Genomic DNA, 288358 nt, shown 5'->3' with positions numbered 1-288358 from the left:
GATCATAATTCCCCAGGGAAGCATATGGCAAATTCTCAAATTTCATGTTTTGGAAAACCATCTATTTTATATAAACAAGTAAAACATTGGTTTCCATTTCTGTTTTACGGCTTTGGTTTAATAAGGTTCTCTTACTGGCAAACCTTAAATGATGCAGGTAGCTGTTAAAAAAAAAAAAAAAACGTGTCACAGCAGTCATTTCCACTTGTGATACACCAAAACAGTGCATAAGCTGGATGTAACAGACCTAGACCAGGTGCCTGGCCAGTGGGTTTGCCCTGTTACTCCCAAGGTCAGCGCTTTTTGGAGATGTCCTCTGTATCCCACACAGTGGAAGGAGATCTGTAGCTGTGCCTTACCATCCTTTTAGACAACAAGAGTCAATCAAATTAAATCTTATTTAGGCTAACTGAATCTTGAACAAAAATATGGATTGGTTTCCTTTGGGAATGTAATTGGTCCTTTTGTTTTCAAAGTTTTCAATGGCAAAAGGCATGGTGTAAACTGAAGTGTGATTCTGATTTGATTCTACAGGCAAAAGAGGATTAACAGTACAATATAGTACAGCTGTGCAAGGTTCTGCATCTGGTTGGTTAGGGGCACAGTATGTGTAGCATAGTGGTGAGGAGCACTTTCGTGACTGAAAGGTTGCCAGTTTGATTCCCTGCTGGAGCACTGCTGCTGTACCCTTGGACAAGGTACTGAACCCAAAAAATGCCTCAGTAACTATCCAGCTGTATTAATGGATAACATGTCAAATTTATAACCTATGAAAGTTGCTCTGGATACAAGTGTCTGCTAAATGACAATAGTGAAATGTAATTGTTTGATATATGGTTAAATTTTCAAATAATGACATAACTGGGTATACTATTTGCAACTTATCAAAATTACTCACATACAATATCTGTGTACATACAATATCTTGTCGTATCCTTTGGTATTAATTAGCTTTTTAAGATAAATGTTCGCTTAAGCTGGGAACTTTAGGGGATACCAAGCAAGTTGGACCTAGCAGAGCAGGAGCGTAGATGTTGAAAAAATAAGTGATTGCCTACAAGCGGTCGCCTCATGTACACTGTGCCCAGTTTAATAAAAGCAGGTCAAATGTGAACTCTTCATTAGATCCAGACTAAACAGACAGGGCCTCAGTCCTCAGCCACATTGCTAGCTCTCATTACGCCATTGTTACATGCTCCTCATTGATTTTGCCATCTGCCCGTATGGGGGGCTGCTGGCAAACACTGAAGGAAGTGGTGCGAGAATGATTACAAATCGCAAAAATCACAGTGTAAACAAAGCCCCCGTCACCGAGTATCTCTGGAATGAGGAAGAGAGGGAGAGAACACACGGCTGTCTGGGGGCATTATCAGTGATGGATGAACAGTGGCAATAACATCAGCCCCATTTCCATTGGTTACTCATTACATTTCTGAGAAATGCCAGTGGGTGAAGGCAGGGCCACACTCTTCTGAATGGGGCATCCCGCTTGCTATTTTGTCTTGTAACATGGCTTATTAACTGACATGTGGTTATCTTAATGAGAAACAACAACTAGGCCCACTGACTTGAGGCACTGATGACGTTGCAAGTGTTAAAGGGAAAGTTACACTTTTAAAATTCATAAATCGTGTTAACTTGCATTACATTTTGTCTTAACTCTCTTGGGATGAAAGCAATTTCCTTCTGCATTCGTCTGAGGAAAAAAAGTGTTGCGTTAGATGAAAGAGTAATGTTGCTTTACATGTTGTGTTGAATTGGCCTCTTAATTTGAATAATTTGTTTCTGGGTCACTGGATAGCTACAGCATTTACATATTTTTGCTGACTCATACTTTTACTTTTATGTGCTCAAAAAATTTAACATTTTTTTTTGTTTTAAATATATGAATACATAGTTCCATTTCAACACTACCTCTTTATTTCACAAAGTCAAGTTTTAAATATTTACTTTGGAACCTGGCTGTAAGATTTAATTTAAATATTTTTTTCTTAAATGTTCAATGCATAACAAGGTTTAAGATGGAATCTAAATATTCTTTTAAATCAAGACTTAAATTAGGTGTTTATAAAGTATTTACATATATACAATATATATAGAAAGTACTATTTGTATAAAATATTTTTCTCAGTTCAGATACCATTATAATCCCAGTCAATATAAATCCAATAATAGTATTCACATCCTCCATGGCGTGTAATATCATGCATAATAATGCCACTCAACGGTGGTATTATGTCAACAAGTACCATAACCAGTATGTGCATTGCACTTACCGGCCTTGTACACTGTCTGCTTTAGACCTGAATGGACTCAATGAGGCGTATATGTCTAAGTGATAGAAGATGATGAGAAAAAAAAAAGAAAAAAAATCTGTACTGTTGTGCTTTGTGCATCCTGTTATATCTTCTTTTAGACTTGAAAGCCATCTGACAAAAACAATGCCAGAGCACTTAAGGACACCACAGAGTGCAAAGCTATGAAAGACTAATTGGGAGATGAGGAGATTGGGAGGTTTTTCTGTTTTTGAAACCAAGAGGTAAAGAAAAAGGCTACCATTGCCAGAAAGAAACAGTTCACCAGAACATCACTGAAATGTGGTTTCATGCAAGATGTGACGTTTGGACTCTGAAATGCCACTGAAATGTATCAGTGCCTTCCGTTCTTCCCTTCAGGGCTCCAAGGTGTTGACAATGAGCCCAGATCCAGCCATTGTTGCCATCAGCTGGGCAGTGGTCACCTCCCTCTGCCCCCCCCCCCCCCCCATCCCCCCCATCCCCCCCGCCTCAGGGTTTTAGAGTTCTGCAGGCAAACAATCAAGCTTTTCCCCCAGATTTTGAGATTATTGAAAATGGCACAAAGCAACAGCAACTGTGACAATTCAAAAAAAAAGAGTCCTTGACATGCATTTGCCATAACTCTGTATTTAGATATACAATGTCTTTTCTATTAGGTATTTTAAAGAAACGTGTTTCAGGTTACATTGACAAAAATACTTACACATCAAACAAACTGTTGCTGAAGCAAAGGGAACTGACTATGACTCACCCCATTTCAATATCTCCATGCATATTCTTGTTTTGTTTTGTTTGTAAATCACCATATTCTTGTGAAAAATTGCAGAATATTCAGTGTGCTTGGGCAAAAATGCAAGTGGGAACTGTTTTGTAGAGTTTTATAATGGCACATATATGACAAAATGTATTTCAAGCCAATATGCAATTTTGTGGCAATTCCTTTCTCCTTGCAATCCCATTGCAGCTTTGAAATACCTCTGCTAATGATGGTGCTATTTCTGCTCTTATTGTGCCTTATTGTTGTGCATATGGCCCTCATAAACCCACAAGTTTAACTGTTTCCTGTAAAAGAGTCTATGTGGGAGAAATTTCCTGTTCTAATAAAGCTAACTTTGAACTGCTTCAGTCTTTAGTATGTATATTTTCTGTAATATCTTCATTTCTGGCATATTTCTGCCCGTACAAACTGATCCCTACATTCAAGTCCTTAACATGTCCTTAATGTGGCCTTAACTTTGCATACATTTAAATGCGGGTGCTACCTTTTTTGTACAAACTCATATTTTTCATCAATTTATATTGATTCAATTTAATTTTGAGTCAGAGTTAAGAACAGATGCACTCAGAGAAAAGAGTTTTTGGCGAGTGTGAATGACAGTATTACACACCTAAAGCAACCTTTTTCCAGCCTGTTTGTGAGGCAAATAGTGATGAATATGTAGTTTTTGCTTTCAGACATTTGCAAGTGGATAATATTAAGAGAACCTTAACATTACAGAAATAATAGGCAAGATATTTTTGGACCACATCTCTTAACAGAGGTAAAGAGAGTGAGAGGACTTGATACAGCTTCACAGATGGGTTTACCATGCAGTAGCTGATGTAATCAGTGACAGTGATCAATTCATTGGCCAATTGCATTTGCATGTGAAGAGTCACATAGAATCAGATTTGTTACCCAGATGGAAACTACCAATTAAAAAACAAGAAAAAGGTTTATTAATGTGGTAGCACCAGGAGTCCAATTCATTAAAATTATGTAGAACTGTATGCATGTCATTATTCTCAGGGAAGCAATGTAATTGGATTATCTGTGTAAATGTAATTCAAATGCAATTAATCTTGTGTTAAATCTAAAGCTTGCTGACTCTTTTCTACTACAATTGTAATATCCCACAAAGGTTGCTGTTATTGGATTAAGGTCAAATGACATACTTTTTGATAAGATTTTTATTGGACACAAAGAGTGAATAAAATGAAATAAGAAAACAATCATTTATTTAGCTGTCATCTTATTGTTTAGTATTGAAAGGGAAGGATCAAACTGAAAGGGAAAGGCCAAACTGAAAAAGTCTAATTTGCTCAACTTAATGTTTAATTGTCTTTCTTCTAACATGTTTTGAGTGCTCGTGTTCTTAATGTTACTCATTAGCTTTTAAAGTGCTCTCTCAGCAACAATGGTGCTGAGGGCTCAGTCATTAAAGAGCACAAACAAAGTATTTGGTGCAATGCCTCAATTTGCATGTATGTAGCGGAGTCAGGAATCAGGCAGGCAGATTAGACTCTGTGCCAGAGATTCACTTCAAACCACTGATCCATCACAGCTAGCTGACAGCCAGGCAGACAGGCATTTAATGGCCTGGTCTCGGGTGACCGCTCAGGAGAAGCTTTCCACAATAACGGAGGAGATCAAGATTTCGTTTCCGATGCTGAGTCGAATGAGTTGCCATGATTCGATCTGAGATCTTGTAGCATTTCTTGTGCCATTCTTTCTGCGCAGTTTATAGATGTGGAAAACATGAGTCAGTGACCACGAGCAGATACACCAATTTCTCATAATGATTTATTTTTAATTAAGACTCATTGTTCTCCTAATGGTAGATTTACAGTCAACAAACACAGCCAGTTTCTATAAAAAGGTACCAGGAATATTATGCTACTTTCTTTGATAATTCAGTTCTGATAAGGTGTTCTTCCTACTTTATGATCATATTCAGGTGCAGTTCATTTCAGCAAGTATAAAACAAGCAAGCACTTTAACAATCATAACCTCTTGAGCAAACTCTCATTACTGCTGTGAAACCAAAGTAAAAAACATGTCAGAAGCTTTGCTTTCAAGACAACAAATATCTGCTTCAGATAACTTGCAGCATAAACCTTCACCAATGAGGATATTGCTTTCACAAATGCATGATCAGGTACTTTATTTGCTATGCTGCTTGTCTGCCTATGAATTTGTCAGTAAAAGTGGATTGCAATGTGATGAAACAGTTATGTTTTTTTCTTGTCTTCCATTGCATAATATACATTCTACTTTGATTTCATATCTTTATGAAATTGTTCTGTATGAAAACATCCATATAGGTTAAATAAAATCACTGATGTGGAAATGAAAACACAGTCCTCAGGGTTTTCCATAGACTTTGGTGTTTGTAAAAAACAGTAAGGATGTGGATAGAAATGAATCTTCCAATATATTACCACTGGTTTGAATAAGTTCTTTATTATAGCAGACTTACATTACAATTTCAGAGCCTTAGTAAGACAGCATTGCCTCCAACATGAACTTGAGTTTATCCTAGGGGCAACTGCAGCCAGACTATAAGTACTATAAGTAAGGTCAGGGGGCCCTAAAACATTCTAACAGAACTTTTTTTTTTCTCTCCAGTTTCTCAGCATCATGGTAGTAAAAATAAACCACAGGCGATTTTCACATGTGTAAACTATGGGGGGATTGTTTGAGAGAGAACATAAAGTGTTTTCTAATCAAGGAGTCATATTCTGCTTAACAGCAGTCAGGCAGTATAGTGCTATAAATGGGACACAGTGGGAGTACCCGTCTGCATTTGGTGGCACTGATTTAATGCTTAATCAATGAGTGGAGAAAAACAAAAATCTGGCCCACTTTTGTTGGCATAAACATAGCAGTCTAATTCAAATGCAGTGGTCATACACAAGTGGAAAAAGAGCAGGAGCCAACACAACTACATAGCACTAAAATGGAACTAGAAGGGGGCTCTGTCTAAAATATGCTGTTACAGATGTGGGTGCAGTTAAAGGCACCAAAAATGTTTGGGAGAGGCTCCTGGGTGTCAAGTGACAGTGACTGTGCTCATTTTGTATTCTGGAAACAGGGTGATGTGACCTTATATAAAAACATTAGTAATCGGCACCATAGCATACTGGAATGGCCTGGTGGACAAGAAGGACAAGACACATTCAGGTCAGGAGTAGGGACGATGGAAATGGGTTTGACGACCCTCTGTGGGCATATGGCAGCTCCTTGTGCTTTCACTGCTGTGGTGTTATTTTTTCCATGAAAAGCAAAACATTCATGTCTGGTATGTTGAAATAAAAGGCCATACCAGACCCTTAGTATAGTTGCTGGCATAATGATTACATAAAAAACCTTATGGAACCAGGTGTTCAAACGTCTGAGCTTCCATGATGCCATCTTGCCCATATCTCTTGTGTGACTATCCTGCAAATGCTTCAGCATTATAACCTGGGATTCCCTCTTACTGCTTTCTCCAGACTCCCTCCTCATGCAAGATGGCCAGGCCCAGCAGCCTGTCCTTGATTCAGCTTAAATGGATACACTTCTGTTTTGTGTTGGAAGTTGCTATGGATAAGTGTGTCTGCTGTAATGTAATGTGGTTCTATCATATCAATTCAGTACTTTTTATGTTTTATGGTCAGAGTTTTCCTTTCCCCAATTAGAATTAGCATAACTTTTTTGGAAATATTAAGGGAGAATCACAATATACTTTATTTGTACTATAATCATATTCACTCTATTATATTTACTCTAGTATAACAGCGTCTCAACATTTATCTTGCATTGAGGTGAGCTGACAACTGATTAATAATAATTTAGTCATATTCTTTCTTTCCTCATGGTGACACAAGCCTTCACCTGCCATTAGATGTAAAACAGCATTAATTTTTAGATGTAAAACAGCATTAATACAAACTAAACATTGGAATTAATACAGAAATGCAACTGCGGAATTCTTTTTTGGATGATTGCACATTATGTGTATATTTCTTATCCATTCGATGTTACACATGGCATACAGCCATTCATCAGTTATTGTCTCACAGTCTTATGTAGGGGTTGCACCGCTTCTTTCTCTAATTTTAACATCCCCCACCCTCCATCCATGTGCCTTTTAACAAATCCTAAATTTTGGGCGAGTCACATTAGAGCAGTTGAAGTGGGATGGACTAATAATGAAAATTAATTTGAAAGATGAACACGAGATAGCCTGCCGCTTTCCTCCTTCGGCTTCATTAACCTCATTTCTCCTCCGAAGTGTCCTACATTCGTCAGGTTGGCTGGTCCAAGGATTCTGATGTGAGTCCGTGATCAAAGAGACAGATAACTGTTGAGCATGAGATCACAGATTGCTGACGGCTCCCACTAGGATGTGTTCGTTAGGGGCAAGGAAATGGGTCCTGCTGAATTGGCACAATACAAACCAATTTTGCAGTGAAACAATGGCCTTCGCCCCCCAACTATAGGCCGGCGGGATTTTCAGCCTACACTGAAGCACAGGGCGTTTTTGTTTTTGGAAGTTAATGTGGGATGAACGAAACAAGTGAAATGGGTGATCTGAGCTGGTAGGATGTGAAGAAGGAGCCTCTCAGAGGTCAGAGGTCATCATCCACTGGGGTTAAAGAGATCAAACAATGGGCCGATTACCGCTGCTGGACATCGTAATGACCGTTAAATCAGCATTACATCACGCGGCGCAGTGTATTGCTCCAGATTTGTGGCACAGAAGCACTCTTTTTCCCAAACTTACAGAGGGATTATTCTTTGGGCAGTTGTGGGTGCTTGATGGAAGTTCAGCATCTGAACCATGATGGTGATTTCAGCTCATGTAAAAGTATACTTTGAAAGTTGACTATTTAATATAGTCAAAGTTTACAATATGCAATATTAATGAATGTTTGTGAGCCCCAAATAAGAGGCAGAGAAATTGTTTGATGGTTATGTACTATTAACAACTAGGCTAACTCAAATTAAGACTCACTCATTATCATTAATTCCTTAGTTACTTATTAGTTAGAATATTTCATAATGGTACATTGACACACTTCACGCAAATAATTAGTTATTTGATTAATTTTAGTTAATTAATCTTAGATCTGTCATAATCAAAATTAATGTCATTATTAAAATTTTACTTTATTATTAATATCTCATTTAGTAAAAGGAATCTGCTTTAAAAAAATCAAAAACACGTTCAATACAATTATCTGTTTAAAGGTAAGTTCTCTGCCTCACAGTATTTTTAGCTTACAGGTCACCACCGTGCAATACTTCCTGTATGTTTGTAAGGAAAAAAAAAATTGAAAAAGCAATGTTTATTCAATGACCTTTTACCTATTTATTAAAAGAATGGTATTTTTCTTTAAATCCTCCATTTGTCTGGTGTGGTGCATTATTTCTGTGAAAAGGTTGAAAAGTTTAATTAACAGTACGTGTTTATTAAAGTTGAAAAACCACCGTTTTCTTGAGACACAGTCATGAATCAGTCCCTGCATATATGTACACAGTAGCTCTAATATAATTATTTGCAAAAAAAAAAAAGACAGTGATGCATGTGTTTTGTAAAGAGGCCCGGTAGCTCATTACCCTCTTATTGAAACGTAGTAGTTCAAGGTACAGGTCCTATTTCTGTCTGGGGACCACAATAATATTTAATGCTGGACATTTTGAATTATAGCCTTAACACGTGGAACATCTGGAGCCCATTTTCAAAGAGTTACTAAAGATGTAAACCTCTTTATTGGTACTTCTACACACTAAGTTTATGTTCAGATCTTTGGTAGAATGTATTCATTATTCTTTAATGTATATCCCCGCAGGTCGTTCAACCTCTACTCAGTTCTTTTTTTTTTAACTTGACAAAACCAGCTAATGATTGGGGCTGGTGCCGATAAAAGGTCAAGTACTTTGTTTCCACCATTGCTGCAAGTAATATAAGAAACTTGTGTCTGAATGTTGACCCACTCTGTGTAACATTTCTCAATCTGATTTTGAACAAATGTCTTGGTCATGATTAATATGATAAGACAGCATTCTTCTCTGCCAGTGATCTCTTATGCTCAAAATTCATTTTACGTATAACTGTATGTCTGTTATGTGACTGTCCATATAAGTTGCAAAGTGACAAAATAAGACCTCGTTTCTATTACATTATTGTTGGAGTTGTTGTTATTAATGCGACCTCTCAGCAGAGGTTCAACCAGAATTCTAGGTCATTTCAAGCTTTGCATTTTCCCAGCAGCCAATAAGAACCCTATAACAGGTCATGTACCCACGTTCTCCCTGCTGTGTCAGCGATTCCTCCATTTCTCCTTCCGCCTCCCCACCTCCTCCAGCCCCCAGCCCCGCCTCCAGGGGGGAAGTGCCATCCTATGCCCTGCCCTGCTGACACCTGGCAGAGCATGCCATGCTCCCTGTCAAAGCCTTGCAGGCCAAGAGCTCTCTGAAGGCAGGGTTCATGCCAAAAAACGTATTTGATGGTCTTTATGTCTCATTACATCAATCCCACTTAAAGCACTGATTTTCATTATTCTGCTTGGATGTATTGTTGCAATATTATTATTATTATTATTATTATTATTATTATTATTATTGTTGTTGTTTGTTTTATTTTATTTTTCAGTGATAATGCATTAAATACCGTCTTCCATTTTTAAGTTGTCCTTCTTATATTGTCTTTGGTTCCTTGGAGGTTATTATGAGTTACCACAGCAGTATGAAAATGAGACTGAATAATGTGATCCGATGTAGATTTTCAGACCCTGAGGCAATTTACCATACCTTTTTATTTAGGCTGTAAATGTCTTAAAGAGACAGCAGACAAAATGTTAGCCTGCCATGTTTAAGGAGTGAAGCATTGCTAATAAATTAAAAACAATGAGATTTTGTTCACACAGGAGACTAAACAACAATGTATCTCAATGACTGTGGATGTGAAAAGACAGAAGATGAGCTGAATGAATGTGTGCAATGTTTTGTTTTAATGGGGTACATATCATTAGAAACACCAGTCACATTAACTCACAAAAGGGTTTTGGCAACCTTTGAGGGACAACCTATTAAAAGCAATTACAACCCTAAATTGAATTTTGAATCTATTCTTATTAGATGAATACTTTTGGGGATTACTGCAATTTTCCATGGCTGTGAAATAGATTATGGATGCTGCCAGCTACCGTCATGTGTACCTTCATACAAACTCCTTCAGTTCCTTCCGTCAACCCCACACTCTGTCCTGGACATCATCCCAATTCCTTGACCCTCCTCACCGTTGCTTTCATAATAAAAAATGGATATTTCCCCCCTTTCTCACTGTCCTTTTGCCTCTGCCTCTCCTGCTCTGCCCTCTCAATCTTTCTTTCTCTCTCTCTCTCTCTCTCTCTCTCTCTCACTCTCCAAGGCCATCTTTTTCGAAGCCATCTACTTGAAAGACCATTCAGGGAGTTTAGAATGAGGCCTCTCCTAACTGTCTCAATGAAAGTGTGTGTGTGTGTCCGCACGTGTGTGTGTGTGTGTGTGTGTGTGTGTGTGTGTGTGAGTGTGAGTGTGTGTGAGTGAGTGTGTGAGTGTGTGCACTGGGGGGGTGGGTGGGTCAAAGAGAGTGTGCATGTATTGTAAGGGTGTGTGTAAGTGGGGGAGGTGGGGTGGTTGGTTCACTGAGAATGAGTATATATATTCTGTGTGTGTGTGTTTGTGTAAGTGTGTGTGTGTGTGTGTGTGTGCGCGCGTGTGTGTTATGCGCTTGCCTAAGTCTTTATTTTAAAAAGAAGAAGCTGTCTGAAGGCCCCTGTCCACAGCCAGCGATGCAGCACCCTGGCCGTACAGTGCCATCTGTATGCAAATCTCCACAGACTTGGTAAACTTTGATCAAATGTTCTGGCCTTTCCTCTTTATGTGTTCAGCAATTATTGTAGCACATTGGGCCTTTGTACTACATTATTACACTTTGTGTGGAGTGGATAGTCCCTCGCACCTGCGACAAACCACGGCAGATGGTGGGACCTGGCATCAATAGCAAGGTCCTGGCAAACAGAGAAGGCCTATAGTTGGCATTCCCTGTTTATTTTACTTTTTTATCATGCATATCCAGGGATTAAAATTACATAAAAGTAGCCACTGAAGGTACATACAAAGAATCTATTGTATTGTGTTTTATCTGTTTTACTCCCCTTACTGTTTTCTCCCTACTGGAAATTCACACAAAGTAAAAACAAATTGCAAATAAAATGTAATACATGCAATCAGAGCTTATGAATCAAACCTATTTGAAAATGCATCATGGATCAATGGTCTAGTCTATATGCTTCAGTTCAATTCAGTGTACTCTGAATTTGAACTGGCAACCTCAGATTCAATGTAGTGTACATATACTTGCTGAAGATAAGTGACAATTATCTACTTTTGTTTACCCTGAATGTTTATATATGTCATAAACAGGGTGAGAAGAGAATTTTTAAAAATCATCAAGTGAGAACCTATATGACAACATTGTTTCCATATTTCCATTCTATATTCCGTAATTTCAGTTAATCATGGAAACAACTTACCTATTCTTGAATCCTCTCCAAACACTTTTTCTTCAAATAATTTTGCTATCCTTTCACTATCCTCTCATTTAAAATGGGAAATACATTCTGAACGGATGGGAAAATCTTTAGTCTGAAGACATTTTGCCATATTAACCTCACCACTGCTTTGTTCTAAACACTTCCAGCTCTTTCAGAGGTGATTTGAGTCAAATCAACATTGTAATAATATCGTCAGACGAATATTATGAAACAATAGTGTTTCCTATTAAGATAGCATTAAGCCTCATCAGTGACATTTCAGCTTCCACTGACATCCCGTAGGAGCCTGTATATGAGTAGCATAAAGTAATGATAAAATGTTCCTGAAGGAATAAAGTCCATTAGGACAGTACCAAAACACACCAGCATTAGGCAATAGACTTAATGCTTTTCCAGTCCAATTCACGATATCAGCTCCACAAAATAACATGTTGCAGAGGCTTTATGACATATCAGACATCTCCATGACAATATTTTTTTTCCAAAAATACTATCCCAGTACATTTTCAGATTGGTGCAGCCCTTTCCACATGCACTTAGCCTCTTGTAGGTATATGCTTTTGTGACTTTTCTCTGTACAGTATAATATCTTATAACTTCATATCATATGTCATATGTTTTCATTTTTTGTTTGATTTTTCATGCTAAAAGTAGTCAAAATTGCCACCTTTGAGAAATTGCTTTAGAGTTCTCTGGAACAGAAGCTGGTACCGTACCTCATGGGTTAATTCTCAATGAATTATCCCTTGGACCGGTGCGGTTGCTAGTGGATTTGATTTGAGGCAGTCCTTTCTAAGCCTATTACCACACACATAATAGAAGGCCAGGCAGGGGGATAATATGTATTAATTAAGGGAAAGCCTTGCCATATGTTTGTTTAATCCAAGATGGCTGAACTTGAATGTCAAGTGCAGGGTAAAAAAAAAAAAACACAACCATCAGCCCCACTTAGGAGTGTTAGGGGGACTTACAGTGGGCTAGGTGGTCACATCAGTTGGTGAAATGTGTCATCTTTTGATGACACAGCAGCTGAAGTAGAACAGACAGGCTGCTTAGCCCTGGTGGGTTTCTTCCAGCCTTGCTTGTCTTAATTTAATCCAGGCTAAATATATGATGGAGAGATGCTTACAAACACAGTACAATGCGCCTACAATCCCACAACCAAATCTTTTCCTACTGTGCATTGAGCCATCATTCAGTATTATTATGTTTCACTTTCTTTTGGTATGGTAAATTAAATAAATTGCATAAAATTATATGTATTTTGTAGTAAACTGCAGGAGACAAACTACAGTAAAAGAGCATGGTAAAAAAATTTGCATCAAAAAACCTTATAAACTGGAAATACTATAACACTAACGGTCAGAATAGATGTAGGAGATCATGTGATCCAAACAGAGGAGTTCCAATCATGCTTTCTCAGCCACATAGGGAAGCTGCCCTCCCTGTCTCTGAGTGGAAACATACGCGTGGAGAGTGTAGCCAGCGTTCTCAGGGGTGAGTGGGAGTCTTCGTCAGGAGAGTATCTGCAGGGATAAATGAATAATCTCATTATTCTCAACACTCAGGATCGGGGTAGAAGCAGAAGTTTTGAGGGTCTTTGAAAGATGAACTTCCTTCCTTTTGAGACAAAAGGTCGGCGTTACATAATTGGTGGCCGCCCTCGTCCCAGACATCAGGAATAACATGTGGATTCGCATGGCTTGTTTCAGGGGAGCCCTGCTCTTCACTATCAAGTTGCAGCTAATGCTTTCCATCCATTAACGTGGTAGGGCCAGCAACGTGGCAGATGGCATTGTGCCACTCCCATGGCTGTTTCGCCTCCGAGAGCCACCCACGGTGACAATCCCAAACTGTGCCTTTGCTTGTTATGTAACCACCAGGGGACCAGACTGAAGTCTGCTTCAAGGAGTTTGGCGGCAGAATGGATTTTAATATATATTGTTGCAAAGTAAAATCTCAAATCTCACCACCTTCTTGTGTGTGTGTGTGTGTGTGTGTCTCTCTCTCTTTTTCTCTCTCTCCTTCTCTCCCTCTTTCTCTCCCGGCGGTCCCTGAGCCAGGCTGTCTCCTCATGGTCGCTAGTGACAGATTTTTCATCCCTTTCCAGAGGGGCTGGCCTAAAGCCTGACGAATCACCAGGGGTTGACATATTTTGGGCTGCGCTGTGGAAAAAGGGGCCATGTGGCCGATGTTAGTAAACATTATCTCGTACGGCCTGGCATGACACCGCCGTCCACTGGAGTGTGATTAGCTGCTGGGTCACGTGGGCGTGACACAAAAGCCGACCGACTGCCCACACAACGCAGCCAATGTCTGCCACTCCGCAGCTGCGCCAGTTTCCATGGCAACCCCCTGACTGAACAATGCAAGGAGAGCGAGGAGTGTGTGAGCCTTTATACGTGCTTAGGGGGAAAATCTAAACAGCGAATTTGACTAATGGACACAATAATGCCTTTTAGTGCTCTTTGTGCGATACATTTGCGTCCAGATAAATAAATCAATAACCTCACAATGAGAGCAGGAAGGAGGACACTGTGATTAGTCCAAAGTCAGCTTGGCAACGCCAGTGATTTATGGATCATGGATTATCTCCCGTTGCATTAAGAAGGAACGCGACAACGCTATATTGGCATATCACCGTAACTCTTTAATCATGTCGCAGTAATGTGGTGTCAAGATGGATGTCTGTTGTCACATTACCACGTTTCAAATAAAAAAAAAAAAGCCACATGTTAAAACCGTTTGCACTGTGTGAACTGTAGGGTCTCACTGTGTGTGAGGTTTACAAGAGGTGCTGTGTTTTCGAATGAAAACATGAAGGGATGAACTGAACTGCAAGTGCAACCAGAAACGAGTGCAAATGAGGTGATTCAAGTCATACAGAATAAGCAGTGTATTCTGATGGATCTATATGCTAGAATGTCTGAGTAAATAAGAAATGATTGTGCCCAGTGGGGCGGAGAGCATTTCACTTTATGGGTTATGACAGGGTGGTGGCAACCCTGCCTCGATTATGTAATGTGTAGGATGCTCTCAGGTTAACTGATTGACTGACGTACAGGAAAATGTAATACTTTGTCTCACTGCGCAATCAATTCACAGGAAACCCACATGGAAGCAAATAATATTTGAACTTTTATACCTTACATAACCTTATATGATTAGATTGGCCTTTTTGTCTTTTGCTATATGTCTCAGATGACCTCCATCAGCAGTTTACTATATTTATTCTTCTTTTGTATTTTTTGCTTCTGTGTGCCATTTTTTATTTTATTTATTTATTTATTCATTTTTTGATAAAAGCTGTGGGCAAATTAATCCAGTTTTGACTGTGAAACATAGATTTACCAAGAGTAAAGAAAGCATTGATACTACATCAGTAACTTAGTCAATGGACATTTTCTGATTTGAACAATGGTATTGACCAGATAAATATTTAGAATAATATATAGAGACAGAGGGCATATTATCTGATTTTCATAAATGCTTTGTGTTATTACAACTGCACAGAGAATAAGCAAGTATTAAATGGAAGGGGCAGATGGGAGAAGGAGCTCATATAGACAGGATGTAACAGAACTGTACATGTTCAAAACAACAGTTAGAGAAGATAAAGACCAAAGAGGTTTATGTCTTTGTTGTATGTCCCAGTGTTCTTTCCACAATCTCATGACCCCAAATATCTCACAGAATTCTCTGCTTGTCCTCATTTCAACTCTTCATTCATAGCTATATAAAAAAAACAAACCTTCTCCTATGTGCCTCATTTAATGACCCACTCTTTATGACATGTGGCATTTAAACATGGCATGAATCTAATGCTTCTAAACTACACTACAAGAAAAGACAAAACAATAAATACTCCGTGAGCCTGGTTATCTGGTTCACCAAACTCCTCAGGGATATTTGGCTTAATGAAGGCATGAGACGAACTCAAGGCTCAGTGAATTCCACTGTGCGGTTGTCCTCACTGCTATCAGTGTTTTGCATTCCTATGGACGAGCGAGAGGAGACACTCAAGCTGCAGCAGCACTGTCAAACCTGATCCTGTCAACCGGGGCAAACCAATGCATTATGTAAGCCTGTGCTTGTTGAACATGAATGCATCAAATAATGGCCTTATTCAAGTTTCAGGTGATGTTGAAATCCCCTAAAATATTAAATTCATAACATAATAGGCAATCAGGGTCAGTGAACAGTTCTTCCTCCACATCCTTGAAAGTATATAAATGAACTGGGAGACAGTAAACTATTGGTGTACTTCCAGCGGATATGAAGAGGACTCATGGGTTAAGGCAGCCTTTTTAAAACATACACAAAACATGACTTCTTTTCATCTATTTATTTTTAAAATGAGGTATTTCAAAGTGCTATAAGTTGCAGCACTAAATGTACATTTTAAAAAAGAAAAAAAAACGTTTCCGTTTACCCAGTTCTATGCACCCAACAGTAACAAATATATAAACAGGAAGAAGAAAAGGCAAGGATAAATGTTTATAGAGTGAATTTCTGTACAAAAGAATTTTAGAGAAAAAAAAACAGGGATAAAGTAATATCTACTCAGAACGCATTTTCATACGAAAATATAAGTATCAAATTTAGTATGTATCAGCATCACACTAAAGTATAGAGGTGTGTAAGAATTAGTAAAGTACATAGCAGAGAAAAAAACAGTATAATGTTATATTACAAAGTCTTATGCTCCTCAAACATTGAGGTATTACAGTACTTTTAAGGTATATAAACTTCCAGTCTAGTATTGGCAGCATTGACATAAAAACCAAGACAAATGTATACAAAAAAGGCAGGTTGTGTACATGGTATTTACAAAAGTGAAGGGTGTACGATAGCAAGGTGCAACTAAGCACATCCACATTTTTGAGCACCAGTGAGATAAATGTAGTGACAAGAAATATGGCCTAAGTATGGCATCCTTTTGTTTACGTTTGTGTCTGTTGTACTGTGAAGTTGTGAAAGGCAAACTAAGGTCTGTGGACACTCCCACAATGTCCAGTGTAGCACAGACTCTTGCCAGGATTCAGTCTAACAACAACGTGATCTGTTCTTAGTTTAGACAAAGGAACTTAAGCAAATGTTATGTTTTTGCTCCACTCGCGAAACATCATCAGTCTCAAGTTGGTGAAACTTTACGAAAACTGCCATGCAAGGATGGATAAAAAGGTAACATTTGCTGAAACATATGACTCAAACTTAAAGCCAAAACACAGTGCAGTCAGATTGAGTCTAGTCTTCCTCTGTCTCCGGTATTGAGCAGTATCATATGGCCTTTGTCACGGTGAACCTGAATTCATACGGAAAAAGAGACGTGTTCTCTCCATCTTTCTGATGTGACTGGATTGAAAGCAAAACCCAACATTCTTAACGTCAAAAAATGTGCAAAAGTGGCAGTGAAAGTCCTGATAAAGGGTGGCTTAGCGAGTCCTTGCCTGCTCTAACCTCTTGATCAACTGCTGCCGCCGCGCCTGGAGCTTGTCTACCTCCTGCTGTAGCCGGCGCTCGTCCGCCTCCAGAGAGTGCACGTACTCCGTGGCCTTTTTCAGGATGACCACCTTGGCCGCCTTCTCGTTCCTGACCAGCTCGGGGACGTGGTCCCGCAGGGTGAGGAAGCTGGAGCGCAGGTCGTTACGCCGCTGCCTCTCCAGGATGTTGTGGTTCCGCCGCCGCTCGCTGTCCTCCGAGTCGGAGCCCCTGGGTGGGCTGTCGCTCTTTTTCAACCTCTGGGGGGCGCTGGCCTTGGCGGGCGCTCGCTGCGCCTCGCTCCTGACCTTCTTCGGGGGCGCGGGGGCGTCCTCGTCCTCGATGTAGGGCGATGGGGCAGCGTAGTTGTGCTGCTGGTGGATGGGGGCGCAGCGCTTGAGGAGTGCCTCCTGGGGCTTGCTGATGGACATGGCGCTGACCCCGGCGCCGCCGCTGCCGCTGCTCACCTTCGGCCGCACGGCGATGGTGATGGTGGCCACCGGCTTGCCGCCTGTGGACCGCCTCTTCTCCACCGTGACCACGTCGATCTCCTCCTCGTCCTCGTCCTCATCCTCTTCCTCATCCTCGTCTTCGTCATCGTCCTCGTCATCTGGAGAAAAAATAAATAAAGTTGCTTAATCAGTCTGACACACCCACGAGAGCATCTACAAAATGTTTGCTATGTATGTGAAGTGTCAGTTATGCACTGATAGAACAAACGTGTGCGAGTGAAGATTGCTCAATGGTATTACCCTGGGGAACACTTAGTGTCAAACAGTCAGCTGATCTGTCCCAAAAGTGGATTATGTGACAAACTACCAGACTGTCTGGATTTCTTTTCAATGTTATCCTCCTATGGCTTTCAATGCTACAGCATATACAGAATTAGTGAAGAAAAAAAAATAAACATTTCATGTGTGAACTTCTGTTAGTTGACAAATTCAGCTACTAAACATGCAGTGTAATTTCATTCACACCAAAAAGTGATAAGACTTAGAATCTCTTCAAATTTAGTGCTTCCCTTCATCTTGGGGTGAATAAAAGGCTTTTTATATGGTCTACTTTTCCCTTATCTGTGCAGAGATATTATAATAAGAACCCCTGTTTTCAAATTTGATTTAGAGCATTGAGTTCCCTTTGTTGTGTGCCTTCATGGCAAGTCAAACAGAGAAGCTGTAAAAATCTTCTTTCCTGATTGAGGATATCTTTATCGGCTAAGCCTCTCACAAGCAGTTTGGCATTTTACAGATTAGAGCGGGACACTTCAAATGCAACCTACAGGAAGCTGTCTGTACGCCTGGCTGAGAGAAGCTCAGATGAATATGTTTGTAAATACCACATGGAGACAGCGCACCAAACTCCGAGGGGGGAATTATAACAAAGGGCACTCCCACTTTCCGCCACTAACCGCAGTCTGTTGTGTGTTTCCTTTAAACGGATCCACGAGGAAGGAACAAGCCTGGTGCTGAAAGCACCGGAAAGCTCCATAATTGCCAGAATTATTCTATCTCGAACGTAGAGTAGCTGCAGTTGGTGGCTCTGCTTAAGCTAACGCTTTGGAGCCGTGCCAAGAAGACAGCTGTTGGGAGGCAGCTCTTGTTCAAAGCTGTCAGACTTTAAAGAGACAGAGCCCATTTTCAGCACTGGCCAGGGTGTCTGTCAGGCTCCTGAGCCCCTTTGCCAAGTTGTGGCTCCTTTTACTATTTCACGGATTGCATTTGGAGCAAATCTGCCACACAAAGAGAGTATGCTGGAGCCATTTGCCCGCTGATGTAATGCACTTGAATGAATGTAAATTTTCATTCTTGAATCCCATAGTAAATAATACACATATATTTGGGGGTGAAAATAAAAACTTATCACACACACACACACACACACATATTGTGTGGCTGAAACACAAGATGCACATATTCAGTGAATAACCAATGAAACAATGTTAAAACTTCAGCATATTCAAGATCTCATCACAGTATTAGTAATTCTGAGCACAAAGCTCACTTGTGCCCATCTTCACTTACTTAATGCATAACACAAGTTTGTAAATCTATACCTACGAAAACTATGGAAATGCATACTTACCAATGGACCACAAAATAAAACCATTATTATTTGGTCATACACAATGAAAACAGTAAAACCAGTCTGTATCATAAAAAACCTCACTTTCAAATAATCACATGTACCCCCCATGTTTTCTGGAGCATCTCATTCTAAAAGGGCCAATGTAGGCCATTGTATCCTGTTAAATAATCTAAGACCCTCACCCAAAGCCACCTTGACTGTTTGATGTTGCGTTAAATATAACCTTAGCTCATTTTGCGCTGACGCCAACTAGGTATAAGTTCATTTGTAATTCCACAAGAAAGGTAATATTTTTACCGCCATCTGCTGGATGATGCGTTTGGATATTACAGTAACCGTGTACACCATGTTCCTGCCTATTGCAGATTAACCCAGTAGGTTTATCTGATTGACTGGAACGCAAGTGCACAAGGTAATCCCATTTACGATCTGTCAAAGGACAGAAAACTGTACCACTACCACCTCCTCTACCGATGCGTCACCAGCTACTGCAGTTAATAAAAAACTTTATTGTTGTTGTTGTTGTTCTTGTTGTTGTTGTTGTTATTATTATTATTATTATTATTATTATTATTATTATTATTAATGTATTCTTTATATTTGGAATTTTAAGTGGCTAATTTTAAGACGGCTTCTGAACCTAAGAATAATTGAACAATAATGCATAAATTCGGAGCATTTGCTTTTACAGGATATCGACCTTGGGAACCAAATACTTGTCCTTGAAAAGAAACATAACTTCTGAATAGTATCATCCCCTCACAAAGCACCCGCTCCACTTACCCGAGTCGCTCGGGGTGTCGTCGGCATTACTGTTGGCAGCGGATGAAGGGACTATCCCAGGTGGACTTCTGTTGTTGTTGCTGCTACTGGTGGTGGTGCCGCAGCTGCTGCTGGTGGTTTTGTTGACAGGGAACGGGAAAACTACGGCAGGGTCCACACACTCCGAGACAGAACTGTTCAACTCCGCCGCCTTGGTTTCTGTGCTGTTACTCGCTCCACAACTGGCAACCGTGGCAATCGCTTTACCGAGCTTCTCGTTCACCACCCGTTCGAGCTTTTCTCTGGCCGAAAAACCACTCCACATGCAGTCTTGAATGATGATAGAGTTGAGGTTACTTTCCAAGGCTGACCCGAAAAGGTCCCCGTCCGATGCTCCCCAAATGTCGTCTTCGGGAAGTAAAAGGAGTTCCGAAGCCCAGTCCAGTGGGTTTGATAATCCAAACCCCATCGAACCGGAGTCTCCGGATGCCGAAGCCAGCTCCCCCGGGAGGCCGGCTCTGCTAGGGGAGAGGGGGGGCGTGGGCAGCAACTCGAATTTCTTCCAGATGTCCTCCCCAGGTGGAGCCGAGTCAGGACCGCAGAAATAGAAATCATCTTCATCCGGATAAAAGCAAGGTTGTAAGGAGTCAAACTCCAAATCGGAATTTTTACTTATGACCGCTGGCATTCTCTACCGTGGAAAGACACCCTAAACGCAGAGACACCATCATTTTACGACATTGTCACCTATGGTTAACATATCGTTAAAAACGCTATAATTATAGAACACCGAACAATATTGTCACCAACACGTTTATTATGATATCAACAATAATCATTACACTGCAAAAAGAAATATAATATTTTACTCACAGCGTGATCTCTGGTCAAAATAAAAATGAATAAACAGGAATAAAATAATTCAGTTGTGTACCGTAAATACGTTTCATGGAAGTAAAACAATCTACAATAAGTGAAACCTGTATCGGTGAACGTGTTGCTGTGCTTGTATTTGTCAGGAACAAGCACTTTAGTGCAACACTGCCAACTAAACCAGACAACTCACATTGCTGTGTGGCTATATTATTTCACACCATTTTTATATATAAGTAAATAGAAAAAAAAGAAAAATAAGATTTAACAACGACTCTGAATAATAAAAAAAATACAATTATTCTCCAACAAATACGTTCTACTTATCAGTTCACATGGATGTCAAATAACCTTACCTCGCAATGGCTGTAGATCTGCACTGTGTCGTCTGATGTTTACAGCAGTCAAGAGACTCTTTACTTGAGCTAGTCATCTACCGCTCTGATAGCAGGCAGAGTACTGTCGGGAGAACTCTGGTGCGTCTGAATATTACTCTAACTCTAAAATCTGAGTACGCCCGAAGGAAAAAAATCCAAATATTCTCCACCCACAGAGGGGCGGGACTTGGTGCTGGTGCTGGTGAGGGGGGGTCTTACATTGGTACCGCGAGCTATCAGCGTAATGAGTTTAAGACTGAAAAGGGAGGGAAAGAACAGACGCTGTCAACTTCATATTCCTTTCATTATTATTTTTAAATTGATATTTTGAAACATCCAAGGAATAGTGGTTATATGGTATGTTTGTAGGCGCTGTAGTTGGAATTATATCTGAATTTTGCATGTGATGTCCTCTGTATTTCAGAATCCAAATTGATTATGGAACCATCCGCTTGTATTTATTTTTAACTGTACTGGGAAGTACCTAAAATGTTTTATACCCCCTCCGATCATTTAACAGGTGAATATACGGACATTTCAATCGATTTCTCACTATTACTGCCTATGAAAGCCACTGCTCTATGATTAAAAAGTGTTTGAATTCTGCGCCCTCTTGTGGACGAAGTCAACGCTCTACATCGACTGTTATGTTTCATTTTCACTGGTCTATGTTTTTTTCCATGCATTCTGTGTTATGTAAAGCTTGACGTGTTGTTTATTAATTATTTATAATATATTAGCTATGTGTTTGATCTTTTATCTTTCATGCAGTCGTACACTGACTGATTAGGACTAATTGTCCCTCTCACAAACTGTTTACACAGTTGATTGCACTGAAGCTTGCAGGAGAGTCTTGCTCTGAGAGCACAAATGAAATGTGTGGAGCATCATTTATTACCTCTGATGACTGTTCAGAATGCATATGTGTGATTTTCCAAATTTAAATGATCCTGTTTGAAACCAAGGCTGTTTTCTTGAGTGTTTTGACATTTCGATTTGTAATGAAATGCATTCAGCTGCTATTGCAAGATGTTACTTTTGAGAAACCCTGTTTAATATTATGTGCTGAATGTCAGTATGAAACAAAGAAGCTCCTAAATTAATCAATTAATAGGGTGTAAAACAGTTATCCTCTATATATGTAATTGACTCACAGAGGTAGATCCAAAAGTTGGAAAGGGAAACCACCAATAAACCTCAACATTCTTTTGCTGAGATACTGCTCTTGGATTCTATGTGTATTTTTCACACTAAACTTCTCATTCTCTTGGAATGTGAATCAAAGAGAAACCAAGAGCAAAATTTTGATGGGGTATATTAGGTGTGACCTTGAATAAAAATACAGGGAGTTGGGATTATTTTTTCCTCCCTATATTCCCTTGCAAGAAGAAGGAGCTTCATCGCTGGCACTGACATCACTGGAAATGAGAGGGGGAGTGGGAGAAATAAGCTGTGAGGTCTGGAGAACAGGGATCGTCGATCTGAGACTTGGATGGGAAGAGAAAGGAGGTTTTGGTCTGGATCAGTCCTGCGGATAGACAAAGGGGAGGTGCTAAAAGTCTGCTGGGAACAGTGATTATGCTCTTTGGTGGTAAGAGCTGTGGAAACAGCTTTCTGATGTGGGGAACTAAAGAGCATATTAACTTTTAACCTCCACAACAATTACAAAACACTTCATGGAGAGAAATGTATAAATTGCAGGCTACCATTACATGTGCCAAAACGAGGAGCTGGCATTCTCTCTGAAGAGCATGGGTGACTGAGGACAGCATCAAGAGGGGGTCAATCAACACATTCCCCTAGCTCCTGTTCCATTTACCCAAGGGAAGATGACCAGTTTCAAACAGAAAGTGTTGAACATGTCACTTCCTACACATGCAGTGCCTAACGCATCATTTTCCAATTTGTTGTTTCTGAAAACAACAAAAGAAATAAATTGGTAGGATTTGATGTGGTGTTTTAAATCTCTTTCCCATCATTTTTAATATATACTTGACTTCAGTCTTTTTTTCAAAGGTATATCATTAAAACAACTGCAGGATTCATGGATTTGTGCTGATTGCAACTATAATTCTCTGCACTTGCCTAATCTTACCACAGAGCATATCTTTAGCAGTTACAATTGATGTTCCTCTTGTCTGTTGTTATATAAAACATTTCACACAAGGAGGATATCTCTTATTTTTATCGTGTGAACAGAGGAGAAGGTAATATATTTAAAAATGAATTGTGTCTCCTTTTAATGTAGTCGAAGGCATACTTATAATCATGCATCACTGAAATTTAAGCAAAAAGAAATAATTGCAAAAATAAGTAAACTAATGCATGCAGCACTTGGAGTATTTTCTCATGTTTGCATATTTACTGTTATGCAACTCATACAATCAGTAAAATGTATTAATATATTTCCTTTGGGATAGATAAGTATATAAATTATCATGAGTTTAAGGGCTACTTTGAGTGAAATTTGGTATGGTTAGTACTTTGACAAAGCGACTGAAGTGGTGAAAAATCCAGCTCTTGTCTGGGCACCTATAAAATGTGATTTTTTTATGACAGAAAAACGCCTGAGGGGTAGGCTCATGGATGGTTAAGCAATTGGGACAGCTTAGCTAAAAGATTCAGAAGTCCTTGGCAGAAAACTAGAATAAGACCTACCCAATAAAAAGGGAAACAATGTGAATTTTAGGCACAATGTATCAATACAATCCATGAACAGGATTCAATTGTCAGCCCTTTGATTTCCTGTGCAGTGTTTTTTTTTTTATTATTTTTTTATTTCTCGCGGCAAACGAAAGCACTGAAAGGCAATCAATAATTTCAGATTGTATGTTACTGCTACATCTTTTGGTGACTTTTGGTGCTTTATATTCACAGTTGCTTGTATTCCTTGATGGATTTTATATGATTATACACAGTGGTTGTGTAGGTCCTTCCCAACGTGTATTCAAATGGATTTAACTCTCTGCACCAGATGTGCTATGGGAGTTGTTAGGCATTGTCCCAGAGGGTGTTGCTGTATAATGTGGATTGTAGATTTAAATGTTGATGTGGAGGAAAATATATCCACTCAAGGCTGACCTATGGTAAGTTAAACACAAGACAGAGCACTATTATGATGAATATTTTGGTCTACACATTTTTTCTGTTGTGTTATCTATCCCACTTTGCATACCATAGTGAATGTAAGGTGTATTTGTCATCTCATTTCAGTGTCCTCTAAAATGGCATACAGTCTTATTGTAATTCACTAGTACTGGTCCTTTACTCCAAATCACAGCAGTTAGTTGAAATGAAATGTTACAATGATTGAGACTTCCTTGTGTTTTTTTCAGTTTACATCATGGTAAAAGGTTTTATTTCATATTATCTATCTTTCTTTTTCTGCACACATTGTAGCCAATACATACTCCCAACTACATTAGCAATCCATCTGTCTGCCTTTTTCTTGAATCTATAACTGACAAGAAACTAGAGGTTACACTGTCTGTCACACCTGTAGGTTCACCTTCCTACATCTGAAAAATAACTGTAATGTTTTCTGCATGAATAGGAATGAAAATTGTCACATCAATGTCATGGTGAACCAGGTTAAGAATCATATTGATCAAAGAAATCGATCACAAATGAATGCTCTTTTTTAAACAACTCCAGGTGTAGGCTCAGTCCTCTCCAGCTAAATAGAAAAAAAATTACTTGATGTCAATGTGACCTATCTGAAACAGTCTACACACAATGTAGTCAGCCTGTACCAACAACATAATCTGAAATAATGTATTTTGTCCCGAGGACTCTGTTTCAGTTTTTTCATTGGCATAGCTTACTGTGTCAAAGACAGAGAGGCTGTTGAAATGCCTTTATTTTGGGGAGTGGGCTGTAGCAAGTAATTACTAGATACAAGCCCTGAAGAGATGTATACAACTGTTAGGCAGACAGCTCAAAGCCCTCTCTGACACAGGAGTTAAACACAGCCGTCGGAGAGAAGACCTCAGTCTGGAAAACGCATTAGGGTTCTTTCTTTAATCATTCAAGCTGCCAGTTATACGAGATTCCTAAGTGACATATTTCCTTAACAAATTAGATTGAAAGGCCCTGTTTGTTTCTGTTAAAGTCAATTCAATTTCAGACTTTTCTCCCTCTCAAAGTGAATATGTATTGAAAGCAAACTTCTTAGTTCTTGTTATTCCTTATTTATGACAAGTTCACATCATCTTCATGATATAGGCCTACACCTTTAGTATATGCTTGAGTATATAGTACATGAGATGTGAATACAGATCAGGGCACCCTCTGTAGGTGTGTCCTGTCTAAATAAATAAATGATACATGGATTACCTTACATTTGTCATTCATCATTTATATTACATTGGAGTTAAATAGATATGTTAAATGAACCACAGGGAATATGGACACACCAAGAATATACCAAATCAGTGGCCTGTGAGCATAACTTTAACATATTACCATTAGATAACAACAGAAGCATTCGTATAACAAATGTTTTGGGCAGATATTTGGGATTATGTTGTTGTGGCTCAGCAAGATTTTGCAGAATAAAATGTATAACCTCCGTCTGATTTGAAGCAATAGACAGATTTAAACAACTGTTTAAGGACAGTTATAAGTTAAGGACATTATGCATTGCAAGTTAGATCTAACTCCTGCATTTTATGTCCTTGTTCTCTTTGCATTATTAAAAATGTGTCTAATGTCCTTGCAGTTACAGTGCTAACATGGTACATAGCCCATTGGGAGAAAGTTTGTAATTGCTCTGCTATGGGGGCAGAGTTTGTAATCAGAGGGTTGCTAGATCAAATCCCAGGTAGCGTGGTACTCTTGCGCAATACCTTCAACAAACTACTTTACCTGAATTGCTTTTATAATATATCTACCACTAAAGTGTTTTTTTTTCATCAATCTAATTTGAACCTCAGGTGCAAACAGGTTAGCATCTTAAGCAATCTCTTTCAGTTGCGGTGTAATTTTCCTCACCAACAGCATATGTTGTGATCATGAAAGAATTATGGTTTCATATCTGAAAGGTAATTTAGATTCTCATATTCCATTTTCATCTCCTGATGCATGTGTAAAGATTGCCTACTGTAATATGATGATTTGCATGACAGCAGCCCTTTAATACTCGTGAAATGATAGTTGTACCCAGTTTAAATTTGCACCCCATTTGAATGTGTTCATTATTGGCAGTGGGCTCCAGAAATAAAATGCTACTCACATAAACACTGAAATGACATAATTGCCCATTCAAAGTGTGTAATATGTTTATAGTCAGGCCAGCCAGTGTCCCCTGGATTTAATCAACATTTATCCACAACTTTCACTTGCAGTGAAATGATATATATATATATATATATATATATATATATATATTTTTTTTTTTTTTTTTATTTGTAAACACTTTGAGTTCATTGATCATCAAAATTTTAGTTGTAGATCATCATCAAGATTTAGTTGTAATGAAGAAAGTAAAAATTCTCTTAATGGTAGCTGTAACACATGGTTGTAGGACAAATACTGATCCAGGTATCCAGAACTTTGTCACTAAAAATATACATTTTGTGAAAATTGTGAACAAGTGAAAAGACATGTATGACTCTTCTCTTCATTGGAAGCATTTTGATTGAAAACAGCATAATGCCTTTCGCATGCAAAACACATCAATCTTGTGGATCCACAAGACATTCCCTTTAACCAGAACACACAGACACACAGGAGATGGCTGCCAAGATGCCTAAAATGAGACATTTAATACATGTCTGTTGATCAGTGTTAGATGGTGTCATTCCACATATGCATATACAATGTAGTTTATGTTTAATACATTTCTGATAGTCCAATGGACTTGACCTAAAGGTGTATCTATTTACAGGCAACTTGCTCTTCAGATCCCAGGTGACATCTACTGTAATCACTGCAAAATATGGAAAATAATATTATGCCTCTGTCAGCAAGCACTTGGCTTTTTTTCACATTCAGTATTGAATGCATGGACTAGTAGTCATTGAAGTAAATGGGCAGACATACCTGTATGTAACTGAATAATCTCACCTGTCAGCAATGTAATCATATCACACTCTTTAGGATCTTTACCTGGGACTCTCAGCTGATTGATAGTGGTACCACTGCTGCTGCTGCTCCTGCTGTGTGTGTGTGTGTGTGTGTGTGTGTGTGTGTGTGTGTGTGTGTGTGTGTGTGTGTGTGTGTATGTGTGTTTAATGAGCCATGTGCTAATCTAGCCAATAAAGAATGTGTAGACATATCTCAGTGATGAGGTGGCATAGCAGTTGCCCAAGTGGGTGATAAATGTAAGCATCAACTGTTTTAAGCTGCTGCATTCTGCTTTATCTTTTGCACAAAGTTGTTCACTTGTGTTCTAAATCTCCAAGGAACAATAGTACAGGATCTTCTGGAAATCAAGGGTCAGTCTGCAAGCAAGTTGTTGGGCTACTTACTGGTCTAAAAAGAGAGAGATTCATGTTTTCAAACATGCACGTAGCAATAGCACATTTATATTTTGCATTCAAAATGAATTCTAAAATATTGTATACACTATATATTATACCATATTTATAAAATATATGTATCATATATATGTATCATTGACCACAAAACGAAAAAATAATTTGCTATTATTTGTTTTAATTATATAAGTAACAAATTAAAACAACTTTGTTGTCAATAGCAGTCAAGGTATATGCAGTTTCCAAACGTTATCACAATTAGTAATAAATAACATGTTTAAACAATGACGCAACCTAACTTTCAACACCCTTATCTGCCTGCCAGAATTAGGGTGCAGCTCTGTATCAGCTTGCTCTGTCACTTTGAGTTAGTGCTCCTGGGAAGAATTTTGGTTAACCAGCCCTGACTGACACTGAAGAAAACCTTAAACAGACTATTTTAACTGCCGTACATAAATTTCCATTTTGGAGACAGAGTTACAAGCCTGATGGTACCGTTTAAAAGGGAGCTTTGGTACAATTGTGAGCAATGAAAATTGGAGTGAACATGGTTTAACACTTACTGCTGCAAAGTCAATTTCGGTAGTGTTAACATTCTTCTATACACATGGAGTTATATTCACATTTGTGTGTTTGCTTATGTACATTGATGCCCACTTTTCTCAACAGTATTTAGTCAAAAGTGATTAAAGCAAAGCAAACTATATGACCCATGTAGTTGGCTTAGGAAAACATTTGCCGTTGCCCTCCCAGCACTGTTCCATAGTGATTTTAAATGTCAAGAACAATATTACCACTGTTGTCTCAACGTAAATTTAACTGGAACTACAAAGACCCTGCGTCTTGTCCTGGAGATTTTATTTCTCACTGAACATAGAGCTTTTCTTTTCTTGCAAATTGTAAGTTCTGCACTTGAAATTGAATGCATTGATTAATCCCAAACACAGATCAAGATTGTATGTATGTAATTTACTGAAAATGACTGACAATGTTCTCTACAATCACTGGTGTAGAGCGTGCATTTTAAGTATATATATAAATACAACTATCAGGGATAAAACTTCTGTAAAGAACCTCTGTAAAGAAAATGGCATTTTGAAAGTGATTTACTTCAAGCACACTGGTAGAAACTCAAAATGTTGTGTTCCTCTGGGATGGTGGTGTGTTTAATGTGGTCAGCTACTGCAGTGAACCATCTGTCATTGCAAGATCACTGAGGACAAGTGGAGAAGTTCTGAATAACAAAAGCCATATGTCTCTTCTTTCTACCACCAGATCGTCAGACATTAGAGTCACAGCATTTCTGCTATCCGTTGTCAGTTTCTACAACTAAATCCTTTACTAGAACAGCATAATTGCATATTGCAGCATGATATTTTGACTAATCATACCGAAATGCAGGCAACTTTTGAAAAGAGGAAGCGTAAAAATGAGATTCATTCATTCAAAGTGGGAGAGATCAGTACTGTAGTTAAATGTGGACATGTAGATTCAGGGATGTGTCTTCGATAATAGTTTAAAGAAAATTGCACTACTCAGCTTTCCCATTTTTTGTTCTTTAAGAAAAACTTGCAGAACGTCACATTCTCTTAACACAGGTCAATGGTACCCCTTTTGGAGTCTCGGTGTTTGTTTGGATTTGGTCTGGTCATTAGCCAGACTTGAATGTTGGCCTAATCACAAAGAAATGGTTAATATTTTCAACAGCCCCATTTATCAGAGCCTCCCCTATGTCAAGCATGAAAAGGCAACACTCCTTTTTTAACTTGCATTTCAAGAATTACAAGCATTTCAGCACCTTGGATGGAGAGGGCTTTACCTACAGGTGTCATGATGGAGATCAGTGCCTGGCTTACATTCCTTCTGAGAGAGGATCATGTTTGAACCTTCTGGTCAATTCATCAAGTGAGAACATCAATACACAATTAAAAAGTGCTGCTTCCTGGAATGACCATATTTCATCTTGGTGCTCATATTTACAAAACTGTTAAAAGAAACTCTAGGTGTAAATGGGAGATTGCACAGAAAATTGTCTGTGATATTTAAATGGCAGGAAGGTCTGCCTATCGTATCTGAACTGTATCTCTTCTGGTTGTCCAAACTCACTTGTAAACAGGAAGATTCTTGTCCTGCCAAATGGCTGTCACTCCTGCGTGAGTTAGCAGTGTTTAGGGCTCCATTTGTCTTTGTGCTGAGTGATACCTTCCTCCCAGCCAATGCCCATGTGTGGAATTCTACAGCTCAGGTTCCGGTAATAATTCCTGCTTTTATGGAGTGACAGGATTCTTGCACTGTGGACGTGCCTGCAGATCATGCACATGTGAAGGAAGAGGGTCTAGTGAAATACTCTTCTAAATTCTCTGTAACATCAAATGGGATGTAAATGACTTTAAACAATTAACTTGGAAATCATGTACAGGGCTACACTGATTCACACCATGTACCGATGCATTGGTGTTTTTTTTTTTTGTGTGTGTGTGTTCAGATTCTGTTGCCATGGGGATGTCTGTGAAAGTTCCTCTTGAGAATTAAGTGTGATTGAAATATTGACAACAGTGTCTGACCTCCCCCACTGAGTTCCTTGGTCATTATGACCAGACGTTACGGCTTTGTTGACAGGTATGGATTGAAAAATCAAACAAGAAAACGACACCTGTGCTTGAGAAAATCTATGGCTTTGAGAAAGCTCCTTCCTGGTTTGAAGAAACAAAAGAAGCTTGTCTCTTCACTCAGACAATAGGATTTAGAAAATCTAAGTATAACAAGATTTAAGATCATTTCAGTAAGAAAAAGAAAGAAAGAAAGAGACTGAATGTATTTTCATAATAATTATTTTCCACAAATCATTCTTCAAAATCTAGCAATCAAACAATTTCTGCAAAGAAGAGACTTCATATTTGAGCAATGAAGATGGTGTCTGCCTCCCCATTTAATGTCTGTTGGATGCAGCAGGGACATTCATTGACAATGTTATAGAAACAGTCGCTTACTTAAGGTAGATACTCTCCTCACTCTAAAGATCATAGTTGGCTGTCCTTAAAAATGATCTTCTACTGTCTTTGCTATTAAAATGATTATTATGCTTCATACACTGCATTGTATTTTGATTCTTCCCATGCCAGGTTTGGTCTCCATATAAATCTTTGTGTATTGGTGGCTTACTGCAGTCTACTGTGATGTTTTCATGGTCAAATTCGCTATATCCATTTACTGAGTCGTTCTGCATCTACTAAATGACAACATATAAATGAAACATAAGGCAAATATAACCTGGAATCCATACTGCTAGGAGCTATGGTATTCTCAGGAGGGACCAATGAAGACCACAGACAAAGATGAACATGGCAGGAACCAAGAACTGGGTAGAACTGAGCCCCCAGATGTTTAAAAAGTACATCATACTGTGGTGTTACAGTTTGGTAAAATCTGCATAGCAGCTGAAGGTTAGAGTTGGGAAGGAGTATGCCTAACCGTTAGGTTAACTCTTAGGTTATTGATACACCACATTTCATCTGAATCAGCTACTGTAATGAAGTTTAAACCAAAGGTAAATTCCAGAGTGATGCTTTTCTCACTGAGCTCACCAACAAATACACAGCTTGACTATGGACACTGGTCCATGTGTTCTGACTGTCCCATCTGCTCATTGCCACTCTCTGCTAGTACACTTTAGGAAGTCAGCTCTCACAAAGTTGAATGCAAACTACACCTGCTTCCATTAAGTTAGCTCCCACTGAGTTTGACCCATTGCGTTTGTTTTTTTTTCCATATGGGCCCCCAAGATCTGATTCTAGTTTCCCCAATGGAACCATAATCAAAGAGTAGCCGATGACCCATACTGCCAAACTGGGCCTTGCTGTCATTCCCCAGAGAAGCTAACTCACCCTCACACAGCAGCCCTGAGTGGAGAATGATGCTGAATGCTCTGGTCTTGAAAGCACTTGTCAGCTACAGGATTCAGACATGAAGTGGTGGCTGAGATGATGGCTGAGCTATGCTCCTCCTGACTCCTCCCCATCACTACCCTACCCACTACCCGGAGCACGTCTGAATAAGCCACACGGGCGATGTGTTAAAACAAGGGCACGTGTCTGCATTAATCACTGAAGAGATTTATCTCTGAAGCCCTTCATGGGAAAGATAAAGGGAATGTGAATTACCTGCCTTACTTAGTAGTCAGTCTTCCGATGCAATTGTCCATTTGTTTCCCTTCGCAAGGCACTGAATATATCATGGTGTTATAAGTGTGGTGAAGCACTGTAAAGGCCTTATGTTGAGGTTCAAGGAGCACCTTGTAACTTGCACACTGTCCTGGCTGATTGTGTCTTGCTCGTGTTTCCTTGCCTCATATTTTTCTCATTTTCATACTTGAAATAAATCAGTCAGACATGTTAGTTTTCAGCTTAACTTGATAAAATACTGGATGGGTGGAAAACCTGACTAGATCCACTGCTGATACAAGCACATCTCTGGGGACTTGACTGGTTTCACATAGGTATTTGTTTAGTAATGAGAGTGATGAAAGCACATCCATACAAGGGCATATTATTGTATTCAGTTTGCGTGATTCTTAGTTTACACATGTTAGAATGAGAGATGTCATACAGCAATGCCATGTGATTTTAAATATAGGAAGTACAGTGAATTACACAGAAACAAACACAAACGTAATGGGAAGGGTTCCAGCAAGGGCCATAAAAGGGTCAATACAAATGTGTACTTCTCCAATTCAAAGGAGCAGCAAATTGAAATGCATGTTTCAGTGTAATTGAGGCACAGACTGTATTTGTACTCTATGTGCTGTGTTTCATGTAGGACACCAGTAGCCCAGGGCTCCACTGACCTCTGTGTCTCTACCAAGGGTCACCCCCCCAACCACCACCACCACCACCCCCCAGAAAAAAAAGACCATCATGTGATCTCCAAATCAAATAAGTCACACATTTTACATTCCTTCAGTCTGAAATAATTTCCTCATTTTTTTCTCTCTCTTTTTATTCACAATCTGCTTTATCATGTGAAGGATCCAGTGCGCCGATGTTTGGAAGCTTTCTAAAAAGTGCTTTTCTCCAACAAGCACTGGCTTTGATTCCAAGAGTCACAAGGAGGGCAAGGAATGCATGTCGACTTCAAAAGCCAAGAAGTCAGCATTAGCCTTTCTGTGCATTCCAGCCCATTTACCAGTACAGACCAGCCAGCAGTGCTCTGCTCCGAACAGCATTTGTATATTACAGTAAAGGTAAGGCCCACGTGATGAGAGCTGTCTCTTTGAGATTCTAATTAAAAATAAATGCAAATACTTTCACATATTTATGCAATTACATGCACATCAGGACACATAATATCTACAAAGTGTTCCTTACAGAAACATATGAGCACCTGTAAAGTACCCTTGACCCCTTTTGCCTCCTCGAATTGCTTTTGAATGACTTTGCATTCTGTTGGGTGCCACAGAGAAGAACGTTGGTCCACCACTAAGTGAATCACAGAATCAATATCAATATCATCATATAGGCCCCGTATATCAACCGAGTGGGTACAATCCATCAGAAAACAGACTCAGTCCACTCAGAACAGAAGCAAGAAGCACAAATCGAAGGTCTGCAATTTTGTCCTCAGGATAAAGGAACTGCTGTCTCCTGGAGACCCTATACTGCTTGTCTTATAAAAGACTGATGTCCATTGAATAGGTTTAAAACAACGATTACACATATAACTTGGATATATCTTTGTTGTTACTCTTACATTTCTACACTCAGTTGCTGTCAGAACACAGTATCAAGACAATGAAGTTGGCATTTGTCTTTTAGTGACTTCAGCATTGAAGAGTTGTTCAACACTACGTAGAACTAGCCCCCTGGTGTGAAAGCATCTAGGGACAGAGACTGACAGTGCTGGTGGTGCACTTATAAAAACAACAAGGTGCATCTGGTATGGAGTGGGGTGTACCGGTCCCATTGCCATGTCTTAAATGGGAAGTGAGATAATACCTACGTTTTAGAGGAAATAGTGCCCATTTCAACAAAGATACTGAGAGAATTCCTTGAGAGAAATAATACATTTGTGAGCTTGAAACCTATGCTTTGTTAGTCTCTGTCCTGAAGTATACCTGGGCAATAGCATCTAGATGATAGTTTAAAGCATGTTTACCAGTATATTTTTAATCTGAGCACATAACAATGCCTTGTCTTCATTCTTCCCACAACACTTTGATAAAATAGATTTTTAGACTGTACAAGATACAGTCTAAATAGATACAGAAATAGACTGTACAAGATGTCTTGTACAGTGTCCTGGTGCTGAGTTTCTGTTGCATATGTGACAATGAACTTGTGAACAGACAGAGTGAGCTAGTTGCTGTTATTCGCTGAAAAACCTACATGTAGTTGTGATGGTGCTATGGCGTTCCCTTATGATTTACGTAATAGTGGAGGACCTAGGGATAAGTAATCACTCTGTGAGCTTTAAAGAGGGGTTAGTTTAAAAAAAAAAATCAAAGGAGTAGTTCTCTGGTGAGTGATTGTATAACAACTGTTGGAGCAGCATGTTGATCTGATAAACATATGGCTGTTGAAACACATGCAAGTCTTTTGGTCTTACAGTAGCTGGGAACACTTTATCCCCTACACGGTTCTTAATGAAAAGGAAGATTTAACCAATGGTAATAAAATCCTCATGTTTTACAGAACATGTGTTACAGAACGAGTATGTATTGCCAGCTAAGGTTTGTGCGAGCGTCATGCCAACTATTTGTTTTCTCTATAAATAAATCGGAGCGAGAACTGTCAAGGAAACAGTAGGACTTATGTTAGAATGTACAGGGGAATATGAGGCAGGAAGACATATTGCCTGTGGCCAGCAGGGTTTCCTTTCAAATCCAGGTTTAAGCACAATTGCTGGTCCAGGGGAAATGGCCTGTAATCGTATAATCAGGATGATTAGCAAGCCACCCAAGCAGTGGTTCTGCAGAAAGTCTTGAGGTTCTCAAATAAATGGGGACAGCTTTATCAGCAGATCAGGCAAGTACTAAGAATAAATGGGAGGAGATGTTTACCTCAAATGCTGAGAGGATATTCGCTACTAATAATATGGAAAATGGTTAAGCCAAAGGAAATGATGTCCCCTGTGAAAGTTTGCTGGTGCTGAAATACAAGCAAGTGCAGAGGCAATTTCTGGACATTCCTCTTTAAATATGAACCTCAGCATTAAAAAAATGGGGCATTGATTACGAATTATTAACAAACTTAGAAATGAAGTTTACTCAAGTACAACTGACATGGTGGTATGCATGAACAAGACGATGTAACGTTGAACTAACATAGTGAAAGAGTGGCTGGGAAAAGTGTCTGGCAAATGGGTAGACAGACCCTGATTTATGAAGTCTATGGTCTTTCTTAATGGACCTTTGGTGTCTAAATAACCTTTTCTGTCAAGATCAACATTTCCTGTTTGTGTGTACGTTGACCCACAGGTTTTTGTTGTGGTGGTACCCATAATGCTTAGAAGTATCGTTACAAATTGATCTTCAAAGTAAAACAAAGTTTATCCAACTTGAGGTTAAACAGACAGAGCGCAGTGTGTGCACTGATAAAACAGTGACTTCCTGGTCCAAACACCTCAATCTTGTGCCCCGATAATGACATACAGAGGCGGCGCACCACTGATTTCAGACACTCTGTCATCTCACCCATGCCTCCAAGGTCCCACGGAAGTAATGCTAAGAGTACTTTAGTGTGTGGCATGCACAATGGTATGATAGTTTTAAGCACCTGATTAAGTGCACTCTCAATGCACTACATACTAAATCAAGTGCACACTAGACAAGTGCTTAGCTTATTTTAAGTGTGACTTGGATTGATTTTAGTTTTTTTTAAACAATATTCACCCAGGCCAATTCCTTTCAAGTGTAAATAGAAAAGGACTAATTCTTCAAGGGGATCAAAGGTTCCGGGTAATTCCAACACTTACCCTCTTGCTATTTTCAGTGAGGGAAGGTAAGCTTCTTTGTCTTTTGCACATTATTATGCTTCATCTCACACCTTTGTGATCTGTGATCTGTTTAATCCTGCAATCTAATCTTATGCAGACTACTTGATTTTGATCATATTCACTTTTAAGACATTATACTGACCAATTGTTCAACTTTCAGCATTGGGCATTTTTGTTCTGGGCTCTTTTGTAATGTAAACTTTCAGTCATTTTTCAGCATAATGATACTGTAAACATTAAGCATACATGTGGCCCTGGAGCATTTTAGTTATTTGCAGGGGTATTATAACAAATTGTAGAAGAAGTAAAATGTTGCTCTGTCTGCCAAAATGATGAGTGGAGGGAAGAAAGAAGCAATTTAAGCTAATGTATTTCAATTAGTGAGCAATGTTTTACGAGAGGCCAAAACATGTCAAACTGAATCCCAAGAAGAACACAGAACAATTGCCACCAACCTGTTGCTAAAAACAGAAATGCCTCTTAGCTATTAGTAATTAGAGGTAATGTGCTTCTCCGTGCTGTGGACGTTGATTGGTTCCTTTTGCTGAAATACAGGAAGTGCTTGTTTGTTCCAGGCAACGCTCCTTCCTGTTGGCCAGAGTTTATTTCCAATGCCATAATCAGCAGCAGAGTGTGACTTCTCTGGTTCCTCTCTGAGTTCAAAGCATCTGCAGTCCTGTCAAGGATCACCATCACCCTCCAGCCAAGAGTGAGGTCAGTGGGCATTCTGGGTACAGAGGAAGCTATGTTCCATTAGAAATGGAAATGCGTCCCCCACCACCACCACGACCATCACTAAAAATAATGTAATAGATGTTAAATGAACTCTCTTTCCCAGTCAGCACACGGCCCAGATCAGACGGCGCACATTTACTCCAGGAGATTAATATCGAGGCAGCAGGAAACAGAAGCCGCAGTGTTTATTTTGTGAAACCACTCTCTACTCGCAGGGCTTCCTCAGCTGCCTCACTGTGGAATTTCGGCTTCACACCTGTGAACATTCATTCATCAGGGGAGAGCAAATGTCTTCACAGGTCACACACATTTTTTTTATTATTCAGCAAAATCAGCAATGAACATATATCCCATATATCCTGATTATATCCCAGTGTCTATTCCTGTACCCACACCCCTACAAGCACATAGAATGATCTTTCCATTCATGAGTGGGTTACAGCAGGGAGACAATTGTCAGAACAGGGTCTTGAATGTGATGAAATATTAATGTGTTCTGTCTTGAAGGAAAATAGGAATTCTTGTGAGAGTCACTACTTGGCAAGAATCTGCAGATACATAAGGCTGGTGTAAATACCAACAATCACCCAAGGGATTCTTCTATTGAATATTTTACTTACTGGTTGCGTATGTGTGTGTGTGTGTGTGTTATAGTTTGTTAGGTTTTTTTTGCCATGCTGTCTGCAGCATGTTCCCACAGAGTCTTAAAAAATACACTTTTCTGCTCCAGGTTATTGTAGTCACGACAAGATTTTCTGTCTCTGATGAAATGCTATAATATAGAACAACATCTGTTTCTGAAATGAAATTATAAACATAAATTGTGTTCTTTAACCTTTTAATTCAGCAATCAGAGATATCGGTTAGTCAGTCCATGCTGCCAACGGTAAGGATGTCATTGAAGGCATGCAGTGTGAAACCAGATTTCATTTTAGATCAGAAACCTGCTTGACAGTCTGTCAGCACATTGCCCTAAATTTCTTTATTGCTCTTTCCATTACCAAGGGCTTGACCCAACCTTTATAATAAATACTGTTCTGACACAAATGGATCAGACAGGTGTTCTCATCTTATTTTCCGGTATTCTCAGTCACAGCTGCTAATAACTGGTGTAACCGTGACCTTAAGAGACAGCCATTACTATTTAATAAAGATTGGCATAACCGTGTCAAGCCATTATTATGAGGATCCACAAAGAAAAAATATATATGTTTGGGGGTTTTGTGCTTTATTGGAAGCAATGGTGGTATTTTGAAGCTGTTTCCATTTATACTGGGATATTTTGGTACCATGAAGAATGAACCTGTGATCTTTGGTCAGCTGGGGTGATTGACCCGGATGTCAAAGAAAGGCATTTTTGTTGTGACCTTCATTTGCTGGAGTTAGCCCATAACTGTAGGAAACAAACAGCTGCTATGTGTTAGTCAGGCAGGTTACTGCATTTCAAGTAATCAACACTTTCTCATGGGAGAGAGCTCCTGAATGGACAAAAAAGGTCAGCTTCCAGCACTCGCTCTATAGGTTAATTCTGGGGTCAAGGGTCACAGGATCACAGTCTCCACAATGCTAAATTGTTGATGCGAGCGCTCAAAGGGTCTTGTCACAATCACAAACTGCTTCATATGCCCGCCACAAACAGAAGAAAACCAACAGCCACAGCTCTCTACTTCCCATGTCAGTGTATATTTGGCGCTTACCATTGATAGGATATTTTTAATGAACAGTTTATTATTTGAGCAAATGTACATTGCAAGTAAATTGTGAATGACAAATATTGAAATCAGCTTTCATTATTTCATGGCACAGCATGACTAGCGGGAGCTTTTTTTAAAACACTATGTTACTTTTTATGAGCTCACGAGTTTTTCTTTCATACTCTTGATTTAATACACTGAGTGCAATAAAAAGTTATTAATTGTATACAGGAAGAATGAATCTAATTTCAACAGTATCATTTCATATTTCTAGATTAAAAAAATAAAAACAATTGTACTCATTATATCAATATCACAAAAATCCTTGAATAAAAATAATCTTGCATCTTCATAACAACAAAATGAGAAACATTTTTGGTGTCATTCAGTATGAATGTAGGATGTATAGTATTTATAAAAGAGAGGATGCATCACAGAGTCTGCATATTTCTGAGAAAGTGATTTAACCTGTGAGAGTTGGCCTCCAACCCTGAATCATTGCAACTGAGTCAGTATTTGGCTCTTGTCACTGAGTCTGCCTGTCAAGCATTTGTTTAATGAGCAAATCTGCATTCAGTCTGTCATTGCATATGGGGGAATTCAGCCCGTATGAACTCTGGTAATAATGCTGACCTATTATTTCATTAATGCATGCATTCCTGAAGTTGTTTATTAAATTAATTGCAGAAAACTGAATGAATCGCCAGTGTTTGATGTTTCTGCTACTTCCTCTTGAACAAATCTGTCTATGCTAATATACCTGTAGGATTCCTCATATTACTTACTTCAAGTACTTCGGCTTACTCAGGTTATTTATTTAAGCACTGTCATGGGAGAGATCTGATTTGAAAGGCTGACCTTTGCCCTTATTTATCTGCTGCACGTTCAATGATGCAGCAAAATCTTTTTGGTGTTTGTGTTTGGTGTCATCCAGCCAAATACTCCTGTAACACAGGCGAACAGGCTAACACAGAAGAAAAAAGCAGCCCAACTACATGGGGTAAAAATCTCACTCCTAACTTGCAGGATCCCTGCTTGGTGCTCCTCTTCCCAGGGGTATAAGCAGAAACCCCACCGAAGGCAGCGATCGCTGAGGGCGGCCTACATTATTATTTGCTCGTTCCACTTTGTGGGGGGGATGACGGAAGAGGACGGGCTGGTCCTTCTCAAGGGCGACAACGCCTTTGATAGGCTGCCACATTATCGCAAGCAGATCTGTAAACCAAGGCAGAAATGCAGCTTCCCTGGGACGTGTCAGGAGCACCATTTGAGGTGACGCTGCGTTTGGATGTGTTGAGAACTTGCTCTCTCCTCCTGCTTTGAATTCCCACAGTAGAAGCTGATAGCAATCTTTTGTCTTTTAGTTGGAGGCCACGCTCATTTCAGATGCTCTACTCCCTGCCTGTTACACCACAGAAACAGGTCTGAAGTTCCCTCTGAGTCATACCCTACAGTGCTGGTGGGAGCAGCTGTTCTTCAGTAATGTTTAATGTTTGTTCATTTTTAATGACAATCTACATCTGACCTGATGCATGTTGGTAACAATCTTATTCTTGCAATACTTTAATTCAGTTGACTTACAGACCAGCTGAGGGAATTCTTTTCAGAAAATCAGAATGATGAAGAAAGTTTCATTTCTATTTTTATCCATATTCTTTCCTTTTTTCTCATTATTATTTTTGGTTTTTTTTTTTTGGGGGGGGGGGGGGGTGAGGAATTCTAAATAATTGATTTTGTTCTGACAAAAATACAGAGGTTTCAGGAAAAAAGAATTGACATCAGTCTTAACATATGTGCACAAAGTTTCTTATCAACAGAACTTTATTTTATTCTTATAAAAGTTTTGTTTGTTGATGTGTAACAATAGCATATATGGCAGCTCTCCAAGACCAGGGATGCAGATCCCTTCCTGAGTTGTTCTGAGGAAGACACATGAGAGTTTCCCTCCCGGTTGCAAACGCTGTTGAGGTGTTCTAATAAAGTGAAGGAATTCCTTTCAAGCCTTATCAGATTTTACAAGTTATTCAACCAAGTCATTACACACAGATGTGAAACATTGTGCTATGTTGAAAATATGAGTCAGCCTTCCCTTTATTGTATATTATCATCACTGAGGTTCCTCTGAGACTGTTGTTGGCTCTTTTCTGTTATTGTTGCAACAATAAAACATGGGATTCTTTTAACAGACAATATATATCCCAAGAACACAGACTAGGCCAGTTTATCTCATGACATGGCTTGAATGTTCTTTGATTATTAACAACGAAGACGTACTAATGCATCCCGCTATTAGGAATAATAATGAATAGTTAATGTAGAATGCATTTACAATGTTTTAACACTGTTGTAGCTTTGTATGTTTTTGAGTAGCCCCTTTGCTCTGTTTGCCAGGTACACTCCTTACAGAGGCATAGTTCTTTTCTAAACAACTTTTCTAAATACCATGTGATCAGTGCTAGGCATCTCACAATGAAATAATTAAGTAACAGAAGCCTTCCTATTTGTGTAGGGTTATTGTCTAGCTTTCCGATCAATATGGAAAGCTCACATTTTCATGCAGATGGGGAAGACCATAGGGAGAGAAAGTGTTTTGTGCAGTCATGGGCTGAGTAGGGTATACCTTCTAAAGAAAAAGTGCTTCCTTTGTCAACTGTTGAACCTTTAGAAATATCTATGTAGACTGCAAGATAAGGATATATTTGTGTAGATATCTTGAAGCTGTAGGGCAGTATGGACTCCTTTTGATAATTATTATCTGTGCATTATAGATTGCCACATTTTATTTATATGTATTATGTTGCCTTTATTAATCAGTTAGTGACCAAACATAACACATAAAGGGCCACTGACATACCAAAAGGGCAAAAAGTAACATTCAGTGACTCATAAACTGAAAAGACAATGAAAGATGTTTTGATGTTTTGACATTTTCTTTGCAGGTCAAGGGAGGGCCTCCTGTCACCTGAGAGGCAGGATAATTGGGCAACATCTATGCACCTTGAACGCTTGGAGTTGTTTGTTGACTTCACATGTGAAAATACTTGTCAAAATATGTACCAATCCAAAGAAGGAACTCTTCAAGCATACAAATTCTTAACACAGTGAATAAACAGTTGGTTAGTGTCACTCGCATCTCAAAATATTTTATAATCTGCTGGGTAAATGTAGTTTGACAGACCTACAAATCATTAACGCTACCACTCCTTTTTACCTGCAAAACCATTACGATGATTACAAAACGGCTTGTCATCCTGACTCCAACTACCCCATCATTGTCTTTGTTTAGCAATCAATCAAAATTAAAATTCTACTGCTGTGAATCAGTGCCCTATAATGACCATAAATCCATGTTTCTGGTGGCAGAGGAGGCTTTTGCCTTCCGGTGGGCTGATTAGGTATGAATTAGGAGTCGTGACAGTTACGGATATTACCTGTTACCTTGTTCTTTATCCTTTACACCTATTGACAGCTGACCTCAGGATCATGGCTCTGCGCTTATCTCTGCCTTTGATCTGCACGTTTATTTGTGTAGATTTCACCCCTAATGGAGCTGTCTTTCTTCCTCCAGAAACTTCCTGTGCAGATTAGGATCGTGCAGCCCTCTGTGGTTCACGAGGCAATGTCAACAGCACTCAGAGGCCAATAGGTCAGAGGTCAGAGGTCAGACCCTGTGCACCACCGGTGTAACGATGTGCAGGCTTAGACTGTCCGTCAGAGACTTTTTAAAATATGTTTGCATTATTTAAACAGTTGAAAGGGTGTGCTAGAGGCAATCTGAAAACAATTTCATTGCATTAAGTGTTGACCTGATTTCCCAGGCCCTCTCATCAATACATGCCCCAATATCTGGTTTCTCAAAGAAAACTCAGATGTTTTCTGTTCATTTGTGTTTTATTCATAAAGAATTTTGCTCAGGGCTGATCCCTTTTTTACCAGACCATTTGGGCTGCTGTCACGTGATTCTGGAAAGCAACAGGCATTTAGAAGTCATTTGGGTGTTAACAACTAAGCCCTGTGTCCCGGTTTCAGTGCAATCCTGCACTGGATCAAGAAAACGTTATTTATTTCACCATCAGTCTGCACTATATTTAGTACATGTGTCAAACAGTAAAACAGGAGAATACATTTTCCTGTGGAACTGTCTGGTATCCTATAATACAGTCTATTCCTTTAAATAAAACATGTAATCTTGCTTAAATACAAGTTTGATAGTATTGTTTTTAAATAACATTAAAACGATTTCACTTGCTTTAGCCTGTAATTATCCTGATGAACTAAACCACATGGTTCTTCATTGCAAAGGATCTTGTTTCAACCAATGTTAGTTTTCTGCCATTCACTCACATGGAGAAATTCCAAGAAAATGCATGCATACAAGCGTATGTGTACTTATGCAGAATAAGTAAAAACACCAGAAAAGTGCTCCTGTTTAGAAAAGCATAGTAGAGAGGAGAGATCCACACACTTACTGCTAGAAGATAAAACACTTGTTCTGTTGGTTCTTTTCTGTAAAACTGTCACAAAAAGCAATTCACTGAAGACTTTTTTGTACACAGTATAGAGCACCTGAAATATTTTCCAATCGACAAGTTAGCCATAGGCTTTATAATACCAAAACAGAAAGAGGGAAAGCTGCATTGACAACATCAGTCCCAGATCACAGGGATGGATTAGTGTTATCTTGCTTATTTGTAGAGGAACTGTTAATTGCTTTCCTTCTCATACCTTTCTTGCGAAGGATACTGCTCAATAAAACCAATATATAGCAGTGCGGCGTGAAATCATCTCCTCTAGATATCACATATTGTAGCATTTTCTTAAGGCTTTTGCTAATATGGTTCAGTTTAATGTAGATGAAAAAAATGTGAAGTGCTCATTTCCTTAAAAGACTGTTTGGAGAGTACTTTGCTGATCACACTGGCACTCAGGAAAGAGTTTTCTTTATCACAGCTTCTGCTTATCTGTCACCCACAGCAACATTATAACCCACAGAGATGCACTTCAAAGTGCACAATACCGGAAGCGGATCAAAGCAGCATTCTTACGGATTTATGCATGGTTGATTTAATGTTAGTGATTTTGAATTTGACCACAGCATCAAGTTTGTAAAACTCACAGATTGCATTTAATATGAGCAGCTCAGATCAGTTATCCTATCATTTGCTGTGGTGCATTTAGGAAACTATACAAGGTGGTGTGTTCAAGTCTTCCTACAAGTTGATATTCTTGATTTTTCCTCCATGAAATGGACTTATTGGGGATTTTTTTTACTCCTTCCCTCAACAAATACATTCCTTTGTAAAATCCTTAGGCAAATTATACCAAAATTGTAAGACGCATGGACTTTCACTATAACCAAAGCCAAAGTGGTAACATGGAAGTTTCAAGGCCGGAAGTTTTACTTTTAATTAATCTAAAAAATACACACTACAGAATATGACAAAAAATGATTCATACTGTGACTGATTCAATTTCTACAGAACTGCATCCAAGCCCTGACATTTCCAAGATTAGATAACAACACAGAGCCTTGAAGCCTGCGCTCAAGAATTTAAACCAAAATGAACCAGCATCAGCACGAACTCCCACATGTACACTACAGTACAGTATGAGCCCTGCAGTCAAAGACAATGAGACAATTCAGCGGCATAGAAAAAAACACACACGAGAGCCATTCTTCCTTCCTATCTTTTGCATCTGCAATTCTAATGTTGCAGCTACGTTGCCTCCTTGGCACTGTGAGTTGCGCATTTCTCCAGTTCTCACTGCAGTCTGGCACGGGGGTGTGTTCTGAGGCTGCATCAGAGACTCCGGACATTGAGGCAAGCGATTAATTCACACGTCAGACGCTGCGGTCTCAGAGGAAATGACTTTGCTTTAAAGGTTATGCGTGACATCCCCATTTGCGTGCTGCCAAATTTTTCCCATGTTATATATGTCATTTTTTGTTGTTCATGGGCAAATACTGCGCAGTGTAATAGATTTATTTTATGATATGATACGCATCATAACCCCCCCCACCCACACACACACACACACACACACACACACACAAACACAGACCAGAATTTCCATATCCCACATGAATAAGACTAAGGCCTTGGGGTGTCCCATTCCTCTGCAGAAAAAGTCTTTTCAGACAACACAGCCTCAGCTGATAACCACTGCCAGTTGTGAGGCGATCATTATTTGAAAAGAGACACCCATCAGATCATGGGATCAGGACAGGGGCGGAGCCGATGGCTCATTGCAGAGGGGGCAAGGACCTGTAGTGGGCCGTTACACAGCCTATTATAGGCTGTATGTAGATGCAAGACAGATCCAAGGGGAAATGTATGGAGACGGAAGGGGGGAATGGAGAGAAATGTGGATTACAATGAGGTGTGCTATTTCATTGCGTGAGACCATTTTTAAATACCGCGGCTTCGTCAGCAGTGACAGCAATGGGGAAATAAAACAAAACAGCCCGCGATCGCCTAGTTACTACATTACGACTCGAACAGAGGTCATAATTTTTCTGTTTGTACACTTACACAAGGATACTGGACAGTGATTTAAGTTTTCTATAACTCTATTGTGTCTCTGCTCATTCAAGATAGCTAAATATCACGGCTCTGTCAGCAGTGACGGCGATGGGAAATAAAACAAGACAGCCGGCGATCGCCTAGTTCCTATACTTTGGGGCTTGAACAGAGGGCTTAATTTTTCTGATTGTATGCTTACCCAAGGATACTGGAAAGCGAATAAAGTTTTCTTTAACTCTATCGTGTCTCTGCTCATTCAAAATAAATATCGTGGCAAGAAACTTAGCTAGGGGTTGATCAAAACCATTACGCCCTCAGTCTGACTTTTATTTTTTTGCTGCAATCAAGACACACAAACTTTATTAAAAATATTCAACTAAACAACAAAAATGCATGTTCAGTCAGGTGGATTGGGTCAAAGGTGGGCCCCTTTGTAACTGGAAGAACCGTGGCCCCGGGGCAGCCAGACCCTCTGCCCCCCCCCCCTGCTCGCTCCGCTACAGATCAGGATACACATTTAACAAGAGTGTAAATGAAAATACAGCCATGTTGTAGACTTCCTTGTTCTGTGAATGTGTTCACATTGGTCCTCATCAGCACCCTGAGCTGTACTACAAAGCATGTGACACAAACGGACTGCTGTGGAGATTTTTGACAGAGTCTAAGAACAGCTAGGGGTTATTCACAAAACTGTGGTTTACAGCTTTTTCCATGCATATACCACCGCCTTTCTCACATTTGCATAGCATTCAGGCAATTCATAAATGAAAACCAAACTTTAAAGGTCGCTGAAGTACCATATACCAAGTGTTAGTGCCACAGATCTGGTAGTGGGAGGTTTGTTATTGTGAGGAGAGAGGTGATATTACATTCATGTCAATGCTCTACTTGTAGGTGTTTGTGTGTCTCACAAAATGTGTAGTTGAATTGTATAATTGTTTATCACTAAAAGGTGAAAATCACAATGATTGTGCCATCAGATATGAAAACAAAAAGATAAATGGATTAACATAGTAGGCCTACTTCACTGCAAAGAAGAGCTCATTGAAACACATTGCTGTGTATCACTATAAGTGCAAGTAGCTGACCTACGTATTGTTGATCTCTCTATTTTGCACAGTGATTTTTGCATTTGTTGTCATCTGCAGGGACAGAGAGTGCTGATAATGCACTCCTTACATGGTACGTGGAGGTAAGAGGCACATGGCCATATTTCATTGTCAAATGCAATTGAGAATCTATGCTTTTTTTCCCCACACAGAGACAGCCATTCACTGTAAAACTGACCAGGCTGTGATGTAGCATTCTGACCGGCTCAATCAAAACAACATTCAAACGTTTTTCTCACTTTGAGAAGTATCTGACATTAGCTGGCTAAATCATAAATCAAGCCTTCACACACTTTCCAAGAAAACTCTTGTCTGGATTCCAAAGTCCCTGCCCAAAGTTCCACTCCCTTAAACACAGATTGCTTTCTTCCAGCCCGAAACTTTGCTATGTCAGTGTTAGTTCTGACTTTCCCCTTTCCAGGAGCTGCCTTCCAGTGGGTGAGATTGTTCCCTGTCAAATTACGCCGTGCCATAGGTGACTTCCTGGAGTGCAACCGACTGAACAACCGTCCCCTTGTTTCTAAATTACGGGCGACCCACGTGAATCGCCTGTGAATCGTTCCACATGCAGGAGAGCAATTCTGCATTTTTTTTTAGGAACGAATCAGATGCCCACTTTGGCTTTTCAGTATTTACTAGTTATTTAGAGGTGCCACAGCTAGTGAAAAACATGAAATCTCAGGCGAATATTGGTGCATATATCCCCAATTGCTTAAAAGCAACGTGCAAAACAAATGCAAAAATTCTTTTTCTTATCAAACTGCAAATGTTTGCAAAATGAGAAAAAATGGATCATCAGGCAATCAGTTTTTTTAGGGGGGTTCCATAACTAACTTGTGCACATTGTTGATGACCTTGCGAATAAGTGTTATAAGAATAGAATATGCACACAGGAGGGGTGGTCCTGGTGTGTGTCTTGGTACGCGGTGTGCTAGAATGCAGTTTATGGGATGTTGGGGTGGAAGTGAGTTCATCTACATACCGCTGTCAGCAGAGTTTGGCTCAGCCCTGCGCTGATACCACACATAATTACGTACTGCAGACCTCCCAGTTGTTCAAGGCCTGAAAGTACCTTTGCCATGTCAGTTAAAAGAGACAAAACCAAGACAGCGAAACTCGTCCCCACTCTCCTCTGAAGGAGTCTCTACAAAATCCATTCAATGTGTGATTTGTATTTTCGGGAATGAGGAGTGAGGAAAGCTCAAGGATACATAGGATGTAGCCTTATCTTCAGCAAACTGCTTTCTTAAATGAAACTAAACAGATGTAACATATAAGTCACATTTCTTGCAATTGCCATAAAAATGGTACTGATTGACAGAAAATAATAATAATAATAAACTATAAATCTAATCTGTGTAATCTAAATGTGTCCTGGATCAGGGGGAGTAGCTCTCGTAATTAACATTACATTTTGCTGACCAATCACATTTGCTGCACAGACCATAATGGCTTCTGCGATTAGTTGTATTTCTGGTGGCAAAACACATATGGAATTGTTTTACTTGCACTTCTACTGTTACTGTTAGCTTGCCAGTTGTCAGTAGATACCGTTCCAGGTCTTGTCATTTGTTCTCTGCACATGTCTTCACCAGCTGCTGTCTAAACACAGTGTTGCGTCTGTTTGCTTTTTGCTTTTTTTTTTTTTTTTTTTTTCCTGAATGTATTTCATAAGCTATTCCTGAATGAATAAGACTGTACAGTGGGATGGCTGGGTGTCTTTTTGAACCGTTAAGCATTTGCAAAGCAGGAGTCATCGGGAATGAAGAATGAGTGAATGAACAAGGAATGACCACCGGAGGTCAACCGTGTTAAGTAATGCCCATAGAATTTTAATGAATGCTTATTTGGTCGTCTGCGCACTCGGCCGTCGCGATAATGAATAATCTCCCGGCCCAACCGCCATTTACAATTTTGACCAATGCCATCGAAAGGTCAGGCAGTTCTTCCAAAGGTCCAGGGGAAGGCAACTGGGGGGCTTATTTCAGGGCTCAGAGGCATGAGTAATGATGACAGATTGAAGGTACTAAATCTATTTAGACTCAGCAGGTGATCGTACTTCAGCTGCTCATCAGATCCACTCAGAGAGACACGGCCTCAGCCATGAGAAAGAGCAGTGTGTTTACAGCCTGCTCATCGTTTATCATTTCAAGCTACACGAGTCCAATACACTGAGCAATCTACTGGACCCAGGCAACTTGAAGGACCGATTATTTTTTTCTTTTAATTTTTAATTCTTTTTTTTTCTTTTTATTTTCTTTTAATTTTTCATGCAAAATCAAAAAAAGAAATCGGGCTGATTGAGTTTAAGGAAGAATTTGACCTGTGTTTGAAAAGTTAGAGATGTTGTATCTTAATGCTGGCAAATTATCCACTGTGTTTGAATGCGACCGCTGAGGAGGAGCTCCTTGATCAATGCTGCAGTCCATAGTTTATGTACTTTGTCATTCGTGTTTCTATGTAAACAAACTCAGGAATATTTTTAAGATCCTCCCATTCTCATGAAGTCTCAAAGATTAATGAAATGATGTTTTCTGCGTTTAGATGTTCTCTAGTGACCCTCTAAAAAACCTCTGAATTCTCCCATTTAAAATGGACCAGTTAATAGGTGTAACAGATGTATGAAGTATAACACAAATAGCCACCAGTGCATAATATTTCCATAGTTTCTGAGTGGTTGAAACCTAATATACCAATGTGTAAGAGTTTACAAACTTTCTTTCTTGTTGTACTTTCACAACCAGGAAAGTGGAACATTTTAGGATTTATGATGCAGTTTTTTGTGGATTATGGGGTCAGTTTCTGGAGAACAGAGTTCAGCCAGGATAAATTGAAAACCTATACTATAGTCAGCTAGCAGGACAGTTCTGTCTGCAGAGAATAAACAGCTTTTATCTCAATCCCTGCCAACAGTGCCCCTATTGGTGGATGACAGTGTGCACTTCACCAAGTGCCATGTTAACTATGTGCAGTTTTTTCCCATTAAAAAAACAGTGTTAAAACATTATTTGGATGCTGTGTCCCTCTCAGGCTGGTTTCAACATTATGATTGCTAAAGTTTATTTTTTTTCCTTAACTTCTGTCTTGTCTAGTCTTGTCTTGTTTGCAAGCAGACTACAACTCAGAGGCTCTGACGGGTGATGTTCAGTTGTCCACTTAGTTTTACAAACAACAGAAATGTAGGTTTTGTAGCCAAAGGAATGTGAACAGCCGGCATCTTGACAGACGGTGCCGCCCACATGGCAGAATGATATTATACTGCAAGTACAGGCGTCATGGGCTCCAGCTGATCCATATGAGCAGCTGAGTTCATTACATAATACTTTGCGCGTTATTGACACAGGCGCAAGTATGGGAAGAGGTGACAGAGCTGGAGCTCAGCACAGATGGCGGTCCACGCTTGCACCTGCAAATAATTTAGTCAAAATTGTTTATTTAACTTTCTTGAGTGCTACCAGTGTTTCCTTTATGTGTTTTTTCTCTGTAAATGCAGAGTCCCCCAGGGCAAGGAACTGCAAGGATACAATTTCAATGCCTTTGTGACATCGCTAAACTGCAAATACCCCCCCCCCCCCCCCCCCCCCGCCCCCACCACCACCACCACCACAAAAGAATGAAAATATTGGCACTTTAGGCTGATTAGTACTTAAATATGCAAGCCCTTAAGGAATATGTTTACCCTATCAACTTGGTTTATTTTGTTCTAGTTCCAGAAAAAAAATGCATTATTTCCTACAGATACAGGCCACAGACCTTTAAATTTCCTCCCAAGAGTTACAAAGAACCATATTGTGCTATATCTTTGCCATACCAACTATTGCACAGTTATGTTAGCATAAGCACACGCTTAACTCAATGTGAAGGTATCCTCCAGATATCCTGCTACCAGATTCAAATGATATTTCCTCTTATTGATACCAGTGTGGTGAACAGCTGTCAGTAAAGATTTATGTCTGCTGTCATGATGAAAGTCCGAAGCTTGAACGGAATCTAGGCCATCAATACAGTACCCATTTAGTAAGAGTCTGTTGGAATGACAGATTGATGAGATTGATAAGAATTATTAAAATAATACTGCTCTTAAGGTTTGTTCATGATTGATCCAACTAAGCCCAAAGAGCTTAGGTGGAGACATCTGATTTATGTCATGCAAATAATTTGGGTTTGTATAAGTATTTATAATGCTGTCAATTATGCAATTATTTAGAAATAGTTTAACATAAAACTAGTAGAAAAAGAATTAACGAGAATTCCTTCATTCAAAATATCACAATACATCATGTTTATGTCATATATTTTAAATTAATGTTGTTTTTTTGTTTGTTTTATTCTGAACTATTCACATAATCAACAGCATTGGTAGTTATGGTGATAATGTTGTGTTTTAGACCCACAAGTAAATAAATGTGTTCATGCCCATGGTACATGGCTAATAGAGCAGCAGATTGATCAACATGAATCCACCACATAATTCAATTAATTCTGCCTCTTAATAGGATTGCATCACATGTAATGGACAGAAAAAACCCTGTGCAGCTCTGTGAAACAATATGTAAGCAGCATGTCGCAGATGATTCAGCTGAAGTTTTCCTGGTTGCAAACATGTACACTCAGCACCTCCAGAGCATGAAACAAGAGCTCTGTGTGTTTCAGCAAAGCGTGGTGGCTTTTCAAAGAGCAGGATCCCCACCAGAAGAATGTTAATTATCCGCAGTCCTTTGGGAAATGTAAATGGGGTCAAGCCACAGTCAGTGTGTGTAATCTATCACCATTTCTGAGGCCATCTGAACCCATCTCCATGCCAGAAAACTAAAAAATAAGAATCACTTTTCCTGCTTATCAGTTCACATTTTACCAAATTATGCTAAATTCGTGTTGATCACATTGACACTGTAGTAGATTTTAATTTTCTCAACTGATTCTCTCTTGTGTGTAATAGTAATTATTTCTATTATAAGTACACCTACATAGTATCGGAATGTCCATTTTTTTCTGTTTTAAGATTTCCTTTATGCTAATGACATTTGTTCAGTAACTTTAGTAAGTGTCATGTGTAAATGCACAGCACTTCTGGCACTTTAATAAATTATTTACACAGCCTGCTCTGTATTGTGGTAAACCATTTGGAGAAGATCACAGACGGGAAAAGAGGAGGTCAGATAGCCATGGAGGAACTGGAGCCTTGGCTGTTTGTCTACAAAGACCTGAGTGGTTTTGCCACCAAGCAGTAAAACAGTTCTGGGGCACACTTCTGTGGTCTCCCTGACACATTTCTGCAGCCAATCACAGATGACCCCACTTTGTGAGGACGTGTCTGGAAAAAAGGACCCCCTCCCACTTTGTCCGGAGAGTTGGGAAGTGGTCGGCTTAAACCACAACACCCTGCTGGTGTTTATTTATTGACGTCCCTGTGTTCCAAACTCTCTGGTATTACAGGGCCTCGTTATTGCCATAATGAAAGGGGAAGGGGACAGGAGATAAGACATACCTTGCCTTTGCTGTGTAAATAAAGTAAACGGTCGCTCAGGTTACCCTCTGTCTTAATTATTGTGGCAGCTGTGAAAACCACAGCAAAGGAGGGGGAGTATGGGGGTTGAAGTTTCTCTCAGTCGTAATGACTCCAGAGATGATGGAGCTTGCGAGGCTGGGCCCAGGCGGCAGACCCCAGAGCGATCCTCTCCGCGGGAACAAGGAGTGATGCGGCGGGGTGCGAAGCGGCGCGCTCACACGTGTGACAGGCTCCCTCCCTAATCCCCTCGTCTTCAGCTGTCTGTGTGGCATCAGTCTCCGCTGCGGTTCTGTGCACGCCAGGGAGAGAGGAAGCGGTGCACACGCTGTTGGTTTAACTACGCGCGACACGGCGGCGTCACGCGTGGATGCTGCTCAAGGGACGTGCGTAAAAACGCCCCCGAATTAAAGCTTACGGAATAGGCCTGCACGGGTGGGGATTTCATGAGTAGCTGGTAAACACATCTGGGTTTTAAACACTTCTAGCTGTCCGTGAAGGACATACAGGATAGCAGCTGTTTAGGAACTGTTCTCAGGAAACAACCTTAAACAAAATTCACATTAACTCACATTCTTTTTTTAAATTAATCTGTTTGAAGTTAGTTATCTGTTAAAGGTTGGCATTATTTTTAGCAAAGGTTAATGTTTAAAAATCTTAATTTCCACCATTTCAAAAAGTGATTTATCATATTAATGAGTTCATAGATTGAATATAACAGAAGCCATTTTAATTTCAATAGTTTTAAAAACATGCTGACAAATACCTAGTGGACAATAATGCATAATATTGTATAAGGCTCTGTACATTAATCATTAAGATTTTGCTTTGGTGGAAGGTAAGCCTCTGTGAAACCTGTGTGAAGTGAGAAAATATTTTTGCAGAAACCTTCAAATCAGTCTGGAATGGGTTTTGAAAAGTCTTAAGATCTAAGGACGCAAAGGTGCCTGCCACAAACCAGTGACATCAGTCGAAAAAGATATAGTCTTCGAACCATGGCAGGGCGAGGCTGTTTTGTGTATGTTTGGAGTATGTATGGTCTATGTTGACACAAACTTCCTGTAGGGCCTGTATCGATAGGAGAAAGGTGATGAGCAATGGCCTGAGTGATTATTTCACCCCCTGCTTTGTAAACACCCCCTCTCTTGGGATATCCAAAGAGCTGCCTGTATTTTTGTTTGTTTTAGACCTGGGCTCCATTTCCTAATTGAATAAAGGCAGTGAGGACTTAGTTTTGAGCGGATAGCGACAGGAAGCAAAGTCCGACAGTGTCACAATGAGGCATCCTTTTCACTGCGTATATTACGTCAGGGTCATGTCTGTGCGTCTGTGTGTGTGCATGCGTATGTGTGTGTATATATTTAGTATTTCCACTTAGTACTTATGTGTGTGTGTATATTTAGTATTTCCACTTGGTACTTACCATGACACAAATGCTATCGAGAGAATATTTATTTGCCCACAATAACTTAAATATAATGCAATATCAGGCTGTTAGTCAATATTATTGCCAGAATTTACGTGCATTGATTGAGTGTTAGCCTGTTCTCTTCCTTCGCTCCACTTAACCTTTTTATCGGTTTGTCAATTATTTTTTTCAATTTTAGAATATTGTCCACAAACATAAGGGCACAAGACCAAACAAACCTAACTGAAGAGAATTCATTTCAAACAGGAATATAAAATTGAAAAAAATTAATTATATACTGCCTAACACTTTACACACACACACACACACCTTAAAAAAAGCATTTTGGTATCTTTTCAAAACAATTCATGCTCACGTCATAAAACATGCCTCAATAGTTTTTACCATGATGAAATGGCAAGGGTAAATGTCTGATACCCAGAGTGACATCACAGACAAATTTTCTGCCTGTTCTGTGACTGACACATCATTTTGTTGTTGATGATGTTTTAATCTTTGTAGCATCAAACATGGAAATGGATGTCGTTATGTAATGCTTTTTGATGGACATTGTCATGCTATAAGCTATTATCACAATGCAACCTGCTGAAATCAGCTAGCAGACTTTAATATGAAGATATTAACCATTCACATTTATTAGCAACAATGAGCTGTGAATTTTCACTTCAGAGAAGGTGACGTGCACCACAATGGCAAAACCGGCAATAATGCAGTAGCTACAGGCATTTCCTTCTGTATTTATCCTGTGAGTGCATATGGCTTTCCTGAACTCTTTAATATATCTGAATTATAATCAGTAAATAATCTCAATACAGACAATACTAATATTTCTGCTGAACAATATTGAAGGAATACACTGGTGTCTGTTTTCAGGTGACTTTAACAGCAGATGACATTTCCTTTTGAAAACTTTTTCAGCTCTTTTTCAGTCATTTCCTTGTCCTAATTTGTTGGGTTTTGCATCGACAGTCTCCTCTTTAAAACTTTAGAGTCTTTTTTTAGAACTGCTGATTTTTTAGAGCTTTCCTTTGTCAGGCACACTTACAATGGGCCCTTTCAGAGCATGTTCTGCCTTTTCTGTATTTACTATAGAATTTGCTTCAATAAGCTTTCCGTAAAGATGTTTCAAGCAAACAAGTTAGGATGCAGCTGTAAAATGCGAACACAGACAACTGATAGGATCGGAACATACACCAAATCATATGAAGATTTTTTTTAAGCACAGCAGTTTGGCAGACACAGATAACACCATGGGCAGACATGGGGGGAAGACGAGGCCGGTCGATGATGGATGAATACATGGACGCGAGGGTGAAAATACAATAAAGGGGAGCGGATGTGCTCGCCTGTCTATTTCAGGCCCGAGCACATGTGGCTCATCAGAGGCGCGGAAGTGAGCAACACTCGGAATAATTGCCCAGAAGCAGGAAGTTGGAGCGGAAGCGAGGGGCGGCGGGGCTGTAACGGAGCCGGCCTGAGACTCCCGCTCCAGCGGGCGCTCGGGGGAGCTGTGGATGTGACGGTGATGGCAGAGCCGGGCGGTGAAAGGCCAGGGCCTGTACTCTAACCCTGGAAGGATGTGGGGTCGGGAGAGGCTCCAGGAGGCAGGATGTGTGGGCGAGAGAAGGACACAAAGCAGCGAACTCTCTGAGCTCTCTCTCTCTCTCTCTCTCTCTCTCTCTCTCTCTCTCCCTCCCTCTCTCTCTCTCTCTCTCTCTCTCTCTCTCCCTCTCTCTCTCTCTCTCCCTCTCACTCTCCCTCTCTCTCTCTCTCTCCCTCTCTCCCTCTCTCTCTCTCCTCTCTCTCTCTCCCTCTTTCCCTCTTTCTCTCGCTCTCTCTCTCTCTCTCTCCCTCTCTCGCGCCGTCTTCTCCTCTCTCTGTCACTTTGTCTCTTTCTATATAGCTGTCTATTTCTCAGAGTCTGTGCGTCTCTCTCCTTCTCTGTTTTTTATTTGCTCCTGCCTCTTTCTCTCTGTCTCTGTATCAACGTCTCTTTCTTTAATCCTGCATCTCTCTGTCTCTTTCTATACAACTCTCTCTGTCTTCCTTTGAGTCTGTGTGTGTCTCTCTGTCGCATCCTCTTTCCCCCTTTCTTTTCTTTTTTCTGTCTTTTTTCTACTATAATACCAACGTCTCTACAGGGTGCTGTTTCTTCATGTATTTCATCTTCTGTCCCTCTCTATCCCTCTCTCTCTCTCTCTCTGCCTCTTTCATTTTCCATCAGTAATTTTTTTTTTCTCTGGTTCTCTCTATTTCTTCATTAGTCTTTCTCCCTTCTCCTTTCCATGTCTTTCTCTATTACTGTGTTTCTTTCCCTCCTTCTCTCCCTCTCTTTCTCATTACATTTCTGAGTGGTGGATCTCCCTTACTGCATGCAAATGCAATCCCCAGAGCAACAAAGCGTTAAACCAGAGAGGCGTCTTTTTCGTGCAGCGCTTACGACTGTACGAGGCAACACTCTTTCGACCTCTGCCAGGACTCAACAATAGTTTCCACCCTGCCAATTAAGAGGCCGTCGTGCCAAAGCCAGTCTGTTATTCCACAAACCCTGTTTATGCCCTAACCATGTTTTCCCACTATACTCACAGGCCAACAAAGTTGCTTTTTTATTACTTCTGGTAAAATGTTAAAAGTATCTCAGACTTTATGGATCATTAAAACATTGTAAAAATTGAAGCTGCGAGGCTGCCCTTTAGGGGTTTTTTTCTGCTTCATGGAATAAGCAGCATTTGTGTGGTGGGAGAAACGACAAAAGGAGGGTGTTCCCTCGGCATGCATAAAGAACAACCCCGAAATACCCAATTGGATGCTGTGATTGTTGTGTGATTGTCAGGTCAAAAGAAGATTGTCCTTTCAGCCTCAGCTTCATTTCCCAGGTTTATAAACACCAAACGCAGGCCGCCAAGGTGCTGAAAAGGCAGCATGCTGACCCTGCCTGTCAGGGCTCTGGGAGCTAGGTCAGGAGTTATCTCCCCCAAAACGGCTGAATTCCTCATGCAGGCAAAGGCTCCAGATCGCCTTTGTTCTCCTGAAACAACCCTGACTTTGCCATTTACTCCACCTGTGAGGCAAAAAAAAATGCAACAGGCAAGGATGGAGAGAGAGCTGATGCACAGTGCACAAAGTTACCATACTGTCAATAAGCCTGGATTAACAGTGCTCAAAATTAATCCAACACTCATTATACTTTTACAATTTTAAATGTAGAGGAGAGCTTCAGTAGCTCATCAGTATAAATAGACCATGGATTTTTCATCTTTGTTGAAAGCTCACTTTCTTCATACTATACCATAAACATGCACTGGCTTGCATATGTATTGTGAACCCAACCACTCTGTATAACATTATAGAATGAAAAGTGATCCCTCAAAAGCAAACTTCTCTGGGCTTACCGTGGCACAATAAAGGAGTCGAAAGTCAAAGTATAGACGGTAACCCATGTAAGTCTAGCCGCTCATGTGGAACTAATGGCCGGCTCCGACGGAATCATGAGAAATGTACATCGTCATCCCTATAGAATGTGTAACAGAGGATTGTGTAACCACGCTGAAAAGCAGACAGTGCACGCATTGTTAAAGGGGAGGCCTCGTTCATGCAGAAGGCGACATACGAGCATGTGTCCCAGTGAATTCTTTAAAACAAATGGCTTTCAAGTTCCGATGGACTTTCATTGGAGATCCTCCCCCGGGAGATGGTTTAGCATCCTCCCAAACACGTTCTATGATTAGCCAAACAAATTAGCTGCTCATTAATTTTCATGTCTCCTCCGAGCAGGGTAAGGTCATCGGGGACGGCTCATTTGTCTTCAGTGGTTTGCTCGTGGTCCTCTTTGTTTGTGTTTACCTGTGGACTGTTATCTGACGGGCCAAGTCAGCAGCCTCACAGAGAGAAGTCACGCATCCCAATGGAAGAAAGGGCTCTCTTGTTTTAGCGCCCGGTAGTCAAATGTTCAATCTTTCCCAAAACCAACAATCTTGTCACCGTTGTCATTGGTGCTGGTGGCATTGCGTGTCAGCACTGTGCATCCGTCTCCTAAAGAAACACCTCTTTAAACAGTCTCTGAATCTGAGCTGTCTAATTTTTCCTTCTGTTCACACCTCATTGAATGCTCACTGTTTATTTGACTCTTTCACATCTCTCCAGTAACCTAGCTCATTCCCCCCGTCTTAGTTTCTAGTCCTCAGCTTGTTGTAAGTTGGTTGTTTTTAAATGATGCAAACTTGCTTGATCTTCAGTTTGGTTAGTAATTTATGAAATGATGACTGCATAAATTGACTAGCAAGGAGTTTTTGTGTTGCATTTACAGCCTGGAGAGCTCGCATCACTTTATTTACAAAGTTTTTTATTTATTTAAACCTGAAACATTGTATTCTAAACTATTTTTTTAAATTTCACTGATTTTTTTAACTCACTGTCCCCCTTGACTACTATTTTTACTACTACTACAGCTAATAATAATAATTCACATATTTATAACAACAACAACAATAATAATAATAGTTTTATCATCATTTTCATTAGTCATAGACATACCATTTTACTGTCTTTTGATGAACAGATGGCATTTTATAAAGAGGATAATCAGTGTAGAGACTGCATACAGCATAAGCCTGAGAGAGACAGACAGGATGGTGACAGTGCTAAGCACAGATAATGTTCTGCACTGAAAACACGGGCTGAATATTTCACCAAAACAAGGGCCACAACTACACACGTTACGCGCAGCTGTTTATTCCACTGCAAGTGTTACATAATCCGGGTCTTAAAGGAGGAATGCTATTCACATGGATATTCATTTCAAGTTGAGTGGGATAGCCTAGTTTCCATGCTGTAATGGGATTTGTGTCACACTGTGCTTTAACGTAATGCAGGACGCAAATGTTTTTAATGTAACACACCTTGCACAGGGGCCGCTTGTCTAAAGTCAGAGGTGCATTGACAGCCTGCAATGAATGCTACGAGACACAATAACCCGAATTTCCATCTTTAAAGAATCTCTGAAAACAAACTGGAAAGAATAGAACGGAAATAAAGAATGTCTCGATGGCTTCTATGTGTTGGCAAGAGAGGGGAGGAAACAGCTGAGCACTTTTGAAATGGGTCCACCTCTTGGCTTCCATCACCTTCTTATTTGGCTACAAGCAAGGAGATACTTTTAACAGCAGGGCACTTGCTTCTTGGTCTTTGCCAAGAGTTACTCTTAAGAAAAGGTTTCCACATGTGACAGGTCTGCACTACAAGCCTGCCTTACTCGAAAAGGCTTTGGCTTGAATGCTATTATTCCATATGGATTAATGCATGAAATGAAATGCAACACAGAATAGTTCTTCGTTTTATCGGCTGAATGCAATGGTGAAATATTTACAATCTGAGTGCATGTGCATCACAATACCTGACTGGCTCTCCTCTGCCACAAGCATACAGTTGGCGCGCGCACACACACACACACACACACACACACACACACACACACACACACACACACACACACACACACACACACACACGCACACACACACACACACACACACACACACACACACGCACACACACACACACATGCACACACACACACACACACACACACTGCACAGATTTGTCTGGACACATCCCTCTAAAACATCTGGTGTAAGATAAAGTGTAAGCATGTATTTCATGGAAAGGCCTGTGCTTGAAATGCAAAATCATTTGTACCTGTATTTACAGATGTGATAGGGGCCTTCAGAACCACTTTCATTGATTTAAGGCAAGGGGAGAAACTTTGTAACATGTGACCATCTTGATAAACCTCTGATAAACAGACACTAATGAAAAACATGCCTGCATTGGAACTGATGGAATGTTGCATGATTTCACCTTTTTCTCAGACTCAGTCACAACACTGTTCTGAAACCCTTAGGAGGTGTCAGTGACTGATACTTCATTATCAAACTACGGCCTACTAATCCAACAGTAATACATTCTATGCTTTGGTGAGAGAGAAATTCAGCTTTGGCTAGTTTTAGTTTCTTATGCAACATCAAGAACTGAGTGACAGCTTGTGTGAGATGCAAACTTACTTCAAGCTGTTGCTCAATAGTTAGAACAAAGAACAATGCAGTCAGATTGACTAGTGGTAAGAAATAACTGTAAGTCAAATACTTTTAACGATACTAAATAATCAATGATTTTCTAAATGTCTACACAATATAAATATAAAAACTAAAAGCATACTGAAAACATGAAGAGGAAGATCAACATGTTCAAATGCCACGGCATTTGAAGTAATAATTAATGAATTGAATTGTCCATTTAGGAAATATGATGTCATGCTCTCGTCATTTCATAAGCCTTCTTTGAAAACAGTTGTATTGCATAAACAAAATACATTTAAAGCCTATGCAGCTTTACCTTTCAGATGTACGTTTTTTAAAGTCTTCATTCTTAGGCCTCGATATGTGTCTGTCTTGAACTATGTGACCCAGAGCCTTGTGTTTATGCCTTGATTTTGAGCACTGGTGCCCAGGCCTTCCAAGGCTAAAGTAATCAATCAGTTTGATCTTATGGCTTCAGACAGACTTTAGGTGGTCTAATTTCAACGAGCTGGAGAAGTCCCCACACAACTGGATTCTGTTAAACGTCACCAATTTAACTTAATTTGTGCTGTGCACATTTCCAATAAGTGGACCATGAGTTGAACACCAAAAATGGAGACTGATTGCAGTTTCATTCTGACAGGGGGTGGTCTCCCCTGATCAACCCTCAAACCTTGCACACAGCTACTCCCCTTTGGCCTTTAGTGAAACAAAGGGTTGCTTTTTCTCCCTGGAAGTTGAAAAAGTCGAAAGACGGAAATCCACATTTTTGAATGGAGACATTGCCCCCAACCCCCCTGAGAAAATATTTAGCTTGCAATTGGTTTATAAGTGAAAAGAAAAAAATCCTCTGTGTGTCAGATTTGAATGATTTACAACCTATTTATTTTAGAAATTTCAGGCAAAACAAATAAATCAAAAATCATTATGGCAAGAATATTTTCAAAGTGATGAATTATGCCGCAAGCTCAACAGCACTGAAATCAGCACCTGGTCAAACACCAGGTCCATGATCATTGCAATTGCATCATTTTATAGATTATAACAATTTCATGTTCTAAGTGAAGACACTTTTAATAATTTTGTTATGGGTCATTGAAAAATGAATAGCACATTGTAATTAGTTTTTTATCATTTGGATATTAGCTACGTTCTTATTCGGTTGCTTAACATTTTCAGACATTGGTGAGACAGATATGGTTTTGGGAGTCTATGGTGAATTTACTCCCTGATTCTGGCTTAAAATGCTTTGGAGGGGTGATTACACACCTCAGTTCTGTTAGGCTTGGTAGAATAGTGTGTCACTCGGATGGGTATGTGAAGACCACCCCAGTACATCATCTAGCGAGACTGGTTTCTAATAATTAGACATAGAATTGTGTGAAAACTCCTCTCCTGAATATTCTTTTAATTATCAAGCAGTGTAATCATCATCCCCATTATGATAAATGTCACTTTTTCCCTTGGAAGCACAGTCAGCATAAAGTGCTAATCTGCTTCAAGGTAATGATTATATTGCCATTCACTAAACAGGAGCTGCTAGCTGTCGCATGGATTAAAGGCATGAAAGGTGGTGAAATTCACAAGGTTTTTAACCGTTCTTGCATATATAGGCTCTTTCTTTAACTAAGAGGTACAGAAATGTAGCATTTATATTTCATTTAAACATAGGTTCCTGCTTAAGGGGACCAATGATCCCTAAAATCTAGGGTGTCAGTAAACAGTAAGACAAAATCCAAAGTCTCAGTTGTCTTGTTTTCCTCTGTTAATTATGTAAAGGAGAGTAAAGTGAGCAAAATGCCATACAGTTATTTATGACCAAATTGATATTACTCTTTTTCCATCATTTGTCATTTCATATCATAAGATAATATGCTAAGAGTCGCATGGGGCAGCAGTCTTCAGAACAAGAAATATTTGGCTCTTTGGCTCTGACAGACATGCAGAATCTGCATAATTACTGGTTTTATAATATTTTTTCTTCCAGATTTCATTCAGTGTGGAGCAATTTAGAATGATTGTAATCGAATAACATTTTGTTGATGGGTTGTTCAGGGGTTACAGGTGAATTGATTTCTGGAAAGTAAAATGCTAATACACATCTGACCCAAACAGGGATTTGATTAGTTATCTGCTAGACTACATCACAATGTAGTAGGAAAAAAACAAAAGGGAAACATTATTGTCACAGGAATAATACAATTATTTATTTCAAATACTGAGCTTTTTGAGACCAGTCAGGAGATTGAACATAAACGATTTATATTTTGTTTCTGTGATGCTTCAGAAAAACATACAGTAATCCCTTAGTAAACTCTAGGTGAACAGAAGAGAATTGTAGATACATGTTCATTTACGCTTTGTATAGGTTAATATAAAAAGGATTCATATTAAGCCTAATTTCATTTCACCACACTGCTGCCCTCACTTGGCCGCAGGCTAGGCTGTAGTGTCCCTCATGTGCTGTGTATGTTTATTTTACTGGGTGAAGGAAATGTGAACATCTAACTCGTCTCTCCTTTGGTGGGTCTAATGGCTCTGGGCACTGTGTGTGCAACAGCAGATACTGTATAAAGAGAAGAGCTATAAACCATGGAAAAAATGTGGACGACATTCCATCAGCTATATGTCTTATTTGGCCTTTATTTTTCAAATATAATTGAACTCTGCATCAGTGGGGGGTGCCATTAGATAAAAAGAAATGGGGGACAAACGTGCATGGCGATTGATGGGGACTGTCCCCATGAGACCTTAGATTCTTTGAAACAGGCAAGAGCGGTCAATAAAGAGGGCTCCCTCAGCCACAGAAGTTAATTGGGATGTATGGGCCGAACATTAATCCGCCGCACACTTTAGCCGGAGTGGCAGCGCCAGAGGGATCGGAGAGGCTGACATCAAGGGGAGCGATGACATATTGACCCGGGGTGGCAATCCCCGCGGAGAATTGCTGCCGCGGAGGAAACGGTGGACAGATTCTGATCCCCACCCCCACCCCCCCCACCCCCATCAACACCTCTCCGAGCAGACAGACAAGAGCCCCGGGCTTGACCGATGCCCCAGAGGATGCTGGGAGAGTGTGCACCTTTGACACAGAACAGGCTGCGGTGCAAAGATGTACGCAGCGCTGCATCTCTGTGCGAGGAGAGGGCCCGGGGAAGGGCCCAGCAGAGCAGCTGAAACCTGGCCTTCGAAGGCATGAAGAATGCAAACTCTAATCCCTGAAGAATGCATGAGGAATGTGAGAGCTAAGTCAGTGGTCAGCGCGGCCTCTAGCAAAGGAGAGCAAAGAGTGTTGGACAGAACATGAGGACAGCACATCACAGGAGCAGCTCACTTTGGTTATCCTTAAAACTGGCCACACTGAAAAGTTTATACGCTCATGTTATAACTGTCATATAAAGTATTAAATAAAACTGTCAAATTAACCATCTGTGATATTTCTCCTGGCAGTAATCAATAATTGTCTTGTCTAGATCTGAAGTGTGTTGGCATAAAATTTCTGAAGGGAACCTATCCCAGAGCTGTTTGCATGAGAATTATTTTACTAGAAACAACATTATTAGGGTGAGCATATGGACTATCTTTTACTTTCATTAGGGAGAAAACAAATAAAACAAAAACAAATATGGTAGTTTTTGTAATAATCCATATATGTATAATCATAATGTGGAAAATAATGTTTTCCACATTATTAAACACAAAACAGCAAAGTTTGATTATCAATAAAATCATTAATGGTGTGTTTATCTGCTCTAGCTTGCTTGTCTTAACAAATAGTCAGATATGTGGAGAGTCTGCATTTCAAAACTAGTGTGTGTGTGTGTGTGTGTGTGTGTGTGTGCATCTGTGTGTGTGTGGGTGTGCTGAGCAAAAAAAGACTTCAAATGATTGTTTCACACAGCTGCTCAATATACCAGACTGATTGTCTGCAAGCTGTGAGAGGGAATGCTAATTATTTGCTGCTCCGGCGTGGCTGTTGGCTTCAGAGACCCCGGCTCTGCGGATAGACAGTAGACACAAGAAAAACAATGCCTCAGAGAGAGGAAAGGCAGCAATAAAACATTTCCTGCCATCTAATTCTCCTCGCGTCAGCTGACTGCTTTACTGGGTTCTGCTTGACACCAATTAATCCCTCCCCCCTTCACTGATTACCCCCTCAGGAGTGACCAGACGTCCCCGACCCTCAGTGGCGGCAGCAGGGGGGTTGGTGTTCCGGTGCTGCCATCCAGGCTGCCCACCATGTCCTCTCACTGTACATTTCATCACTTTCAGTTTCCAGGGCAAACTCTACCCAGGAATTTTTGCCTCGCCCCCTCCTTTCCCCTGCGCTCTGATCTTCAGTCAGTAGTGATTTGCATGTGAGCGCTGTTGTCCTGGACCACAGGCCACTTTCTCCCTGCGACTCATCTCAGGGACTCATCTAGAGACTTCGTCTGCAGCAGGGCAGTGATACCACTTCTGCTCACCAGTGTGGGTTGGGGGGGAGCTTAATTCTAATTATGCAGTGTAGCATAGTGGTAAGGAGCAGCGCTCATAACCAAAAAGTTGCCAGTTCAATTCCCTGCTGGGACACTGCTGCTGTACCCTTGGGAAAGCTACTTAACCTAGAATTGCCTCAGTAAATATCCAGCTGTATAAATGGATAAAATTGTCATCTATGTAAGTTGCCTGGATAATAGCATCTGGAAAAGGGAAAGTAATGTAATGTATACAGTTGTTTTCTTTCAGCAGCGGTTAGTGTTAAGTGGAAGCCAGTGTTTGTACTGACAAGCAACCAGTTCATGTCAACACCTTTCTCAAACCCAGGTCCCTTAAACCGAATGATGTTGAAAATGAGAAGTTTTGTTCTGCCTTTTCTGAGCCATGCTCAGTCTCTTTCTATTTTCTACTTGCGCAAACCTCTCCAAGTCAGAATAAAGTAGTATATTATTAAGTATAAGATTAAGTAGTATAGTTATAGAGGCACATAAATCACAGGAATAGTTATATTTTGCTAATAACTTCAGGGGCTAAAAATCATAATTGTTGTTCTGGCTCATTAAAGGGACCATTTATTGTTGTAAGCAAATTTGCTGTTTTCACCAAGGTGCCACCAGCTGCCTAGGAATCAAATTCAGGTAACAGTGAAATAAGACAAGCATTGATGCCTTGTCATCACAGCAAACATTGCTTGCACGGAAGATCTTGCTTAATTCATCTGTATTCCTTTTAAGTAATGTATTTAAATAAAAGAACATTTAGATGGAAATGCATTCACATTCTAATTCCTTTCCCTTCTAAGAGGGACTGGCCATGGCAGATGTGAGGCCTGAATGAACCATGATCTTTCAGCTTGCAAAACATCTTGGGCTGGATACTTCAATCGATGGACCCTTCCTCTTCATATCCATAACACCGAGGGTCTTTATGCTCTCTATAGATCTGGGCAGAAATAATACTGTACTCCCACAGGACCCCCTGGATCATTGAAGCTGAAACCTGAAGCCTATGGCTGATACATTTGCCCACTCTGGAGAGGGACGCTAATTACTTTGATTAAACCTGGCGGGAAAGCTTTTTTCCTCCTTTTTCCTTTCTCCGTATGGCACTGCAATCTGTCTGAGGGTGCACTGCTGGTCTGTTGATAGCGCAGCCACATACAGAGCCATGTCCTGGTGGTTTCCTGGTGTGTGGCCTATGCTCCTCCGGGCCAAGGACGTAGCAGGCCAAGCGACACGGGGAGCTTTAGGACTCCTCAAGGGCTTCAAAGTGATCCGAGCTCTCTCTGGAGCTGCGCAGAGAAATTAAACTAATAAACAGCAACCTCCATAAAGAAAACAAAGAGCTCAAAACACCGGCCCAATCTTGTTGCCCAGCGACTAAATAGGGGCCGAGAGTCCTCTGGTATTTTGTTTGTTTGTTTGTTTTAGTACTGCAGAGACCTTAACAACTTGCAGATTATCTTCAGCTCTGACCGAAGGCTCTCCAATTAACTATGACTGAAGACATTCTGAAGCAGTTCATCGAAAGGGCTTTGATACACTTACTGGAAGTTGTACTGAATATCAGGACTCTGGAAAGACAGGTCATTTGTGATGTGTATTTGAGGACCATTCATTTTTGCCATAATAAAACAAAAAATCCCATTCATAGCTGTTGATATGTAGCAAACTACTACTCCCTACTCCAAAGAGAAGGGGCTGAACATTCTGAAATACTTGTGAGCTTTTGCCGTGTGTTTATGACGAAGGAGAGGGAACATCAAGCTGATGACATGTCGACACGTCTTAAAGGCCAGGGTCAATCCCCCCTTACATTACAGATTCTCCAGAGGGCACCAAGTGCATTATCTTTCAGTCTCGCAAGACAAGACCTTCCACATAAATGTTTAATTTAGGACGCCAGAGGGAGCATCACCTTGGTCCTTCTTCCATCACATTTAGCATATATTTGTGCTGAGCATGGGCAAAAAGAAACACGCTCAGTCAGCACATGCTGTTAGCTGTGATTTACAATTAAATGCTAGCATTTTTTTGATTGGCTAGTTAGATTATTGCCAAAACAACAAATTAAATTGGTATCTGAACTGAAAACATGCTCATATTTGTATGCCAAGTTTGGCAAGGGCACATTTTGGCTGAATCCTGGGGAAAGACTGTTAACATATAGCACATATCTTTATGCCCACATGACGGAATCCCTGTCCCCCCAAATCAGTCTTTTGAAATAAAGTTCTCTTCACTTTACTACAGGAAAGGACCTGCAGTATGCTAGCTGTGGGTTGTACAGCTGTTTGTCACTACCTGAGAGACAGTGGCTGTTGATGGACCAACCAAAAGAACCTTTTAAAATTTAGGACAGGATAGATGCATTTTTCATACCACATCAATTTTTTGTACAAGCTTAAACATCAAAAATTTTATTGTATTACTATAGGTTTTGTTTACTCAAATATCTATACTTCGGCATTTTGCCTTGTATGTCAGGCCAATAAAACCTTTTGTACTTGAACTTTACAGAGAGAGAAGAAAATATTTCCCATTACATTTTATACCCTGTAGGTATATTTGTATAACCTTGCATTGTAATATCATTCATCACAGATTCCTGTCTTTAAAAATTCACAAGGTAGAGCAAAGGAAGAAACATCATTAGCTCTCCCATGAGGACATTATGTGTTGTTTCCTGTTCTGTCCGGTTGTGAATCATTCTGAATGCTCATTTGGAATGAAATGGCACATACATTAAGAAATCCATGACATCTTTAATGTGCTGTAATTTTCGTTGCTGTATTATTACTTGGGTTCGTTGCAGGAGCAGTGTAATTAAAGGTAGATTTTAGTAATGAGTTCACGGCAATGTTACTTTTCTGTTGCACAGTTGTTTGTTTTTTTTTTTTACTTTTTTAGTTCACTACAATATGTGATTCACCCATAATATATGTATAGTTATTTTTCCCCATTTCATTTTCAGAGAGGCTGTGAAGGAGAGCCCTCACCACCTCTTCCTTGGCCTACATGTTAATTGTTGTCAATTACTAGTTCATTGTGCTGCTCATTGTCAATTGTGTTCACCTGTTGGCAATTTGTAAGGGAACCATCCTATTGGCCAATAAGACACACCTCAATAATTGAAAGGTGATTAAATACAGGTGTGGCTTGAGAGCAGGAGGCAGGCTCATTTTGTCCCTGCTTTTTATGTGCATAGGCTGGTTTCCTTTGTTTTGCTGTTTCCTTTGTATTTTAAAAATTATTTTTTTCACATTTTGTTCTTTTAGCTACTTTGTGAGAGAAGTGTTGGCCAGCTTCTCTACAGAGGCATTAAAAAAAAGCAATGCAAGTATACAAATATATAGTCATAAATTCCAAACTATCTTTGTCTTGTAACAAAAAATGTACCAAAATGTTAATCATAGAGTTGTTACATAAATGATTTTTTACTCACATTTTAAATAAGATAAAAAAACACATAAAACAGATGAGGAGTGCATGTTGTCAAACACTATAAAGAAATTATTGGGAATGCTTATTGTGCAATTTGATCAATATAACAGTCCAGATTATTGTCTAAGATGACTGAACACATGCAAAAGTAAAGTGGAAATGTTTTGCTCTATTTTCAGGCCAATATTGGTCCATCAGATCAGATTTACTCTGTTGAGGCTCATGAGCTTGGCCTGGATGGAGCTAAAATCTTATCTTTAACCTGATTTTTTTTTTTCCCTAAACCTGATTTTTTGTGTTTTTGTGTGATTAAGAAGTATCTGTTTCAGACAGGATGACCTATTAGCAGATGATCGCTTTTGAATTGATTGCATCTAATGTGGTAACAGTATCTTCATGAGACTCACATGAAACAGCCGAGACACATGAGACACACTGTCTGTCAGTAACCACTGAAATCCTGCAGCCTACGAAAGTCCTATTCACTCCAAGTGTGGTCATCCACAGTCGGTCGACAGCTTAGATAAATCAGATTTTTGTTATGAAAGAAATATCTCATATCTCAGACTATATGGTTGACAGGGGGAAATGGTATGCACAGATTTTGCTGTCACTGTTTATCAACAGAAGAATCGTTCTGCTAGATATCTAAACAAGTGCTGCGAGAAACTTATTTACAAATTCAAAGCGGCTTCACTCTTCAATGCATTTGTGATTAGAGTCTGAAGGTGTGGCACACAGTGATTTTTATTTGATAGGACTTTAAATGATCAAGATATGATTTTGCTGTTTTGTAGATTTAAGTGCAGCAATAATGGAACCAACCAGATCTTTTTCGACATTTTTACTTTGAAAACAGTGCATCAGGTTAGATCACGATCAACCCATGACCATGTTTGGCCCCGGGGGGGGGGGGGGGACAGCTGCAAGCACACTGACAAATTTCAAGGGGCCTCTGTGCTTTAGCAATACCAGGAATTAAGTTTTAAGCTTTCTGGGTGAATGGGCAGTTTTGCAGGGAGCAGTAGTAATAGCCATTGTCCTCCCCAAGGAAACAGAGGTTATGGCAGCAACCTTCCGCTGTCACTTATTGTCCGTTGTCTGTTTTGTAAGTGTGAACAGCTGTGTTTTATAAATGGCTGGGGCTTTATAATGTAGCCATTTCTTAAGGGAAAAGCGCTGGACATTACAAACACATGTGCATTTTTGTATCCTCGGTAGTTCAAAGCTCCAGACTTCAAGATTCCTGATACCTGCTGAGCCACTAAAAATAAGGTCTTGGTGCCTCAATTAATATTTTATATACAAGAGTGGCACTTAAGTGTGAGCTCCTCGAGGCCAGCAGAGGACAGTGTATTACATCTGTAGAGACACAGGCCTTTTGGTTACTCACAGAACATACCAGCCCGACTACAGATTGCTGTGCATAACACACAGCTGGCCCTGCTTAAACATACAGGAACACAGAGAATGTGGCCCATAAATTTATAGGCGTGGGACTAGCTACCCCCCCCCCCCCCCCCCCAGCCCCCCACTTCAACCTCCACCCCCCACCCCCCCACTCTCCAGTTTCGCGCTCTGCTTTTTTTATATACCAACAACGATTCGGAATTACGGGCTCCTTTCATGTGTCAGAGTTGACCTTGTCCTAAACCGATCATAATTGCGCCGGCTTAAATGGGTTCGAATGAATTGATTTCCTTTTAAAAATCGGTCGTATCCTGCACTCCAGTTGCACCCCCCTATGGAAGCGGCGGAGAGTGGAAGTATCAGTTAGCCTTCCCAGGTCCGTGGGGTCTTGCCTCGCGGTAAATGAAATATGGTAGCTGTCGCATTAGGAAATCCATTGAAGTTAATGAATACTCCGTCCCTCTGAGGGACCACATCTGCTCTTTGTTAGGCGCCAATTCCCCAATCCAGACAAGCGGCTTATGATATTGCGAGGCCTAAGTGAAATCGGAGCCCTCGTATCAAGTGAGGGGGATGTGTTCACAGGTGAAAGGGGAACGATGGTGCCACCACAAAGTCGTGGACTTGACATGGGATCTAAATAAATGCATTTGGAGATGGACAGAGGGAAGACCCAAAAACTCCTGGGTAAGGTATTGTGGGACACTTGAAGTATGCCTGCAGTTTTAATGTTCCATGCAGCAGTGGGCTGTCAGATTGTACTTGGAAGATGATGGCATTAACTCTCTCATCTGAAGAAGTGTTAGATGTCTTTCAGTGCTTCTCTGTTACTGTTACATGGTTACATTATTGGCATTTAGCAGATGCACTTATCCAGAACAACTTACATAGGTTACCATATTTTCATGTTACCCATTTATACAGCTGGATATTTACTGAGGTAATTCTGGGCTAAGTACCTTGCCCAAGAGTACAACAGCAGTGCCCCAGTGGGGAATCGAAGTCCTGCTTCTTACCACCATACTACACAGTTGTTGTTAGTTTTCTAATTGATTATGGGTTTCACACAAAGAACAGGAAAACACATACTAACCTTCATGTATAGTGAGTGTCTAAAAAGTCCAATGCATTTCCAAAAGCAAATGTTGCGAGAGTGAGGTGTCATTACCCCCAAAATGGGTGGAGTAATCATGTGCTGGCATTGAGTCTTTGACTCAAATCAATCGGTATGTTTTGCTGCAGGGGGAAAAGTCTTTTTGATTGGTGATTGACAGCACGTGATGGCTCCTTCCATTATGGGGTTCATGAAGCCTCACTCTCCCATCAGGACTTCATAGGCTCACAATCTGACAATGGTATGCATCTCATTCTGCTGGGATTTTCAGATTTCCTGGGGTTGGCAGCTTGCATTACTGCCCGGAATGTTTACTGACACCTTTTACCACTGCAGAATCCCTCACACATCGTGAAATTTTCATCATGGTTTTTGGATGTGACTAGTGACACTGAGGAGTAATCGCTGTGAACACTTATAAAGTTGCAACCGAGGTACTAAACATGGAGCTTGACTTGATTTAACAAAGGAAGAGTATGTTGTTTCAGAGAAGATAAAAGACAGGAAATTAGGATGCATTTAGCACTTGAAAATAATGCGATATTTTCCTTTTTATTGCTTCTAATCTTAATTACTTTTTCAATGGAGCTGAAAATAGTAGGCATTTGGCTTTTGGGAATAATTGCCTGTAATTGTGTGATTAGGCTTTGGTTCAGAGGGCTCTCTGTGACTCTGAGTTTCTTATTTAGTGGCAATGCATTTATGCAGAATAATGTTTTATTTTGCACACTTCAGTAATTATGTAAGATTCATGCATATATCGTAAATAATAACAACACTGGTAACAGAAATACAAGATTAATGACAATCACCATCACAATTTGTAGCAGTAGTGGTAGCAACGGCAGAAGCCCTTATCCTGGGTGATTTAAAGAGCATTAAAAGCACAATCTATGAATAACAAATAAGACAGGGTAATACAACCACCAGCCTAACACACAAGTACATTAAAGAGAACACAGAGCTGACTTTGTCTAGTCTGTACCCGTTTTACTAAGCTATGTCATTTTGTTAATCCTTAGTCCATTGATGTCCGTTTGTAGAGTGAACTTCAGTGAAACACCCTTGAAACATGGCAAACGTGTAGCAACTTGATTATAGAAATGTTTGGGGTTTATCCCCATTAAAAAGTGAGCCCTGGCCAGTGTCAAGGGATTTAACACCATGGAGCAGATTTACTGAACTGCTTGGTGAGTGCGCAGACACACAGACATTGCCAAAACTCCAGAAGCAGTGCACAAGTGAAAATGTGTGTGTTACGCCATTGCTGGACACCCTAATGTACTGAGTGTGATTGAGTATACCCCCATCCCCATAAATCAATAAACATGTGTAAGCACACCAGTGTCAATTTATGACTATGACTAAAACTCTGTGTCAATAATCTTTTTGTCCCAATAAGTAGATGCAACGCACCTTAAAAGGAAAAACTATATCTGACAAAAACCTGACAACTCAGCTAGTAAAGTCATGCTGGCTGAAAAAGCTAGAATCCATGTTATTCTCTCTGCTGCTCAGACACTGTTTTCTACAGATAGCTTATGTTAAAATTCACGTAGATTGCAAACTCCTATGGTTGATATGTTATGGTAAAGAAGAGGTATGGAAAAGTACAATACAATATCTGGAGTTTTTCATTAAATAAAACCAAACAAAAACTAAGAGCATATTAATTAATATGACTAAGAGTAATATATATTTTAATCAAAAGATTAAGATCTAAAATGCTGCCAAAATGAACACTGAAGCACACTGACTCTCTGAAGGTGAGAGAGGTGCAAGTTGTGTGTAATTCCAAAATCATAGAAAGAGCCGAAACCAGTAACCTGGTTCTGCACACATCTCTGTCATCCTCAGGAAAAGCCAAGAGTTGCAAGGACTATGGAGAAGCGCAACTGTTAGGTAAGTGCCTAACAGTGAGTACCTCAGAAAAAAAAACCCTAAAAAAAAGAAAAGAAAAAGAACTCCCACGCACATTTAGAAAGCCCTGGTGTGCAGATTTCCTCTTTATTATTTTGAGTTTCTCTTTCTTCAACACACCTGCCCAAAATAACCCACCAGGCGTACAGATGCCACTGTTATTATTTTGGACAAGAGCACCTGAATGTATTTCAGTTCTCCCACTCTGCACTGGATGTGGTTGCTTTTACATTTTCAGCTGTGAAAGGATATGCCTTGTCATCATTTTTGAACTGAGTCTGTTTGATAGACACAAGGTTGAAACAGTTTTTTTACCATTCCTTTTTGGAAATGAGGTGAGACCACCAGTTGCAGAGGTGCATAAGTAGGTATTCACACATATACCAATACTGTGCAAAGCAGGAAGACTGTGTGTGTGTGTGGATGTGTGTGTGTGGGTGGTTGGATGGCTGGGTGTGCACGCACGCCCCTGACATTACACAACCCCACCAGACAAAACATCCTGAAAACAGCTGTGGAGTTATCCTTGGGATAGGGATAACCTGTTAGAGTGGCGATTTGAAATGAAAAAGAACACCCAGCACTAAAAGCCAGCACACACAAGAGTGAACTGTGGATTAGCGAAATGTCTTTGAAGTTAAGCAGCATCCTTACAGAAAGCTCATACGACAGCACAATGGAAACTTTCAACGTGGGACGAAGTTGTGTAAATGCAGCTGGGGGGCTGCTTGCTTATGCCCTCCATGAAAACAGCACATCAACATTCAGTTGCACAAATGCAGCTGCCACACGCTCAAACCGCCTTTATTTCAGTTCAAACATTTCATGTTAGAGTCAGCATTTTTTTTTCAAAGTGAGGCTCCATATAGGCAGGGGGTGAACATGCAATAGCACTTAAAGAGGGCCAGAGACCATCTTGTCTCCGTTGCGACAAAGTCAGTTCACTTCCTCGGTAGTATTTTTTGCATCATTTGAAATGATAGAAGCAGGGGGTCAAAAGTTTAGCTGCAGCTGACACAACAGGGTGAGGGAACAGTAGGCTGAGGTTTAGATGAATGGGCCTGAGCCGGTCCAAGTCACCAGTCACAGCTTTTCAGGGTTCTGCAGTGAAAAGACTTAAAGAGATCATAGTTCAGATGCCATTTAAAGGTCACTATAAGACAAAGAATTATGTGAGGGGGGCATGTTAAAAGCATGCTGTCTTTTTTAAGCGACAGCACTGTGCTTCTGGATGAAGAAACTGTGCAAACATTTAATTTATCTTGAGGATACGGTTGGGTGGCTACTTAAATCAGCACCAAGATTAATAAGCCTCAGTGTGTGTGCGTGTGTTGAATAAGACTTTGATGTGTTGACAAGATTAATGTTCCATGCTAATACACAAGAGGTATACTGTATGTTGCCTTAGTTCATTACATGGTCAAAATGTAGGTAAACATTGTGTTTCTGCATATATAAACAGGTGTCTTTGGGACAATAAAGTAAATATTTGAATGGTTATCCTAAAAATAGTGAGTTTGTTTTGGAAGGAATTGTAATATAATTTATTATAGCAGTTGTTTTCCATTGAGTGTTACTGTGTCACGGGCAAATATACTGCAGTTATCATCAGAATCAGAATTTTTTTGAAGGTATAACTCAGCCTTGGGCTGTCAGATCAATGCTGGAAGCATATTTGCAATGTTTATGAAAGATTTATTGCTATGTATATACTGTCCTTTATCTCCTGTCAAACAGAATATACTGTAGCTGTTTGGATAGATGGCATCTCACAGTCTTTGAGTACACAAGGTAAAAGAAATGATTGTTTCTTATTCATCATACAATAAATATGTAATCAATCAGATTATACCTGACTTTCTGATGTGTATTTTCATATAGTCTGTTGTTTTCAGTATCTTGCATATCCTTTTACAAGAATTACTCATAGAGGTTTTTTTTTTATTTGAGCTGTTTAAAGAAGCAGAAACAATGGAATCTCATATGTATGTCATATATTTTCATTTTAAAGATGTTTACCTTCCTCTCTCGAGCTCTTTCCTTGAGACAATAGGTAAATGTATGAAACCTAAAGCTTACATCCTTCCCTCTCTGAGCCCTGTGCACATTCTTGGCAGCAGATCAAGGCGGAGTTGAAAGTAACACTTCAGGGTATGGCGTGTGCTGCGTCTGAGTCCTCATTAGCAGCCCACCAGTCCCTGACAACGCTTTTTTTAATGTGGGAAACCATTGCATTCCCCTCAAAAAATGAAACAAGGTCAATAAAAGCAAAGCGTTTATGACCTCCCTTTTATTATGACGCTTTTTCTATTTCTCTATAGAGCGTCTAACCATTGTTGCGGGGCAAGGCTCTGGGATTTCCTCCTCCCTAAGTATCACAGCAATTAGAGATGAGGAAAAGGACGCAGCTGTGGAGAGGGTGGCCTTGGGAGAACCCTGAATGGAGCCCCCTGGTGGAGTAATCATTGAGCAGCCTCATGCGGAACATGGACGTGTTACATAATTATTGGCTCTGTTACAGAGATCAGAATTGCAGTTCAGAACTGCATGGAAACAAATCAGTCATATTCTTAAGATCTCGTTCGACCACACGAGAAAGTGTGTACGTGTTTGCGTTTTCGTGCTAGGCGCGTGTGCTTGATGACCCGTGAGGTAAAAAAAAAAAATTCTCGGATGTTAAATGTTAAAAAACCGCTATCACTAAGCTTCTGACAGCATCAAAGGGGAAGAAAAAGTAGAATCTGTATCATATTTTCGATATATTTAAGTGATTAAAGACCTTCTCGCAGAGGTCTCAGTGCGCATTGGCTGTAACAATGGATGTCATCTCATCTCATCATCTCATCATATTTTCCCAACATTAATCATGGCTTTATACATGTCTGTGCATATAATTAAACATATACAATTGTTTCTCATTCAGTATTACTGCAGGAAGGGACATTGGAGTGTGCAAAAGAATAAGTGGATATCACCATGGTGTCTGCTGATAATTTACAACAACATACAGGGTTAAGGACCAGAAGTCACAGAAATATATTATATAAATACAATGAACAGCGATGTTAATGATTTAGTAGAGAGGGTTTCTGTAAGAAATATCTACAAAGTAAGGGGAGCATTTGTTAATCATCCTAAAATCAGCAGTTTGTATATATTTTGCACTATTTTGCACAAAAGCTAAACATGGCAAGAATATACGGGTAAGAAATTCATTTAAGACATCTGAGTACAACTCAGAATACACTGTGGATACAAACCCATGGTTCACTTGCAAAAGATCTGTAAGCTCTGGTAACCACAGTAAACACAGATCACACAGTCGCTATGGGAAATGAATGTTCTGTGAAGAAGTCAGCGAAAACATTTATCATTTAGCAGAAGAGCTGGACAAAGCACTGCAGATGAAAAGATGCCTTCTTACTCTACATTGATTCTCCCTGAATGGCAGTGAAAGGTCAGGCTCTTCGTAGTCCTGAAAGAACTACTGTTCAAATGACACAAAATGGTTCACTTCATTTTGAGGTGGTGGCTAGATACAGTGCACATTGTTTAATTTACTGTACTAACCTTGTTTTTAACTTTGGAAATCAAAACAACTAAGCAACAAGGGACATGCACATTGGTCAGTCATCAGAATTAGAATGAAGCAGCCACTCTTGCTGTCAGTGTTATTCACAGGAAGCTGAGCTTTGTCCACTTGTCTGGCTGGAAGGTACAGATTTATCATTTGCATAGCTGGAAAGGAGTTGTGAAATATTCAGGGTAAGCTTGGTAGCAATGTTCTGAGAATCCAGATACTAACTGTGTGTTGTGACTGAGGAGGTATGGCTCTTGTAAATATTTTTGAAATGAGATTATAGCTCTCCCTTTCCTCTTTACCACCAGCACCAGAGAGGCAATTGTGTGGAACAAGAGATTAATTGTCAAAACTTAGAGTGAAACCTTTTTTAGTTTCCTGTCTTTTAATTTGGTTTTACGCCAGTCACAGAGCTGGGAAAACGTGTAAGGTGTTCCAGTGTCATCAGATCTTATTTTAGGGCAGTAAATGTCCTCAGTGGAGCAATGATTTTTCAATCTGCAAAACAGGGTGCTTTTCCAGATTAATCACTTTAAATTCAGACAATGCCATTTTCAGTCTGTGAAAGAAGGAGCTCTGTCTATTTATGTGCATGTTTGTGTTTGTGTGAGTATGTGTGTCCATATTTTTTGCAGTTTGTCTGGTTTTAAAGGAGCAGGGTAACTCCAGACTAAACCTTGTCAAGTATACCAGTGTATATTTTTTTCAGTGTACACCAAACAGCTGAGACAGCTGCAGCAAGAATCAGATATTCTCTGTTGTGAATCACAAGCACCAACTAGCTAATAAAATGCCTGTCTATAGTAAATACAGACATATTCAGTGGCCACTTGATTTATTTTTTTTTTTGGCTCTGACACCAGTTGGTTCTGTCTTAGGATGAGTAAAACCGAAGTGTTTTAGAAACAGTAGCCAATGTCTCTTTGAATGATTGATGAATCAGGACTGAATGGTCAACATTGAAATGTTAAACTGAATTAAATTTTATTTCAAAATTTAAAAAGGCTTCCAATCCATCATAGAAAAGGTCTTGGCACATTTTGTCCAGATGAGCATCTAACTAGACTAACACACCTGTATTGTTCACTGTTTTGTAAGTAGTATATTGTCTAAATATGGAAATGGTCAGCCATGGTCATATTTTCACAACTGCTCTCAAATGTAATGACCAACCTGCATGGATCAGAATTCTTCTTTAAAAAGACAATTACACATGGAATTGGATAATTATTAAAGAAAAATTCCAATCCATACAGGTGACTCATTAAATTTGAGAACAGTTGTGAAAATATGAGCTCTGGTCTGCCCTGAACCAATGTTTTTTAGGGGTTTAGCACTAATGGGGCACCTTCAACTTTCCAATTAATAACAGATGAGGGACTGTAAAACCTCTCCCTTTGAAAATTAGCTCAACAAACTGTATGCATGTTGTGACCACACATACCAGTAATACATCACTTGTGTAATTATTGCATGCTGCCAAGGGCCAGGCATCTTCCCATGTCTTTGTATGGCATAAAGACGATAAATTGCTGTAGTTTTGTGTAACAAGATACAAAGTAGTGAACTACACCAACACGCCATCTGAACTTGTAGACATGATGCCGTGGGCCATAACTTTACAACTTGTTAAGCAGAAGTAAGAGCTATGCTTTTTTGGTATTTTATCAGCAGATGTTATGTATTTGGTGTCAGTAGTGAGATATTTTCATATTTCAGTTGTGAATTTCGATTATCTCATTTATTCAGTTATTCAAGTCAGGTCCATAACCCACACTGAAGCTGCAAATTCATCAAAAAAAAAAATCAACAGACTACTATGGGCACTAAGTGTTTTCCACAGTACTGTCTACAAATGCATTGGGAACACATGCTTGTGCTTGCAACTGGTTCTCCTGGATTCTCAGGAGAAACATATTTATACACACTCAGAAGTTTCTTTGCAGCACAGAAGTCATGCATATTTGTTTCAGATAATATAGCAGAGGGAGTCCGCTTCCGATCTAACGTCACCTCAGACCTCAGCGCCAGTCTAGAAAGAAGTGAAAATCACCAGTATCGGATGTCGCATTAACCAGAGAGAAATGCACAACAAATCTGGAATGTGTCAAACTCAATGCTACATCCAAAACTACAGTCCCGTCTGCAGCTTCCCAGTCTGTTAACCTCTGTTTACCTACATTTAATCAGTGGCTTTTGCTGAGCCTCTTAACTGCCCAATTACATTTAATTTTAAGTTCATATCCATATATGAGATATCAGCAGGGGTTGAGATTGCACATTACCAATTAGAGCAACCCACAGGACTTATGTGCTGTGAAATCAGAAAGATCATGTGCTAGTCAGTGGGCTGTCTCTACGAAACGTCTGCTACAAAGGGATTTCAGGGTTAAGGTCAGCAGTTTAATAAGAAACACACTTGGCCCCCAGCAACAGGCTAAATGCTTTCAAGATTGTGCTTGCTTTTTGATTGCTCTCTTTAAGACAGTGCCTGTATCCACCCCCCCACCTTGTAAAATAAGGACCCTGTAGTGAGTCTTTTAAATAGTCTTTAGAAGATTTATTTCTTGATAGCCCAGTCATGGTATTTTAGTGAATGGCTGGGGGCAAATTCTCCGTACTGTTGTTTTCACGGATGACATCCTGGCAGTTTTCTCCTAAGGCAGCGAGTCAATGACTAAATATGCACTTGTATTGATTTACTATTCGCCTCTTCCGACCGACCGTAAATCATAATACCAAAAAGGTTATGCATCTTCATTGATACTTCCTCCAACAGCAAACATTTCCTGAAACACATTCCTGCATAAGCCAAATGCATGCTGAGGGAGGAATAGGAGAGACACATGCTTCGTTATCATATTCTTACAGTCCCTCTGGTTTTTATTTTGATTTGATGACAGAATCTGAGTTCAGACAAAGGATGTTGGCAAAAGGATATGCTCTCAGCTCATGTCAATCAATGAGAGGATTTTCTGCCTTGCCTGGAAAAATCTGTTTTCTACTAGAAAATAATATATTGCTGTAATATATACATCACAATAACAGCCATGTACAAAATAGATTTTGTAATAAATAAAACATTTTTAAAATGCCACACAATTTTATTCATTATTGCATGTTCATACCAGAACATGTTTGTAATTTCATCTTGTTGATGTATGTTTGGGGCTTTAGTATTATATAAAACAATTAACAAGTCTGTGTGTGTACCTTATTTACCTAGGAATATAAAAAGTCCAGTTCCTCTGTCTGCATGTTTTGCCTATGTGTAATCCACAGTCATTTAAAACAGTGCTCTACTGTGATAAATACAAAGAAACGTCAGCTTAAAATGATAGACTGTAGGAATGCATGAATGAATGAATCAAATATTATCAAACATTTTTTTAAAAAACAAGGTGGTAAACCCACCCAGAATGGAAAATTTATCTTGGCATGGGCCAGCTGCAGTTCTCCTCATGAGACAGCAGCTGAGATTGGTTCTTCACTGGCATATTGTGGTTCGTATATCACTGGTGCTATGCACAGAGCTGCGTATCCCTCCAGGAAAGGCTGTTGGAGAGCTATGCTATGGGCACACTTTCTGTTTGGTTTCAGCCAAATTTGGTGCTTTTTGCTTTATCTTTTTTTCCCAGAACCAGGAAAGGGTCACTACTATGGCCTGACTGGCAGTGTGTCTGTGTAGTGTACGTTGAAAGAGGTTCACAACTCCGCAAGCGAGACCCAATCCCTATCCTTACTGCATGACCTGATTCTAATGCCCAACAACGTTACCAGCTGAGCTAAAGGCAATTTGTCCCTAGTTCCACAGGAAACAATGCCAGCTATCCAGAGTCTCAGGGAGTGACATCACCACTGAAAGTTCTCTGCTACTTGCTCAACATTACTGGCTTCACAGAAGCAATTATTTTTCAGCTCTGGTACATCTCATGCAGTGGGTGAGGAGGGAGAGTGCTGCAGAAAGCTTCCAACTACCCAGGAAAGCGTGATGACAGATCCAGAATCTGTGACATCCTGGGATGTGCGTGAACATGCCTCTTCTTCCATCTCTGCCTGATGTGGGCCTTTGAGGAGGAGCAGGGGGGACAGCTCTCTGATCCTATCCTCAACACCTCAGTGTTATCAAGCTACTTAAGCAGTGTACTTCATCTTTATTCTGTCTTTCCAATCTGTTAGCTTACTCTGGACGTCCTTCCCCAGTTGCATCACACATACAATAGCCTAGACTGTCCATATTGCCTGCTTATACAGTTCATTACTTATTGAAACAACTCAGGCTCAACACTGTGGTCATGGCTACAAAGGCAGTTTCCTACCCATGATTCAACTTTGACACTTTCTGAGTACAAGACCAGTCTCCTGAGCCCTACTCCACATAGCCACCCACATGTGAGCCATTATGGATTCCCATCATACCAGGAGAAACAGCAAAGACAAAGACACATGTCAGCTGCGTGTTATTTTTGTGATTTAATGAACTGCTCAACAGCTCGGCCGTCACAATAAGTGACATCAAAAACGAGTTCACATTACAACACAGCATTTAAGCACCTGTGGCCCACATCAACCAAAGAGAAATATTTTTGTACAGCGTACCATCGGAAGTACAAAGTAGCCCTCATCAACATGGTCCTCTAGATGGATCCAATGAATAGTGGGGTTTGCCACCACATGTTCAATATGATGGATTGAGTTTGGAGATGTTCACAATGTATTGTGACAGGTGAGTTATCCACATTCAGTACATGCATTCCTCAAAAATGTACCCACAAAAGCAGGGCCCAGCTGTTTGTCCTTGAATGGCACACTGTACCAGCACATACACATCACTGGCATGGTGCGGAAAGCTTTTGGCAGCCACTTGAGGGTACAGTACCGTCGTGCGGTCAACAGTGCAAATCGCATACTCATCTGGTACTGTACACACTTACCCCTGCTCCTAATATGCTGCATATCAACAGGGTCTCTGATTGGTCAAAAGACACCTGAAATGTCTAGGACTGTCATATACAGTTATTAGATGATGAAAAAAGACATTTGTAATTTTCCAATGCATCCACCTTTATTTATTTTCTTACACTGCCTTCAGTTTAATTGCAGCCTAAACCCTAGTACATTTGTGGACATGGAAGATACCTTATTTGTGTTTTAAATATTGTATCTATCTTTATGGCCTCAAGTCAACTCTTAAACAAGATTTTTTTGTGCTAAACTCATTTTAAGATTTAACTGATTTTTTCATGTTTTTATCCACCAATACATATATGTGTATATTTCAAGATGTACTACAAACATACATGAGGAACAAAGCACAGAAATCTCTCCTCCCAGTTCAGGAGAACTATTCCTTTCATCATTTATGCATTCAATTAAATAGGCATCAAAAGTAACAAATGTGTCAGGCTGTTCTCATAGCAGTTAAAGTACTGGTTAAATGACTAGGGCTTTTGCATTCTCAGAGATACACAGGCTAGAAAAGCTTGCAATTTTACTGAGAACGTGGTGGAAATGATGTGTAATTTCCTGGTTTTCTGTGTGGCTGAGTGTGGGCTTTGTCCTCTCTATAGAGTTGACTTACCACACAGTTTAGACAACAAATTCTATCCAGTAAGATTCCATCAAGGACAGTGCCATACTCCTACTCCTTGAAGAACCTCTATTGCTCAGACTAGACACATGACCCCCAATACCCCCCAATGCCCCCCCCCCCCCCACCCCCCAAAATACTTCTCTCACTTAAAATATCTGCAACCTTGGACAAGAAGAAGAGAGAAACCTTCATTCACTACATTCCTCACTGCCCTGTTGGCTCGCAGCTCTGGAGAGACCACCATGGTGCGCTGTTTAGAGAGACAGGATTAGGATAGCTTTACCAGCATATGCTAATGCCACAGTGACCGTGAAAGAGGCTGATAAAGTTTCAGAGAGGTAATTTGGGAAACAATGTTAGGCGGACCATCTGGAGCAGGCAGCCCTCTCTGTTGATGACTTCTATCAAGAAGTAAATTCCACCTTTTCTTTTGACCTCATGGACTTCCTGCTCCTCTGTCGTTTCACATGTGTCCCATCAAAAAAAAAAAACAGAATACACTCACCTAATGAAAAGCTGGGCACTGGTAGGCATTTCTTTGAACCTTTGTAAGTAAATGATTATTTTATTCACACACTGCTATTCCGCAAATAATACGTCTTAGTCAAATATTTAAAAAAACAAGCACATCACAACACAGCCTTGGTGATTTCAAGCCAGCCGTGAAATACCATTGTATTATTACATATTATTTTATCTTTTCATTATAATTGGGCTATTAAAAAAATAAAACCCTTTCACTCTCTTTCAAACAAACAATTACATGAATCACTTTCTTTATCACCTACAGCACAGCCCAGATGACTGTCTGTACCTTTCATCACACAGGTATGCCAGAGGGACATTACTGTAAACCAGGTGCACCCAGATTCCCCACAGGGCGTTGTCTGAGCACAGCTTCCCTGCCTGCCTCCTCTCCACTCACACTGATGGCATGCAGACACACACAGATAAATGTCTCCGGACACTCCCCCTAATTCAAGGCTAACTTTCCTGCGGACAGCACCACAGCACAGCCTGTCGTTACACAAATATGTCACGAACCGTGACACGGTAATCACGAAACGTGTCATTCTAATCTCCTCAATTGACGTTCATTTTGAAAACATGTACTTCAGAGCTCTTGAGACGTGTCGTTAGGAACCGAAGAAAGCATAAAGGGACGTACAGTTCAGCTGGTATTTCCAGGCTGATGTCACACAGTACACATGCTGCATTAAAATGCTTACTTCAGGCATGTGGAAATAATTCGTTTTCTTCAAACGGCCCATTATGAGAAGGCAACAGCAAAGCAAAGGCGTATGATTAGGAACTGGCAGAAACACATGAGATATTCCACATTTGTGGGGTTTATGGTGAGAGACTCCCTAGAGGGATTGACTGGAACAGTAAAAACAGAGTATACACACAGTGGACAAACAAAACAAGCAACCCCAAAAGTGATGGCGTTGCTCTGTATAGGTAAGCTCAGGTGAAATAGCTGGAACTGTGAACTAAGATCTCTATAATTATCCTTCTTTCACATTGTTGCAGACACTGACACAAAAGGGGAGAATTTGACAAATGGAAAGCAAAACTGCTTTCAAAACCTAGAAGAAATGGATGGAAGGGTGGAATTCTTTTAGCGTGCAACAAAAATAACAAGTCAATAAAAATAATACAGCCAACTCTGTGAAACACTATGTTATAGAAAGTGTACAAAATATCATGTAAAATAAAAAATAAATGAAAAAAAAGTTGCGCAGACTGATGTGTGGTCCTTTATGGCTCTAGTAAACGGCTGCAACAGACCTGAATTAAAGGCCTCCACTTTAATGGCTCTTTCCATGTGCATCCTTTAATGTGTGTAATTAGAGCGCTGAACACACTGGAATTACCCAAGACATTAGATGGTAGTTTGTGTCTTATGAGAACTGCACTGATGACAGCTAAAGTACTCCGAATTGGCTGCTGCCACTGCAGGCCTGTCAGGCACGAGCTTGCCATCCCTCTGCTGAAACGGGTTTTCACTTTGTGCCAGTTTAAGAAAACTGTGTGCAACGCTAAAAAAAAAGAGAGGCTGGAAACAACTAAACTTTGATACTGTGTATAAGCAATAGGAAGCCTTATTCACATGTTTAACATGGACTGAACAAACAAATGGGCAATTTAAGTGTCTTTTTGGGCATAGATCAGTTGAGGAACGGGGTTTGCACTCAGTTGCAGGTTTGATTCCCAGATGGAGAAAGGCCATTGCACCACTGTGCAACGTAGGTTACCTCACTTAAGGGTAATCATCAGCTGTATAAATCTAAAATACATGAAATATAAACTTTGCAAGTTGCACTGAATGAAGGTGCCTGCAAAGCATAAACTGTAATAATGTTACTTTATAATCACCTGTCATGTATACATGTGTGTTCCAAAAAAAGAAGCAAAGCAGAGCTTCAGTAAGAAAGTTTGCTGGAAGCGCCACCACACAGAATGACCTTTGGAAGCCGTCATACCACCTGGACTGAAAACTGCCAGGCTCATTATCACAGTTCTATTACAGCTGACCCGAGAACAGGCAAGACTGAGTCTGCGAGTCTGTCAGCACTTCGCTTCAGTGCTTCACACTGGGAAGCAAGTCGTGCACAAAAAAATCCAAAAATAATAATATAATAATAATAAAATAATTATATATATATATACACACACACACACACACACGGATACACACACATGGATATTTTCACTTGCTTGGATCTGTATTTAACCAGAAGTAATTCTGACACATATCTCTGCCTTCCAAGTGACGGACTGGTTGCTGTTCAATAACATGGTGCAAACCTGACACCTAGAGATGATAAAGGAAACTGCAATGTAAAGAAACAATTACCGTGGCAAATTTCTGACAAATCATTACTTTGATCAGTCAAAGAAAATAAAACGAGCACACAAGGACAGCTTTGCTCTTGCATTTTATTTCAAGGCTACTTTGACTTTGAACACAAGCCATATTTATTCATTTCCAAGGAAAAAAAAATGCTTTGTTTAATGTCAGCACGTTTCAAACTAAACTTTCAGCTACACTGCAAATAAATGAGTTTTTAGACATTTTTACCATTGCAAATGGTTTCCTAGGTAAGATACTGTAGTGCTTGGATGACACACGAAAGCATGGCCCTTTAAAAGGCTCTGAACAATTGGTTGGGCAGGTAGCCGAGATGCAGGAAGGAGGTCTGGGCTTCCCTCTCCAGTGCTGCTAACTCCTGGACCGTGGGGGCCAGCACGTCCACATGTCCCTTGTAGAGTCCACCTGTCACAGGAAGACAAGAGAATGTCACACAAACTGAGCCAGACACATTTGGATGTCAAAGTCCTACGTGAGTGAATCTGCTATACTTGACAGTATACGGCATCAAGACAGCTAGGTAGCAAAACAAACGGACATATTTTGCCAGCAGCAAAACAAAAACGTTTGTTCGATATTTCGGCAATTTTCTGACTTTCCAAGAACAGTGACAAATTCAATGACTTGAAAATAGTGATAGACAGTCGCAAGAACTGTGTATGCAAGCCTTGTAATTTTCACCAACTCTCACTTAATCAACTGACTTTTTCCTGTATATTCTGTGTTCAAAGGACTTCAGTGCTTAAAAGTAAATCAGCTCTTAGAAAACCAATCCAGCTGACCACTGTGACTCCACAGTTACTCAGGTCATGGTAAATCTTATAAACACATCTCAAATGTCTCATGAGCGCAAAGCAGCACGTGGCATGCTAACAGACCTCCAGTGGCTCTCCTCTGGCCGTAGGTGACTTTCCCATCGAACTCATCCACGGGTATTTTGATGTCCGGCTCGCATTGCGTGATGGTGCACTTCAGGTGATCCTCAATTTCAGCCAGGAGCTGCAGGGGAAGGAAGCTCTAATCTAATCAAACGCTACACAGCCACCTTTCATTTGGATCGAGTTATGTCGCTCAGACCAGTATATTAACAGTCTGGGTTTATGAGAGTCATGTTGGGAGATTCCATCTGACATACACTGGCAAAAGCATTGTTGTCAAAATGTGCTTGCATTTTCAGACAATATGCAAAAACACATATAATATTTTTATGTACAGACTCACACAAGCACACATAATCACACAGTCAATTAAATAAAATGACAACATAATGGATCCTAAGGAATAAAGTGAATGCTAGCTGTTAGAAACAGTCCTAACCTTTTAACCTAACTCAGACAGAGGTCCTTCAGACAGTGCTAATGGGTGTGACAGATGTAATAAGTGCTTCAGGCCTCACCTCCTTCTCATTGTACCATATGGTACAGCCCCCCTCCTCCTTCAGCCTGGTTCTGTTACAGCCCTTCCCTCTGTTGGGACACACATGGTACCACACCTACACACACAGAGGGACAAAAGCTTGCATTCTCAAATGCACAGGCTGGACACATATGTCCCACATGCCCCCACAGCAGTGTCAAACAAGGAAACCCTCAGCTTTACAGAGACAAGATAGCAAACCCTGTATATGGGATATTGATGCTTCTGTGCTTGGCTGAAAAGAAAGTTCCATCATTGTAACATAATGCTGCAACAATTTCAAAGAGAGAATGGCGTAGGGTTGTTATTCGCCAGAAATACTAGAAAACACAGCCTATACAAACCAAACTAAACCTCAACAGCAACAGAAGTGCCTCTATTTTGAGAATATGTATTATGAGAGCACAAAAGTCCTAAAGTAGACTAACCCAGGAAGGAACCTGGAGTGAGCGGTCTCCCTGATTTACAGTTTCTATTCAGTCATCTTCCAGAAAAAGAACATAAGCATTCAAAAAAGAACAAAAAACATTTATTTGGCAAGTCACACTTTTGATGCATTGTGTAAATTTTACCTTTTCTTTCTCCATAGCCACCAACGATATGGCTAAACCCATCCTAGGAGATTGAAGAGTGATACAGTATTAAAAACATGTATTAAAATACAGTGAAAATACAGTGATACAGTATTAAAAACACACAATCTACACTTTCTGTTACGTATCATCAAGAACATTAACACTGCAAAAAAAGTCAAAATAAAGAGATTTAAAATATTACTAACACACCGTCCTGACTTACCTTTCAGCCCTCCCAACTCTTCCGATACGATGAACATAGTTCTGCTTCTCATCCGGTAGAGTGACATTGATCACTAAAAACAGTTATGAGATTTTGTGGCTTTCACTTTCAGGCTATGACACAAAATGCCATTGTGAGATTATTTTTAAAATATATATATATTTATTATGCGTTATACATATTTATTATATAAAGCTGGTTTTCAGAGAAATACTGCACCTATTTTAAGGCAACTGCTAAATGGGAAAAAAAAAATACTGTTCACTGAAGGAAAGGCATAGTATTATTTTTTTCTCTAGCCAACTTCAATGGAACCTTCTAATCGATTAAATGTGATGTGAAGGTGACTTGGCAGCTAATAATTTAGGCTTTACTCCTTTGACAACAATATATAGTTGTATAATAGCTGACCTTACACATTCATACTTTATTGGTGGCACATTTAGCAGGAAGAACTATTTCAGACAAACTATCTGTCACGTGGTACAAAATGAGGAGAAAACGGTAAAGATGGAGAAATGACAAGTTCCTGCAGGCCAACGTAAACACATATGAATGGATGGGAAGTTAAGCGACAATAAAACCTTTTTTATCATTACTGAAATCTAGCTTTTGATGCAGCCCTTACCGTACGGAACGCCGTGGATATCAATTCCTCGAGCAGCAACATCAGTGCAGATCAGGAACTTCACCTCTTGTTTCTGGAATGATCATCAAGAAAATGTGCATTCCTGCTACAAATAAGCAAAGCCCAGCCTAATGCATACATGGCGCTCAACATTATCACAGACCTTGAATCGTTCCAAGTTGTACTTGCGCTCGTTTGGTTTCCTGTCCCCGTGAAGGCAAACACAAGACAACTGGTGTCCCTTCTTCTCTGGTCCTGGGGGTTTAAAGTGGATATTAGTGACTCCAATAATGCAATGCAATCATACAACAAAATAATCAAATCAAGTGCTTTTTATTTCTCATCTCATTATGCTGAAGGCTACTTTGTCAAATGCTTATTAAGCATCTGTCACTGTTGGATAGCGCTGCTACCCCCCCCCCCCCCCGCCAGGTTATTAGCACTACTATTACAGCATGAAACAGTGTTCTTAATGGTACACCATCTGAACAGTTTTGCACTTTTCAAACATTACTTGTCTTGGTGCTATTATATGATGTCACTAAGCATATTTGAAGCTTAGTTTTTAAGCTTGATGTATACTTATAGGTAGGCAGGCTTTGGTCTCAAGGATAACTCTTGCTAATGCCAATGACCTGCAGACACGAGCACCCTCCAAGCGCACATTCAGCAGCTGCAGACTAACTAAGGGATGCATCTGGCTGGAGAGAAATGACTGTATAAAGAATAATCCTTACAACTGCACAGATGACACAGCTGAAATTACCTTTGAAAAGCTAACATTAGGACACATTGTTTCAGAGATTAGACATAAATAGTATTCCTCATTCTCACCTCCGCCTTGCTGAATAAAGTATTGTTCCATGTTGTCACAGTCTATTTTAGTTCTACAGAAGATAATGGCCTGATCCATCTTGTGCTCCTTGATGGCTCTGACAGCGTATTCGCCCTTGAGGATTTTAATAGCCTCAGACCACATTTCTGGAAATAAAGGAATTATCGGTGTGATTTGTGCCCCGGTCTTGATGACATGATCTTGCATGATCTTAAATTGTTTCAACTTACAATGAGAGGAAAGAATTAAAAATAAAATGAGAAGCTTAACTACTTTTGAACTAAATTCACACAAACCTGGAGTGTTGGCACCAGGTCTAGTATTGTCTTTAGCATGTACTTCGTCGGTCTGGAAAACAGGAAGTCAATGTCACAAATCTGGCTGCTTTTCAGAACAACCTGAGCATTATTTTCTTTTGGAAGTACAGGAAACAGAAAGCATAGGTGGAGGAACACCCAGAGCTAGCCAGAATGCCAAGAATAAAGTTTTCTATGATTAAGAAAATTTTATTATTGGCATTGGCAACCAGTTTCTGATGAGCTACTTTCTTTCCAATAACTTCATAATTTTCTGTACCATATGCTGTTGATAGTGAACTCTTGGAGATAAAGGAACCAATTGGAAAGTCAGGAACCTGAATGTGGTTCTTGCCGAGCCTTTCCCACAGTCGGTCGGTCTTGGGGTTGACGGGCACCACCACGTGATGGACCGTCTCTGGCACTGAATCCTCCCCCTTGAGGTCGACCCAGGTAGGGAAGTGCATGATCTTCTCAGAGAGCTTCTTCACATCGAAGGAATGCAAGGTCGCTGAGCACACGATCACCTGGCAACCAATCAGCCGATACAAGAGTTTAGTACAAAGAACCTGGAAATTATCAGTAAGAAGTTTAAGTACGACAGTAGGGGATGAGGGTGGGGGTTGCAAAATTTAGGAGAAGGGAAAGAATGTGTGGAAATGGGGTGTAGCATGGAGGTCTTTACCTGCAATCTCTTCCCATCAGAAGTGACCTGAGGAATCTGGTTGTAGATTCTCATGATGAAATCAGTGTATCCTGCACTCAGGAGCCCATCCTAGTGAAGGGGAAAAAAGGGAAAGAAAGATTAAAAGAAACTCTTTTCCCCATCACAAAGATATCCTGTCAATAAATAAAAAAAGTATAAAACAGATTTTACGTACGCATTCATCCAGTACCAGGAACCGCACTTGAGACAGGTTCAGCTTCCCAGTTGAAATAAGGTCATCTAATCGACCTGGTGTCCCAACAACTATGTCCACCTGGTAGGGAATCAAGTATACCTTTGTAGTCAGTAGAGTTTATCTGCAGTATGCAGATATTTTGAGTTAATGGTGACCGAACCAGGTTTCTTTCTTCATAGGAAATTCTTAGGAGTCTGTGGTAATTTCACGTGAATGTTCATTAAAATATATATTGCAATACATCAAAATGTTTGACATTTATATATTTAACCTTACTGTTCACGCAATGCCAAATGTCCTGGATGAACATGAATAAACATTAAAGAAACTGAAAGATAAATTCCTGTGACGTACCCCTTGCTCCAGAACAGACAGCTGCTCTTTTGCTGCCACGCCTCCAATGATCAAAAGGTCCCTACAAGGCATTTAGGTACACCATATGTCATTTCACATGTACTGGAAGCACAATAGGTTAGTACTTAGGAAATGGTCCTGATAGATTGCTGCTGCCATTCTCACCTTAGTTTAGGATTTTCAACGTATTTTTTGAACTGATTCACATTGGCCAGTGTTTGTTCAGCCAGCTCTTTTGAGGGTTCAACAATGAGTGCTTTTGGGGCATTTGCCAGGTTCTTGACCTGGCTCACTTGTGCAGTTCCTACAAGAAGGAGGCAATATCAGCAGTATGTGAGGTCTCTGTCTCAGCTAAACAAACACTTATCTAATACAAACTAAAGTGATGGCAATTACACTTTTATATACATGTAATAGAAATGTACATTACCAGCCTGACTAGACTTCACAATATGTGTCTCTGGGGCTTTATTCAGAGCAACAAAGCCTTCTTTGGGTGGATTTTTGAAGTCTTCGTCACCAAAGTTAAACTTCAGTTCAGCATTCTGTGGGGAAAAAAAACAAAAAAAAAATGGAATTACATTACAAACACATTCAGGATACTAAAAGTGTATAACAAAGATCTAAAGAGGCTGCTGATTACCTTTAACACACAGGAAGCGAAGAATGGCTCATTTTTCAAATGCTGAGGTATGTCAAAGGCCAAACCTAAATCCTTCCCTATGAAAGCAAGCATTTTTCCAGGGTTGTGATGAAGCCGTTTTTCTGTCTCACCTTTATCTCACATACAAATCAAGATCTGTGTGACACATGTCATGTCTCAAAATGCCATAATAAAAACACATACCATTTTTGGAAAATGACACATGGCCTTTCTCCAAATCCAGGTAGCATCCAATGGTATCATGCATGGTAAATTCCTGTGAGGAACAAAATGGGTTGACTATTGTTCTAATAAAGCCGATCCAAATGAGAATAATACACATTTAATGTTTACCTCTCCATAGTTATCAAACTGTTTGTTGTGAGACTTCTTGCCAGTTCCTCCAAATCCAAATCCAAACTTATCGGTACCTAATGATGTTAAAGAGTGAAAAGAATCAGAATGAACCTTCTGAATGTGTATCTAACATGTTTTCAGACCACGGTAGAGCATAATGATCACGGCACATGGCTCTCTTGCTTTCGGGAACTTGCCTAAATCCAGGGCAGCTTTGGCAGTGGACCATCCCACACGACACAGACCTTGGTCATGGCAAGTCACTTCATAATAGTATTTCCCTATGAAAGATGAGAACACAAACCCTGCGATGTTTGCTTTTTGCAATTTATTACAATAAACATACACTTTTGAGAGCAGGAGAAGCACAGAATTTGGCAGAAGTTTCTTGTTCCATCGAAGTCCTTAGTCCTTCACCTCAGTCCAAAGGACGTGATGTAAAAAAAAATCTATAAGACAAGCTAACCTGCAGCCCTAAAGAACAGGATGTGGACAGCACTGCAGCAGAAGCTTGGAAATCAACACATTCTTACCCTTTGACACCGCTTTTGTTGAGCGACATCCATGCCACTCCTTAAACTCTCTGCTTTGGCAGCACATGCCATCTGGACCAATGGCTGGAAGAGAAGAAGAAAAAAGGGGTGTTGAATTGACATTAATATTGTAATTACTAGCTGTAACTCATCTCCCTTTATTAGTAATTAACTACAAGAGGCTGGATTCTGACGACTTTGTTACAAGAAACAGAAACTTTCATTATCAATGAGGGAAAAGCAGGATGGATATGAGTTTTCACATTTTATGAACGCCACATATCATTTTGCAGGAAATGATGTTTATATAACCCAGCATTATTTATGCACCCACCGAAGGCAGGGCTTCTGTCATATGGGTTCATCTGCCATTTGTTCATGACTGAAAAAAAAGAAAAGCAAGAAAAATCACATTCACAACGGTTATCCGGTTATCACACTGCAAAAATGTCAAATTTCAGATCAAACGGTCATGCAGCTGAAACACATTTTTTTCATGGTCTCTACCTGCCCCTCCAGCCTTCACTGAGGCCCTCCCCTTCTTGCCTTCCTGTTGGTCCTTCAGGGTTTCATAAACGATCTGAATCACTGGAATGCTGAAGGCCTTTAAAGAAATATTAAATCGAAAGCTCATTACGATTTCACATTATGACATGGCAGTCTTACAGTGTACTCATTAGGGAGCTGGACTCAAAACCAAAACGCTTCAGGTTTAAATCAGGGATTAACCAGACTTGCACTCTCCAGCTATGCAACTTAAAGTTGACAAATATCTACATTTTTTATAGTTTGTAAAGTGTAATATGTATGTTTAAATGGAAGTAATACTGTAGTGTGCCTTTTCTCTTGGTGGTAATTATCTTCCAAGTAACTTGAGAGATAAGAGGGCTAAATAAGCTACTGTCAAAGGCTTAAAAATTACTTTGATAAAACCTTATGAATACCCACTGCTCCAGACAATTGTACTTATGATGCACTCTGTACATTCCTCTGGATAGCATGTGCTAAATAACAACAATGTAATGGTATGGGGAACCGTGACATTTGACATTATATACACCCTGAAAAATCTATTTCACTTACACCAGTCTTTCCACTGCCAGTCTCTGCAGCCTGAAGAGAAAGAGACAGACAGATCAGATTATTCTGTGATGCACTATTATGAGATAATTGGGTATTTTTTTTTATCTGGTATTACTTATTGATCTACAAACTCACCATGAGCACATCACCACCTCCAAGAATTAAAGGAATGGACTCAGCCTGAATGTCCGTAGGGAGCCTGCAATGGCATCGAAAATTACGCTGGCTACTTTGATCGAGCTTTGATCTGCTGCAACAGCTGGCAAGCAACTGCTTTAGAACTACAAAATAACAAATTTATCAACTAATGATACTGATGAACTGTTTAAAATTCTAAAACAAAGTTATCAATTTACATCTGTTAATCCCATTTGTGCCTAGATAGAATGATTAGGCTATATTTTTCTTGTGCAAAAAAATTAACTGTTTTAGCTACAAACCAGCCAGGCAACTTTCACTATCAATCCAAATGGCACCTGTTTCGTGCTGAAATTGGGGTCTTTCATCTACATCTCTTGAATGGGCCTGTCATGGCAACTGTGCACTGAACTCAGCAAAACCTACAGTACGTTATTGTACTCACAGCCAGTCCATCTCCTCCACAGCCTGAGCGATCTCAGGCATCACACCCATTTCTAGAAAGAAAAAAAAACATACATTTATAGAGAGCACAACACACCCAGCAACCTAGCTATCGATGGGCAGACGTGCTAAAATATCGAGTCATTGACATGGGGAAAAAATAAAGTAAAAACAGCCTTAGAGAATGTTAATTAATGATATACCGTGCTAACTATCTGCTATGAGCACATTTAGCTGACTAGGCATGCCGATAAGAACTGGGAAGCTACAATACGCATTTTCTAAGTTTTTGTATCTCACCCGCAAACGCTGCCATGTCTGCAAGCTAGCAGGAATATGCCGGATGTAACGTGTACTGATTATTTGACAGGGTGCGACGTTTTATTTGGATCTGAGTAACTCCAATTCCCTAACATCTTCAGTTCCGAATATTACTTTCGCGTAGGACAACCATGTTTCATTATGCGATAGAGAATGTTTATTATTTACTTAAAATAATTTTTTGTTATTATGGTTTATATTTTATTTGATTATTTTTAAATCAACACGTCGACGCGACTTCAACAGTCATACTCCAGGAAAAAGCGATTCTGACAGCAGTAGTACGTTTGCGCCTTACAGGGCACCGTCGACCAATGCACGGGCTGTGCTGCTCACGGTAAACATGGCTGGAGATAACACTTTAGAGAGCGAAGAAGAGAACATTTTGTACGACTTACTAATAAATACTGAATGGCCACCGGAGACCGACACACAGGTGTGTTAGCACCCAGAGCTGGTTTTATATTTTATTTGAACTGGAATTTTTTGTGCAGATGTATTGATAGCTGCATGCAAAAAACAGGTGCCGTCACAGCTAGCTAGCCACCAAGCTTGCTACAGTACAGCCACGTAACCGGTTATCGATGAGTGCAAGTTTGCACCGCTGTTGGTAGACTATACAAAATAACCAGGCTGTAATTAATAGTAACGAGGGGCTATGAAGTTAACCATAATGAAGGCAGCTTTCTGATAGCTACCAAGAGTAACAGAGTATGAGTGCGATAGGTTGTTCGTGAGTATTTCAAGTTGGAAGCTGTTACCGGTTTTACTTTATGACTAACTAATCAAACTAAGCTACAGTAACTATCTAGTTAACAAAGAAGCAAAATGGCTAATTAACTGAATATAGCTAGGCAGCTCTGACTGTGTGCTTACTATTCTGCCAAGAAAGGTTTGTCACGCCTATATAAAAAGCATCATGTTTTCTTTCCTTCTTGCAGTTAAGAGGGAACAAGGAACATAGTTCATCTGTAATTGCAAAGGCAGTGACTGGTAAGACAATATATATGTCTAACGGAGAGCGTACTTTGAATGATGCAAGCTATGTAATATTTTGGGAGAATGGCAAATGGAGTGGATCATTTTGAGTCAAAAATGAATCCATTAACCACAAGTCGATACGTTTGAGCTTGGTGGACAGGTGAACTAGAAGATAAATTGCACACTATATATCAAAGCTTTTTTGGGGTCTGCCTGCACTTAATAGCCCCATGCTCATAAACAGAAGAATTTAACTGATTACTGTGAAACTGGCGTTTACCTTGCCAACACATCAGTCCCATTTTAATAGGATTTATTATGCATGCTGACATGTTTCTCAGCAGTATTTACCTGTTTACCACACAGGTAATATTACATTTTCATTACAGTTTATTCATAGAATTTGTTTGAAATTAAGATTACTATAAGCAATATACAATGAAACATTGACATTTCATACAGAAATAATGGGAGAGGGCTTATCTTTACAACAGCGTGTTTGTCTACCAGTGTCAATTCTGTAGGTCTATACAATGAATCTATATAATGAACTTTGATACGTGTATTATACTTGACAACGCAACCTAACCCCAGGTAGGGTATACTTAGGTAAAAGGCAATATTTTTGCAGTGAATGTACAGGCAGAAATTGAATGAAACCATGAGCCACAACAACTTATTTGTGACATTTAATTATTGAGTGATTCATGTGTAGAATCACTCAATAATTAAGTGTCACAAAAAGAACATAGATAAAGAACAAGATATGATTGGCTTTAGAACACTTCTAAAATGATGAGTTTACTCTGTTTTGCAGGACCATTTAGATTCTTCTTACACTATCTTTGGTATAGGTAAGTAATGTTTTTTGTTGCTTTACAATTTACGTATTAACAGCCCATAAACTCCCTCCCATATCTGGTGTCATGTATGTCTGGATGCACCACTTGCTTTGTTTTTATATTATTGCCCTGTCACCATTTTCAAAAATACTGAACCTGCAACTCAAACTAACTGCAGTGTGATTGGTTAGTTTATCAATTACAACAACAGTTGAATTGTCAGTGATGCTGTGAGCTGTAATCTCAAAGTGGAGGGTTTTCGTAGGCCCCAAGTTAAAAATTCTTTTGTAGTGTGTTGAAATTTTTTGTAACATGATTGAAGGCCTTTCAGTCCTTTCATTAACATGACAAAACAGAAGTCCAAGAATTATTTTTGGCACCGTTAAACTCTGCCCTTCAAGCTCGCTGCTTGGTATTCTGAGAAACCGCGGGCATGTTACGGTGGCTAAACCATGTTAAATATAGTTCAGTGCACAAGACTACTAGCAATAGTACATCTAGACATGTATAAAGCAGACAGGGTTGGCTTGTATTGACGAGTGGGTACTACCATAAGTGCATATGCAAATAGGATATAATGAAATGCAAACTAATAACTGTAAATGGTAAAATGCTTTGGCATTCATGCCTTCTGATTTGGGATTTAGTAGTTGTCATCATATTTTTATTTTGCCAACAATGATAACAAACAGAGACCCAGAGCTGCACTTTGCATATGGCTGTGTGTGATTTTAGTTAAGGCTATCTGATTGTTAGGACTATTATGATTGTTTTGATTATCTGAATTATAGCAATTATCTATTAAATGACAGCAGCATTATTTGAAAGTCATGTTGTGATGTTTAGATCATGACATGTTCTTCATTTAAAACCCACTTTATTATTATTATTATTATTATTATTATTATTATTATTGTTATTTATGTATTTTTTTTTTTGTTTTTTGTTTTGTTGTTGTTGTTATTGCTATTGTTATTACCACTGCGGTGTGCAATATTTGTAGACCAAATAAATATGCTATTGCTTTGAGTAATCAGAGTCTATGGCTGAGCTTTCCATTGTTTCCTGCCTTAAGCTTTGTGGACGTGGTAATTAGTTTACCTTGTATTGACTTCTCTGGCCCTAATGGATAAATATTTGATCTTGTAATGTAGCCCTTCCAGCTCCTCTCTGCCCCCGGGACTTGTTCGACTTGTCAGTAAACAAATCAACTGGCAGCTGGTGCTGGCAAGGTAATCTCAATTAACTTTCTTCTCCCCCCTCTCTCTTTATAGGACAATTCAGAGCTCGTTTCAGCCAAGTCACTCATCTAATTATGTGCTTTAAACTTGACAAGGCATTTGAATCTAAACCTGGTATTGATTCACTGCTGTAATAAAGTCTTCAGTATTTGAGCTTGTTGAACATGCTAAATTGATGTTGATGTCTGTTAGTTTGAGACATTTTATTTCATTTTGTTCTTTTTTACCTCTTTTGTACCCCAGTAATGGGAAGCTATTGGCAGTGGTTCAAGATCAGTGTGTGGAAATCAGGTAAGTCTTATTTAATTATTTTAATGCTTTTGCTGAGCTGTTTATAGTTTTAGTACAGCTTTATTTTACATAATGTATGGAAGCTGGGCATGGTGTAAATATTACATTTTAAATATTTATAGTGAGAGGGGAGGTACAATATTTTCACTAACATTCTCTCAAGCTAATATACACATGTAGGATTTCCTGCATGTTCACCCCCTCCTTTCTCTGAATTTCAGCAGCCTTCATTATTTTGCCCTTGGCAGCTGTCGTCTGTTGCTTACCCACAAAGTCACTCGTAAGAAAATGAGCATTTTGGAAAATATTGCTATCAGCTCCAAACAGACACATGCTATACCCTGGCTCCCAGTGTCAAAAAAATGAGGAAGTGTGTATGATCAGGTGTCTGGCTCTTGCCCACCACCACTGGCAAATGGTCATTCTATCAAGAGAGATGCAAATGAATCACACAAGTCGATAGGGAGTGATTTTGATTTTCTCTCAGTGTAGCCTAATCATTTATTCTGTTGATCATTGTCTAGGTCTGCCAGAGATGATTTTGGCTCACTCATTGGAAAATGCCAAGGTAATGTTCTCCCAACCGGACCTTAAACTACATTCATCTCAAATGTCTGATCCAATTCAGTAAAATGAACAATGTTTCAGAAAAGCACAACATGCAGTTTGTTAAATTCATAATCTATTACAGGGGTAGGCAAGCCTGCTCTTTACTGGAGATTTATCTGGGTTTTATTCAATCCAAGCCCGTGATTACACAACTGGATCAATTATTGGGCTCAGTGCGAGCAGGTGGCCAGCTGTTAAAGGCACTTTGATTCACACCGTTCATTCAGATGAGAATCTGCAGGACTGTGGCAATGCAGGAACAGAGTTGCCGGGCTTTGCTCTGCTGTGCTGTAAAGCCAGCATGGTAGTAAAGCCCAGCGGCATGCTGGTGATTTATATGCTCCACAGTTTGTGGCATTTCCTTGTAGTGTTTATTGACACGTCATTAATTAGAGACCAGCTGCAAAACAAGCCAAAGTTAATCAGAGTCCTCATGTCGCAGTAATTAACAAAGGACTCCACTTGCACCAAAACAAATCGCCTTGATAATTAGACGAGGCAACATTTTAACAATGCGGTGTTTTTTTTTCCAAACTTGCTATTTTATTTTTGAACCACAACGGCCCAAAATCTCCAGAGAATCTCATTTCCATTTTTAATAACTTTTTCACTCTGTGTGGTCTGTGTGTCATTTCAGATCATGGCCCACACAGTCTTTAAAATCATCCATGGTTATATTCCATTTAATGGAAATTCAAGTAAATGGTATTCAGTCATAGAGTGTCATCAAGAGTTGCAATGCATCCTGTCTTTGGAGCACAATTCATGGAGTCTAGCACAGATAAATGTGTTTTCTGGACTTTTGATTAAAACCTCGACTGGAAGAGGAGTTGCACATAATTCATTTTAATTTTTCCTCATGCTGCTGGCAAGAAACTACATCCAGTGTAGAAAATGTAACATGCATGAAAGTGCATCTGTAAACTAGTGGCCATTAAGAAACAGCACTGAAGCCTGTGTCTCTTTCTTTGTCCTATTTTACATGCATTTATTCTGAAAGGGTGTTGACATTATGGTAAATTGAAATCTATCTGCACAATTCTCAGATTTGTCTCCTGTATATATAGAGTATACCTGAATATGAGATATTATTTTTATACATACATACATGCATACATACATATATACATAGATATATATGTTGCAGATCAGCAGAGCAGCAGTTCCTTGCAACTGTAGGGATGCACTACAAGGTGTGACAGTTTTGTGAGGATTTTGAAGTTGACGTACCTACATATATTAGTGCAATATAAGAAACCTTTTAAACATTATGTCCTGTCTTTCCTAGTTTCACTCGACAACAAATTATAGCACAGCCTTGTTGGATGAAATTACCCACAGCATTTTTATTGCAAGTATTTTTGTTGATCATATATCATTGCCGATTAAGAAGGGGGGGGGGGTATGGGAAACAGAAAAACAGATTTATGATTTGAAAATTTGCTCTTATATTACATACTTATTCGAGCATATTATTCTTTGTAATAAATTTAGATTAATTAGCTCAAGCAGAACAGAGAAGATTAATGGTTTTACTTAATACTTTTCTAAGGGTATTTATCTTGGTGTTCTTTGTCATTCACTGTAGATAATTTGTAAGGCTTTTTTCCCTAATTTGAATTCACCTGAGAGTTTTTTGTAGAGTGTTTACTGAAAAAGAAATGCTTACTTGCATTTCACAATCTCTCTTCCCTTGCCCTGCAATCCAAGTGATAAGGCTGTTGTCATGGGGACCATTGGATTTGACTGACAGGGCTTTGCAAAAGCTTCTTTGAATCCGGGGAACAATTCCAGCAGCGTTTTCATATGAACACTTTATATCAAGTCCCCTGGAAAGGATAACCCCTTTCATCTCTATTGTCCATGCTTGCATTAAGATTGTCACCTAGGGTGGTTGGGAAGCAGGCCGAGTCTTATCTCTGGCATGTGATTAGTTTGTTTGCTCATGTGTAATCAATGGATAGGCAATATGGTGGAATATTGTTATTTGTGCAGGGACCAGATGCTTTAATATTTGATTTCATTCATTGCCTTTCCCTCTGTCCCTTGCTGGGAGAATTGAGCTGTGTCACTGAAATTTTTTAAAAACATATTGATATTTTTAGGAAGTAATTTCAGTGTCCGATTAAACATTTAACACGGTTCCATCAATACTTTTTGGGCCATTGCTTAAAAGCTTTTAAAAGCCGATAATACATCTTTAACAACAGTGGTTCTGTGCAAAGCTGGAGGGACCCTTGGAAAAAGAATGGGGCATGTGTGTGTCTTTTTTTATTTACGAATGGTGGAATAATAGCCTTTATATACGGAAAAATAACCAGAAAAAAAAACATATTATTCTTTATAATCTGCAGAGAAATAAAGGACACAAGGACAAAACAAAACGGTAAAAATAAAAATGTATACTGATAAAATGTAAAACAAAAGATGACAAAAATACAAGTGGGGTGTAAAACGAGGGGTGGGCAATGTCATGAAAAACGTGTAGAATAACAACAAAAGCTTAAAAGAAGATGTTAGCAAAACAGAGCAACAACATCCCCAGTGAATATATAACAGATCAGTTGAATTGATCGTAATGCAAAGCCATATTAATACAAATTAAATATTTTAAAAAAGTCAGATCAGTTGCTGTTGCTGACGACATCTTTCTGGCCAAGTGCCGGCTGTTAAACCGTGGTGTTTAAAGGGGAGCAGAGGTCTCTCTGATAGGCAGTGTGTGGACATGCCCGGCTCCCTGTGACGGCTCATCTGCGCACATCCTGATCGTCACCATCTGTCTTCCTGACAGTCTGATACGTTCAGCAGCCGCAAACCAAAAGGGCCGGCTCAGCGCGAGCACCGCCAGGAAACAAATGTTCATGTTTCACGTAACATCTTCAACGAACTGCAGCGCAATAATGAGAATGCATTTTAATGAGTTTTTTTTTTTATTTTATTTTATTTATTAATTCATTTGTAACAGACAAGCATTGAGTACATTGATATGAATGCAGATGCAGTAATGTGACTGATGAAGTGTACACTTTAGTGTTGTAGTGTTTGTAGTTGAAGCTAATTTCCAGCACGGTCCCTTGATGGACATTGACAGTGGCTCTAAAAAATAAGAAAGGTGATGCATTGTTACAATTTAAAAACTGCAGCAGCAACAGTGTCATGTAAAGGTTACATAACTCTTGGCCTGTAGCTATAATGTTTTAGTTTCCGATTGTTAGTGGAAGAGTTACTGTTGAGTTACTGTTGTACATTAGAGCATTAAGTACATTTGAGTGCTTTAACTAAACTGCCTCAGTAAATACCCAGCCAAAGGGATAATTAAAGGACGTTAGTGAAGGGTTTTAAAGACAAGACACTGAACAGTGAAGTGACCCTTTAAAGCGTGTTGCTTCCCACAGTTCCTAAGGATCCCAATCCTCACTGGAGGAGGGTGGCGTGGAGCCACGACTGCACCCTCCTGGCCTACGCCGACAGCACAGGGACCGTGAGGGTGTTCGACCTGATGGGAAGTGAACTGTTCCTCATTCCTCTGGTAAGGGGTGATTTTTAGCAAAGGGGGGCATGATCAGCTTGGGTCATGCTTGTAGCTGCTCTGAGTGTTCCCTTCTTGTGTGGTGATGGAGTCCGAGGTCTCCTGAGCCACCCATGCGTATAGCACATTTACAGTCTGGTTTCAGGCATGAACCCCTTTCTCCCACTGAGGGCTTTTCTGACTTAGAAAAGCCTTGGACTGAGTCCAGCGCTCTTGAGATCTCTCTCTGTCTCTCTCTCCCTCTTTCTTCTTCATTGTCTCTGTCTTACTCTCTTTCTCTCACTCTCTGTCTCATTTTGCTTTCTCACGCTCGTTGTCACACTCATTGAGATAAATTAAGCCACCATTTATAATATCAGTTGCTCAGTCATTCTTTTATTTTCTGTCCTTTCTGTCCTCCTCCCAATGTTCTTCAACTGTCCACTTTCTTACTTCCTCTGTATCTCTCTCTAACTCTTTCTCAATCTTCCATTCTTTCTCTGACTCTCATTCTTTCACTCCATCCTTCCTTCTCTCCCTCCTTCACGCACTTCCACTCTTTCTGGTCATCTGTCCAGCAGACGGCCAGCTTTCCGGGTGATTTCAGCCAGGCTGTGGCGGGCCTCATCTTCCTGGAGTACACGGCCAGCGCTCAGTGGTCTGCCGAACTCCTCGTCATCACCTACGGGGGGCAGCTCAAAAGTTACCTAGTCAGGTAAGCGCAGCCCTTCAAATGTTCCCTCCACAGAACAGCATGTGTTATTATTCATCTGACACTTCAGTAATATCAGCTCCTCTCCTCTGAGTTTTGCTTTGTACGACAAGTGAACTTCAACTGTAATTCATCTCCTAAACAGCAGCACGGTAGGTGAGGTGAGGATAGACGTGCATTTACCTTAAATCAAATCAAAACTACTTCACAAGGTCTGCGGGCATGTACTCTACCTGAGAAAATCTCTTTGATTCTGGCAGCATGGGGAATATCAACAAGGGGAAGGTCTGTATTTTGTGTTCAGTAATCGTCAGGGCTGTCATCAGATCCCTCCTCAAACGCTGGCACTAAGCGTATTTGGGGCAGAGTGTGTCTTGTTATGAGAGGGGTATGATTGAATGTGTTGAATAAATTGGCCATGAACCAGGGGAAGCAGTGGGCACACCACCCATCAAGATCATCTCCCATTTCCATTCAGCTGTATTCCCATTTTCAGAAACCTAATTTTGTCTAATTAAATTGGTACTTGGCCAATACAGAGCACAGAGATTCACATATCTATAGGATATCTTGAGGCATTTAATTTTAGAAAAAGATATGAGCTCAGATACGGCAAGTTAACTTCCAACTTTGGAGATGTTTAGAAATTTCTAGGGAAATGTATCTTTGATATTTCTAATCATATTATACGCGATCAAAATATGTTATTATTTGCCTCTTTAAGCATGATAAACAGGTATACTTAGCATAATGTGCCGATTTGAATGAGTAAAAATTCTCACTAGAGTAGATTGAGTCTACATTTTGCCTAAGAGAGACCCATTAATTGTCCATCCTCTGCACACATTAGAAACTTAACAAAAGAGACTCCCACCTTTTCATATGCTGAAGACAATCTGTCCTTAACCAGCTCTGCTAAATACAGGAATCTTATATGCCACACCACATGAATAAACGTTTAACTCGGGTCAAATACGTGGCTCACAGGTATAAGAGCAGTGGCTGCATTCCTCTGCTTATGACTCCAGTTGCATAATCACCTCATCACACCGCTAGGGGCGTCACGGTGAACCATACTGATCTTAACAAAACCTTACATTTGAACAGCTTGCTTTCAGTTTGCTTTCCGTTATACTGCCACAAGGCCTTTTACAAGGTGTATGTTTTAGAATTGTGTTTCAGTACAGAGATGTTTTTTTACTAATGTTTTTTTTAACCATCTGACATTAGTATAATTTGACATATTGTTTGTCAACAAGGACGTGGTATTTCATCATTACTGAGGTTTGATTAGCGTGACACAGAGAACACTTTTCGGAAGGTAATTGGAGAGTTTGGAAATTATCCAAGATGCTGCAAGCAGAAAAGGAATTAATCCACATGAAAATCCTCAATTTTCCCTTTATCCCCTTCAAAGCAAATCCCAGAACCGTCGTTTCAATAAGCGGCAGCAGACTTTGCATTTTCTGCTCAGCAAGTCTCCTCTTTATTACTTCACTTCCACTCCCAAAGGCTTTAAAGCCAGTTATGTTGATAAGAGGCGTAAGATGGCAAAACCAACTTGGGTGGTTTACTGTGTTTATGCTAAAAAAAAAAAACGTAGACTGATTAAAGGAGCAGACTAATTAACAGCATATGTAGGTACAGTATGTAGTCTTCTTTGGTTGAGTCTTTGGGATGATTAAACTTCTAATGCCTGTTTATGGCATGAATTAAAAATGTTTCGTTAAACCAAGCAAGACGAATGAAGCAAGCTTTCTGGAGCCATTGTATTAAAATGCATTAACTGTGCTGCACCATACTGGTGTGTTACATCGGTAATTTCAATGTGACCATTTTCTTTGCGCTTTCTCAGTGTTGGCACCAATCAAAGCTTTCAGGAGAACCACAGCTTCAGTTTTACCACACACTACTCCCATGGCATCACCACAGCTATCTACCACCCTGGACATCGGTAAGTATGGCCACGTAATTGTGGTGCATCAATGCCAAGACTATAGTTTGGTTACAATGACACAACCGACAGAGGTTTGTGGTCAAAGCTGATACTATCCTAACTGTGTGGAAAATAAGAAGACATATATGATCTGAATGCATGACTTTAGGGATTACTTTGTGAAGGTGTGGTAAACTAATATTGTATGCAAAAACCTTTGTTAAAACAAATCGCAATAGAAAAAACATCCCTCTTCTACAAGGCTTGTGGCTAATTGTTACAAGCATTGACTTAGAGCTAATGATGATCCAGCAGCATCAGAATGCTCACTGTCAGAGCAGCTTGAGAGGAAACTAAGTGGATTGGGGTCTAGCGGCTCTGTTCGTGAAGCATGCCTTTGTGATGCTGCCGCTCTGGCTTTAGATTCTGTGCAGACAGCTGTGGCGTTCTCCCTTTTCCCAGCTCCAGAAGTTTACTCTGATGATGAAAGATTCCTCCCTCACCCTCCACGTTGTGACACCAGGCCTCTCCTGCAGAACAAGCCAATTATGTTGAATGCTCACACTGCTGTTTTTGAGTGAGTCAGAGGCCTCTGCTCAGTCTCACAGCAGTGCGTTTTTTGTCCTTGACATTGAGAAAAGGGCCCTGGAAGACCAGCGCTGCGCCTGCCAGTGTCTTGGAACGTCCGAGAACATCGGGGCGCTCTTAGTGCAGCTGTTGACATTTGACAGCGCTTGTTGGCGACCGTCCCTGACGGTTTCTACAAAGCATTTGCCTAAGAAGAGAGAAAAAATGCTGCGCAGCTGAAATGTGCTGAGGAGGAAGTGCAAAGAGGTTAGATTGAATGGAGGCCAAAATAATGATGAGATTCACTTGACGATCACTGGCAGGCACAGTGAAACTGAAAAAAGACATTACTTTGATTTTTTTTTAAATGATGTGTCATCAGAACCTTTTTCCCCACTGGTGTGTCTTCATTTAGGCTTTGCTGGTTCTCTCGTCGTTCACAAAGAACACTTCTGAGCTGTTGGTTAAGTCATAACACATGGGCCACTGAGACAAATGAGGGCTGAGTGAGCATTGTGAGTGAATAAAAAAACAGCCTGTCAGTGTTGTTATACGATTTCAACCCACACATACACACTTTGAGAATTATTACACCAGGTTTCATATTAGAGACAGTAATTATACTTCTTAATAATCAGTGATTTATTGCGCTGAAGCATTTCCCAACCCGGTTTACATGTACGAGCAGGCGCATCTGTTTCGGCTGGGGAAAAAAAAAATGTTAAAAATGTGTTTTGAGTCCATCAGCTTTTAATGTGTAACAAACCAGATATATTCCATAATTATATTCTTAATAATGATATTGACAATGGTGTTTATGCCGTCGTAGTTTGGAACTAGTGCAGCTGTGTCCAGCTGTATTTTGTCGATTTGCTGCAGTGCTCCATATAACAGAATTAGCATTTTGGCCCTGGGCACTCCTGTCCAGGGCTGCATTAATCCTTAGCACACTGTTCTTGCCAATTATGTGCAGAGCATGCATGCGAGCTTCTGAGTGCTTCGGGCTTTATTGTCTTAATCTGGGTGTGGAGCGTTGCAAAACGTAGCCCAGCAGGTGGTGCTGAGTAGTCTCTCTATGATGAAGTGATAAAATCTTTGCAGCTCATACCCGTTGCTTTCCTTGAGTCAGACTCGTTGTTCCTTGTTCCCGTTACGACGCCCTATTGATTGTGGCGCATTGTGTAAGGCCAAAGCCTTATTCGTTCTAGATGGAGTAGATGCATGAAGAAAAATGGTATTCTTCCCTTGGAGCTTTCTCCATTGTCTTCATGGTGGTGTTTAGATGTTCATTCTCACTGTTTTAATGATTAAATATTAGGCTAGGATGTAATTCATGAATATGTGGGAAGCTGTGTTGTTAAAATGTATGTGATACTTGCAGTACACATTTCTGCTGTGGTAAAAATGCAAAGATGTTTAGAGTCTGCATTAAGTCCCGAGCTCCACTAGAGGCCAGTATTAACTCAGAGGCTTTGTGTTTATTTATTTATTTATTTTTTTTTTTGCTTACTTGTTGCACTGGCATGTTAGTCTCGCTATCATTGGCTTAATTTTAATAATTTAAGGTGCTGTAATGGACATCGTGAGACAGCGTCTGCCAGCCTACGCAGGTATTCTCACATTCAGCTTATCTTGGCCTTGCAGTGGTCCTTTCTGCACAACCGCAAAGCAGAGCCATCTAAAATATCCTGCAGGATTGTTTGAGAAAATCCTCTTGCCTCAATCCTCTGTTAACTCCTACACCTGTTTTGTCATGGTTTTTTGGTGATAACAAGTTGCAGCTTTTAGCATTTTCACATTTTGGAAATGAATGATCCCAAAACATATTTCTTCTGACAGCATCAAATTCAGACAACACTGAGCAGTCCACCAGGATTAAGACCTCGCGTCTTGTTTCAGTGGGACTGCTTTTCTGCAACACCTACTGTGAATTGCATAGTTAAACAAGTGAGATTTAACCCACAACCCTACGGCATGGAGCCAGTAATGCTTATTGGGCAACATGGTGTTATGTAGGGCTCCTTTTTTTGTCTTTGGACTCTTTGTGCTGGTAATGGATTGTGGGTAGCTGATGCTCTGATTGTCTATGCTCAAAACAGACCTTCAGATCCATTTCTGGCCTGCTTTCAGCTTACACTGGACAGCACAGTTGTCAAAATGGAAAGCCAGCATTAGAGTTCTTACTGTGTGCATATGAATGAATATGGGAATACTTGTTTTTAAAATGATTCTCACAGCAAGCAAGGCACTGCTCTTCATTAAAGCAGTTTTGAGGAGCCCTCAAGTGTAAGGTGTTTGGAATGAATAAAAAGGGATGAGTGAAGTCTGGCTCCATTCCTTTTTTGCTGATGATGTGTTTTTTCTGTGGCGTGCAGGTTGCTGCTGGTCGGGGGCTGTGAAGGTGGGGACGATGAGGCATCCAAGGCCGCATGCTGTGGGCTCACTGCCTGGAGAGCTCTGTCCGGTTCTCCCTACTACAAGCAAGTCACCAGCTATGAGGACGACATGGGCTCTGTAAGTGCTCATTAATAATGCACAGCTTGCATAGCGAGGGAGGACCATTGCAGTGGTGTTCCTCCAAGCCCTCTGATCCCTGCTGGAATGGTGCTGCACGGCTTGGAGTAATCACCCTCTCTTAATGTGCCGAGCCCTTATTGTGTGTGATGCCGTTTTGCAGAAAGCACTTTTGATCTCTTCATGTAATGTTTAGGTATTGATTTAGGGCACCATCATCCCAAATCTTGCCTCTAGCAAAGGCAGTTAGGCACTCTTTTTTTCTGTCTTTATTCTGTCCTTGTAGACACAGAGGCGGGGATTCTTCAGGATACCCAGTTTTCGATTCTTTGGAAGTCAAGGAAACGAGAAGGTAATTAACCTGCGTTTACTTTATCGCCATATCTGCGAAAGCTCCAGGGTTTTTGAAAAACTGAAGGATCACACGGAGCTAGCTTATGAAGTGCCGATTGTTGTCTATATAAAGGGTTCAGTTTATAGCTATTAACTTGTAGAATGTGTCACTATACATGAAGGAAGGAATGAATGAAAGAACGTGTGCATGCATGAATGGGTAAATGGCAGAAAGTTTGACAGAATGATTGGATGAATGAATTACAAAACGAATGAATGCATGCATGAATAAACCAGCGAATGAATGGATAAATGCATTTGTGTGGGAATGAATGAATTCACAAATGTGAGCTTAGTTTTTGGAGAAGAGGTGCTAAGTGAAGTTGTCTAGCCGAGAGAGAACTTGGCCATTCTGTAGCTGAAACTACTTACTGGCTAATGGCGGGACCAAGATGTAACCTCAGCCAATGAAATATGTTCCAGGATGGCATATTCCGGATGAGCCTGTCCCCTGATGGCTCCCTTTTGGCAGCTATTCATTTCTCAGGGCAGCTCACCTTCTGGGAAATCCCTTCATTCAGACAGATTGCCGGATGGACTCAGGATGCACAGGTAATGGCAAGGTTGCAGACTTGTCTTTCTTTTGCCCTTTCGTCTCAGTATTAGCACAATGGTTATACAAAGGTTTACTGCCACTAATGGGAATGGACCTTGTTGTTTGCCTGTGTCCCTGAACTGTGACAACCTTTTTTTTGCCCTGGAGCTCTGACTGGCGCATTGTGGAATATGTGTAATATGCCTGTGTTGAGTCTGTAGTCTGTAGTGTGTCGTGGACAGATAGTAAGCAGCTTCAATATTTCTCCCCCCTACAGCCAGGGTTCGATGAGATCAACCCAGAGTGGAAAAATTCACTGGAGAAGAGGAAGAAAATAAAAGGTATTCACTCCTCTGCAGAAGCATAGATGGAGCAGTGAGTCTTGTCTACAGTGGACACTGTGCCTACCATCCAGTGCTGAGAACTGTACTCATTATGGCAGACAGTTCTGAAGTACGTAGAAGGGGAGAAAAACTCTTGCCTTCTGAAAGGTTATGGTTTCAGTCTGTAACCTCTTTATATTTTCTTTAAGCACAGACTAGGGTTTATACTGAAATTTTGTTGCTGGTGTCTGTCAATGCTTTATACGAACATGGTAAAGATAGGGTGAAGTTGTTTTTTGTTAAATCCGATATGTTACTGTGCAACATGTGGTACCTGTCAAAACAAATCTTAAAATCCAACCATAAACATTCACCAAAACATTGATACTGTACAAATAAATCTTCAAAACCAATGGTAAAACGTGACACGTAAAATCCAACTTAAACAATTGAAATCAAACTATAAACGTCCAACCAACACTTTGATTTTGGGAACTGTGTACTGATTTCCCAAAGGTAATGACTCTGTAAAACATAAACCATTACTTTTGGAAAACATTAATGAATAATTTCTGAACTGCATCTTTTAAAATTTGTACTTTGATCTGTGTCCAGCTGGGTGAGATCAGTTAGGCACCTCTCCACAAGGTGATATTTTAGATTATTAAACTAAGGAAAGAAACAGAATAACTGATGAAGAAGTAGATAACTGGGTTTGAATGATATATTTATAATTCATTAATTTTGTAATTCACTTATTTTATCAATAACAATTTAAAGACACTTGGAAAAATATTTTCAAATTAACATTTCAGATGAAAAATAGGATGTTATTAATCATTATTCCGATGTGGCTACACTAAGACCAGCTAATTTTGAGACTGATTAATTAAATAAAAAATATGCAGGGCTTGTTTTACAACAGACAGAAAAAACTCAGGTAAAATTATCCACTGATTGTAATTACTGTACCTGTAGATGTTCCCTTTGGGGTTAGTGAGATTGCTCCTGATTAAACATTTGAGCATAATAATTAATCATATAATTGCCATCTATCTATTAATATGTCTTTAAGCAAAACAAATTATATCATTGTGCCCAACAGCACATGCACATGACCCACAGAAGAGGCTTTTTTAACAGCCATATCAGTTAACAGAAACTATATTTAATACAAGTGTAATAAAAAACATCCAATTTGGATACAGGCATACAATGCTGATACATGATACACTACAGAGACTGATGAATAAATGCATTAACAAATAAAACATCGACTGGCAGAGATAACACCTTGCATAATGCAGTGCCACAGCAATCAAGACATATTATGGTTTAATGTAAAACATTTCTCAGTCCAGTAAGCATGAAGTTACTAGCTAACATCATTACTTATCATTGTGAAACGTTATCTGAATGTAGCCCCTTGCTTATAGCTAGCTCTCCTGCAGTATCTTGCATTCACTGTGCAGACGTTTGCTAGATCTGTAGAGCTCGGAGATTTCCTTCGTTCTCCCATGAAAAACAACAGTAGAGAAATGGATTTAAATTCAGCAGATGTGAGAAACTCCAAAGCAGTGTCAAGGCATCAAGATAGCTTACTGCATTATGTAGTGCATCAGATTCATAGAGACGATTTTCCTCTGGGGAAAGCATTGTATATGTTTCTTTTATAATCTTTTTTCTGCTGCCACATTGATATCATACACATCTCCTCCTTCCAGATGTATGTTTTTAGATGAAAAATATGCATATCGGCATTCCGTAAGTTGTTCCTTCCTCCTGTCTGCTCAGACCATGCCCATTTGCATTTATTCGCCTGCCTTCTGACTTTGCAGTGGGCACTTGATTGGCAGATATAAGAGTAAATGACAGTCCTGATTCATCACCCGTGTGATTTTAATGCTGTTTTTCTTAGAATTGTAGAGCTTTTGCTAGTGCATATGCTCTTTGTTTTTCACTGATTTTCAGAAATGATTATTTTGTGATCCCATCTTATATCCCATCTTACGTGGTGAAACTGCAATCCACCCTGATGTCACGCAGCATAACCTCTGGTGCTGTCTGCCTCGCAAGATGCCACAGCAGTGCCTTTGCATGTAAATTACTTGTGGATATAAAAGCGTCTGGGCTTGGAGTGAGGAGGTAGCGATGGCATATTGAGAAACATATGAATTGAGTGGACTCATAAAAACAGCACTTGAATGGGAAGCCCACCTGTTACCGATGAGGACAGATGGGAATGCAGATATTATTCCAGGTGGGAAGAACCTAGTCTGTGTCTCCTCCGCCCCCCCCTCCCCAGACAAGGAGATGTACTACCCCCTGCTGGATGTGAACTGGTGGAGTGAGAGTGCGGTGATCCTGGCACGCTGCTCGGGGTCGCTCACAGTGTCCTCCGTCAGGACCCTGAAGAACCTGCTGGGGAAGTCGTGCGAGTGGTTCGAACCCTCGCCACAGGTCACTGCTGCCCATGACGGGGGATTCCTTAGCTTGGAGGTAAAAAAAATGTATATAATATATATGTATATATATATATATATATATATATACATATATATATATATGTTTTCATCAGAGTTCATATATAGCAAAATATGTCCATTCTCTCAAGTTGCTAGCTTGGTGTCATTTACTGTCATCCCTGCCAACTGCAGCATGTTATATGTGATGCATGTTATATCTGATGGAAGAAATGGGGACATATTTGTCCATGTATTCATAATGTGGATTGTAGTTTGCAGTTAGAGCAGTGAATTGCTTTGGGACCAAGTCTGGTAGTGCCCGGTTTTCTATAAAACACAGACTGAGATTTCAGCTTTCTGCTTTTTAATCAAAGTAGACCATGCTAGAATGGTCTTATAATAAATGCATAGCTGCCACCTGGTATGTCCTCCCTGATCCAGTGTGAATATGATAAAAGTTGTGTACGGGAATGACAAAACAATATTTCTACAACTTTCATCATCCAGTACATGTTTTATAAGACCTCGTCTGATGAGATATATCCTCTAAAGTGGGAGATGGCTACGGTAATTGTCCTCAGTTTGTTTCATGGGATTTTTTACTGCACCGTTATCGTGTCTTTAATTATAGCTATAAATGCATGTGATGTATTGCAGATATTATCTTTCTGGGGGAGGACAATAAAGAATTTAATGATGAAGTATTTATCGTTTCCACCATTACAGACAAAAAGTATCATCTTTTATCCCCTTACTTTTTGTTCTTGTATTGTGTGTGATTCACCATCTTTGGGGAAAAAAAATAATATAAAAATAAATAAATAAATAAACAGCAATCTTGAAGGCCTCGTCCGAGAATTTAGTTAGTCACTGTGCATTATGTAAATTCTGCCTTTCCAACTTCTCAAAAGGTTATATCAGATCCAAACTCCAATTCAAAATCAAATGTGACATTTTCCGGCCGAAGTTTTCTGATTAGGCGTAAAGCTGGTGTGGAGTTAATTATTGAGCCGTGGAACTTGGAGGGGTCCCCTGTTGTGTATAAAGACAGGTTTCTAGTGAACGGTGCGGTGTGTGAAGGCAAGGAGTCTGAAGTGTGTACGTAAAGGCCCTGGCATGCCGCCCACTGAAGGGAGATTTGTTATCAGCACTTCTGTAATAGCAGATTGAGTGATAAGATGCCATTGAGAGCAAGCCATGGGCCCTTCATTGGCTGAGTTAACTCTCTCTTGCTATTTTTTCTCTTGTTATTCAGCTGCCATTTTTGCTTTTCCCTACTTTGTCTGGTGATAGTTGTTCAGCGTATAAACCCTCATTGCGGGTTGGCTTTATGAGCCGTAGTCTTTATCGATGAAGAAAGGAGTATTGCTGATGAATAGTAATGCACTCACTGTAGCTTTATAGCAAATAGTGACATGCATCCCTCAGACCTCATGGTACACTTGCCTTAGGCGGTCTCCTGGCCCTACGGTAGCGATGAATTGATTCTATAAGGCGCAGGGTGTTTGTGCAGGTGCTTGTACTTCAGGCTTAGACTGCAGTCTGCCTGCAGTGGCATGGTCCTTTAGGACCCAGCACCACAGTAGGGTGTTTTGATTGGCTCCCCTGTGGGCTCTCCTTCTTCTCCTTCCTCCCTAGTGTGAGATCAAGTTGGCCCAGAAGAGGGCCCGCCTGGAGAGCAGCACCCCTGAGGACGATGAGGACGAAGATGACTCGGACTCGGAGGACGAGTCGTCCGCCAAGGCCCGCTACTTCCGCTACATCAAGCAGGGCCTGTATTACGTCACTGAGATGGAGAGGTTCGCACCTCCCAGGAAACGCCCTAGGACCGTCCTCAAGAACTACCGGCTGGTGAGCCTGAGGTCCACCACCCCAGAGGAGCTGTATCAGAGAAAGGTACTTCCCACCAGCTTCCCTGAGAATCCTGTACAAGGTTGGAAAGGGGTTTGAATGGCTGAAATTTGAGTAACGCAGCCTAGTAACAGATTTAAGCAAGTGTGACTTTATTTTTTTATTTTTCTTCCCCTTAATTTAATTGAGCAATGACTTTATGGTGGTATGTATTGAGAAGATAAAATGCCTTTTAAAAGACAAAGTGCCACAATAGGCATGTTGAATGCTGGGTTTACTTGGTTCCTGCTAGTGTGGAATAAGAGGTGCATGAATGCATCTCATGCATGTGTTTGTTTCGTAAGTTAGACATGGTAAGGCAGGTCTGAGTTGATGAGAGGTAATACGGGGGTTTCTTGATGAGTGGTAATACGGGGATATCTTGATGAGTGGTAAGACAGGGAAGGGTTGATGGGTGCTTGTCTATTATTCAGATCAGTAGACATGCTGGAGGATGCAGTTTAAGGTAGGCTTTAAGTATTTTGTGCAGTATTTGCTATAACCATGATTAGTGTGTTACATTTCCTTACCGTAGAGCAGTGTATTCAAACTCAGTTTGAAACTCGGGGCATCTTGAGGTTCTACTGAAAGGCCAGTATCATTTCAAACAGTAAGTCAGTTTGACTTTAACCAGTCAGAGAGGCCCACAAATGATGAGAGCTTTGTTGTATTAGGTACTATTAGATTTGACGGCTTGAAAGTTTGTAGTTTTGAAATGAGCATTTGCAAAATCATACTTTCTACAAAGGGTTATGCAATGTGCATGCAAATGAGGGTGATAATGTTAGGAGGAACAGTAGTCCTCTGTGCAGGCTTCTTAATACAGTTTGAGGCCAATTCCGACTTAAAGGTGGTGAATGTTTTTTTGTGCGAGTTTATTTTTTTCAGTTTTTGGGACTCAGACTTAATTTAGAGATAGCTACCATTTAAACCATAGGTGATGTTGTTAAATAGATGTCAGAATTGTCATGCTGGTCTGCCCTTTCAAATGGCAGAGTTATAGTGCAATATGTTGCAATAAAATTATTATTTTTTGTGAAAACCTGACATTTTACTACAGATTCAACCTCAAGAGTACCTACAGGGCACATGGCAATTTGTTAATATAGAACACCATGTGACAGGGGTCATTATTTGGAGGTATTTATGTACATGTCTGCATTCACAAATGACCACTGAGCATATTAGGATAGCCAAAAGAATTTATCACACCAGTTGAGTTGAATGTTCATTAAAGAATGTGTCTTGCAGTCTGTGCTTCCAAGTTTCAGATGACAGAGATTATTATGCCGTGTTTAAAGAAAGTAAGCATTCAACATTTCATTGTTTAACATTGTTGACATTGAGAGAATAATTGTGCAGGGTTATCAAATGGGGTGAATTTATTCGAATCTAAGCCTCCACATATGTAAAGTAGAAACTTGTTTTATTAATGTTTATTAATTTATTAGTGCCCATCATATCTAACAGTGTTGTTAGACATGATGGGCACTGCTGCATATGACATATTCAACCTTTTCTTGCACAGTCTTAAGTGTCAACTCAGAATATGCATGTCTTTGAAAATAATGACACGCTCTATTTTGAGTAACACACTCTCATTTTGGACAAACTCTGCCCCAAACACATGTCTCATTTAAGCACCCCATGTCTGAATGTGCGTAGTAGTGACAAAGGCATGCGACTCTCCATGGGCGCAAGTAAGCAGGGTTTGTGCGCTGGTGTCTCAAACCTGAATTGGCCCGTTACAGAGCAGGCATCTCAAACGCATTACTGTAACTCTTCTGGAGAGGATTAAGTGGAGGCACATAGGGGACAGTGATGTACGTAATGATAACAATAGGAGAAGTTGATTTACAGAGTGTTTGTTCTGCAAAAAAATAAATCATTTTCAAATAACAACAATTTAATTTTGAATCAAAACTTAGAAGATGAGCAGTATTCTTGCCATATATATGGTTATGTCTGGGAATGCAAAAATGGCGCCTGGCCCATGCATGTGGAGCGTCTGCTTTACAGTCAGTTTGGTACAGTATTATTGTCATAATTTTGCATCTTTTTTTTGCTGTAATTGCTCTTTATATTTTTGACGAAGTATTTCTGTAAAGGAGTGTCATTTAAGCAACTGCAGCACTAAAGCTCTGTTTACTCTCTGTGTTAAACTGTTGGAAAAGGAGGTTGCCTAGGTGACCAGCTGGCCTAATCTGTTCGACTATTGTGCAGAAATGCCATAAATTGTTCCTGTTTCTAACTCACAGAGGGTTAGTTTTAAAAGTTGCGCATATATAAAACAGAAGCCAAAAATGTGTTATTTTACAACAAAGGACTGCCTCTTAGGGTGACCATAAACTTTAAAAGATTAATTTAAGCAGTTGTCAATTTTTTCACACAATTGGCCTGTTTATTGTTCATTTCAGTGACCGCTGAACTAAATGTAACTAATGAAAGTAGTAAGAAACACTTTCTTAAAGTCATTACTCAGAGTCATTATTAAGAACAAACTGTAATACACCCTGATCTTACCTCAGCCCTAGTTTTTATTTTTGGCTTCATATTTTAATTCTGGGAAAATACAGAGATCCACTGAGAGACTGTGTGTGTGTGTGTGTGTGGGCCTGGGTCAAGGTATTGCTGAAGAAAGGCTGGTCTGTAGTAAATGGCTCCTGTGCATTGGGCAGACACAGCATTTTTAAGTTAAATTGTGTTATCTCAGACATTTCCTCCCAAGTAATTCTGTTTTTTGGGCCAAAACGTATTTTGTAGGTGTCAAGGGCGTACAGGATAGTTATTAGCCTAAAGCAACTGATGACTGTTTAATGTTTATCTTTTTTATGTTCTGCCTGTCTTATGTTTAATGATTGTACTATCAGAAAGATTTTCTTGCAATTTGGGCTCACAGGCAGCGTATAGGAAGGAACTGTCAGCCTTGTTTGTTTTGCGCCTTGTTTATGACAATAGTTTCAATTGGGCTGATGATAAATCATGTCGAGTAGTTGTGTTTTTTTTCCCATGCTGCTGCCTGCCTTCTCTCCCAGTGCTCTGTCTGCAGGCAAGCTCCACTTCTAAATATAATTAATCCAGACACGGAGGGAAGAATTCTTCACAGCATTGGATTTAGGCTAAATCCTGCATACTCAGCCGGAGATGTTAGCTGGTTCTGTGAGTGTCTCTCGTGCTCGTAATGACCTACTGCTGACCCTTGATTAGATTGACAGTGAGGAGTACGGGGAAGCCTTATCCCTGGCACATGCCTATGGCTTGGACTCAGACCTGGTCTATCAGAGGCAATGGAGGAAGTCTACTGTAAGCATCGCATCCATACAGGATTACCTGGTACGTATGAGAACCGAAGGTCAAATCAATTAATACCAGCTGTTCTCGTGTTGTATCAGGAAAACCTGCTTGTGGGGTGGATGAAGCTGTGGCAGTATGTACTGCTTTCTTTTTTACCACACTCTAATTGAAAATGTGCAGTGTATATGTGACTTTCCCCTTAAAAATAACCTTTTTCCCCCAAGGTGTCATGTGACTGAGCTGTAATGAGCTGTAGCCGAAGTATGAATTATTAAAAAAAACGGAAAACGATGTAGACGAGTAAAAGCTAGGGTGTTCATACCAGGGTGCCTGCCGCTTGTGCGGTTATGCCGATTCCATCAGGCTGAGCGTGGGCACGTTTGTCTCTCAGAGCAAGATTAAGAAGCGGTCCTGGGTGCTGCACGAGTGTGTGGAGAGGGTGCCCGAGAACGCGGACGCGGCCAAGGAGCTGCTGCAGTACGGCCTCAAGGGCACGGACCTGGAGGCCCTCATCGCCATCGGCAACGGCGAGGACGGGGGCAGGTGCGTCTCTCCCCCGCGGGGGGGTGCAGGCGGGGTACAGTGTTGGGGTCCTGATCCTCTGTCAGTTCGCACGTCTTTCAGATATCAGTCATTTGCGGCGCCTTGTGTCCATCCCCTCATGATGGCAGAATATGTTTTTCAGTATTTTTTTGTCTGTTTGTCTGTGACAAAGCGTGAAAACTGAATGGACTTGCAGGAGGGGTCTTGTTTGAGCACAAAGCTTAAGGCAAGACTGGTATGTAAAGAAAGGAAAAAATGAGTTTCAGTTAACATTTTTTTCCTCAGTCTGGCACAACAGCAGAATAGACTGAGTTGATGGTCTTGGTGACCTCATCATTTTCATTTTTCAGCCCAGTTTTGAATAGAGGTAGCCATAAACATTTGAACGAAAAGAAAGAGAAACTTTTGGGAAAAGCATTGAGAAACATGTCATGTACTCGTAACTAGATGTTAAATCCATTACCATGAAGCTTACAATGAAAGCAAAGCCTGCAGCTTACGACTTATGAAGCTGCAAATGCTGTAAGTAATATAGACAGAAATGTGAATTTTAATGGTAAAAGCGTGCAATTCCCTCGGCCAAGATGAATTTCACAGACAGAGACGTGCTGTGCTTTTCAATTAAATGCAAACTGCTGTGGCTGTGTAGCCCTTCAAAAAAGAAAATAATAAAAAAAATACAACTGAATTTCTCATGTTACAGGGAATTCAGCCTAGCCAGAGTAACATTTTGTGAATCTCATTTTATGAGAATAGACTGTACTTCCCTACGTGTATATACTTGACCTCCTTCCAATGCTGTGATTATTAAAAAAATTACATTTACCGCACAAATAAAACAGTCGCTCTGCAATTATGCCATACATAAGTGAAATTGCTAATAGATTTCACCCTGACTGTGTATTTAATTGTTCCCCTCTCTCACTGCCTCTTGGATTGTCACAATTAGGTTCACTTAATTGTCATTGAAATAGTTGGTGGCAATGCAAAGTATATCCAAACATATCTGAATGTCCTTAGTTTGAGATGCATTTCATTTTAGTTCACAAATTTTGCCATCAGTTTGATGCTGATGCCTTAAAATTGTTCAGATGCTTTGAAATATGTGCATGGGTAGCTCAAGTAGACTCTTGAGGGGAAAATACACTTCTGTAAATAATCACTAATATCAGTCCTGGAACATATCAGGGATGTTTTTTAATCGTACAAACAAGATGAAGTAAAGTTTTTTTGTTTGTGTATGTGAAGCTGACTTTGAGTGCCATGGGTGTATAAACAGTGGCGTGATATAGGTTTGAAGCAGTCATGTTTTAATTTGTTTTAATGTCTGCCACTATGAACTGAGGTTCTCCCTCACACACTCTATCATGTCATGTATGCCTTGACATCATTTCCTTTTTTTATAAATGTAAAAGTGTGTAACAGGTTTTTCAAAAGGGGCCTACTTTTACTGCCTCTGTCCCGTGAAGCTCCTGTACAAGACACTTCATGCAGAAACCCAGCCCTTAGAAAATTCTTTATCCCTTTGTGAAATGCAATCATTCTTTTAACCATGCCGGTATCGTGGAATCTCTTACTTCAGAAAAATGTTAATTCATCAATGATAGCAGAACATATGTTTGCCGCTTCACCGACTGACATAGAAACCTCTTGCCATTTCAAAGGCAGGAGTGGAAACCTGTTAAAATTCAGAGGGAGATAGAATTCTTACATTCCTTTGCCTACTTGATTATTCTCTCCTGTCTTTTGATAATAAAAAGCAATCCCATTTCCACACTTTACAGATAGGTGGAAATAAATCTATAGAGGTTGTGGCTCAGAGGCAGGACCACAACCTTCAGATTACTGCCGAATGTACCGATTTTGACAATTTAAAGATGGATTTTGTTAATCTGATATTGACTCTGAGCACAAAGGTTGTTTGGTGCATTTATGAACATTGATTTTTCTTTCCTGCCACGTTCCCTGAATGCAGATTTATCTTGCCTGGGGACGTAGACATTGAGGATGTTCCTTATGAAGATTTCCTCTCCCCAGCCGAGGCGGTGAAGAGGAAGAAAGAGGGAGAGGCCAAGAAGAGGCAGGAGCTGCTGAAGAAGGTTGACTTCAGCAGGTGATCCAGAGCGTTTCTCATGTCGCACTGTCTGATCACAGATGCCGTGTCACTCACCCCCACCCCCCCCACTGCAGATATTGCATTATATGACCATATGTTCAGTTCATGTGTTACTATCATCCTCCATACTTACTTGTCTCTTAGGCTTTGCTACATAACAGGAGTAACAGTGCTGTCTGTATTGCTGTGCTGGATTTGTATGTTCTGTTTTAGAAAATGCCCCTTAAAGGATGTTTACAGTGAGCCAGCAAATTGAAGCTTAAGTGATGAGAGAGGCAGAATGTTTCACGCGAAGCCAGCTATTTAGTCAATATATAGAATAGCTTTGACCTTGCTTTCTTTCAAACAGTCAGACCCCTGAAGGTTATGGTTTGGCAAAGGAGCTTCTGTCAATATTAACTGTAAATTGTTGAAACAGGGAATTCCATTTCTGGGTTACTCAGCTCAACAGCGCTGGGGTCGAGTCTTCACTGTAGAGCATGAGGAGACTGAAATCATGGTTTCATACAGTATCTCCAATGCAGCCCTTTGCAGTTACACAGCTTGTTGGGCTCTCTCTACAGTTTATTTCATGCTGTCAAATACATCTTTAACTATAGCTTAGAACTGGAGTGTATAGGGTATTTGTATAGAATGTACAGAATTACATTTTAATCTTGTGAACACTGTGAATTTTCCATTATTACGTTGTTAATATGTTGTTGTTCTGCAACGCGCTTTACCAAGCTGTGTTAAGTGTACCTTCCTCAGCAAAGGTAAGCATGTGTTAAGTGAAATATATTTACTTACATTCAGTGCATAACCTGAACAGTGTGTTATAATATGCATCCTCTGCAACAGCTATACAGCAAATTAGATGGATATGGAAAAATATTTTATAGATTATTGCAGAATCTGCTCAGGGTAATTTATGCCTGTGCTGTCTCCCACAGAAGCCTTAATGAAAGGCCTTTTGTGATTATAAATCCATGAATGCTTTCTGGGAACTAATGGTGTGGTGTGCACCAGTACAAACACATCTGTAAAGCCCATCTGATTAATCCTTTTTTCTGTACAATAATCAGCAATGTAACTAAAATTGATGTTGCGCACCATGAATGGGGATGCATTAGAATACCAAGGAACCTGCTGTGAGGCTAAAAACAGCCAACACATCTCGTTTGTAAGTAAATTCTTGTGTAAGAATTTAATACTGTCAAACACACTAAATGTTATACACTGTGTCCATTATAATGTACTGTATAAATACACTATTATATAACTGTATTTGTTACATAAATATCAAACAAAAATCTTTATGTAATCTCTGGGGAAAAACTAATTTCTGATGTTTGGAAACAAGGTTGTGAGATACCAATGTATAAAAAGGGATCACACTGATCCAGGAAATTACAGGTGAGTTAGTGTAACTTGTATGTCATGTAAGATTTTGGAACTTGTCACATAGGTTAGAATTATTCCTGAAAAAAAAAATGTATTAAAAGGGATAGTCAACATGGTTTTTGCTCAGGGAGATCATGCTTAAAAAATTCTCTTAGCTACTTCAGGGAAACTACAAATTATAAAATGTGTTAAATCAAGTCAAGCTTACGATATTATGCACTTGGATATTCAAAAGTGTTCAGCTGGGTACTACAAGTGACTTGTTAGGAAGCTGAAATCAGTAGGAATTAAACAAGTTGTGTTAAGTGAATAAAAAATTGCCTAGAAAACAAAGAATAATGATAAAAAGAGAAAAGGTGAATTTCATCTGAACAAGTGGAGATCATCTTGATTTGGTGCTGGGACCTTTGTGGTACCCTATTTACATAAATGACCTGGATGTGAGCATTAACAGCAAAATGGTTAAACTTGCTAAAGGTACTAAACTCAGAGGTAAAGCTCAGTTTGGAAGCTGCCAAAGTGATTCAGGAAGATTTAAATAGGATTTTAAATTGGGCATACACCTCACAAGTGAAGTTTAACATTACCAAATGTAAAATTATAACTGTAGGCAATAGCATTGTAAAGCAGAATTGTTTTAGGATAGGTACAAAACTTGAGTTTTTGACACAAGTCTGTCTGGAAAAAGGCAAGTAAGATGCTGGAAAACATAGAAAAAAGTACTGATTACAAATCAAAGAAGGTTATATGAAAATCACTTTGTCAGATCAGAGTACTGTATCCAGTTCTGGACACCACGCTATAAGACAGACATACATTTAAATTACATTTATTCATTTAGCATACGCTTTTATCCAAAGCGACATACAAAAGTGCATATAGTGGGCAAATAGGCACAAGGGCAAGATGTGTACAAGGCAGATAGTGCTGAAGCTGAGCACAAGGTCAGTGTAGCGAGACAGAGCTAATCTGATCTAGGGGTACATATATCAAATACAATCATTGGGACAATAAAGTACCACTATGCTAACATACAGAATAAGCTCAAAAACTACAGAGAAGAGAAGAAAGACCAGCTTCCAGGTGTCAATCATATATGTTATGAAGAGAGTCTCAAGATATTTATTCTTTTTTTTTCTCAACAAGAAGAGGACAAAAAAGATGTGACTGAGACTGAAACATGGGGTAGGGGAAACAAGGGATAAATTAAGTGGTCTGCAGTCTACATTTTAAGATTAGTTCTAACAAGAGGACATGCAATTGAATATAATTAGATAAAAGTAAATTTCACACTGATAGGGGGATATATTTTTTCACTCAGAGAGTGACAAATGCATGCAATAGCTTGCCAGGAGTTGTATGGCCAGTTTTTGTTGGAAAACTAATTATATCCTTGTGCTATATTACAAAAGCTGACTCTCATCTTCCCTGTGGTAGAGGAGTGTAGTCATGTGCAGTGTATTGTTACTCAAGTTACCACTAGCACTTGTGCCCTTTTATGTTTGCATGTGGTGGTGAAGTTAACCTCCTTGCCAGTGATCACTGGACCAGAAAATATAATTCATAAGTAGTGTGCGCCAAGGAATGGTGTGAGATCATTAAGATCTAATCGCTTTTTTCATGCAGTTTCTTCTTGCAGATTTTAATTTCTCATCGGAAATTTAGGCAGACTGAACAAAACATGAGTCTTTGGGGATCACTGATTAAATATTTAACTTTTACCAAAATGTTCTGCTGGAAAAAAAAAGGGGGGGGGAGAGATCATAATTCTCTTAATATCTTTTTAACTACTTAGCTATTACAGGAATGGGTGGTGTAGATCAAAGCTGCCTTTGCTGAAGATATTTGGAGTTGTAAAAAGCCATTTCAGCACTTGTGAGGCACAGGCACGGTTGTCCGCAGTGGAGCACATCCAATCTGACAGGTGACCTGAATCAGAAGTCCCTAATGGAGGATCGGTATAATTGCCCCCTCAGGATCGCACAAATTTAGGGTGAAACGGAGGCCTATGAATGACTGCTGAGACCGCTTTGAATGCGTCACATGGTTGCATTAGGTTGTATTGAGTGATAATACTAAAGCTTACTGCAGTTCAGATGTGCCTTTTTGCACACCTGTGTACTGTTACAGACACATTACATTGCATTCATTTAGCAGACGCTCTTATCCAGAGCAACTTCCAGCACAGAACAAAAGAACAGAACAGTCCCCTGAAAAACCTTGTACTAGCCCACAGAAAAGGTGTTACTTCACGAACTAATTCAACCAATAAGGGATTTCTCTGTGTAAGAAGTCCTGGTTAGAATATGTGTGTAAATGAAGAAAACCAGAGAATTGGCAACACGACCTGAAACCTGCAGTTCAGTCTGTCTAATTTCAAAGCTCTTGCTTCAGTGCGGCGCCTGACGATCACATCGAGCAAAAGTAAAATGAGATGGAAGGAAGCTACACTCATCAAATCTCATTGAAAAGGCTTGCGTCTGAGATCAAAGCCCCTGGGCGAGTGTGCTGGAGGGTCCGCAGTGTCCCGATCATCAGCGGGAACGGCCCTTCTCTCGTCAAGGTGAAACCGCAGGATCCTCTTAGCAATTCAGCACAGTAGCAGCTGCCCACGTTTCATGCAGCTCAGCCTCATCCCGACACAATGAGGCAATCGCAGGCCACGTTCCTGGCGCCAGATAAAGGAAGGGAATCAGATTAGATTTAATGAACTGCCCGAGAATCTACCGATTTGACCGTTTTCCCTGCGTCCCTCCTCTCAAGAGAGACATCCAGGCAATCAGGGCCGAGTCATGACGGATTAAGCTCCTTCTGATATAATAATCAAGGCAGCTAATAGCTTTGCCCTTGTGCTGAATCGCTGGCGATCCCCGGAATGGCGAGGTTGTCATGCTGTTGGAGGGGACCTTGGTTCCGCTCGGGATTTTCGCTGCAACACAGGCGTGGCGTGGAGATAGCCCGTCCACCTCGGCCGCAGCAGAGGAAATTAAAAAATCCCAGGCGAGTTCTCCCCGCAGTGTCTCCCCGGCCTCCACATCCTTCTGAATGGCTGTGTGTGTCTGCACACCAGGCCCCTATCCTCTAAATAGGCCAGGCTTAGCAACCCAGCAGGAGTGGCAGTAGTGTCTGTAATCAGCTAGTGCCTATTCAGGCAGCGTATTGTCTCCTCGTGCCGAAGAGTCGTATTTAATTCCTTGGCATGTCCCCTTTCTCTCTGTAATTATAATGAGGCCCAAGGAAACCCAGTCTCAGAAAAAAATGAGCTTAAAGGGCACCAAGGGTGATTCTCTGTAGAAAAAAAAAAAGAAATGGATGAAAAAACAATGATTAATTGACTGTACCATTATCATCGTGCCTAAAAAATCTAATTGGAGCTTGACTTCAATTTTAAGCTCCTTGAAAGGTGATAAGGATTTGAAAATGAAACCCAGGGGCAGTGCTTGGTCGGATTTTCCAAGCACACGCCATGTAGATGGCCCTTATGAATGCATGGTAAAGGACATCCATCTGAACCCTTTCCCTGGATTTAGGCTTCTCAGACATCCATTCTAGGTGCCCTTTTTGGAACAGTGAATTCAACAGAAATTAGCTTCGGGAGGAAATGTTTTTTGATAGTACCCTATGGCCAGGCAGGGCCATTGTTCCAAAAGCACAGGGGAACGGAAATTGCAGAACAAGTTGTCGGCTGGATGTTTCCCCCTCAAAGCCAGAGAATGCTTTTTCTTGAATCTCAGTGCGGTTAAGCTGTTGGAAATTGATTCTGAAAGTTGACTGACTTCAGGTAAAACGACTCACCCATTTATGAGCACCCAGGCTCCCCCCTAGTTTCATTACTCAGGAGAGAAGCTGTAGCTCTGATCAAGTCTGACAGCTGTGATGGAGTCTGGAGCATCCCTGCTCCTTCTTTGTACCTCTTATTCAGGTGACCAGGTCTCCTGCTATCAGTCAAGACCTTGTTTTCTGGCCCATACAAAATCAGATGGGGAATATGACTGAATATGTACTGCTTATTGTCACTTTTCAAGGCATTGAAGCCATTTATGGTGTAGCAACAGCAAATCTTTCAGTGATTGCATTTATTGTTCAGATATAAAAGAAGTGGGCAGTCACAACACAGGTGATTGAGATAAAAGCTTTTTGATAAACAACATAATGGTATGCTCCACACTTGGGTTATTTATTCTAATTGAAAAAAATGAACTGGAAGCTCTTTGGAATTAGTAGGTTAATGAATTCACGCTAATCTATCAGAGTCAGAGGATACAATACAGGATTAAATGGACCCGACTGCTAAATGACCTGACTCAAGCATTCAGGCTGATATGGAGGATGTGCATTTGTGCTTCTGCAGGTTAACTCTGGAGCAGAAGGAGCTTTGCCGGAGCAGATTAAAACTCCTGTGTTACCTGGATCGCTTAGCCACATATGAGGTAAGAATAGGATGACTCTCTTTTTTGACAAGATTCAAATATGGCCACAAACTGTATGAAAGGACCCAGGTCTTATATCCCTTATGAAGAGTGAAACTTAAAGGTGTAAAGTTCTTTCATAGGATGTAAGTTTGGACAGAATTTCTGGTCTTCTTGTAAACACTTCCAGGCTAAAGATTCATAGTAAAAAAGGGAAAGACTGGAAACTGGTGTAGTGAGACAATCTCATATGCTGGAAAACGGGATATTATTTTCAACCTTGAAATATTTATTTTTGCCATTTAAAGTGATGTGTGTAGGGATGCATGACGGGAATCTGCCACTGGGCTTTACAGAGAGAGAGAGAGAGCCCCCCAGCATCCATGGCCCTGTAAATCGGCGCATCCTCTTATGTGAGGCTGTGAATGGCCAGGATCAGATGTGGGGATGTAAGAATCGGGGCCGGAAAAACCCCACTGTGGAGGGGAGCAAAGCGCAGCCGTCGCCTCTGCGGGCCAGAGCCCTCCACACTCCCCGTGGCATATTAGACGCATCATAACCCCCCCCAGAAGATATGAGGAGGGTAATGAAGTGGAAATAATGTGATCCTCCACTCTGTCCTGGCTTGCAGGAAATCTTGGAACGGTCGCATGCTGCCGAACAGAGATATGATGCAGAATTCTTCAAGAAGTTCCGCAATCAGAATATTGTGCTGTCAGCAAGAACGTACGCCAGGGTAAAGGATTTTTTTTTCTGTCCCATTCTCACATTCAAGAGTGCATAACATTTTACTATTTTGTATTTAGGCTGTTGCATTAATAACACAGACTGTGGTCTGTGAAATGCAGTTACCATCACATAAGGCCTGACACTTTCTTTTTCCCCATTTGTGAGCAGACATCCTTAGAATCCCTTATAGAAATAGCACTGAAGTAACAACCTGTCTGAGCTGCTTGCAGAGTATCTGAATTCAGTTTTTCACTCCGTTTCCTTTAACCTTGAATTCAAATGACTCACCCTCAAAGGTGCAACTACCTTCCGCTGTTTGTGCTTTTCTTGAAACATGATGATTTTATGGACTTGTGACCACTCAGGCTGGAAGTATTGCATTTGAAAGTAATATAAGGCAGTTTTGATTCAGAAAAGTTGCCTGTGATTCAAGTTTAATTTGGTTCTGACTTCTGTTGCTGCTCTCAATATTTTTCATGGGCATCCTGCATTGCATCATGGTTGTTTTCAACAGCACTTTGTGGTTTCTAGGAGAGTAATGTGCAAGCGTTGAACATCTTGTTCACTTACCATGGATCAGAACTTCTCCAACATCGACTGGCTATACTGTACAACTTCCCAGAGACAACGTCCCCACATGAATACACCATCCTCCTCCCTGAAGCCTGGTAAGTGGCAAATGCTAGTTGTGAGAAACAAGAGAAACAAATCAATTGTAGAGGATAAATGTACATAGAATCTTAATGAAAAGGGTAAAGCTTGAATTAAAAAAAAAAAAACAGGCATTAGGTGAATATTTGGTTTGTGGGGAGTCTTCAGTACGTCTCCTATGGCTCTTTGCCCATAACTTCAATACATTTGTGGAAAGATAGTAATACTTTATGTTTTTGCCGATTTCAGTCACTGGCAGTCATTTGACATGTAACATGACACTAACCGTGTCAAAGCAGTTAGATCGAATGCTTGTGAAGATTCGCCCAGTGGGTGTCTGTCTGTATGAAACACAAGCCCATGGAAATGACACTGATTTTAACCTGCATAACTGGAGAACACTTTAGTCATCAGAGCTGTGGTCACTCAATTGTTTTTAAACCTTATATTCAAGTGAATGGAGGTGTCATTTGCTGAAGGAAAATTTTAGGAATTGAATGTAAATTGTACCTTTCCTTCCTTTAAATCGATCAATTTACATGGTCAGTTTGCTCTTCTCTCTTTTACTGTCTTAACTGAGGCACAGTCTCTGCAGAAGTTGTACACTGGATAGGATTGTTGGGGGAATGAGGAAAGGCGATTCAACTGAAACTTGGACACATTGAAATGTAGCATACGTAGATCTGGGACTAACAAAGTTAAGCTCTTTTCATTCTCTGTGGCCTGCACAGTGCTGAAAGTAGACTCTGATACTTAATATTAATTCGGCAAGTCTGTGCTAGCCTACCTAGTGGACATAGTGATTTACCTCCAAAATTACAATCAATACCATTTGAAAGAACAAGCTGTTTGTTGACTTGCTAATTCAGCTGAACAGTTAGAAATGATTTTAGGAAAAAGTTTTTGCCTTTTTTAAGGAGTTATCTTTAGCAATTTAGAGTTTACAGTATGTGCTGTTTTTAACGTAATTACCCACATAGCAATACCTAAGCACTTTGTGATAAGGTCTTTGCACTTTGAGATTTGTTTCAAATCTCTCTCCTTCTGACTCTGCCGAGTAATAAGTCAGAATCTGTGTAATGCTGGGAGCTGCTCAGGGCACCTATTTTGGAACAAAAAACCCCACCCCAAGTACAGATCTCTGAAATCCTACTTCTTCCTCCGTTGCCTCTGGTGGGAATGTGCTTAGAGGAGCTGAATGCCCTTTAGTCATCTGAAAAGTGCCGAGGTGCTTTTTATGTGTGCGTAGGTCATATAAGTGAACCCCCTCCGTAAGCAAAAAGAAAAAAAAAACAGCAGCGGAGTTTTCTTTGATTAGTGGTGGTAGAGATATGGAAGTACTCTGTCAAAAGAGGAGAGTGTGTGTTCTGACCCTTCTGCTTCTTTCAAAGGGTAACTTTCCCCCCAGCAGTTGCATATTTAACATGTCGTTCTTTGCCTTGCAGTGAGCAAGTCTGGATACTGCAAACAAGAGCTTATCTCACGGCAGGCTACGTCACATCCATTTTAGGGTTGATATGCTTTTGGTCAAGTCGTAGGCTCAGGTAGACGCAATTGAAATTATGCTTTAAACAAATAAATAAACAAGTAGCTCATTTTTCACTTGACTGATGAAAACCAAGGTCTTTATTGTTTGTGACACACACATGTCCGTTGTATAATGGAGGTATCGTTTTCAATGGAGAACAGAGGGGGCCACTAATGTATGAAAAGCCATGTGGAAGTGTGGGATTTTCTTTTATGAGGACAATCTCACTCTCTGCTAGCCTTCGCGCTTTCCATTCAGAATGGCATCCTGAAAAATATTTATCCTCATTCAAATAGTTCACAGAAAGGGTTATGACGGATTTCTCTTCCCCCAGTGCGATTTTGTTTTCACAATGGGATTTTTCCATATATGGTGTAATCTTTACATTGTAATGGAGCCGGGAAGCGGGTTTGAGTGGTGTGTTTGCCACAGATATACTCCAGAGAAATGGATAGGTTTGGAGCTGAGCCACTGGAAATGAAAAAGCCATTCAGGTGCAGTTGTTCAGGCCAAGTGGAATTATTTTAGTTTGTGTCATATGGTTTATCCTCAGGGTCCCACAAGGTAAACCACCTGTACTGACTGTGCATGAGACGAATCATTAGTTAGTACACAACAGCTGAAGACACCTAATTATCAAAACTAATTATAGTGTCACATTAAACGTGAAGACCGTGACGACCTGCATTCTGGGATTGCACTTTATTTTTGCTTTAATTTTTGCTGTAAAAGTTGTTTATATATTTTTGTTGTTTTTGTTTTTTTTTTGTCCTTTAAAGGAATGTCAGAATCAAAATCCTTCGCAGTCGTCCTTGGGGAAATGTGCTGAAAAGGACTGCATTTTTTTTTTTTTTGAGACAGTGTGATGAGCAGTGTGGTGGTTGACATTTCCAAATCCAGATATGAAAGAACAGAAAATAATTGCTGTTTCTATATTTGAATGCAAACAATAGAAAAGAATTTTAGCTGTAGTGCTTTGTCCACGCTGCTATATCCAGCCAGCCGCATGTCTGCCAAATTGGTTTTGTCAGGGAGACACTCTCAGAATATTCTTGGATTCCAGTGCAGATTAATTAAAAAGCAGAATAGAAGAAAACATCTTTAACCTGGACAGGCTTTGAAGACATCATGAGATGTGTAATTAGACGCTGTTTGAGGTGTGATGAAAGTGTGTTATTTTCTCAACATTAACTGTACAGACTGATAGGTCTCATGTCTTCTGACCAAAAACCTGGCTAAACCTGGCTCGTGTAATTACAGTTGTGTAACAAACAAACAAACTATTTATGTATTTGGGTACTTCTGTGTGACTACATAGTAACTACTGTGTAGAAACACTGTAAATGTGCAGCTGTTAGGATAACTTAATGTAAGTGTAGGACTGAAAGTATTTCTTCATGCAATTAATGATTAACTCATGGTGTAGCTTGCTGGTGTTTGAGATGGAATCAGAAACCTTTGGGCTGTTCTGGGCTAAACTTGGCACAGTGAAGGGCTCAGCATAGATACCCAGTCGTCTTGATTAGATATATATGGCTTTTATGGATGTCACAGTGTGTGTTTTTATTTATTGTATCGTTAGGAGGCCAACAACATACATGTGTGGGCACCCTATTGTTTTTAATTAGATTTTTTTTTCTCTGTGGCCTTGGAAAGAAAGGACATGAAACTCATAGGAAGCTCGTGAAGCTTGGCTGATTTGTAGGGGGCCATGGTAATTGGCCACACACCCAGTGTGGTTTCAGTTGCATTTTAGTGCTAAAATAGACAATGTTAAATGATAATATGTAGTAAGTGACATTAATATACTGAATTTCCTCATTATGGGTATTTTTGGTCGTTTACTTTGTGACATCTGCTGCTTTTAATTTCCTGTTTGGCATTTTGGAAGTTTTCTTTTTTTAACACTTAAACAAATACTCTCCTCCATCTCTTTGTACTACAGATATATACTTACATGTTCGTTGGCAATACATTAAAATGCATAGTGTCACATTTTACCCACTTGCAGCAGTTTTAAAGATCATTTCATGAAACTATAGGCCTGAAGTTTTCCATGAAATGCCTTTGTATCACCACATTTTCCATTACCGACTCTACTATCAACATTTGGAACTATGTAGTCATATAGAGGTTGAAAGGATCCTTTATATCAAAATGGTGCTGACCAATTGAACAATATAGCTCTTATATTGGATTCTCCCAAGCACTCCTAAGTCTATTTAAGTTGTAGGCAGCTGAAAGTGTCTGTCTTTGTCTGTACTTTTGTTTTATCAGCTGTTTCATTTGTAGTTATTTTTCATTATCAATGACCTTTTTTATTTGTTTTAAACAGAAATGGTCATAATTCTTAGCTCTTTCAGCAAAACATTATGGAACTTTATGGACACGCTGAACCTGTTGAAGGGATAAGACAACAATTGCATGACAGCAGCTGATTGGAATTCTACCGAAATCAATGCAGAATTTAACTACCATCATATGTAAAGTATGGTCATTACACGTTCACATATTTAGCTCATAATGAGACACATTTTGTAGTTTACACAAGTCACACAGATTGCCATTTGTGGCATCATTGTAACTCATTAGTATTTTTGCTGCTGAGAAATATATTATAGAAATGCTAATAGTAGTAGTGCTTGCACATCAACACTAATAGCTTGGAGGAGCAGGAAATTTGTCCTTGTTATTATATGTAGGGGCAAACCAACAAGCCAGGATGCTGTTCGTGACATTTAAGTGTTCTTGCATCGCAACATTCCTGGTTCACGTGTAATGCAGCAGTACGGTACCGCAGTGTGACTAGCTCAGCTCGACAGCGGGAACAAAATGAAAAGGAGGTAATCGCACTTTCTTCCAGCAGCCGCGTCCTCCGTCAGTGTCCCCCACCTTCCCTACCAATTTCTCCGGCATTGTGCTTTTTTGTGCGCCGTGTGCGCTTTTAGTATGATTGCGTTTGGAATCCTCCGAACGCCGAGGATGAACAACTGCCTCGCGCCCGCCTAATGTGTTAGTAATGGAGCAGACAAACCGGATTTAGTGGCAGGATCAGTTGTAGATCTCATATTTCCTTTCCGCTCTCTAATCTATAGAGGTCAGCAAACTCTGCGGCGGGCATCCATCATGCGCCACCGCCGTTGTAAAGAGTTCTCTTTTCCGACCCGCTCGCTAAGAGCTAACTTTATTCCGGCAAGTTCTTGTGCAGCCGGCCGCTCCCTCGCCATCTGTCAGGTGCAATCAGGAGGTACTGTTAGCCAGCACCATCGGGGCCCAGCACAGCCAGCATTTGAGATACGTAAAAAAGTAAAGCTTTATTGCCTTTCTTATTATTCTCCTCCATATGCGGTGTACTCTAGGTGTTTGAAAGCCTGAGGGCGGTGTGCTGTGGCATTGCTGTGCCCCTGAAAGGCTTTTTAAAACCCTGACACAGTGGGTCTCGCATCCATCAGCCCGAGATTAAAACCCGAAGCACATGTGTGGATCTTCCATCGCACGACTGGATGTAAATCAAATTCACAGGAACGCGAACTGAATAATGCAGCTGCTCATTGATTTTTTTCTTTTTCTTTTTTGAGACTGCTCCATTCTTATATTCTACCAAATGTTACCATGGCTTCTGTGTTAAAAAACAATGTAATGATTAACATTTTAGATACAATAATTAGAATCGGACTTGTGAAGGAATTAACTGTATTTTCTAATATTCAGAATTTATGTCTTTTTTTCCACCCTTGCACATGCGTGTTGCCTTTACCCATATAACATCCACTCTCTTAAATTAGCAGGTGTCAAATACCTGGGTAAATGAAATGGATATTTCCACATGACAGCTAACCACCTTAAAAGCCTCATCTACTCACCCACGTTACAGGCTTTCTGATGCTGTTCTGTTTGCCTTAGGCCTTGCTGTGTGCAGGAGTAAAAGGTATTTGTGATTTTTATCTCTGCAGTGTCATTGTCAAGGAGAAGAGGGGGAAAAAATGTAGGAACACATTTTTTAAAGGTTTCCATTGTTTATTACACATACAGTGTAGTGTAGACCGCAGCAGATTCCCCAAAGGCAGCTGCTATAATAGACCGGGGTTGGACCAGTCATCCAGAACAAAAGAGCACAGGCGTGATTTATTCTTTTGAGAGGGCAGGTTGGAATTCTCTTGTCCAGTTGTTTGAGCCTCATAGCCAAACATATTGAAAAAAAAACAGGACCTACTTTGGTAAAAATCCAAACATGGAACAAGCGCATCTATTGTATATACGCAATTGCTTTTTTTGCTGAACAGTTTGTAATGATGAGATGCAGTTGAATAAATCAAATGGAATGTCGGTAATGGCTTGAAACGAAAGAAAGGAATGAGGGTCACAGACATGCTCTATGGACTTTTGATGTTTGACTGTGTGTTTTTCAAATAGCATCCTGATACTGTGTTTCACTATGCAATGAATGTATAAGCCATGAATAGAATAATAACTGTACAAATGGTAAGCATACAGTAGGTCAATATTTTCCGCTGGTAGTTCAAACCATTTACAAATGGTAAATGCATACAGTAGCAAGTGTTCTCTCTCACATACATACACATATTTATGGTTGAATAATAATTGTGTCTAGCTAGGATTCATTTTTGCATTACAGTTGACATCACTCATCACTGCTCTTTTCACAGCCTGGATGACAGAGGGAACCTGACGTTGTTCCCTTGGGATGAGCAGAGGCACAGAGACATGGACTGGTGTGAGCAGGAGGAATGCAGGTAATTTCATTTCAGTGCCACAGTAAATGAGAGAAGGACACAGATGCGGGAAAGCAGCGCGGGATGAGTTTTATTACTCCGCTACATTCAGATTGACTTTCACTAGTTGCTCTAATGCCGGATCTTCTGTATGCTTGACAGCAGTGCCATGTGTTATTACCTGCAATCCGTCACCGCGGTATGCCCAGCAGGTGCCATCTGGTTTGCTCGGCTTGTGCATTTGAAGCACATTCGCGGCTGGAGAACAGAGAAATAATAGGCACGCTGACGTTTGGGGACCGGAGAATGTGCGGACGATCGTGTCGGCCCACTGACTCCTCCCTCTGTCATGAGAAATGCGTGTGGGATTGGTGAAGCCGGGTGGCACGTGACAAAAAAGATCTGATGATTTGCTTCCTTTTCTGTTGGTTTGGGTTTTTGTCTAACCTGTAGTAGACCAGAGAGGCCAACTGAGAAATCCTGTTTCTTTTACAGTGCAGCAGTGTAATTAGCATGCTAATATTGCTTCTGAGGTAATTTGCTGTGTTAATGGTAACCTTTGGTAACACGAACACTTGAATACACTAGCATATACTGTAGTTTGCTATTTGCTGTGCAGGGTTAAAAATCCATCCACATCGCAAAATTTTAATGGTTAGTTTGTTGATTAAACAGCTGCACAATAATTTCATGAAATTAGTGTCGTTTTCCTTTGTGCAGTAGTTATGAACGTGTGGCAGGAGAGGTAATTTCATTGTCATCTCCAGTTAACCTCACCACTGTGTTGTAGAATAGGGGACATATGTTGAACTCATCTGCATATAACAGATGTCCTGTTTGATAACCTCACATATATCAATCACATGCTTTTCACAGTAATCTCTGTACAGAAAAATTGTCACTGTAATTCATCAACGGAATACGCCAAGGGAAAGCAAGTGTCATTTACTTCACATAAACTTCTGTTTTGAATAAAACTTTTGGTATGTTTTTTTTGATCATTGTTAGGGGATGTGTGCTAATGTGATGTAAGATGGTATAGCTCATTCCAGTGGTTGCTTTTGTGCTTCTTTGTTCAGCACTGTCTAGGTTCTTAATGTGTGATTGTCTGAGTGGATATGTGCTTATACGGGAACTGTTTTACTGAATGCTTTATCATCAGTGTGTGTTGAGTGTATACTCCTATTTTTACATGTATTTTGCCACAGTGGCCTCAAATGTGGCTCTGAATATAAGAGTATCGTCCAAATGAATCCTTAACTTGGGTTTTCTTCAGGGCGGTTCTGGACCAGAACCCTCAGGATGAGGATGACTTCCTTTATGAGGAGCAGCCGGACCTGCTCCGGTTCCGAACCGCTGCCCCTTCCATTGGGCTCCTCACGGAATGGTACCTGAGACGGGCTGAAGACATCGACAGCTGCTCCCGACAGGTGAGGAGTGAGTTTTAATGAGTGCTGTCCAGCTCCGTGGCCTGTAGTCGGCTGGAACGTACCACCACACTCGCAGCGATGCATAAAAGCTGTCTGCCCCACCATCTCAGGATTTTTAATAGAGAATGCTCCTCTTCACACCAAAAATTACTTCTGTGGGAATTTGAATTTGCAATTGAGACGGGAGATTTAATTTTAGTCATACTTATTTCATTTAATGTCTGTGACCACTGCTTGAAGTGTGAATCCAGATTTGAATGAAAATAATAGTGTTAAGCACTGCTTATTCCTGGTTTTGTTGTAGTAATTTTGCGTGATTCAAAACAATGCAATTCAACTCGATACAATGCTATGCAATTCAATATGGTACAGATAGTTTGATTTTATTTCTTTGGTTCTTCTTAAGCAGACAGCAAATGATAAATTAACTAAAAAAAGTTCCATTTGATTTGTAGCAATTCGGTGGAACGTGTAGCTCTTCCTCCTCCATGATAATCTGTGACTCGCCCGGACACGCCTCCAACTCATGCAAGACTTGGCCGAGAGACTTGACGAGAATTGGCCTCTGAGAGCAGTGGAGATGAGAGAGCGCGCTTAAACAGTTTAGAGAGGAGGAATCAATCTCAATATATAATTATTGGTCACAAATTATTGGTCACATTTCTAAATAATAGAGGCATAGGCCCTCTACTAATAATTATATATAAATAAGTTGGATTTTACCGATGCAGAGATGTTAGAAACAATGCATCCCGAGTTCATCCCAAATTGTATCTGGTGCGCACTTTTTGAATCGGGGCAACGCATTGTGAACTTTTGTGCCGGTGCAAATCAGTGAATCTTACCAAAATTTTTTGGTTCTTTCATCTCAAGCATGTTATGATCACATTCCTTTTGAGTTCAGCTGAGGAGAGAAGATGGTGTGCGTGAGCAAGAATAAAGTTGCCATGTCATAAATGAAAGGCCATCAGGGTTACAACAGGGAGAGGAGGGACTGAGATGTAGATGTAATTAAGGGCATCTGATTTTACATCTGAATTGTCTGAGGGCGGCCTTAAGTTCCTCCGGGAGCATGCACGGAGATCAATACTGGTGTCTCGAGCCCCGATGCCTAATTGCTCCAGCTATGTCTTCAGATAATTTGGTGCAGCTGTTTTAATAGGCCGTCAAGTTAAATTGAATGGTTGACACTGCTCAGCTCAGGGAAAAAATAAATAAATACAAGGCTATTGGAAAGCCCTGTAACTGGTTAACTTGTGTGCCAAAGGGCTTGCTCCAGTGAAAAAAAAAAAAAGTGATGATTGTCCAGGGTTGTGTGGCAACTGGTATTGATTGGCTGTTGATGCTTTCTGCAGGTGGACTGTGCTTTATCCCTGGTGCGTCTGGGGAAAGAGCACAATATCCCAGGCCTGGAGGTGTTGTGTGACGACCTGGTAACCTTGGAGACGCTGGTGTATGAGACATCCTGTGATTTGAACCTAACTCTGAGGGAGCTACAGCAGATGAAGGACATCGATAAACTCAGACTTTTGATGAAAAATGTGAGTTTCATCAACTCTGCTGGTACCAGCAGATTGATAAACTGGAAGACTGTGTAAAAATATTAACAAAGGTTTTTTTAGCTCCAGAAAAAGCACAAAACATTGTTGCCAAATTAATGAAGATTAGTTTTCTGTTTTTACAAACATAGCTGTTTGAAAAATATCTCAATATGTCTAGTTGTCTCAAATGTAATGTGATTAGTGATTTAGAAAATTTACACATACAGAAGTCTTTAGTGTGCTTGGAAGACAGTAACACTTGGTTGGCTGCCTGGTTGCCTGGCTGCCTAAAACACACTTGTATGTATGTGTGGTCATTTGGGAGGAAATATCTTGCAATTCAATCTGCCAGTTCATCAATTTATAATATTAACATAAAAAGCAAAAGAAAACAAAAATATTTATTTAGGGTGATGGTTAGTTTTATCAAACTATATCTGAACGTGCAGGTGATGAGTATGTCTGAACAGAGTTTATCAACACTTGTTGCTTTTAAATTGTTCCTGCGAATGTTTGGGGAGTGTTGTTGGTATCCTACAGCCATCTGTGTTGAAGCAGTGGTAACATCTTATGGTATGTGGTCTGGACTACTCAGGCTAATGATGCAGACCACTTTACTAGATGTATTCAACTAGCTAGCTGGCTAGTGGTCCATTCCAGCGGTCCAGCGTTTCAGAACATACACTGTGTGGTCTGATACCCTTTCCTAGTGGCATGTTAATTCTCTCACTTTACTGTATATGGTCCCCATGTCCTCCAACTTTTTAACATTTTTCATTTGCACCTTTTTTTTTTTTAAATCTTCAGGATATGAATCTATATAACACCTGGCTGGCAAGCGAGGATAGGATTTACCCTCATGAATACAGTCAGCTCATTGCTAGCAAGTACAAAACGGTAGTTCTTTTATAGGGTTATATTGTAATTAACCATCTTTTAATATACTTTGTTATATATTAATGTTTAGGTGACATGTTGATCAGTTCAAACATTTAAAAGTTAAAATTTGTTATAATTGAAATGGTAACAAGTGGCTGAAAAGTGGCTGTCGTGGAACTCTGAGAATATGCATCAGCTACCATATGAAGGTAATTTATTTAGACAGTGCAACTTTGTACCTTATGTGATATAGGCATGTGTAAATTAAGTGTGAATACCAAAATACACATGCAATTCATGTAGAAAGATGCACAGATATAGTGGCAGGAATGAACTTCGCAAATAAGTATTTGATTGCTGAACCTGACAGCTCCTTAGGTCCTCCCGAAGCTGCTTATGTTCACACACGCACTGTCATAAAATTAGCATCTTAACGGCATCGTCAAATGCGGTAATGGAGCTGTAAATATTTCCAACAAGCGCTACAATGTATTCACTGCTTTTTGCTCCTCTCTGAGCAGCTGTTCTAAGACTCTGGGAAAGGAGTTCGGTTTCTCAAATCACTGACAGTGCATAATTACATTGACCTGTGTTTGCATGAAGCTCAAATGCGGTTTGTTTATTTGGGACAAGCTTAGTGACAGGTAACACAGGAGAACACACACTTGCGGAATGCTTGTAGAGCAGCAGTTCATTATGCCTTAACAACACGCCTCACATTTCAATTCAGAGAGAGGAAAGGGAGAGGGCCCTGTGTTTGCTGGGCTTATTTAAATCAGATTCTCATTTGTTCAAGGCGTAATACAGGGAAGGTGATATAAAGCACTAAATTATATTAAGTAATAAAAGCAGATGTAGGTCTGTGTTGTTTGACTCGGCCCTGCCCCCCCCCCCCCCCCCCTCAGTCAACAGAAGAGAGGTATGTGAAGAATGCATACCAGTGGATGGTCCCCTTCCTCCATCGCTGCGAGAGTCAGACAGCAGGTTCAGCCAACGCCCTTCTGCGGGAGTACCTGGTCTCTCTGTCAAAGGAAGACCTCACCTTTCCCCTCAAAATATTCCAGCACTCCAAGCCTGACGTAAGTAGCCACCAATATCTCAGAACTGCAGGGATAATAGTTTTTAGCTGTTTATTTAAGGGCATTTTTTTCTTCTTTCTTCTAATTTTTTTTTAAACAGTCTAGCATTGTTTGTCCCTTACCTCTATGAAAAGCCATTTGTGATGTCCATAGCTCATTAGTAGCAAAGCATATTCTTGTCATAGCTCCTGCCACCATTTCATCTCAGACCCAATTTATAGCCCCAGGGCTGCTGACAAGAGTAGGCCTCACCCATTACAGTGCAGTATAACTTCTCAGCCACCGCAGTGAGCCTTGCTATTTTATGTGTAAAAGAATGCAATATACATCTGAAATTTAGGGCTGAAGCCACACTACTGCAGTGGCCCTCAAGGATTCATTTTGGCCCAAGTGAAAAACACATTAGGGCTGAATTTACACATACACAGAATGAATTTACAGTGCTGGCACAGCCTCATCAATTTCCCATGGAGTTGATTAGGAAATGACTCTCCCGACTAATAGATGGCTGTGTGTTTTATTTCCAGGAGCATGGGGGATATGCCAAACGCAAACTGCAGGAAGGATGTGTTTTTACTTCTAAAGCAGAGTAGCACAATGCTTGATGGTTCATCATTACGCTCGGCCATTTTTCATTAAACAAAATTGTGGGTCTAACAGAAGTTAATGTAATGTAATTAGGTTACTGTCCATTTCTCACTGTCATGGCGGAAGTGAAGTAATGTGATTTGCTTCAACTGTGGCTTATTATCTCCGGTAAACAGGTGAAGACCATCAACAAGTACACTAGATTTAGTGAAGCCACTGTTTCCTGCTAAAGACTGCTTTTAGTGCAGTTTGTAATGTTCTACACAATAACCTGATGATCATACAGGCTGTAAAAAAGACCCAGTGTGTTTTAACATTCTTTGCTGCTCTTAGTTATTTATGTCTTTAAGTGAAATGATTGTCAGTTCATCCCGTGCGTGAACCATCTTGCTCCAAGCAAAGTATCTACTTTTGATTGTATTGAGCGGATTTAGTCTAGACCATGCCAGTAATGTTTTTCACTGGGAAAGTCTGTCGGTTCATTCAGTGTTTTTTAAAAGGTGCTATGTACACTCAGATTTTTTCATTCGAATCTTGAAATGTCAATTTTTTAGTTATGAAATAACTTTGATTGAACTGAGGGAGATTTAGGCTAGATGTTCCCATGCTTCCCGCTAGAAGCTTTGGGTTACTGTTGTAAATATAGTAATGGCTGGACACTAGGTAGAAATCATGCTGAAATAAATGGCGCTCTTGGTACTGATCATAATGACAGTGAAGATGCCGGCATAGGATAAGTGGCAACGCTGATTGTAATGAAACTCCTTCATCATTGTAGTGCCAGCAGAAGATCATTGGAGACCATGACCAGCTGATGTCCATTGCCCTGGAGTGTATCTACAGCTGCGAGCGAGACGATCAGCTGTCGTACTGTTACGACGTGCTGGAATGCCTTCCACAGAGAGGCTACGGGTAAATGGGTGGAATACTGACATGAGCAGTGCTAAACCTCTATGCGTAAGCCCAGAAAAAAAGAACAAAGAGGATCAAGTGCAGTTACTTACCACTCACACTGATGTATGTATGTCTTTGAGTGAGAGAGAGAGAGAGAGAGAGAAAGAGAGAGAGAGAGAATCATTGGGGATTCGAAACTTGCAATTTGTCAGTGATTTACCAGAACTGTGGTGTAATGATAGCTTTTCCCCGTGCCGCATGACACTCTGCTGCATAATAGGCCAATTCCGTGGGCTCATGTCTTACCAAGATCAGATACTTCGCAATGGCAGGAGTGGCTTACTGCACTGTGGAGTGCGGGCACGTAGCTGCAGGCGTTCTTCCGATTAGCTGGGGATTATCACTGTGTGTCCTTCCTTGTCTTCAAAGGACTGAACCCCAGAGCCCGTCGATATGCTTTAGCTGTATGCTTTCAACTCCTTTCTCTGCCTTTGCATCATTAGATTTTTTTTTTTTTTGTCAAATTGGTGTACTCCAAAGGAAGTCCCTTAATGAATCAAAAAGAAAGCTAAATACACTGTAAAGGTTTTAGATAAAGTGGCACTCACTCTTCTGTATATTTGTATATGTATGCGTGTGTGTGTGTGTTGCACATGTGCATGTGTGTGTACCAGCTTCAATTGACATCGTCTGTTTCATCTGTAGAAAAATGGCTTCTCATTAGACTTTTAGCTTTAGAGGGCAACCAGTTCTTTATTTCCCTCTAAAAATAAAAGCTCAGATGGATGTGGCCGCGGGCATTTTGATTCTAGGTCGTGAAGGTCAGTCTCTGGCGGTGTTTTGACCCCATTACATGAAGACAGCTCTAATGTATTCTGAAAGCCCTTTTTTCTGTAGTACTTGGGGAAGAGTACTTTAATTAGACCTAAACTGTTGCTCAAGGCTGCGTTATGCTGATTTTCAACTGCTTTGGCCACGACCTGCTAGCTCAGTCCCGCAGCACTGTCAACAGACTGTGTATTTTGTTTAGCTTTGTTTTATTTCTATGGTAAATAACTGTGCCATGGCTGAGGATTCAGCCCTTTTCAGGTACCCTGCTATCAGGTCTGAAGCAGCATGTGATGGAGCACACTTGCAGTGGGGAATGCAGAAGTGCTAGCCACACGTGCTTCTGGGTGGCATTTAAACTGACTCTAGCCTGACTGGCTTCTTAGAATCCACCAAGGAATGTCACATATTTTTTAAGTGCTTATAGAGGAGACATATCTTCGCAAAGTGCTGTTGACTTATTATACTGATTTTTTTTTCTGAGTTACTTATGGAAAAGTGGATCCTTATATTCTCCAAAGTCATTTATCTTCCTTGAATTATGTTGTGGAATGTTTTATGGGGTAAACAGATGCATCATTCACTGCTGCAAATGTCTGCTCTAAATAAGGTATGTTGTTTGGTATTAGTCTGCATAAACTCTGCTGTTGTGTGTGATTGAATGATTGCGAGTAATTGATTGCTGCTTTATTTTCTCTCCCCCCCCCTACAGGCCCGAAACAGACTTAAGTAAAACACTTCATGACCAGGTGGATAAACTGGAGAAACATCTCAGGTACAGATTTATGGGGACACCCATCGAGTGGAACAGTTTAATTTCCTTTTGAAATCCAATACAGTAATCCCTTGCATATCTGGCTTCTTCGCAGCTGAAGGTAGCTCGGATAAACAAGCCGGATAATAGAGAACACAGTAACACCCCATTTAACACAGGGAAGACAATCCAGAGTACAGTTACCTACACAGAACAGCTATACCTGCCAAACAAAATGGATAGAGACCTTTCTCCTTGGTTTTACTTGTTGTTTGAGCTTAAAAACGAAACATAGAGCAATGTGTGATGTGGGCAGGCTTTTTTGAACCTGTTACCTCAGCACTTACCACTTTTGAATGGTAAACAAGCTAAATTGTCGAGTGCAGAGTGGTGTTTACATGGTTATATTCCCCCACCTCAGCTCTGAGTGTGTGTGATGGTAGGGGTGGGGGTGGGGGATGCTTGTGCTGGTCTATTTACTTTATAACATTGCAGGGTTATTTTGAAGTTAAAAATATGACACAATCGATGTGTTCTGTGTGAGCAGCTTTGTTACAAAGAAAGGTTGTCTTGTGCTTTCAGAAGGAAGCACATTACTGTAGGAGAAAGACTTATTTCTTCACAGTCATCAGTTTAAAGTAGGCACTGAACAATCTTCATATTATGTAGATGTACCAGTCTAATAATCAGTCTGCATTATCAGCCCAAGTAGACAAGATGAAGATCTGATAGCCTAATAAAGATCTGATATTGAACAATGCGTTTGCATAAAAACAGGAGAACCCTGACTGAAATGTCCATTAGCACAAGCACAGCAGTTTTGCAAATTATACATGTAAGTAATTTTGAACAGGGAAAAAATTGTCCCCAATTAAAAGAAGTATTTCTCTTCTTTTATTTGGATTTGAATCGCTGCAAACAAGGGAGGAGTTTGCCTGAATACAGGACAACACTGACTGAAATGTTCATTAGCACAGACAGAGCAGCAGTTCTGTAAATCATGTAATTAGCAAATTTTGACTGAGAAAAAAATGTGCATTTTGTGCCCATTTAATATAGAAAGAAATATTACTCTTTATTTGTATTTGAGTAATTGAATGGTTGGTTACAATACTGGCTGCCTGGTATTTCATCTTCTTTGTTATTTGAATTGAGTACTACACTTAAAATTCAACTAAATCTGCATGACTTGTTGAGTCCTCCACAACTCACCACACACAGGCAGTGTTGGTGAGAGGAAATGGTCAAGAGAATCCAATTATATAATGACTGTGAAAAGCATTAGCATAATACCACTCTACACTACATAGTGAATTTTAGATTCAGAGGATGTGGATGGTCTCACCAGTACATATGAAGTGAATATGTTAAAATGTTCAAATAAACCCCTCATTACCATGGTCATTACTAGCTCCCAATGAAATTGTCATTTATGGTGATTTATCGAAACAAAATGATGTGCCCCCCCCTATACATATATATATATATATATATATATATATATATATATATATATATATATATATATATATATATATTTATATTTATTTATTTAAAAATCCAGTTTTGTAACTTTAATATGGCCATTCTTTGTCTTACTAAAATAATGACCAGAAATATCTGCCATTCTCTTTGGGTAGGAAGTGTCTTTGATAGTGTGTGAACTTTGTTACATTAATTTTTAGAGATTGTGTCAACTTTAGTATTGTCTGGGAAACTTCTAAAAAAACATGGCATTTTTACACTGAGATAAAGAATGTCAAAAAAAATCTGCAGGCATTTCAAAGGTAAAACTGCTTCTATATCATTTTAATCATCTACAAAATCACAGCCTGCAGTGCTTGGTGTGACAGGTTAGATTTGCCCACACCCCGCAGGGGCAAAAACAAGAGTAAATAAGATGAGGAGATTGATCATGAGCAGAATATCAGTCTTAATATGGAATCTTAAGTGTAGAAGACTGTTCCACCTCTGACACGTTGTCCTTGTGTCCTTATTTGACATCACTGTCGTTATTCCGGGCAAATGTGTCGTTCACAGCTGTAATTTCCTCTTGAATGGTTTGCTAAGTATGTGTAGTTTGGAATTTTTTTTTTTTTTTTTTTTGTAACTAGACATTTATCATTTCATAAATATGTGCATGAATCTCACGCAGCCCACCAGCTGCCTCCCCTGCAAATTGTGCGAAAGCGAGAGCATCTGCAAAAAGATTTTTTGATGGGACTTAGTTTGAAGAAATCCCCAGAGCGCCGGCAAATGAAGTTGTTGTTGAAATGCTTCTTTATTTGCGTAATTGCATTTGGTATGATTCTTTAAATGTGTGGATCTCTGTTTGCTGAGGGCAAGGTTTTCCTTTTAAACTGTGCTGCAGCGTGGCTGAGCTTCTTGAGAAGCATGGATTACAGAAGCCCATTTCTTATGTGAAGAAGAGCCAGAACAGTTGTGAGGAGGCCTACCAGCTGATGGTGAAGCTCACCCGTCACACTGGCCGCAAGTAGGTCATCCCAAAGTTAGATCAAGCCATTCACACTGCTGTTTACTGTTCTCCACAGAGTTATTCTAAGCACTTAATCTGCTAGGAGACCAGGGAAGTACAGGCAGGTTATTATTTTTTAAACTGCCTGATACTTACATTAAGAAGGACCTGCAGGGTTCAAAAAACAAGATTCATGAAATACATACCATGTGAGGGACAACAACAACACAATTGCTGAATATGTATCACAGGGGTAACAGGAATAGATGTATGAACAACCAGTAACAAAGCATTGAGAAAACAAGTGTACAGCAGTTTCTGTTTTAGCATGCAGTTATCCTTAGGGTCAATATACATGTATCACATGAATGTGCACACCAAGTTTAACAATGATCTATATGAAGCTTGCATAACAACATTATCTTCAAAGTGATAAATAGTCATCTGTATGAGGTGCTTGCACACATGATATTTCTTCTAGCAAGGTTGGAGTGACGAGGCACCAGATGCAGGGTGCAGAACACGTGTGACTTCTGGGAAATGGCGGCTAGGTGCTTAGAGACAGGACTGAAGAGGAAAAAAGCATTCCTAATGAAAAGGTTATGGTGTTTCTGCTCTCTCCCAGGAATCCACCTGTGAGTGAGAACCTGTGGAAAGGGCTGCTGCAGGATCTGCTGGAGATGCAGCAGAATGTTTACACCTGCCTGGAGCCTGACACCTGCCATCAGGTAGGGCATGGCTGTCTTTTCATCTCTCTTAACTTTTACCGGCTCATCATTACTTCATTCTTCCGTGAGACGATCACGCAGCAGTAACTTTTTCCTTAATCTGTCACATTTTGTTCGATACGGTCTTTGGACTGAACACTACATGGAGTGTATTTCATATAAACAGTCATACTGGGTGTAACGTAAAAGAGTAGCAATCAGCAGGAAAGAAATGACTGAGTGATGGCGGTAGAATTGATGAGATGTGAATTAGATTTTATTTGAGACAGACATGGCTTAGTGGAAACCTGATGGGAACGCACGTGATTTGATAACAAGAAGTTGGGGAAAAAAACAAGTAAAAACAAAACAAAGGCCAAACCTAAGGGTAAACAAGTATAAACCGTGTCTTCAGTTCAGTATTAGTACTCCTCGGTATGTGACTATGAAAGTGGGGGGAAAAGGGGCTGAATTTTCGATTTTCCTAGGTTTGTAAATGCTCATGTTGTATTTGATAATGTATTTGACCCGAGTCATGTCTGAATTTTGCAGAGTTTTAGGCGTTCCGTTGTTCCCAGCTGTATATTCATTGGTCGCTTTAGAACAGGTGTCCCCAGTTATTTTATAAGCTGCTTTCATGAGACATCAGTCTGTGGAGGGCCTGACAGAAACTCTGGTCTTGACACCTTTCCCCCTCCATTCCTCTCCAGATATTTGTAAATTCTAAAAGGAATCAGTGGCAGTGGGTAATTTTAAGTTGTTTTTTTACCTTTTTATTTATTTATTTTTGGTTAGGATTATCATTTGTGCATCTGTAGCAAATATGGAACAAAACGTGAATATCCTTTTCTCTGTGCGTTTTACAAATATTTTCATGGTTTTTAACATTTGTATTTTTCGTCTTTTCTGTCACTCTAAAAATACCATTTATCAGATTTGTACAAACAATCCAGTTTCATCCAGTTTTGCAGGATGAATGTATCTTATTTGAATGTGTCAAAACAGGGTTGATATGTCTGTTTGATTCAGTGCACTGCAAGGCAAATACAGTGCCAGTTAGATATCATTCGGAAAAAGAAATCCAGTAACAATAAAAGAATGCTCTGTTTATGGGAAGTTTATTTCAGGAAAAGACATAAATAAGATGGAGAAGGAAAAGTATGGTGAGTTAATCAGACTCTTCTTGTTTGTTTATTTATTTATTTATTTGTACTTTGGAAAGGGAAAAAATGACTTGCAAGGAGAAGGAATGCCCCTGTGATTAATAATGATGGTCCTCGGCATTTCTGTATGACCCACAAGCTCCTGGTTGAAATCCCTAGTATCAATCACAGTGATTGATATTTAAAACAGTTCCGTATTTACCAAGTATTTACCGTATTGCTGTATATTTAGAGAGGGGAATGATAAATGCATATGTTAAATATACAATTTAACAGTCACATCAAATACCTATTTGAGTTTGATGACATCCTTTGGTTGCGTTATATGTTTGTGTGTGTGTGTGTGTGTGTGTGTGTGTGTGTGTGTGTGTGTGTGTGTATGTGTGTGTGTATTTGTGCGCATGCTCACATTACCCACTGTCTTACTTCCAATCCCTGAAAAGCACCAGTGGATACCACAGGCAGTATAAAAAGCAAGAGAACAAGGGCTTGACGGGGCTGTGCTGTTTGATCAATGTGTGCTGCAGTTTGTTGGGCTCGACCGCTCCCTCACCTGCCTCATAAATACTCACTCTGAATAGCTGCACAGAAACACTGGGGTAAAAGCCGTCATTAATGGCTCCTTGTTGGTTTCGTCTCTGGATTCATCAATCAACATAATCACTTTCCATAGTTCATATAGACAAACCAGGAAGAGCTTTATGTGTTGATTGAATTTATCATTGTTGTATTGTAATCAAATTTTGAAAGAAAGAAGAAGAAAAAAAAAAAAGGAGCCCAGCAATGTACAGTAAGTGCAGGAGCTGAATTCAAAAGAAAGTGCTCAGTATGTAATCCCGTGCTTTTAAAGGCGCTACAGCGCTACGTGAAATGAGTAATACTTTTTTAGTCTCCCGTTGTCCTCCACACATAAAACCCCCTGAAAAAAATTGCATCCATGAACCCTGTACTGTTTTGAAAAGGACCTTTGAACCCTAACATTTATGGGTTAATTTGCTTCCAGTATGTCATTTTACTATAGTGGATATTGAAATCTGGTCAGCCTTATTCTCCCTAAAATGAATGAAGGTAATTATGGATTTGACATCATTTGACACCATTTTTGGCAATATAACAAGTTTTAAATTGAAAAAAAAATGCACTATGTATTAAATGTGCTTTCATAAAGCCTTTTGGCCCCATCTCTTTGATATTCAAGAAGGTCATACAGTGTGTATGCTACAGAAAATGTGACACAGATTGTCTTCCTGCCTATCATTTAGAAAGCAAATCTCCACATCCTCCATACCTATGAGGTTCTCTGTACATACTGTGTACCACAATGACACCCTTGGTCTTAAGGAGAGTATTTTCTTTATACAAATAAAAGAAAAAAAAAAACTTTCAGGAAACTGCAGTGTAATTTAGGCTTCACAAATCTCTTTCGGTCCTCACAATGGCTAAAGAAAATTAAAATATCGAGTGATCTGTAATCACACTGTTTAGTTAAATCCTTTTCTGCTCTGCAGACCTAATTAAATTGATGCCATGGAGTGATTGAGCTTTCTGGGGCTCCGCTGGCCGGAGATGCGCTTTGAACAGTCTCATCCTGTTAAGCCTTAAGAGCAGGGGATGTGAGTTTCCGACTCCTCTTCTGCTCCCCAGTCAGGATGGTTAAACTGAACCTGTGAAGTCTGAATTGGGGGGACGTGCTATCAGGGGGCTGCATCCTGACACATTGTTTTATCACTGTGTGACAAGGGAGGACTGCCTTTCGCACAAGCGTGATGTAAAGAAAACGTCTGGGAGTCAACTCTGTGACTGCTGAAAACAGAGAATTGCGCCTTGCATTTGCTTAAAGTCGGCATCTTTTTGCACCTCTCTTACTTTCACAGAACACTTTGCCTCCTTGAAGAATTCTGCTTTCTAGCTCTCTCACCCCCTTACACTTACCCAAGCACAAAGAAAGCAAAATCAGCTCCATCTGAATCGCAGGGTAATAAAAATTAAATGAATATCTTCAGCTGTTTTCTGGCTGGGGAAAACTACACTGTGGAACAAAAAGCATTGTGATATTTTAACATAATATGTTTTGCATTTAATAATCATTTGTTGAAACTAATAACTGTTAAATGCACATACTATGTATACTATAGAGTAATCTTCATTCTAGATAACATTACAAATAAACTGTAAACACACGTACACACATATACTTGTGTTTTTTGATAATTTTATAATGGTCCAGGTTGCCCAGGTTACAAAAAGATGCTACAGTTGCTTTATGAAGATTTAAGAACTGATTATTCACCTCAGGTCCTAACTCCGCCACTTAGTGTTAAATTTTTATTCTGATCCCGGATCAGTTGCAAAAGCCAGAAAATGCCTAGAGCGATAGACATAGAGACGTAAGACTGAGAGCAAGAAAAAGCTGTGACCATCTTAAAAAAAAAAAAATTCTAAAAAGGCAACAAGATGATTATTTATTGTTCTAGATCAGGGGTCTGCGTTGGAGTTTGTTGTGATTTCTTTTGTATTTTTGTTTGCTGATTTCATTCAGTGAACTTGAGAGTGGAGCTGAAGAAGATTGCTTTGCTTTATCCTTTTTAAAGTGTGTGCTGTCCCGCTCGCCCTGTAGCTAAATAAGCACCTGTCCGAAGCAGGGTTGTGTGACAGAGTCCCTGAAGGTCTCCTCTCTTGTCCGTTCCCATCGGCTCCGACCTCAGATCTTCACGGAGAGCTTGCTGTGCTCGAGCCGTCAGGAGAACATTCGCCTGGCCGGGCAGATGATGCACTGCAGCGCGGTGTCCCAGGACATCCCCGTCAGCCTGGCCTTCAGGGGCAAGGGTCACTCCAGGGTCTCCTACGAGAAGAGCGTCGAGCTGGTCCTGGCTGCCGCGCGGGAGTACTTCAACTCCTCCACCACTCTCACTGACAACTGCATGACCCTCGCACGGTAATTACAGCGGTTGTGTTCTTTATTTATAGGTTTTGTCTGCTTTGTGGTAAAGTGTTACCTCAGGTTTCTGGTTTGCATTGCAAGGTTTGTTATGTGACAGCATTCTGTTTTTTTGTGCTCAAGGTTTACTGTGTATGCATTTTTATGCATGTATTTATGGTTATTATAATTAAGAAAATATATGTTTCACTTTTTGCTGGTTGTCTTCCAGCTGGCTTTTTTTGCCTACTCTGCTTCATTAGGCAATTGATTACATGATTTTGAAGTCCTGTTTGGCTTGTTTTCTCTTTATCGATATAACTTATGAAAGACAATTATCCTCTCTCTGTCGGTCAGAAACACAAGTCCACAGTCACATTGGGTCCGGTCGTTTAAGTCCTCTAATTATTAAAAACAAGGAACTTTTTATTGAAGGGCATGTTATGCAAAATACTCGTTACACTCTTGTCTAATGGAGTAATAACCTGGCATCAATCAATGTATAAGATTGCTATATCAGCTGAAAAATTGGGCAGCTGTGCCCATATCCTTCCTCAAAGGGAGGCTGGATTCTAACGGATGGTGCTACACCAATATAATTTACTTGAAGGACGTCCAATTACGTTTCCTCCTCTGCAATATTCTTTTGGAGTTTCCAATTACTTGTCAGCAAGCCTTTCCATTTTAATCTCTCACAAACCCACCAGCACCAAAGATTATACAGATCCCCACTTGTACAAATCATCAGGTCTGCCAAGATGGGCTCCCCTTTTGAAGCTGCAGCTCTGGAAGGCAAATAATGAGGTATTCAGTCTAATGCCAGGGAGAGGACATGCTAGACTCCTGCAGTCAGTTCTGAACGTGTGCACAGTTCTTTGGTTAGGGATGCAGGGGGAATCAGTTAATTCAACCGATTTATTTACTACGCTTTGAAAACAGGCTGAAGGCCATTTACTGATATGGGCTGCCATCTCCAGATGGTAACTAACAATCCTCTGCCCTCTGTCAGGAGAATCAGCTGGTGTGCGAACGTGTTTGTTTATCTGGCTAGCTTGTTGTGTTGAAGGAGGTGCATGATGGAGATCAGAGAAATTACCGAATACACTAACATTTACACACGGACAGCTTTACTCTTCAAATTGTATGTCTTCTATTTGACAGTGTAAGCTTTGATCTGTGTAACTGGCGGAGGTGGCTTTCTGCACAGATAACAATAAGAATCTTTATACCTTCTTGCTTATGTTCGTAATGTTGTAATGTTAGTCAAACTAAGACAAACTATTATAAATAGGGAAATGCATTATGGTGTCTCTCATTTAGTGTCTAGTCAACATAAAACTACCAGTTTAGTCAAATGTGCCATTGCAGTATTTGACTGGTATTCACACTTGGCGATGACCTGTATATTTCAGTGTTTGAGAACAGCCCTTTCTTGTTCAGTTTTGTGAATTCCACACACCACTCCTCACTGACTGAGAACTTTTTTAAAAACCTGATTTTCTCCACATTCAGGGAGCTTGCAGACACAGTAGGATTGTGTATTGAACACCTAAGAAAGTTTTTTTTCTTCCTGTAGAATGAATACAGGCTGACTGTGGGCCCAGGGAAGGTATTGCTTTCAAGAAAATAGGAATAACAGGTCTATTATTTGCTTTTTTAGCATTGGTGCTGCATTAGTATAGAGGGTCATATGAAAAAAAAAAAAAAAATCAGTAAATGGAAAAATAACATTGCCACACACACGCACACACGCGCACAGACACAAATAAATATTTTTGTTTTCTTTTTCTTATGTAAGATTTTCATTAAAATTCTTCTTAGTTCAAAACCAGTTCTGTATTCAGTTTTCATTGTCATTTGCAATTAGAACAAAATGCACATGTGTAACTGTATTATTATCTCTTACATTACAAATTTACTTTCTGCGACACAACTCCCAAGTATACCCATGAGTGTTAGAAATGTAAATTCATTCTATACTGCTATGTCTATAAGCCTTCTATATGTCTATAATCATGTGTGGAGCCTGTCCTAGTTTGATTTGAGTGTGTTACAGCTAATAACAGGATTTTCTCAGTAATCAGTGGAAGTGATAAGTAAGCTCTTTAGGCTAATTGTGTCCCTTTTTCAGTCACCTTCACTGTCCTCATATTATAATCTCCTATAATTGCAGCGGGCCTGAAAGGACAACAAATCATCAAGACTCAATTAAGGATGTTAACAAATATCTGAGTATTCATTTAACCACTAATTGCTTTCCCAACAGTAATGAGTAATGCACATGTAAAAAAATATATATATTACTGCTAAGCTGTTGTTGTTCTGTTGTTGTTATATAGAAAGGTTTCCAATTAGGAGGTGGAGTAAGGTATTCAAATGACCTAGCTGGAACTCTTGTTAATACTAACAGGACAGTATTAGCACCTACAGGACATTATCTAGCATGCATTTTATTGAGCATGCGTCTCACACAAAGTTTTGTGAAATTATGCACCTGTGCCACTGTGCGCCTGTGTATTTGGTCGTGTTATTTGGTCGAGACTGATCAGGGCAGCCATTTGGAGGAGCCGGTCTGTTTTGCATACATAGTTTCAGAATGTTTGAAATGTGCTCTGCAGTATTCAATACAGTATTGATCTATTGAATTTTGTGTGCGTGTGTGAATAATTCATCGGGGGTTTGACAGTGAAATATAATATACAGCCTGATTGGAGAAGACCAATAGATCCTTTTGGTGCTGGTCTGTTTTTGTTCAGTGTTCTTCCAGAGCAACAACAGGGGGTTTATTGTTCTTTTTGTTCCTTTAGGTCCTGTTTGCAGTTGATTTCTGACTGCCCACCTCTCATCCAGGAAGAGCTGGACCTGATCAGTGCACTCAGCCAGTTGGAGCACTTTGAAGTGAAAATCCTTCCCTTACAAGGTACTACAAAAAAAAAAAAAAAACAGTTAAGGCTTTAGAACAGACAGCACCCTTTCTGTTTGGAAAGACTTAAATCTCACGGAGTCATGGTGATGTGTAATGTGAGGAAATAGCATCCACATTCTGCTGTCATGTTTATAGTGTTCCATTGGAACTGTTGGGAATGTTACTTGATTATGATGAAAGTGTTCTGTGTTCCTTTCCCATAAATGTGTAAAATGAGGCAGACCTCAGTGAAGTGCACACACTTCTGCTTCTGTACGCTTTGAAGCAGTTTTAAGAGCTCACGGCTGAGACTGCTTGCTTTTCAAAGCGGACCTTCTAAAAGGAAAGCGATTCCTTAAAAAAGGCTTTTCTTTTTTTCCCCACTCTTTCCTTTTTTTAACAATATCCTATTTTAGTCAGATGTTATTGTATTAATCAGCCTGACGGATTAGTGTCAGAGTCATTTCCCATTCCCTGCTCCTACCCCCAAGTCGTCTTCCCTGTAATGATAATGCATCCCAAAACATCCCGAAAATAGAAAGATAATGGCAACTAGCGGCTGTGTTTGAAAGTGACTCTGACCTTGGGATGTGTGCGACCAGACAGCTGACCATGGCCTGAGTGAAGACATTAGGCATCAGTCAACCCCAGTCAGATTGTAATGGCACAGAGTCCACAGGGGCATGTAATCCATGGAGACAGGGCTGTGGACCTTCACAATGCATTACAATTTCTGTTGCCTTTGCCTCACCCTTGTTCTGCATAAAGATCTGCACTGTCTGCTTTGAACATACTTATTTGTGTCTTTTTTAAATGCCTGTTTTTTATATATTTATAAGGTGATCTCACACCCAGTATGTATTAAGGCTATATATATAAGGCTATATTAGGCTGCCTCTCTTTCATTCAGAAACGTTGGATCTCAAGAAAGTCGACTCAGATGGATAAGGAGTAGCGTTCTGATAGGCTATACATGTGTTTAGATGAGAAAAAAAAGCCATCCAAAACTGCAGTGGAGCAAACAACATCTGGCCGTTGTACTAATTAGGTCTGAGCCCTAGAAATGATTCTGACTGGAACAAGAGCTCAGTAAAGCTCACCGTACAGTGTGATTGTCAGCACAGCGAACCAGATGTCCCCCTCGTCCTACACCGGGCCATTTCGGCCCATAAACCCAAGCGCCATTCTAAATGTTTGATGATGTGGCGTTTGTGCAGCCCCACACCAAATGTTCCCCTTGTACCGCAACCAATGGGTGATCCTGTAATTACTCTCTTTTTAATTAAATGCCGAATAAATTGGGCTGATTTACATTTTGTATTTGAAAGTTTATGCAGCAGAACATGAAAGTAGTGCTGTGGTTCACGCTTTTTTTGTTTTGTTTTTTGCTTCATACTGTTAATGGCAACCTTGTGTATCACTTTTTCGCCCTATGATTTGGCAGTGCTGCACCGTTTCATTTGAACGGGAGGAAGTTTCACTCTCATATACAGTATGTTTGAACACACACTGGCAATGAAGTGTAGTATTATTGCTCTATTTTGGAATGGATTCTCGGATTCAGTCTGCAGAATATTAGATGACCCTGTGGTTCATAAGTCACTGTAATTTCTGTAAATAGAGAGAGTGAGCATATCACTGCTGATCATTGTCACACGTCTGTCCAATAATACCACATCCCACAATGACAGTGTGTGCTATCAGCAAAGCCAATATCCTCTGCTATCTGACGCTGTCAGAATTATTGCTCATCAATCCTCGGGTGACTCAGACTCAAACAGACAGCTGGTGCCTGTCACTGATTATGTGGTGTTTGTTTGACGCTGCATTTTAAGATCTTCACAGCAAGGCTTTGGTACAGTTCAAATGTGATTTACTGTCTTATTGTCTTAAGACTTTTTACTTGCTAACTAGTCAATGTTATCCCGGAAATTCTTGGTCGTTAGGTCGTTTTAACAGTGAAAGTTACTCTTTTCCCAGCCAAACCTAATTGATCAAATGCTATAAGTCCTTAGGAAAGTCCTTTCGGGTGTTCAGTGCATATTTCTTCTGCATTTATGTGGAGTTGTGAAAATGCTTGAAGAACAGAACAATATCTTAGTATAAGGTACAATAATGATGCCAGTTTTTTTTTTTTTTTTTCTGTGTCCAAATCAGAACTTAAAGGCCTGACTGTGTATTGTAGATAAAGGTGAATGCCTCACAGGTGCAGGGGTATCAAATGTTGTTTTAATTTGTTTTCCAACTACAAATGCCAAAGGGCAGTGATAAGGGGAATTAAACAGCTCATTGGTTTGTGGAGCTTACAAGCGCTCTGATTGAGATGGGTGTTTTTTTTTTTTCTTTTCTTTTTTTGGGCTTCAGTTGATTGAAGGTGCTTTGCTCTCTGAACCCATCAGTCAGGGCTTGGGGGGGGGGGGGGGGGGGGTCACAGAAGTCAATTCTGCATTGACAGCTGTTCAGACAGTAGGTTAGCCATGCAGAAGGGCAACCGCCTGCGTCTGCTGTGTGCGTCTGAGCGCTGTGCATGCGAGTCAAGGGGTTATGGCACCTCGGTCGGCCAAGAGCGAATCGATCATTCCCGTTGAGCGTCCAGGGCAGCGCGCTTTTCAGTTGGAATGGGACTCCTTGAAATTAAGAAACCCCCACCGAGAGCACAGCGTGTCCCATGGAAGCGGTCGGGCGAGGCTGTCAGCATCCGTCTGCTGTCTGAAGGTGTTTTCGGTGATTAATATTTTAACACAGGGTGAACAGGCGATGCATCAAAAAGTAATATACCCCCCGCCATAAAATCATAATCACTTTAAAAAACAGATGGCCTCGCCAGATGAAAATTTTCATATCAATCATACGTTCTTTCTAAATTATTGGAGTCCTAAATGGCACGGCAGTTGAGTGGTTCTTAGCCACATCTGCAGATAAGATTTTTTACAGATAATGTCTATACAGTGCAAATAAGTAGGTCTTTTCTGTTGAGTTTTGGTTAATATTTCTTCTTTCATAGTACAACATGGATGATGTTTTTATTTTCATATACTGTGTAACTGTACAGGCCATAAAGTGATGGTAATTATAGTAATGTGATGGAATCTGCTCACCTTTCCAGTTCTTACATTTGATATAATGTTAGAATGAAATTAAGCTCTCTTCTACTTGATGTATTGGTCCTTTTGTGACCATGAAAGCTTGGTATTAGTAAAGGATATCCGCAAGAGGGAGGATATTGCACTCATATTTATCAAATACTCCAATCATATTGTGAGTAGGAAATGCATTATTGGTATTCAGCAATGTGACATTTGTAAATATATCCTGTAAGTGTGAATATGACCCAGGTTTTTTTTTCCTCCTATTTCAAGTAGGAAACTTGCCACTAATATGACAATCAGGGTATTTTATTCAGAAATTGATCTCAACCAACCAAGCGTTAATGAGAGCTGAACCCTTGAACAGTTTCAGTGTAATGCCTTGTACCATCATTTTTATAGGTAAGCAAGATTTATTTGCAGGAAATAAATTACATCATCATCAGTACTGGCAAAAAAGAAAAGGAAAGGAAGCCATATTGCATGGGCCTCTGTGTATGAAGGAGCGTCTTAGGAGAATGTGTTTATCATTTTTGTTGGAAACCATCGACTCCCCTGTCGCCGTTTTGTATGAAGCCACTGATGCTGCTTTGTTTGACCACTGAAAGGCAGTCAGACGTGTTTCCTCCCACTAATAAGGGTGTTTTCTTTTCCCCCCCTTCTCTCTGGATCCAGTGCGTCTGCGGTCGGACCGCCTCACCCTGATAGAGGAGTGTATCCGCCAGTGTCCAACCGCCTACAAGCAGTCCACCGTCCTCCTGGGCCTGGCCAGGCAGCTCCGCGTGGCAGGTAACGCCGTGTAAATATTAATCACGCGCGACGCGCAGAGAGCAACGGCACAGCAAGAGGCAGCTGAGCGGCGAGCCTCGCTTTCTTCTGCTCCTCTGACACACTGACACATTTCGAATCCCTGCTCAGGGGAGGTTCGTTTTTTTTTCCCCCTTCTCCTCCTTAAATGAAGGGAATCTTCCAGTGTAGGTGAACACAGCATTTGCTTGTCTGGAGTGCCTCCTCCAGTATGATAGCACTGAAAAGAGTCTTGTGTCTGAGGGGGGAAAAAAATAGAGAAGAAACAGAGAGGGGGGGAAAAAAAAAGAAAAAATAAAGGACGAATTGGTTTTGAAGAGAGCGTAGCCCAAAGCTAGGTTTTTAATTTTTCATCCAGCTGGCTGCATGCTCTCCAGACTGTGGAGGGAATGCTGCTCTCCAGGGCCTTTCTCTGCGCCGTGCGTGGAATTAGGGCCGAGGCTGGGAGTGTGCGCAGCAGCACAGAGCCAAGCCATGGGGATCCAGCATCGCACTCCCTTTGCGATGTGTCTGACTTGTCCGCCTGTAATGGGGACGGGCATTAAAGATTTAGAATTTTGTCGTAGCCCAAATGCAGATCACGCTGCGAGCTGTCGCTAATCTGCCTCTCCCTCCTTCGCGGCCGTGCGCCGGGCTCGCGCCGGCCTTGTTCCGCACGGCGCCGGTCCTGCCGGTTCGAGGACGGGATTCGGGTCTTGATTTCGCGTCTTCCCCGTCGAATCGAGCGCCGGCGCGGGCAGGTGGGAAGGCTTTGATGTGCTCTCCGCTCTGTCGCCTGTGTGCCCTCAGGATTTCGAGTCCGTGGAGGGCCTTTGAGTCCCTCGGTGCCAAAATAAAAGATCAGCAAACAGAGGGAAGAGGCTGATTCTGCACCGGTCTGTTTATCTCTGTACGGGCGGCAGGTTCCGGAAAGCCTTCTCTGACAATCCCAGGGATTGTTCCTTAAGCTTTCATTTTTGTCCCTGTCAGAAAGAGTAAATGAGAAGCCGGCAAAGTCATGTCAAAGTGGCAATCTGGCGCTTTTCATCAAAGATTCCAGTATAATTTCGTACGTAGCAACTAGCCTTATATGATCTGTGCCTGTTGACTCACATTGTGAGTTTTTTCAGCAACAGTATGTAGAAAAATTATGGTATGGTGTCAAGTACTTTTCAAATCTATCTGTGAATTTTTGTAAAAAAAAAAAAAGACCAAATTGAGCAGGGTAGCTCACAAATTTGTAAGCCTTTCTACCGTGAGCATCTATCAGAATTTAAGTAAACATGAATTGAAATAAGAGAACAATATTAAAGTCTATGAAACCTATCTATGTATTAGCTTCACTCATGTCCTGAAACACATTTTTACAAACCTCTGCAGTAAAGATTAATCACAAATTTGGTCATGTTTTGTTTTGGACAACGATCAAAGCTTCTCCAACAGCAAGATGTAAACAGTAATACATGAAAAATGATTTAAAACGCATCAGATGCAACCCAGACATCCCGTCATGATGGCCTGCCTAGAAAACCCACCTCAAAGGGAATAAGCACATCTACAAACATGATTTGTTTTTGTTTGTTATTTCCAGTCTGTTCGCGATGTATCAATCTGTTTTTTGAAAATGAGTTATGATCTATGTGAAGGTAAGTCTTCAGTGGTATACTTTATGTTAGCATCAATTGTATCACGCTGTCTGGCACCTTTTTTAGACAGATGGAAATACATCTGTAGGGAGTGGGATCATTTTCTATAATGGCCATTCGGGTGTTCCCTTATGCTGTTGAACTTCACTCTCCTCTTAACATCCACAGCAGACAACCAGTAGGCATCAGTTACTCTAGTCACGGGCACCAATATAATGTGGATATGTCTGCTGATGGTCTTGTGCCAACACCCATACCATCCACACAGCACTCCAAGATAGATAGTTATCTTCATTAGAAATGTAGGATTAGAAAATCTCACATTCTCAGTTTCACTACTAAATTCTGTTGCACCACATCCGGGTTCCAGTTGCGGTATCACCAAGCCCTCGGGGCTTGAGCCCAGTTCCTTTATGCCACGCTGCGGCACCACAGCCCACTGTTCAGTTTCCATGTAGACGCTTCGCCGCGATGGCTTAGCCCGTCCACATCGAAAACTCACGAGGGCTTTATGGGAGCAAAGTGCAGCGGCACTAGTGCTGAGCTTTTGTTTGCCTGTCTGCAGGAGACGATGAACCAAAGAGAAAGGGGCAGGTGCTGACACTGCTGGCTGAGCAAGCCCTTCATCATGAGGACTACAAAGCTTCCCAAATCCACTGTCAAGATCTCATGGCAATAGGTATGGCTTCACCACACAGGCGCAGCAGGAGATATTGATTTCCGTTTTCTTAAAAAAAGATAAACACTTCATTGAATATTACAGCAGTATAAATAGCTAAAAGCTTTTTAGGCTTAACTGCAAGAGCAGCATCTGAGCAGAACACTTTAATAAAAAAAAAATAATAATAATAATTAATTTGTGTACATGTGAAAACGCATGCTCATTTCAATGAACATATTCTGAGTTCATTGGTAAATGCATACATTAATGTAGAGCAGATTGATTGGAGTCTTTCCCGGCTTTGTTCTTTTGCCATATATTTTCCGGTGTTTTATGAGCCTTTTCATCCAAACAAGGAGGTCAATGGCTATGTTTGTTTGCACATATTATTCACATAATATATCGTTACCCAAATATTTAAGTGTTCCGACTATGACATTAGCAATGTGAACTCCTTAATCTCTATCATACCATGAGTAATCCAGTATTCTGGTTATGAGAAACCCATATAAGACATGATATTCCTTTACTGAAAGGCTTATTAAGTTGTGTAAACACCATTATTTGGAATATTCCTTGTATAAGCCCACACCTGTGCATGGTCTGTGTTTGGCAAGGAATCTTGGGTTGTAATTCCCTTGCTAGCTAGCTGTCATGGCTAACAAAAAAGTGCTTTCGGTTTTGGAATAACTCGGAAATAATTGTGTGCAGTGTTCTGTTTTGCAGAAGAGCTCAGAAAAAAACACAAGATAGTGTATGAGGAAGTATCTTCAGAACCATTCTCCAAAGTAAGATAATTTGTGGTAGAATGTATGCCTATCATTTACAGGCCTTATTTGTAATACGCTGATTAATCTGATAAGGTCCTATTTCATGGTGCATGTAAACAGCTAATTCAGTATATGACCATAACAAGGGTGAGGAACATTATCCGAACTGTCATGTGCATGTAAATGTAGTCAACGGGAGGATTTCTTACAGTGATTTTTTTTAGATATATTGAGACTTACTGAAGAGCCTTGGATTAAAGAGCTTGAACAACTGTTGAAAGATGTCTTAATTACAGGTTTAACAAATCCTCTACATCTTGAGGATATAAGATGCCAGTGATAAGGGTCTTTTTGGTCTCCTTGAAATAGCCTGGGTAGACTTTGTGATTCACTGATAACAGGAGAAACCGCACTCTCTGTGTGAATCTCTGATCATAATCATAATTGGTCTCCATGGCTGATTTCCAAGTGCTTTGAAAAGAGTTGCCAGTTCCCCAGTTTAATTGTAATCACCATACATTTACAGTGGCGTCTGAACAGATTGCAGGCTCTGCCTCAGAGACAGGGAGACTGCCATAGGAAGAAATGGGGAAGTGTAATAAATGAGTTGCAGCAAAAACAAATGGGGAAAAGAATGAAAGGCAAACAATGAAATGTTGTTTGTATGCAGTAGCATCCATGTAGCCAGGAGCTAAACAACAGGGGCACTGCAGCTAAGTGCTACTCAGACTTTCTGAAGTAGCGCTGAGCTTGACTCTCAATCACCGCAGAGAGTTCACTCACTATATTTATTTTCTCCATCATGCTGCGTTTGTCCCCCATTGAAATATTCAACAAAGGCTCCGCATCGCTTGCATAGCAAGGCTGGCAGGAATCCCAGCTGGAGTCACCCTTCGTTCTTGTGTCTGTCTGTGCCCGTTTCCCCAGGTTACAGCGCAGGGTGGCACGTGTGCAGCCAGCTGGGACAGTGTGAGAGCTACCAGGATCTGCGGGCGCGTCAGGAGCTCATGGCCTTCGCCCTCACGCACTGCCCACCAGACAGCATCCAGACCCTGCTGGCCGCCAGCAGCTCTCTGCAGACCCAGGTGGGCCGTCGCACACTGCCAGCTTTTTCTCAAACATGGCTTTGGGGCATAAACAAGGCCACGCTGCTCAAGATTCCAGTCACTTATTGTTACTGTGTAAAAATGGTCATCTACCAGATGGGATCAGTGGCATTTCAACAGATGAAGGGAGAGAAGAACCCCCCTGCCACCCCCTCAAAAAATACCTCTGATGATGTTCCCCACATTGGAAAATAATGTCTCAATGTGGCGATGGTGGGGATGATGGCATGGATAGCGGTGAACGCCGGGTTATCATGCAAGTAAAGCTACGGCATCGCTCCGCTTCCAGCCGTTTATCTGCAGCCACATTTGGTCCAGGCAGCAAGCTTTTCTGAATAATTCATCCCATGCTGCAGACGTTGAGGAAGAATTTGACTGCGCTATCAGGTTCTTCACATCCCCCACTTCTGAGAAAACAAGATAAACTTCCGAAAGCTTTGAAATGTGTGCCAAATTGTTCAGAAGGGTGATGCCTTCATCGCTTAAGCTGCATGTTCCACCTGTTCGGAATGACTGCTATGTTCTGGAAGGCAAACACGCAGAGGGAGTCATTTTGCTATATTATACTTTAGAGGATTTTGTGGCAGTCCGTTTGATGTTTTTTTACATGTATGAATTATATGTTTGAAAAAGCAATTTTTTTTTTTCTTCTAGCAGCCATGCTCATCCATGTACAACTTACATTGCTCACATCACCCATCACCCATATTTTCTGATGGAATTCAGGTCCAGTACCTTGCTCAAGGGTCTAACAGCAGCGCCCTACCTGGGAGTCAGACCTGAAACCCTCTGTTTACAAGCCTACAAATATGCCACAAGCTCACTGTGCCATACTGATTTACTTCTGTCATTTGCTCCAGAACAGACACCCATAAAATTCAAGTATTCTGATTTGATTTTATACTTACCTGCTCTACGTTTCTGAATCCTGACATCAATCATGTGAGTTTTATTCCTGTTCAAGACTGTTCAAAAAGCTTTAGCTATTACATTCCATTTTAAATGATAGTAACAGCACAACTAAAGTGTGGTCACAAGTCAGCCAGAAATCATTCCCTTGCTTGATAACTTCTAGCTGGATATAAATGATAGGTAACTGATAGTGACTTGTTGGCTGTAATAAAAATGCTCCCAACAGTGAATTACTGTCAGTGGCTAGAGGGGCTAGGTAACTGTGAGATTCCAGCTTTTGTGCAACTGTGAACTTTACTAGTAGATGCACCAAAACCTCCAGGTTGATTAGACATTCAAGTGGAGTTCCAATGCTTCTTGAAAGCACAAAACAGAACTTTGCAGAGTGAAATTTACAGTCAGGATTCTTTGAACAATCTCAACAAGATCGTTGCTGAGCTGTGGACTTCCAGAGAGAACTTTGATTTCAGCAGGGTAGCTACGAAGTGGCAGCAAATGAGAAAGAGCAAAAAATAATGAAGGAGCATAAAGGGGACGAACCTAAAGATGAACAAAGTTTCTGGTGTTTTTGGGAGACTGGGAAACTTTGGGAAGTTCTGGAACACCAGACATTTGTTTAGCTGTGTAATTCTACACCTGTTCTTTCTCCCAAACATTAACTAAATTTTAAAAAATGCAGAAAAGTTTACAAGAATTGACAGGGGATGGTAGCTCCACACACAGTGGTATTCAGGAAGTCTACCTCTTCTGTCAATGATGTCGACTACACACTTCATCCACTGAAATTCAGGCCCTGATCTGTAATTTAGTTTGCTGGAAATTTATCTGGGTTATATTTTCTAAGTATCTAATTGGCATTGCTCAGCCTGTGTCACAAGCACGGTTATTTCTGGTTTCTGATTAATTAACATATCTCAAAATGGCTCTGAGAATGCGCTGTATTTACATTAAAATTCCAGTGGGGTGATGAAAGCCGCCCCATTTGGCATCCACCTGCGTGCTTGGAGCTTCGGTCAGTCTCCACCTGTTGCCACACACTGTCTGGATGTCCTGTTTGAAAATGAAAACGCTGCCTTGGCTGTGTAGCATTCTGATCTGTCTCTTTTTAATTTGTACAGCTTTGCCTGGTCTGTAGCGTCCCTTTCTTTCAGCTTCTCTCGGACCTCATCAGCATTAGCACTTACTGTGGGTGTATCTGTGACCTCCTCACTGGTGGAGCTCACAACAGAATAATTGTTGAGTTACGCCTGCAATGCTTTTGTTGTTATAGAGCATGCTGGTAATAACCCTGCCTATTTTTAATACGCTCACCAATTTCACCGTCTCTGTTGTTCTGGCTACAGTAGAAAACATGCCCATATGATCAGATCATTTGGATCTCAGTAGGGAAGGCAGCCTTCTTTTATATCAGCCCCAAATTGCTACAGGAGCCTCAGTGGGGACTCTGCTTTTCCATAGCATATGGATGATAATGCAGCAAGCTCCTGGCGAGGGTTAACTCTGTAGAGGGAAGCTCGCTGCGCTAATCTTGAAAGATCCCTCAGTAGCAAACAGATGGCACGTTGGCATCTCAGGAAGTGTTTTATTTAATTGTCAGACTTCATCATTATGTGGCATTGCAGCACTGAGGCCTGGATGTCGCACCCATATAGATAGGATTAATTACTGGAGGAAATATCGCCCCGTCTCTTGTCCTTATTCTCTGCCATGTGTGGGTGACTCACTCGGCCCCATTTTCTCGCCTGAAATGGCAGTGGGTGTGTTTCAGTCTCCCATACGTTGCGGAGAGCAGATGCGACCCTACATGCTCTTTGCCTCAGCCCTCTTGCACTTTTTGTTCAGGAGTAACTTATAGATCAGCTTGAAGGCTGGGAAAAGTGTCATTATAAATGTCAGGTGGTGTCTGTAAATTGCAGCTTAATTACACAGGAAATGTAGAGTCGTCGCCCCCCCCCCCCCTCCGTCAGTTCAGTTTTCTGTGTGGTGGCAAATTGCCTTTCATGTCTTCACATGAATGAACAACCAACAAAGGTTCTTCTTAAGAGGTATGACACAGCTTCCTACTAGTGAGATTGCACGCCACTGTCAAAACAGTGACCCCTGGAATATGTTTGAAATGATTGGATTCGAATCTGGAAATTGCGGATGAGAGATTGAAATAGTGATTAATGCAGTTTTAAATTGTTTTCCGAGGCTGTTTGTCCATCAAAATCTAATGATGCTTAAACTCGCTATCTCTTTGTCTCTCTCTCTCTCTCCCTCTCCCTTACTTTCTTCCCAACAGATCCTGTACCAAGCAGTGAATTACCAGATAGATCCATCTCACCTGGGAGATGGACACAGTCATTCTGCACCAGCGCCTGATGGTGCAGAGTCCCAGCAGGTCCGTCACATTGTTGAGGATTGCTTCTTGGTAACATTAAAAAGAATTCTGTAGTGTAATCTTGCTATTCCAGTCATGTTGTTTGTACACTTACTTGATTACATGAAATATGCTCTGTGAAGTGTCCTGTGACAATTCCTGTGAGCTTTTAGTACAGCTTTGAACTTATTTTCATTCAAAGGGCCGAGATGTCTTCAACCAGTAGCATTTGTTACTGAATCGCCTTATTTTCCCCCGGTGTCTGCAGCACACCAGCTTGATATTGAAGCTGTTTGCTTTTGCTGTGGAATATTACATGCTGAGATAGAAGGCTATTCTCTAAACAGCTGGATATCACAGGTTTTATTTGCTTTATAATGAGTGTAACTACTAATCATAAATGAAGGTAATTTAGTGGAACCTCATGTTAATTTTTTCCAGGTAAAGCGTTGTGTTGGCGGTTGTTTTTCTTGGGGATGGGAAGATCCTGCTTACTCTATAATTTTCTTCAGCTGCAATCGCTGAAGTTTATTGAACGTGATTTGACAAGAACATTAGCATGATCAGCAAAAGCTTTTACGTTTCATTAAGTAAACTACATGACTTTTTACTAAGAGTTGCTTTTGAAGGGGGGGAAAAAAACTGCTACCAGAACACATAATGAAAACCAGGTGAAGCCAGTTAATACACCTTTATTTAATATCCCTACATGCTTAAAGTGTTATTTTTTCAACTACAGTTACTATTACCTTACTTTATACCACAATCCTCTTAACATCACATATGTTTGCCTTGGTTTCTGTGTTAAATGAACCCTTTTAATAACGGAAACCTGTGTATTATCACCTTCAGAGTAGCCAATTGAAGCTTTTTTGCTGTCGAGTTGTAGTTTTAAAATGATTGATTTAATCAATAATGCAGTACATACAGTGCATAATACTCTGCTTATTAATATCACATCGGTCCGGGATGTTGTCATCCTTGGTTGATTGTTGAAAGCAGAATTAAAATCTGGGTCATACTTACTAAATATCTAATTGGCATTGCTCAGCCTACGTCACAAGCATGGCTGGCAATTTTAAAATACTTTTATTAAACATAACATTGTAATTCTTTCATAACGGTTTTTTGTGTGACAGTGTGTAAACCACTTTTTTTCTGAGATTTAGTTTATATTCAGGATGTTTTATTTCTAGTTTCTGATTAGTTTACACATCTCAACATGGCTCAGAGAATGCACAGTATTTATATTAAAATTCCGGTGGGGTGACCTCAGTCATAGGTGCCTTGCTGGCTTGCATTTATTTTCTGTCTCAGTCTGAAGACTCAGGAAGGGAGAAAAAAGAAATTTTTTAAAAAGCAATGTCTATTTGACTTCCATGTGGACTGGTACTAAAGGACAAGCCTAATTATGCTTTTTTTCCCAAAAACATTTGATGTGCTAGTTGCTATGGTAATTAATGTGAGATTCAGAACTTTCAAATTCAAATTTTTGTTTCTTAGTGCCTTTTTTGCTTATTATACACCATTGCACTCAATTGAGTATCAAATTACATGTTGCGAGAGAGTCCAAAATGACTCTCGCAAGGAGAATTGCTTGATTCTTACAAGCAGAATATTCAAACACCATTTGTTGAGGAATGAGTCTGTCCCAGTGTTTTTGATTACTAGTTAAGGTTGATTCTTTTCAGTAATTTTTACAAATGGAGTGCACTGCACCATACTTATCTTTAGGAACAGTGAACAACCAATCTTCTTTAATGCTCCCACTTTTTCTGGGCAGAGTCCATCTGTGCTTTTTGTTTTATTTCTTATCTCTTTTGAGGTTTATAAACAGATACTCTTAACAACAAGGTTAAAAAAATTCAGTTTTACATCTTAAACAGTCATCTCGGGTTAAACAGATGTACTTTGCAGAAGAGTGCAATGTCTGTGTTCTGTCTGAAATTTGAACCTTCAGCTTTAATTATCTTTACAAAAATGCTTTATATTTCTGTTGATAATGTTAGCACAATATTTATTCATATATTTCTGTTGTAAAAAGTGTATCAGGATATGAAGTTGTTAAATAAACTAGCTGCATATTTCATATGCAGTAAATACGCTGATTGGCTAAATAGCTCAACTTTATTATTTATAGCATTTTTATTCCATATTAACTAGCCGAAAGATGCCAGGAATGTGTTTAAAATTTCATGCACACACAGTGCCTGGCATCTGCTTACCACTTTGTGTGTTTTCCAAATAGATTATTTTAAACTGAATGAAGTATTGATGGCCACTTATGAAATGAGCGCGATAAACTTTTGGCTGACTGTGTTGTACGTCACAGCAAAGTACATCGCGTGTGCATGTTCTGGCGTAGCGTTTTAAATTGGCTCTTGCAGAAAAAAGAAACGGTACATGCGCTGCCTCTATCACGGATCAGCAGGTTTCTCTTTTGAAGGTGGATGCTGTTGCAATGTTGGAGAGACTGACTCACTCTTAACTGACTCGGCGAATGCGAATGCTTGCCTCTTTGCAGGCAGACGCGAGCGCGCCTGGAGCCAGGCACTCTGCAGACCTGCTGCACAGAACCACCGCTAAAACCATGGAGGTTCTGTCTAACACCACCATGACCACTAAAGCCGTGCTGCATGCCGTCAGTGACTCACAGTGGTGGAAGACGTCCGTCAATTACCTGAGGCCTCTACACGTGAGAGTTTTTGAGTACAGTCAGACAGACGCAGTTTAGCTTCATTTAAACTACATTAAACCATGTGTTAGCATACTCAGATGCCCTAATTAGGTAGCATACATTTTACATATTATCCATGTACACAAGCAATCTGGTTTGATTTCCCTGTTAAAAGCTACTAAAACAGCATGCTACCCACAGATCTAACCTGCTGACTTTTGTAAATGAGGCAGGTTTGGTAACCAGTAAGATCAGAGAGAAAACCAAACATTGCCCTTTTTTACTGTTCTTTATTGCGTAACTTTGTGTTGAACTGACATATATCTTCTCATATTCATATCCATATTTATATTTTTAATATATGCTCCAGTACATTATTACACACAAGCTACAAGCTAACATTATGGTTATGTAGACAAGTGCACACCAGGGCATATCAATACACCAGTACACTCTGAGATGCACAGGACACAATAGAGCGGCCTTGTCACTTAGATATTCCGTTTATTTCCATGTTTTGTTTTGTTTTTTTGCTTTTTCTTAGCTTTGCTAATCTAACTAATGCCTTTCAAATCCAGCATTAAGCATATAATGTTTTGAGTGCTAAAACCACTGCAGGTCCCAAGGCTTGCAGAGCAAGCAATTAAGTATTAATGTTTTGCATTTTTAATTGACTTGTTTGTTGAATATTTCAATGTGCATCATTGTGGAAAATGGATTGCAGCCTGGCCTTTATTGTGTCTTGTGCAGGGAAGAGAACCCTTGGAAGTGATCCGATTGAGACGACCATGTGGATTTATAAATATTTAATGCCACTTTATCTCTCCTTAGGGTCAAGGACCCGGGCCTGCACTAAAGGGACCGTCTGGGGAAAACGCAGACCTGGAAAAACAAGGCTGTAACCCTTTCTATGAATCCTTGTTTGATAATCCTTATATTGATGAAGTAAGTAGTGAGTATTGTTAATTATTTAGTATAAAGGGGGACTTTTTTAGATGTGCTCCCTCTCCACCATTTCACTTGGATGTCCTACATGTAATATTTATGCTGTACCAAGGGGGCAGTTCCATCAAAGGGCAAAATGTATATATGGCTATATTTATATTTCATATATTTTGCATATTTTATGCAATGATGTATTTTATACAGTCGTTATTTTCTTGTACTTTTTTAAGTATTTGAAGATAAACTAAACAAAAAAGGTAATGTAAGTAATGAAAACAGCACCTTTCCCTTTTTGACAGTACGTAAACCCATTTTAGACCCAACGCTGAAACGTATACGTGCTTAACTGTCCTGTGGCGTTGCACAATTCCAAATGCGGAACTCGAGCAATTTGATTTAATTCCATTATAGCCGCCGCTGCGTGTTAATTTCGCCGCCGTCGCAGAGTCTCACATTTGTCAGGCTCAGTTTCAAAGCAACACAAGTGAGCTCCACAAATTTGCCGGGTTCTGTCCATTAATTTGCTGGCAGCATTGGTGCAGTTAGTGTTTCAAGGCCTTTTAAGTGGCACACTGAGTGGGAGGAGTAGATTCTGTGGAATGAAAGGCTAGCATGCCCTTTACGAGAAATGTCTGCCTAATCCCTTCTGGCATGGCCTTGCTATTTTAAATGGAAATACACATCTTGTAGCAGGGGTGGGGAAATGTGCAGTATGTTTGTGTACTCATGCATACCTTTTCCTTTTTTTTATAATCACTACAGCATTGATTTAAATGTGATTTGTGTGTCTTATATTTGTAGTTGTGCGCTGTCTGCACTGTAGAAGAGCAATTTAATTGGTCTTGTGATACGATCAGTGTTTTTTGTGGTATACAGCCTCAGTTTTATGAAAAAGGTCATTTGCATAATGGCAGTTGCTCATTAAAAAATAGCAGTCTGTGGTTTTACTCCTGGTATTTATATTCCAGATCTCTCATCTATTAAGATACCTGTTAAAATGAAAGTAGCCTACACACGAGTCTTCAGTGTACTGTTTAGGGTGCCGGACTAGAGAGACCATTCTAGAGAGGATGTATTTACACCTATGAAACAATGTTTTCAGAGTGAAGAAATCTACACATCCTACGATCACGTTCATCAGGAGAACTTTGCTGAAGTGCTGTTGCGGACCGGCAAGCTCGCCGAAACCAAAAGCGAAGGCCAAAACCTCTTTCCAGCCACAGAAGGTAATGTGGTGCTTAGTTACTGAGTTACTTACACAGATTCTTATTTTGTTTTGTAGCATTTTGTTAAAATACAGTATAAAGAATGACATGTTAAATAAATGGTTTGGATGCATCTGTGTTAGTCAATTAAAAAGAAAACCAGTCAGAAGGTGTAACTAAAATCTGGAAAGCATATGGCTTTTTGTTTTTTTTGGAGAAAAAACTCCAGACTTAAAGCAATTGACTTCTATTTTCCTGCCAAAATTTGTTATTGTTTGTTTATTACTTTATTAAGTGAACATAATAAATATGCTCTGTGGTTATGAGAGGCCAGATGGTGTCTTTAGAGGAGCCTGATCTGAAATACGCAGTGTGAGGAGAGAGACTCGCAGGAGGGGGGAGGGGGGTGCTTTCAAAGGCACATACTGTGAATAAAACAATAGGTTAGCCTTAAAGGAAATCACTCGTCACTGTAGTCAATGGCACTTCACCGTCAGGCCCATATTGCAGGCAGGCCTGAGCCCGCAAACATACGTCACTTGTGGCAACCTTAAATGAGAAACACTCTTATTTCACGTGTTAATTGTGTTGGCTGTTGGAACATTTAGCTGCTTAGCATTGGTGGCTATAAAGCATGATGTGTGACAGTGAATTTCAGTATATTATCAAACAGTGTATTGATCGGGTACACAGTGATTTAAGCCAGTCACTCATACCGTTTCACTTACATATCTGAAACTGTAGTTGCAGCATTTATTTCAGAAATATATACCATATACAGTGAAATACGTAAACGTGCGCTATATATGAAATGCATCTTGCATGTGCGACTAATGAGGACAAAGTAGTTTTCAGTCAAACGATTAATCAGAGGGCCAATGGATCGAATGAAGTAATTATGGATAACATTTAACAACAAGAAACTGCAAATAATAAAGCTTATAATAAAGGTTCATGCAGAGTTCAAAGTCTGATAATTACTTGTTTTAAATGCAATGCCTAATTATTTTATTTCGACAAAAAAAGAAACAATGGTCTAAGTTTAAATGTTAAACGAACTCTGGCTTAATGTCACCTATCTTGTTTTTCCAGAGCAATTGCAATGGTAACAGTGTCCGTGTGTCATGTGATTAGCACTCTGCAGTATTGTGACTGGTTGTAACAGCTCTCAGTGGTTTGAGAGAATGCATCCGCACACATTTGTAGACCATGATCGCTCTTGATACCAATGTGCTGCTGCTTGCTGTAGCTTGCTATTTTTACTCTCAGCCACTTTGGAGAGTGATCGCTCCCTGTCAGCAGGCTTGTGATCATCTGCTTTATTCCTACTACCCATTTATATTGTCTTTCTCAAATTGGAGGGAAAAGCAATATCTCTCAGCATGAATTCTCTGTTCGTCTAATTTCACATCCCTGCGTTTCTCCAGTGTGTGTGTGTGTGTGTGTGTGTGTGTGTGTGCATGCGCACGCGTGTGTCTTTTTTTTTGGCTGCGCACAAAGTGCAGTTACACTGTCTTTTAGAATCAAAAAATGAGTGCAAGGGGTTTTTTATTATTATTTTTATTGGAAATTCTTCCATATTGTCATCTCCTGAATTCTACAGATCTACAGATCTGAGTGTCTACAGATGCTTTATTCTGCCCTTATCATCACCCATTCTGTACAACTTGAAGATATTAAGCAGAACGTAATTTACCAAAGTAGGACGCGAGGTGCCATTGAGCGGTTTGAGGAGGAACTGTGAAGGAGGTGTGGGAGCCAGAGCCTTAGCAGCCAGGCTTTTATAACTAAGGGATTTGAATAGACACTATGTACTGAAGGTACAAAACAGGCTTGTGGTATTTAGACAAAGCTAATTTATTTTAGAGATGGTATTTTTCTCCCGCAATCCATCTTGCTGCTGTATAAATACGAGGTGAAGACATACGTCTGAAGAAATAGGATCATATTGATTAATTAATGTATACTCATGCGTCCCTGCCACCAGTAAATAATGCGGTAGATTGTGATACAAGAGAGATAGTAGCCAGTCAAAATATCAAGGCGGCGTGGCAAGATGGATCGGCTTAACTGCAAAATCAATGGAAACCCTCAGGTCTGAATGCAAATCGCCGGCAGAAGAAAGAGCAGGGTTTTATTTCATGCAGCTCCTGTTGCTGCCATTCAAGTAAATAACATTCTTTTAAAGTCACCTTCCCCCAGGAGAAATGTTAAAGAAAGCTAGGGAAAGGACAGCGAGTACTCACAGTGAAACCAAAGTTATGACTGAAGTGTCAAAATTGATTCCGTGTACCTGTGACATGTCGACAGTCGAAACGCTTTTCCAATTAAAAGGATATTAAAATTGCACCGTAGCTATTTTTGGCCTGTTTTGTTTATGTTTGCTAGTGGCAAGTTTATTCCTTTGGAAAACAGCTTAAGAAAACACTCTTGGATCTAAATTAGACGGGTCTGTTTTGTAAGGTTTCCATACACAACATCACACATTATCATTGAATGCTGGTATTGAAACGTGATTGTGTAGTTTCGTTTTGATCAGTTCATTCAGGGCGCACTCAGTGAATGTTAAAATGATCGTAATTCAATTGTCAAAATACATTTGCACCCACATTGTTGGTACCTATAAGCAGCATCTGTAAATCATTCCTACTGTCTACCTACACAGTTCAGTTAAAGTTCTGTGTGTGAATGTGTATGTATGGTTGAGTTGTACCATGTTTTGATTGGACTGCAGTATTGGAGAGCAAGTGCAGATATATGACACAACTCAACTGATTCAGCATATTTTTTGAATAGAACAAACCAGACAACAGTGTACTTTGTATTTTTACAACAAATGTATATTAATCAATTTAAGTCAGTGAATTTACTGTTAATGTTTGCATATTAGAAGCCAGCAGTCACTTTCAGTCACCTAAAACACTGTAAACAAACAGCTAGACAGAGCGGCGTTATTTTAGCAACCCTACTACACCTAAATACTGCTAATCAGTCACACACCGTTGATCGAACGGGTGAGAATGGCCTCAAGTCAGAATGCAGGAGCTAACTGATTGATAACCTTGGCTGGTGCATATAGCGTTTTTGCGGAAGTTAAGCTCAATAAGTATGTGGAATGCAGAGTCTGAGCTCAACATAGAGGACATTGCAGGGGACAGACCTGACTCTGGGGTGTTCAGTGTGGCCTCATGCTGACACCATGAGAGGTTTGGAGACACTGGCGGTAGTTGCACGCTGTTGTAACTGTTTTTCCGTAGTAGAAAGTGTTACCATATTAGGCTATGAGTTACGTTGGATCTATTCTGGTTTGTCGTAGTCCATACCTTTGTCATGTGTACTCTCCAATCTTCAGCAATGCAGTTAAGAGCCTCAGAGTAGATATTTGTGGAGGAGGGTGTTACTTTGCTCCTCCTCCTTTGTTCAGTGATGAATAAAATTGCCCTACCCTAGATCTAGATACATGTTGCATTATTAGAAAAAACTATGTAATGTTTAATACATAATGATGATTAATATTGATACTATTTCTAGTCCCTGATCCTGATGTTATAGTGCTTATTATGAAATATGCTCTTTGTGCGGAGACCCACAGCAGTCATGGGGCCTGTTTTGTACCATGTGGTGAAAAATATGCAGTCTCAGCCTGCTGCTCTTGCCTTTGGAGACCGTTATGTAGCCTCCAGACAGAGAAACCTGACTGGGCATCTCTGTGAATCCCCCGAAGCCAGCACCGCCGCTGTGCTGCGAGACCCTCAGCCGCGGCCTCTGTTCCACCTCAACATGTTGATCAGCCAGTTGGAAAATCCTTTGAACTCTTGCTTACTCAAGCTGCCGGTGTTTCCTTGTGTTTTCCTTCTGCCTGGTATTATCAGCATCAATGGAGGTGCACACCTGAAGGCTTCCCCCTGCTTTTCGTCCACAGGCAGCACTGCAAAAAGAGCACGGAAGTGTTGAACTGGGTGTAGTGAGGTGCGATGCAAGCTAGTTTGAATGACCCATATATAACCACATTTATAATGATTTTGCACAGGTAGGGGGAGAACAAAACAATGTATTACGGTAAAAATACAGCTCAGAACTTTCCTTTTTTAAACCATGTTATCCTTTGTTCATGCATAAGGACAGCGTCAATGAATACGCTGTCGCTGCGTGCATCTTCATTTTACACAATCTCATTTACTGTCCATCAGTAGTATTGACAGGGAGCAGTGGAAATGGATAGGATGTGATGGCGGGGGAAGCCGAAGTAATGAAATTCATAAGTGCAGCGGCACAATTTCCATCGCTCCTTGCAGTGGTTTCCCCCCTGTCTCATCCTAACCTGTTAATGCCCTCATTTGATCCAGACTTTATTTTCTTCTGTAAATGTTGTGCACACAGCAGTGCACCGAATAAGCATAATGCAGCTGATTTTGACTCTTCCTAACCTCTTAATGCCCTCATTTTATCCAGCCTTATTTTCCTCTCTAAGTATTGTGCATACAGCAGTGCGCTGTGAATAAGCATGGTGCAGCTGATTTTGGAGATATTGGCGCAAAGGCCAAGTTTAGTTTCTCTTGTTCGGTAACTTTGAGATGAGACACCCTCGTCTCTCGAAGATGATGTAAGTGAGTGTTGATTGTTGACTTGGCTGTCATGGTTTATGCGCTTCAACTAATGTAGATGGAAGCTTGGTGCACTCCTAATTTATGTAATGTAATTTGATTTTATATGACCTAACAGGTCTCAAAAAGCATTTAACTCCAAAAAGTATGTTGTAAGCATAATTATGTTCAGCAATGTGCATTACGTTAATACATTTTATTTTCCCTGCTGGCAATAAAATATTATTACAGTACAGTCTATCAGAACAGCTCAGAGTTACCATTTTAACAGAGATATTTAAAAATGAAACCACAGTGCATTTGTAGGCAGTGTAAGTGCTCAAATAGCTGTTGATGATTGAAGTCACAATGGCCCTTTAATGAACCCCTACTATGGCTTTTATCACCATATGGCCTGTCCAGTTATTGTCCAGTTATTGGTCTAGTTATTGGTCCAATTAGTGAAGAACAGCAGTACAACATTATGCTTTAAATGTGGTAAAGACAGGCAGAAGGTCACTGCAATTTAGATTCATTTTGCTTTACCGTTGTCTTCCGTGTTCATAGTTTGAGTATCATTTCCTCTGATGTGAATATTATTAACACAGTACAAATGTGCCGATCATAAATGAACTGCACAAGAACTGCATTCCTATTTTCAAGATCATTTGGATGAGTGTACTACCAAACCTGTCAAACTAAGCTGTGTCATGCTGTCATCTCAAAGGTAGGTCTATATAATCATTTAAAAAAATGTGACAATGACGACTTTAAAAAAAGCCTGCCTGCAGCTTGAAAACAAAATCAAAAGCAGACTTCATGAATCAGAAAGGAGGCAATGGAGATAATTGCACACCGCTCAAAGCTCCCTAAAAACTCACTGAGCGTTGTTTCACAAGAGATCCATGGCAGGCACATTTTCCCTGTCTGCATCTCAGCCTGGAAGAATTATACAGTGGGGGCAGGGAGTCTGTGGAGCAAACCGAGCATCTACATCACGAGTTTGTGTCAGATTAATGAACTTCCACCCTTCCTCAGGGAATAGGAAGTGAGAGGTAGCAGCGGTGACACCTGGGCCCACAGGTGTCAGACAGAACAAAGGAGCAGGCCTCCTTTGTGGTTTACTCGCAGCCCTTGTCGTGCGCAGGCTTGTCTCGTTGTAATCCCTCCGTCTGCGGCATGACCGCGCCGCGCCGAACGAGCCGGGGTAATGGAACTCGTTCAGTCTGTGCCGTGTCGGAAGAGATAATTCTCTGCTCCCCGGGACACAGCTATCTCCCAGACAGAGCCGGGTTCTCTCAGCACTCTCACTGTCTGCTCCTCTTTTCGTCTCCCGTCCGCACCGCTTTCCTTTTTTTTTTTTACCTCGTTTGCCGTTCCTCCGTCGCTAAATTCGGCGTTCTTCATTTAAGGCGGGATTTTTACGGGCTCGGGGCTACGAGGTCTGGACGCAGTCAGTTATTATTTGTGAGGCATTATTTTATTCAGCCCTATTAGAAAGTAACATGTTCAAGTGACTGAACACATTCTGTTGCATCTTCGTTGCACTAATAATTGAGTATGTCAGATATGTCATTTTTAATAAGACATCAGTTTGAGGTGGGAAGGCCTTAATTGTCTTTAGAAGCCATTTCAGATTCCAGTCCTGAGGTTGCTGATTTCAATCCAGGTCGTGTCACAAAATAATGATAGGCAGTAGTTTCCAGGGGTATCACATTCGTTGACTGGAACAGGTTAGCCCTCCCGAGTGAATTGATGTTACGGCCTTCGCCGACCCTTCTGATCCGGCCCTGTGAACCCAGTCAAGTCCAAACAAACCACTTCATAATACCGGGGAACACTTTGAAGTCTGGCTTCAATATGGAGTCAAGTGACAGCTGCCTTGTTCATATGTGCCCTCTCAGGGGACTGCATTCTGTAATTAAGGAGCTCAGAGTGGTGTTAATTGTATATGTGTATAGTGTGCCAAATACCTGTTTCAGCCAAGTGTGTTTGATCTTTAATTCCCCTCAGTATGAGGATAGAGGTGTGTGTGACCGAACAGGATCAAGTCCCCAGCCTCAGTCAGGCATCCATCATTTCAGTGAAAAATATGGTTGTTCTCTTTGACAGGAGCCTGGCTTTTAAGACCGAGGTGAGGTGCAGGCAAAAAGGCCTGAATACGCAAATTAACATTTCAGAGAACACTTTAATGATACAGTTTTAAGAGGGCAATTATTAGCTCAGAAAGCTCCTGCTGGTCTTTTCTTCTGTGGGATGCACTGTCTGACAACCTGTCATAGTTTTAGACAAGAAGTATTGGGTAGTGTGACGCTTGTCTCAAGGTAATAATTCTGTAATATCCCTTGTGACATTTCTCCCCCCCCCCCCCCCCCCCCCCCCAGTTCTCATTCAGTTGGCCACTGATGCTCTTCCTAAAGATATGACGCTGGCGTTGGCCTATTTGCTTGCATTGCCTCAGGTGAGTTTGACTGCTATATTTGGAAAGAGAAAACATATTTTGGTTTGAAATATCATGCTTGATTTAACATAGAAGCACAGCTTAGGGCCTGTTCCAAATGCAAAATCCAACAGGACCGTTTTTTTTGTTGTTGTTTGTTTTGTTTTATATTTGCGAAGTCAAAAACTTCCTTTGAGTTAATTTGTTTAAAGTTTTGCTGTTTTGGCTATTTTTCCATTTTATGGAGAATTTCTGCTTATGTTTGTTAATATTTAATTGGGTCATTCTGTGTCAAATCATTCAAAGTGCTGTACAATACAATATTGCAGTAGATGCACTCCAGTGCTGTTGACTTGCACTTGGAATGCGCTGTTTTGGTGAGACCAAGTGCTGATATGGCATGATGTGAAAGGCATTTGGATTCAGTACTGAATTTTGTTTGTTGGAATACCCCTCCAACATTCCCTGCATTGTAATTTTCACTTCCCTGAAACTTACACTGTCGGTCAGTAAAGGCCTTTTAGTAAACTAATCCACGGATCCAAAATGTGGGTCAAATATGGAATGAGTTTTTTTAACCAATCCTCTAATAATTAAATTTGAGGCTATGCAGAAAAATCTGTTCTAGCTACCCATTAAAACAAGGGTGTATTTCAGGAAATTATGAAAATTGTTTTAAATATTATTTCGTCAAAATGCCATTGTCTTCATCTGGACAGTTGATTTCAATGATCAGTGAAAAAAATGCCTTTCATTGGTATGGCAAAGACCATTTTACTTGGCTTAAAACATTTCTGTAATGCTATGTCAACACACGTGGTTTAACCTCCTTGAAATGTGGAAAACTAAATGGGGAGAGGGGAAGATCAGACACGACACATTCCTTACCTCTGACACCCTTGATGTTCATGCCTGAACACCTCTGATTACTGTTCAGAATTGACCACAATCACTGATTCATGAAAGGGCCTCTAGATTTAACTTTGGTATTTCTGAGAAAGGGCATATTGAAAACATTTGTGCACATTTACTGTATGAAAGGCTGTGCATGTCCACTTGGTAAGTTTAAAATGAGAGATATTTTTAATCTTTTACCATGTTATTAGGATATAACATCTGCATCTAACAGGGCTATGTGGGACCAATTTTGATTTATTATTTATTCATTTTTAATCAAACAGCACGTTCTGGTAGACTAAGAGCAAACACAAGTCTCTTTTTACTTTTTACTTTTGACATTGGCCTTAAAACATGTGCTTTGGAAATGCTAAAATATTGGTCCGAAATGTAGCCATAATATCAAATTTAATTGACCACATTGGGTTTTTTTGTCACAACGTGGCAAGTGGGACACTACCCTGGAGTTCAGTCAGATGAAACCATGAGGCTGCATGACCTCGTTTTTCCCCCACAGTTAAAAATCAGTGCTTTTGAAGCAGTCATTAAAGGTTCTGCAATGTTAGCGTCAGTGTGGCTAGTACTAGCATGGGGCCCTGGTCCATAGTCTATGAATGTGCACGCAAAATGCTTATTTGTTTATGTATGGATTTCAAAGTACACTTGTGTACGCTGACACAGGGATGGACATGGCATTCTCAGTGAGCAGCATTACAGATTTTACTAAAAGCTTTACTAAAACATACCACCACCAGGCAGCTTCCTCTCGGTCTTCTCACCTTCCTGTTATAAAACCTGGAATGGCTGACACTGCTATGAATATGGAGTGCTCTGTCCGTCCTTGTGGACACGTGCTTTATATATACTGTATAAAAGATACAGTGATAAAGCAGGTGACACCTGTCATTTCTTAAGGGTGAAACATGCCTCGGTTGTAGTGAAAGTACGGGGTTCTTGTACCACGCATGCACAGTCAGTGTCTTTATTTTTCTTGTAGCATAAAAGCAGAAAGTGACGGTGACACACAGTGTCTGCCTGCTATGTAATTGCATCATGCTGCTGCCATCACCACTTGTCTTAGGAGGACTAATTTATATTCTGATTTAGGTCCTGGATGCCAACAAGTGTTTCGAGAAGCAGTCTCACTCGGCCTTATCGCTACAGTTGGCTGCATATTATTATGCCTTGCAAATCTATGCACGACTGGCTCCGTGTTTCAAGGACAAATGTCACACACTTTACCGGGTAAGTACCTGATGTTCGCCCGCACTCTTGTTTCGGGGCCTGTTCCAGTGGACCAGTGTTAATTTTTAAGTGAACCGAACCCCTCAGCTGTGCTAAATTCACCTTGAGAAAAGAAAAAAAAAATCACCGAATGTTGAGAAGTCCTGATAAATTGTTGCTTTTACTGCAGTCTGTTCTGTGCCTTTGCCCTGTAAGCTTTTCATTTGCTGCAGGGTTGTGTTGGCCTAGATTGTGTCTCGTATCTCTCCAACAGAAGCACTTAGCAACAAGTAAAGGCTGCGCCTACTGTCAGAAGGGGAGTTCTCTCCCAAGAACAATTAATTATATGGGCTGCGCATGCGCAGTGCGACTCAATCAGCTGTGCGGAGAAAGTGCAGCGGTTTTGAATAATTCCTCCCTCTGGAAGAATAAAAGTGCTCAGTCAGAAGCAGGGGCCCCTCTGCATCCCTCTGAAGCTCCTTTATTCTCCTCCATCTAATGATGGTGCTGACTCACCCGCCAGACCCTTTCGGAGTAGCTCAGCTGGAACGTTCGTTAGCAGCATCATTACCATTTAATGGAGTCCCCAATAATGTTCCAGACATTAAGAAAAAAATATGTTCAGTGTGACAGTTTGCATCCGACATACGTCCTGTGTTCAGTATATGTCAGGTACGTGTAAGATCGGAGTTTGTACTTTGTTGAAGCATAGCAGTGCTGTTAATATCTCAGCTTGCTCATTTAATATTACAAATGTACTGATATGGGGTGCTAAATTTTGTTAAATTACAAACCGTTCAAAAAGTCCTCAATCCCCCCTCCTCAGGTTTGATGATGTATGATTTTCTACATGTTAGTTTTGTTATTCTACTACAGATAGCCGTAGTATGAGAAGCAGTGGTTTCTTGTAAGGCATCGGAAAAGGATATGCTGTCTGAATATTTTTTTTCTTTCCAGAGCTTTCTGCCTCCAGTTCGCCCAGTCACTAAATAAGCACTTTGAACTCAGTAGTAAAAACATATTCACAAATCCTGTGTTAATTCCTTGAAAAGTGCAAATGAGGAGAGACTTTTCACATACTTTTGTTCAGCTACTTTTTCCCCTCTTTTCTGTCTGTTCTTTTCTGATGTAATTTGTGGGCCTAATTACACGATGCTGGTCTTTTTGAATTCATTTTTGCAGTTCAAATACTTTTATGCTCTTAGACACTGCACGATTCGCATGAAACGTTGACACACAGTAAGTACAAAGGGTTTGTTAAGGATTATTTTCAGAAGATTTTTAGAAGAATTTTAATAAGAATTACCCCCAATATTATCTGTATTAACCCTCTTTTATGAAAGCAGTTTTATTAGTATGTATTTGTATGTTTGTATTGGTTTATTACTGTTTTGCTTTTCGAATGAATTTTAATATTCACAATATACACCAAACTGCACCATGTCTAGTGAAAAACATCCCACATACTCCTGGTTATACTCTTCAGCTTTAAATCACAGTATGATTTCCAGTCTTCTGTGACCCAAATCCATTTTCAGACTTGTTTCAAAATCATACCTTAGAGAGAAGGATTTTTTGGCAGAGAAATAAGGATGGCCCTTGTCAGAAATGGCCCATGGCTTGCACTCAGAAGTGGGCACAGGCAAAGAGCAGGCTGTCAATTTGGATCTCACTCAGACGCTCCAAGGTCATCCTCTGGCATTCTGCCAGGTAAGACAAGGTAATCAATGAGGGCAAATGCACTCAGCTTCATCTTAATGGAAGATAATGTACACAGGCTTTTTTTGGAGGCATACTTGAGGTCCATTACCTTGAAGGGATGGTAAATGTAAAAAAAAATAAAAAATACATTTGCTTCCTCATTGGAATGATTTTTAGTTTGCAGGGTGAGAGCTTTGTTATCATAAGTATAACAGAGATTGTACACTCTATTTAAACAAGCAGTTTAGAGCACCTTTTTTTTCAACACGCAGAGAAATATAGACATACAGCTCCGGTTATGCTGGCTTCTGAATGTTATCTGTTCAAAAAAGGCCACATGCATTTTTATGTATTCTTTTCAACATCATTGTGACAGTAGCAACATAAATTGCGCCTGTGGATGTATTATCCATTATGTAACAAATATGCTTATGGTTTGCATGGCAACTAGGAACGAAAGTGGTGTTCTTGCACATTTAAGTGTATAATTATGTATTTTATGTAGGAGTTTAAATGTGAAGGGATTTTCTGTGACACACAGTAAGGTGCAGCATATGTCTGTTTTTGTTTTCTCCATTTTCTCTGCAATAGAAACTACTTAACAATTTAAAATGCTATTGATTCATCATTACAACATGGCATCGGGTTAATAGGCAATATGAATTATTAATTAGCTCAGAGAGGTCAACATTTGGATTTAATTTGCGCTCTGCTAAATACCATGGTTGTGAGAGCTGGCTGTTTTCTCTTTAAAAAAAAAAAAGGTTTATTTTAGGAATAAACTTTTCAGTTTTTCCATGTTTGCTTTTGGCCATTGCAGAGAAAGTTTTAAACTCAAGAGATGTGGTTTCCTCCCTCAGAACAGCATGCCTGAGGTCCAGTAGCCATATTAAGGTGTACACCAACCCCATTAACTTTTGGAGTTAAACTTTTCGTTTTCTTTTCTTTTCAAACGTGATTTCTCTTTTGCTGGCCCTCACTGAGAGAGTCTTAAACTAGTGAGATTTTAAAGAGGGTTTCTGTGTGTCTGAGACCAAGATGTTGGGAATTAATGTACTGAGCTCTTCTCCTCTGGGCTCCTGCAGTCGCCCGGTGCCAGAGTGCTCCAGCTGTGTATTGAGCTGCTGATTCGCAGCTCAGTTAGCCCACTCTTCCCTCAGCCCTTTAACCTGTTATTGATGTCTACCCTGCCTCCTCATTCGCTGTCGCGTGGTCCTGAACCCCCCCCCCCCCCCCCGGGGGTGGTCCGCTGGGGGGCAGTGAATGCAGATGGCGGGTTGCCTGCCCCGCATGCCAGGCCCTCGCGATAGATGGACGTTGTTTATCTGGCCGGCCAGGAGCATCAGTGACAAACTGATAAAGCTCGGCTTCTCCTGCTCTCAAGGAATTAGAAGAATGTGCGCCAATAACCTGGCGGGGAGGGTAGATGGTTGGGAGACATGCAGGTTGAAAGGGATTAAGTTGGTGCATAGCAGGTTGCTGAAAGAATGTAATTTAAAATGTGTAAAATGATGAATAATGACAATCGAGTGTGAGATTTATGATTTTGACCGTGTTAGCAGTTAATGATGGATTAACACAGTATTTCTTGAAATTAAGTAGGTATACCATATGGATCTTAATGAGAGCTTAGTAATCTTATTTTAGCAGTCCTCATGGAATTCAGCAAAGCCATTAAACCAGTCCTCTCCACCTTAAAAGAGAATTCTATAATCTGTTCCAGACCAAGTAGTTAGTGTGCGCCATGTTGGAAACCGACTCCAGAAGCTTCCAACCAGTACACCTCCAGACAGGCGTTTGTGTCACTCGGGCCCTTGTTTTATGCACTGCATTATGTGCAGTGAAAGAGCTTTGACTGCTCATGAAATGCACCGGCTGAATGCTTCACATTGACTATGATGCCTAATCAGTCTGCTACACCTGCCGTGTGGAGCGCACGCAGTTCTGAAGCACAATCTTTCTGTGAGGATGAAGGTTTTTTTGTTATTGCAGTGTTTTTCCCGCTGGAAAAGGTCTCACCTGTCTATTCTCTTTTGGCTCCACTATGTGACTGTGTAGGGGGTCACCTGCCGTGAGCCCCAGAATCAGTCTGACATACATAAGAATGCAACTATTAAAGGTGAAGAGCCATGTGGAGAATTGTTGCCGGTGTCACTACACCTTTCTATTGGTACGGTTGTGTTCAATGACACAATTCTTGTTGGTGGTCTTATTGAAAGGGGTGTGACAGTTTGCAAGCATGCAGGTGGGTAGATGGCAGAATACACTTGGTAATCTCTTATTATGGGAAAGGAGGTTATCCTTTTGTATCAGTGAAACGCAACAGAAAAAAGGCTAGTGTGAAAAAGACTAACAAGTGATTAAAAAATGTTTAATAGGGATTTTACTTTTGAAATGTGGCATATAAGTGTGGATATGGTTTTAAGGTATTTATTCATTTGTTTAGATGAACAATGGTGAGTTCTTCCACGTCCTTTCTCAAGGGCCAGTCTAGTAGAAAAAAAGTTGGTGAGCTCTACAAAATAATGATGCGTCTGAAGAAAAGGTCCTGGGGAGCTCTGTGGTGCGTTGCCTTTTGAAAACACTCCCTGTTAATGCAACACTGAACACCGAGGCTTGTCTTTCAACTCACAAAATACATCTCTCTCCCCATGCCATCACCCCCACTGTCAAAAATCCACTCACCACGCTACAGTTAATTCTATTTTTAGCCCGTTGCGGTACGTCTGAGAGTTAGGTGTAAGTTAGGGCTATCCTCAGGTGTGCATTAAGGTCCACTCCTGTCAACTGAAAACCACATCGTGCATTGGCATCAAGCTGCCATTGAAGGGGGAAACTGACATAGGGCTGCTTGTGTGTCACCTGCTGGACAGGAGGAATGGAGTTTAAAACAGGAATGTGTCAGCTCAAACTAGCTTTGAACAGTCATGATGGCAACCAGCCCACTTAAATCTTTTTTTTCTTCTTTTGAGAGTCTAAGGTTATGATTAAGAAAGATCAGATGTGCTTAAGGCTGATTGATCTGTTTACACAGAGGGTCATCTCTTTGATTCCTGTGTGACGATGTCGATATAGTACACCGCTCTGGGAGCCTGTTAATATTTCGCAGGTTCTGTAACCTTATGCTGTACCTACATAAGACGGTAATGAATCTCGACCACGGTTCTGAGTTTGATTTTATGTGCAAATGACAGTGATGCTGAGGCATTAGAAACATCGCATGATTTCACAGAGAGTGCACCTTTTCATTATAGCCACTAAAATGTTAATTTCTACTCCAAAGACCTTTAAAAAACTGTTTAGCATAATTGTTTCTCAGGATGTGCTTGTACCGTATCGTCTTCTGCTGAGCAAAGAAATTGAGATTTTCACTCAACCATTTATCTTATTCCAGCTTTTCACTTTCAGTAAGCAATGTATTGATCACAAATCACTGCACAGGGTGCACAGTGAAAGCCTAGAGTTTGCACCCTAGTCTCTTGCCCATAGCCAAAAGCTTAATCACAGCTACAACATCCTGGCAGGAAACACAATAATGTAAGATAAAAGAAAGAAAGAGAAAAATATGGAGGTATTAATAATCATAATTTTAGTATGCAAGGCTTGCTTGAAAACAAGTTAAGTCATTAAGGAGGCCTTGCAAAGTAACTTTAGGGAGATATAAAATGATCCCTTTTTACAGTAAAATTGGGAATAATTTTTCCTCCCCTGAGAAGCTATGAGGTGACAGCAGGTATAAGTGACACCCCTTTTATTGTGCATGTTGACGATTATCCCGCCGTGTACCAACCCTTCCTCAGACTCATTTGTGTCATTAGTACTAATTACTTTTGAAGTGGCTGCCCTCTCGTAACGGTGGGACTCTGACATTTGTCTTTCACCGGTAATGATCAATCGCCAAAGTTGACAAGGAAATGATGGCTACAGCTGTAAGTCAGCATTTTGCTCAGGTTAGTGCCACCAGGTTCAGCAGAATGCTGTTCAGCTTTTTTCCCCTCTTACATACAGTAAAAACATTGTATTTAATCGAAATGTACTGAAAGGCATTTAAAAAAATGGCTCTGGTATTTCAGTATGCATTTCCAAATCTTTATAAAGAATATTTTAATTCACTTAATTTCCAAGCAACCGGTTAACAAAATTTGAAAAACATCTCTGAAATGTGTATGTTTGTAAAGTGCCATATATATTCAAATGGTCTGTAGATGTGCAAATGCGGATGTTGTCATGGTGACTGGCACATTACTTCTCACACTGTAGGTAAAAAATAAAATGAGGAAATCTTCAAATAATTTTGACTGCAAAACCATTCCATAACTACCACAAAGTAGATGGGAGGAGTCCATTTCTATGCTGAGGGCGGGAATATGAGATCAAAAGTTAATGTGTCGTAAGTGCCTCATTGTTATATGCAGTGCATTTTTTCTCCCTGGGAAATAAATCATTGTATTTTGCTCTAATTTAGTGAAAGTAAAATTGAGCCATAATCATTTTTTGCATTTTAGTGCCTCTGTATGTATACCATACACTTCACAAGAAGGGTTTTCTTTAGAAGCTAGGACTGTGAATGGCTGCGTGAGTGCGTGTGTGCGTGCGTGTGTGTGTGTGTGCGTGCGTGCGTGCATGCACACATGTTTACATGTATAGTACATATTTGGTTTGTTTTCCCCTCACCGCCTGTTGCCAGTGAACAGGGACCTTTCAGGGGATGAGCTGAATTGGGTATGAATGACTCCATGTGAAATTACCTCGGCCCTTTCCATGTGGACGGTAGTTTAAATGCAGTTGAGCTGCACAGTAAAGTAGGCATGAGACGACTCAGCTGACAATACGAAGTTATCACAAAACTGATATTCCCACGAGAAATAATGCCAGTAGGTAATAGTATGCTGTCAGTAAAAAGCAGTTCAGATGGCTGAAAAAATGCAAGCAGTGCTCAAGAAGAGTGATGGACAGAACAAGTAAAGCAAGTGAAGATTTGGCTGATGTGAAGGATGTCATTTTCCAGCCAGTTTAATCTAAATCATGTGGTAATTTGCTTTCATGGCATAATTTCAGGGCTATGAAACATTTCAATATTTTCTGATCTTGCAAAATTCAAATATTACAAATATTTCGCCTCATTCCTACAGTGAAGTGGAACCTCATCACAAGATCACTTTGTCCCAACAGGAAATGCATTAATTTGGTGCCTCTTTTCTTTTCAGTAACAGTGTTGTTTTTAACACTCTTGTTCATTGTGAGAAGTAAGTGCTTTTTAATTTACACCCTTTGCTGGGATTGAATAGTCAAACAGGAATTATTTCATTGTAGACAAGATCATTTGATGTCAGCAAATGCATTAGTAGGTATGAGCAGGTTTATTAAAGAGAAAGACTGCTGTGGTTCTGTGGCAAATGCATGCCTGAATGAGTCTCTGTTTGAATAGATGATTCACTGCCTCACTCTGATTTAGGAAATGTTGGGATATTTATTGACAGTTTGTCTAAAAATATGTCTGACAAAGTCTGGGTCTCGTAACACATCCATCTCTTCCGTGTAATGATCCATAATACTGCTTTTTGTTTTAAAACACTAATAACTTTTTTTAACTGTAAGCAGCATGACACGCACACAAAGCTTCACTTTTCAAACCCGTGAAACGACATCATCAACGTCCCGAGAACAGAACACAGCGAAAGCCGCAGGGCCTAAACAAAATATTTGTTTTCAGAAAGAACCAAAAACATTTGATCAAATACAAACCTCGTTCGAGGGTGGGGGATGATTTGAAATATTTAAGAAGCACCGGAAAACAGCAGATGTTTAGGAGCAGTTAAAGAGGGATAGAAGAGAAGAGAGGATGGCGTTTCATCATGAAAGTCCCTGTTTTGAAAGCGGGCTTTCTGATGTGCCGCAGCCCGTCATCATTGGAACAGACTCCGTGCGGAAACTTATCTTTCGCTGCGGGATTGCAAACCTGGCCCTCAGAAGCAAGGCGCGTGAGAACATCTCAAGGCTCTCGGGATGTCATATTATCAGTCTGGTTAATGGAACTTGCAGTGCAGCGCAAACACCAAGGCAGCACATCAACAGCTGTAATAATTCATCTGCTCAGGAATATTTCTCTGACAAGAGCTGCCCGTGTGATTTAATTTCATAGGTAAATAGATACCAGTATAGACATAGATTATATATGTAGATGTTTCTTTGATGACATGATATTGATGTATCTATGTGTGCCTGTTTTATGTCTATAAAGCACTGTAATATGAGTTTTAATACGAGGTTTGGTCCTCATCATTGGTAGATGGCTCCTGAGGCCTTAGGGTAAGCCTTGGGAGGCAAAAAGGGGACAAAAGAGGACTATTTCAGTGAGTCATATTTGAATTATTCAAGATAAAGATGTAAAATTGTGGCTCAGTATTTGCCTCAGCAGCATAATTGCATGCATGGGTGATGCTGCTATACATATAATGCTGTTACATAAAGTTACGCTTACCTTTTGTTATGATGTAGCTTTCATTCCAGAATGTCACAGTGTCTACAGTTCCCTTTTAAGAATTCAAGAGCATCCTTTCCCTTTTTTTCCCAAATACTTTTTTAGATCCTGTTTTTAAAGATTAGTGATGGGCATGTGTCAGCATGTAGCCTTTATGTTTGCCACCTTGCAAGTATGGTGTAGAAAGTTGTGTGTGACACATTATACCTGAGATGAAAGTTCTTTTTTTCTTTTTTTGTCTGTAGTATTGGCTCAGATAAGGGATAGGGAACATTTCTCAGTGCCACAATAGCCTTCACTTCCATTTTCTCAGAGTCTCTCCTTCAAAGCCTTTGCATATTTAAACTGGTATGAGGCCTACATGCCACAATGGCCACGTTGCGTAACATATTTCCTCTTACTCCCTCACACACTTCTGTTAATGGAGTAAGACACAATACCTGCTCAAATTAATTTTTAATTGTGGCTCTTAATATAATTTGGCACACAGAAGACAATGACTCTCTAACACCAAATGAAAAATTGATTAGTCAACGAGGTTGGAGTGATTTACTGTAGTGATGATGCCAGCCCGGATTCATTGTTACATGCACTGAATGTATCTGGGGTATATCTGACATGAGTGACCTGAGCATTTAAACAGGACAAGAGCACTTTCTGTATGAACAGTTTGCGTGATCAAGCTACTTGTAAATGATAAAAATTACAAACAGTTAATTAGAAGAATTTATCATCACTCACTTCTTCTTCTTCTTTTTCTTCATCTTCTTCTTCTTCTTAGTATCTCAGCGGTAGCTCTCAGTATTTAGAATTGCCGGCCTAAAAGCAGACTTAAATTATTCCTTCATTTTTATTCTATCCATGGCCTTGGTAAATGATTTTATAAACAGTGCTAGCTCCTTCAGTTATTAGGTACAATGAAAATATACACCCATCTAGCCAGCTACTCTTATTCCAGAAAATCTACATTTTATGGCTTTGCTAAAAGCTTAGAAATGAACACAGTTCATTTTAGAAGTATTTTAGTCAGCCAGATAGCAAAATAGCTATCACCGTTGAACAATGGGTGGTGTGCTGGGCTGAAATTGTTTAATGTTGGTCAAAATATACCAGGTGTGTAATAATACAAAGATGAACCAGCAAGCCATCAAGAGTGCCTCCTTTCTGAGCTCTTTTGATGTCATTCTTCTCCCCATCTCCACAGTTGGTCCTATCATTTCCCCAAATAATTTAAAAGTGTAGGAGGCCACACCATGCCTCTATTATTTCAGGAATATTAAGAGTGTAAGTCTGAACTGTTCTGACTTACACACAGTGTTCTCAGCACAGTGCCGTCACATTAACTTTGTGCTGCAGTCATTTTCTTCTCCTTATCAACAAACTGTCCTGCCGATTAACAGATTAAACACAACAGGTAAAAAAAAAAAAAAAAAAAAGTTCACACTGTTATTGACACATTATTGACTGCTGTATGACAAACCCTCTCTGTGAGTTAGCACTTCCTTCGCACTAACACTGGTGCCGTACCTCTTTTTCTGTGGTGCATTCAGAAGTGTTATATCACTCTGTATAGAGGATTGCAGCTTTCTCTTTTTTAATGAATTTATTTATTTTTAAATGAGATGCAATGCAAAACCGCTACTTAGACATGAAAGAGGCAGACAAATTGGAGATGGGGGATGGATATGTTCCACAAATGACTCTGGGAATCTGTATGTACAGTTATAAAGAAAACACGATCTGGTGAGGTATTGCTGCTGCTGCCGCTGCTGATTTCAGTGTGCAGATTCTCACACTACACTTGTGTCCCCTTTACAGGCTGACCCCAAAGAACTGATAAAACTGGTGACGAAGCACGTGACGGACAATGAAGAGGCCGTTTGGCCGGAGGAGCTGGAGCAGCTGATCGCACAGCTGCACCTTTACAACGAGAGGCTGACTGACTTCACTCAGGCCCAGATACTTCAGGGGCTGGGGAGGGGCGTGGACGTGCACAGGTTCTCAGCAGACAACAAGTACAAGAAAGAGACCATCCTCGGCCTGGCTGAGTAGGTTCAGCAGAATCCTGATCTCTGTTTCCATTATATGACATTCTGCTTAGTAGATGCTCTTATCCAGACTAGCTTGAATAGCATGCATAACACATCACCCTTTCATACACCTGGATACTTACAATTTGGGGCTAAGTGCCTTGCCCTAGGATACAACGTTAGTACCTCAAACCAGCAAAAGTGGGGTAACAAGCCCTGCTCTGTAGAATTGTGCCACCACATTATTTCCTTTCGTATAATAGGCGATTGTTTATTGTACCAAAACAATCTGTTAAACTTAGATAACATGTTTATCTACCAAAACAATATCAGTTCTTGAGTATCACATCTTTTCTGGGTACTGTAGGCTGTCTGTTAGCTTTGTGACAATAATGAGAACGTATAGATGGGTCTTTTTTCGCCAGTCATGTGACACACCGATTGGAGTTGTATTATCTTGGAAACAGAATCAGCGGGAGGGTAAACGGAATTTGTTGAGACAGTGCATAAAAATGGCTCATGGTTTATTGGAAGTGTTCCCTTGAATGTAATGGCATATGTTCTGTCCAGGACTCTGGAAGAAAACGTATACAAGATCTCCCTGTCTCTGGCCCAGCGGTACAGCATCCCCCTTTGGGAAGTGTACATGACGCATCTGGAGTTCCTCTTCACTGACAGTGGGTGAGCATGCCTTGATGATTAATTAAAAAAGCATTTATGCATTTAAAGGCAAACCTGTAGGTAAGTCCCAAGGGTGGACGGGTGGGCGGTGCACCGGCATAATGGGCTAGTCAATTACTGCAATCGTAATTGCCGAATAGTATGCGCTATTGCCTTGCAGACGCCTGAGTAAACAGGGGCGTGCATTTGCATATTAATTTGCTACAGGATTAAAGAACGCAAAATGCCAACACTTTGGTAAATAATTCTCGGCGTGTTTTATGAAATTCTAATTTATCTTTGAGCCCCCCACTCCTCCCCTTAAATCACTCTGATCTGGGCTTTCACGGGATGATACAGAGCAATTTGCTCAGGGATCAGGCAGCCAGTCACGTGACGGTGCAGTGGTGGTAGGATAAATGCTGAGCAGCGTGTGGCTAGGTATCCAACAGCAGGCCATTTGCTTGCCGTGTCCGTCTTGTCCGTCATTGATAAATTATAAAACGAGCATCTACGTGTTTCGTAACAACTTGAAATAAAGGGGTGTGGATATGTTAATGCATCGCTAGATGATTAAGTTGTATGAAGCGAGAAGCTTCGCTCTCCAACCTGCCCTCTAGCACGGTATAATGTATCGAGAGGCTTGAGCAGTGTCCCAGCGGCTCAATAACATATTGGCGAGTCTAGCCTTTTGGCACCTGATCGCCTAAGACATATCTGCCTCTGGACCCGCTGATGAATCAAACACCTACTCGACTGTTGTCAGAGATGCACATCCGCTGGGGTCCAGGTGACACTTTGCTTTGTGAAGTTGCAAATATTGACCCAGTTGCCTGCATTATATTAACAGATCATTAGTATTGTCCTTTTAGTCCCATAACAGTCTGCTTTGGGGTAGAAGATGTGCACAGCCTTCTGCCTCTTTGCCTGTTTCTTGTGAAATGGAAGGAGAAAGAAAACATTTTGCTGCTTTTCTGTTTCTCTTTTTAAGTAGTTTTTACATCAAAGGGAAAATATGGACTTGATGTTTTCCCCTCATGAAAGATGTTTGCATGTAACATAAGATGACAAGGTGTAAATTTTCTACTTTGTGTTACTGACGAATTCAAGCACAACAGCCATTCATTTCAAATGCAGGCTGCATGATGGAGAATCCTCAGGCTTTAGTGTTTGCCTCACAAAGGCCTAGGTTGAAACACGTTGCCTCTGGCCATTTACAGATGCTTGATAGCTCTGTAATTTATGTATTTATATGTAGGTGTGTATATATATATAGATATATGTGTGTGGGTATGTTACATATCTATATATGGAGAGAGGGGGAAATGCTGGAATTGTGAGGGCAGTGAAGCTAAATGTAACCATCATATTATGGTGTAAATAAGCTTTGTGTAGCTCAAGTGGAAGGGAAGATTACTGCCCTCCTGTTGATACCTCAGTTTTCTTCATTTCCTTTCACTGAGCTAAGCTAGTCTTAGGGCGTCATGCTGCCTAGATAAAGCTCATATTCGCTGACCTTTACGGCATGTGGATAGGCTGATGCAATGGGCACACTGTATAGGGTAAGTTGTGTATTTGATTTAAATATCAGCATTTTGCCCAAAAACCAGTGATTCCTCCTCAAAGAAGCAGTTTAAAGGCTTATTAATCATTAATCAACTAGTTATAACTGTAATGTGTTACCTCAGTTTGTTTTCTTCAAAAATGTCCAAAATTATGTGGAATTAAAAACAGAGAGGATGACAAGAAAAGAAAAAAAAAGGCTGGTATACTGCAGACTTCTGTCTGAAATTTTGAGGTATATGACTTCGGTTATCCCACAGGATACAGGATTCCTTCAGTAGCAAGGTGCTTTGGGGTTGTTCTCCTTCATGTTAGGTAAACTGATACTTCAGCTGCTTGCCGCAGTACAGACGGTGAGAGGACACGGTCCCGCGTTGTGCAAATGGAGAGGAGGGGGCGTCACTCCCAGTTCCATCACCGGCATGTAGAAAGGTTATTTTACAGAAGGCGTTTTCTTCTGTTCCCAAAGCAAAACTCTCCACCAGATTCCTGCTGGCTTTAGCTGCAGCCATCTCAGAGCTGTGATGATTGGCATAAAAAAAAAACCATAAGCCCAGTACTTTTCGCTGATCTTTCGGCGTGGTGAATTTGCAAAACCGTATCTGCCTTTAAAACCAGCAGAATGATATTGTTTGTACCAACCTTAATTCTTGTTCTTTTTTGTAATTTATAAATAGAAACTAATTCGCCTTAGCTTGTTTATCTTTAATGCAGTGCATGAAACTGATTTAATGTGTATAAATGTGTGCTCAAATTCTCTTTTTTCATTTTTTTGGTGAAGCTTTTTCCATCAGCATGCCTTTGTCTTCTGTATGAACTTGTAATTGAACCATTACATCCCCAGATTTGGAATTCCTCACATATTTAAGCATTATGTTGATTAAGCAGTGTGTGTGAGACCAGAGGCTTTAAGGAACTTAGGAAAGTGGCTCAGATGTTATTTGGCAGCATTACTTCAAGCTGGGTGTAACCGACGAGTGAACGGAGCACTCGCAGAAAATAGGCTTTGTGATACCACACAGCTTTCTGCTCCTTTTATTTCCTATTACAGTTATCTCCTTTAGTGACATTCAAGTTGGATTGTCCTTTGTGATGTCCGTGTGCTCCGCTTAGGGGATTTAACCCCACCGCTCAGCCGAGCTGCAGGGCACAGTCAAGGGTGTGTGTGTATGTGTGCGTGTGTGTGTGTGTGTGTGTGTGCATGTGCGTGCGCGTGCGCGTGTGTGTGTGTGTGTGCGTGTGTGTGCGCGTGCGCGCGCATGTGTGTGTGTCTGCCTGTGTGCCTGTATGCATCTGTGAGTATGTGTATGTATGGCCGTGTGTGCGTATGCGTGTGTGTGTGTGTGTGTGTATGCATGCGCGTGTCTATCCGTGTGCCTGTGTGCATCCTTGTCTGTGAGTATGTATATGTATGCGTGTGTGCATGTGTGTGTGTGTGTGTGTGTGTGTGTGTGTGTGTGTGTGTGTGTGTGTGTGTGTGTGTGTGTGTGTGTGTGTGTGTGCGCGCACCTGTGTGTGTGTGTGTGTGTGTGCGCGCTCACCTGTGTGTGTTTGTGTGTCTGTGTTTGTGTCTGTGTGTGTCTGCGCCTGTCTGTGTGCCCCTGTGCATCCGTGTCTTTGTGTGCGTGTGTCTCTTAGAGTATGTGTATGTATGTATGCGCGCATGTGTGTATGTGTGTTTGTGTGCCTGTGTGCGTGCATGTGTGAGTTAGAGCGAGAGCGCAAGCAGGACGATTGTCCTTCTGCTTTGAAGGGTATTGATGTTGAAGTGGCGTTCTTTCTTATAAAGGACTGCCGTGAGTAGCAGAGTGTGTGTTCTGTGGGGTGCAGTCCTCTTACCCCGGAGGTAAGGCCTGGAGCGAGTTTTGCTCCCTGCCAGCTGCGCATCTGCTAACAGCCCCCACCTTCTCTTAACAATCACTTTCAATGGCCCTCGGGGCGTTTGTGTCAGATTTCTTCTATTTTTTATAGTGTGGTTATTGTTTTATATCTCTACGTATATCTTATACATCTATTTATGTACTTGAGTTTTTAATCAAGTGCAAAGGAGCAGGAATATACAGGGGAATAAAATGGTAATGTGCTTTGTGTGGTACAGTGTTCGACGTGTGGTGGTCTTAACATGAGTGAACTCTTATAGAGCATAACGCTACTGAACCTTTTAATTCACATTCTGTAAAAGGTCATACGCTGAGTTATCAGGTGCTTTTCCATAAATACAGGAGCTCCTGCTGGAGTAAGTTGTGTTACGTATAGCCTAATCAGTGTTGGTGTCCTTGAACATGCCAGCTCCATTTAGTACTTAGTTTAAATTATTTTACTGTATTGCAGTCATGAGCAGTGAGTCATAGCTTTGTTATTTTGTTGAATTTTGTCACAAAGTTGAATTTGCAGAGCTGCTTCTGAAAAATAGGATTAGCATGTTTACCCCTGTGCAATAAGGGAGCAGTGCATCTCCCGCAGGCCTTCACAGAATGTGTTCCTGGCAGCATTAAAGGTACTACTTGTAATTTATTGATAACGCAACTCTATAAAACATTTGCTTGCATCAGAATTCAAGAGACACGGAGCGCTTGAATATTTATCACTTTAAGAAAAGCTGTTTATCTTCGCTGAAAAAAGCATTCAATTAGGAAAAGCTGCAGATGTAGTCAAATTCGAAGTTATGAAGTCAGAGTTAACATAAATTATGTAAATAAATGCAGGCATGCAAAAATGGCACCGTGAAATCCATATCTCCTGTGTGTGATTTATAGACGGCTGTTCGACCTGCGCTTTTAATTTGGACTATTGCTTTGGACATGTGGTAGTTCATAAGTGAGGAATATTATGATTATTAGTCATTAAAAACAACAACAATAGTAATGATGATAATAATAAGTTACTGCTACCATTTTGTTTGCTGCAACTGTTTTAAAGTCTGCTTTAATATAACTGTAAATGTAAAATGTAAAATCAAGCACACTCCTATGAAGAGTAATTCCTGTTCTGTTGATCAGTTGAAAGGGAATGCCTACAGTCATGTGTCCCTCAACATGAGCACAGTGTAACTGCATTTTTATCCTGTGTGCTGGAAAATTAAATGCTCACATCTTTATCTGGAAGTTTTAACCATCAGGAATTGTCAAATGAATAGCTTTGAAATGTGTTTGTATCTCAGGCTGTCAACCAAGGACATTGAAAGCCGGAGCGAAGCCCTGGGCCTCTTCGAGACTCTGAAAAGCAACCCAGCTGATTTTTACGATCACATGACCAAGTACGTGTACCCCAGCATCGAAGGCACGGACCTGCTCAGAATGCTCTACTATTTCACCCTTCTGGAGAACTGCGGCTGCTCAGAGTTTGTACAGACCGCCCTCAAACCCGACAGCCACATCAAACTCCTGAAGAAGCTCAAGGCCGTAGCAACCGGTATGTGTGCATTATTAAACTTTAAGATTATTATTAATATTATTGGCATTTAGCACTCTTGTCCAGAGCGACTTGCATAGCTTACAGTTTTTTACGTGTTGCCCATTTATACAGTTTGATATTTAGTGAGGCAATTGTGGGTTAACCACCTTGCCCAAGAGTACAACAGCAGTGCCCCAGCGGAGAATCGGACCGGCAACCTTTCTGTTATGGGTCCTGCTCCTTACTATGCTACACTGCCGCCCAACTACAAACAAACAAATGTCAATAGCATGGCCAGGAATGTAGGGGGATGTGTACCAGTTTGAGTTCAGCTGAGGTTGAGTTCAGCAGTGCATCAGCGGATACAGAAAAGAGGGGATTTCCCATTGGACATGTAGCATCTGTATTCATACGGATGTAGATGAGCTTGTATTTCCGCAGTTATCTTTTGAACTGTATCTTTTGTACTCTCATAGCGCGAGTACCAGGTGTCTGTCATTCAGTTTAACAAATGTGTCAGTCACCGGCCTGTGTACAAACAAGCCCCTGGCAGTCTTCATTTCACATTTGATATTTTCAGTGCTGCAGCCTTATGTTAAGGTCATTATTATGACAGAAACATAACCTTAAAGGCACAGATTCAATATTTCGTCTCCCAGAAGAGTCTTGCAGTGTTTTGCAGACCTATATATGATATGGAGAATTCTTGTTTCGTTTAGTATTTTGTGTTTCTTTTGTATTGCTGCAGTTGGTACATTTAAGAGGTAGGCAAAATTTAGCTTGCCAAAGGAGCATTTGGTTTTAATGGAATTTATTACAGTTAATGGTGCTTGTGGCAAAGATGCTGGACTGAGGAAATGATTCCAAACTGAGGATGGTTATTTTAATGGCTACTTTAGAAGTCAACATGTTATAAGATCAATTATGAAGATTTATGCTTGGCTTCTGCTCTTTATGATGATCTGCCTTCCTAGTGAGCCTCACCCTTTTAGACCATGAACATCATAAAGAGCTTTTCCAAGGCTTGCTTAAATAGCCAAATAGGAAAAATTTTGAAAATTGTGATTGTTTTGCACACATTTTCAAACCTGAGGTTCAGACACATTCAAACGTTGTAAATGCATGTATTCTTTTTGTTGTGCAAATGCAACGGGAACAGGGAAATCAGATGCACCTCCAGTAACAGATATGGATGTGGAGTAACATAAATTAATAAAACAAAAACAAAATGAATGTGTCCCCATGTGATTAATTCCCCCCAAAAAAAAAAAAAAAAAATTCAACCTACATGGTTGTCGTCAGGTTCCACGCATGTTATTGTATCTGTATCTACAGTGTGTGTATCTCTGTGTTGGGCTCACAGGGCTAGACTACCGAAAGCTGACAGATGAAGACAGTGACCCGCGGCAGGCCCTGGAGCCTGTTCTGACCAGCCAGAACGTTCTGTCCATTTCCAAGCTGACCTCCAGGCTGGCGCTGCGTGACGGGCGTGTGCTCTCCTCCAGCGCCGTGCACGCGGCGTGGCTGCGCAAGCTCTTCTGGAAGGGCGACCCCCAAGTCCTGAAGAAGCAGCCCCAGACGGATGCCGAGTTCCTCCACGCCTACGACGCCTGCGCCAAGTACTTCGACAGGCTCTTCCCGGCGGACACCGCCGCCTTCGCGGACTCCATAACCTTCTCCCCCGAAGCCGCCAGCCTGGTCAGTCCCCCGCAGAGCTTACCTGCGCAGTGCTACCTCTCAGAGTGGAGGAAACGCGATCGCTCTGACCTACACCTCGTGTCCCGTGCTAGTCTCCTGCTCCCAGCACCTTCACCCAGTCAGCATTCTTTAAGCAGAAGGCTTTCGCCATCAATTTCCCCCTTTAGAGGCTCACTGCCAGAGTAAAAACCAACATGTTATTGCGCTCATCATTGTCGTTCTCTCATGCGTGGGGCCGCAGTCTGCGGAATGTATATTGCCGCCGCAAGCATATTCCGTATCCCAGCAGCTAGGCAGGGTGGAGAGACGAGCCACCTGAGCCAGCGCTGGGTCGGGCTGCCTTTTCCCGAAACCGCACGGCACTCCCGTAAGCCGCGGGGCGCTTCTGTAAACCCCAAGCGGCATTAAAGGTGTGAGGACCCGGGAGTGTTCCGCATTCCCATTTCAAACACGGCGCTGCATGTCGGCCCCAAGTCATCCTGCTGCAATGGGATTATTCATATCAGCAAACGGTCTCTTCGCCTCAACCCTTACGGCAGACAGCTGAGAGAGGAAGCACAGAGGGAGGTGGCAGGGATAGGTGGCTATTTTTTCCCCCACTTTTTTCTCACAGCTGCTGGCCCCTGTCTTACACAGTGGTTTGCTAGCCAGCTCACCATTACTCACAATTTCAACCAGCTATCTGGTCTACTCATTGTATATTAGGCATCTTAAAAGGCATTTATTCTCTTTTAGACTAAATTGAGAATGACAATATTGGTTTGAATTTGTGTTCAGTTATTATCTTAATTTTCTGCCTACAGCACAAATGGCAGTAAACGGTACCATGTTCCCAGCTTCGGAAGGCCATTTTACTATATTATATCATGCAAACATGAGGTTGCTGCAGGCAACATGAACAAGATGAACAAGTGTAACATGAACAAGAGGCGCTACTGTAGATTCTGTCATTTCTAAATGAATCTATTAGAGAATTTTTCACATTAAGCCAATCCCAAGCCCTCACTGTTCAAAAGGCTGTAACAGTGTCTACTCTCTGGCTTAGTCATTAACTTATGTGGGTAAAAGATAGCCTTCCTTTCACACCCATTGGTGAGCTAAGGTTACACTTTGAAATAGCGTGTGGTGTACTTTATTAATACACCCAGACTCGCCGACAGGCCGCTGACAGCTCATTGGAGGTGTTCATCCATTGCTTGTCCACCAACTGTGTCGCTGTGGATTTTCCAGCAGCAGACTTTTAAGGATAGCAGAGTGTCGGTCTGAATGGTTCCAGAAAAATGAACAGTGGCAGTGGTTAAAGTGCAGACAGTGTTGCACAACTTGTGGGTAAAGTTTATAGCGATATGCAATGAATTGTTTAACCCACGGATAATGTGTTCACGTTTCAGACTGCAGACAGTCTGATCAGAGAGATTTAGAAACCAAGGGCAACAAAGTGCATGTAATAAGGTGGCGTGAACAACAATACATACAGAAAATGACAGACAGCATCATGGGCTCCTGCCTCCAGAGGTATAACTATTTCAGACTATTTCAGTGTACTTTTTACACAACAGCAAAACTCGCCTGCATTTCAACATGCCTTTATTTGAAGCAGGGCTTCTCTGAGGCCTTGTAACCACCAGCAAATATCTGCAAGGAGCCATCAGAGAGTAAAGGAGATGTGATTGATCCTCCTCCTGTACAGCCCATTAAATTCAGGCCCACAACAGTCATTATGTCCCTTTGGCCCGTTTGCCCTAAGATTATTACAATAAACAGCATTCACTGAAGATCCTGATAACCTCCCCCCGTTCAGAGCCAAAATCCATACTAAGTGCTGAAAGTGTTGAAGTCACTGATCTCCCCCCCATTTTAGCGTGGGAGTCTGCTGTGCTATTAGCTTCCCTGTTGAATCAATGCGTTCTTTGCGCTAGCTCCGCCCGGCCTCTCCAGGCTCTTATCAGGGCGCCAAGCCAGATTGGCCCTCAAGGGCTGGGCTGTGCAGTGACACCAGTGTCTATGTGAGCAATTGATTACCTGGGTGCGGTGCCACTCAAAGCCAAGGCTGGCTGCAGTCCTTAACATGATCTGTATAAAATCGATGTCGATGAAGCTGTTTGCGCCACGGTGTTGAATCAAGCTGTATAGTTGCAGTGCTTATAGTAGATCTCCTATTTTTGGCTTTAAATAAGGACAGAATTAGAACTGTAGATCCTCTTAAGTTATTGCCCCCTTGGGAAAAATATGGGATGTTTAAAATAGCCTAATCTGATTGAAGTTAAACCTGGCTAAACCCCCAAGAAAAAATCCCCAGAATACTCATGCCCCCCTCCCCTGGTCCTCCTCACCAATTTGAATCAATTTCACATACTCTTTCCGCCATGGAAGACACATAGTCGTCACAATTTGCATTGATAAAAAATGGGTTTCGAATTTAATCCTGAATTGCCTAAAGCAAAAGTCATTTTTGAATACATAAAACAGTAAAACATTTTCACCAGCATCTGAAATGTGTAACTGTAATATGTGAGTGCGTGCACATGTGTGTGTATATGCGTGTTTGTTGTGTGTGTTTGTGTGTGTGTACACGTCTGTGTGCACATATGTACTTGTGAGTTGTGTGTATTTGTTTCTGTTTGCAGTATGCTGTGCTTGTGTGTGCATATGTGTATATGTCTATCTTACAGTGTATACATGTTGTCTGTCTGTGTTGATACACAGTGTGTGCAGTGTGTATTTGTGATTTTTGTGTTTGTCTTTGTGAGCATGTCTTTGTGAGCATGCATACACCTGTGTTTGTTGGAGATTCCCTGTGGATAAGAGTGTCCGCTAAATGAATCAGTGCTAATGCAAACACTGATGTGTGTGGCTTCCCCTGTGTGAGGTAGAATCATACCACAGAAGGGCCATGTTTTTTCACCTTTTGTCTACTTTAACCCGGCTCTGGATCTTCTCTGCGCCGTTTTCATTTTCCCCCAGTTGACTGCTGACACCAGGCTGGAGGTTACGAGGAGGGCTCTGAAAACACTCAGACAAATAAGTGAGAAAATGAGGAAAAAGAGCGGCGATGAAAGCTGCCACCTCGCCGAGAATTCCCCCGCCAGCTTTGATGAGGCCCTGAACCACCTCCAGCAATCGCTGGCTCATCTGGAAACACTCAGTCACAGCTTCGTTCTGTCCCTCAAGAACAGTGACCAGGTAATGAGAAATGATGCCGCTTTCTTCTCCCCTTTCTCCCGCGCGCTCTCCTCCTCGCAGGGAATGGAAGGGGCGCAGATGTTTGCTCTTGCGTCGCGGCAGCCAGAGCTGTGCATTCGCAAAGCCGCGGATGCCGCCGAATTGACTCCCCTCTGTAGCCGCGGTCTGACGTCCCCCGCTTCCGGAGCAGAGTGCAGCCCACACGTAGTGTGTCGGCGTATAACAGCCATACTGTTACCCACAGGGTCCCAGTACAGGTTGATCCTTTGATTGACGCACGCAGTGTTTTGATATTGAGCCAAATATGGCAGTCACGTATCTTTTCCTTTGTGTTGGAGCATTGACTGTGCCATGTTAAGAATGCACCGTGTGTAAATAGGAGTTACGCAAACATGAAGTGCATGAATGCTAGTTGAGGACAGCCTTGAAATGTCAGTTGGTTACTTCCATTTAAGGGACATCCAGAGTAGATTCTCCAAAAAAACGATAAGAATTTTGAATTTTTATATGTGCAGTACCTCTAAACGGAACTTAATGGTTGTAAGATTTCTCACAGAAAGTGTTTATCTGCACATAACACGCACACACCAAGCTGATGTCATTATGAGGCTGATTTATGAAAGTTTGCTGCACTTTCAGGATTTTTATTGTCCAAGAGAAACGTCCTTGGTGGCTTTTAACTCTGTGCTCCAAACAAATGGTGTTTGAGGAGCTTTTTTCCTTCTTTGAAATGAAGAAAGTTATTGACCAGAGACTGGAAGAAGCAAAGAGCTACTGTAAACAGCTTTTTTTTCTATTTTTAAATTACTGTTGGTTGCATTTGTGGAAATAGTTGTAGCCCTGAGAGCACAGAATGTAGGAAGATTCAATGGATTTCAGAGCATAGGAACACTCAAATTGATTTCATTTCTGATGTTTTTCATTCTAGGAGCTTTTACAGGAGTACAGCAGGTTGTATGACTTGTCCCGGTCAGATAGGGAGAAAATTCACCATTTGGCAGTAACCATGCTGATGGACGGACAGCCACTTGACTACATCCAGCAGTTGCTAGAGGTTGCCGTTGGCCCCTTGGACGTCTCTCCGAAAAACGCAGTACAGGATGCAGTGGAGAGAATAGTCTCAGCATTAAGGTATATGTACCCCCCAACCACCACCACCTCCCACTCTCACAGCCACACACAGCCCCCCGACAGCTCATTTTTTGATGTGGTGGCCTTTGAGCCTTTCATTAACCTTTTGTCAAGTTAAATCTGGCCTGGGGTGACTGAGAAAAAGGCCACCACAGCCTGTCACTGTATGCATGCCATACCTGTATCTCACATACCTTAATATCATTTTATGGGTCAGGGAAAGCTGTCTCTTAACAGAAACATGTATGTTTCATTCCACAGCATGCGGGGGGAAGTAAATCATGCATGCCAGCATCACGTCCTCCGTTCCTCTTATTTTATTTTTTCCTTAAATGCTTTCTCTTTGCAGTACAATTCAGGATGTCCAGAATGGTGTGCTGGGAAATATTCCAAATTTACTCAGCTTACAGAGCCATCAACAGGTTTCAGGATGACAGGCCTGGCACATATACAGTACTGCATGACTGATATTTAAGTGTGTGTGTGTGTGTGTGCGTGCGTGTGTGTTTGTTCACGGAGCTTTGTTAGCAACGATCACAACCTAGTTTTATTTGAAGGACCAACAATCTCATATAAATGTCAGTCTCATATGTTGTCAAATGCAGAGTGCTGCTACGTTGGTATTCCAGTGTCAGTACAATGCTGTTTGAAAGTTGAAAGTTGTTAGATAGGTAGTATTTTATGGAAAATGTAATTGAGTAAATTGCAGTAGTACAAGTGAACCAGAACATTCTAAGCACTTCCCGGAGACTGGGGTATTGTTTGGATTTTACAGCCAAATTCTGATCGAGATCCATGGCATTCAGTCTAACATCTGTGATACTTGGTCCTTAACTTTGAGTGAGGAATATTGACTGTGGTCAGTGTACTTTTGTTATACATTTTGAAGTTTTTAGCTTCTTAAACTTTTTGCTGTTGCTGTTCATGTCAATAACAGCTAGACTCACAACTCTGTAAGAAAATCCAAAAGAGGTAATACTTAAATTCTTTGTTGAAATATAAGGACAAAGCACAGTAGCACTTCCATTGGATGCCCTCATATCCTGCAAGGCAGGATGTGCAGTATGCTTCAGGCTGTCGACTCCTCTGACAAAATCCATGTCATAACATAAAAAGCACTTTCCAGCAAAGCAATTTCATTTTTCCCAGCTCTACTCATTTATTTAACAATGGCATGAATTTGAAAAGAACGCCATTACAATTTAACCAGTGGAATCAAAGCAGACTTCCTTAAGATAGTCTTTGCAGATGCCTGTTCTGTAGGAGGCCATTGCAAAGATGATTTATTTATTGGTTCTCTTGGCCAGTAAATCAATACCTAGCTACTAGATATGGTGCAATTTGTAGTAAGTAAATTGTATATAACATTCTCCCAGTTCATATTTTGACATTAACCTGTACTCGCTCATGCATGCTTTCATGTCTGCTGATTGATATTTCTCCATGTGAAATCTCTGTCCATATTCATTTTGCTGATATACTGCATCTGGGTCAATATTCATTTTCCTGCTATACTGTGTATTTACTATATGTTTAACCACAGAGATTTTATGTCTTTGAGTAGTAATGACGTCATCACGAGTCCCCCGCATTTTATAGCAGAGACGCATCGTAGGCATGTAGGCAGATGGTTATCCTTGCTTCGTAACATTTTCTGCACACTGTATCTTAAGGATTGTGTCATTGTTTGGTTGGTAAATGTGTCTTTAGCTGTGACTTTAATTGGCCCAGATTGAGCTGCCTCATGTGGTTTCAGTGGAAGTCCCTGTCAGTCCTCAGGCGTCAGGTTCAGGTTGTGCTCTCTCTGCTCACCAGCTGTCATTCAGATACATTCCGATGCTCGAGATTAAGTCACTTTTCTTTTACATTATCAAACAGAGTTTATATTACACAAGGATAGCCATGTACTACGGCTACTAAAATAATTGACATATAGATTTGATTTGTTTATTTTGTGTGATTTGCTCATGGAGCTTCTGTTTGATGGAATTCGTGTCTTTTTGGTGTGGCTGAGAAGTGAACTCCAGTTATGTATTATCAGGCGAATTGCACAAGGCTTCTTTTGGTTCTTACCTTGAAGCTCCTCGTTTACCCTTCATCTGCGATGGGAATAATCGAAGAAGATAAGCATTTTATATGATTCTGAAAACTCTGGCAGGGGCTCAGTAGTGTTCGTCTAATCCTATTAAACAGGTTTAGTTCACATGGCAGAACTTGGGAGCTGGGGCAGGATGCTACAGCCTGCACAGTGGAGCTCTGAAGAAAAAGAAAGAAGGAATGCAGGCATTGCTAAATTTATGGCAGAAATCGTTTGGCATTTATTTCTTTGATTTTGTAGACCTGTGAAATGTATGCAGATGTACTGCGTGAGCTGACACTCAGCCTCTTGGCTTGAAGCAGTCCTCCTCTACAGTATATTAGCCGAAATAAAGACCGTGACATCAGCTGTCTGTTCAACGATGCTTATTTTCAACATCAAATTAAAACAGTGGTTCCACTTGATAGAACCATCTAAAGACAAGAAGACAGAGATTGCGAATTATGGAATCAAAAACTTGATCGTTCTGGAGGTAGCTTTTTGAAAAATATAAAAGCCTTTGGGAGGAATGCATAACACATTTGCTTTATATCTGACTATAGCATAGCAAGAATCAGTGGGCATGACAGAGAATGCCGCAGTCAAACCCGTTTGGAACAGCACCTCTCGCTGTTGTCGTACACCTGGCCGTTTGCACTGTAATGTACGGAGGCGTTCGGTGTGCGCTCTGCGGGGATGAATGGTGCTTTACATCTGTCTTCGTGAGAAATGATCCCGTGTAATAAAGGAACTCACAGCAGTGTCTGCAGACCCGCTGCTGCATGCAGCATCCCTGCTCAGCTGGGAATAGTCCCTGCAGCTCTGCAGAGCGGAGCACGCTGTAGAATTGTGCAAGGACAGCCGTACTGTACGACTCCATAGCACTGATCAGCACTGCAGAGAAGTGCGTAGCAGTACTGTATCTGTATACGCTCACAAAACACAGAAGGAGGCCACAGAAATGTGCAAAAACATGAATGGAGATCTGTACAGTAGTACTGCAGAAATAAACCAACATACTAGACCGCACTGTTGGACACTGCATCATTTCCCCAGATCCTGGCCGTCTATTGGATGAAAGATCTTTCAAGTCGCCTCAGCAAGTCTCAGGATTGTGATCGTGTTTTGTGTTTCTCTGTTTGTTTCCAGTGGAGATAACACAGCATTGATAGGTGGCAGAGACCCCCTGAAGGTTCTGGAAGGAATTGTCAAATCCGTGCACGCCAATGTTCAAAATGGGTAAGATTTCCTTTTGGTTACTTAAATTGTGAATATGAAATGGTACAGTCTCTATTGCCTCTATTGATTTTCTGTTTGTGCAAGATTCTTTCATTCATATGTGCTGTGCGTATGTGTCAATAGTTGTTTTTTCTTGTGAAGTATGTGAGGATACTGTGTCTGCATTTGTGGCACGTGTGCGTTGACCTTGCATCCGCTTTTTCATTGTCCCTCACTCACTTGCCTCACTCTCTCTCGTCCCTTTGTTTATTCTCTCACTCGCTTTCTCTCTCCGTCTCTCTACAACTCGTGCGCTCACTCGCTCCCTTTCCCGCCCGCGCAGGGGCAGCCTCGTCTCCTCCGACGACCTGCTGGCTTGGCTGAGGCCCTTCTGCGGTGACAGCTCCCTGCCTGTGAAGCCGCGCATTGAGGTGCTGCAGATCCTGGAGCAGGCCTTCCACCTGACCGACCAGGACAGCAGGCTGCTGGTGTTCTTCAGGAGCCAGGCTGTGCTCAAATCCTGCTGGCCAGACCGACCGGTAGGCAGGGGTCACCCCACCCCGCTCATCGTCTGTCACCCCCCTCCCTAGTAATGCAGCGCCTCACTCCCCGTCTGTCACCCCCTGGTACAAAAACAATAACAAGAGTTATTTAATATAGCACATTTTACACCAGAGCTGTCACAAAGCGCTGTACAGACAGCTAATGAATAGTAATGCATCATAAGTCATTGCTGTATATTCTGTAATAAAATCTATTGCAGAACAATACATTAGAGATCCACCTGTTCAAACTACACCTTATTTCCTCTACCGTAGTGTGAGCATATTCCCTGTTTCCCTAGTTTTTATATGTTGTGGTTTTGTTGTTTGTAGTTTTTGTAGTTTTGTAGTTTTTCACTCTCCTGATAATGGAGATACTGGGTTTCACTTGACGTCCTTAATCGTGTACATTGTCCCTGTTTTTGTACAACATTCTGTGCAGTTCTGCTAAATGCACATTGCACTGTACACTGGAAGTCGCTGGATAATAGTGTCAGCTAAATGACAAAATGTAAACGTAGTAATGGTAATCTCAAGATGGCGGAAAAAGTGTTCATTTTAATTTTTACAGGAAAAAAAAAAAACAGCCGCTGCATGTCCTGTCAAAACTGTCAATGCAGATGGTTAGGGCTTGAATTCAGAAACATCTGTGTGTTAGTGCATGCGAATGCGTATGGGGATTAGAGGAGGACTGTGCTCCTGCCTCTCACTTTACTCTGTTTTGCTTGGGGAGGGATTGTTTAAGGTTGTTTGAGTTTCTTTCCTTGTTAGATCTCCATAATGCATTAAAGGACTAGAGTAATGAATGACCTGTTGACCCTTCTGGAAATCCCCCTCCAGGAGAGTTATTCATCCTTCATTGAGCTGAATGCGGCGCGCTTAGCAGCAGACATATCTCCTGCACGTCTCGATGCTCAGGGCAAAAAAATAAGATTAAAAATAAGATTTAACCTCTCATACGTCAATGCGGATCTGGCCACAGACACGTCACTCACAGTAGTATGTAGGGCATTTTGCGCGGCAGACGGCATGTCTGCTTTCTCACCCCTGTGCACTGCTTTAAAATATTAACCAAAGAACATGGAAGGAGTGGGACAGCATTTACTGTCAAATTTTAAGTTATTGAACCTAATTTGGGTCACGCTGCTTTTGCGGCGCATTAAAATCCTGTGCTTTCAGGACAGCCTAACCCCTTTATGCTGAAAGTGCAGTCCCTCTGATCATAATGGTAGACACCCTTCAGTTTACCATGTTCTTAGTAGTGTATAGTATACTACTAGTATATATGGTACTACGTATATGTGTATGTGTGTGTATAGTACCACCTCTTCATAGAATGGTTTTTCTTTGCGTTTACGAGAATAGTAAAGACATCAAAACCATGAAATAACACAAATGGAATTGTGCATTGACCAAAAAAGTGTTAAACAAATCTTATTTTAAGATTCTACAAAAAATATATATAAAGTAGACAAAAAATAAACAGAAAGTACTTGAAGCGAGTACTGAAGAGGTGGAACCGATGTCTTCAGTCTGTGGCGGAAGATGGTCAGTAATTCCTTCACTATTTCTGGAAGTCTTCAGATCAAACTTTCTTTGAATGCATGTTTTCCATTTTCTTAGTCAGGTGTGTCCAAACTTTTGACTGGTGTATATACACACACACATACCAGCAACTCCAGCTGGCCTGAGAGTATATCCAGTGAGATACAGTCAAGCCATTGTTTCCCTAACCTTTTTAAATACAACTTCCTCTGATCCTATCATTTGTCCTCTGTTATGATGAAGGGGGTTTGTCTTTGAGTACGGTATTTCTCCTCTTCCCTAAACTAATCATCTAAATGAACTCCAAATCATTGTCACCTGTCTGCTAATACTGGAGTAGTTTGTTTCTTTGCAAGATGAAAATGCTCGTGCTTTGATTTGTTTCTAATAGAATTGGTTTTGGTTGAATTTGGAGAGTTTTTTTTTCTTTCTTCTTTTTTCATGATTCTGACTGGAAGTCATGACTTCAGATGGTGTAGATGAAATTACTGTGATCAAAGATGAACACACTTGTGCATCATTCCAAGCAGCTATCTTTGAAAAAATTGTGTTCCAAGATAAATACCTAGTTGATAGTTACTTAGATATGAAAGAAGTGTTTGATCCAGGAGATGAAATCCACTTTAAAGTGGTTGTTTTTCCCTCACACTGCAGCATATTTTGAGTTAACAGAAGTAATCCTAAATTAAAGTACTTTGGATTAGCCTACCTCATGAGCACATGTATGGTTAATTTTCATGTACTGTTTTTTCTAAAGCTGGCATAAAGTAAGTTCACCACTGATGTTATTGTTAATAACAAACATTTAGCAGGAGCCAATGAAGTTAATACTAAGTTAATGTTTTAATGAAGCAACAACATCACTGTTGAGACACAGACACTCGTATGAGACTAATTACTTTGCCACAGAAATCCAGATGGTATTTTCCTCTATATGTAGAGCAAAACTCAATTATATTATTACTGTCATAGTCTCACTGATTGATATGATTAGTTCAGATGTTTTCCCACAAGAGCTTTTAAAGTCCTTAGCATATTTAAGCAACTTCTGTTTAATCACATAAAAGTCATATTGGATATTCGGGGGAAGATTTATCAAACACTCTGCAAGTGAAACTGGCAAAGCTCATACTGCGTGATACAAAGTATCTGAGGGTAGTTACTAACCATACAAATAAGTATGTATGTGAAGCAGGTGGTGACTGCTATCTCCAGCTGTATATGACAAAGACCCTGTGGTTCTCATGCAGATGGGACTGGTGTGTACTTTGTAAAAGGACCATTCTCAGGTGATGTTAGACCTCAAGAGGTTTCAGCCTGGAAGCATTTTGCCCGTTGTTGTTGCTATGTAAATGTTACTCTCAAAGGACAAGTGTTGTACTAAAAAAAATAATAAATAAAACATTTTTTACACTATTCACTATCATACACAACTGCCTGGAGAACTGACTAGGGCATTGGTAGGAATCTAAAGATAATCTTGTTTCAGTTTTAATCTAAGCAAAATGTCTTAAATTTTAGGCATTCGTTTTTATTTTGGTGGTATTGTCTGGAAACAAAATAGTTGTAGAGACTGTGCTCTATTGATTTTACAATTTTAATGCTGGACCAAGGTGAAAAGTTATGTTATAAGCCTATGTAAGTGGAGATAGAGGGCAATTATAGCTGTAAGTCAACTGCAAAGTGAGGCGCTGAGGAAATGAACTTCTTTCACTTCCAGGCCTTTGTGTACCCTCATGGTAACCTTAGTGCTAGTAGCAGGAAAATGAGCGTGACCACGGATGTTACTATGCATTTTATGAATAGTATGACATTTGAACATGCTCACACTCACTGGTCTGGGAGTGTTATTAGCCTGGTCTGACACTGTTGCTCATTCAGCTTGAAGGGATCTTCTGTTCTTCTGTGCTGAAAGTCTCTCTGGATATGAGCATCTGCTAAATGAATGTAATGTGATATAATGACTTTTGGTAGGATAGTTTATGCTGACAAAACAGATTTGTAAACATGGGATGTGTTCTGATAGATGTTATGCATGGTTGGATATTGTAAGTCTATTTATGGTTCAGAAAATGCAGAGGGATCGCTATACTGCATCACTGAAGTGAAAAGGTGGCTATTTAATACAATTTAGTTTTACAATTTAGTTGCAATTCCATAATCACCAAGCATCTGTCACCCGATGAAGTCATCAGGATTCACAGAAAGTAACTTGGCGTAAAACTAGATCTAAATGGAGCTAATAAACAGGGTTAATATGGTCATTATAACAAGGTCTTCGGTCTCCTGAGAAACCGGATTAATTTGATTGTGGTTAGCCATCCAGGTTTAATTTCAGAAACAGATGTTGGATCACAGGAGAAGGACATCCTTGCATAGATGCAGCTCTCAGTCGCTTGCTTTCTTGTGCTTCTCTGTGCCCATGGTTCTGTGTGCCTGTTATTTTTCACCAGCATTGTGTTTGAGGATCATCCACAATAGATGAATTGGCGCTTGATTCTGCACCATCTGAAACTTAATGAGTTAGCAGTTGTCTTTGAACAAATGGAAATGATGTTTTGTGAGAGCTTTCATGGAGAATAAACTCTGCATTCAGTGTTCTGAAGTGCGTCGCACAGATTCACCTCTGAACGCCCCGGATATGTCAACATTCTTCCATGTCTTACAAGACCAAACTCAAAAGAGCCATTTGATGTACACTACTCTCTTTGCCATTGCATTGATCAGTGCAGTTGTTTTTAATAAGGAGATGTTTTTATTTCTTTACTTTCGATCGGGGAGTTTTCAATGCAGTGGATCTGTGAAAGGGTGGATACGCTATTAAGGGTTTTATAGGGCAGTAGAGATCATTGAGTTCTATGTGGTATATAGTAGGGATGAAGACAGACTTTGGGCTGCTTGCTTATCGCTTTCGTCAGTGATCTCAGTTGAAGTGTCTCATGTCTAAGTCTTATTCCAGAAGAGATGTCTTGAGATGTTGTGTTTTTGTGCACTTTAATAGCTTAAAACATGCTGAGTGGTTTACTTTACCACTCATCATAAATTTAAACAGTATAACACAGATGTGTATTTTGATCAAACTGCTTTTGTAGATGTCATAGTTTTTACTTTATTTGTAATATGTATGGTGTATTCTGTATGCCGTATGCTGTATAGTCAGCACTAGGCCATTCATTAACGGGTACCATTATTATTCCATTATTAATGGACAGCAAGTACACAGGGTTGTCTTTGTAGAGATTGAAATGGCTCTCCTAATATGTAATTGTTTGAGCCATTCCAGATTTTACTAGATGCAGGTGAATGTATTCAGTGGAAGCCACCTGTTTAAGGCTTGCACTCATTACATTGGATATATTGGTAGTGTATTTGAAGTTCCTGTGTTTTTCAGCTTTTGCACATTCTTAGTTTCACTCACAATGATATTTAGCTGGTTTCATACATATTTTCCCATGACATTTAGGCCAGTGTGTGCAATGATTTTCCCATTGACAGTTTCTTTAATAAAACGCATATTAAAGATATTAAAGGGCATATTAGTCAAGGAAAGAAATGTATAGGTTCGGATATTTGCATTAATCTGCATTGGCTGCAAATAGAATTGACCATTATTATTGAGAGATAAACCCCTGTCTTATGTGTGGCTTCCTTTACACAGTAATCCAATATGTTGCAGGTCCTCAGAGATTACATATTGAGTGGAGGAATGTAATCCATAGCCACAGGACCGTGACTCTGGCTCGCTGGTACCTAATCAGCCTCATGTGTTGATGGGAGACAGAGAATGGAGATCTCCCTAGGCAAGACTGGAGGTCGATTGAACTGACCAGAATGCGTGCTACCTGCCAGGTCCATGACGGAACTCCCTGGTGTCACTGGTGAAGTTGGACATGCAAGACAGGAGCCAGAGCTCTTGTGTTTTTTTTTTTTCCTCGATGTCTTTCCTCTACAGTTCCATTACTTGGATTTGTGTTAAAGCTACAGTCGGGGTCTTGAGTAATCTTCTAAGTCAGGCTTTGCATACATCAAAGAGGCCTTAATATTTAATTATGCTCTAGGTGCTATAAGTACTACTTCTACAAATCAGTGTGTTGCTGGGAAGAGGGCCAGCCGCTGCAGAATTAACAGGCTGTTACTGTACGTGGAGTCAGTCACCTAGCTCGTCAGTACATCCGCAGCAGTTTCCAGTCCTCTAATTATTATCTGTAAGAATTAAAAATGTAGAAGTCTTCCCCTTTTCAGAAGGTCTCAGAGGCCTTGATTCCGATTTTGTGCCGAATCTGCTCAGCACTCAAGGGGAAGAACATTTTGTTCTAATACCCCTGACACCCTTTATCTGGAGGCCTCGTGTTCTCTAATTTTCTAGTTAACTGGTGCATAAATAATAGGGGTCAAGATGTTGACATCTTTGCGCAAGAAAAACTTCCAGCCAAGGGAGGCTGTCACATCGACACACAAACCTGTCACATAGACTCCAGCCATTGACCACTGTGCTGTTCTGCTGACCACAAAGCTTAGTTCAGCTAGGAGGGAAAAGCGATATACCTTTAAACTGGGTGTCATGCTCAGTTTTACAATGGACCAATGCTGGCATTTTTACGATTTTCTCATTTTCTGCTCTGACTTGGCTGATGTTATTCATTTGAAGCTTTGTTGTTGTCTTTGTTTTTTTTTCCCCCCCCTTCTACCCACCTAATAACTAAGTTTGTAGCGTAACATTCTATGTATTCTGTGTATCAGTGTCTAAGCATTCGTAATAATATTAAAGAGTAGTTACTCACTCCACTGAACCCTGAAGTGAATCAGCTACAGCAAGGACGCATGTTGTTTGCATAAGTGTTTCTTGCCACATACAGTTCTGCAGGACTCTTCTGTACTGCACTGTCTAATGACTGACCTGAGCTGCTACAGCTTACTAGTTTAACCATATACTAGCTTAAGATGTATTCACTTACCAATGTCTGACTTCAAACATAACCTTTTCCTAAAGATTAGAGAGCTAATTGACACATCAAATAAGTCAGAATCAGTTTTTTTTTAAATAACAGAAAAATATTGTTAGTAATTAAGGATTTTGTTTGTACGTTCTCTCATTTTGCATAACAAATTATATAATTTCCCAAACAACATTGCACTATTTTAATAGCTGTTTATAATGGGAATATAACTATACCCTGAATTTCTCATCTGTTTTGTCTTGTGATGCTATGACAAAAGCAATATTGCATTACTTAAAATGATTATCTAGTTATTCATAAAACAAATGTGATGATGAAAGACTGGGGAACAGTACGTTGGAAAATGCACTCTGACTTCATTCCTAACCATAGAGTCTGAACAATGAAAAAAATTCTGAGGCGATAAATACGGCAGATATAGCAGAAATATTGGTCAGCAGAGGAAATGGAGAGGCATTGCTTAAAGGTTATTGTCTTTAGTTATATAAGAGGCAGTAAAGGTAATGAGAGAACCATATGTTACTGCACTGTACCGCACTGTTGCTGCAGTTGAGAGAAGAACTGAGATTTACACATGGGAATATAACGAGTCGGATGACAGAATGCCAGCACACTTGGTCCCAGGGTACAATGAAACACACGGGCAGAAACGATACATTACGGATGGAGGGGCAGGATGGTTAACACAACTGTAAGCAGGAACGGAGGTTTGAAAACAAATGCGAACAACAGAAAGAAAACAGAATGGAGTATGACAAAGGTGAAGCAAAGGGGGGAGAGGGAAGACAATCCTAGAAGCCAAATTCAGTGATAGTGAAGAAAGATACAGGGTATAGGAAGGAAGGCCAGCAAATGGAGAACTGCAATAATCAAGGCAAGACATGACCCAAGTCTGGAAGAGAAGTTTAGAAAAAATACTTTATTGGAAGGGATTTGTTGTACCAGTGGTATGTAAGAAAAAGGCCCAAGTCAAACAGGAGTAGAGAAGGAAGGGGTGTTCCTAAGAAAGGGAGAGAAAGAGAGAGTGAGAGGTAACATATAAATGAAGAGGTTAACAGGAGTGTATGAAATAATTGTAAAAAACCAAAAATCAGGTTTGTTGCAGTTTGGTGTAAGATTGATGGAGTGCACCCTGAAAGAGATGTGTCTGTTTGACACATTAAAATCCAAGAGGAAACCGATGAACCAGAGTGAGGTAAAAAGAGGTAGCTGTGCATTATACATTATCTGCACAGAAACGGTAGGGAAAAGAAAGCAACAAGAGACTGCTGGACGGAATTAAGAGCCGAAAGTCTGTATCCAGTGGGACTAGATCTCAAACATCATAAAGCTGCCGAGGACTCCAGTCAAAGGCTTTAAAGTGAACCGCCTCTACTTAGAAAGGGGTTGCTGCATGGTCAGTCTGAATTGCAAATGACCACTGCAAACGCAAAGCACTTAACTGCAAAGTGTGTTTGACCCAGTGATGCGGCGGACGGCAAAGAATTTCAGTTTGAGTTGACAGTCCCAAATTTGACAGTACTGCAGTAGGGGCTGACAGTCTAATCAAAACGTCAGTGGAATCTTTATCTTTCTTTTTAAGGTTAAAACACGCAGTGGTCCGATCATCCCTTGTGTGGCTGCAGTTATTTGAATCATAAGTTAAGGTCACTGCGGAAAGAATTCAAAGAGCACCTTAGATTTTCTTAAAGATGGGATTTAAATTCCTTTTAGGAGCACTGTTGATGATTTACATTGGAGACACGTCAGGCACCTCTTCAGGAAGTAACCAGAGGTCATCTCTCAGCAAGGGACTCCCCAGAACCTTTGACCTTTGGATAAAATACGTAAACACCCTTCGGAAAAGTAATACATTTAACTGAAAGATCCTTATTTTAGAGGTAGGGTTGTCTTCGTTTTATATTCCCTCGGAATAAATAATGTAAAATGTGAAAGAAGTCGTTATTTAAATGTCAAAGGTTAGACTATATCCAAACTATTTTAGTGTTCATTGAGTGAACTTGAGAGAACATTTAGTACAACAGTTTTCAGTTAAACCAACTGTAAGATGATGTAGATAGACAAAGTAGATGGATACTGTGCACAGCACATAGTGTACAGCTGTAACTTGTTTTATTGTCATCATATTCTTTTTTGTCTATGATTCAGCTGCCCAGAAGAGTTATCATCCCTCTCTGACTGACTGATATAAGGACTTCAGCAGTACTTTTGTTTTACAACTAAGTTCGTTAGTTAAAAAGTACTACAATAGGAACCTGCTAAAGTCCTGAACAGTTCCTGTGCTTGTTTTATCATAGTGGAAATGTAGTTTAATGCACTATTTTTTCCATTGCTGTGTTCCGCTCCATTGTAAAGAATCAAATTATGAAATGCCTTGTGCTCATTTTTTAAGAGAGCAAGCATCACCTCTTGAATTGAAAATAATAACAATAATAATGCAATTTGTTATTAGCACCAGATGGTTTACAGTTTAGCTCTAGTACTGTAGTTCATCCTTAGGTAATATGAAGCACGTGGGTCATTAGGGAAGGTACTTACCCGTTAAGTGCACAACCCTGACACTTGAGTGTTTTCACTGAACTCATTGAACATTGTATTCCCCTACACCATTGCTAATTAATGAGCTATATGAAGCAGGCTCAAGTCTCTGTGCAAATGGGTGTATATTAAAATATTTAACTGCGTTATGAGCAAGTGTCAAGCAGGTGCGTGTCAAGATTGTTTTAGAGCCAGACACTGCAACTGCTGCTTGTACATGCACAATATAAATTCAGAGGAGCCAATGAGGTGTCTTGGGGACCTTGAGATGGAATATTAACTACAGTACGCTTTGAAGTGACAATGCATTAAGCCTCACAGTTCCAGACTGGTGCAGAGACTGAATTTGGAAGTTAATGTTTTCAAGCACATTGCAGACCAGCTTAATAATGTGGATCGAAATAGTTTTTTCTTTTTTATTTTTCGTTCTTTCTTTTTTCTTTTTCTATCTCAAACTAATAAACAAAAAAGTGCAGCATCAGGCCTGATATTGTTGTATACTCAAGAGGGAAAGTGCAATTTTCATTACACAATAACATATTATGTGACAAATCATGCAGTACAATCCATTTTGTTTTGTGTTTCTCTGATAGATTGTCTTTGTGTATGCCTCTAGGTGGTCAGAAATTGTCCACACTTGAAGGATTCCTCGTATCACATTTTGGTATTCAAAGCACCCCCCCCACTGCTTCCCCCAGAATAGGTAGGGAGGGGGGTCTAGCAACTCTGAAGTAAATGACCTCTGCAACTTCATTGCTGGGTTCACTGGGGATATAGCTGCATACTGGGTAGTAGGTCAATGAATATTAATGGGTTTTTTTCCAGCTTCTTGGAAAGGCCAAAAATGAAAGATTCTCACTTTCCTTTGGCCTGCTTTGACACACTTTATTCATGCAACAAGCTTATCTTGCACCAGTTATTTCAGAGCTCAAATGACAATGTCACAGTCGGATGGCAGGGGCATCGCACTGTTTTCTCCACAAGAGACAAAGGGTCTTAATGTCATGGTCACGCTGTTTTTTTTTTTTTTTTTTTGTTAATACTGCAGGTGAAATCATTGGGAAAGGTTGTTTTACTTGAATTCATTTTCTTCACCATTACTCTTGTTTTATCTTACAATTTGAGATGAAACAAGCACCCCATTTAAGGTGAAATTTGGGATTTGGAGTCAGAGTGATTACCAGGAGCTTACATCAGTCTATTTGACCAGCAGTGATTTAAAATTAATGAATATCGTTTTTGAATTAGAAGCAGAAGCCAAGTGAAAAAACAGTGCTCTCTGTTATTGAGCTTGATGTTTTACATGAAAGTGGGTATGTCTTTGACCGATATCTGAACCACCTGCCTGGAGAACTTGACTTTACATTTCATGTTTGCCTCAGATAAACCATCTGTCCTCTGTATGCAATTTAATTCCTACTATACCAATTCATGATGATTAAAATCAAAAGGTGGACCTCCCCTTAAAGTCACTTTGGGCTGTTTGAGTTTGGTAGTATTTGTCCTGTGTACTGTTAGCAGATTTTCTCCTAAGACCATCTGTGTGAAAGAACATTTCTTCAAAACCACTCAGTATTCCATGCGTTCTTTGCATTGCATTGAAAACGCTATCAGAACTATGCACTTATTGCCATTAGATTATGTCTGCCTATGTCAATATGGATGTATTGTCAGTATAGGCGTGTGGATGTATCGGCTCCAATGTAAAGGAAACAATGTAAATGGAGAAAAAATTAAGGCAGGATAAAAACACAGGAAAAAATTAGATGCCCGCATTATTGTGTTTAGTCAAAAAATTTAAAACACGATGGTGGTGGTTTTATCTTGGAGGCATTTGTTTAATGCAAGAGCTTTGAGTCTATCAATTATAGCTTTAGTCAATTTAGGATGGAAGCATTTGTCAGCATGACTGTAGCGGACACTAATGAAAAAAGTGAAAGAATTTGATTTGCACTAATGTACAATTTTATTGCATTTGCCCATTTTCCAACCTATTATTTAAGGTAACATGTATTGTCTAAGTCCCATGAGATCAAGCTGTTCTTGCTCTGTCAGCACATTTACATTTCATAATAGTTTTGGTGAGTGATCTTTGAGTGATCTTTGAGTAAAGCCACATTTTGTTGTTGTTGTTGTTTTTTTTTTTTTTAACTTGCAAGAAATTTGATTGGCTCAGTTAGACCTCTGTGCTACTGCTGCCTTTTGCAGGTTGATTTCTTGAATGTTTGTGCTTTCCTGAGACTTTTCAAAGCTGTCTTGTGTGCCTGATAAGTGGCAGGCCCTTGACTTTCAATCAATTCACCAAGAGCATCATGGGAAGAGAAAGCTTTTTTTATCAGGCCCTCTCATTGTAGTGGTCTTTTTTTTAATTGATGCTGTGCAAATGCCCCATCTGAATATTGAAATTGAATTTGAAAGGGAACAACTCATTATGTTTGTTCAGACAACTTAAGTGAAGCATTACTGCAAAGTGATGTGATGTCCAAGGTAAAATGACAAGTACTTGAATGAGCGTCAGTGAAGATCTCTCACTTTCAAAGTAGTATGTGCTTAATTAGAGACTGACAGTTCACAGATATTGCCAAGTTCAACACAACTTATATTGTATAGCCTTGTTTCATGGTGTCCATGTCGACAATAGAAAGTTGGATCATTATCATTAGTTGTACCATTTATCATTACACTTGTTAAAAGGCCTGAAAGCAAATTCCATAACTGTAATTGAGTGCAGACATTGTATATTGTACATGACTGACAATCCTGTTTATATAGTGTGTGAATATTGAGAACCCTGGGGAATATTGACAGAGATGTGATTATGTGTAACTACTGCTAGCTGACTGAATGACTATGAAGGAGAGAGACTGAATTCAAATCAAACCAGGAGTTCAACAAAGCCTTCGGTCAAACTGTACTTATTTGGCTATGTAACACTGCTGTCATACATCTGAGCCAATTTTATTCAATGATCTCTTGCATACATATATATAAAATAGTCCAAACAAGCATACTGAGATAATATATACACACTTTTCATTCATTTTCTTTATTTTTATTTTCAAATAATAGTAAAAACATCAAAACTATCAAATAACATAAATAGAATTATGCAGTGACCAAAAAAGTGTTATAAACAAAACTACCTTATATTTTAGATACTTAGATACTAGATACTAATATTTTTTGGAAGGAAATTCATACATAGGCATCAACTTTCAAGCATAAATTTCAAGCATAAATTTCAAGCATAAATCTTTAGAATTCATGTTTCCCATTATCTTAATCAATTGTGTACAAACTTTGGACTGGTACTGTGTGTGCGTGCGTGCGCCTGTATGTCTGACTGTGTGTATGGCAATTGTTAACATATATTGTGCAGACTGTGGAATTTGTTGTTTATATATTGCTATCTGATTGTTGCTTGTACCTTAGAAAAGAAAGCATTCTGTATAGAGGGAGGTAGTGCATGTTATCTCCTCTATACCTGTATTTAATGGAAGTATAGAAGTGTAATAGAAGTGACACACAGGCTAGTGTTGTGTAAGCAAGTGTTTTGAGAGTCAAACTGGAAACCAGATCCGCTGCCACAGAAGGTGCAGTACAAGTGGCATCATGACAAAAACATGCATTTATTTTAAAATGTTTACTGTTGATCTGAACATCGCAGTCCCAGTCCCAGTCGTCCTCATCCTCTACTCTGAAATGGAGGCTGGTAGGTGGGTTTCAGAGTGAACAATATCCCTGATTGAAATGCACTAGAGAACAACAGACTGATTGTTCTTCCGATGCGTTTGCTTGGCCCCTTTCAGCTCTGACCATTTTACTTATTCCATATAAAACAGCATAGCCTCTGGCTCACGCTTGTAATCCTCCCTGGTCACAGGACCCACCCACCATAATTGGTTTGGCAGGAGAGCAGCATCCATGCCTGCAGCAGCTCTGTGGCGGTCCCTCAGTCCCATCGTTGGTCCTTGAGGACACTGCAGAGGCTTCATTTTTTTGGAAAAAAAAAAAAGAACTTGAGGAGATTATTCTGTTGGCGCGGGGCTGGCCGCTGATCCACTTCAGACCTCGTGTTTCTTCAGGCTGAGTATGGGCCCGGAGAATTCCGTTTCCCCAGCAAAGAGTGAGCGCGGGTGACGAGAGCACAGCCATCTGCAAACAGAAGCTCACCCAGCTGTGCTCCCCTGCAGCTGTTTGAAGCTGAAAATGTTTCCATCTGTCTGAGAGGGACAGAGAGGCATCCTTGGTGAGGTTTATGCTAGCCTGCTTTGAGCATCATACTTATCAAAATGGTGAATAAGTGAAGTTCCATCCTGCCATGTTGTTAATAATTGAAAGACAGGTTTTCCTAGGTTGCAGTTAGATGGGCAGCCGTGATTGGCTGCACTGAATCAAGTGTTCAACTGTCAATCATGCATATAAACCTCCACTTCATGGACTTTGGTTTTGATAAAGGTCGTGAGTTTGCAAGAAGGTTGCCATGAAGGGTGAGTTGTTTTAAAGTGGCAATCATGGAAACCTATTTCTATTCCTTCTTTTTTTTTTTTTTGCTTGATAATCTAAATCATCATGCACAAAGATTTGGCAATCTAGGTTATTGTTGTTAGAGAGTCCATGTCCATGAACTTTTCTTCCTTTCAATGTTGATTTACATAATTGGAACAGGGCACAAAGAAACGATGGCCTTAAACTAAAAGTACGACTGCCTCACAACAGAGACAGGAAGGAGAGTGCAGGGTGCAGTGAGGATACAGTTGCTCAGTGCTTCATGCCCTGTTGAGGCAACAATATTAGGCATTTACCTTCAGAGTGCACAGCAGAATGATGATCATTGACACCTGGACCTGCATTCTGTTACATTAAGGAATGCTAACAGCTCATTTGCTGAAATATTTATCTAGCTAAAGATGCAGTATGCAGACTGGTTAGAAGTCCTTTACAAGCCATCAAAAATGTAAACATACAAAAACAGCAGAACTAGAACCAATAGCAACTTAAAATGTAATGTTATGCTAGCTAGCCAGGAAATTGCAACTGTAATTCTGATCAGAATTATGTTTATGATTATGATTAAGTGACAGATTAATGACTAACAGGCAAAGATCCAACAATTAGCCCCATCTTTATTTTAATGACATACAAACCAGGGACCTACACTGTAGTGCTAAACAACAGTGTCTGTGTCTTTTTCAGGTTTATTGTCACTGTAAACTTTTTTGCACATGAAAGAGCAGATGGGGATTCATTCCTGCCTCTCTTTAATGCTCTGAGGCCTAGGCCTGAACCCAGCTTTGCTGCTGTCAGGGACAGAATGATGTAATATTTAGCTCTCCACACTACTAGCTTAGTAACTAGCTAGCAAAGTGGAGGGAGATGCTTTTCAACTGTTCTGACTGTGCCAGCTATTTCACTCTCCATGGAAACACTTAAGATGGAGTTATGTGCGCATGTCTCAAGTCTGAATCAGTCTGTAAAATTTTTATGTCATTTTAATTAAATAATGGAGTTTAATACTAAGTTCCCTGCCAGGCTTAGTAGGCTAGTCATACTGTATACCCTGAGCATCACAGATTTTTTTTTCTTCTGTGCAGTGTGTTGCTCTAGTTGTTGCAGTTGTAGAAGTAATACTTTAATTCTGTAATATTTTGTTTGCTGTTCCCTGTAGGTCCTGCTTCACCTGCTCTGTTGGTCATGGCCTATGTCAAAAGCTAATTCCGTCAGATTGGTCAGATATATATCAAGTTTAGTGTTGTGTTCTAACATAGTATGGCAGAAGAATAAAGAGACTAGACCAGAGAAGAATATATATTACTCTGACAAAGTTTACAGAAACTTTGTGACTTTTTTTTTTTTTTATTTATTTCAGTATGTAACACAGAAATTCTTGAAACTTGTATTTTTTTCTGAGATGAATGTTGCTAGGGGATTATGTGGCTGCTCAGCTTTTAATCAGCTTAACGACCATGCTGTATAGGTCATGAGGTGTCAACTCTCCATCCAGATGACATTATAGCATGATGAGTGTCCCTGAAAATATGGTGCTCAAGTATCAAGAGCTATTTTAATTGGTCATGAGCTAAAAATATCACTCATAGGTGCTTGTGGTGTCTCGTAAATGGTATATCTTGTATATATCATAAATACTATACGTTATAAATATAATAATGATTGTGGTCTAAGGAATCAATGTGATGCATTGCTGTCTAAGAAATCCTTTAATCTTTGCAGTTATTCATATATTTTCTCAAAGTGTATCTGTGATGGAAAAACATTGCAAGTCGTTCTCATTTGTTGCATTGCATGACCCTGGAAAGGTTGGTCTTAATTACAGCACTGCTGTGCATGCTTGTTATGCATGTTCTTTAGTTCTGCCATGGAGACGCTTGTTGTCATCTGTATAATAAGGTCATTTCTACACTGATTCGACCAGACAGTGTGTTTGGTAAAGTCAGTTTGGAAATGCTCATGGTATTAACAAGCTGTGAAATAAAGCACTCAGTTACAGTGGTAAATCTCCATAGCCAGCCAAATTTTTTTGTGTTTCTTTGTGTTATTATTTCCTATATTTAATTATTTGTACTTATTTTTATTCTGGCCTATCCATGAGATACTGCATGTTTTCACTATGTTCATTAAAGCCTGGTTCCATACACACTTCTCCACAGAGATTATTTTGATATGTGCAGGGCCCATGACTGAAAATGCCTCTGACACAGATGGCAGTTTTAGTTTTCCCATCAGAAATCAACCGTTTTCTGAACTGTTAAATTGCAGTGCAGTGCCGGGGAAATTAATTAAATTTTGGAGGTGAAATAGCTTGCTGCAGGGACCATTTTGACATCTTATATTAAAATTTAGAGTCATCCAACATTATCCAAATTACTTTCAATAATATCCCCAGAAGGAAGTACATAGACCTGAAATAATAGTGAAATAATAATTCTTGGTGATTTATGTATTATTTCAAAAACAATGTTGCAGTAGCCTCATTCCTGAGATCTCCTGGTGACCTGTGAATTCCCATCATGCAACCTTATAGATGTACATTGAATTTCTCCTGACCCTTTACCCAGAAACTGAAGAAGAAATTTTTTGTCAAATTTGTTAATTGATCTTACATTTCCAGTGGTTTTATTTGTGGGTTTTTTACCCAATTGGCCATTGACAGTATTTTGTCTTTTTTCTTCTGTGCAGTGTGTTGCTCTAGTTGTTGCAGTTGTAGAAGTAATACTTTAATTCTGTACTGAGTCGTGATGCCATTGATCCACTACGTGTGGTCTCATGCTCTCCTTTTATTGTTATTTAGTCCTTTTTTTACGACTCAAGTAATGCAAACTGTGTAGGTGCAGTGTTGGGAAAAACTTGTTAAACGTTTTCCTCAGGTTGTGCCGTTGCTGTCATAACTGTGTGTCATTTCCCCCTGCGCCCGTCTCTCCTTTCAGCTGGAAATCGGTGGTATCGAGAATGAAGAGAAGCGGTACCAGCTCTTTTTGGAGCTGCTGAACTCCAGCAGCAAATGGGAAGAGATGCAACACTTGATGTTACTTCTGCAGGCCTGGCCTCCTCTGGCGAGCCAAGCCATGTAAGTCATATTTTACTTCTCCTTTTTTTATTTTTTTTGCCTTTCCTCAGATGCGCAGATAAGCCCTTTCTGCTTCTACGAAGGCTGAAAACGTATCTTCTTATTTTCAGTGGTGCTGGGGATTGCAATGCCGGTTCATTGCTTTACAGACATCTTCATGCAGATGTGCAATTCCAATTGTACACAGAACTGTATGCTACAATGTATATGACAGTTGAAACGTTATGCAATCTTAATTTCTGAAAAAGAGTTTGGTGAGGTTATTAATTAAAATAGTTGGAAACTGTTTTTCCAGCCTGAGTGTTTCTTTATGAATTGGCACATGTGCATTCGAGTATGACTACATGAAAATACCACAAATTTTGGTGTACCTGCCACCACAGCTGAGCAGGTGATGTTTGTAGCATTTGTAGTATTTTGTGAGTCACGTTAATGACATTCAAAGGGTGATAAGGGCAGGTTGTGATGTACTTTAAATAAGTTCCCTTCTGCCCCTTTTGAATGGGCACCAGAAAACTGTTTTTGCATACCAGGGGGTACTAATGTAGACAGAGCCATGTTGTTGCAAAAAAACAGGTTTTTGAATCACATCAGCCAGTGTTACTACAGTGCAGTCTTGTGGAAAGATGAGACAGATGAGCGTTGTTAGCTCAGCAAAAAAGGTTGACACTTTGTCCAAATTCGGTTAAGTAAAATAATGCATTTGTCTCCTTTATTTATCCATTTGTGTACACTATGCTGTTCAAATACAGTAGCTGCATGCCTTTCTGCTGAACACTTAAATACTTTATGGGGATTTTCCTGTAACTCAAGAAAGCTAAATGTTATTATTGTATGATTTTACTTGGTGGCTAAAGAGCTATCCTTACTCAATAAAGTAGTGTTTACTAATTTAATAACCTGATGCACAACAACCTTTGTTAAACTTGAACATTCTCCACTTCATCTGCATTGTTTTTTTCCCCCAAGTTGATTTTGTCCTTAACTATAGTTTTCCCCTGGAACTGCATTTATATTAGTTATATTGTTAAAATACTTATACAGTTCGATGAAGAACATACTTTGTTCTAAAAATATTCCGTCAGTGAAATAATAAAGAAAGAAAGAAAGAAAAAATAAAATAAAGGTGAAAGTATAGTTTTAGATGGGAATGTTACCTGAGAGACACTATGCCCTGAGATGACTTTCAGATATGAGATATATATGGGCTCCCGAGTGGCTCCCGACAGTAAAGGCAGTAACTTGAATTACAGGTGCAGCCCTGTAGCCCATATTTTCGTCAACTTTCCTGCTGACCCAGGTAGTGAAATATGTAACCAGTGAGTTTATAGGTGGATTGGGCCTGTGCTGTTAACCCAAGGAGCCATCTCTGGTCCATTGCAGTCCATCTAAAACACACCACGCCTGCCCATATCAGCAACACAACCGAGAGACATCTGGAGACCAGACAGTTGGATGAATCCCATTTTGTGTCTGTTCATACACTGTGCAGTTCGGTCCTTAGTGACCAGACTGCCTCTCCTAATGCCAGTCCGTTGATTTTATTATTACATGGTTTGCGATCCAATTATTGAGCTATTTAGAAGTCTAATGAAATTTCTGCTGAGTGTATTTCAAATAAATTATATAACACAGAGGCAGAGGAATGTTTTCAAATGAAAAATCTCCCTCTTGGTAATTTACTGCCGTGGTAGACATGGTAGGTTGGATCTTAAAAAATGAGATTTATTGCATTGCAGTCTTAGGCATCCAAAACACCCAGGGCTGGAGTGCATGAGAAAATGGGGGCTCATTTTTACTTGGGTATTCAAGCAACTGGAGACAAAACAAGACAATCCTGGCAAAATGGAGAAGTAGCAGAGGTTAGAGGTGGAATTAGATATTGCATGTACTGCAGGCTTGTATCAGCTACATCAAGATCCCTAGAAAATGCATGGTGACATAGAACATGCTTTTATATTGTGCTGCTCTTTCCTTGCATTATTGTAGTCAGAATGCACTGTCCAGTTTTGGGTGTTGTGACTGTCGCATTTCTTACAAACGCAATGCATGTATTTTCAAGTAAATACCGTGCATTATTTTTTGAGTGGCATCATTATTTTGGTGTCAGTTTATTTTTTTTTTTAAGAAGTTCTACAAACAGATATTTACATGTACCCTTGGATGTTAAACTACACATTAACATTTCACGTGTAAACTGTGTTCGGTCTGCTCTGATCCTCCAGAATTTTTTTTCAGGTTTTGCATATAAATATGTGCATCTACACAGAATGCATTCCATCCCTCAGAATATTCAGGATAAAGCTTAAACACAGTTCTGTTTGCAGCACTGTTTTAGATAAGATTCATTGTATGCTGTGCTGTTTCTGATCTGATGTTAGCTGCTCCAGGCAACTGTCAGTCCTTGTTCCAGTCACTGCATAACACCATAAGATCAGGAATTAAAAAGAGACTGTTATTTTTGAAAAATTAAGAGTGCGTGAGTTATTATTTTTGTTTTTTTTTCTTCCCTGCTTAAGAGCCCAACAGAGCTTGTTTTTCCTCAACTGTTTTTTTCTGTGCAATTTCCCTCTTAGAGGGAAAACCAGCTAAAGTAAACGTAGGCTGTACCGCGTGAATAGGCTTTCCATCTAATCAACCAAGGGAGTTGAATCACTTCTGTGATTGAAGTGATTTCCACTGTGAAGTCCACACAAGTGGTCATAGGTCCACTTGTGTGGACCTGTGTCATCAGATGCGATCGTGCAACATTCCAGATCCCAGATGGTGTTGTGGTTGCAGTTCCAGTTCATGTAATCATAAAGATATTTTTAGCTTGTACATCACAGGTAGTTTGAATATCTCATTTAGTTTCTGCTGTCTCATATCGCCTGCTTCTCTTGTGATGTGGTATTCCTCTGTGAGTCTGGCAGTGCTGCTTGGGGCATGTGTTCAGTGTAGACACGACATGCACTTGATCTTGAGTGCAGTGGACTGTGGCGTCAGTTCTGGTGTGGAGTTTGACGTTTGCTGTGATTTGATGTAGCGTACTTGACTGAAAAATGGTCAGAATGATTGAGACACAGGATTTGCGTCATGCTTGGGATCTGTGGGGTGTTGACTACAAGTTAAAGAGAAAAGTACAAGCATTTGTTTTCCACTGTTTGCACACATGTTGCGAGGATCAGTGGGTTTAGTTTGTTAACAGGACTCAGACTCATACAAAAATATTCTCAGCACACAGCCTTAAAAAAGTATGTTTTTGGTTTTAGGCAAACTTCCCAGATATTCTTATTTGCCGTACCGAAAATGACTCCTTGGACATTAGCATTCAGAGACTGATTGCTCTGTGGTCTACGGGAGTATATTTAATTTGAGGTCTGTGGGGAATATGTTTCACTCTTGGTTGGTTCAGCTCAATATCTTCAAGCAAAATATGCTGTGGTGCATTCTTTATCTAAAACGTATCTTGGCTAACACCAGTCAAGATGTTTAGCTAAATTAATTGACTGAACACTTACACTACATGTTAGATTTGGCTGATATGCCCCCAGTGAAGTTTAACACATAGTCCTGTAATTTTATTTTGGTAAATGCTAATGTCTTTCAGGTGTGAATGAAAAATGTGTGGTGTTGAAAAGCTTTTAATGTTACATTCTGTGGACATCTAATAAATGTGAAATTGAAATTTCTCCATCCAGAAACCATTAATGTATTCATTCAATTCTACTGTAACTAGTATATGGGGTGGGACTGGTTTCAATTAAATGCATTTGGTGTGTATCATTTTTAAAACTTTTAACTTCCTACTAGTGAATTCCCTTTCCTTGTCATAAATAAATGTGCTGATTCCCAAGCAGTAAAAATGACAGATGCATTCACAATGTGTAACCCAAAGCCCTAACGTACTGTATCCCATGCAGCTTTTCTGTATTTATAATCTAATCATGCACACAGAGGATCAAAGTCTATCTTAACATATTCACAGCATGCGTACACAGACTGGCTGAACTGGATTTGCAGTTGCAGGCTGTCTGGTCTTGATAACCCTTCCTGTTTTTGCAGTGCGGGCTCGGCGGAGAACCCCTGGGTGAAGCTGACTTCTGCCATAATGTCACACTGCGCCTCGGGGACGAGGGCCGACGTGGGCAGCGAAGTGCTTAGCATGTGCCGCTCCCTCTACCCCACCAGGCACAAGCTGCCGGTCGAGGTAGGTACAGCGCCTCAGATGAACTGAAACGGGCATCTCACACTGCGAGACTCAGAGACCTCTCTCCTCCTAATGCACCGTAAAAACCCCGAGCAGTCACAGCAGGGTATTATACTCATGTGTATTTATACATAACCACCCACAGACTGTATGCAGCAGGGTCCAATCAGTTAATGAACACATTTTCAGTGATTTAGTGCAAGCATTCCTGTTTTTGGGGGGGACTGGCAGCCACAGAAGCACAGGACTGTGCTGTTAATCAGACTTGCCCGGTGTACTCGGGTTGAATTGCCACTAATTCATTTTAGCGAGATAAAAACATGGTGAAGCATGTCACCCACTGCAGTGTCCGTTTGTAACACCAGACCACCATCTCCTCTGTTTTCTGCCTCTGAAATGTGGCAGAAAATTTATACCTTTTACTGTTGTTTAACGCGCCTTTTCAGCCCCATCCCTGGCTTACATGCTGTGGCATAAACAAGACTGGGCTGGTACGATTAGTCCCCTCACAGCGAGAGGGAAGCACCATCCGTGTGGCGAAATGTGAAAATTAAACTGGCTGGGTAGCCTTCTGATCCTCCCACACTGTTTCAGCCCCAGCAGATGGGCACATTATCTGCTTGACCAATCCTGAATCCAATAATCGATTCCAAAGCAAAACAGATCAAATTTTTGTTTACACATTTTTTTTTTTACCCACCATTCAAGGGCTGCTGTAGCTATTTCTGGCAAGTGTCAAATCCTGTAAAACTCTGATTCAAACTACACTCAGATGCACTTTGAGGAAGCCCCATACTATAAAATGAAAAGAAGCGTGCTGGAATTGATGCTTTTTGATGTTTGCTGCACGACGGCGACAGCGTTGCATGAAAGTGTAGTACATACAGAGGAATCGCTGATCTGCGCTCTCCCTGGGGAGGTCAGCAGTTACAGCCGGCAGTATAGCATAGTGGTCAGGAGCAGGACTCATAACCGGAAGGTTGCCAGTTCGAAAGCCCACTGGGGCACTGGCGTTGTATCTTTGGGCAAGGTACTTAACCCAGAATCGCCTCAGTAAATATCCAGCAGTATAAATGATTAACATGTAAAAATTGTAACCTATGTAAGTCGCTCTGGATAAGAGCATCTCCTAAATGCCAAGAATTTAATGTAATGTAATGTAGCCCCTCCAAACATTACAGCCAGTTAGATTGTGGGTGTGATCCCTTTTCTTTCAGGCTGTTGTTGTTTGTCCTAGGGTTGTTTTTTTTGTTTGTTTTTTTCTTTCTCCCTCTCTAATGTGTCTCTTTTGCGCCACAGTGTATCCGACTCATATCAGGCCTGCTCCTGGATCAGCCGGGGCTCCAGCTCCCAGCTCTGAAGCTGATGACGGAGAGCGGGGACGAGCAACTGCTGACGCTGACTCTGGGCCAGATAAGCGGCATCAATAAAGTAGGTTCCTCTTAAATTAAGTTCATCTCTTATCACCACACCAAAGTGACATGTGCTTTTTATCTGGAGAGCAGCAAAGGGGAAAATCCTCTGCTGACTATCTTATCTGTGGGAGTATTTGAAGAATACGCTTTGCACTTGCGTGAACAAGACTTGGGTATAATGATCCACATATTTGCCATTAAAGGTATCTTGTGTGTTGGGGGGGGGGGGGGGGGGGGGGACGACAATACAATGAAATCATGCTGTTGCCAACCTTCGATTAAATGTGTATTTGTTATTCAGTAGCAAATAGCCACAGAGGGAGTATTTTCCAACAGCAATACTGTTGGCCTCCCTTCAGCATGGGGACTTATAAATAACAGCAGAGATGAGCCATTTCCTTTGCAGGTCTTATACCCCTTTAATAAGCCCACTATTGAGCTGGCTGCATGGCACATGTTGGGCCTTGGCCTGTGGTCTCACAGGCCTCCCACACCAGCGGGCTATTTTTGCTGGGTTCTTCCACACTGCCACCTCAGGACTTTTTCCCCACGATTTACCCTGAAGGATTTCTGTGTTGTCTCTTGGTGATGTATACCTACCAGGGCAGTAACCTCATGAACAAAGCCACTGAGCGTGTGCGGTTAGCGTGTGTAGCGTAACTGTGTGATTCTGCTGTGGAAGCACAATGCACCAGTGAACGTTGCCGTAAATTCATTGTCATTTCAATTCAATAACGCTTAGGTTCAGGAGCCATATCAGCTCTCTGAGATTCAGTTAAAGTGTAATTTAACTTACACTTAATTTTATGAGTGCAAATGTTGCCTCACACCACTGTAGGAATTCAGACTGAAGAACATTTATTATTTATTTAGGCATAAAGCAAGTTAATTTGAAATTGTTGTTTCACGACCAGCTGTACAGTGATAGAAGCCACATGCAAAGAATGCCTTTTCCATTCTGTTTGAGAGAAGATGCTTAAACTAGCTTGATGCCTCTGCTGGGGACCAGAGGCAGAGAAGAATGATGTTGTGCAGATCACTGTTTGTTTTATCTGAAATCCATACCCATAGTGGTCCGTGAAGATATATCCATGGGTTGCTTGGTCCAAGACAGCCACCTAAACATCTTTTGAGGGCTCATGTTGAGATTTTGAAGAATACTTGTTGCAGGCAATCGGAACTCAAGAACAGCACTCACTCACTTTATGGAATGAAGAATTGTAGCAGGCTGTGTTTTTGCTGCGAGAAGCTGAAAAGCTAATGGTAGAGTTGTGTGCTCCTGAGGTAATTTAGTGCACTTCATTTGCATGCCAAATAAAGTGTAAGGTAAGGAAGCCCATGAAAATGGAGTAGTTTTGAGATTTAGTATGCCTTTCAGATGACAAAATTCCCATCATTGAGCATAGCAATCATCCTATGATGTCCTCTTGTCGCACAAGAGTTTCTGTAAGCAATTTGTCATGAATGACAGCGTTAATTAAAGGGTATTTTAATTGCTCTGTTATACTGTAGGAGTAGTAGTTTCAAAAAAAACAAAGGGACACCTTGCCAAAGACAGTAAATGTCCTCTCAGGTTGCACTAATTAATTAAATTCATTTTGAACGAATTAAAAGATAAATAAAGAAAAGCTGCAGTTTAATTTGAAAGCATGACCATATCATTGGATCAGGTAATTAACATTATAAAATGATTTAAGATGAACGAATCTTTTTCAATATTGGTGCAGCATATACAGTAAAATAATTTTCCATATAAATATTACATAATGTGATAGTCGTCAACACATATTTTCTTCTCAAGACAATTTACATTTGCAGCAATTGAGTATATTTCCAGCAATGATTGTTTGCAGTATAAAAACCTCATCTAAGTCTGAAATTGAAAGGTATTCAGACTAGTATAATTTCTGTATTCAATTGAGTACATGACTGTTGAATTTGAACACAGTCCACATCCTTTTTCTTTCAACTCTTTTGTTTGACTAAATTCAGAGATTGATTCCCAGTAGGAATTCAGTTAACACCTCCTTTTACAACTGTGTCCCAGATTGTAAAAAAAAATTGATTATTGTTCAGTGACGTACTGTACATTTCAATCAGATCTTAATGAAGACAGGTAATATGGAAGCCCTCAGAACATGGAAAGCACAAAGTATTTCCTCCCTACAGATGAGCCATGGTGTGTTTACATTTCACATGTACGCTGTGCATAAGTGGAAAGAATGAGTTCATAATTTATCCACGCAATGCTCCATTAAAAGACAAAGCTTGAGAGAAAAATCCTTTCCTGTTTACCGCAGGCACCGCCACCCAGTTACGGCCGTAGCGGGATCTTGGAGAAAGTCAATATGAGATGAAGAAGAAATCATAGAAGCAGTAAAAGATCAATATGTCAAAGCTATCAGCAGATGAAGACAGAATAGCAAGCAGAGAGCAAGTGACATGGCAGCCGTTGATACAGCTGGGTTTAGGGGAGAGGCTGTGACTGAAGCATTCAGTCTAGCCAAAGGAAATGCTCTTTATTCAGATCTTGATGTTGAAATTGAGCAGTTTCTGTCTTCTAAAATATGCAAGCGAACTCATTGTTTGTGGTGTGGTATGATGTATTTTTTTATCTATGTTCAATCTCAGGCCAATGCTATGAACAAAAATGAAATGGAACCATACTTTAAGTGACCTGAGATTATTTGGACATTATGTAGTACTCTACAAATCTATGCATTATTTTAAAATAGACCTGTAGGCAGGTCTTATGAATGTTTGGTGTTACTTGACCATGCAAGTGAAAGGCCCTTGATCTGTTAATCAGACATCAGTGAAATAATGGGAAAACACCAAATTGTCTGTTTGTGCACAAGAATTACTACAGTCGGAGATGTTTCGAATATCTACATTTTGTGTAAATTATGGTCACCTTGCTAAATGATTCAGCAATCATTTGGCATTAGGAAGACATTAACAATTCTGATATACGTTGCCCTGTACATTTGCACTCTCCTTTGGGCCCAATTATTGCTCCATTTTTATTTAAACTCCTCTGGCCTGCTGTCACTTTGCCGTTGAAAATAAGTGAGCTAGCCATTTCTTTTGATGATGTCACTAATTTACTACACTTGTTGCATAAAACATGAGCAAGATAACTTCACTTGATAACTAGCTAATCTTTTTACTATTTATTTATTTATATATTTATTTATTTTAGCCAGGTAGCATGAGGTGGATATTAGTATCTCTTGGAGAAGTAGAACAGTGTGTACTTTCTACAGTGTCTGCCTTCAAAAAACAATGAAACAATAGCTGGCTTTGTAAATGTATCTGTAGCCCTTGTGCATACTGCAGAGGCTGAATTATGATCCTGCTGTATCACTCCTTCCGTCGCTGCTCTGCATTTGTAGAGATGATTGGCTGCTTGCGGAGAGGGCTACCAGATGAATTCTGGGGTTTATAGGCAAGGCACTATGCTGAATATGCCAAAGAAGTCAGATGACAGTGTCACGCAAAAGCGGGACTCGTCAACCCCCGTATCAGCAATGCACTTATCATGACATTTCAGTGTTGTGCCGCAGAAATGAGAATACAACCACTACTGATTTCAGACTTGTAGGATAAATAAGCTCTTTTTTTTTTTTCTTTTGAAGGCCAATCTTGTGCACCCGGCTCTGCTTACATGTATGAAAAGTAAACATTGCAGACTGTTTACTTTTCATGCAAGTAATCCATAACTTAGTCCCATTTGGCAGTACAGTACCAGGGACAATTTGGCTAGTCTGGCTGAAAAAGACAAATTTGGCATCCTTGATTGTCCCCATGTTAGATTTGTGGTGTTGTGATCTATATATTGATTGTTATTACATCATATATGTTTTCATCAAGCTCTGATTATTTTGGCAATATCCTTGGAAAGTGTCCTTCTCAATACTTGTGTGTATATATTTCGTCTTTAGACCGAACATTGCTTCCCGCATTAAACCTGATTTGTATTATATGCAAGGCAGAGAATACAGTAATTATTTTCAATGAGCGGTCAGTAGGTATTTATTCACAGGAGCGTGTCATCCACCTAACATTAGAGGTGTTTTATCCTTTCATTCATATCATTCCTGTGATTAATGTGTTGTAGTAGGCTCCTTACAAACCGGATTTAAACTTGAAATAATATTGATGATATTTGAACCTTTTGGTTTCCTTGCCAGGCTCATCTGTTTTATTTAGGAAGATGCGGTCACGCTTAATGTAGACACCCACAGAAGTGGGCAAGGTTCTGGTTTGAACATTCCATGCACCTTTCCATAAAATTAATTTATAGCATAGCTGAGGAAAAAAAGAGTTCTGGAGTGAATTGTGAGGTGAGGGGGTGCAAAATTAACATGAATAATGGATACCAAGATGGCACAGATAAGGGGTTGTTGAACAAAATTAATGGGCTGTCAGCTTATCACATCCACATGCTTAAGGGCATACCTGATACATAACAGTGATTTTTCTCTTGCATATTGATGAGTTGGTCTGGATGCACCTCTCCCCACTACACTATCGCATCTCTCAGTAGATTGCATTCAGTGGGATATTTTCCAAACACTCAGGCATTTAGAAATGGCTGGTGGTTGGTTTGGTCTATAATGGGTTTTGCACAATACTCATGTTGCTTTTGAGAAGTCAGTTGTAATTACCAAGTGCACTGTTATGTTTGTTGACAGCAGTGCTAACGATCCAAGCCATTCACAGCAGTTTGCATGGGTGGAGAATCCGTGTGTAATCTTTTATTTTTAGTAGTTCATTTGCATGTAAGTAGCATTAGCTTCAGTCTTTTTTTAACTTGACAGTTAGAAGATAAAACACACCAAAGTAATGAAAAAATACTATTATTTGACTTGTTTGAAGACCTTCTGGTCAAAAAGGATTGTCAGTTGTTGTGTCACAACAAAAATAACTGACCATTTTTCTCTCAATATTCCTTTGTTCTTTACTGTGAGTGCAGTGATAAGCTTTGGTCCAAGACAAATGGTCCAAGTAATCACTGCTTGTACCATGAGCCATACACCTTTCATGATTAAGTCATTGTCATTTCTTGGTCATTTAAGTCTGCTTCCTTGAGTATTAATTCTTTTGCCATTCTGAATATGGCAGTTCTGAGTACCATGATATTCCCAATTGCCACTCTACTTTGGGAGTTAGACAATTTAAGAGTATAATGGGAGATTATTCTCACCTGGACAGGACAGCAGTTAAAACAGTGGGCTGTCATACCCCTCTCTGTCAAGTATTAGTTTCATATTCATATGCACATAATAAGACAAATCATGTGTTTTCTAACCAGTACAGAATATTGTGCTTCTGCACAGTTAAAAAAACGTACAGCTGAAAAAGAGCAGCATCTTACAGTGTTAATAACAGGGTTATCACAGTTTATAAGGAACGCAGTTTACAGAGATAGAGGGTAGAGACAGAGACAGGATATGAGGGTTCCATATTATTTAGTACCAAAACTGTGGTGAAGCACTGAGTGTGGCAAGTGAAAGATTGGGCCTTGCTGTTGTAAAAACAGTGTGTCTGCAGAAGAGAAACATTCTTGCTTTGAAAAACTGCTAAAAGCTGGTTTGTTCAGCACTGTGCTCGTTCAGATAAGAAAATGGAAAGAGTCATTAGTCTCCCCTGCCTGGACTTGGAGCTTTTTTTTTTTTTTTTTTTTTTTGAATCTTCAAATGATGGTTTGAGCATGGTGAGAGAAAAAAACTAAACTGCCTGCACTCTTGGAAAGGTATTTAAACTGCAGACCCCATGAAAGTATTCATCACACCCCGCACACCCTTCACAGATTTGCAGTCGCAGTGTACCTTTTCTGGTGACACACAGCACCATTCACCTAACACCTCAGAGACAAGTACAGCCTTGTCTGCTATGTATTACAGTAAGTCAGGTGGGTACTGTAAGCACAAAAAAACAATGTCGCCTTGGATTCCCTGGATGTTGTAGTTGTATTTTGTTGCTGTGGTAGCTGTTTTTTCCCCTCTTTTCCACACTGTGGTTTCAGTAAAGTCACTTTGCATTCTGATGAAGGGCCTTTTGGTGTTGTGACAATAAAAATACAAAAGCGGAAAGCAGCCACATTTTATATTCCAGGGAGCTTTATGATTTAAATGATGAAGGAAAGCAGCCGATAAATAATTTATGACATACTGTACGCACTCAGTAATTCCAATTATGTGTGTTCTTGAATTTGCTGAAAGGCTTGATCGTGAATTACAGTGTCCCCACTTATACTTTACATCTCAGCAATATAACAGAGCTTGGAGTAGACTAAATAGTAAATACTTTCAGTTATCAAACAACTGTGTTCTTCTCTCATGTTTGGGTAACCTGAAATGCCTTGAAGGTAAACGCAGCATTTTCCACTTTAAAAAGATAATGTACCTTTAACCTTCTCTTCCTCAGGGTTTGTTTATTGTAGGTACACAGTCCATCCAGTGCCGTAGCAGACTGAATTCAGATATACTCTGTATGAAATCGAACAATCCCAAATCACAAAGGACTGTCCTAATGTTTTTTCAAGAGGGCGATGCTTCCACCTCACCCGAACGGTTTTTACTCCATCACACAGTACTTTAAAAATCAATGGATCAAAAGGCCACCTGTTTCTTGGGAAGATGCAGTCAGATGGACGATTTTCATCTCTCCTCCCAGGTGTATGCCCTGGTCTTTTGGCCAGTGCTTTAGCAGAGAAGTGTCTGATTACCCTCAATGCATGTTTTTTTTTTTTTTTTTACCCAGATGGAAGAAACACAGTTAAATACATCAGTTAATGATGCTGGACTAAATTAAAATTATGCCATGAAGTTCGCTTCCCATTAACTTAAATTTGCACTTGAAATGAGCTGCTGCCGGCAATGGTGAAACAAACACCTCCGTTATATCCGTATCACATATTTGCACATGCCTCCTGATACAAATCCTCGAGATGAGTGCTCATCTTTGCTCTCCCAGGGCACAGTCATTTTCAAATCTGTTTTTATTGTAGGCTGGCCATTACTTTGAGCTTGCATTCAAATCAGAGCATTCTTTCGCGCAGTCAAACAGTAATTCTCATGCTAAATAGAATGTATTAGCCATCAAACCATCCTTCCATAATGCATTTAGTCTCAGTCAGTTTTGTTCAGAGGCATGAATGTGCACTTAGTAACAAAATCTAATGAGATTTTGTACGTTCCCATATACCTCTTTTTCTATCGTCGGGAGCAGACATCAAATAGAGCCCTCGATAGAGCACTCAAAAGAATGGTGTGCAATCACCGACGATGGTCACTTTTTCTTCAGTGCATATTGCTCAACTTGGAGGATTCACTGAAAATGAAATGCTGTGAAAATGAAATGGGCCAAATGCTCTCTCTTGATAAGGGGTGAAACACATGGAATATTTTATATGTCTCATAGTGCAAAAAATCTATTTATTCATGCGAGACACTGTTTTGTTCATACACACTCTCACACACCCCATCCCCTCCCCTGTTTTACGTGGTAGACGTCACCTGTCCCATTTCAGGTTACGGTTGTCTGGGCAACCTGACTCAGGCTGCTCTGTTGGTAATGCTGCTGTTGATAACCCCTTGGGTATACAGTAACAAAAAAAATACAAGTAAAAGCATTGAGAATGATAAAAAGGAGACATTTCCAATACAGTGTAGCAATCTTTCCATCTCACAGTTAAAGTGAACCTGGAATTGGTGTATATACCGTATGTATACACACAAACACATGCACATCCAGATCCACCACCATGTTTTTCAGTTTCAAATAGACAATGGGGGTTGAAGGAAGTTTCTGTGATTGAAACACCTGTTGGCCACAACCTATGACCTTTGACCTCTCTAAAAATCTGTTAGATCTATATATTTTCTACATATATTCTTGGGCCATTTGTGTATACATTCTTCCCTGACAACCATGCATTGGTGCACAGTGCAATTATACTGCAACATTTTTACTACAATATTTTTTTTTTCATATATTTGTGTTTTTATATTTTAAGGGAGCTTATGTAAAGCCAAATTTAGGTACACTTAGTGATACATAACCCAGGGACTACCTGTGTACCTAGTCTTGTAACATTAGATGTGTGAAAATAACATTGTGTCCGCAAGCTCTTTTAGGCTCTTTTAAAGGTAATGTAACATGCATCCTAATTGGCCATTTCAGAGAGACACCTTTACAACACCCTTTTTTCATTCACTTTTTTTCAAGTGGCCGTTCCAGCCAATGTGCACTCTGTACCGTTACATTTCAGAATTGACTTAAACACGCCCTTTTCAGAACACGCCAGGGATTTGCGACTGCACGTGAAAGCAGAATTTCCATCAATTAAGCAGGTCTGTTGGTCTTCAACAATTCAAAATCAAAAGCATGTTCTGTGTGTGAAAAAAAAAATCATAATTATGCTTTTTTTCCCCCTCTGAGATGAAATGCCATAACAGATAATGCCTATTCATTTATTGTTAAAGAACATTGAGAAATTGGCTCTGATGAGGGAAGGTTGTAAACATTTATTTCCATGCATGTCGTGCCTTCTGCCTCATGCACACTTCACCAAAGACAAAGGGTGCAGGCTCTATTCTGTCTGCTTTCAAGTTTTGTTTGTGCATGTAGAATTGATAATCTAACCTATTCGAACAAGAGCTCTTAAAATATTCATGTTAACCAAATGACTGCAACATAACTATTGTCTGGGAAAATAATTTAGTCTTCTTTTCAAATGTTCTTGATGTTTTAGCCTCACTGTGAACATAGTGTACCTTGTTTGAGACATTTTGCATTCATCGCAAATTGCATCATACAGTCTTACAAGCTGGTATATTTTAAGGCCCTGCAGTAATTCTGTCAGTGTGAATCCAAATCAGGCAAATAATTATGTATACCAAATGCCTCAAATACTGATGTACAGTCTTCCTAATGAGCGACATTTGAAACCTCTGTAGTCTAAATGCTCCTTTCAGTCTGGGCACGGTGGCTTAATTTATTATTAATCCCTTTCTGTCTAGTGTCGTGACAACATGCCTGTCATAAAGGTAATAGACGATGCTGGGTGAAGTTGCAGAAAACCCAATGATTCTTCCTGCATCCTTACGTCTAGCAGCCACCAGGAGGAAACCCTGTAAAAACCATAGAGCTGGCATGTTTTATGATGCTGGCCTCACCATGTGCTTGTTTAGCATAGAAATAGTGGCCAGCAAACTCCAGGCACTGTTTATTGCCCATTTCTAAATGCCTCCCCGTAATCACAGTCTCCCCCTCGGTAGAGATTTTTGGACTTTGCTTTATGCTTTTTCTTAAGGCCACGATAGTTTCCTGAAGGTGTGCCATTAGTCTAAGCAGCGCTGATGTGTGGTAATTTGCATTAGTAGAAATGCGTACGCAGAGATGATGTACTTAGCTGTCTCCCCGCGGAAGGAGCCGGCCGAGTGGTACAGCACAAATTATGTGCAGCAGATGTCAACATTTGTGTGTGGCTGGAGCAGAGCATTTAGTGAAGGATGGAAACTTCACTAAATTCGTGGTGCAGCATTTTCCAATGGCAGGTTTGAGAGTTACTTTGGAATTAAACTGGACTCCAGTTACAGAAGGTGTTAGCAGTGCCCCAAAAATGCCAATATTTTGTCATTTCTGGAGTCTTAATAATATGACTGGATGTTTACAAAGAAACATGCACGTCATGCGTTAATGCATTTCAGAAAATCAAACTCAGATGACAGGTGAATTATTGTTCTGTCATCAGTGGTACTTTTTTTTGCAATGCCTGTTTTGTAAGTGCCAAAACATTTACGCTTTTTATACAGCACACTTGAGTTTCATTTTCATTACTTTGCCAGTATTTTCCAGGAGGTTCAAGTTCCAAACTTAATTTCAAGCTGTTAATCGTAGTCAGCCTCAATTCTTTCTTCACCCTGTGACATGTAATATGCCATCAATATTGATGATTAGCTTAGCTGAAGTAAGTTATTTGGGACTGATTAATGCTAATTTGTGTTGCAACCCCAGGAAGTGTTATATTTATTTGATCAGTTGGTGTTGTATTTGAAGAACCAAACCTTTAATCAGAATGTAGCCACGGTGCTGATTAAAGTTTTGGTTTTTCAAATGCAACACCATCGGAGATATAGATTTCTCTTGCTTACATTTGACTTGAGCTAACAGAAAATAACATTTAAAAATCATATTTGGATGACTGCTCAGTGGAGATACCCTTGATGGGCTGAACTTTTATTGTAAGCTACAAGAAGTGCTAACTAAACCTGGCACCATACCAGGTGTGCCCTGCACAAACAATTAAAAATGACTCTCCCCACTCGACCTTCAAATGGCAGCTTTTGTATTCCGTCATTAAATATATTCTTGATAAAGCACTCTGTTCAATTAGCAGAAAAAGTTATGTCTCTAAGAAAAATAGTATAAGTTTAGCTTTAATAATAGTCATAGTAGCAATAGTAGCAAGTAAATAGAAAAAAAAATCTAAGAATAAATCTTAGATTGTTCGCTGAAGAATTTAGTAAAAGATGCAGTAATAGCAGTTTAGTTTATTATAGGAAAAGGAACCCTTTCAATAGTTGTCATCGGCTAAGCTGCAGTTCATTTCAGCTGTATTGTATTTGTTTTACTGCTTGCTCATTTTTTCCATTAATTTTACTTCTCATTTCTAGAGTAATGAGATGTTGCTGAAAACAAGGATTATAATGTAAAATCCATGAGTGATACAGAAATGGCCTGTTTGGGTTTAACAGGCATGGTGCTATTCTTGTAACTGTTCTTTATTGTAGCATCACCCTATATAACAGTACATACATTTGCTGTCGGTAATTCTTGTTGCACCACAGTTATGTTCCAGCTATGCCACTACCAACTTGCAGTGTTGTCAAAGCATGTTGTTTCTAAACTGATGTTAAAGAAAAGACTTCAGCTCGTCTCCCAAGTGGCTCGTCAGTTAAGGCACTTAACCACAAGCACAGGCTGAGCCCTTCAGCATGGGTTCGAAACTGGCTGTGTCATCTACCAGCAACCACCTTCAGCCCCCAGCAGCGAAACAAATTGGCTTCGTTGTGCTGGGGTGCGGGTGGGTGTGGCAGCCAGGGCTCACTCATCACACTGCTCTTAGCACCCTGCAACTCATCTGGGCACCTGTGAGCTGCTCAGATAATGGGACTTGAAGTGTGAAAATATTTGTGATTGGTGTGCGTGTGTATTGGAGATTGCATTCACTACCCCCTGTGCTCCGATGTAAGTGCAGAGGTGAGACAAGTCTAGTGAAAAAATGCAGACTGCAAAATGTTATATGAACTGGGGGGGGGGGGGGGGGGGGCGTTCTGAGGCACGTGGCTGAGATACTGGATATTATCACATTGTCTCAGTCATGTGAGGCAGGAGATTTTCAAGCCTCAGCTTTGATTATTTTCATCCCATTTTCCACGCTTATTTGTGATCCCGAGACGCAAGGCTCTTGAAGCATCCTGTTCATTTTGATGAAGATATGGGAATTGTAAACATGGGCGGCTCCTTTTAATCCTACCCACATCAGGTCTTCCAAAACTGATTTTCAGTAATGCTCATTTAAGGTTTTCATTTTATTACTTGGTGGTGTGCAATTTCTTTGAATTATTTATGTCTGAAAAGAGAAGAGCTCCTCAAAGCAAGGGAATCCTTGGGGGTGTCTTATTCCCTCCAGTGCTGTGCAGGTCAGCGCAGAGCTTGTCCCACATCACAGCTGAATTTGTGTTGCGGAAACCCCATTGGAAATGAAAATGCATCTCCTTCCTTGAGGTTCTGCCCCCCCGCAAGCCGAGAGAGCTGACTGACAGTGAGAGGCATCTAACATCTGGCAGGATGTACTCATGTTATCTGCCTTAGTGGTGTGAAGACAACACACTGATGTGGCGGTTTCCAATTATTGGGGGAAAAAAACAAGCCTAAGAATAATACAGCATGAAATGTATCTCATGGGTTGATGTATTTTATGATTTTATTTATTTTATTTCAATAAATATTTGAATAGTGTGGATAAGATCCCTATCCAGGGTGATCTAAAGCATATTGTGTACACAACATTGTTTAAATAACTGCAGAGTGCAGTGGTAAGTACCTATTGTAAACTGCAAGTACAGCAATAGTGATATTCCTTATTGCATTAACATTATTGATTTGACTAGCAAATGCCCTTATCCTGAAAATCTTGCACAGCTTACATTTTGCATATGCATTTATACAGCTGAATGTTTTACCAAGCAGTTCAAGTATCAAGCAGTACCAACCAGTATCAAGCCTGGTTCTTGCCCTGGGGGGCAGTGCTACCCCAGTGTGTATATTCATGATTGATCACAGCACCAGATCTGAGTTGGTTTAAAAAAAAAAAAAGGAAATGTGTCATAGAGCTGTTTTATAATGTGATCGAGATGAGCCAGTGATCAGTGCACTACAGTTGTTATCAAGTGCTGGTTGAACTTATTCTGTCCTTTTATTTTTAGTTGCATTTTTAGATCACCGCTAGATAGACATTTTTGTGGAATCCATGCATACTGTAGCTTGAAGATATGATATTTTGTGTTGTGGTTTAAAATGGTATTAACTCTGAAGTTTATAAAAATATTTTGATAGGATGTTGGATGTAAATATTGTGTGCATCTGTAAACTCGGTCCATAATATACCACATACACTCAAAACATACTGTACACAGGGAGCATAAAAAGAAGTGAGCATGGATTGCTCTTGCAGAAATAGTTTATTTATTGCTGTTTCTTGTGGATGCCAGTGGAATGAATGGGAGTGTAAAGGAGTTATGACCCCATTGAGATTTGTAATTGCCGTCATCTCTTTCAGGTGGATGAGTCAAACTGCGATGCTGAGCTCTTGGCTCTGCTCCTGGATGCCGGGCTCCTAATTAGATGCATGGAGACCGTTTTCTACCCAGAGCTGGTCAACCACCTCCTGGCGCACCACCAGGAGAGGGGCTGGGACGTGGAGGAGATGGCCCGGGAGATGCAGCGAGCTGGCCGCATTGCTGAGGCCGGGTCCCTGCTGCTGGCCCACAGAGGGACTCACCCGGGACAGTTCACCTTCAACAGTGCCCTGGCCGTTATCAGAAAGTGGCTGTGACCGGGCACTGTGTGTGTTCTGAACGGGTCCCATTACCACAGGTATCCTATGTATTTACCAGATCAGTCAGTTCAGTGTGTTTGAAAGCTCTTTCAGGCCATAAGTGTCCTGACTGTCTGCCTGGCTACGAACGTTCTAGAAGAGGTGTGACCTGAAATCGAACATCCATGGCTACCATGGTGACACAGACACCAGGATCTCCTGGCATCAGTATGGAAGACGGAAAGAATGCAGTGGCTGAATTTCTGGCCATAATGTCGAATGTCTGTGGCGTTATGCTGTGGATCAGAAGTTGAGAGTATGATGTTTAAAGCAGCAGTAAAATTTATCGTTTCTACACTGATTTCCCCTTTCTCCCCTCCCCAGCCCCTCAAAGAATAAGCATCACAGTTATACTGACATTTATTCATTGTGTAAGTCAATAAGTGTTTGCATTTGTCTGGGATTTGTTATGGTACTCTGTCACAGTTACTAATCATTAAAGCCTAACCACAATCTGAAGTCAAGAAAATCGGTGAGTTCATATATTTGTTGCTGTCCTATTGTTGTATAGTAGATCGATTAAAAATGAATAATAAATCCATTAAACAAATATGCCACTGGAGTTCCCTAACGCTGCGCGGTTATTTAAACATAACTGGGTCATAATGTTGTCACAGAAGCTTGGTGACGCAAGTCGGTTTACAGCGTATGGGTTAAATTGACTTTAGAACATTCTAATCATATGGAGCTGAAGACTAGCAGCGTTTTTCTACAATCTGAAATAATAAAGATGCACTTACAGAATTGTCTGTAGCTCCTCGTGTTTATCCAAATACTTGAATCTGTGCCAAAGCATACATGATTTTATATTTGGATACAAGTTTGTGTTAAAGTTTTATTTTATTTTTTTGCTCTATGGACAGTAGTTACACTTACATTTAAAATATGCATGAATGTTTTGTTTGTAAATGGAAAGTTAAGAGTTGCCAGAAAACACTTGATATGCTCAAATTTATTCAGTGTTCAGGTTTTCAGCACCTCTTTGTCTCTACCAGGCTGCAGTGTATGAGTTCAGTGTGGGAGTCTGTCGGGGAGGAAGACAATGCTGTTGTTGGGACACGCAAAATTACGAAAGTAATTTTGTATGGCAGAATGACAGTAACAGCTTCCATTCTCTAAATACAAATACAACCCTGTTGTTGTATGGTGCGGAGTTAGTCGAGAATGAAAGAATGATATCAGAGTCTGTGGTTTTCAAGATAAAAAATCACAAATAAACTAACAGATGCTAACTATGCACAGTGTAGGCATTAGTGAAAAGATCTATAGTGTGGGCGGCAGTGTACCATAGTGGTTAAGGAGCAGGACTCGTACTCTGACTTAACCCACACTTGCCTCAGTAAATATCCAGCTGTATAAATGGATAATATTGTAAAGAATATTGTAAAGACTGTAAGTCGCTCTGGGTAAGAGCGTCTGCTAAATAGTGTAATGTGATGTATGTGGTACTGTGTGTGCAGAGTGACCAGAAGATACAATTGCAGTGAGGTGAATTTCAGTATTTCTAAAAAGTAATTCAGTTATATTACATAAATTATATTTTACATAAAATTACTGAATCAAAAAATAACAGGATTCTAACTTTAAGTAATTTTGATTCCATTTCATTTTAAATGTAAATTATAAGTAACAGGTATTTATTGCTACATTGTATTTTCTTTTATCATTTTGCATTTTTCCATTGGATTATCTGTCATGAAAAATATTACCTCTATGTTTCAGTTTCTGTTTCTGCATTTGAGACTGCGTCCTCCTCCACTGTGAGAAATGTTCTTTTTTTTAATTGCAAGTAGAACACAGGTAGTTTGTGACCGCAAAATGTTTCAGACTGTCCTGTAAACCTGCTGGGAAATATTTTTGACTCACAGCCAGTTGGCATATATCAAGTATGTTATTTATGCCCACGCCATTAATGAAGAGGTCTTCTGCTGTGACCAAAACAGCCTCATAATTCAGTAAGTATGACTACACTCCTGCTCACTTCACTAATGTATTTGACCTACATGAAACCATAAAGAGAGAAGTCATCCTTAGAGATGTGTTAATCAGGTATTCTCAGATGAGCTGTGGCCCAATTGGCCATGCTTTCAGAGCATGCAGAGAAAGAATGGCTGGAATTATGCTCAGATTGCGTTTGTTAGTCTGTTATTGTCTCTCCTCCAGGTGCTCAGCCACCTAGTCATTATCTGCCTTTATCTGCAAATGAATATCATCATTAATTCAACACAGTTGCAAGCTCTGTAATGATGTGTGTGAAACTGATTTGGCGAAAGGATTGTTTTGTCTAAATATTACAATGTTGGCATTCTCCTGCACATGGAAATAAGGGTGAATAAGTAATGCCTCATTAGGCAATGTTCGGTGTGGAGAGACTGTGGAGGAAGAGATTGTCAGCTTGAATTTGGTCAAACACACATCAGGGCACAGGTAGCTGAGATTACTACAGCTAGTTAGTTCCCATGTATCATATGTTGGCACATTTTTTGGTTATTTTCATATGTATTACATATTTTTTGTCAGAAGAGATATTCAGTATGATATCTTTGAGTTTGACATATTTGAATATCAGTGTTGACAAACCATTTTTTTTTTAATAAGTGAAGTTTTAAAAAAAAAAATTAACTTTAGACTTTAAGAACATTCACTGTAACATCTCTCCTTAAAGGTATGAAAGGCAAGTTATGTTCAGCTGCAAAAGACAGGACTATGCTAAAACACTTACTATACAGACAGATCCACATGATCACTTCAATGGGTCTTTGTCCGTTAATTAATTTTAGATATCTGATAGAAGAAAGAATGGTAATGAAGTTTCAAGTAAGCTGAAATGTTTGTTTTAATTTTGGCAGACTCTTATCCAGAGCAATTTACAGTACAAGACTATTGTGAAAGGAAATGTTACATGCAGACCACAGGAGCAAAACAAACAACAGTAACATATGTACAGATCAGTATTTAATATACTGCAGCTGCATTAAAATATTTAATGTAACGTAGTAAGACTGATAATGATCTCAAATAAACAATGATGTTGTGTAAGAATGTTAATTGGTACTTGGTCAATTCTGTACATGCAGCTGAAAAATTATGTCATTTTGCATCATGTTCTCATGGGAAGTAACCCAGGTGAGCATAATGCTGTTTTGCCCCATTAGAGGGAGCTAGAGGGGGCAAATCTAAGGCAAGATCAAATGGCTCTTTGACAGAAATTGTAGCGAGACCTTTCTTGTTTGCATATTTTCAGATTTGTTGGAGGCAGAATGGTTGGAGTCATATTGAGACTGATCATCTGTAAATATTTTATTTCAATATCCTATTTAAATACATATGAGCGCATGTCTTAAGTAGCTAGAGTGTCATTACATTTTCAAACCAAATGTAGTGAAAGTGAATTGTTCTTGCTGTAATTTTTCTCTCCACCCACCCCTGCTTTTCTTCTTGCCATAACTATAGTGGCACCTTAACTACTTTGGATGGAATTTGATAGAAAATAACAGTGTAGTGTTTGTAGCAAATGTGTGCTGATGCACTTGAATTTTTCTAATCTCGCCAGCTGTAAAACCTGCTAACACATGGGAAATGGAGGAGTAATAAATACTTAATAATCCATTAATAACTGTTACACATCATTTTAAAAGACTGTTGATGTTTTCCCCAATGGTTATTATGGTTAGTATATGTGTTATTAGAAAGGAGGGCCTAGGCTGCCTCCACATAAGCTTACTTATGAGCATTGCTGTAATACATATTGTAACCTCGTGTGGAAGCTTCTAACTTTGGCAAACTAAATTGAGTATTTAAAACTAAAACTATCTTACTCTAAAGTGTTACCCATAACCTTTATTCTGCAATGACATTAGTAGTATCAAATCTTGCACATAGGTTCATAATGAGGCACAGGTTCATAATGAGGCACAAATTTATAATGCTAAACTTGTGCATTGATGATGCCTAACAACATGAAAAGATTTATGCGCTTAGTATGCTTGTCTATCTGGATGCTATCAAGCTTTATGCAAAACCTCTAGTTTTAAATGCAGTTATACATGTACATGTACAAGCCATTTCCTCTGATCTCTGACTGTTGCAATCAGTGTACAAATTTGACTAATGAAATTAATTTCACTTTTAGATGAGCAACAACAGTTTCCAAATTGTTGAATGCATTGCTGTTACTATTATTTTTATGTGGCTTAATCATCAGGTTACATAAGAAAATCTAACCAAAAATCTGAACTGCGTGTCAGGTTTAATTAGTGCTTCGTTTGTGATTTCCCTGTTCTGTTTCTGGTAAATGTTTTCCGCTCCCAGAGTCACCCTTGGAATAAAATCTCAAATTTACGAACACGCACAAAAAGGTCATCTGTTCCCACAAAGGCATGTAACTTTCCTGCATAATTCCTTTGTGGGAGAGAGGAAAGCACATCAAGGATTCCTGTCAACAAATAATTTTTTGTTTACGTGTGAAATCCCCAAAACAGCATTTTTGTGTGTGTGTGTGTCTGTCTGCCTGTCTTTCTGTGTGTATGTGTGTGTATGTGTGTGTCTGTGTGTGTCTGTGTGTGTGTGTGTGTGTGTGTGTGTGTGTGTTTCTCCAACAATTTCCCTGGTGTTGCCACTGGATCTCTGATTTCACATCTGCATCAGAATGCAAACAGTCTCTTTCAGCCTTGACATGTCACCGTCCCTGCAGATAAGGTTTAGAGAAAGTGGGCCTCTGGGAAGCGCAAACCACTTGACAAGACAGAGAACAGATTAGGGGCCTTTCAAACCCTTCACACCAGGAGAATTCCACACTGGAAACTTTGAGGAAGAGGCAGTTTCTACATGCAGGCAGCTTAGCTTGTCTTAGTACTACACTGTTAATTTACAGTCTGATGGGCCACTTGCAGGAGCACAGCCAAGATAGGCACTTCACAACAGTCTGTGACTGTGTGTTGATCTGGTGAGTACAAAAACAAAACAAATTAAAGAACAAAAATTAATGGAAAAAAAATTCCACATCTAGAATCCATCTCCATTCGTCTCCTGTCCTACAAGGGTTCTGACATGGAGTCTGCTAATTCAGACACTGCAGCCACCAACATCAGTTCAAAGCTGTCATACAGGGATTACCATGGCGATGCATGAAGACAATTCCTTCATTTTTCACACATGCATGTGTTATTGGAACACATGCCAAGTGAATAAATGTAAGTATGTTTCTATAAAGTGAAAATTTCTAGTAGACACCTTTTATTGGGCTCAGAGAGAGAGACAAGATTACTAGTTTGATGAGTATACAGTTAGCAGCAGATGAATGATGGATATTATGCAGAGATGTCTTTTTAAACGTGTCATTGTTGGAAAAGTAAACAATTCTATTTATGTTGACTATTATGCATTGGCATTTTTGGTGAAATTTTAGGCAGTTTTGGTGCATCATATTTGTAAAACTGGTAACAATGTTACCATATGTCATATTGAGGGAGATTTAATGTATCTGAATATTTTTGATTTCCAATGTCCGATGTTTTGTGTCCAAAGATAATAACTTGAAGTGACATAGTCAAAGATGAGTTATTTGTTTTTGTATAGATGCACTATATGCTGTACATTACTGCACCCACAATAAAAGGTATAGCAGAAAGCTCACTTCATCCTTGAATATGTCTCATAAAATGACTGTTGTCATATATAATTTACAGCATAGACCCTCCTCCATAGACCCATCTCCCTCCAAATTAAAAACTAGTGTCATTTTTGTTTATTATTTTCTTTAAATATGTCATAGTTGTGCATCATCCAAAAGACATAATATACTTTCTTAGCTTTAGCTTTCTTTCCACCTTCTTTTATTCATGATTGTCTGTTTTCATGTTCCAAGGACCCTGCAGAAGATTGTAGAAGGTAAGACTTGTACTCTAAGCCCATGGAGAAATGTTCCCACTCCTTAGTCATTCCGAAGCCTGTTCATTAGCCTCACCTTTATTATGAAAGCATTTCTTATAATGTCGGGTGTCGAAGGCCGCAAAACAAGACACATTGTGGTGTCCTGTTTTCATGTTGGTGTTACTTAGAATTTTTATGGTGTAGTACCTGATGGTATCCTATGAAATAATAGAGTTGTTGTTGTGTAACAAATCCCATTCACTCCGATGTGAGATTGTTCGAGGAAAGAAAATGGTAGTTAATTGATTATAACTTAGCTCTGTTGTTGCCCCCCCCCCCCCCCCATTAGCAGCTAATCACAGTGTTATTAATACTAACAGTAAAAATGCAGTTGCAAACAACAGGTAGTGATGAACCACTGTAGTGCCACAGTAGTGAAGGTGTTTTTTTTATCCCAGCTCAAAATCATCATTAGGCATCTGAACTGCGTTCATGAATACCATCAACTACATAGCAATGCAAAAACATTTGTAATAAAACATTTTAAGGGTTGTATTAATGATGGAAACGTGCTATAATTAAAAATGAAACTAAAAGCTGTTCTTTCTTCATGTGAGCAAGTGGCATCCTGCGAATGCTGAAATCTGATTGTTTCCTAGGAGCGTGCATATTCGCTGTGATGATGAAATTGTTTTATTGCCTTGAGAAGGAAATTAAGTTAAAACAAGAAAAGAAAAGAAATGCACAGTGGCAGATGTACAAGACAGTATTTTGTACAACAACAGTGCTCCATACTATTTTACCAATGCTAACAAATCACAGATTTCAGACCCTCACCCAAACCTCAACCTTTAGCGATGAAGCTGTTGCTCTGTCCCTTTGATGTAGACAGATATTCTTAGCCCATTGCCATGCCATTGCAGCAAGGTCATTAAACACAGCACTGCTTAGTATGCTTAGTATGAGTTTGTTGAAAAATGTTTTACTTCAATTTGCAGAGTGTTATTGTCATTGAATTGCAGTGAAGACATCACATGACTGGCAACTGAGTTTGGCATTAAACAGTGGCATGGAATGCAGGAGACAGTTGTGTTTCTGTAAGCCTGTATTGATAGCAGTCCAGTAGCTATCTTGACTGTACAGTCAGTACAGTCATGACATTACCTTTCACAGTTTTTTGCAGTACCAGTATGCACAGTTGTGTAACCAGTTCACGAAATAATCAGTTATACTATCAATACATTCATGAAATTGTATCTGAATTTACTGATTTCCTGAATGTAGACCCCAGCCACTTGGGGAATTTGACTTGAATTGGGGAAGAATGCTCAATGAATGACACAATATGTTTTCAGTGGTTTTATTTCCTGCCTAAACAGAGTGGTGCATCTTTTACATAATTGAAATGTCTTCCATAACAAGTGTCTGATGAAGTAATAGCCCATCTGTCATAATTCTGACAGTTAAGACTGCTGAGTAGGTGATCTTTACAAAACTGGCCTTAAATTTTAATTTGAGAGTTAAAAAATGGAACCCTCAGAGTCAGTAATTAGTTTTTTTTTTTTGTTATTGTTTGGTTTTTTTATTATTTTTTTTCTTTGGTGTTGTTACAAATTATATTGTAACAATAGCCTTTCTCCTTCTCAGTTCTTATCTGTCCGTGTTTAAGTTTTCAGTGTCTTTAGTGTTGGATTCCTTTTGGGTCTGTGTTTATTGCTAGTTTGCCTGTTTTTCTTAATGCAATTAGTTATTAATTCCCAATGCTAGTTAGCTTCTGTGGCTCTGCCCTCTCTTTAATAAATGGTGGGGTGGTCTTAATCAGCAGACAAGTCAACAAAGTGTAGCATTACATCTGCTATTATGTGATATGCTGTAACACTAACAGATTACAGGCTAACGGGTTTTTGACAATGCTGACATGAAATTTAACCTTAATCTTGCAGTTTTCTTTAGAAAGTAGCATCACAGCACAAGCATCCTCACTCATGAGTAATACACTACCTATCTCAGTAATGCTGATTGCTAATTAAGAACATTGAATTCGGGACTAACAAGTTATGGAATCAGTGGAAGAACTACTAAGAACCAGAATGACTACTGTTTCTCTCACAAAACAGCTCCTGGAATACCCCTTAGAAATTATTTAACAGGACTGTTCAAATATGGAATAACATTACAACCGTCTCATTGCTAGTATTAATGTGGTGCATAAAATGCTCTCACGTGCAAGCTAAAATTGGTTAACAACTTCTATTTCTACTACTTCTACTATTCTACTTAACAAACTATAGATATGGGCACTCAGACAATGATAAAGGGGTATATTGTATGCCATTGAGTATATTTGATTGGATAAAATGTTACAGGCTGTTGGTATGTGGTCAAACTGCACATTTTTCAAGATGTGACAACTATCTGCAGTTCACAGGTGTACATTAGCAGTTAATGCTTAGCTGCAGTGTTAGCTTATAATTTATCCCCCCACAGGCAGACCACCACCACCACCCCACACACATACACAATACACTCACACAATTAATTTAACTGGAAAATAATTGCCACACCACAGACTCAAGCTTATTTCTTACACATATACTTTAATGAGCAGTGAGCCATAACTATTACTCAGTAAAAGAAACCATTGAGTTCAGTCACTGATTGGAGGTTGCGAATAAAATTCTACATGAAGTGATGTCTTTGATGGTGTTATTGAATATAATAATTGTAGCCATATGACAGGACACAGATATAACGTCTCAGAGCAATGCAAATAGCAGTCTGCCAGAAAGGTAGGTCATTAGATACCCTATTGTATAATAGTCCATCATAAAAATCGGTGTAACTGCATGTACTCTAAAGCAGAAATGGAAAAGGTCATCAGCAATTCACAGGATACAGACTTGGTCAATGGTTGCGAACAGGAGTGACAGCTTAGAGTAAAAACTCAAATGTCAGGTATTGAAGATGACACTAACATATAAAATGGGGGTCATATAGGGACCTTCCACTGCGGCACAAGGCATATTTTTATATGCACTGAGCAATGTGCAATACCATTGCAAAGTTAGCCCTCTGCAGGTCTCTCGGGATGAGCGTCTAATTAGCACATCGCCTGCACTGATGCAGTGATCTGGATGGCTGAAACTCAGGCCCCAGTGTTGGTCAAGGATGCTGATTTGAGTTCATTACACCACATAAGTTCTCACAGGCGTTTTTTTTTTTATTCCTCAGAATTGGTGAGGCAGAAGGAAAATGTCATCGGCAGCTCTGTGGTAAATGTGCTGTGTGCTGGCTGTTTTTTAAACACACGCACAGTGCAGTTTAATGCCTCATGCCCTCCATTGATTTTGAGGATTTATACTGAGGACTTACACAGACATTAGGAGTCTTCACCGTTTGTCAGTAACTCAGGAAGTACTCATACTTCAGCATTTGTAGATTTATTTTTTAATAAAAAAAATTTCCCTTGATTGTTAATGGCTATACATAATACTATACATATGGCACTAGACAGTGATGCTTTCTACAAAAGTAGACTTCTGGTTAGGTGTCAAACTGAACCCTGGGCTCAACCCTGGGAAAAATGAGATACTATATTAATGGGATATTATTTTGCATACAAGATTAAAATAATGGCAAAATAACTGCAAATACCTTATTGAATTTCAAATCATTATTATTATTATTATTATTATTATTATTATTATTATTATTGATAATGCTTTTAAAGAACTTTTTTTGTAAGGAATCAAAATTTGATTTCAAAATATATACATTTCTTCTGAATACAGCATTGTCTGACAGATCATCTGTAAGTGACCCAACACGGGGACTGACATCAATCATGCTGCCTGCATCTCTCCAAATACAAAATGTTAGCTGTCTTCTTCCTCGTGGAAGTAATATCCCTTCAAATTCAAGTATTTCGCTGCGATCAGAAACTCAGTACAGAGGCAAGCATATTTGTTGTAAGATGTTTCACACACAACATGTAGAAAGTTAATACTGTTTAGTGACAATTTACAAAGATACACAGACCATAGATAGAGCAGATAAGAATTAGAACTGAAGGAAGAAACAAAAATGCAGATATCTGTGGTGTTAAGTATGTATAGAGACCAGTGTGAGTGTGTGTGTGTATTTCTATAGAGGCAGTCTACGTACCATTTCAAAATGTTGTATTTTTACTGCCTTAAGGCCTGAAATTAAAACCTATTAAATCTGATGTTTTTTCCATATTCATTTAGACATGGTAACCACAACATCAAAGTAAAATGAAAAGGCAGCACATTCCTGAATATTAATTAAAATCTAAAAACTAAAACACTTGGCAACATAAGCTTATACACCCTTTATAATGTGAGTTGTAATTATGGTATGGTATAACCATTCACCATCCAAATTATGCCCAAAGCTAATTGACTCAATTGAAGTGATTCTGATTAGTTCAGGATACAATCAGCTGCCCCTGTAGGCTTTCTTAGCAGCTTTCCTTGTTTCTTAGTGCATGCCAGTGTAAGGAAACAACTATGGGCAACAAGGAGCTACCAAAACATCTCTAGGGTCGAATCATTAAAAGGGACAGCTCAGGAGAGGGTTATTAAAAGGTATCAAAGGCCTTAAATATATCATGGAACACAGTAAAAAAAAAAAAAAACATATTCAAGAAAGTTATTAAATATGGTACCCCCACTGCCTTGCCTAGCTCAGGCCGTCCCTCCGAGATGGATTATCGTGCAAGGAGGAAACTCATCAGGGAGGCCACCAAGAGGGCAACAGCAACACTAAAAGAGCTGAAAGACTTCATAGCAAGGACTGGCCACCGTATGCACATGGCCAATACATTAATGTGTTCTCCACAATTCTGAGCTATGAGGTAGGATGACAAGACAAAAGCCACTTTTCACAAAGAGAAACATTCATTCTCATGTGAATTATGCCAAAAGACACTCTGGATGATATGTTTGACGCAAAGCCAACAGAGCCCATCAGCCTAAGAACACAGCCCCTACTGTCAAGCACAGTGGTGGCACTCTCATGTTATGGGGCTGCTTCTCTTCAGCAGGGACAGGAGCTCTGGTGAGGACAGACCTGGGCCAGTTTTTCAGACCCAGATTTAGATTGAGCCTGCTCCTGGCTTATATATGTTTTGAATTGGAGATCTCTTGGCTTTATTTGGGTATCCTTTTGTGTGATGACACAAGCATGCACTGACTAGATAGTAACAATACACATAATTGGTCAATTTTATGTTGTTACTGTATGTACTCAGTTGCTACATAAAATTTATTCATTTATTAGGAATAAAAGGAAATTTATTTCCTTTATTCTTTGTAGGACTAAAGAGGACTGAAGATATTTTACAAAATGTTAATGTATTTTATTTGAGATAAAATTCAGATCTTCAGAATTCTGTCCAGTGGTGAGTATGTGTTGTGTGAAGTCACCCAATATAGATACAGTATCATAGTACGTATCATTTTCAGTGTGCTGAAAAGCCTTAACAATACATAGGCCAAATTTAATGCATAGGTAATATCATGAATTTCCCATATTTTGTGGCTTTTGAGCATTAAACTCAAACAGAAATGCAAATATTATATTTACAGATTGCAGAGGTTTACAATAGCTTTTTAACAAACTTTCCTCTTATAATCAACAATTACCTAAAGCTTGAGCTGTTTTGAATGCAGTCCCTGATGACAAGGAAGAGGGTTTGGCAGAATTAAGTTTACTTTGACCTCTATGGCAGGACCAGCATCCCCTGGCTGGGTATCAGTGTTACTGCTTAATGAACTTCACTAATCACTGGGGAACTGACTGGCGCTATCTATGTGTCTGATGGAAAGTGCATTCCAATGAAGTCATTTGCTGTAGTCATAGTTCTGAGCATCATCTTCTTCCTGCAGTGTGCAAATATTTCAATAATATGCCAATCCTTGTGCAGAAGTGGTCTTTTAGTTGTACATCCTTCACACCATTATAATACAATTCATTGAAAAAAAATTGTCAGTATGACAAATTATATATTATACTCCTGTGTGATAGACCTGGGGTAAATTTGCCCTCATAGGAAGCAATGCATACTCACTATAAATAACTACTGTCCAAAAAATGCTGTTGTGGGTAGTTACTCTACAACTAATTTAATGGTATTTCATGGGCAAGTGAACAGTATTATAGGACACTGTCCTCCCACTACAGCATGCTCACTCCCAAGGGGTGTTTTGAGTCTTTTTAGATTGAGTGAAGAGGACAAGGTGATACCGCTTTTCATATTCAGAATTGACCGTTGGGGAACACTCTGCACATCATTTGCATACAAATCCAGCAAACGGGAAGGGTAACCAGGCAACATCACATCTTCTTTGTCATTTACATCCTAACCGTCACATTTTAGCATCAATTACATTTTTACCGTTGCTGGAATAATTTCCTTGACCATTAAGAGGGAGTTACTGATTGATTGTCTCTAACAATTTATAAACGATTCTTCTTTCCTAGTTTTCTGTTAAAAGTAGTACTTTAAAGTCTGTTCTTTGATATGTTTAATCACTTTTCTGTTAATCAACTGGAGCTGGAGCACAATTACTCTTTGAGGAGTTTCAGAATGATTCTTGTTTGGGCTTAAATGGGTAAAGGTTTAGCTTGGCAGTATGAAAGTCAATCAACTAAAACAGACTTATTTGTTTCCTTAAATGTTTTACACACTTCACAATGTACCTCAAAGATCAATTTTGCATCTTTTCTCCAAATTGATTTCAGTGGGCTACTTTTGCCAAGATTGCCTCTTAGAATAGTAAATCTGGTTAAGAGGGGTTTTGGCTTTCCATGAGAACTTCAAATGCATAATTGCACTTGACACTTTCCCTTGACAAAACCGGAACATCACCATAATGCCAATGCGAACATGTTCTGGGAAACATTTCTCCTGGAGAAGAAAATGTGATTTATTATCTACTTACATGCGGCTATTATTTACTGTGTATTGTGTGGGTGCTGTAATCAAATAATCTCACAGAGGCTTCCTCCGTTATTCATGGGAGGTGTAATATTTATACAGATCTGTGACACTGGCCCAAGCCGTGAAGTCATATAACTGAGATTCTCTGGCAAAGAATAGTGTGTTTTATCATTTTCACCAGACTTCAACTTCAACACTCACAGCTATAAAAATGTGGAGAGAATATTACTTTCCATTTTCCATGGCTTGCTGTCCAGGCTTGCCATTACTCCCTTTTTTCCTTTAATTTAATGGCATTTCAGGTCTTTCTGTCACATGAATGAACTGCCCTCTGTCTACCCCATCATCCTTTTCCCACTAGCACTAAAAGCCACAAAGTCACATTTTCTTGCATGACCAAACAAGCTTAATTCCCTCATGAGCAAAGCTGCTCTGGTGTTAAAATACCTTCTGGAGGGGCTGATTTTGCATTCTACTTTTTTTTAATATATATATATATGATCCCCTTAAAATGCTGTAACTCACTGTGATACATGTATATGTCTCCCAACTACATTCTTGGTTGTTAAAAGTTAATGGTCCCCAGATAGTAACAGTGTATTTTTGTTTGTGTACTTCATTTTGGTTAATTTGTTTGATAATAGTAGAGCAATAATTCCACTTCTAATGAAAGGTCATAATAACCATATCAATGTATTTCTATCTCTCTCTCTCTCTCTCTCTCCTTTTTAAACTTGTGTATATACAGAATTTGAGTATCTGTTCAAATGGTCAGGTTTGAAGGGTAAGACCTTTGAAACTACAGATATACAACAATTATATATTTTATGTGTAAAATAATTTATTCATTGAACAATTAAATGTGCCTGTTGTCACATGGACTGCTATCCTGTCTGCAAATTTTACAATGGCACTAGTGCAATAACACATAGGTTCCTGCTCCCAACATGTCAGTGAGTTTCAGTGAAGAATATTACATCATTTTGCTCTTCATAAAATATACTGTTTTTGCTTTGGGGAGAAATCCAATTTGCATTTGTTTGTAGACCACCCAAGGTTGCTGTTCTTGCTCAGTGTTTCACATGACTGGACATCAAGGTTTAGGCATGTCTTTTTTCAGACATACAACTCGTGTTTAGGGTTAAGTATAGAGAAACAGCTGATTAAATTCCAAACTAATGTGAGCATATAGCAGTTTTTCCATTAGGTGCACTCTCTTTGCTTTAGGGAAAATACCACTGCAGTCTGCTCATTATCCCATGAATGTAAAAGGCGGAGTGTTTGACCTTCCCATGTTGCTTTGCACCCTGCTAACTAAAGAACACTTTCATTTTCACCTGTACCCTTTTCTGGATCAGTGAGACTTCCAGCTAGATGAGTAGGAATTGGCATTACCCTGTGAAGTGTGGAAACACAGCACTATTAAGAATACAGTTATTCCTCTGTTCCATGTCAGGTCATATTTCCATAATAAAAATAAGCTGAGTTTATCTATATTATTATTTATTGAGATTTGCTTTTTGGAGAATGGTAAAACAACCACACAGATGCTACAGTCCTCACGCACAGACAGTTGAATATAAAATAAGTTCTAGCATATTAAAATCAAATGTCATATAAACCTTAAACATAATAAAATAAATAGCCTATAAAAAGAGCCTGGATTCAGTATCATCACCATAATAAGATCATGTATAGTGAATAATATCTACATTAAAAAATGTTTATGGCATTGGAGAGGATAGAAATCCTGTATTGATTTGTTCAGGTCTTTAATGACACCACCCTCTTGCCAAGAGTCTCAAGTGAGAGGATGGTTTTTCATTTGTGGACATTTTTCTTAAGTTAGTAATCACAGACTTTTAGAAAAATTGTCCTCCGTGCTTACTGCAGTAATTTTGCATTTATGTTTGGTAATACCCTTGAATACTCCTTCACCTTGTCTTGCTCTGGCATATCAATTGTTTTTTCTCCCTCTGCCTCTCTCCCCTTCAGCTCCTCCTTTCTTACCCTCTTCATCATTCCGGAAAGTGTTGAATCCAACTGCTTATGACCTCAGTCACTTCTGCCTGTCATATTCTCCACCCCCACACGCACTTGAAGGTGTGTTAATTTGTTCTTCATTACTTACCGCTGACACTTGCTCACTTATCCAGGATCACTCAGACTCCTTCAGTCCCTCTTATTGTGTCTTCCCTCAGCTATCTTGATTGTCTGATCCTTACAATTGTCTGTTTTGATGTAATTTATTCAATCCTAGCGGTGAGGTAGGTCTAAATGATTTGCTAAATGCTGCCTTTTGTCATTTCAGTCATTCCCAATATTGATGTTACTCATTGATCCTCTCCGCCTGGATTTTCCCATCTGTTATCCCTCCCTCACCTCCCACACGTCCGTCACTACATGTGCATATTTCAAGTTTAACAAACAAGGGTTCTCACACAGAAAGGTTTGGGATTTGCTAACTACTTTGTAGGCCTAAAAGAGAGTGCTCAATTTCAGAATGATATTGACATATTTAAAGAAACTCAGCCCTGAAATGCAGCTGTCATTCAGTGTTCATTCGTAAAACTCTCTTTTCACTTTACTTCATGTTGAATGGGAACACATCAACCATTACATTGCATTACATTCGTTCAGCAGACACTCTTAACCAGAGCAGCTTCCAGCACAAGAGAACAGAAGTGTATAGCCAAGCAAAGCTTGCACAGTTTCATTTCATATTTTGCCAACTCAATGTCATGAAGCAAGTGTTCATCTAGTATTTGAACCTTGGACATACTGCTAAGTGAGAATCATACCCCTAGGCCAACAATCTCTGCAACCAGAAGGGGTTTCAAGTTTCAGTAACAGAAAAAAAAAACACTCTGCAACAATAATTTTAACAGAAATAAGCATTCCTGAAACCACCATTAATGGCTGCCAATGAAATGCTGGAGCTACTTTCTTTCCACATGTATGTTCCCTACCAGCATCACACTCTCAAACTGCAACCCAAACAGCACATTTTTCTCACTTGGTCTAAATTCTTCCCCTCAAAGTGGCATGAGTCACTAGCCAAGCCGGTGGACTGCTGACAGTGGAGTCTGTCCGCAAATGTGCTCCTACGTAACACCTTCTCCACCATCTGCAAGTACCCAGTTACATGACGTATGGAATCCCTCACTTACACTTGGCTTCCTCACTCCTCTGCCTCTCACTCAACAATGCAGGCCAATCACAGAATTTGTACATCTCACAATAATCTTAGATTAGAGGAGAGCATAGAGGAAAGTCATTACCGTCGTCTTTCTTTAATTCCATGCTCTTTCTCTTTCTTGTCTCAATCCTGTTCATACCATTTCATTTCAGGACCACAGCTCTCTTTTAAGCAATTTTTTCAAAACTCCTGCTTTGTAGAGGTGTCTTGGGTCTTCGTCACCCTTACCCAAGTCATCTCACACCTCACAAGTTACTATGGTGCTTTTTTGTAGACAAATTTGGATAGAAAAATACTATCCCTGTTTCATATGCAGTCAACTGATTTAAAAAGTGTTAGGCAGCTGGATTAGCATTTTCATTGTTTCAGTAAAGATAGTTTTTTTTTTTTATATGCAAGACTTTGTCAGCACAGCTGGGATATTACAGAACATGCATGGCTTGTAACAGCATTCAACTCCTCGGCATTCTGCCACTCTCCTGTGAGCGTGCCGCCATTGTCCTCAGTACTTTCTTTTGTTCCAGTCAATCTAACCCTCCCTGTAAGATTTCTTTATGACATTGGTTTTGCTTTGGTTTTCGCTCTGTACATTTATCTTACCTTGTCATAAGTCAGGCATCTGACATGGTAGAGCAAACATGTACAGCTTCTTCTGTTCAGCTGCATTGTCATTGAAACACATTTTAAAAAAATAACCAGTTCAGCTTCCTAATGTACCTACATTGCATTATTGTCATTTAGATGTTCATATCCAGACTGGCCTACATAGGTCACAATTTTACATGTTATCCCTTTATACAGCTGGATATTTACTGAGGCAGTTCTGGGTTAAGAACCTTGCCCAAAGGCACTACAGCAGTGCCCCAGCAGGGAATCAAACCTGTAACCTCTCGGTTATGACCCCTGCTCCTTACCATTGCTCCACACCGCCACCCCCATTTACTAATATACATCAAATCTGAGTAAACCACAAGGGCCATTTTTCAACCAGGGGCTGACGTGTTAACTTTATGATTGTCTCCCTGGGCATCTGTTAATTAGATCCTTGATAACTAACTATGGTGTGGGTGTCATCAATTAAAAATGCCACCATTTCCAATTTGCAATGCACCCTAGGTCACTTGCTCACACCAAAGTGTTATGCATGAAACTGAAAACTTGCAGCGCCAATTGAAAGTTTAAGTTTGGAGATAATCAGTCTTTCTCCAAGTTTCCCATAAAATTCAGCTACAAGCCTTTTTTTTCATTTGAAATCACAGCGGAGCGATGTACAAAGATTCTCAGCACTGCAATTAGGCCAACTATTGTGCCCAGAGTCCTCCAGGTTCCAGTGGTTCAGTAACCACTCAGTGGATGTCTTGGTGGAATAATATGTCTGTTATTATCTCATCCTGCTGGTCAGAGATAAGAGATGTCATTAGAGGAAAGACATACACGTGGTTGACATCTTAACTAACAGAAGTGCACCACCCTATTGAGGGAAATAAGAAAAGAGGCATGCTGTAATTAAATGTAAAACCTTTGCATGTATGCATGTACATTTTTTGTACAGCAAAATTAACTTTAACTGATTTCACAATCCTACCAAAGTAGGACACAGGTGGTTATAAATAAAATGTGCCTTTATTCCATGAAACTAATGTATTGTGTATTGGCCTACCTTTGGCCTTAATGGCTGCTTTAATGCACTATGGCAGACTGTCTACGAATTTCTGGTAAAAAGCTGGTGGTGTTGTGCTCTGCTCTTCCTTTAAAGCATTAGTAAGCTTCACCACTGAACAGGGCTACTTGGCCTTGCCCTAATTCTGCATTCTCATTCATCCCAAAGATCTTCTATCAGGTTGTATCCAGGCTCCGTGCTGGCCGCTGCAATGTACTGATGTTATCCTCTTCAAACCACATTTACATTTTACATTTATTTATTTAGCAGACGCTTTTATCCAAAGCGACGTACAAAAGTGCATACAGTAAGTATAGCGACAGTATGGGGATAGGATGTGTACAGCTCCACAATGAGACAGTTCTCAGCTGAGAGCAAGGTCTGTTTGAGGACACAGTACTATCAGAAGTACACATGTAGTTGCACCTGCATTCAGATGGGGTGTCCCATGACTGTTGGTAGGATAATGTGTGTTTAACATGGTTTAATTGTGACCAATTTTAAGGAGCACATTTATAAAGATAAATTGACATAGATAAACTGTGGCACCACCTTATCCTAAATGGTAAAAAAGGAAGAAAAAAAATTCAAACCAACCTCACTGCAAGTATTCTGGCCAGCCACAGTGTTCACCACATCAACTGTAAAAGAAGGTGAGCAACATTCAGTTATGAAGTATTGTAGTTTGCCTGTTTGCCTTTTAATACATGTAATCATAGGCAGTGTTGATATTCAGATTATCCCTAAATTAATATACATTTTAAAAAATCAATTTCATAAAAAAGACAAAAGCAATAATAACCTAGATATATCAGTGTAGGCTTGTGGGTTACCTTTAACCTGCTAATTTTCCCAAACAGTATTTTGATTTTTTTCTATAATTAACCAGCTTCTCAATTTAGGTAAGGATCAGTTGTCATATTCATTTTTATTTAATTGTGTTGAAGGTTGTAGCATTACAGTATCTTTCCGCAATTTGCATTTAGCTACTTGAATTAGAATGAAGATTATGGGTTGCTGTTAAATGTTTTGATTATAACAATGAGATCAGAGACTGTACCTTATTTTAAAAAATAACTGTATGAATAATACAATTTTATGTAAATGCACAAAGGCAGAGCTACCATGTTAGATGAATGATGAATACATTTAAAAGGTATCAGCTGCTGATGGATGATTTTAGTTTGAACTGACATGTTTGGTAATTGTGCAAAACATTTAAAAGGTCAGTGTAATTACCTAATAATGATATTTTTGCTTCCCCTATTTGTGCCATTATGTTTTTAGTCACTACTGATGTCTGTTTCCAAAACCATCTTAAAATCAAAGCCAGCGCTTTCTTCAATTTCTTCACACTTAAATTTTGTCATTGAATAGGCACTCTTAAACAGAGGGATCTACAGTGAGCAAGTACAAATTGCATCTAACAAAGTGTCCTGAAAACAGTATGAAAAGAACACCAGCCCAGTGTTCAAATGTTTGGCGGCCTATTACAGAGTGTAATGATACCTAGTGCAAAAGTATGTAAGCGCTGTACAACATACCCTGCAGCAAAACTAAACAAATTGAGGAAGTTGAGTTATGCTTGGGTAGGGGAGACAGACAAAGGCACAGTCTGAAATGGTGGGCCTTCAGTCTGGGATGAAGGACGGCCAGCAGCCCTGCCGTCCTGACTGCTATGGGATGCTCGCTCCGCAATACTAGAGCCAAAACAGATGGAGGAAGCAACAGTCTTCCTTCGTACATCTGTGAAGGGGAGGAGAGCCAGGCATTCTGAAGTTGTAGAATGGAGTGACCCGGCTGGGGTGCAGGGTTTGATTGATTGAAGATATGGGGAAGCTACTCCCCTTGACCCCTGGTACGTTAACGCCAATGTTTCGAAACTGATGCGGGCTGCTATCAGTAGCCAGTAGGGGGAGGTCATGAGGGCTGAGACATGGGGAAAATTTTGGGCGGTACTGGACCAGCTGAGGAGAAGCATTCTGGATTAGCTGCAGGAGTCTGATTATACATGCAAGGAGGATAGCAAGGGATCTGGAATTAGTATGTGTTCTGGAAGGGATAGATTCTTCTGATGTCCTAAAGCAAGAGTCTGTGAGCCCTACTGACTACCACTATGTGGTCCATGAAGTTCAGTCCCTTTTGAAGCGTAACACCAAGGCTCTTGGCATTCGGTGAGGCTGACTCTGTTTGCTAGAGTGATGGTCCTGGGAGGGACAGGACTGTAGAGAAGCTTTGTTTCAGCCAAATTGAGCTAGTGGTGACTGGACATCTATAATGAGACATCAGCTATAGGCAGGCTGAGATCCATGTTGAAACCTGAGTGTCAGTTTGGGGGAAAGAGGGAAGTAGTTGAGTCATCATCGTAAACAGTGATCTAGGAATGATGTATATGATGAATAAATTCTAATAAAGGCCATAGCTGCAAAGGCACAGTAGTTGCCTTTTGGAGTGTTTTTTTTTCTTACATTTTGAGGAAATATCACTAAAAATACCATACAAACATTTCTATTCAAGAATTGAATTGAATATTTCAACCTTGATTCTCAAACAGCTTTGTTTGAAGTGTAGCCCCTGTTGACATTATTACCTTGTAATAAGAACCTAATTGTTCTTAGCTGAGGAATTTGCTGAAACAACATTGTTCTTTTGATGGTCTTTTGTTAAAACCAGCAAAAGCGCATAAATGAAGCTAAAGACCATCTGTCTCATTTTTGCATTCCTCTCATCTGTCTGATTTTGTTGTTTTTATTGTTGTGGCCATCTTCATTTGTTTTCGGAATAGTTTGGAAAAATACAAGCTAACTGTTACAGAAGAACACATGTGGTGTTGGTGTCAGTGTGCATACTATATTTTCCATACATGTGATTAATTTAACAGTTTAATGTTGAAAAACATCTCTATAACAAGTTCACAAATTGCAGTGTGATTTCCATCACATAAATAGACCCCCCCCCCCCCCCCCACCACCTGATATAAAAAACTGTGATACTGAGACAATGATATAAATAAAAAATACACCATTGATTGAATCAGGAACACTCCAATGAGGCATCATCAACCTATTTTTTCTCCTGTCTCGATAAAAGCTTTTCACATCAGAAATGTAAATTTGTGTAAATCCATTATATTTACCTCAGGTACAGGAGGGGGCTAATAGAAAAGCTTTCTTTCAATTTGGAGCCGGATCTTGCATGTGTTTGTACCACAGATTGCTTGTTAATAGCATGGTCTAAAATCATTTAACTGATTATCCTAGAATTTTGAGGCTTTAGGCAGCAGTTAAACATATGGAACACATGGAATGTATACCAAGAACTCAGAAAGCATAAGATTCAAAAAAATATTTGTAATAAATGGCAATCTATTATTTTATTTCTCATTATCAAATATAAGGCTTTTGCTTCATCCGTCCCTTACCTTTTAATAACCTATTTCTATATCTTATGTGCATATCATTGCATTGACAAATTTGTAACCCATCTTCTGCACAATGCTTATTACTAGTACTAATTGAAGTGGTCTGCTCTTGTCCATGAACAGGAATGCAAGCCAGGTAACCTGATTGATCCAGAAGCAGTTACATATACAGTTTAATGAGACATTTTTAAAAAATATATATTTCATTTCAGAGGCATTTGAAATTCCCAAAGCAATAATGCTGTAGATGCATGATTTCCTCCTCTGTGTTATAAGAAAACTAAACAGAAGTGTGAGATTAGTCTATTTTTCCTTAATTAAACAATTACACTGAGGCCTGCCTTGAAAAGAATTATCAGAACAGGCAGTGCAAAACAGAAAGATATTCTGACAGTGGGAAAAAAATGTGGAGTATGTGCATTAATTGGTCCCGAATCACAACTGTTAGGACCATTTGAAAACAAATTATAACTTTCTTAACTTTACCTTTTTTCAAGCAGTGTTAATCAAAGCCTTTGCATGAAAGACTAACAGCTCTGTTTTACCATATGCATATATTAACTTTTTGGACAAGGTAGATATCCATGATTGAGGACAGTAACCTTGAGTAATCAAGCTGACAGCAGACTAGAAAGTAGAAAGTTATCAAAGTCATTAAGTTCTGTTTCAGACGATCCTATTGCAGTGGAAGGAGATGGAGGGGCGACCAGGTTTGACCTGCTAATTTACCCAGGTTATACACACGTTAACACATATATCAGGCTAGCATCCGTTAATCACAATTAATATTACAAACCAGCTAATCACATGTATTAGCAAGCAATATTACATGGAATATTAGTTATTACATAAGAACAAATGCGCAGTTAACGTTATGCATGCTGAGAAGAGGATAGAAGATGGGATCAGAAGCCTACCGCTGTGCAGAGAAGGCAAGGAGGACTCTGGCTGGAGTGATACTGAGGGACAAGGCACTGGAAGTAATGAGAATCTCCCTCAGATTGAGACCCATTGGGTATGTGACAGGTACAGATCGTTATAAAGCGCCTTGAGTGGGCTGTTAGGAGGAAGAAAAAGGTGTCTTTAGGGAGGGGCTGGAAAGCACAGACACCTGCAGGAGAAAGAGAAGATATTGATCTAAGAGGACGGAAATGAGCAGGTTTGCAAAGCTGCGGGGAGCTACGAGTAGGCGCTCGGCGATAAATGGTAGTTATGAATGTGGTGAATGAAATGAAAATGGAGAGTGGACTATAGAGGTGGCCCAAAGCCTAGAAACACTCTGAGATATACACCTCAAGAGGAGAGAGAACATCTGATAATGTCCAAATGCAAGGGAAGCAGTTCTGAGATAAATGGCATTTTAGTGAAACAGGTCATAAACCGTACGATAACACCATGTAGCCAAAGTTGTGCTGTACTTTATATAATGCACTCCTATCTGTAACTGCTACCCCAGCATGTTTCAGATGTACAGCAGACTGAAATTCTTCTGTCATTTGCAGAATTTGCGTGACCTTCAGCAATGGCAATTACTGGTTTCTATAATGAAGCAATGACCAGGACATCTGCAGGTGAGGAGAATTAATTACAGTAATCTGAGTAGGCTATAATAATTTTTATTTTCCTATCACTCATTGACTCTAAGCAACAATGATGGGAGAGGGTGCTAGCGGGCACTATAGCTCCCTCCAGAAAAGGCTTAGCTACAGAACATCCACCGGAATGTTTTGGTATAAAATATACAAATAAAAATTCAGGCTTAATTTAATAAACACTTCGTTTAAGCAATCAAATAATTTCATGTACATCATTGATTATGACCCCATGTTGTTGACCTCTGCCGTTTGTTGTGTGATTCGGTTGGCTGCTTACTACATGTGTTTCAAGTGTAACTGTCACTCTAGCTGCTCAGCAATTTTTGGTTATGTTTTTACTGAGTAGCAAGCTAGCAGAGTTGGGGTCATTTCCACTTTGATTCAGTCAATTCATGGAATGAACTGAAATTCAGTTCATAAATAGCTAGCTAGTGCCCTAAGAAAACTGTGGAAATCATGGATTGTTTCACTTTTTTGATACCAAAACCAGCAACGGGGATGCTGGAACCAGCAACCTGGCTGTGCTGACGATCAATTCCAGAAGAACCAAAGAGCTGGATATTGTCACTGTGACTGACCTCTTTGCTGCAAACCACAGTAACGGTTGGAACGTTCTTCTGTGACTGGTGAGTACAGTTTGAACAAGCAAGGGGGGCTTGCCTTTGGTGTATATATTTAGTTGGTTCTTTTATGGCAAACAAGTTTTTTTCCAGCATACAAAACTGAATTTAGCCATTAATGTTGTTGTTATAATCATTGTGTCTGGAGGAACAACACTGAATTATTAGTAGTCCATCAATAGTTGATGTTTTCTGTAGAGGGTATTCTATGATTTAGTGATTTATATATCTTTATGGAGCTTGTCAGTCTTTGAATAAGCTGAACAGTGTGCATTGATAGGCTCAGAGGATAAGTTTATGCGGTGACTTTTCTATGATTTGGCTACTGAATTTTGTTTGACAGAGCTTGTTGGATATTGTGTAGCTTGTTGTTGAACCATCTTAAATGCCTTTCAGCAACAGACATGGGTAAGCCATGAGCCGAATGCATTCTGTCTGTCTTTGAAAATACTTTCAAAATGTGTTAACACCTGCTATAAATAATTCAGCTACCCCACAGCAACCCCAGTCTGGTGCCGCTGCTGCTTCCAACATATTTGAAACTTTTTGTGCTTCTTCCACTGTAGTTGTGATGTCATTGTTAAGGGGAAATTCATGTATTCACACCAAAACAAAAACTGTGAAGGGGAAGAAGGTAATTCGTGAACAAGGGACTGGGGATGCTGATTAAAAATGTGCCAAAGAAAGAAAAATACCCCGGCCTGCACGCATGCTCGTCTACCTATTATGTTTTAGTTCAGCATTAGACTGTAATCGGCCTTACTGTAATTTTAAGCTCAGATCACATTCAATTCCTGTAAGTTCAATGACAATTTGACATTGTACATTTCTGCATTGTGCTGACTCAACATTAAATGGGAAAGCAAAGACAAAGTAAAATGATAACCCCTGTTTTCAGTACTGGATCGGACACGATCTGGCTGTATAATTTGACATGGTTACCAAAGGTTGCAATAATTTACTGATACAGTACCCGTCCCAGAGTATTGGCTGTAAAATTCCTCCAGGACCATACCACAGTGCCAGCTTATTTGCACCACTCACTGTAAAATAAATTTATGGTGGCGGTGCCTTATTCATATTCATGTGCACAATCTACAAAGGTGATCCAGAGAAAATAAAGATTTTGCTTATTTCAATATATCTTTTAAAGGTCAGCCGCACTTTCCTCAACTTACTGCAATGCACTTTATGAAAAACTGTTAGCTGAGCACAAATTAGCACAATGTATTTATTGTGAACACAAATTGTGTGTTGTTTCTGATGTTACCATGTGTACAAAAACACATATATAAATAAGTATACTGTCACTGTTTTTATTTTTTGTTGTTGTTTTGTTTATGCTTGTTTTCCCTGTTTCTATAGTGCATTGTACTTTTTTTGCCATCTCACACTCACTGCAAATACAGTTTATTTGAGAAAGGAAGGGAAAAGAAACCCAGAACGAACTCATTCCTATTAATCCGGTGAAATGTGGCAAGGGTTACCCTTCTGTGCAGAATATCAAACAGAGCAGCTTATGGTTCAGAGGGAGGGGAGCCAGATGTTCGGGCCAAGAGAAGCCTTCCATGAAACACAGGGACCACAGAGACTGAACAGCCAGCCTAGGAAGGACCATATTTATCTACAAGGGATGGTTTTTTGAAGCACTCACTTCTTTGCATTGTTTGCTATGTATTATTTGACAGACAGTAAACAAATGCCCTTCATAAGTTTAAAAAAAAAAAAAAATAGATAATGTCACAGGAGTGGTGTGTGATAATTTGTGACATTCAACATTTGTTCACCTGGAGAGCTAAAACATACAATCTGTAATAAAGTCAACCTTTTGTTACACATGCGTTCCAAAGAAGTCCTAATGCGCAGCTCAAAATCTGCGACATTTCAATTGTGACAAAGTGGGTGCCTCCAGAACACTTACATAACACCTTGCCCACGTCTCTAATTGCTTGTCTTTGTGCTGTACTTAGGGAAAGCAGCTCTTATTTTATCCCTTGTTAAGAGATTTTTTTTCCTGACTTTAAAGGGTTTTTTTTTCTGAAAGTATTTGAGATGTCTTAAGAAAATCAACTAACTTACTACTAAGTATAGCACTCATGTATGACCATTAATTCTTCATAATATAATCACAGCACTTTTAATCGATATAGTAACTTGGACCTTCCAGACTGTTAGATACCACTTTTGAAGCCGTTCATCTTATTGTGAGCATACTAAGAGAACAGTGCCCTTGCTCTATGTACTGTAGTAGGGGGGCAGTGTGATGTAAGGTCTAAACTATGGCAAGGACTGTAGCTGGTGACCCACAGGTTGCTAGTTCAATTCCCAGTTAGGGCACTGCTGTTGTGTCCTTTAGCTAGGTACTTAACTAGAATTCTCTCAGTAAATACCCAACTCTATAACATGTACAATATGTAAGTTGCTCCAAATAAGAGCATTTGCGTCACACTATGTGTCTGCACCAAGACACTATGAGGAAACACCATCAGTGGCTGTGAAATATCCCCTCTATTTGAGCGCTAAATTAAGCAGACGTGACCGCCCTGAGACCAATCTGTGCACCTGAAGCCGGAGCGGTCTGTATTTAATGGACAGCACAGAGACGGTCTAAATTTATGCTACGCTCCTGTCAGGCCGGCCGGAGCATCTCGAGCTAAGGTGGGTCCTGCAGCAGGCTTCTCCACCTCTTCAATCACCGGCGTGACTGAACTAGAACAGAGAGCCCGCAAGCCCAGAGCCCTGCACCAGACACCAGTCCTGAGCTTTCGGCTCCCCTCTTTTATGGGCCACACCTCCACAAATAAGTCAAATGCTCCCATCCCCCCACCCCAAACAAAGTACTGCATAAAGGGCCTGTTGTGACTGTCTGTTTCTACTTTGCAAGAGAGAGAAGCAAACTGCAGACCGTGCTATTCAAACTCGGTTCAATGACCTGTTTCAATGCAAGAAGGCTGCAGCCTTTTGAAGGTTGCGCTCGCTTCGCTCTGCTGTGATACTGATCGAAATTGTGCGTGGTCTATTAATTTGAACAGAAACACAAGCATGGTTCTGTGACAGACTGCTGTCCTGTCTGGGGTAACAGTTGTCATCAAGCTGATCCAGGGCACAGACAGAAGGATTGGCTCGGTCCCTGTGAACTGTTAGGGCCTAGTCATGTCATGTCTGTGTGTCACTCAATGTGTGCTGCTGTATTCTGTCTAGTTTGGAAGTTTGGTTTCATTCATTCAATAGAGGACACCCTCACCATTTGTGGTTTTACCAGTCACAATTTTGAATATTCATACCAGGTTTATCTCAGCTTTATTGTCTTTTCTTGGGGCAGGCCACAGAGTGCTGCACTGATTAACGCTTCTTAAATTTATTTTGCAAATTGCACATAGCATTAATTTCTGTATTTGTGTGATAATTGCTGGTCTATTACATTGCTACATTATTATAAAGAAATATGGCTATTTTGTGTTAGGAACAATTTCTCTTTATGCATAACTCTTCATTATTGATACAGTACAGTATTGATAGATTTCCCCATTTGTGTGGACCTGTACAATTTATCCTCTGTGAATGGTGAAGGTCTCTGTACATCAACGGTGAATTTTGCACTACAAATCTTCATTTTGCCGTTAAGGAAGATGTATATATTGTGCAATATAATATTTTGTGATACAGAAGGTGCACATTTGTTAATGTATGAATTATCAAACCCAAACCAGTTAATGCAGGTACTGCAGTTGAAGTGTGCTATAGCCTAACGCCCACATCCCTTTTTTGTTTGATGGCTAACACAGTATTAACATTTTTGTCTGTTTGAGCTGGTAGGGACACAATGAAGGTGCTCTGCATTGAATCACCAGTGATGACACTATATCAGAAGCCCACGTGTCACTGATATGTGATTAGAGCGTATCGCTGTGGCTCCGCAGAGAAAATGCGAGTCAAATCAATACGCGGATTACAACAAGAGAACAAAAACAATTAAAAACTCTGTAATATGTTGTTACTGACTAAAGCGTATAATTACACAAAGCAAGTAGCCATTGGTTGTTGTGTTCAGAGAAGAGGCGCTGTTGTATTTCATCCAAAAATAAATCTCATTTTGCGCATGATAATTTGAGTTTTCTTTTCCAAATGAACATTTGTCATTATGCGCATGCAAAACGATCACGGCCTTTTACGGTTAGCAGCTGTCCCCGCTGGAGCCATGCTGTGCTGTCTCGTCGCGTGCTCGCACGTTATGAGTCACCGGTCTTTGATGTATGGATAAAAGGACAGGATTCTAAGTATACATTGTGACAGTCCAGTCCCGATTGTCACATCTAAAGAATGTTCAAAGGATTTGTCATTACAAAACAGGACGGAACACGGAATCTCAGTTCTCGCTTCATCAAAAAATGATATTTCGTGTCAGGAACAAATTCCCTTTGCGCATAAGTCTCCATTATTTATACAGTAAGGTATTACCAGATTTGCCCATATGTGATTTATAATCACATTGCCAATTGTAACAGGAACATACAGGAAACCAGGAAATAAATCATTATACATTAACAATAAATGTCTAAGGGTCAAAAGACTGAAGATGTCTTTTCCTTCTTTGAAATGAGGGAAAGTACCTAATTGCAATTGCTCAGGGTATTTTAATTCATACACCTTAATTTATATTTTGTCTTAACATAGGCATTGAAATAAAAAGGAAGAAATACTGACTGTTAATCTTTGTAAATCAAATCAAATAAATCACCTACCCAGTTCAGCTTGCTTGTGAAAGCAAGCATCCCTACAGCACGAATGCACATGTAAATTCTGTCTGTTTAACAAACATGTGCATCTCTTTTTTGTTATTTGTTGATTTGGACTGAGCAGCCAGTTCACTGTATTCATTTATATACTCCCCCATCCTGGGAGTAAACCAATCAAAAGGAATAGTGTGTGAGGAATGGGAGATGGAGCTGGCCAGAATTAAGTGAGATGAGCCGAGACCAGGTTTTAGATGGAATTTAAGGGAAAATAAAAATACAAAATGACCCTAAGTCAGGCTGACTTAAACAGTGTTTTTTTTTTTTCTTTTTTGTCCCTCTTACCTCCTTCTCACTGGAATTTCAACATGCAGAGCAAGAAAATTAACTGTCACAATATTGTGGCTTTCAAGGAAATGCAATAAAAGAACAGTTTAGCTTCCAGTGTGGCTTGACAGCTTGTCAGTAAAGAGACAATCAAATGGTCATTCAACACATGTATTTTAAAACAGATTTTTTTTTCGCTGTTGTCTTTGTTTTAGATGTTTTTCTTTAGAGTGAAAAAATCACTAAAACAAACACACTTTGTAAAAAAAAAAAAAAAAACACTGAATTAAAATGAAGATGAAGTACTAAATGCGAAAAGAGAGAAGGGAAGACAACTTTCAACAGGTTGAATGTGTTGAGTGTACTAAACATTTTTTGCTGCTGTTGTTTTTTTTTATTATTTTTCCTTTCATTTGCCTGCGCTGATGAAAAACAGTACATTATTTCTGTGTTGGCCTTGTAACCACATCAGATACAATGATTTTCTCTTTGGCAGCTGTATATAGCAGCAGCCATGAAGATACAATGCTTTCGTGTTTTCACAGTTACAGACAGTTCCCAGAATGCACAAGGGCATGGATCTGCCCCACTGTTGTTTGCAACTGATTTAGAGAATGTTCCCTTAAAGTGAATGTACATGACTGAAGAGAAACATCTTGTCTGGAGTGCCAATGCAAAAAGGACATTGCCAGGTCTACAGGTCCTATTCACCACTGAAGACCTAAAGCTATATTCATCAACAAGGTTACTCTCAAATGCAGGCTTTATGACCACTTTGGTGCTATTCATAAGCATATAGATTATTACATATTTCACCACAAAACATAATTTGAGGTGAAATGGTAAAACTGCAGTGTTATGTCTGACTTTTAAATAGCGAATAACTATGAGTAACTGAAGCTAAGTCTAAGAAAGTTTTTACTTTATTGGATCTGCCTGATACTATGCTGTACATTGAACTGGGCAAAGGTAAATACTGATGAAAATCAAGCTCTGAGAGGTTTGAATTGTTTCAAAATTTGATTGTGATTTAATGTATAAAACGTTTTTCCTCATTTCTCAAATCTCATTGGTTGAGGAAGCATTCTAACCATGCTATAACCGTGATATATTCACAACTATTCTGATTAATCAAAACTGGAACCTGATCAACTGTACTGATAACAAAACCTTTATGTCCTATTCAAACTTCATAAAGATAAAGCCTATACATTTTGGTCCATTCAATTCAGTAACAAGAGTCCTTAAGTTGTGCACAAATCAATCTAATTTATCATACTAAATCACACTAATTTTACGTTTTACTTTTTACTTAGAAGTAACTGTTCTCGTAGCCAAGGATACACAGACTGAAAACAAAAATATAAAATGTCATAATTAGCTAGATATAATGAAAAGTGTATTAGTAACACATTTCAAAGTTCTAAATGAATCCATCTGTTCAAATTAGCAAATGTTAAGCATCCCAAGATACAGTATGTATGTCATGATAGTTGACAAGTTTTACAAGGACTATATTTTGTGCCATCTATCATATGACTTATTTTAAAATGCACATGTCTACTTTCTTACTTACTTTACTTACTTTCTTACTGAATACATTACTTTGTTTTATAAAAGCAAATCCGGCACTTCAGTTTTGGTATATCAGGAATATTGGCACGGCAAGATTAGTTGCAGATTAGCAGCTTCCCATACCTAACAACACACCTGATATACCACAGTCTCTTGTGCCATATTGCTTTATTACGCACTTGGATTCCGTCATTCAAGGACAAAAAGATGCTCAATTTATGTTTTATATGCAATTTTTTTATAAGACATTTTGACCATGAGAGACAGTTCACCAGTGAAAAGTATATAGCAGTATCCTACATACGTTGGCTTTCAGATTTACTTAAGTGGAATTATGTCTCCTCATCCTATTTACCACATCAATATCTGACTCGCCTGCTTGGCTAAGAAGCTTTCACTTCCTTGAGATCTCAAATTATATATTTATTATTAATCATTAGATGAAAATAATGCTCCAGATAACAACGTAAACATGCACAACATGCGGCGTGATACTCTGGTCAATGTCAGTGTCAGTATGCTGTGATTTCCGCAGCAAGAGACTTTTTCTCTTGAAACGGCTTGTTAGTTTCAAAAGAAGAAGAAGAAAAAAATCAATGAACAAGACCTGAGGTTTTAATCACCCCCAAACCAAAGGCCTCATTAGAGTGTTGTACAAAGGAATCTTGCATTTGATCAACAGAAAGTATCTTCCTAATGAGTTACTGAGAAGATGAGGCAGTTGAAGCAATGTGTAATAAACCTGATTTTCTTTCGGTTAAAAAAAAAAAAATCACACCTAGTAATTTGTCAAGCTAATTTCAGTCTTAGACCTGCTCTGCGTATTTCGGCCAATGCATTTATACGGTGATACGTATGGCAACTTGTACATACGATCAGTCTTTTTGCATAGTTTAAGGTTCTTTTTTTTCCTTTGCATGTAAATTAAATAGCATTGTCAATTGACTATACTTAATGTCATTGTCTTCATTTTAATATAGTAGTTTGTATAGAACATACAGCTATATTCCAGCAAAAGCAGAACATGAGGCAATATTCAAATTTTTCTCAGTGCCAAGAGTAGTGGCCTTTTACAGATAAATATGTTCATAATTTAATACTCAACAAAACTAAAAAATCATGCACTAGCTCTCAACATGCTCATGTGTTATATTGGCAACAGGGAACAATTGCAGTTCCCCTAGATGAATCAGGCTTTGCTTCATTGCCTGGCTTATTAGCTTCTGTGAGCTACAGTTGTAGTGGAGGTCCAATCTCTATATTTTATGTCAGGTAACTGTAACATACAAGCCAAGCAGAGGTGCTATTAGAAATTCCTTGCTGTGGCATCACATCAGCGATTGGTGTTTCTGACTGGCAATTACCCAATGGATGCTGAAATGTAAATTTACTTTACTTTTTTGTCGACTTATGTTTGCCCTCAACCCCCCCCCCCCCCCCCCCCCCCTCCACCCCCGATACAATGGCTGCTTCCTGCCCTGAGCTTACACAGGTAGATTGCTTGTTCAAAAGCACCCTCTGAATGGCAGGATCCACCAAAAGGCAGGGCTGACACCACACAGCTGTGTCTAGCAGTCATGCACAATACTACATGTTTTTATTTATTTTTTCAGAGATGCTAAGCTCAATCAGACATTAAAAAACATAACCCAGCCCATATTTTGAGAAGTTTAGTATCTTGTGTTCACCCCTTTAAATGCCATATCTGAGAGGTTCATTTACATATTCATTTACCGTGTCTACCGTGTAGGATGTGAATTCATGCACTCATTTGGGGTATACATGAGAACATGTATTTCTCTTTCATTGCTTCTGGTGTGGTTGAGAAGTACACTCTAGTCATTCAGTCTTTGTAAAATAAAACCCAAAATAGGCCAGTGACAGTTTTTACATCGTCCTTACAGACAGAAACCATCTCCAAGAACAACACAGTTGACAAGGATATTGTAGTGTCATATCTACAGAGTTTATTTCCTTGTAGAGTAAATCAATGTTTTTCAAGCTTATTCATACTAAGCCTGAATTCTTTGAAGGCCACCCTAGCATATAAGAAAAAGCCCACCCCACTCAGATGTAAGCATGTCTCCCATCTCTCTCTGGATCTGCCTGTCTCTCTCTTCTTGTGGCTCTACCTACCCAACAACATTTTAACCATATATCCATGTATTTTTTCTATACTCACAGAATGATTAGTACATGAAAGGCCTTGTTACTGCATGTGGAAATATACTTTCAAGGGGAAAATTACTGTCATGGTCACTTACAGTTGCTGGTAAGTTGTATAAGTCTGTGTAAATGGAAAAATGAGAATAGGAAAACGAAGAAGGGCTAGCTATCTAGCTATATAAGTATGATCCATACAACTACCTTGCTAGCTCATTCCTGAAAATCCCTGCAACATGAAATATCGCCAACTAGATAACGGTCTGTACATCAGTTGCCCCTGGTTTGATACTACACTGCTTGCTAGCTAGCTAGTTGTACATATTCAGGTTGTTAGATTGCTGACATGAAAAATGAGAAAAACGCACCCTTTCACAGTGAAATGAAGCCAGCATAGAATCCAGTAAAATTGCTGGTAAATGTTAAATGTTATAGGAGCCTCTGGTTGCTCCCCTGATCATAAGCATTCTGCACCACAAGAATGTAATAATACCATTCTAATGCTTTGCTGTATAAACATGTTATCTTTAACACTGAAAGTAGAGCTGAGCAATTTCAGGCATGGAGGGATGCAGTCCTGGGGGGGTTTAGAGTTGATTTCAATGAAACAATTAAGAGCGGTGGAACAGCGGAACTACTAATACTGTCTCTTTGGGGCATCAGCATTAACATATTGATGACCATGCTTAGGTGCAGAGGACAGAAGCGACAGAACTGAGTAAATACCCAGATATGTTTAATAACAACCTATAAATGAGGAAAATAATGCATCCTACACACATTACTACCCTTCCCGCCTTTTTTACCTTTTTTGTTTTTGGCAACTGATTCAGAACGTTTTCAGTAGCAGTTCAGGGGGAGGAATGGTAATGCATTGCTGCGGAGGTCGGTGTTGTCTTGGTTTGAAGCCCTGATCATCAGGTAATGAGGTGGCTTCGTGTTTCCTCTCTCCTCCTGCTGCCCACAGCTGGTGGCATTTTATCAGGATCTCGCACGGCAGCATCAGAGTCTCACAACATAACTGTTAGATTGCAGCAGGAAAAATGTCATAGAAACATTCTGTTCTGTGAACGGAGCGTGAGCCAGTAGTAGGGTGCATCTGCCTCCCACGACCGTTGGAGTTTGCTCATTAATGATTGACTGTTTTGCTGTCTGTATTGTGAAGAGTTCGGCACAGCTATTGGACTGAAGCAGTCGTTCATGAAGCAATTAGCCGAAGGCTTTGGGAGGCCTCACTTTGCCGATTTCATCTGCTTTCTGCTCTTGTTCTAAACAAACAATGCTGGTTTTGTGCGAATGCGGAGAAATATTCTTCGGTCATCTTTGAGCTTTTCTTCCTCTTAGTCTTTAGTTATGACATGAAATCCTTTCAACAGACAGTTTTCGGGACCTAACAGCGGAAGAAGAAAACTGGGAAAGACAACAAGCACTTAATTGTCTATTGCTTAAAACTCACTACTTTCAGATGAAGTTCAAATTCTCCTAACTGTACTCACCACATACAGTGTGTCATCATGCTACCTGTCTTAATTAATATTACACTCACCCCACAAAATGGTGACCACAAGAATTGCATGATCAAGAAATGCACAATCATATGGAAGTGACAGCATAGCAAAAACATGGACGCTGCACTTGCTAGTGTTTATGTTATTGCTGATGATTTTGGATCTGCTGCTCAGTGGCAGTTTCAAAGGCTACCACATCACAACAGGAAGTCTGGCCCATGGTTTTATGAATCCATCAGGGAAGTAATGCCATTGACATTCATTTTTTATCCCCACTCGGTCCTGTAGTGAACTTCTTCAACTGTATTGGTTACTGCTGTGTTGTTCACACTCAGCTAACAAGGGTTAAAAAACCAAAAGGGCTGTAATATGGACTGAAATTGAACAGAGCTGCATTAAGGAGAAGTGAAAAAGTGTGATTACTGCCTGGCTTCTGCCTGTTGCAAAAGTAACCCTGTATGAATCATAAATGTCTTATTTTCAAAATTGTCAACTGGCATCTGACAACACCATGAGTTTATAACACCTACACTACTCCTGACAATCTCAGAACTGGATGATTAATTCTGCACAGACATCTTTACACCATGGAAAACAAAATTGTGAGGGAGGGAGGTGACAAAATAATGAATTCATGTTATGGCAACATCTTCCCTGAATATGATGTTTAGTTACACCCTGAATTGCATTGCTGGGTTAAGATGCAGCATGTTTGGGGGAGTTTCTTGTGTGCTTGTGAGATATGTTACCATTGGCAGTGACTTCTGGAAATCCTTTTTACAGTGATTTTTTTTTTGTCTGTCTGTCTTCTTTTCATGTAATAAATACTTCAACTCAAAGAAGATTTAATAAATGTCATAAAAGACATTGTGTACATACAGACAGACCAACAGCATGTGTCAAAATAATAGCATGTCTTCAAAGTACATAAATCAGACATTAGATTTATACATGCCCTGAAAAGGTCTCAAAATAAAATTCTGTGAATTTAATTTTCCATCCAATTTCCATTGTCTGAAAGTTTGAAAAAACTTACAGAACATCCTCAGGTGTTATGCATTAATCAATCAAAACCAATCAAATAATTAATCCATTTGTTGTATTCAAACATTAAAGTCTGAGAGCAGTCAAAAATTTGCACAGTTTTGTTTAATAAGTTGGAAGTTCACTATTGAAAAAATGGGCTAAACCTACAAGTGTCGATTGCAGCACCTAAGAAGTTCCTGAAATCAGTGGAACAATTGGTAATATACCATTACACAAAGATGATGCAAGGAATTTTTACTCACTTGTCAAATCAAGGTTATTGATCCACAAGTACTACAGGCCTTGTCAGCAACAAGGGAAATATGAGGTGAAATGTAATACCAGTACATTTTGGCTGAAAATCATTGGAGTCCATAAAGGAATGGTAAACAGTGTAGGCATTTCAATTTCCAGAACTAAATCCCATTTGTGGTTCCAATTCAAGAAAGCAGTTTACGAAGACAGAACCAAGAAGAGGTTGTTGCAGTAGGATGAGCTTCATGTTCAATCGGTATTCACAAGCAGTTGGGTAGAAAAAGGGGGTAAATTAAAGAAAAGTGTTTCTTTTGCCTTAAAGCAAGCCTGTGTCACACACCTGCTTGTGAAATCAACTATGTAACCATCTGCTATATGGACCTACCATCCAGTCTTTCTTCTTCCATTTCTATCTAAAACCCTTGAACGTGTTGCTCTTAATTAACTGTCCGATTTTGTCTTCCAGAATGATCTGCTTGTCCTTAACCAACCTGCCTGGTCATTCTGCAGAAATTGCTTTTCTCTCCCTCATGAAGGCACTTCCTTCAACAAGAGCAGCCTCTCCTCTGTCTTGATAACTCTGTACTTGTGTGCTGCTTGTGTGTCTTTGACAGTTGACAATCAAGTCCTCCCAGCAACCATCTCATACATTGCTCCCAAATGCACACAGACTTTCAACTGGTGTCCCACAGAGCTCTGTGCTTGGTCCACTGCAATTTATTCTCCTGTCAAATCCCTTTACTTCTTTTAATATTTTTTCCTATTAGTGCTATGCTGATACACCCAACTGTTTTTCCCTTTTCACTCCTCTGACACACATCACATCAAGCATCTCACCCTGCCTCACTTGCAACTTGATGTGGATGACTGACCATCACCTGAGTCTCAATCCTCTCCCCCTCCAGACCACTCCATCATGTCACTACAGTGTCTGCCTCTAAGCTCAGCAAGAGCCACAAGACAATAGGCAACGAGCTGGCCTTGGCAAGGTACAAAAGATTCAAAAAGAATTCTTCCCTTTCCTCACCACCTACTGAATTCATCGTATAGAGTTGCAGTAGTCCTGACCTTGGTCCTTTCTCGTCTGGATTAGTGCAGCTCTCTTCTGGCCTCCCTGCCTGTACAACCAAACCCCTGCAGTTCAATTAGAATGCAACTGTTTAGCTGTTCTCCAACCTCCCAAAGTATTCCCACATTGCATCTCCCCCTTATCTCCCCCCACTAGCCACTGGTAATGGCTTCTATTCCTTTCGAAACACTTGTGCTAGATTACCAAGGAGCAAGGAGAATGGCTCCTCTCTTTACAAGCAATCATCAGAGCTTGCGTACTAACGCCTGGCCATTGCACATTCGGGTCACATCCATGGTCTGCCTTAGCTCTCATGTGATGAGAGAAGCTTAGCACAGCAATCAGCAGATAGCAGACTCACTGACCATCAGACTGAAGACACACCTATTTGGACTGTATATTAGATATTGTTTCTGGCACCAACACCTTGCTTTATATGTATAGTAACACTTTTGGAGTATTACTGTTATTAAATTGATGTGTAAACATGCAAGAAGACTATCCCAAAGTTAGCAAAGTTAGATTACTGCTGGGCAACACTGAGCCTTCTTAGATAAAGAAAAACTTAAACTTGTCAAAATTGTATTAGCATATCAATAAATAAATATAAGTAAATATATGAGGAAAAAATAATGTATTTATTTCACATGATATATTATTTATTAATTCATAACATCATATTTAATAATCTTTTCTGTTATTATAACCTCTAGCTCTACCTAGACCTCCTTAGCTTTGAAACAACAGAATATGCCTGCATATTGTTTTGTATGGTTTTTTTTTACTGTAGCACAACTTAACTAACAAACTAACCCTCCAGGACTACACCAAAAACATGCAACTACAATGGTCAGGGATCAGAGACTGGGGAATAGACAGATGCAAGGGTCTTTACCAGTTTACCCACTGCTGTGCTGAGTCTGCATGCACACACAAAGTTGCAATATTTTATGGTAAAGCCTGAAACAGATGGATATCCATATTCAATGGATATCCCCATTAAAGTGTTTCACTCCTTGCCATCAAAAATTCAGACTACTCCCGTGTAGAAGACAAGCCATTACATTTTTAAAGCATCATTATCTGATGTAATCAAAATTACCCCAAGCTAATCTAATGGTTTTCTTCACTGCCGGAATGCTTTTCTGTATGCATGGTATACTATCAGTTTTATATCTGGCTCTTCCTATAGGTGATTTCTTTTGTAATTTTCTGCTTGATATCACGTTCATTACCAGCAAGTATAATTCTGTACTGGGCTTGAACTGAGCACAGAGAATATCCATAGAGGGGAGCTTTGAAACATCTGTGAATAATTAAGGTGACATCAGCACCTGCAGTATTGAAAATAAATTTGTGGGAATTCCTGAAACGTGGCATTGCTTTGTATATTTCAGTTTTTTTTCCCCAAATATTACATCCTGACCCTTAGATCTAGGAACCACTCCAGCTTTTTTTTTTTTTTTTTTGTAAGGACTGGCATAACTTAGTTGCAGGATGAACAGATATACATGCACTCAGGTTACAGAGCAGTAGAATAAATGGCTTGTGTTACCCAGGAAGAGGACAGTTCTGAAAGCCTTTTTGAGAACCTTTTAAGAAATGCTGGAGTCATCACTTGGTGAAAAAGGCCATGCGCATTGTTGAAATCACACTGAGCCTGATTGGTCCAGATGGTGTGTACAAGGAGGAGGTGGAGGGGGGTTGCAGACATGTTTCTGTTTACAGGAGAGAGGGAGTGGATGCTTTATACAATGTTCTGATGCTTGAAATTAATCAGACATTTTCAGTGCTGCAGAGGAAGGAAATCCACTCTGGAGAATGAATTCTTTATTGGGGCTATTTACTTAATCTGCTCTTCAACAAATGTTAATTGATTTTGCAGGTTCCTTTTAGTGTCAAGAGCAAGAGAGTACGACTCCACCATTATGTGGTGACAGCTATAATTATTTGATCTTTGCTCATGTCAGTGTTCCTGTTCCTGGGTCTACTTCTGCTGAGTCCAGTTTGCAATAACAGTGGCCAACATCAAGCATGGTTCTTCAGTAGATCAGTCCAGAGAGCTTGAGTGCAACTTTTACAAATCACTGTTCCACTCTGACTCATGTTGTAAACATGGAACAGTATATTGTGATTTTTTATTCATTCATTTAGCAGACGCTCATCCAGAGCAATGTACTCTGTTGTCATGACAAGACTCATTAAATACATATGAAAGGAGTAACAAGGAACAAGAGGAACACAGAGGGAACAGCCATTAATAGTAAGTAAGCATTGAGCTTATTTACTATTAATATTAAATATAAACCTATAATAAATTAAATTATTTCGTTTTCTCCTTGTAAAGTTTCCTTTGAGACACATACTACAGCTGATGTGTGTGTGTGTGTGTGTGTGTGTGTGTGTGTGTGTGTGTGTGTGTGTGTGTGTGTGTGTGTATTCACATAATGCAGGCTTTTGCTGGACCTTTGGCTGTATTCATACATCATGAAGATTGCTATAATATTGCACTAACATTAATTCTGTGCTGTGAAATGCAGATTCCTGAGAGAGCAGTCTGATCCCCATGAACAAATTCTAAGCCTTTTGGATGTGTGACAGTTAATCTTGTGACACTGGATCACTCACAGGTAAGAGCTCAGAACATGGCTCAGTTTGGCTGTCATCAAGGGAATATGGTAAATGTCAGTAACAGCAGTCTAATTAACAACTGAATCTATTTGTACATAAAAATAATTCCATCATTTCAGGACCAGACACATTAATGGACATTCAGCTTTATTCTTAGTTAACTGCCAAATTGCCAATTTTTTTTTAAGTCAATTTAAGTTGTTTTTAGAATGTCATCTACCATGACACTCTGGGGAATGCAACATTTTTATGATAACCATCTTCTTTCAAGGTCTGTAGCAATGTTGTGGCAATGTTTTCTTTTGTCCTATATAATGTGGATATTGCTCTATGAACCAAGAGCAACATATTTTATTTTAGGTAATACATTTGATAACAGTATGAAATTGTCACTTACACTGTTGCAGAGACAGTGCCCTAAAAGTACCTTGTTAAAATAGAGCAGAAATTTCTCTTCTGCAAACTATTTTCATCTGTAAGTACAGAGTGTGGATGTTTCATCATTCCCCTGTGACCAACCCAGAAGTGTCACTCAGCTTCTGGTCTGCTCTGTGTATAACCAACATACTTCTGACCATTCTCTACTCTATATAAAGATGGGCCCATGTTATACACATGGGTTTCTGTGGGGTATAATTTGTAAATTTTTTATAATAGATGAGAGACACTGATAGATGGCAACAGGTTTGTGTTATGCTCCACACTGCTGGTGATTATAATTAGCAGTAGGACTATTGCTATGTATGTGTTAGCACTGCAACCTGTGCTATTCATGTCAGTGCACGTTCTTTGGTGATGTACTGAGAAAGTAAGATCTGAGTAGGTCCTCCTACAGGTGGGACACCTGTGTGAGTTGACACCTGTGCATTTAACCAAGCCTAAACCACCCTATTATTATGCAATGACTGTGAACACAAGTTAGAGCAAGTCTGTCAACCTGCAAAATGAATATGTATTCCAATTTTCCCATATGGACCTGCCCAAATTTAAATGTTTTGTCTATGTCCATTCTATTATTTTACTGCGTGAGAGGACAGTACAAACAAGATGTGTCCATATCTGAAGTATTCTGTTACAGTCAAGTTTGCCCTTTAAATTGTAATTGTTATGTCTGTGGCTACAACCTCTTTTTGTGCACAGTGGTGTAATTGTGTCAGAGAGGTGGATAACATGCTGGGACAGGCTTCCAACTGTGGTGAATAACTCATTACTATATCTCCATTGCCTTTTTGTTTGAAATAGAAATGAAACCTCCACCAGTGCTACTTAGGGAATGAATTCAGGACTTGAACATTCACAATTAATAGAAGAAGTCGACATCAGAGCAGCGATTTACTAGAAATCTATCTGTGAAACGGCGTACATGATTGTAACAGGATTGTGTAGTCTTAAGTTATTAAATTAAGCTTTCGGCCCTATTTAATCAGAGGCCCATCAGCAAATTTAGAGTGCGGGGGTTTACAGTGATTCATTATGGCTTATGACAGCCTGAACCCAGAACGCTATTCATATCTAGTCACATCAATCCTTCCTTCAAAAAGAAAAACCAATCACATGAAAACCGAGTGACTGAGAATTGTTCCCATAAACTCCACCTGTCCTTGTGCCCCTGATTCCCAATGTAAATAAACCATTGCCTCACCGACATTAACTGAGATGAAAGGTCACGGAATGGAACTACAAAGCCTGCAGGGGGCTGACTCTTTGTCTGTCTTCTGTGAAAAGTGGGTTAGAGAAGCCATCAGAAGACTATTTCTGGTGGAAAAAAGAGTGCAGTACATTGCAAAAGTTGCAATTAATTATATTTCACTTTTGCAATGGTTTTGTGCAAAGACTTCCTGAAACTTCCAGTCGCTTACCTGTCCACCTCCACAATTTTTCCCATGCACTCTCAAGTCTGAGCATGAATTGCACAAAGACCAGGGAATATTGCTTTGTTTTTCAGCAGCACAAACCTGTTACTCTTGTTTTCATTTTAACGGTACAGAAGCACACCCTGTTTATTTGCATATTTTCACATGATAACATAGCTGGTATTGCTGAGACTGTTAATTTACTGTGACCAGCAGGGACTCACAGTCATCAAATCTGTACTGATGTGGAAATGCAGGATATTTTTTTGTTTATTTGTTTGTTTTTCAAATTCACAATCCAAAATTACTTCCCAAGATGAAACTAACTGCTGGCTCTTATATTGGGTCTTTTCCAAGTCACTTTTGTTAAGGCGATGTCACATCCAAAATACATTGGCTATTTACAGAGGATGTAAATTTAGGCAAATTAAACAGTTGGCTTATTTGAAAAGTTTAACTTATCACTGTCTTACATATCCTGTTGTGTAAATGTGCACATTTTACTGTATTACTCTGTTTGTATTCAATTCAGGCTGCGTTAGCACAACTTACGTAAAGTACTTCAGGCCTCTGGTTAGTTTTGTGTGACCCAGAGTAACAATGACTCCAGTTTTTTCTTGTAACCATGAACTCCAAAATGAGGACTGGCAGAAGACACCATCTTGGTTGAGTTATGACAAAAAAACAAGTGAAAAGGCCAACTCTCCAAGTGAAGCAAAACAGGAATGCAATTCAAATAGTTTTGTTTAAAGGAAAGTATTTGTTGCCATGTTCCAACAGTAAAACATCAGGTTTTTGATTAATAATTGATCTCTGATTATAAAACTCTACCATCATGAACTTTATGTTCCAAATTATGGGTCTACTCTGGTAACAAAATATCATTATTACTGGCACAACTACCAGACACATTTTTTTATTGACCTTCCAATGAAAAAACTGTCTCTCTGGTGTATTAAACATAGAAGATACCTGTTATGAAGATAACTGTTATATTAAAACTGTGTATCTAAAGATATTGCATCAAATGAATCATGAATACCATTGCAGGTTGGAACATGATGTATGTCTGCATAATATTAAAATATTACAGATCATCACCTTGATTTACACTAAAGAAAACGACTCTTTGTACCAGTAAAAAAAAAAAAAACCCCGAGGGTAAATATAGCACTTGCCTTTACGCATCAGTTGCACCAACAATTTGTCACTTGTGCTACATACTCGGTGTAACAAAAAAAAAAAAAAAAATCGCATCGCAAACATCAAATGGTCAGAGCTCTCCGGTATAGCTTGACATCTTGACAGGTCTAACCGCAATATTCCGAAGAATGGCGTTACTTACGTGACACAGGGCTACTTGCTCAGCACGTGTGCTCTTTGAGGTACCGTTGCTCGACTGATTTCTGCACCGTGAAAACACAAGCAAGAGTTTACAGACCGTGGCCATTTCATATCGTAGTCTACGTTTATTTAAAATGAAACAAGGGATATATTACTTACTCAAATACAAAAATATGGGATCCAGAACAAAGCAAATGGACAGGTCTTTTAACACCAGAGCGAAAAAAAAAGAAATGTTTTTAAAAAATGTTTAAATCAACGACTGCAATAATCAATGTTTTTTTTTTTTTTTTTTTTTTTTTTTACCGATTGCGTAAACACGTACTGCCCGTTCTTGAGTTGTAACTAACAACGATCCAGGATTCATGTTTTTGAGCCAATATTGTTTTGTTATATTAAAGCTAAGAGTAAAAAAATAAATTGACAGTGCTCGCTGACAACCACGGGCAGTGTGAATAGGCACCATCTGCAGCAGCAGGACATGTAGAGCTGAAAATGTCAATATTCTAAGTACCTAGATGTGTGCTATGTGGTTTTAAAGGTACAAGGTGAATTTTAGGGCATCTGTAAGAACTCTGGCAGCTACCCACTTGAACATGGACCGTTTCTTTTCACTGGATTTTCTCTGGACTAGGATCACACCCTATGCAAATTAGGGAGCAGCCCTTGTTGAAGGCATGCAAGTCCCAACAGGTCCGTATTTAAAGGGGGATTAACGGAAATGTGCTCACTCCTTCCCATTAACTAGAGACAGCTCCTTCAGGATTCCGCTGGCATCCACCTTGCGCCTCTCTCTTATTAAATCCTCCAGACTGTGAAACACCAGTGTATGCACGTTATTTTCGGAAAGATGAACCTTAAGAAAATATTGTTGTTCTCCGGTGTGTACTTCCCCTCCGGCTTTAAACTCCCGTTTACCGAACCTGCACCAGGCAGCAAAACTTTCAGAGTTTGTCCAGCAAATCTCCCCGCTGCTCAGTCCTAGGTGCCCACTGGCGTTCTGCATCACTAGATCAGCGGGAAGCGGTCTATATCTGTAGCGGTTGTTCACTATCCTGCCCAGGCGCCCATTGCTTATCTCGAACAGGCTGTCCTTGCGAATTTCGCCTTTGTGCAAATGAATGACTTGGTCGTTCCTGTCATAAATCGCCCAATGCGGCGGTTGATCGTTGGCGACAAGTTCCAGTAGGTCCCCTGGCTTGCACATGGTGAGCAAAGTTTTCACCGAGTAAATATTCAAATCTTCGTTTTCTCTTAATTTGGAGAAAATGCATTCCTGGCAACAGAAAGCTGAGTACTCTATCTCGTTCAAAACTACGTGACCGTCCTTACTAGGGCTCTGGTCTTTGTAATTGTCCGACTGCGATCTGTCGTCCAGTTCTTCCTCTTCATCCGAGAAGAAATAAGCCACTCCGACCCTCAATTCGTCCTTCTCTATCCCTGATGGATCCCCTGTGGGCAGCTCGCTGTAATTCAGGTGGGTGATCCGATCCAGTTGATTTCCCATCAATGACGGGGCAGAGGAAAGACATGGAATACTGTCTCTAAAAAATAACAGACGGAGTACACAGGAAACAAATAAACTGAGTATGACCATGGGAACCTGACAATCTGATCATTTGAACATTTCACTATGTATATATATATGTGTGTGTGTGTGTGTGTCTAGCTTCTAGCTAAAAAAAAAAAAAAACACAAAATCTGCGTACATTCACTTGTCCATAGCACAGGCAACATATTACACGCCTTTAGCAAAGATCATCTTGAACTAGACAGAGGAGACAATGGATAGCCTAAATGCGATACGTGCGAACGAATCAGATCGCAACCGCGAAGTTAAAAACACAACAGCATTTTCTTCCATCATATACTATTGACAGGTAGTCGACAGAATAACTGTAAAAAACATTAAGCAATTTTGTTAAATGAAGTATAGGTATTCTGAGAGAGGTCAACTTAAAAAAATACCTGTGTGTTTCCCAGGTAAATAGCTAAATATCTCTGCGCCCCATCGATGCACTCTGTGCTGGTAGATATCCACTCTTCTTATGCAGCAGCGTGTTTTGACCGACCTGTAATATCTGCACCACTTCACTTTAAGTAGAATAGAAAACTCCGCCCTTCAAAATAGAACCTGCCCTCCTCCTCCGTTATTGGTCTGCATTCCTCATTATATTCTAACCGTGTTAAAGGAGCAATGTGTAGCCTGCCAATCAACGTGGCCCGTAGTGACTGCATGGAAAATGTCCAGTGTGTGTAGTTTAAGATATTTATGTTGCCGTGTCGTCGTATTGTTATCAGGAGAAAGACCATTTTCTTCCAGACTATTTAGGACGGAGAAAACCACTACATAGGCCATTTTATAAGCACAAATTCTCTATAGCAATTCCAATGTACCAATATTCACAGTCACACACGAGCATGTGCAAATGGTATTCAGACTGTACATGGGCGAGTAGCCATAACATTCACTTTATACTAACTTCATAAAATGGCGGAATTCCATTACACATTTTTTGGAAACTTTTCTGTTTAAAAATATGTACATTGAACATTAAAGCATAAATCATATATCTGTCTCAAAGTCCAGCAGTCAGGAAATTACTGTTAATGATAATCATGTTCATATTTTCAAGGTTCAAGGTTCACAGAACACCCGTGTAACTGGCCCAGACTTTTACAGATTTTTATATTATGTCTGATACACAATTACATGGTCAAAACGTTTTATATTTGCTGATCTGGATAAGAAAGAAATATTTTAGAGACCACATTTTGAGGGCATATAAACAGGCTGGTTTTCCACTTTTGAATATAATCATTCCGGAACCACCTTTCTTAACTGCTTAACTGTTTTGCAAGAGCAGAATGCAAGTAGTGATTTAAGTAAAGAAAGTGTTTAGATGTGTCACATTTGAAATATATGATGGTGCCTGCCATGTGATTCATGCAGAGGACAGCCAGCTGTTTTCCATACCATCTTTACAACATGGTTTATGACCATAAGGGATTTTTGCTTATGTAGCTGTTTTTTTACACAAGGTAGCTCATGGAAGTAGTGGCAGGAGAGAAATTTGTAATGAAGTGGGCTGCTAAAGGGAATGGTAAAGAGGGTTTGGGGGGTCATGCCTTCCTTAATATTTTATTTTATGTACTGATTGTTTTATAATATATATTTATATATTGATGTGAAATCGTGTACTCTGGTAAGATTTGGCTGTGGAATTGATCATTGCTGCTTGGCAGATGGAATGTATTGAAGCTATTGAGTTCAGAAATAGATGATTTTCTTGTCCACTTCAGAATGACTGCAGACTTTACATAACACTGTTTTACAATATTAATACAGTGAAAAATCAAGACTTTTTCTCCCAAAATACCTCTGAGGGGCATTCTGACATGTTTTGTTATTATTATTATTTTTACTTTATGATTATAGCATAGTTTACTTTTTCAATTAGCCTCTTATTTCTTTCTAGTCTGTAATTGCAGGTATGGTTAAAAAAAAGATTTTTAAAGCCATTTTGAGTGGGTTTAAAACCCCCTACTGGGTTTTATCCACATCCCAGAGAGTGGTGCCTGTAATATTCTCCATTGCTTAATACCAGAATAATTTGCTGCTAGATTGGCTGGATGTTTTCTTGTTTTTTGTTTTTTTTTTTTTTTTGCATCTGATCATTCCTGAACCTTTTGCTTATTTGTCCTGAGTTAGTTGTGTAAAAGCATACTGGCATAGTGGTAAGAATGCAAATCGACTTGCAAGGGAGCAATCTAGGCCTACTACAAATATGTTTTGCCATTTTTGACAACAATTAAAGGAAAGTCTGTGTTTTTTTATCGAAAATGTTTTAAAAATTTATGAATAAATAATGCTGTACATGAAGTCCTATTATTAACTGTGGTAAGACAAGTATTTAAGTCCATGAATAAAAAAGAACTGGATCTTTCTGTATTGAATTCTACAAAGTTTATCTAAATAATGATTAATAATATACTAACTGTTACTGCTTTTATGTACATTGGAAAAACAGATGTTTCAGCTGCAGCAGAGCCTCCAGTGCCCCAATCCTCCCAACACGGGAGTCATGCATGAGTCCCTCAACACACACACAATAACTGCTAGAGAGACAATGTAGAATGCACTTTGGTAGTTGTTCATATGTTTTCCACTTATAGTATATTGCCTGACAAGAAACAGTGAAGGGCAATGATGTAAAAATGATATAATAGTGCAAGTGGGTATATTTTGTAAAGTGCAGTAAAAAGCTACATATGACATCACTGAAAAATGACTTGGAGTGCAGTTAATGGGTGGAGGCCTCTTTCTGTCACAACCACAAGCACATAGATATATCCCCTCAAAGCTACTTGTAGTGAATAAATTAAGAATCAATCTAAGAAAATATAGTTGAGATTAAAAGCACATTTTTATGTTTGGCTACAGCGAAAGCAACATGAATCAAATTGTTATTCATCATGTTGTTCAGAGAATCAATAGGAAATGCTGTACCCAAACAATATGCTGTCTTTACCTTAAGGATGTTTCCTATCTCTGGTAATGCAGCATGTGTGAGTTACTGGAGTAACATCTTGTGCTATAGTGTAGCAGTGTATCAGGACAGCCATTCCAGCATTGCCTATGTATTCTATTGCCAAGACAGCCCTCTATTACCTGTGGTTTTGCTCTTATTCCTTTGTTCACAAAAATGACATTACTTTCTCACTTTGTAACTTGCAATAACAGTTTTGTAGGCACAACAGCCATGAATCTTTCTCTCCATATATCGTGCTGAGGGTGAGCAGAATGGCTGCATATCCTTATACTTGCAAAGACTGTAGTAAAATCTTTCCAGCAAACAGGTTGATGATATCAAGGCTCTGTAGGCTGCCTACCCATTCCCACTGTAAGTGATAAGGCAAAAAATTTCTGTTACTGTTTGTGTGAGTGTACGGTATTTGGAAGTGCATGTGTTTTATGAGTGTGCATTGTAGTATGCAACCATGTGACTATGTCTGTGTCTCAAAGTCCGTGTGTGTGTGTGTTTGTGCATGCAAGTAAGTGTGTGTGTCTGTGTCTGTGAAAGGGAGAGGTGAATATGACGGTAAGTGTGTATCGGTGCAAGGGGTTGGGAAAGAGTGAAAGAATCACATAACAGGTTGCACAGATACTCTGTTGTTTCACATGCCGCAGTGGCTCTCTCCTCTCTATCTCTCTCTCTCTCTCTCTCTCTCTCTCTCTCTCTCTCTCTGTCTCTCTCTCTATCTCTCTCTCTCTCTCTCTGTGTGTCTCTCTCTCTCTCTCTCTCTATCTCTCTCTCTCTCATTCTCTTTCTCTTTCTCTTTCTTACATACATACTTACACTGGATGTCCAGGGACTTGCAGCCCAGGCTTTGACTGAATAACACCTCAAGGCATATGGTACAGCTGCTAATAACCTGCACTGCTGAATCAGGATTCCCAGGCAGCCAGCACATTTCAGTCATAATCATGGATCAAGCTAGAGTAGAAACAACTTGTCCGACATGATCAATTAAAACGAACACCTAATTAGACCCATCTTTACTGAACCACTGTGACATGAATAATTCTAGTATGCATATTTGTGTATGGCTCTGCCTTATTTCTGTGGACATACTGGCAATTCAAAGTATGGTATATGACACATGCAATGAAGCATTGCTCAAAAGCACAGGAAAAAAGCAAAATACAGGAAACAGCAGGTAGGAAACAATACATTGTTAGGTGTTCACAAAGGTACATTAGAAGGGTGAAAGTATAAGGAAGCAGTGGGTGGGCAGGTATATGGAGAGACAGGAACCAGGAGATTGATCTTCAGGCGTGGTGTGAATGAAAGTTGCTGGGGGGCATTATGGGTGATTAGTTGTGTCTGGGTCTATTTCATTAACAATGGATGTTTCTATTTAAATCATTTTGACAGGGGCACACAGATCATAGGCTTTGTATCTTGTATAGTTGACTGGTGGTGTGGGCTCCATGTTACATAGAATTGATGAATGTATCATAGGCGGTTTGTGGTTTTTGATTGGGGTGATTATTATTCTTTTCGTCTTTTCACAGGGTGCTCAACAGTGCAATTGAGCACGTCACCAAGATCAGCCTTTGAGGCAAGGATGCATTTAATGCTATGAGTAATGTAACTGCTTTGCCAAGATAAGAAAGGCAAAGGAGAGGAGTGAATGCTTGAAAGTAGAGCCATATGGGGTCAACCATAAAAAAAAAAAGAAATTAGAAAAGACAGATTCCGATGACTCATCCCTAGACATTTGAGTTAGTCTATGATATTTCCCAGAGTTGGCGTGTTGGGTGACAGTCTTATTGAGAATGAATAATTACTGCGTGAATAATCTGTTTCATTGTGTGTGCAATGTTCACTGATTCTGCAATCAGTTAGTGCCATTGTGTCTAATTTCCTAATGTAGTGTGATAATTGGTACTGAATTAGTTGGCGTTCAGAAACTCTAGATGTGCTCATGGTGGTTCAAATTGATGTTCAAGACGTCAGATTGAGAATTCTGCTGAAATCTTGATTTTTACCCGTGGTGTAGTCTGGGTGTTATTTTTTGACTGATGTTTTGACATTTAATATTTCTGTCAGTTAATCCTACCCATTGGATTTGAAGTTGACACAGAACCAATTAGTATTCTCATTACAGAGTAGTAGGTCTGGGGTGACATATCCCATGACTATTCCCAAACATACTCCTGCCCTTCAAATGACCTTGTTGCATACTACCCACTGGTTTCTTTATCAGTTATCTCTGGTTGCTTTTATCTGTCAAGTTATGAAAAATTGCAAAGAAGCAGACAGAGGGCTGTAGAGATTAATAAAGGTATCTGAATCTGATTTTCTTTAACTTTTTAAAAATTTGTCTGTGCTGTCTTAATTAAGACAGAGATGTAATCAAAATTATGGTTGGATTTGTTCTTAATCATAATTTTGTTTTAATCCAGTGCTACATGGATGTGGGTTATTGACCACGTTGTCTATTGTCACTTGAAAGATTTCCATAAAGTCTTTCTGAAATTATAGATCTTAAAAATATGTATGGATTAAGCAATGGTATTTGAGATAGTGCAGAGGCACAGTGAAATTAGAATATCTGACAATTCTGAAATAAACATTTAAAACTGGTGTGTAAACGTCAGACAGATTGGTAAGATCAGACAGTGTTTTTATTCAAGAAAAATGACAATAATTTCCCTTGTGTTCAAGACCTCAGCATAAGGGTAAAGCCTGCAACTGTCAGCCCACAATAACATGCACTTTAGAATTTGTTGACAGCACTATACACTCTGTTTCCTTTGACAGCTTAATAGATATCTCTATCCTCTCCTTCCTTAAAACTTTTTCATTTGTTCCAACGATACTACAAGACACTCTAATTGGTTCTTTCAAGGTCCAAAGAATTTATCTCTTCAATCTGTAGGAGAACAAATGTAACTTGAAAGTGTGAATATGATGCGGCTTTTGTAAATTTCAGCTTCAATTACACTGGCATATGTTCTCCATACTAGAAATTCAGCTTTTTGGTGAAAGGAGACAGCCTTTCTTCCTTTGCATAATGATGCCTGGAGAGTTTAGGTAGTTTACAGTGCTTAATGAATGCACCAAAAAGCTTTATAGATTCTTATTTTAATAAAAATCTAGCTTGTCATCCTGCAAATGTTTGGAGCATTGATTTACATGCACGTGGCCTACAGTCACGGCAATGTGACTGAGCGCTTAGAGCCTGAGTACTTGACAAACACACAACTGCATCTCCTTAAAGTTTACAGTAGCTTTCTGATCATGATGCGGTTTATTCCCCCACACACCTCCTCTGATTGACAGGTTTTGTAGTGTGCACTCTCCTCCCAGATGCATTCCTGATTTCTGTACAGAGTACTTCCTAGCTAAAATGGTTGGCATATGCATTACCAAGAGTTACAGTAATGCAAATATTTCAAGTAATGTACTTGTTGTGTTGGTATTAATATTTTTATCATTTTTCACGCATTCTTCTAAAACTGGATACTTTTTCTATACATCTATTTACCACTGTGAAGTTTTGAATCACCTATTTTTCTAGGCTTTAATCCTTTCTTGGCTGATTATAGTAATGCTTTCTTAGCATGCTTCATCTTGCACTCTGACATGGAGTCTGTCTTTAATTGACTTGTGTTTTCTCTTACTTTCTTTTCTCATGCTATTACAAACTACTAGTTGCAACTCTCTTAATTAACATCCTACTACGTCTTGAATTTGCTGAAAGCCACTTGTTCTGCCTTACCATTGTGTGAACTGTTATTTTCTTTATCTTCAGCATATCTTTGCCCAGCAAATTTTCTCTGATCTGCTTCTACCTGCATGCTTTTCTATTTCTTCATTTGCCCTTTTCTAAATGCTGACCTTTATCTTCTTTTGGTCCCTTGTGGAATTACCTGTATAAAGAAGAACTATTTCTTAATACCTCTTAACAGTGCTCTCCTACAGACAGACCTCTTTAAACAATACTTTTGAGTTTCCACAGTTACCTCATTTTTCTATTATTGGTGGCTAATGTACTGCCCTCAAGTTTTTTTTTCCCTGCTAGCATTTAGTACTGCTTTGCTTGTTTTAACATGAACCTTTTGAGAAATGGCTTTTTGCCATTTGCCCATTTTCTCTGTTAGAGTGTTCAGGAAACACAATAGCCCCATTCTGAGCAAAGCACTTGGTTTGGCTCTGTATCTCATTTGTATGCCCCGTCACTCCATTGAATGCAAAGAGAATAATACTGGTGCCCAATCAGTAGCAACTAACCTCCCCTTTCAGGGGGCTAATGTTCCAGTGTCGGGGAGAACGGGGAGCTCTGAAAATGATGGCAACACACAAGAGCAAAGAGAAATCACCAAAAGGCAATGAACAGCAAAACTGTTTTAGCATTTCAGACAGAAATGCCACTCTAATTAATTGACGGAGGTTTTTACCTGCCTTGAATTCTGATTACATCCAGAGGTATCTTAGCTATTTTCTATGCTATTTTCAGAGCCAATTTAGATCTCCACCAAAGACAATCTATCCTAAGAGGAAGATGCACTTCCTTTACTCATAACATGAGAGTGGTCATCAGTATGGCTTACTGTAAATCAACCCTGATATTGACAGTGTTTGAAATAAAGCTCCCACGTTGGCCGTAATGCATCATTATATGCAGCAAATCAATATGCCATGTATCATGAGTAAATATTCCCATGCCTTTCCTTGGGTTAGCAGTGCCATCCATGTTTGTAATATTTATGCAGTACATATAAGTCGCAGTCCAAACATGAAGGACAGTATAGAGGTTTATGTTACCACATGATCTGATATCCTGACCAGAAGTATGTAAATCTGTTAAATGAATAAATGAACTTAAAATGAAAATAATTCTATTTTACTGGACTTGAAAAAGAATCATTTACTTTCATTTATGTTAGGTGCTTCGTATACAGCTAAATGAATGCAGTTTTCATTTTGATTAGAAATTTAGAAATTTTATATTTTATTCTAGTTATAAGTGTTTATTTGCATGCTTGTTGTAGTCACTAATTTCATATGCATTGTGAGTGAACCTGGGGTAGAAGTGAACAGCAACATGGTAAGAAAATCGTATATGAACTCTTTTTGCCTTTGCCAATATCAGTGGTACACCCCCTCCACCACCACCACCACCCTAAGTGACCCATGCAAAATTTATTTGTAAATTCAGTAGATATGAATGATAATGTAATCTATCAGATTTATGTGAGTGTAACAGCACTTATATTTGGCTAACAGTCAAACGAAGGGATCTCCCCTGGTCACAGGCTAAGGCTGTTGACCCCCCATTTGGACATCATGAACAGGGAGAAGAACAGAGGGAGATTGGGTAGAGGAGGGACGAACAGCTGATGCAGAAAGGATGTGGTAAGTGGGATTTCTTATTATCATGGATGGGACTAATTTGTCTGCTTTTGGTTAATTGCATAAAGATTGCAAGAAAATTGTCCTACCAAATCTTCATTTGGAACTTAAAATTGTTTTTTCTTTGACTTCTAAATCTTTTTTCATAGGGATGTTGAATCTTGTGGTCTGTAGGTCAGCACAGTCATGTTTTAGAAACAATGCCTTGCTAAACTGCATTTGTCTATGAACCACAAAATGAGCAGACATTTATTAAACTAAGATTTTTGATGAAGCTTTCTTAATGGTTTTCCAATTTGAAAAGCCTAATATTATAGTGATTAATCACTTTGTACAATGTAGAAAATACATTCATCACATTGAAGTACAATCTGTGTTTTAATCAATTCCATTACACCCTATAATATCTGTTCATTTTTCTAACAATTTACAGTTAAGATATGCTAGTTTCTTTCATTTGTCTTGATTACTGAGGTAGACATTAGAGGCACTTTCAGAAACCACTCAAAGACTGTATTATTTCTTACAATAATAATTCATGTGGAAATAATTGCTTTTAAGTAAATTGAGTTATCCCAACATGCCGCCTTTTAAATTTCACTTTTTGGCGATTTTAAGAGAAATTAAGACTACTTTTTCCAGGTAGTTCAAGCTGTGTATTCACAGTTATCTTTGAAGGTAAATGGAGTAAAATGAGAGTGCTGTTTTTCTTCTATACGTGTTACAATGGAAGCTGCTGGCTTGAGAGCTCATTTCTCTGTATGTTAAACCGGCTAGAACACTTATGAAAATGGACTGATGGTATTCACAGGTTGCATGATCTAATTTGAGCAGATAAAGGCACAGAGGGATAAGCCCAGCCTCTTGTAAGAGTGCATAGCAAGAACATAGCAAAGGTTCCATTAGTTCAACTTGAATGATAAAATCTTAGGAAGTAACTGGCTAACTACAGTACCTTGAGATCAGGGGAGAAAATTAAAGTTTAGAGCATTTACATTTATATTTACATTTTGTCGTTTTAACAGTCGCTTTTATCTGGAGTAAATTACAAAAAGCCCAGTGTAAAAAAAGTGGCATGAAAATATATGTGCAGGTATGTACAGGACACAGTTTAATGCATTCAAACATATTCCGCTATTGTATATATGCATAAGCGTGTTCAGTACATAAGTGCAGCGTGACATACCCTACAGTAAAACCTGCAGTACATTTGCAGTATGCTCTACAGTAAAACTATACAAAGAAGAGAAGGTGAGGTGTATTTTGGTAGGGGAACCAAGGTGCAGTCTAAAGAACTGGCCCTTCAATCTGCAGTGGAAAATGGCTAGTTTGTTCACCATCCTGACCACTATACTCTATACTATACTATACTATATACTCCATCTCACTAGAGCCAGAACAAAGGACGTGACCGGAAAGTGTGGCTAGGCAAGGGAGAAAACTGGACGGCTAGCAGTGAGGGAAACAGTGGCACTAGTCCAGGCATGAAGGGACCAGGGCCTGGACCCAAAACTGGGTTGAGTGGATGGTGAGGATGATGGAGGTTCATCCATCCATCATCTGTTCTTGTACAAGAATCTGCAGACTCTACTGACCGCCGCTTCATGGTCTATGAAAGTGGAATGTTGGGTGTCACCTCGAGGCTTGAGGTTTGGAGCTTGACACAGTAATGTTTTCAAGATTGATGGTCCCGAAAGGGAGAGGACTGGATGTAGAAAAATTCAGTCTCAGCCAAGCTGAGCCTTAGGTGATAATTAGACACCCACGATGAGATGTCAGCTAGGCAAACTGATATGTGCTATGAAAGACATGTTCTGAGGCAGTATATGAAACAAACAATAAACAGCAGAGAATTAAAATGGCTTGCTTTAAAACAAACTCACACAGACTTATTCATACTCAAGCATTTATTCACACTCAATATGCACACATAAGGCAGTTTTGTGCTTTGTCAAAGTCAGAGAC

The 288358-nt window shown here is 39.9% G+C and overlaps 4 protein-coding genes across 5 annotated transcripts; 1 reads left to right on the top strand and 3 right to left on the bottom strand.

Annotated features, from left to right (window-relative positions):
* Positions 1-16910: 16910 nt before the first annotated feature.
* Positions 16911-21309, bottom strand: mycn (MYCN proto-oncogene, bHLH transcription factor). Its single transcript, XM_036550016.1, has 3 exons — positions 21200-21309; positions 19992-20679; positions 16911-17733 (listed from the first exon to the last, which is right to left on the bottom strand). The coding sequence occupies exons 2-3, from the start codon at positions 20656-20658 to the stop codon at positions 17078-17080; spliced, it is 1323 nt and encodes a 440-aa protein (XP_036405909.1). The 5' UTR covers positions 20659-20679; positions 21200-21309; the 3' UTR covers positions 16911-17077.
* Positions 21310-83241: 61932 nt separating this feature from the next.
* Positions 83242-91950, bottom strand: ddx1 (DEAD (Asp-Glu-Ala-Asp) box helicase 1). The gene is made up of 26 exons (XM_036549709.1): positions 91901-91950; positions 91602-91653; positions 91154-91217; positions 91019-91048; positions 90443-90539; positions 90270-90317; positions 89936-90019; positions 89600-89683; positions 89400-89476; positions 89250-89322; positions 89046-89122; positions 88833-88947; positions 88568-88706; positions 88403-88463; positions 88028-88126; positions 87832-87921; positions 87485-87673; positions 87147-87198; positions 86850-86996; positions 86179-86270; positions 86016-86088; positions 85388-85460; positions 85162-85204; positions 84570-84665; positions 84052-84172; positions 83242-83578 (listed from the first exon to the last, which is right to left on the bottom strand). Exons 1-26 carry the CDS (start codon positions 91914-91916, stop codon positions 83448-83450), a joined length of 2223 nt encoding a protein of 740 aa, XP_036405602.1. The 5' UTR covers positions 91917-91950; the 3' UTR covers positions 83242-83447.
* A 304-nt stretch (positions 91951-92254) lies between these two features.
* Positions 92255-235112, top strand: nbas (NBAS subunit of NRZ tethering complex). Of its 2 annotated transcripts, none has more exons than XM_036549571.1 (52): positions 92255-92357; positions 92863-92914; positions 93720-93756; positions 94899-94976; positions 95229-95276; positions 95801-95844; positions 99281-99414; positions 99975-100108; positions 101961-102059; positions 104984-105122; positions 105409-105474; positions 105939-106067; positions 106328-106391; positions 108679-108872; positions 110477-110734; positions 113936-114061; positions 114414-114565; positions 116541-116678; positions 122416-122494; positions 123105-123209; positions 123734-123870; positions 130049-130135; positions 131391-131544; positions 132900-133085; positions 134870-135043; positions 136410-136543; positions 138066-138128; positions 140479-140601; positions 141209-141311; positions 145159-145388; positions 148178-148290; positions 152037-152150; positions 154359-154472; positions 156152-156309; positions 159527-159625; positions 162129-162299; positions 163113-163226; positions 164329-164452; positions 171399-171475; positions 173459-173596; positions 183576-183805; positions 184358-184468; positions 189171-189421; positions 190767-191101; positions 194066-194284; positions 195213-195415; positions 198642-198731; positions 199054-199249; positions 215739-215878; positions 219923-220067; positions 221367-221498; positions 234336-235112. In XM_036549571.1, the coding sequence occupies exons 1-52, from the start codon at positions 92265-92267 to the stop codon at positions 234609-234611; spliced, it is 7110 nt and encodes a 2369-aa protein (XP_036405464.1). In that variant the 5' UTR covers positions 92255-92264; the 3' UTR covers positions 234612-235112. The 2 variants fall into 2 exon arrangements, with proteins under 2 accessions (XP_036405464.1, XP_036405463.1); XM_036549570.1 differs by having other exon boundaries at positions 99972-100108.
* A 41630-nt stretch (positions 235113-276742) lies between these two features.
* Positions 276743-278526, bottom strand: lratd1 (LRAT domain containing 1). Its single transcript, XM_036550424.1, has 2 exons — positions 278436-278526; positions 276743-278011 (listed from the first exon to the last, which is right to left on the bottom strand). The coding sequence occupies exon 2, from the start codon at positions 277972-277974 to the stop codon at positions 277195-277197; it is 780 nt and encodes a 259-aa protein (XP_036406317.1). The 5' UTR covers positions 277975-278011; positions 278436-278526; the 3' UTR covers positions 276743-277194.
* Between the last annotated feature and the right edge of the window lie 9832 nt (positions 278527-288358).

Source organism: Megalops cyprinoides, chromosome 17, assembly GCF_013368585.1.
Source record: "Megalops cyprinoides isolate fMegCyp1 chromosome 17, fMegCyp1.pri, whole genome shotgun sequence".
In the NCBI taxonomy this organism is placed as follows: domain Eukaryota; kingdom Metazoa; phylum Chordata; class Actinopteri; order Elopiformes; family Megalopidae; genus Megalops; species Megalops cyprinoides.
The sequence above is the reverse complement of the archived record's forward strand: the minus strand, read 5'-3'. Positions and strand labels throughout refer to the sequence as shown.

Bases quoted from the DNA above. Each gene is read 5' to 3' on its own strand.
- nbas (XM_036549570.1), top strand. From the start codon at position 92,265: ATGGCTGGAGATAACACTTTAGAGAGCGAAGAAGAGAACATTTTGTAC. The intron at 95,277-95,800 runs GTAAGTCTTATT...ATCATTGTCTAG, and splicing joins GATCAGTGTGTGGAAATCAG to GTCTGCCAGAGATGATTTTG. The intron at 173,597-183,575 runs GTAAGTACCTGA...TCCCCTTTACAG, and splicing joins AATGTCACACACTTTACCGG to GCTGACCCCAAAGAACTGAT.
- ddx1 (XM_036549709.1), bottom strand. The intron at 87,922-88,027 runs GTACGTAAAATC...CCCCTTCACTAG, and splicing joins TCCTGGTACTGGATGAATGC to GATGGGCTCCTGAGTGCAGG. The intron at 85,461-86,015 runs GTAAGGGCTGCA...AACTGTTTTTAG, and splicing joins TATCCACGGCGTTCCGTACG to TGATCAATGTCACTCTACCG.
- lratd1 (XM_036550424.1), bottom strand. From the start codon at position 277,974: ATGGGAAATCAACTGGATCGGATCACCCACCTGAATTACAGCGAGCTG.
- mycn (XM_036550016.1), bottom strand. From the start codon at position 20,658: ATGCCAGCGGTCATAAGTAAAAATTCCGATTTGGAGTTTGACTCCTTA. The intron at 17,734-19,991 runs GTAAGTGGAGCG...TTTTTTCTCCAG, and splicing joins CGACACCCCGAGCGACTCGG to ATGACGAGGACGATGACGAA.